The following is a 288,358-nucleotide window of genomic DNA, read 5'->3' as shown; positions in this document are numbered from 1 at the left end:
CACACACGTGTCTCACGTTGTCTCAAACAGTCGTTTTCAGCTCCAGTGGCTAACGTCTAAAGCTAACGTTAAAATGAGACACCGTAACCACAGCCTCATGAGTTGGCATTAGCTTTCTAAAATAGAAAGTAACGTTACGTTAATGTCTTGACTTACCTCAATTTCATTATGAAATGGCTTGAGATGTCTCTTAAGGTTTGTGGTGTTTTTTTCCTGTGATTTTGTGGCTGCATTTCTCCCCATCTTTTTCCACAACACATTCCGTTTTCTTTTCCACTTGTATGTAATGAGTTTTTCCAAATGCCGTTTATTCTTTTTCGCCCAAAGACGAACTCCGGCTGGCCAGCCACGGGCCCAGCTTTCTCTGTGTCAGACTTAATTCTGTTTGTTGTCGTTTACACTCGTCTCACTCCCTAACTCACCGCTGCATCTTCTAAATTAAATAATGCTGAGACAGGGCTTGAGGAAGTAACGTCGCCTGCACAGTGCGACACGAGTGCGACCTGATGCAGCCCAACCCCTGAAGTGAGACACAGGGAGCAGAAATACTGCAAATAATAATAAAAATGCGACTAAACGAGACAAAATAACATTTCGTCTTGTCTCCTTTTGGTCAACGAAAATAGACATTTTTGCAGTTTTTATTTTGTAAACCACATTTAGTCGTTTTTATTCATCAGCAATATTGCATTATACATTTAATTATAGTCATCGTCACATGACCGGCATTTACATTGCGTCTCGTTTTTGTCACGTGATAAAGGTTCATGACGACGATATTTAGTCATACTTTTCGTTGACGAAAACACTACACTCGTGATGACAAAAAAACAGCTGGCCGACCGTTTCTATTGTAGATGAAACGCCTTTACACTGTGCTCATAAAAATGAGCATATCTCAAAAACTAAAAAAATTATATAGTTCAAATAACTTATGGAGTGTTAAGGAATATTTTGTTCATGTTTCTACATTTAGAAATCTTTTGGATCAATGTTTTGTGTTTAGTAAAATTGAAAACACGTCTGTTTATTTTATTTGACGCTATTTTAATACTTTTATTAATTATGGTTTATTCACTTACATAGCCTTTTAGCTTAGGTTGTACTGATTTTAGGGATATGAAGCATTTCAAGATACTGACATAACAATGAGCAAACATACCAATGTAGGCACTGGCAGAACAGTTCTATTGCAGAGTTCAAAGGGTTAATGTTTAATATTTCCCAATGCTGATGTACTGTATAGTTGACCAGTATTCACACATTTGTCTTTGCATGGTTGCCAAATATTTTAAATGGTTTCTCTGCTTGCTTGTATAGTCACACTACGCTGTCTTCCTTTAGGCTTTCTCGAAGAATCATTTCTATTAAAGGTGCATTTGTAGTAAAAACAATTTCTTTAAAGAACTAAGTTGTAGCTCAATTGAAGTGTCACTGTATAAGTGCTCTATATTCAAAATGGCAGCAAGCGCTCCACAGACCATGCACCGAGATTGGTGGGATGGACGTTGTAGGGAGCTCATTATGCATTTACTGAATTTAGACTTTTGGCATGCAGTGATCATAAAAATTGTCAAGTGTGTAGTCTTGCATGGAATAAATGCACTTATGTAGCCATGCGTACAAGAAATGCATTTGATTGTTGATGTGTGAAATGGGTTGAGCTGAATTGACAAGTGATTCTCGTTTCAAATCAGTGTCGAGCACAGTCTGCTTGGGTGATTGAACATAAACATGTTTGATGGGTTACATATTTAGCAGAGCAAGTCTGAACGTAGCTCTCTAAATAATCTTTAAGGGCAAGGAAATAAATTAAACAAGTTGTTTTGAAATCAGCCTGCCCTGAGTGAAAAGGACTTGAGGCAATACTACATGTCACCATAAAGTGGGGCTGTGTAATTTCAGATTTAGCAAGTAACACAAGTGAACCTTTTTGTGGTTTGACCAAGGAAACAATTTGCTGTATGGCCCCTGATGACTCAATCAAGTCTTTTAGGTGACCTGTGAACAAAATAAATGCAAACATTGATAGATAAACAAAACTGTTACCAAAGCATGCGTTCCTCTATGGTGCCATATCGATGCCTTCTTGTTACCCTCTAATGCATGTCTAACTAGATATTTTGTTTGCATACAGGGCCGCTTTGGTTTGAACAACAAAATTGAAAGAAGACTTTCTTTGTAATTATCTATTAAATTACTCTATTATTTTAAGTCAAATTTGCTACCCTCGACATTAGAATCTGTATTTCATTTTTAAGTCAACAGTTCTTTTTAAAAGTAATGTTTTAAACATGGCAGTAATCATTGCTTGAAATGAACATCTATTTAGGGCTGTCCCAAACGATTCTTTTTGAAACGATTAATCTAGCGATTCTTTTTTCGATTAGTCGACTAATCTATTGATTCGTTTTTCGATTAATCTAACAATTTTTCAATTAGCGATTATTTTCCCATTGCTCAATTAACAATTTACACAAAACAAATTTCAATAAGGTTCAAATCTCTATTTATTAAAATTGTTTAACACTGCACTGTTCAAGTAAAATGAATTTGTAGTGCAACCTGAAGCCAAAATAAAGTCACTTTCAGGAGGAATACAAAAATTAAAAACTTGAAGTAAACAGAGCAAGTGCAAAAAGAGTAGCCTGTATTTGCTTTGCTGTCTTAAAGTCCATTTCAACATCAACAAAACTACATTAAACACAAAACTTTTATTTTCCACCTTAGTTGTGAATCAAAACCGTTATCAAAATAAAATTCTGGTAACACTGCTCACTCAGAGTAACATTAATAAAACTGGTTGTGCTTTTGGATAGGGGTGCGCCAGTCAGATGCTCAGGATTGGTATCAATCCGAACTGTAATAATTGAACTAACTAAAATGCAAAGGAATGTAAACAACAAAGACTTTTTAGTGCAAACTGCATAATGACACAAACCTTTAACAATAAACTTGGTGACTGCCCTGTTCTCAACATTGAACTAATGGAGAACTAACTTAAGTGCAAAGGAATGGAATTGAATTGCCTTGTTGCTGAAAGGTGCTGTAGAAATAAAGTTGCCTTGCCTTACAACCTCAGCCTGTCAGTCAGTCACCAGGGCACAGAAACCACTGTTGTGCCTGCATGTCTCAGGAGGAAGTGTCACGCGAACGCTTTCGGCTCGCCATTAATATATCGCAGCAAATGCTTCTGCGTGAAGTTTTGAAAACTGTAACCACACTTGAAACCACTATCAGCATTACAGTGACTCTCTGAGACTTCAACATAACTGCAGAGCCGACGTTCTCCTGCACCTCTGCGCGCGCATGTGTCTGTGTTGAAGCTCCGCTGTCTGTCAATATGCAGACAGGACAGATAAGCTTGCGCTTACGCTCTTGGATGCTTTTTAAAAAAAAATGTTTTGACCCGACGTAGTTCAGGCGGCAGGCTGGCAGCCGCCTAAACTGCAAAGTGCTGCGGGAAACCCTGCTTTTTTTTAGATTTACACGTGAGTGACGCTCAGACAGTTAAAGAAACGCGACGCATCGACGCAAATTATTTGTGTCGACGCATTTACGTAATCGATGACGTCGACGAATCGTCCCAGCCCTACATCCATTTCTCTAAGGTATCTTCCCCTGCTACCTTGAATGGTGTAGTAACTGTATGTCAGTTGTTGACTGTGCTTGTCCTCTGCCTTAATTCAGCGATCTTCTTATAGACAATCCGAACTGTTGATTTGATTAAAACTGGTTGCTAGATCTGTTTGTCTGCCTGTAGCATTGCAGTCATGTTCATCTTGTATTTGAGTGTTGGAAAGTTGTACATGTCTTTGAAAATTTGCATGTGTCATGTTAATTTCTATCTTACACCTTTTACAAAAGGAAACAGGTAATGAAGAGTATATAATTACACGATCATCACTTTGTTTTCAGAATGAGAGCTTCTGTTAGATTGGATTAGAAATGACAGTTGCACCGGCATCTTTAGTGGAACTAAGTGTCTAGATAGGGTCTGTTTATGGCACAATTCCAAAGGCTTTTAGCATCAGTGGTAATCTGATTAGGAGTAATTGGCCATACAAAAACAAATTTTTAAAATTTTTATTTTTTTATTAGGAAATGCAAATGTAGCCAGCTGAAAAGGGTGAGTTCTTAGATTTCCGGTTGGCATTAGATAACCTTAAAACAGCACAGTTAAAGGGATACTTCACCGATTTAGCATTAAGCTTTGTATCAGTAGAAACACTATAGTAGTATTTTCGAATGACCGTCCTTCCCTCCCTCATGTCCCCCTGAGACAAGAGATCTCTGTATTGTGGGTCTGGAAAAAAATGACGATTTTGGCGTCATCGGAAGATTTTTTTTGCCCAGAGGCAATGGACTACAGCCAGTAGTAGGAGCTACTTCCGCATGTTTTCAACCCACCCATAGGGGGTTGGACTGTCTTTACACGAAGCTTTCCGAAGCAAAACGAGCGTCAGCCATCTTTAATCTTCGCTAAACTGGCTTCTCGGCAGAAAACTTTTACAATTATGTGCATTCAAACTACCGCACATGTGTACCACCGGGATAAATTGGTACAGATTGGAGAATATGAAGGAAACTTTATTACAGACGGAATACTCAACACACTGCGTGAGCTTCGCCTGCAACGGAGACCAGCAGCTAAGCCTGCGGTGTCGCTGTATGCCGCTAGCATACCAGGTGACGTCTTCAGCGGTGAAACGCAGAACGAGGGCTGGACTATGAGCTAGCTAGGTGGAAAACTAACGCTAGCCGGCCACCTGTTCCATCAATCCTGCTTGCTGTGTTAACAGGGACTGGTGCTTGTATCCAACTAACTGCTGGTGGAGTTTGACTGTTAAATGCCGACCATTCTACATTCCACGGAGATTTACGGCTGTTTTTATACTCTGTATTTACAGCCCACCAAGCGCTAATGCTAGTATGCGTTAGCTGAACTTTATGGTGCCCATGTGTGTGCACTAAATGTAGCCTGTTTCGTATGTCGTTTTTATATAATGACGTTTTTATATATTTTAAATGTGTAACACCACTTGAGCCACGGTGAAACGTTTTGTGTATATGGTTGAAATGACAAAACACACGAGTTGACTGTCTCACGGTCTGTAAACAGTAGGCGTGGCTTGGGAGTAGACTCTAAAGCAGCGAAGCAAGTACATTCTGGAATTTGGTGTCTTTCATCCACATGAGCCAAAAACACATTTTCTGGCTTTTCTCGGCCTAGAAGCCACCAATTTATAGAAAAGAATTCACATTTCTACTTCATAAGTGACCCAATTTAAAGATATATTCATCTTTCCAATGGTAAAATATCCCTTAAGTTAGACTAATTTCTTTTTAGGCAAATGTATAAACAGCACTGACATTAACAAATTCAAACGTGTTTTGTTTAGGACTGTGGTTCTGATGCTTGCCCATTATTGCTTTTTAGTGCCAAATTTACTGTATCTCAATTTCAGTGTCAGTGGTGTTTGGTCAAATTTGCAATATTTAGGGTCTAAATCCCAGGACTGGGTCAGTAAAAAGAGGATTGAACCCTGCTGTTGAGCAGTAGTTTTTGTCGATGCAGGCATTTATAAGGCATTCATTTGATTATAGAAGTGCTGATATGGATTAATATTTGATTGATGACCAGCTTTTATGAACAGTAACTAACCAGCAGGCTATTGCAAATTGAGAAGTTTTTTTACCGATTAAAAGCTTGAATAGAGGTGGGAAAAGCTTCTTCAAACTCTGTTTGAGAAAAATTAGGCCCTTAATGTTATTCAAAGCCTCAAGTCATTTATCAGGAATGATGCTCTGATTTCAATTTCAGCTCTACATAAAACCCTATGCCCTCCAGACTGTGTTGCTTTAGTCTCTCCCTTGGCCCTGTGGCAATGGATTTAAGCCAGCCTACATCTGTGTACTGGTGCTACATCAGATGTTAAGTAATCACCAGAGATATGCATGCTTCCTCTTTTACTTTTAATGTTCTCGCCTTGGCTGCTGCGGCTGCTGCAGCAGCTTAGTCTTTGTGTCATTTTCCTCCCACTATGGGCAGCGCTAGTCTTTTACTGGAAGCAGGGTGCAGTTTTCTGTTTGAAAGTGCATCACAGCAGGTCTCCTCTACTCCTTAATGACAGCTGAAAGTGTGCAAGTTGTTTATAATAGGAACATGTAAAGGCCTCCCAGTCAAAGCAACTTCTTCGACTTTCCATATGAAGACCTCACTATAAGGGTAGGGGGTGCCCACATACAGCATGTACAGTAGAACACAGTAAAGCAGGCAATTTGCCCACCAGGCTTAAGTGTCATTTCACCAGCTCATTTCAAGGGCTCTGCATTTTTCTCCAGGCTATAAACTTCCCTGAGATGCAATGTGAAATTAAGTTTATGAACTTCACTTGATCACAGCACAATACCCCATGAGAGCAGTGACTCATGGTGGTAAGACAGATCAAGCCAGTATGGATGCATATAGGGTGTTTAGATGTGTAAGCTAGCATTACTGCAAGCAATATTTTCCTTACTAATACACCAATGTGTTCTTATTTTAACATACAAAATCTATATCAAATTGTATATTGTCACTGTCACATACACAAATGTGTATATTTCATAGTCTTAACGGTCTACAACATGTAAAAGCTGATGTAGCTAATATGACAACCTCAAACACTTTTGAAGAGTCGGATTAAAAGATAATGTTTGAATTATGTAAGTGATGGACAAGTATTAACCTCTCTTGTGGATTCACTCATCTCTCTGAACATGTCTTGTGCTTAAATATAATAGTCGATAGTTATGTGAAAATGTTAACCTGATTTAATATCATATAAAGTTTAAGATACAACAGTTGCTTATGTACTGTATTAATATGCTGAAGCTGCTTGAGCTGGTGAACTTGACCGGCAGTGGAATTGCAGAGAGACCCAGCAGTGTGGGTGGAGGAAATTGAATTGCCTCTGTGCACATAAAGAGTGGGTGTCAATCTATTGTACATTTTAGAGATAAACTGTAGAGGGAGGGGAACACATTGAGCCTTGGCTACTGCACTGTGTCAGAGATGAGTTGGTGTGAAAGCAGAGCAATTGCTTGTCGTTTTTAATTTAAGACATGTTGGTCAAGGAGTTGGTTTGATAATTTACTGTAGGTTGTAAGCCAAATAGATGTTGGAAATGGGCCTGTGACCTGTGTTCTAAATGCTCTGCCAAATAATAAAGACTGACTGTCCATATGTGTGTCCTAGTATTACTGACACATTTGAGTAAAACTGCATTGATGCCATTGACCATGATACATAAAATGCAGTTATGTCCATATTTAGTTGTAATGTAGTGTTTGTATTTAGCAGTCACTTTTCAGTTTCTATTAAATGTGATACTTAATGTATTTTCTGGTCTTGTGATTGAAGGGCAGAGCCTAGGCTATGGATTTGTGAATTACGTGGACCCGAAGGATGCAGAAAAAGCCATCAATACCTTAAATGGCTTGAGACTTCAGACCAAAACCATCAAGGTAAAATATCATGCATGAATTCTTTTTTTTATCGCAAATGGGCATTGACATGTTGAATCTTATCTCCAATAAGCTACCCTATCAGTCATTCAACTTACAGAAATCAGTTACCATTCATGACTGGTTGCAAAAATCCAAGATATTCCGTTTGTCTAGCACTCTGGGTTGGCGTCAAAGCATAATGAGGCTGGAGAAATGTGGGGTGGAAAGGGAGAGCCTATTGTTAATCTGGGCACATGCAGCTTTGCCTGGGCCTCAAGTAGAGCAGAACTGTTTCTATGGTTGCATGTGCTTGTAGCACTGCTCTATGCCTTTACAGGGAGGTGGCTGCCATTAGCATTCATCAGGCAACATAGCACTCAATGTGCTGGTGGAAAACCTCATTTTCTTCATATAGTGCTGCTGGATTTGTGGATGGTGGAGCCAGATTATTAAATGTGATATATTTTTCACAGTGGTCTTACTAGGAGCTAGCCGGATCCCTTCTCACACCAGGCAGAGGGTTATTCATTAAAATGTCTTTGGGCAGAAATACAATTTGTGATAGAAAATTCATGTTTGAATTGCACCAAATTTTGACCTGTTCGCTTGATTTCTGTAACTTAACATTTAAATATTATATTGACAGTTGGACCACTTCATTCCATTGAATCCAACTGAATACGTATTTTTCTCCACCTCTCTTCCCCCGTGTGTGTGTGTGTGTGTGTGTGTGTGTGTGTGTATATATATATATATATATATATATATATATATATATATATATATATATATATATATATATATATATATAAAAATATATATATATCTATCACATATCCAAAATTCTCTAGCTGCTCTGTCAGAAGTGCAAATAAACCCCAGTGAGGTAGAGGAATATACTTTGCAAATATTAGCATCAAATAAAGTGTAAAGTTAAGGCAGGGATGAGAAGTGAGGGAGTTGCCTGGCTGTGGTCAGGGAGCTTGAGCTTTCACGTTCACTTTGTCAGCCTTCCCTTCAGGGCAGAAACACAGCGAGTTTTGTGATTGGGTGACCAAGTGAAGTTTTTATCGATCTGAGAGCACAGAAAGAATAGTTTTTAGATTTTTTTAAAGTGAGTGATTTTTTTTTTCTCATACAATCCATTGCATAAGATTAGAAGGAGTTGGTATAGGACCATATAATACGCCAGACACTGTTAAATACAGCTGTAGTGCTTTAGTAATTTAGTAATAGACAGTCGAGCCGCAAGAACCTGACGCTACCAGATGGTAGGAAGGAGAAAGACGAAATGACAAGATACAGCAGATTGATGACTCTCCACGGTTTCTTTCTTTTCTCTCTGTGGTTTTCTCATTTAGTCCTCCACAAAACCATCCTCAAGCCATAGGCTCTATAGATATCTCCTGACTCCAGTTTAGTTTTAATAGGGAGCGACACTGCTCTGTTACTCGAAATTTTCAAGAAATTATCAATTTAATTTTAAAGGTCCAATATGTAATACTGACAGCTAGCGTTTAAAATGGTTACTGCAGTCCAAATTCAAAATACTGAAGAGTCGTCTCCCCAGCCCCTGGTCCCCAGCCAGACATTACTCTGCAGCGGAGTTGCTAGATGCTGCTATGTTGACGGTTATAAAAGCCCGTTTTGCAATTTTGATTATCTGCCCCCTACTGGCTCCTGTTGTTAAATAAGTGTGGATATCTGAACTGTAAGTTATGTCATCAAAAAGAAGTGATGGTGTCTGAGTTTGAATAATAGAGTGCAACAAAGTAAGAACATTGGCTAATAGTCTTTTTTCAACACTCAACCATTTAAGACGTTCATGCATTTTAACAACATACAAGCTTTGTTTTGTGCTACTTAGTTTTCTAAGTAGGGTTTTTGAAGCAGATGACCAGATTACTGAGCAATAATCCAAGTGGCAGAGAACTAAAGAGCAAACCATTTGCCTTAGCAAAAAAGAGGGTAGAAATGGTGAGCATTTCCTTGTGGTGGCAACTGCTCTGCCCATCTTAGAAACCATATAGTCAATGTGATCGGACCACAACAATGCACTATCAAGCCGTAGTCCTAGAAGCTTAACTTTATTTACTTGTTTTATAGATTGACTTGCAACTTCAAGATTCATTTCAGGCCCATGTGCTTATTTATGTTTAGAGCCAAATATCTTGCAGGCAGTTTTGATGCATTAAGCACGAGTTTGTTTGTTTTTATCCAATTAAGTTTGATGTTGAGCTCGCTACATAGACCATGATTAAGCTCAGAGCATGTGGATGTGGCATAATGGAGGGTAGAATCATCAGCGTACATTGTCAAACTTGCTTGCCCAATTGCAAGTGGCAGATCATTGGTAAATATTGCAAAAAGAAGAGGCCCACGGCAACTCCCCTGTGGAACACCACAATCGAACACCTTGCTGTTTGAAAATGTGCCATTGTAATATACTCTCTGTGATCTACCGGACAGGTAACTTCTTAACCACAAAATAGCTGAGTGTTTAAAACCATAACAAATAAGTTTACCAATCAACCAAGAGATCATGATCAATCACATCAAATGCAGCACTGAAATCTAGCATGTAAATCACGCTCTCCTTGCCCCCTCCACTCTAAAACAGAGTTGAAACAAAAAAAAACTGACACTGAGAAAAGAGTGACATGACACTGCCCCACCCAAGTAATAAAGCAATTACTGTTTAAGTATTTTATTGTATCGACTTTTCGAGCTATCGACTTTGGTGTTGTGTACTTTTGGTGGTATTGGTACCGACTAGTACTTGATTTTTGGTGTCATGACATCCCTACTGCAAAGTGGATTATCTGTTCAGAGTGACAGACGGCTGACTCATATGAACGGGTCCAGCACGGGACGGTCATTTCCGACTCAGAGCTTGATCGGGCAAAGAGAACCGTCTTCCTTTGTCTCACTCAGACTCACCCCGGGTCTGGTTGTGTAAGTGTGCTGCTGTTATTAGGCTAACACACTAATAACATTACCGTCAGCAAAATGCCTCCGCTAATTAAATCCATACTTTAACAGTACTTTATAACCGTCAAGCCCCTAAGCCTGTTTGGAAATTAATACCTCTGCTGAAGTGTTGAATTCATTAACGATAATAGTGACGAGACGGCACCGCTGTCATTAAATGCTGACTGTTGCGATATCAACAGTCAGCATTTCAATATCATTGAAAAAAGACAACACTAAAATGTAGTTAAAACAAAAACTCTATATTTTGATTGCCTTTTACCTTTTCTGCCGCTGTCTCTCTCTCTCTCTCAAGCGCACACACACACTCATATTCCGGAGCTGGCTGAGTCCGTCTCTCTACTCAGTGCGGTTCTGGTGGTTCATTAGTGCCGATTTTTGCTGATTGGCTCTCATAACGGGCCGGATGGGTGGCGCATTGTGCACCGCCATGACTATGAGGCAAATGTTTGTGATTACTTCATTTTGTTATCTTGTGAGTAAAATCTGAATCTAACGTCCAGTAACATTTCTCTGTCAGGTAAATGTAGTAGTACAATGTTTTCCTAGAAGTACACAATCAGTAGTATACAGTGGGGTTGCATGTAAGTGCTTTGGGGTCCTTCTGTAAGTTATTTTTGGGTACAATGGTTCTGGAGAAAGCTACAAGCAGCAATACCACAGGCCAAGCAATCGGCCCGTTACATACAGGCAAGTTTTAAACGGACACTGCACTAGTTTAGTGGAAAACAGAAACTGAGTGCTTGTATTAGAAATGCAACCAATAGCAATTGTTTGAAAAAAATAAGAAAAATTCAATGCATTTATAAATATACTGAAATAGTATCAGCATTTTTATTTCCGTTACCTGATGAACCATACTGTTTTTTAAATTACACATCATAAAGTATTGTACAAACATTTTAACTAAGCATTTTTGTTTTCGTGTTAGTAATTAAATGCAATGTTGTCACATACAAAGTGACCCGAGCTCTATAGCATGAGTATATTTATATAAAACTTATTCTGGTTAATTATGAGTTAAGTGTTTGCATTCTCTCTGCTAAAAATGGGTCACAGCATCTGTTCTCTGCTTCTGCTGTTTGAACAAATGTAACATGAAATGTGATGAATAGCCTACACCGTATAGGTATTAAAGGTTTGCGAGTTCACTGCATGTGCTAAAACAGGCAGTAATGTATTAATGGTCATGTGAACTGTCTGTCTGTAGGTTTCCTATGCGCGTCCAAGCTCCGCCTCCATCAGAGACGCAAATTTGTATGTCAGTGGCTTGCCAAAAACCATGACTCAGAAAGAACTGGAGCAGCTCTTCTCTCAGTATGGACGCATCATTACCTCACGCATTCTGGTGGACCAGGTGACTGGTGAGTAGGACATGGCAGCTTTCTTTTTGTCCATTTTCTTACTGTTCTTCCCCTAGTGACTGCCTAACAATATGACACAGTCAGGCCTGATAAATCTATCAGAGGTGGTGGTGGTGGTATGAGGTCCCCAGAAATGCAATTTTCCACTAGAGGTGTTCTGAAATATGCATAGATGGATAGAATGTGAAATGGGTGTCAAGTAGCAGGACTCAATGCTTCATAATTTCTTTTCCCCTCCAATCGCTGTTCTGCCTGCACTTACTTTCTCTTGCTTTCTCCCCCTTTCTCTTCCCATCCCTAGGGTGTACAGTATATGCAATGCCTGTTTCATGGCAAGAAATGAAATTCATTTAGAGCAGTTATATTTTCTATTTCTCAACTGTCATGAGGAAGCAGAACCCTTATGAAACACTAATAAACAGAATCTCTCACTGAGACATTTCCCAATGGTTCTGTGCCTGTGTCCTGCTGAAACATAAGATATTCCTTCAGGTGTGCATTATGGTTATCTTTATTTTTCAAACATCCACTTTTTATCTGGAGAATTCACTTTGTTTTACTTTAGTATTAATGGAACAGTCTGTGATCCAACTGTAAGAAAAAGGGAAACCCAGAAAGCAGCATGCTATTGGTCACAAACTAACAGACTTGCGCTTTATACAAAGGTACCTATGCTTTCTGATGCCTGTTTAATGCGTGGCTTTTAAGGACAAAACTCGTACAAGAATTTAAGCACAAACATTACGAAATAAACTAACACTGGAATGCATACAAAATGTCCAAACGCATACTGTACCATAACAGAGAAATGCACTTATTTAACAATAAACAAATCAATCACAATAACAAATGTGCAGCAAGAAGTAGTACCCCAAGCAACATGGGGTACTGGAGTGATGGACCTTTTTTTGACTTGGCAAAGATACTGAAGCTCAAGGCTGATTGTCAGTCAGCAGGAAGAAACAAGACCAAGAGCAAAAACACATGCATGGCTGTCCCAAAGAATGTTTAAATGAACTTATTAGATCTGTTACTTAAAAGTTTCTGAACTGGTGTGGTTTGCTCAAAATAGCTAGCTAACTAATAATGTAGTAGGTAGATGATAATGCTTCACTTCACACAGAACTTACAACCAGCAGTTAATGTAATGGTACTAATATAGTGGTCTAAAGTTTGTTTGAGTGATGTTCAGCCAAAAAAATTGTTTCTTAATTTTTTCCCCACCCCTTTCGGTCTTCTTGGGACGTCTATGCATGTCACGATCTTCGGTCTTGGTCTCCCTGCTGCCCATAAATGTCCCATGATTGGAAGTAGGGCTGAACAATTGCATTTGCGATAATATCGCAATATATTAAGATGCGATTTCCTAATCGCAAAGGCTGCGATTTGGTCACGTGACTCGCAAGAGCAAATCAGTCTGCACCCGCAGAGAAAGCAGCAACTTAGCACGCTAACGCTACGCCGTACCTTGAGCAGATTTGTCATTCAAACAACTCTGAGTTGTAGTTTAAAACTTTTACAGCCATTTAATAAAATTAAGGGTTTTATTCGGGCTCAAGTCCATACATGCAGTTAATGGATACAGGCACGCAGAACTGAAGGCTCGGTTAACGATTAGCTCTGATTAGCGGTTAGCTCCAGTTAGCTAGCTCCGTTATAAAGATATGGAGTGGAGGAGATTGCCACGGGGAGGGGTAACAACCAGACTCTGATAAATGACGTTCGTGGAGCTTTCACAGCAGCATGGCTGCGTTGTTTCAACGGTTTTATTAGTACAGTTAATCCCACGGCAAGACCAGCAGCAGCATGCTACTACTAACGTAACGATAGCCTCTCTGAGTGTGAGTGTAATGTTGACGCTGTCATGCAAGCGGCACGCAACTTCATGAGGGGAGGGAGGGGCTGGAGGCAGCTCCTCTTTGTGCGCTGTAAAAAAAAAAACACTATTGTATATACTATATTTTTACTTAACTGTCTAGTAAAGTTCAAAGACAGTGTTTAAAAAGTGCAATCCACATGTTTACATATGTTTATTACAGTAAATTATAATGTAAATACTACTAAGTGTGGTAAAGCCACATTTGTTTTTATATTTCTGCATTCTGCCCTTTAGTTTGTGTGATTTGTTTCTGACTTTCATATGAATGTTTACACCAGGCTTGGTCAGTGCTCAATATACTACTGTGACTGAAGTAGTTAAATAATAGATGTCATTCATATAAATTCATGCATCACCTAATTTCATCATCACATACAGGCCTGGCCTCCAGGAAAGAACAGTTTGTTTAATCTATCTAATCTTGTATTGTTCATACTATACAATGATTTATTGCTTGTCTCTGAATAATACAGAAGACAAAGAGCTTAAAAAATAATCGCATATTGAATCGCAATATTTTTGAAAAAAATCGCAATTAGATTATTTTCAAAAATTGTTCAGACCTAATTGGAAGGCTTTGTATTGTTTAAATCCACCCCAATAAACTTAGTTATGTGTCCCCTAAATTACTGTTTAGACTGTGACAGTGAAGTTAATGCTGCATATCATTACTGAATGTTTTCATGGCTGTTGAGAAACTTAGCATATGACTAATCTTATGTTAATGTAAACTCCTCAGGTGTTTCCAGAGGGGTTGGCTTCATTCGTTTTGATCGGCGAGTTGAGGCTGAAGAGGCCATCAAGGGTCTTAACTGTCAGAAGCCGCCTGGTGCCACCGAACCCATTACAGTCAAGTTTGCAAATAACCCGAGCCAGAAGACCAGCCAGGCACTGCTGTCCCAGCTGTATCAGTCACCCAATCGAAGGTACCCAGGACCCCTCGCACAGCAGGCACAACGCTTCAGGTAAAAGGGGCACACCAAAAAAAAAATCTGATTAGACCCAAGTATGGTTAATACTGCTAGTGCTTTTGAGTCTGTTGACCCTCTGAGGCTATTTGAAATTAGCATTTAAATTGTCTCTCAGCAGTATTTTCTTTCTTTATATATATTTATTTATTTTCTGTGTTGGAGCTCAATACTCTGGACAGAATTATAGTTCTTCCCCATATTCACATTTCCAACTTTGCTGTGTTCCTCCTGTTGCAGATGTAGGCCTTTCACACAATTGGGTTTGAGCAGATTTCGACAAATGCGAAAATGAGATGAGCAATACTCTGGTGAATAAATCAGTAGATGGTCTGGAAAAACGTTTTTGTCAGTTAGCCTACTTAGTGGCCATACATGTGAAAATGAATCCATAAATGAATTTGCTCTTCAGTCCACTGATTGACCTCACAAAAATCCCAATTTGTTGAAATGTTATTTTATATAGAATGCTGTGAAAACTGCAGTATTTTTAACATAACCTGCGCTTTCTATATGAACAGAATTTGTCCGTTTGGCTGTATTGTGTAGGTTGAATTTTGATTAAAAAGTTTAGTGAACAGGTTAATGATGGTCACTTGAATGGAACAAACTTTTATCAGAGATATTACTCATCTCGATCATCCTGTTAAAATGCATCATCAACCTCATGAAAAGCTTCCTTTATTGTGTGTGTGTTAGGTTGGACAATCTGCTGAACATGGCCTATGGAGTCAAAAGGTAAATAGATTTTCATTTTTAGATTTAGAGCCATAATTGATCCTGAGAGAAATTCAGACCTGACATGAGGGAGTTGATGGGATATCTTTCCTTATGTTTATTTTCCCCTGCATGAGCTCTTGGCAACATTGCGTAGGTATTTAACACTGCATAAGGTAGCACAGATCTAATATGAGGTTGTTGATCAAAGGAAAAAGCTTTTGTGTGCATGAATTAGTACTCCCCTCTCAGACATATACATAATGCAGGCGGTGTGAATGAATTAGGCTGTTGCTTAACAGCGAGTGATGATGTAAATATTTAGCATGTCTGTAAGATGCATAAAGGTGGACTTGTGTATGTTATGAGTAGGAAAGGGAGGACCAGAGCCAAATATGCTCCTAGGAAGAGACCAGTGATGGGTGTTACTAAAGACTACCTGCTCCTCTGACCTGGAACAATCACTTTCCCTCTGCCACAATACAGTAGAGCTGGATACTGGATTATTGGGGGTGACGCTGATTTGGGGGATAAATAAGTTCTGCTGATATACATCAGCACACTTTCAGTTTAAGTATTACCAATCATGTGAAATTGGTTTACCAGTTATGTCTTAAATTCCCATTGGCACACTTCTACATTGAGCCCATCGTAACTACTAAACGTATATAATACGCACAGGGAGAACTTGTCACACAAGGCCCCAGTGGCATTCAAACCCAGGACCTTCTAGATATCAAATAGCAGTCTTAAGCACTTAGCCACCATGCTATATAGATAGGTACCTGAGACTGCAGTTAAAATTCATTCAACTGCAGAGTGTTAAAAGCAGTAGAGTCTGGACTGTGCTGCTGAACTAGGACTGTTTAATAATTACACATTTGTAAATGACCTCAAGCATACCTTAAAGCTGATACTGTTTATCTGATTAGTGGCTATTATGATGGCCTTCTGTCATTAACATTTGACTGATAATTACTTGATGCCTCTCTAAACTAAGGTTAGTGACTGTATAGGATAAGGACAGTGATGCAGTGAAGTGCTTTAATCTTGACATAATGTCACAACATGTCTAGATTAAAGACTACACTGCTTGTCTACGTAACAAAGGACAGAATTTTACAATGTCTTACTTGCTATTGCATACTTGTATTTTGAGCTCCATATTTTTACCTTGATCTATTATGGACAGCCCTGTCCTGTTTTAAACTTTGTTGCGTCAGGCATCTTTCAGGATTCGCCAGGATATCAGTTTGTCTTAGTACAGTTTTATGAGAATGCCTTCCTCAAGTATGATTGAAGTCCAATCCCCTGAAAACTCAAAGGCCCGTCACTGGCGACAATAGACTTGTGATTTTTCTTCTGCCCTTCTCATTGGCTGACGTCTTCGTTCCCAAATCTCTCTGCGTGTCCTTGATGCTGGGAGCATACCTGTCATGGTGGATGTTCCCTGAGAGGCCAACTGGAGCAGCTAATCTTATGTGACACCTGCTGCAATAATTCATAGGCTTTTCATGCACTTTGAATTTTGTTTCTTCAAACTGCAAAACCACATTTACCAAATGCTAGGGCTTTTGCGTGCCTTTTCATAACGGTCTTGGCACAGACTCCAACTTTAATATGGTACTTATTTACCAATAGAGTTTGCCTGTTTTAAAGGTAATAAAGTCTGTGATCCTTTCTTTACAGGCAAATGAGCTAAAAAATCTGTTTTTAACAAGTGTTATGCTGGCTTTATAATCGCAACTCTGAGAGATAGATGAGATAGATGGTGTGCATGCATGTTTAGTCAGAATGACGGCTCACTTTTTTTTCTTTGACCAGGTTGACTTTAACTTATTTCTCCAGCTGAAGAAAAATATTTACTTTTAAAAAATAACTTGATCATCTAATGATTTTTAATAAAAAGGAGGGTGTTAACACTGACTGTAGAAGCAATGTAAATACTGCTCAGAATGAAACATGGCTAGTGCTGATCTCTGTCAAGACTTGTCAGATTCTGTTATGATTGTTGGCACAATCTCATCTTCTAAAAGGCCCATTTTGTCCTCATTTTGGCTCTTGCCTTAAACCATGTTACTTTTTGTCTTTTACAGCAGGTTCTCCCCCATGGCCATTGACGGGGTGACCAGCTTGGCTGGCATCAACATCCCAGGGCATGCAGGCACTGGCTGGTGTATCTTTGTCTACAACTTGGCTCCAGACGCAGATGAGAGCATCCTTTGGCAGATGTTTGGGCCATTTGGTGCCGTCACAAATGTCAAGGTTATTCGCGACTTCAACACAAACAAGTGCAAAGGATTTGGTTTTGTCACCATGACCAACTACGATGAGGCAGCCGTGGCCATCGCCAGCTTGAATGGATACCGCCTCGGGGACAGAGTGCTGCAAGTCTCGTTCAAAACCAACAAAACACACAAAGCCTAATACCTACTGAGAATGTTTCTAGAAAACTCAGCAGAAAATGGAAACAGAAAATGGAAGTGCATTGACCGTAACTTTCTACATTAGTAAAAACAGCTTTGTAAATCAGTGTTACGAAGAAAAACAAAACTTAGTGTCCAACAATGTGATTTCTTTTTTTTTTTTTTTTTTCATTGCGACGCTTTGAATCTTCTCAATATACTTTAAAACAGAAAAAAATACTGCAGGTTCTATTGCCTGTGATGTTGAATTCTCTTGCTGTCTTTACAGATGGACCATCTATAACGGTACTATAGGTTTTGTCATTTTGTTGCACATCTGCTTTGAAAAAGTAAGTCTTGTAAGGTTATGTGTAGTGATTTTCTTTTTTTTTCTGTGTCCTGATTTGCCTTAGGTGCGTTATGCCTTCAGTGGTTAGCGAGTACTTATTTTGAGCTATTTGCAGTTTTGTTGATTTTGTAAGTATTCAGTTTATTGTATTATGAGTTGGTTATTGGTTGGCTGCATAATGTTGCTTATTGTAAACTTAATGGATAAAAGACAAAAAAAAATTCTTAAAGCAGTACCTTGCCAAAGAGCTAAGAACCTCTTTGATGTGGGTTTAAAAAGCATCTATTTTTATAAAAAGAAAAATTTGGAGAAACTTTTTACAGGACCTGGAACAAAATATTTTGACTTGGATACTTTGAGAAATATCTTCATATGACACCTTGTGAGCTTTTGAACTTTACAGGAAAGTTTGCAGCGGTTGAAATTTCTGTGGAGATTTATGATGTAAAAGATACCTTTTGAGATCTTTGTATTATCTTTAGATTCTAGAATCAATGGCAGTGCTGGTTTCGTTTGTAAAATCATCTGTGGGTTCCCCGTCATCCTGGTTGTTATGACTAGCAACTCGCTTTTTGATGATTTGGAAACGGACAAAATACAAAGGTTTATTCGCAAAAAGTGCATGCAAAATTATAATGTGGAGATATCTTAAAACGTAAATGGGGGATAAAAATCAGTTCTTCCTAAAGGATTCCCTTCAGACAGAGCTCGTGGTGTTTTGTGGTGTACCTACGATATATCATTAGACTGATTTTTGTCTTAATATCGACCAATAAGGGTTTTTACATACTTTGTATGAAAGATTGAGGACAAGCCAATGAAGGCAGCAGCTTAAGAAAAACTAGTCTGAAGAATAGAACGGATTACTCCTGAGCTTTGAGCTATGTAAATAAGTCCTTTTTTATGTTGAGTATTTGGCAGACTTCTTTTGTTTCTTGTTTGGACTTCATCGGAAAGTGTGATATTATATATATATATCGTTTTTTTTCTTTCTTTTATTGAGTATGTAAGGTATTTTTTAATTTGGATATTAACCTTTACATTTTAGTTTTCCTTCAGTTGAAATCCTTGATTTGTTGTCCCATGGACTAGCATTACAGTGCATCAAATTTGTTGGTTGTTTGGTCTGTAGATAGTCTTGCTTCGTTTAAAAAAAAAAGGTATTAAACTATAGACATGTTTTTGTTTTTTTATATATAAACATTATAGATATATATTTATGTGGTAAAGAATGGATATAAACCACAGTTTTGAAACTATTTGATTAGTTTTTTTTTTTCATACTCATATATATACGTAATGCATATAACCTGTCTTTAAAATCGTAAAAAGGTGTGTATTGCTTTATTCACTTTGGGGTAAGGTCAGTGAAGCAGTTCCATTAACGATAGCAAGTGTTTGTCAAACATCTCAGTAATCTTGAACAAACAAATGGAGGCTAGTCGAGCCTTAGATGCACTGAATACTGCACATGCATCCTGCTTGTTATTTAAACAGATTACTAGTCATGCTTCCCCTTAAATGAGCAGTGTGCTATGCATTATATAATTATCTTTGCAACTGCTTTTTCTTGTTTATCTATTCCTTCTTTGTGTTACTTGTAAAAGTTAAATTTAAGTCTAGATGAGTTGTGATACTTGCTGCTGTGGGGTAGAGACTACATTTCTAATGCCTGACCAGTCATTGTTGAAAATAACTTTCTTTTTGTAACTTCTTCATGATGATTTGGTCTTGACAAATTGTGCTGATGGTCTGGCATGAAGAAATGGCCCCTCCCACCCCTCTTATCTCAATTCTTAATATAAGAATAATTATTTATTTAAAGTTGTATAGTCTGACTTGGTTCAAAGCATTTTTGGAATAGAATATCTTTTGAGTATTTAAAAGGATGTACATGTTGTTTACTTTGTGTTTGGATACTTTGGATTTTTTCCATGTTCAGTACATCAATAAATAAGTTGAAGGGCAATGCAGATTTGTGAATGGATGCCATCATTCCTCTAAAAATGTGTTGTTTTTTTTATATGTAAAACTGTCAGCATTTCAGAATTTCCTCACTATTCTGTCTTGTTAAATTACAATTCTTACATTTGTCCAACTCTAAGCAGAGATTACACCCATTATAATTGTATTTAATTTAAGTGCTTTGCTCTCTAAAGAAAATCGTTCTACGAGACCCTCTGAAGATCACTGGAGTCTTGTTGTCCTGGCCAAGGTATCCAAGTCCACTTAACCTCCTTGTAAAACCATAAATTAAGATTTTTTACATTTTCTTTTTTTGTAGGGATTAAACAAAGGTATAACATGTTCATTAGTGAGCTTTCAAGGTAGTGGGAGGCAGTTAATCTTTTTTAGCTGTTTGGTTAAAGCTGTCTCCCTTTGCTTCTACTCTTTATGCTAAACTTAGCAAACTGTTTGACAGAAGTGAGGCATCAATCTTGTCTAACTTTTGGCAACCAAGTGAGTATTTCATAAAACGTCAACGTTGTACGGTCTTGCCTTGTTATAGTCAATAGTGCAATACCTAGCGTTCATAAGCGGGGGGTTTTCTTTGTGAATTGACATTCTCTCTTACTTAAATGTTTTTTGTTCCAGTGATGGATGATTGTTTGATATTCATGGTGGTGGTCATGTTTCTACAGTTTTCGATTAATACTTGCACAGCATTGAGGATAAATGATAAACAGATGCATAGTAATTTAAATACACTGTTTTTAACGTTTTTAACTTCAAATATCTGAAAAATGCTAATATATTCTCAAATAACCTCCATCAGGTAATTGGGGCAGAGTTCAGGTGCTGGCTTGTATGCACCGTCAGAAAGAGTAGCACACGACTTGAAGGAAGAAGCCTGATTTAGAGAATTGATTTTCTTTTTTCCCCTTTTTTTCTCTCATGCTCCACTTGAGGCAGACAGCCTCGCTGAAGATGAAATGGCTGGCTTTGAAGTGCGCTTCCCCACTGCGCAGCCACCTTACACTGCCCGACTGTCATTTTAGTGGCATTTCAAGGACGCAGATGGGGGGGGCAGCTGAAGAAACCCCACTGCCTTTTTGTAAAGAAAGCTTCTTTAAAGCATTTACTGTTTGGGTTAAAGTTCCAGCACGTTGCTCAGTTTAATGAAAACAATATTTATGGCATGTTCAATCATGTAGGCATTCTAGCACTGTTTGGGTAGCAGAAAATAAGGAGGCTAATCTGTGGGTTGCTTAAAAAGCTTTCATAGTCAGCTTTCAAGCTTTTCATATATTTACTGTTCCATTAGCCTGCATGTTACAGCAGAAATAATCTTTCCTGACAGCAGTTTTTACTATAAAAGGAGTCATGTTTGCAGTTGAAAGCATCATGTATGTCACTGTTACATGGTACTCTTTTGGTTTGTTGTCCTTCACTGGAAACCGATATTTATGTTAGGAGCATTGGCTGAGTGACAGCGTATTTAGTTCTTATCTGGCATGTTTGAGCCTCTTCTCCCAGCTGAAAGTGGTCTTATCAATGCAGACACATTGTGATTGGGCATCCTCTAGCTGTATGTTGTGATTACATGCTGCTAGTTGAAATAGGATTAGGCTTCAGCAGTTAATGGCCATCACAGATGAGTTGGTGTAACTTGATGTCGTATCCCTCTGTTACATGACATAAATAGATTTTCAGTCAGTGGTTTTCCTTTATTGGCACACTGAATCATCAGGGTTTTGAAAAAATTACTTTAACTACTTTTTTTAATGCTTTGTGTAAGCAGTCATTCAGATCACAAAATGGTACAAGTGATGGTACAAACGGGGACAAAAATGGGCTTTTAACTTTGAAGAGGACATCCTGAGTGGTGTCTCTGTGTTTCTTATGCAAAGGACAAAATATTAAATTGTGACGGAGAATCAAAATGAATGTAACAGCCATTTGTTTTTAGGGAACTATTTCATTATCCATCACTTTTAGGTATTTATTTTAACCCTTCCATTACATTTGGCAATTGAAGCTTTAGCTATTTATTTAAGCTAACTATTTAAACAGTTCTGTTACTTTAAGGTATCTATTCTAACTGTATCTGTTATGTTTAGCTAACTAGTTCAACCTTTTTATTCATTACTTTTAGCTATTTCAACCATTTATTCATGACTTTTCCCTAACTATTTCAATCATTTGTTACTTTTAGTTATTTCAACAGTTTGACTGTTTGACTTATGGCTAACTTCAACCATTTCTGTTTACTTTTATCAGTTGCAACTATTAATCAATTTCTTTTAGTTAAATATTTTGACTTAATCCCTTACGTTTAGTACAGTATTTTACCCATTTAATTTATGTTTAACAATTTCAACTAAACCATTACTTGCAGCTAACTGCAATTTTTACAGTTTAGATGTCTTTTCTGGCTTAACTAGTTTACACACTTTTAATTGCAACACATAGTGTTCAGGAGTCACAGTATGTAGGTATATTATTTTGATCTAATCTTATTTTTTTAAGTTTAGCTACCCTGTACCCTCTGCCAACTGAGAAGCAACCCCTGGGGTACAAGTTTCCCATTGTGAATAACTGGTCAAAGGAGTAGGTTGATTGTGGTTTAGCTTTTTGCACTTTTTGTGCATATTTGTTGAATTTTCTAGGGTATAAAAAAAACCTCTTATTCTGTATGCCCTTGATGTGCAGTAGCTGTAAAGTGATGTAGCTTTGACCTGCAGCTCCCAAATGGATAGTATGTGGAGATTTGCACTCCAGCACTTTGTCCTCTACATTTTTCTCTTTAGCCTACCCTACATTTCAGACTGTGTTAATGAAGAAAGGGTTCACTCCGTTATCATGTCACCCATTTGCTGCTCTCACGCTCTTAACTGCCCCCTTGCACTTGTGAAACCTAACATACTGTAGCAATGGGACAGGAGATGAATAAAACATGCTTGTACAATTTGTCCAGAATTGCTGATGTCAGCAGGCGTACGTAAACATATTTGCATATGGTCTGTCTGCTGATGTGATTTATGGCCCACCAGGTTTCTATTATGCTCATTTATAATTTGCACCTACCCTCCTGTTTGGATTCCCCAGTATAACCAAAGCAAAAAGCCTTCATCTCATGGTATTCTCCTACAGTATGTTGAGAGCTTGTACTGTATTTATGCACAGATAAATGGGATAATAGAAGTTTTTTTAATTACAGGATGTTTTGCACACAAAAGTGACAAAGCTGCATAAGTTGGAACATCAGCATTTTCCATACCGACAAATTCCTTGCCAGGGTTAATATGAAACTGGTATGCATTGAAAGCTTAATAAAACTCTGGATTGACCTGAATGTGAGATACTATCCTGTAGGCCCAACATAAGGCATTACAAGTAATACACCTAACTATTCTAGGCTTTGAATATTGAATTAATAACAAACAGGATAGCTTCAGTTGGAATAGATTTCTTTGGCATTTACAGTATTTGTATTTCTGAGTTGTCCTTACCTGTACTCCAATTCTAGTTTTTATGGACTTACAGTAAGACTATAGACCAAAATGTTCTTTGTCAAGATGGTCATGCAGGCTCTTTTGATTATCCACTCTGGCTGATTGAAAGTTATAATTTAACCCAGTTAATAATTTATCTGACTGGCCTCTATAGAGTTTTTCACTTAATCTTGTTGATTTTCAGGGCTAGTCTGAGAAAGCTGACTTGAAATGGTGTCATCTGCCCTGATAGAATTGGTTTCAAAAACTTTCTGACTGTAGTAAAAAAAAAATAGTTTTAACAGGACTATGTGTTTAGTGAGATATAATTCAGTTACATATTTCTGAACTGGATAAGATATATGTGCATGTTTCTATATGATAAGGCAATAACTGTATATTTTGTTTCTACAGATTTAGTGTTTTGGGTGTAAGCAGCGCTGGACACTCCTGAGGAGTTCCACCACAGTAATTTTGAAACAATAAAACATGGTGAGATGCATCATTTTCTCGTTAGCAGATATTGCAAAACAAATTAGCTACAGTTCATTTAAGGGCCAGAATTGAATTGGAATGAATCAAAAGAATGTACGATAACGTGTATTTACTTTCACTACGTTACTCAGCATCGGTTTGATACAGGCAGAGTGAGGAAGTTTGCATGCAAAGCTTGTTGAGACAAAATAAAGTGTCTAGCCTGCTGCAACATAGACATGTTTTCAGATGCGTGAGTTTGGTTGGCAGTATTTGAAGTCCCATTTTTGCCTGTGTAACTGTAAAGACCAGGGCCCGTATTTATTAAGCCTCTGAGAATTACTCACAAGTACACTGCTAAGAATTTACTTAAGAGTAAAAACATTCTTGGCTCAAAGATGTGCTTAAAAGTTAGTTATCGAGCATCTCAGTCGTAATTTAAGTGAAGTGTAGGACTATATCTTAAGTGTCAGTCTTAGAGATGATTCACAACACTTTGCTGTGCCACGGGATTTTGGATTATGACATACTGTAGACCAATCGCTGAATAGATTTCCTTATTTAAGAATATTCTCAGATAAATTCACATTGGTGAAATTCCTAAAAGGAGTTTAATTCAACACACATTTGACATTACTGTAAGAATTTTCAAGAGAGTACATTATTATATAAACATTGGAAATAAAAGATAAATACGTTTTCGACCATGTCTTAATTACAAATTCAATTTAAACCGGTGTGCTGTTAATTGACATATATATATAGATATATAGATATATATCTATATATATATATAGATATATATCTATCTATAGATCGATAGATCGATCTATCGAGAGACTATCTGAGAGACCTCTCGAGCTTTCTTAAATAACTGGGAGAGTAAGAGTGATTCTTAGCTTCAAGAAATGTAATAACATGCTTTCATACTTTAGTTTGAAAGTAGGAGTAAATGTCATGAATTCTCAGCACTTAAGACTATAATGGCACTTTGAGAAGCTTGATAAATATGGGCCCAGAAGGTGTTTTTCAACACAAATGTGCTGCTATATTTTGTTGTTCTATGTCTCCGTGGTAAATGGTGCTACTCAACTAGTTGCCAGTAAACCAGTTGCCAAGGAGCTTGTTTGCGTGGTCATTGACATTACGACCACACAAACCTCACTGCTTGACCCTCCAGGTTAAAATGCATTTGTGTCATTCATCTCATTCTCCTGTGATTTACAGTGATCCTCTGTAGAACATTGTCTTTCATCTACTGATGAAACGCTCCTGAATGTTTTAAATAAAAAGGCCTTTAAGCTGATTGGGGTAGAGTGGATGAATAGTGGTCTTTTATGTGACTTGTATATGATCCCTTTAATGGCCCAGAGTCAAGGATAATTCACAGGTAAATTCACAAGTACCTTCTCTTTGTGAGAGGTTCTTCCATTAAGCACTCCCTGAAATATTCTTTTTAACAAGTGGTTACGAAGGGTTAGACGTGTTGCACCTATTTCAGAGGATAAGTGGGGATCAGTGGTCCTTGTTGATTGCGTACAAATTCAAATTAGTTAATTGCAAAATTGAAAACTGCGAAATGGAGTTAAAGTAGCATTTTTGACCGGCTTGAAATTCATTAAATGGTGGTCAAAGGAAATAAGACCCTTTTTTAAAATTCACCACAGAAGCGTCCCTCTATCCCTGCTGCCACTGACAGAAATGCCATGTAGCTTACACAGTGTAGTATACCATGTTGAATCCTTCTCTTTTGCATCATATTTCCATTTTTCAGACATCAAAGACATTCTTCTCAGTATACAACCTTGTTCTGCTGTCTCCCTATTTCTTGCAGTCCACGGTCAAACATGTTCAGTGATTGGATTTAAGTTCTTACATTACAAATGGTTGGAGCATGGCTTAATGCAGTCCTGTCAGATCAACACTGACTTCCATCAACAAGGCATCATCTATCCTAACGATTCTTAACAGGGCTCCATGTTATTCTCCCTATGAGGCCTTGGCACCTCCATTCCATAATGAGGCAGTGAAGAAAAGGGGTGCAGATTAGAATAACAGCCTTAACTAATCCATAACAGGCCGATGAGGCGCCACGTTTGGGAAAACCATGTCATTTCTCATTTTGCAGTGCCAGGGAAAAATCTCTCTCTCAACCCCCACGCAAAACAAGCCCGAAGAATAACGGCTGTGGCAAGCCTCCGGCACAAGTATAGCAATCATCAAAACAAAGCTTCTTCCTCTGTCACTCTCTCTTTTTCAGCTCCCGCCAATAGTCTGAGGAGAAAGGAAAGGAAATCCATGCCTCCTCTGACTGTTGACTTTGCAAATGAAAGACAAGTTTAATCTCGGAGGAAACTACTGAGGGCTCCAGCCCCCATCTAAGGGACATAGGCGGTTCTGCCAGTGATTACTATTGATAAGTCTTGTTTATAGTGATGAGCAAACAAGGCTTTTTTGAAGCAGTGAAGTTTTGGAAAACGGGTTCATCTCTCCAGGGAGTGTTCACTAGGGGCCCCTTCTGGTTAACGGAATATACAGCAGACAGGTTTATTATAGATTTAGAAAGGAGTGCAATAGGAGATCAACTAATTTGTTAGTTGGTTCAATTAAGCTTTATAAAACTACTGATGTAACAAGAGGAGAAAAAACTATTTTTTAAAAGCTTTGTGGTGAATATAGAAAATCCACTTGTGAATTGTAGCTCAAGTCGACTTCTATGGTGAAATGGTCAACAGTGTTCGCTGTTTTGATTAAATCAACCGTCCGGCAGTTAATAAAATATTAAAATCAAGACCAGATACAGCATTATTTGTAATGTATTTAAGTTCAAACTTAATTTATATTTGGAGACTGAGTGGCAAGTGCCCTCTTTTACAAATGTGTGCAATTTGCAAGTCAAAAACAAGATACACATGAATAGAAACCGCATAGTGATAGATCTAGAGCGTCTGATGGTTTGAGAGTGAAACTTGACCTGCGTTCGTAAATGACAGAGTCAGATGGATTGGACTTAATTACGTCTTTAGGATCTGAGGAAAGTTAGTCAGTTTTTGACATGGATGACTTTGTCATTGATCACAAGTGGATTATTCAATAACGTTTAATAAAGAATGCCAGTATAAAGAATATTATTTGTCTATATTTAAAACGCTCTTTTGATGTAAACCCTAATTCCAATGAAGTTGGGATGTTGTGTAAAACGTAAATAAAAACAGAATACAATGATTTGCAAATCCTTTTCAACCTACTGTATATTCAATTGAATGCACTACAAAGGTATGTAATGTACAAACTGATAAACGTTATTGTTTTCTTTGTAAATATTCACTCATTTAGAAATTGATGCCTGCAACACGTTCCAAAAAAGCTGGGATGGGCATGTTTACCACTGTATCACCTATTCTTTTTACAACACTCAATAAGCATTTGGGAACTGAGGACCCTTATTGTTGAAGCTTAGTAGGTGGAATTCTTTCCCATTCTTGCTTGATGTACAGCTCAACAATCTGGGGTCTCCGTTGTCGTATTTTGTGCTTCATACTGACCACACATTTCCAATGGGAGACAGATCTGGACTGCAGGCAGGCCAGTCTAGTACCTGCACTCCTTTACTATGAAGCCAAGCTGTTGTAACACATGCAGAATGTGGCTTGGCATTGTCTTGCTGAAATTGGCAGGGATGTGTCTGAAAAAGACACTGCTTGGATGGCAGCATATGTTGCTCCAAAACCTGTATGTACCTTTCAGCATTAATGGTGCCATCACAGATGTGCAAGTTACCCATGCCATGGGCACTAACACACCCCCATACCATCACAGATGCTGGCTTTTGAAATTTGCGCTGATGACAATCTGGATGGTTCTTTTCCTCTTTGGCCCGGAGCACATGACGTCCATGATTTCCAAAAACGATTTGAAATGTGGACTTCTCAGATCACAGCACACTTTTCCACTTTGCTTCAGTCCGTCACAGATGAGCTTGGGCCCAGAGAAGCCGGTGGCGTTTCTGAGTGTTGTTGATATATGGCTTTCGCTTTTCATGGTAGAGTTTTCACTTGCACTTGTAGATGTAGCGACAAACTGTGTTATCTGACAATGGTTTTCTGAAGTGTTCCTGAGCCCACGTGGTAATATCCTTTACATTATGATGTTGGTTTTGAATGCAGTGCCGCCTGAGGGATCGACGGTCACAGCATTCAATGTTGGTTATCGGCGTTGCCGTTTACGTGCAGAGATTTCTCCAGATTCTCTGAATCTTTTGATGATATTATGGACGGTGGATTATGAAATCCCCAAATTCCTTGCAATTGTACATTGAGAAACGTTCTTAAACTGTTGGACTATTTGCTCACGCAGTTGTTCACAGAGTGGTGAACCTCACCACATCCTTGCTTGTGAATGACTGAGGCTTTTGGGGATGCTACTTTTTTACCCAATCATGACCAATCAACCTGTTCACCTGTGGTATGTTTCAAACTGTTTTTGTTTTTAGCATTCCTCAACTTTCCCAGTCTTTTGTTGCCCCTGTCCCAGCTTTTTTAGAAACATGTAGCAGGCATCAAATTCAAAATTAGTGAATATTTGCCAAAAAAACAAAGTTTGAACATTAAATATATTGTCTTTATAGTGTATTCAATTGAATATAGGCTAGAAAGAACTTGCAAATCATTGTATTCTGTTTTTATTTACGTTTTCCACAACGCCCCAACTTCATTGGAATTGGGTTTGTATTTGTAAAAGCAAGCTGCAGTTGGTCAATAGCCACGTTACTTTGAGCATTACAATATGCTCATGACATACTCATATTGTACCTAAATGCGATACAATTTCATTCATGTATAGTGAAAAGGAAAGGATCCAAAATAGATCCTTGAGTAACTCCTTTTGTGCTTACAATGTAATGTACGATCCATTAGGCAATAACCATAAAACTATCCGCAAACTAGTTAAGTAAAATAAATGGATGAAAGCCCTTTAAAAGAATGCATGTGTCAGTATGAATCCAACCAGGCTAAATTGGATTTAAAGCTTATAGAGTCATGTAGTTACTTATTATATAAATGTTTAGGGTTACCATTTTATTATCAGTAACATGACTTTCCAATATGGTACCAATATCCATAAAACAATAGCAAACATATTGGGTGGGGGGGGAATCATGGTTGTAGCCACTGCATTGTTGTCATTTATTTATTATGATGTTTATGAAACCTGTCACTGTATTTTACCCTAGTAAAATCCCCAAGAAATTATCTCAGGTAAGGAGAATCCCACTCCTGTTGTGCTGTAGCTGGATTCAACATGAGTGTCAGGTTCTCTAATCGCAGCAAGTCAGACTGATGAGCTGCTGCAGTTCTGGCAATTTTCTATCACTTGCACAGCAACTACTGCAGGCAATGATATGAATGTCTATGGTGGGCAATGCGGAGCACCTGAGTTTCAGGTCACTACTTAAGTTTAATTTTACCTCAGATCTCAGCAATGTTCACTAAGCTGATGTCCCTCCATTTCTTTTGATCATACATCGTCTAATGTGCCTCTCTAAAATGTAATTTTGGGTGTGAAACAAAGAGACCAATAACATGTATGTATTTTTAGACACTCTTGACAGATTGCAACAGCTCACTGTGTGTGTTGATGTACTGTATGTATGAGGCTGTGATGAAAGCTCAGCATGATTGTATCTGTTTGTCCTAGAAGTCAATTTCTGTATGTTGCACATCAGCTTCATGATGTGTCCATACATTTATGCAATGTCTCGCATCGCTGTGTGCTAGGCGGACGGTGAAGTAGCTGCTGGCTTCCTCGCCAGCGTCTGTTCTCATATAATAAGGCCTGATTTAAGGTTGACCAGAGCACACCAGGAATAGTGCCTCGTCCCTCATTTCCTCTACAGCCAGTGATGATGAGATCTCTTCACAATATTTACCCAGGGAATAATGATGTTTGATTTGACTCTTCTGGGTGTGTCTCTGTGAGGGCTATTTTCGCCCACTGCTGACACTGAGAGAGAAAACAGACAGAAGCTATGTCCACAGGAAAATAAAAGCCTCAGATCATTGTTTATAGATGATGCTAGGTCGGTGTATTTATGTGCTTGGCCTTCAGAATGAAAAGCTGCTGTGTTGCACTGTTGGTAGCGTGACTCACACTCATTTTCTTAGCTTATTGCATTTCACTTAGATGCTCCTGACCAACTCAGGTTGGATTCAGTGTGAGGATTCTGCGTTTGAGATTCTTAACATTGAAAGGGAGTTGTTTAAATAGCACAGAAGCATGGACACAGGCATGTAAAAGGTCTCTGTGGTTGTTGTGTGTTTATTTTGGATGTTCTGTATCTTTTTTGTTGGTCATTTTACAACTACAAAATGTAACTCTTTTTGTGGTTGTTTTGCATCCCTTTGTAATCATTTAGCATCTCCTTATAGTCATTTTGTGTCTCTTTTATTTAGAGTATATTTGTAGTTGCTTAAAGTCTTTATGTAGTCCTTTTGCATCTATGTAGTTTTGTGTCTCCATGTAGTAATCTCTCTGTGTGGTCGTTATGAGTCTCTTTGTGCTCTGTTTATAGTTGTTTTGCATCTTTTGTAGTTGATTTGCATTCTATGGCATTTTGTGTCTCTAAGTACTCTTCTTTGGCATTTGACTCTTTGTAGGCTTTTTGCATCTCTTTTATGTAAAGCAGAACTTTCAGGTGCTGCCGTTGTTCGATCTTCAGTTTGTGGCGATGAGGACAAACTTTATGCCCAGGGGCCCCGGGACCTTTTAGGCCCCTAGGCCTGTGTCCATTAGGTGTATTTAGTAATCCATCCATTAAGGTAGTAAAACATATCCATCTGTTGTTTTTTTAAGCTCCAAAAATAGATGTTTTGAGCTCTGCATTCATTAATTGAGATTTATATGGATGGATTTATTGTGGAATTAATCAAGCATTAATTAGTGTGTTTTAGGGCAAACCGAAATGAAAACAAACATGATCTGCCAAGGCTTAAACCACTGTTAAACCATCATACATACTCACGTACAAGCATAAACTATGAATACAGGGGTAAATATGGCTTTTAAACAAACCAAAAAAGTACATACTTTAAACTAGTTAGCTTTTCTTACAAAACAATTTACTAAGATGTCCATTATTTTTGTAATTTATTATGTGTAGCTTCTATTCCAAGCTAAAGTCAGGCTTGGGAATCCTCTGGGGTTGTGGGTTGTATTTACCTACCTTGAGTTTCCTCAGCAGCTCAACTCCAATGCTACAGAAACCCACTGTAACATTTACCTCATTATAGTCTGCACACTCTCTGAGGAGCAGAGTCATTTGCATGGTTGCTTGTCAAACCATGTTAATATTGACAAAGATTTGCACCCATTTTAATCACGCCACGTAAAAGGTATACAAAGTTGTTTATGACTGCTCCACCGCTGAGCAATAGGCACATTCCGTACTGCAGTGCACATTAAAACAGATTGTACTTTGTTCCGAGCAGCAATTGCAAATCACAGACGTCAGAGAGGTAGAGGGAAAATAGATGACTGCAATGGCAGTTTGAGTCTAACGAAAATACATTTACATATTAAACCACACAGCAGCATGCGAAGCGAGGCTCTGTTTGAATTGCACTCTCCAGCCTGCCTTTCCTCATTGTAAGGAGTAGCAGGGGCCTCGCCGCTGTGACTGCAGTACCGTAAATTTGAAGTTGTTTACTGATGCTGCCATCTTGGTACGCTCCGGGAGGGAAACTTGGAGCGAGGCCATTTACCGGCAGCTTGATGAGAGTGTAGTGATGCGAGTTAATTAATACAACATCCCTGGGCCCACAGGCTAGGCTGCAAAGCTAACCCAGGAGGGAGGAAGTGATAGAGAGGAGACAGAGAAATGGGATGGAAAAAAGGACAAATTATGCGTGGGAATCATAGATATATACAGGGAGAATAAAACTGTGTAAAGTAAGGTTACAGTACCTGCTAGGCAACAAAACATAATTAAATGACATAGCTAAGACGTACCGATACAGCTGAATTAGTCATCTTGATTAAATCCCAATGCCGGGATCAGACCACATGACATTTTGGCCTTTCAAGATGGTCACTATGTCAAATTATGCAGTCAGAGTTATACATTTTTGCTGTAAATTCGCAAAGAGACATGGCAGGTGTTGGACCCCAACCAATCACAGCATGCCTGCTTTCATGACTTGTACATAGGTGATCAGTAAGGTGCCAGGGATCGACTCAGATGCTGTGTCAAATGTCTTCCAAGACCCTACACGGGGGAAAGTTTGTGGAGTCAGGCCATTATTGGGCTTCTATCTGTATACTAATCTCGACATAAGTGTTTTGAGTAGATGTCAGAGTCATATTTTGGAAAGGCAGGCAATAGATCAGATTTGGCATCAATTTTAGAGGGATGGATTCAGCATTTTGGTTCCTTCGAGTGAAACACACGTGTTTTCTGCAAGAAACAGGAGGAGGAGAAGTCACATCTCAGAGGCCTTAACACTGAATTGAATTCAGAAGGTGATACAGGACAGCCCTGGCATTAATCTACTACAAGCTACAGTGTGTAGATTATGTTTTACTCTATTAAAAATACATTTGCTACAATCTCACTCTAGCTTTCTCCTACTGGAATAACTGGATTCCACCACTGAAGGTAGAGTGAGAAGGAGACTGACAGCAGACGTGCGCTCCAGTGAGAGAGGGCTTTTTGAAAAACTAAAGAGTATCTAGGTCCATCCCACTCCAACATAAACTTGAAACAAATAGATCTATTGGCCATGACCCCTCAACAAAGCAGAAAAAAGGAGCAGCTTTGGTTTCCCTTCCCTTGCAACCGATTTTTGGTTGTAAGCTAAGATGTTTTTTTAGCCATGGCACCACAGTTGCGGCTTCCCCTTAACTTTGCCTCAGTGAGCAAACTCTCGTCTGTTGAGCTCCATCAAACGGAGAAAAACTTGCCTGGAGATAGAGGAATCCGTAGGGAGGTCCTTGCCTCCCCCTCTCACTTTTTCTCTCTCCTTCTGTATCCATTTATTTTAGCTGGCAAAAAAACAACTTTGGGACCAAGGTTGTCAAACAAGACTATTTTTTTCCGCAGCTGAGGTGCAGTCTAAGAGAGTATTCTTTATTGTAATACATAACAATGTACTGTATGCAGTCTATGGAATGAATGCATGTCTTAAAGAATAGCTCAGACTGGCGGGTGCTCTCCTATGCTAAACAATTATATCATTTTTTAACAATAAGCTCCCTCATTCATTGACTAAGTTTATCACGTTTGCAAATCAGCCAAATGACGGCAGCAAAATACTGTAAATAGCACGCCTGCCAATCGACACAAAAGAGATAGGGGCTATAAATACCTTGAATAAATCCTCCTAATCAGGAAGCGGGTGAAGCACAAGTTGTGTTGATATAGGAAACTGGTGGCTGAATCCCATTTTAAATGCTTTCGCCAGCTTTTCCTTTTGGTTAATGTTTACAATTCCCTCGATAATTACCATATTAAAATGCATGTAGGAGTCTGTGCAGTTGTGGTGGGAAAAGATAAGACTGCGAGAGTAAAAAAAAAAGTCCACCGGAAGGCCTATCAGTCATTTCTGAATTGCTTTATAATTACTGAGATGCACAGACATAATTTCCTTCTAAAAATAATGCAAAGTTTCATTTCCGTTCCCTCCCTTAATACTGTTGCGTGGGGGGGAGAACTCTCTCCCACTTTCTCCCTCTCTCCTGAGCATTAACCTCTTCCTGTATTAGTCGGTGTGGTGCCATGTTAAGCTCAGTGTAGCCTAGTTTCCTCACAGCGTGATTGTCACTGCCTCCCTGTTTTGGTATTGGAGAAGAATCCACATTCTGACACATTGGGGTTGTAGTCATGAATATGACAAACTGTCTAGCCAAAGTCTTTTTTAACTTTTGTTTTTATTATTTTTATTTGCATAGATTTCTCATGAGTTTTAATCTTTTGTGTATGCCAACACAAAACGAAATAAGAACAAAGTTTCCCATACTGAACAGTTGGATCTGTCAATATCATTTGACCTTAATTAGAGTGAACCTGGAGACTGCCGCCAATTTGATGGAGGTTTGGTTATTAAAGTTTCGGCCATTTTTTAGGCCAACTGATGTCTGGATGTTCTTTTTCTAAAACAGTTCAAGTAAATGTGGGTCTGCTGCCCTGTTTATAGTTATTGCTATAATAAAGTGGAACATAACTTATAACATGTACAATTGAGCTTAGAGAGATATTTTGGCTTTTTGGCTTTTCTTTACAATTATTTTTGCAACATAAAAAAAACTATATCGAATGCGAACTGCTGTTGGTCTGTCAGTTAGTCAGTCGACCACTTTGGTCCGGACTGAAAAACCATATTCATGCTTCCCAGATGCCACTGACTTTGGTGATCCCCTGACCTTTCCTTTTGTGCCACTATAAGTTTGTCAAATACTACAATACAATAACACAAATGTGTTTTGTGCTTAGGGATTGTTTAGCAATTGTTAGGATGCTAACATGCTAAACTAAGACTGTGAACATAGTAAACACTGCCAGCTGATTTATAGCTAACAAGCTAAACTCGGCATGTTTACATTGTCATTGTGAGCATGTTAGCATGCTGATGTTACCAGTAAGCTCAAAGAATCTCTGTGCCTAGTACAGCCTAGTAATCTGTTGGTTTTAATATCCCAACTATGTGAAGGTGTAATACTAAATTGTATGACTACTTCTTTAAATCAAATATGTCCAAAGGCTCAAAATTAGGAATAAAGGATGGACCATATACAGTCTATGGGATAAAATGATTTAATGTTGTCAGTAACCAGGATCTAATCCCAGGATCCCCGACTTAGACAACGGGGCTGCTGTGATTGGGGGTATTTATAATCAGGTTAAACATCAACATCTGGGACAAAAAAATTGTTATATGGAGTCCTGTATCCCAAAATAAATAGCAGCCAAGGAAAGGGCAGAAAAGGAAAGGTTGCAGGAGGGTGTGTGCAACGACCGGCAGGTTCTCCTATGATGAAATATTGATGGCGCTGACTTTGATTGTGCAATAGGTACTTTTGATCCAGATCTGTTGTGGCAGAAGAGACACCCTCCCCCCTATTCCTTAGGTGTATCTCTGGTCTTTTCACTTTCGAAAAATGCCATCCCTCTTCCACTACCTTTAATCAAATGTGTAGACTTGAAAAATTGAAATATAACTTATAGAGATCAATGATGCGTGTATACAGGCAGTATGGAATTGTTGCAGTGGGTGCTGGGTCAGTGCCAACGATGGGCTTTGCCGTTAGTCAGTTGTTGACTTTTATTTATCACGAGTGCTGCTGCTGTAATTGATGACTGAATCAAACAGTGTGGAAAGTAACCGCTGACTTATTTTGCTTTTTCAGCTGAACAGCGATCGTGTCTCTTTTCTCCCTCAGCACTCATCTTAAATTTAAAATCCAATACTTTCAAAAAAAAGGGTAAAGAGGTTTTTACCCTCTTCTGAAAGTAGAGAGACCGATTTCATTCAGAAAAACTCAGGACATTGTTCAGGCTGTATATCCTGAGGCTACACTGTCAGTGTGTTCACATCTCTTGTTCAGTTCTTTGCACATTTGTATATCACCCCAATGCATCCTTTACATGCTTTTCTGCCTCTTTTATTCTCTTAAAAGAGTCAAGTGCTCTTTTCCTTTGTCTGCCTACAATCCAGTGTGTGTGTGGACTGGAGAGTATGATGTGTCCACTGCAGCGCTGTGTCCCTGGGTAATGGAGCAGAGAGCCATCTGTCTGTCTGGCTGGCCATCCGTCGGCATCCTCAGATCCTGTCTGTCTGCTAATGAAAATCTAGCAGGTACTCTGCTGCAGCCCTTTAAATGGATGAGTTCCCTGTACAGTGGAGGCTGTCATGCACACTCGGCTCCCCCATCACCACCTCCTCCTCCTCCTCCTCCTCCTCTTCTTCTTCTTCTTCTTCTTCTTCTTCTTCTTCTTCTTCTTCTCCCTCCCCCATTCTGGTATTTGTTTTGAAAGCTAAATTGGCGCCTCCTTGTTGTTGAGAAGAATGCAGTACTTACTTTTTCTCACCGCTCCCTGGGAACCTGTATTATGCAACACAACATTAATGGCCCAGCCTGACCACACTGTATGTTTGAAATGTAAAGCAGCGACACAGAGACCGCACTTCATTAATAATTGCCATAATTGTATAAGTATGTGGAAACTGCTACACAAAATGGAGCAATGACTATTATCAGGTTGATAACCAATAATTACTTACAAACTCTGTGCTCATTAAGCAGCTCCTGTGGAGAAACTGAGCTCGATATAGCCCTCCAGAATCCCCTCCCCTCGCCTACCAGGATCCCGCTGCTCTCAGTCTCCCTCTCGTTATATCCCAGTTTCTCTCTTCTCTTTCTCCATCCCGCTTTTCATTCCATCTGTTATCTTTATTGTTCTGGTTCAATCACTTTACATCTCTTCACATGGGCACGCTTTGTCCCCTACTCTACTGTAGTATACCATTTTGCTCTGCCTTCCATGCTCTCTATCTGTGAATGGTGATCAATGTAATTTTTTTTTCCTTGCACACATTTTCCTGCTAAATCCCAACATCCTGTTTATGTATGTACATGCCATGCTGCTCTCCACCTCCCTCCTCTCTCTGGTCTTTCTCTCCTTGAAAGATTAACCATCCCCTCTGCATCTCGTCTCATTTATCATCCTAATGGGGGCTACAATAAAGAAAAAACAACAATTTGTATAGGGAGAAACAACCACAGAAGGACAAGGAAAGCGTCTGGATTGCAACTGCTGATCAAGTTCCAGACATGACGTGACGCTGGTGGCACAGGACGAGACCTCATCGTTAACAGCTGAAATTGTCACCTGCAATGGTACGTACACAAACGCTCCAACATGCAAACACCGACATGACATCATGCTTGTGTTAAGCAAATAAAATAGATGATCATGTGTTCAAATTTGACTGGATTAACAAATGATTTCAATGCCCATGGCAAAAATATTAACAAAAAATAATTGGATGGATAAAAAAACACAACTAAATAAAGATTTGGACATAAAGATATAAAAGAGAAGCACCTGGTAAAATAATCTTACCTCCCAACTTTCAGCTATTGGGTTGTCTTTTGTGTCGGTTTTTGTTAACTTTTGTTGCACTCTATAAACTGAGCTCATTATTTTAGTTTCTAATTAAAAAAATAAAGAGAAATACATTTTGGTATTGTGTTTATTTGCAATGGAAAAAGGTGAATATTGATTGGATTACTGGTTTTGCCGATTGCTTACACACTGAAAGTGAATGCTTAGACTAAAGCTTCAAAACCTTAACTTTTGCAACCATGGCTTAAACAAAGGCACCAAAAGTACAAACACGTTTACGGTGTGGACCTGTTTCAAGCAGTGAATGGAAGATATTGAAGGGTTAAGGGCTTCCCGTGTGTTTCAATTGGGCATGTTCATGTTTGGGGTTAAGGGAATTCTCTCTCTGTTTATTAAGGTATCAACTTTATATATTAACCTTAATGTCTTCTTTTTATCGTCCATTGCAGTCTCAAAACATGATGAAACAATTAAAACAGGAGCGTCACCATTATGCAGAGCAAAAACAAAAAGGGATTTTATCATTTTGGTTATTTCAGCTTTCCCATTGTTACTCTCTGTAAAAAATTATAGATATTTTAATTGAATATATTTTAGGGAACTGTCAAGGCCTGCATAAACTGACCAGAGTAAAGCAGGTTATGAACAGGTTAAAACAGTTACAAGCCAAGACTGTGTTCTTACAGTAAAAAACACACCTATTAGCCAACAAGACAATCAAGATAAAACGAAGGTGGCCAGGACAGGTTCTATCTTTTTCCTACACTTCCAACTCTAGACGTGTAATTATATTAGTTTTTTTCAATTGCTTAAGCACAATTTTGAAAACAGGGACTGTCTTTTTCAAAACACTACACACAATTAGCACAACCACACACCCAATTAGCAGAACACCTCAGACCCTTTGCAAAATGAAACACTCTTGCAAAAACTCTACACTATTTTATAAAAAAACATATATGAAACACACACGTTTAATTTGACTTAATTACGTTTGAACCAGATACACACTGCTGTTGCTAACCTAAAACACTTTTAGCAATTCTCAGTGATTAGAGTACTGTAAATGAAGTACACAGAGCAAGTACAAATATACGTTCATCAAACACTACACAAGATCAATGCTGCAGACTGAGGAAAATATAATTTATTTCTCTCCATATACCCAAATCAGTCAACATGTCGACATGGAGAATCAACAACAAAACAAGTCCTAGTTTTCATGCTACTACAGTAGTGTGCATAACACTGTTAGCAGCGCAAACAACAGACAAACATAAAATACGGTATCCAGTACAGGTTACAATCACAGAAAAAACAGCAACAAACAAAAAAATGATCTGAAAAAGTACAGAAAATATTAGCCATTATCTTTTCGCCTAGCTGGATCTGGCCAGAGAATTTCATCAACATCACAGGCAATATCCTCATTGGCAAGACAACCTTCTTGAATGTTGAATCCATCCTTGCACAGCTGGGGCGTCGACTTGGTCACAGGCGTCCTCCATGGCCTGAATGAGGGGTACCAGAGCCTGGGGCCGGAGATCGTAAACCCTCGCGTGAATATGGACCTCCTTCCTCCTTGTCGTTCTCGACCCTCAATTCTCAAATGTCACAGGGAGGGGTATCAAAAGTGCTGATATGGTGCATACAATGAGCAGCTGATTACTGTAACTGTAGACAGATTTTCTTTTACCTGTTTCCTTGTCAAAATATCTTTATGACAGATGCCACTGTATATCTAAGATTTAGCTGAACTCTTAGTCCAGCCTCCCTCAGCATCAATCCACACGGTCCACTAGTGTTGCGCGACTTTCATTTGATAAATTTGGTCCTCTTCTTCTTTGAGCATATTCTCTGGCTTCAGGTCTTCCTCTCCCTCTTCCTCTACCTCCACCTCGGCCTTTACCTCTGGCTGGAACTCTTCCTCTTCCTCTACCTCTACCTCCTTCTCCTCCTCTGTGGATTCCCCCTCTCACTCTCAGTCTTCTTCTTCTGACTCCTTCCATTTTGGTTGAAGGCAGGTGAACTTACCTGCTGCATTTTATATAGTGCTTAAACCTGATTGGTGTGTCTACAATTAAGCAATCATGTGTTTGCATACCTGGTGGCTGTGTTTAACCAATTGGTTCATGGGTGTGTTCATTTGAAAGCCTTTGCTTTGAAATTGCAAGGAAATGACATCATGATAAATTTATGTGTCAAATGCATACAAGTGTGTTTAGTGTTTTGCAAATCACAGTGTGTAATGTTTAGCAAAAAGTGTGAAGCTGACAATGTGCTTACAGTTGTGCAAATCTAGGCCAGTGTTTTGCTCCTTGAGTGTAAGGTTTTGCTAATTGTGGGAAAGTTTTAATTTTAGTGTGTAAGCAATTGAAAAAAACTGTAATACATCAAATCTATTCCACTGCAGATTGATGATGGAACTGAGGATCCCAACGGTAGATTCTTAATCATACAGGGCCGCATTCTGTCTACACATCTTAATTTAATTAATGTATATGGACCAAATCATGACAATATCCATTTCTATAGCAATTTGTTTTTAAGAATTTCAAAACGACCAAGCAAATATATTATCACAGGGGACTTTAATTGCGTTCTTGATCCAAGTAAAGATAGGTTCTCTGGAGTGGATAACACTCACACAAGAACTAGGTAAGCATTACATCACTTCATAAACAAAATGAACCTAGTGGCTATATGGAGGTATCTGAATCCATTAAAGAAAGAATTTTCCTGTTGGTCTAGTGCTTACAAAAGCCACTCTACAATAGATTACTTTTTGGTGTAGCGTAACTTCTTTCTTATATCAGAGACTGTCATTATACTAGTACAGTCACATCGGATCATGCAGCTGTATCACTGGTCTATGTGGAGCCAAAGTTGATACACAAATGGAAATTTCAAACAAAACGGGTGCAGGATGAAACATTTCTGCAGTTCGTGGGAAAACAAATTGATATTCACTGAGTTTAACACATCCCAGACAACGGCCATGATTAGATGAGAAGCCTTTAAGGCATTTATTAGAGGTCATATTATAAGCTACACAAGCAGGAAAACAAAAAAAAAGAAGCACAGAAAATAATTACAGATCTGGAATCCAAAATCAAAGTGCTTGAAAACAAAAGCTTGCAGGTTTAACAAAATGAAAATGAATTCTCCAAACAGTTAATACTTCTTAGAACTAAATATAATGAGATAGCATACAATAAGGCTGCTGCGAACTTATTGAAGCTCAAGCTAAATTTTCATGATGAGGGAGATAAGCTGGGTAGACTTCTTGCATAACAGATTAAACAACACAAAACCGAAAGGGTAATACATTTAATTTAGGATGCAAATGGAAATACTATTGTTGACCCGCTAAAAAATGTATCCAGCTTTTACATTTTTTTTATGAAAATCTCTACAAATTACAGTACATTACTAATGCGGATGTCCAGACTGAATTTTTAAACAAACTCAATATCATATTATAATAAAGTAAAAAAGGCCTGGATAAATAATTAAGCACGGTTGAAATATTAGAAGCTATAAGTGGACTGAAGGCTGGGAAAGAACTCATTTAGCTAATTGTGCAGTCTGTTGTCAATACCTTAAACCATTTCACATGGTAAAACACAATTTGCAGATCTCACTTTTCAATAAAACTCTAAACACATTCTCATTCTCAAAACACATTCTGCACTCTAATGCACATGTCATCCATACTGGTAAACACAAGTGGCAACAATCAAATACAAATAGAGAACACATGTCATTGATTGAACACAACAACTCCAAATTGATTTCACTTGTTTCAAATGATGTGACACAACCAATATAAGCCAGTTCAGAGAGCAAACAGGTTGTTGAAGGTGGGAAGGAGAAAGTCTGAGAATGGATAGAAGAAACGATGTGAGAGGACGAGTGTGTATGCGAGGTGTCAGGGCTGGATATGGCACACAAGAGGCTTCTTCCCCCGTTGCCTCAGGAGGGACAATATTGCTTGTGATGTCAACGAAGTGCTCTGGCCTGACCTAGCCCAAAGACAAGAAGAAGCACATAGATCACATGTTTACTCCTTTGATTTTTGTCCCTTTTAGTATTGTATACTGTAGTACAGTGCATTGTAGGCTGTATACTGTACAATGAACACATTGTATGGCCCTGAACATTGTGCGTTCCATTTGTTACTGTAATAGTACTGACTGCTAAATAGATTTTTACTGGTTGCAGGTTTATATCAACAAAGAATTACAAGAATTACAGTATCACAGAGACAAAGGACAAGTTTGTGAGATGCAGGGTACAGTACTGTAAAAATAGGGGTACAAGGAGGAGGAAGAACAAAAGAAATTGCAAAGAGCAAAGCAGAGTAGTAATTTCGGAACAATTTTGAGCTACTATGATAGAACATGTTTTCGTTCATCTAAAGACAATGACGGAAACATATGAAATTTGTTTTGAGATTAAAAATGTGTTTGATTTTGAACACAGGTAAAACTGTTTTGAGGCGAAAGTTTAATTTTGCAAGAGGAGTCAGAGGTTTTGTAAATAGTGCTTGAAGATGAGGTTTTGTGTTTAATGTTTTCAGAAAATGGAGCAATTTTCAAAAATTGTGTTTTAGCAATTGAGAAAAACTGTAAAAACCTGTCAGTTCATTGGCTGGTCTTCAGTGGCAAGTTTACTCGAACATTAATTCAGACATTAGGCCAACTGAAGAAGACGCAAACCAACATTTTACAACAAAGGATGATCTTGTGCATGGAGGAAGGAATACATTAAATTGGGGTATCTGTCATTTTTGCAAATGTACAAAATTAAATAATATACGAAATAAAAAATAACGGTGTGAAATACCCGGAAATATATGTGCCACACAACCAATCAGGACAAGGATCAGTGTCCAATACGTACCACCCTTTCCGTTTCAGTCTCACCATTGCTGTTGTGTTGTGGGATTTGCTGTCATGTTGTCATATTTGCTGTTGTGGTGAATTTCTGTCATGTTGTGTGATTTGCTGTTGTGTTGTGGCGATTTGCTGTCGTGTTGTGGTGATTTACTGATTTGTTGTGGGGTTAGGGTTAGGGTTGTAGCAATTTAGGCCTCCTGCGTGGCGTGAGCGTGGCGTTTCTGTTGCGTGTCAGTTGCGTGGCATTTTCTATGTCTTTGCACACCAGAAACGTGTCTGACACAGCGCTGCTGCTGCTGCTAGCCTTGTCTGTACACATGTATGTTTCCCATTGATTTACTGCACTCAAGCAGTAGTATACTTCATGTTAAACATAAATATATACTGATTTGATTACAGCAAAGTCGGCAGTATTGACGGCAAAATAGGCTACCGAATAGTTCGTTCTGGTGCAATATTTGAAAATCAATAATTATTTATTATTATTTTTTTAAATTACATTTATATCTGCATTTATGTCAAAACCTAGAGACTTTCAAACATCAAAATGTCATTTATCAAATGTATTTGTGTCAAAATGACATTTAAACATCTTTTCGTATTCTGTTTTGCCTGGAAACGCTTCCAACGCGCTTGCGTGTCGTGTGAAAAATAGGCGTTGGTTCTATTTCTAGCATGCACACGTTTTTGGCGCGGCTCGAGTCGTGCCTGAGACGTGCGTGTCACGTAGGCAGTGTGCAAGCTCTTACCTGTTAACATGGGAGCCAAAATAAAAATGGACATGCCACGCAGCTGACACACTCACGCCACGCAGGTAGTGTGCAGGCCTTACTGTTGTGTTATGGCAATTTGTCATGTTGTGGCAATTTGCTCTCATGCTGTGGTGAATTGATGTTGTGTTGTGGGATTTGGTGTTGTGGGATTTGCTGTTGTGGTGAATTGCTGTCGTGTTGTGGTGAATGGCTGTCGTGTTGTGGTGAATTGCTGTCGTGTTGTGGCGAATTGCTGTCATGTTGTGCGATTTCCTGTTGTGTTGTAGGATTTGCTGTTGTGTTGTGCAATTTGCTGTGTTGTGGGATAAATGTAAGGTGCGGTCTAAATGTACTGTACTTCCAAAAAGAAGAAAAAGACATAGCTAATCCGCCTGTTCTGTAGTATCTCCAGATATAAAGTAAATGCTTCAAAATCATCACTAATACTGCTTAATGGAAATGTAAGACAATATATAAAACAATACTTATTTACTTTCAAGATCTCATCTAATTTAACATATTTGTGCATAACAAAAACACTTCATTTAGAAACTACAGCACCAAGAACCTATAAAGTAAAAATGAACTCAGTACATAAATCGATAGAAAGGTGGTGAGGAACTTTATTTCTTCTATGTAAAACCAATCAGTTGGGATTCCTGCACTCTCATCCTTAGAGGAAATCATAAACAATTGCAATGAGAGGGGTTTGATTTCATCAATATATAACTAAAGAAACATCAATAGTAGACTTGAGACATGGAGGGCGGACTTAAAAAAGGACATTTCAGAAAATGATTGGAAGAAAACATGTGATGCATCACAGAAAAAAACAAAGCAAATTCTAATTTAAATGAATTCAATATAAACTTAGCACAAAAAGTAAGGACATTTGTGTTTGGTAGATTATTTCTCTGTGGTAACAATGCTTTTTTGCAATAAATCTTATACCGTTGGGAAGCCTGTTTTGTTCCCTTTCAAATGGTGCCTTTTGTAAGGAACATGCATTTGTGGGATGAGCAGCAGCACTGAGTATGTGGGTTGCGCCCATGAAAAATTTGCCAAATCTTCTCTGCCATTGCCAAACTGGTTATTTTGCTATTGCTATTGACACTTTTTTTGAGCTTCTGGTACCCCCAGGTGCTGTCAATTAGAGATAAGATTCTGAAACCAGTGGCAATCCCATATCTCCACAGTCTGGGACCAAACTCTATCTTCCAAGATGACAACGTTCGCCCCCACAGGGCGGGGTTTATCAGAGACCACCTCCAGAATGTGGGAGTGGAGAGGATGGAATGGCCTGCCAGCAGTCCTGACCTCAACCCCATTGAACACTTGTGGGATCAGCTTGGGCGTGCTGTTCGTGCCAGAGTGACCAACACAACCATGTTGCCTGACTTGCGACAAATGCTGGTTGAAGAATGGGATGCCATCCCACAGCAGTGTGTGACCAGGCTGGTGACCAGCATGAGGAGGAGGTGCCAGGCTGTTTTGGCTGTGTATGGTTCTTCTACACGCTACTCAGGCTCCTGTTTGTGAAATGACTAAATTGTTCAATTGCCAATATGTCTTGTTTCTTCAAGCTTCAATCATCCAATCCACCAAACACCAAACGAGTCAATGGCAAGCTGTTTGGCATTGGCAGCAAAGATTTGGCAAATATTTCATGGGCGCAACCTACATACTCAGCGCTGCTGCTCATCCCACAAATGCATGTTCCTTACAAATGGGGCACCATTTGAAAGGGAACTAAACAGGCTTTCCAACGGTATAAGATGTATTGCCAAAAATCATTGTTACCACAGAGGAATAATCTACCAAACACAAATTTCCTTACTTTTTGTGCTAAGTTTAATTGGCTGATGCAGACATACACAACTCCTGTAAAATTTGGGGGTTGGTGAAAATTATATTTGCAATGAAAAATGTATAAAAATATTGTTAATAAAATAAAGTACAAGCATGTTTTCTGCTTTGCACTATGTTTGCAATTCTGCAACACACTACTTGCAAAACACTACACATTGTTTCTTACATTAGACACTTTAAACTCTTGGGGCGGGCACCCATATATAGAGAGGTTTACTCCTTGACGCAGCGGGCCCGGGGTTCGACTCTGACCTGCGGCCCTTTGCTGCATGTCATTCCCCCCTCTCTCTCTCCCCTTTCATGTCTTCAGCTGTCCTGTCTTTAAAAAAATAAAATAAAATAAAAATAAAAACTCTTGCATTGGGAAAACACTTATATTCAAAATGCAAAACACTATCTGAAATTGGCAACACACACACACACACACACACACACACAGACCTTAGGTATACTTGGCCCCTTACTCCCCATTTCTCAATCCGATTGAGGAATTCTTTCTGGCTTGGCATTGGAAAGTGTACGGCCACCAACCACATGCACCTGCATTGTCACATCTAGTCTCTGTGTCAAGTTTCTGTTTAGTTGGTTTCATGTTTTCTGTTGGTTTTCCATTTCCTGTTTTATTTTGGTAGTTCCTCTGTTCTTCCATGTCATGTCTTCTTTTACTTCCTGCCTTGTGTTTTCCCGCCTGTGTGATTGTGATTGTCTGCGCCACTCTGATTTGTTTCACCTGTTCCTGTGTGCTCGTGTCACCTGTCTCTTGTTTCCTCGTTACCTCTTTTTAGTCTCTGTGTTTCCTTTGTCTGTTGTCAGGTCATTATTCTGTTTTGGAGTGTCTGTGTGTTAGTCTACCTGATTTTGTCTCAGTGTTCCTGTGATTCCTGTTTTGACTACATTCTGGTATACTTTTTACTGCTGTATCCAAGACTCCTTTTGTTTGTATATCTTTTGTTGGTGATTAAATCCTTAAGCTGATTACTTCTGCCTGGTTGGCATTTGGGTCCTACTACCTTTTTTTTTAAAATCATTTTTAACTGTTCTTTAATGTTTTATGTAAAGCACTTTGAATTGCCCTGTTGCTGAGATGTGACTGTCTCTAGTGCTATACAAATAAAGCTGCCTTGCCTTGCCTACTATTCTCTGAGCCGTGACACGCATGCAAGCAATGAAAGAGGCATGCAGAAACACTGAGGTGGGGTCAGTCCAGGGTTGGATATACATAGCATGCAATGCGATATTTCTTGTGATGTGAATGAGGTGATGTGGCCAGACCCTAACAGAAGGCGTGATCCATAAACCATCCACCCCATCCTTTATAAAATATTTTTTTGTTTACCATTGCACTGTAATTTTACTGCAATTCTTTGTTTGTTTCCAGTAACATATTGTATTGATTACTTTATTGTAATTATACTTTGTGTTTTTTGTTGTAAAAACCTGCAATGTGAAAAGCTAAACTATAAAAAAAAAAAATTCTGAAGCGTTTCTATTTTTGCATTCATTGAAATGTAAGTAGATCATACTACATGGAGCAATCTTTTCACAGAAGCCTGTATGAGAAAAAAGGTATACAAAGTACTAAAGACAGCAGTGTTTTGTGTTGTTTCTGCTTTGAAAGAGTAATTCAAGTGGTGCATGTGTGTATCATGTTGTTGCAAAAATGCCATTTTGAAAAAGGATTGTTATATAAGGATAGGTATATATATATATATATATATATATTCCCTATATGTATGTAAAAAACCGTATAGTCATCTTAACTTAACTTTTTGTTACCAGAAACGTTTTGTCTGCTATCGCTAGAGTGCTGTGGTAAACTGGAGCAGAAAAGGCAACAACCTTGGCGTCAACAACTTATCCTCCAAAAATGTTTTTTTAATGCAAATCAGTAAAAACCAGAAAGAAAGACAAGCATTCATTATGAACATCAGCTGACGCTAAAGACCAGCCAATAGTGATAGCCAGTTCAGTTTCTGCTTTTCAACATGTGATTACTCTGATTGTCTTTGAACAAACTAATCCCCATTGCAAACACTGTTACAAAATATGACATTATTAGGTTTTATGCAAATAAGATGCAGCTCCTAACACTGTTTTGTCACATCTCTGTTGGTTAATTTAAATTTGTATTCATTTTTATGCACTGCGCCTGCACTTTGGGCACAGATGAGTTTGCCTCTTTTGAGCTCCACTTGCCTTAAAAAAAACTCATATCTGTGCTGAATACCAGCTACAAACTGAAATGAATTAATGACTCACCTTTTTGTAATTATCCTCAATTGAATTTGCTCTGTATGTTACGGTTATTCTATGTCATTTATGGGAAATTTTAAAAATGCCTATTACTTCCTGGCTTTCCAGGCCCTGAACCTCCTCTCCAACAGCCACCTCTACCGTAAGTGGGAGAAACCAACTGCGGGAGGCCCCTGGTAACCACATGCTTCACAGCTCGGCCTTCCAGCCTCCAACCGCGACACGCTTACACTCATCCACTCCACAGGGGAAGTGTTGAGCCTCACTCGCCAATGTGAGAGCACAAACACAGAAACATTTACCCTCCACTTGATAGGCAGTGCTGCTTATACCTCCCCCTCCCTCCCTTTTTCTCTCAGTTTTACATTTCTTTCTCTCTTTGCTCTTCTGACTGCTGTTATCTACTCAGTAGTTTGTCTCTCTTGTCCTCTCAAAGTGTGCTTTTCCTTCAAGCTTCGTCCCAGGCTCTGATATTTTTGTTGCTGTTTATTCGTTTATCAGCTTTACTTTGTCTGGTATGACCAGTAGCTTATGTTGGTTAATGTTAGCTGATATTAGAAAACTTTTAGACATTGCTGTGTAGCTGATATTACTGTGTCAGACCACTAACTGCTCTGGTTACTATTATATGTACATATATGTATATACATATGTGTATATGTATATGTGGACATACAAATATACATACATATGTAAATACATACGTGTATGTATGTATGTATTTATATACATACATACGTATGTATATGAAAAGAAATGTGTGCGTTATATTTGAGTCATCAGTCCATTTCAATACTGTTGCTTTTAATAGTTTACATTTAATACACTCTCTACTACTGCTTAATACGTTTCTGTCAGGTTAGGAACATGTAGAAGACTGATGGTTCCATGGCAACTAGCGGCCCCTCGCGAGTGTCGCAGGAACGCAAAATCAATCTGTCATCAATTCTGGTGCTGTTGGACAAGTCTTTAGTTTAATGTAAGAGTGAGATGGAAAAGATATTTTGTTAAATGTGTGTACTTTTCCTGTGAGTCTCTCAATGATCAATGACAATCTCAAATGTCAAAACAAGTTACAAAAACGTCATAGTATAATGTCGAAAAAATGTGTGTATATATATATATGCTATAAACATGTACAGTGTTACAAGACCTGTCGAAAAAAGTCACAAAAAGTAATTTTGCCCGTTGTTTGAGCATGTTTTTTTGTTGTTTTGTTTATAAACACTTCAAAAGCTCCCTGCCCAGCTTCCTCAAAACGCCCCACCACCTCATCAGCCTTGGCATGAGGTGTGTGGTTTGACATTTGGTGGCAGTGGTGGGATTTTTTTTTTCGTCTCTGAGGCTGGAGAATCTGAAGAAGCTAAGTCGCTCCAACAGCATGAAGAAGGTCATGCAAAGCGACCAAGGGGCCATGGAGGACAGCAGCCATTCCAAGATTTGAAGACAGAGATGACATTAAACAATATTTAACATTGGAGCAGTTAGCCACTGCATACAGATGTTTTAGTTTAGTTGCTTCTTAATCATTTCACATTTGTTTGGTTTGCAGGTTTATAGCATTTTGCTATGGTTCTGCCTGTGATATGGGGGGTAGGGCAGCTGCTTACCAGCTTAATCAAGGAGAGTGTATGCAGGTTTGCCTGATTAGGTCCTGAGGGGCTTCTAAGGTAACAATAGGTAGGATAGTTCTGCAGAGAATGACATTTTTATAATATTTGGAGTGCATATTGTTGCAGGTGCACATATATTTATAAATAGTAATGTCAGCAGTAACTGATCTATCTAATTGTAATGGTATTTTCAGAAACAAAGTGTTAATGTCAGGTTAGCTCACCCTATAATCACATGTGCAGGTGGTAGGGTCCAATTAGGTGAGATTGAGTTAAAAGAGGTTGGTGGTTTAACAATACTATGTCGAAAAAAAGCCATAGTTTAGTATGTCGAAAAAACATCATAGTATAATATATCAAAAAAGTCACAAAAATCTCATAGTATTGTATGTATGTCAAAAAAATTCACAAAACATCATAGTATAGTATGTTGAAAAAAGTCACAATAAACTCATGGTATAGTATGTCGAAAAAAAGTCACAAAAACCTCATAGTATAGTATGTTGAAAAAGTCACAAAAACCAAATAGTATAGCATGTCGAAAAAACATCATAGTATAGTATGTCGAAAAAAGTCACAAAAAAGTCATAGTATAGCATGTCGAAAAAAGTTACAAAAACGTCATAGTATAGTATATCGAAAAAGTCACAATAACATCATTGCATAGTATGTCGACAAAGTCACAAAAACCTCCTAGTATAGTATGTCGAAAAAGTCACAAAAACCTCAAAGTATAGCATGTTGAAAAAACATAGTATAGTATGTCGAAAAGTCAAAAAAAATCATAGTATAGTATGTCGAAAAAAGTCACAAAAACGTCATAGTATAGTATGTCGAAAAAATTCACAAAAACATAGTATAGTATGTCGACAAAAAATCATAGAATAGTCATTCAAAAAAAGTCATAGTATAGTATGTCGAAAAAAGGTTATAGTATAGCATGTCAAAGAAAGTCACAAAAAAAGTCATTGTATAGTATGTTGAAAAAAAGTCATAGTATAGTATGTCGAAAAAAGTCACAAAAACGTCATAGTACAGTGTGTCGAAAACAAATCATAGAATAGTATGGTGAACAAACGTCATAGTATAGGGTGTCGAAAAAAGTCACGAAAACATAGTATAGTATGTCGAAAAAGTCACAATAACATCATTGCATAGTATGTTGAAAAAACATCATAGTATAGTATGTCGAAAAAAGTCACAAAAACATCATAGTATAGTATGTTGAAAAATTTATAAAAACGTCATAGTATAGTGTGTGGAAAACAAATCATAGAATAGTATGTCGAACAAACGTCGTAGTATAGTGTGTCCAAAAAAGTCACAAAAACATCATAGTATAATATGTGGAAAAACACGCATATTATAGTGTGTTGAAAAAAGTCACAATAACGTCATAGTATAGTATGTCGAAAAAAGTCACAAAAACATCAAAGTATAGTGTGTTGAAACAAATCATAGAATAGTATGCCGAAAAAACGTCATATTATAGTGTGTCAAAAAAAAATCACTAAAACATCATAGTATAGAATGTCAAAAAATTCACAAAAATGTCATAGTACAGTATGTCGAAAAAACATCATAGTATAGTATGTTGAAAAAAGTCGAAAAAACATCATAGTATAGTATGTCGAAAAAACCTCATGGTATAGTATGTTGAAAAAACTCACAAAAACCTCATAGTATAGTATGTCAAAAAAGTCACAAAAACGTCATAGTATAGTATGTCGAAAAAAGTCACAAAAACATAATATAGAATGTCGAAAAAAGTCACAAAAACGTCATAGTATAGTGTGTCGAAAACAAATCATAGAATAGTATGTCGAAAAACACGCATATTATAGTGTGTCGAAAAAAGTCACAATAACGTCATAGTATAGTATGTCAAAAAATTCACAAAAATGTCATAGTACAGTATGTCGAAAAAAAACATCATAGTATGGTATGTTGAAAAAAGTCGAAAAAACATCATAGTATAGTATGTCAAAAAAACCTCATGGTATAATATGTTGAAAAAAGTCACAAAAACATCATAGTATAGTATGTCAAAAAAGTCACAAAAACGTCATTGTATAGTGTGTCGAAAACAAATCATAGAATAGTATGTCGAAAAACACGCATATTATAGTGTGTCGAAAAAAGTCACAATAACGTCATAGTATATGTCAAAAAAAACCTCATAGTATAGTATGTTGAAAAAACTCACAAAAACCTCATAGTATAGTATGTTGAAAAATTCATAAAAACGTCATAGTACAGTATGTCAAAAAAAGTCACAAAAACATCATAGTATAGAATGTCAAAAAATTCACAAAATTGTCATAGTATAGTGTGTCGAAACAAATCATAGACTAGTATGTCATAGTATAGTAATAAAACGTCATAGTATAGTATGTCGAAAAAACCTCATAGTATAGTATGTCGATAAAAGTCACAAAAACGTCATAGTATAGTGTGTCGAAAAAAGTCACAAAAACATCATAGTATATGTCCAAAAAAACCTCATAGTATAGTATGTCGAAAAAAGTCACAAAAACGTCATAGTACAGTATGTCGAAAAAACATCATAGTATAGTATGTCGAAAAACACGCATATTATAGTGTGTCGAAAAAAGTCACAATAACGTCATAGTATAGTATGTCGAAAAAAACTCATATTATAGTGTGTTGATAAAAAGTCACAATAACGTCATAGTATAGTTTGTCGAAAAAAAGTCACAAAAACATCATAGTATAGAATGTCAAAAAATTCACAAAATTGTCATAGTACAGTATGTCGAAAAAAACATCCTAGTATGGTATGTTGAAAAAAGTCGAAAAAACATCATAGTATAGTATGTCGAAAAAACCTCATGGTATAATATGTTGAAAAAAGTCACAAAAACGTCATAGTATAGTGTGTCGAAACAAATCATAGACTAGTATGTCAAAAAAACGTCATAGTATAGTGTGTCTAAAAAAGTCACAAAAACATCATAGTATAATATGTCAAAAAAAAACTCATAGTATAGTATGTCGAAAAAAGTCACAAAAACCTCATAATATAGTATGTCGAAAAAAATCACAAAAACCTCATAGTATAGTATGTTGAAAAATTCATAAAAACGTCAGAGTTTAGTATGTCGAAAAGTATGTAGTAAAAAAGCCATAGTATAGTATCTCCAAAGAAAGTCACAAAAACGTCCTAGTATAGTATGTCGAAAAATTCATACATAGTATAGTATGTTGAAAAATTCATAAAAACATCATAGTATAGTATGTATGTCGAAAAAAGTCACAAAAACATCATAGTTTAGTATTTCGAAAAAACATCATAGTATAGTATGTCGAAAAAGTCACAAAAATCTCATAGTATAGTATGTATGTCGAAAAAATTCACAAAACATCATAGTAGAGTATGTCGAAAAAATCATAGAATAGTATGTCGAAAAAAGTCACAATAACCTCATGGTATAGTATGTCGATAAAAAGTCACAAAAACATAGTATAGTATGTCGACAAAGTCACAAAAACCTCATAGTATAGTATGTCGAAAAAGTCACAATAACATCATTGCATAGTATGTCGACAAAGTCACAAAAACCTCATAGTATAATATGTCGAAAAAGTCACAAAAACCAAATAGTATAGCATATCGAAAAAACATCGTAGTATAGTTTGTCAAAAAAAGTCACAAAAACATCATAGTATAGAATGTCAAAAAATACGCATATTATAGTATGTCGAAAAAAGTCACAAAAACGTCATAGTACAGTATGTCGAAAAAAACATCATAGTATAGTATGTTGAAAAATCTCACAAAGATGTCATAGTATAGTGTGTCGAAAACAAATCACAGAATAGTATGTCATAGTATAGTAATAAAACGTCATAGTATAGTATGTCGAAAAATTCATAAAAACCTCATAGTATAGTATGTCGATAAAAGTCACAAAAACATCATAGTATAGTATGTTGAAAAATTCATAAAAACGTCATAGTATAGTATGTCGAAAAAACATCATAGTATAGTATGTCGAAAAAGTCACAAAAACGTCATAGTATAGTGTGTCGAAACAAATCATAGACTAGTATGTCGAAAAACACGCATATTATAGTGTGTCGAAAAAACGTCATAGTATAGTATGTCGAAAAAAGTCACAAAAACATCATTGTATAGTATGTCGAAAAAACGTCATAGTATAGTGTGTCGAAAAAAGTCACAAAAACCTCATAATTTAGTATGTTGAAAAAAGTCACAAAAACCTCATAGTATAGTATGTTGAAAAATTCATAAAAACATCATAGTATAGTATGTTGAAAAATTCATAAAAACATCATAGTATAGTATGTCGAAAAAACATCATAGTATAGTATGTCGAAAAAGTCACAAAAACGTCATAGTATAGTGTGTCGAAACAAATCATAGAATAGTATGTCGAAAAACACGCATATTATAGTATGTCGAAAAAAGTCACAATAACGTCATAGTATAGTATGTCGAAAAAAGTCACAAAAACATAATATAGAATGTCAAAAAATTCACAAAAATGTCATAGTACAGTATGTCGAAAAAAAACATCATAGTATAGTATGTTGAAAAAAGTCGAAAAAACATCATAGTATAGTGTGTCGAAAAAACATCATAGTATAGTATGTCAAAAAAGTCACAAAAACGTCATAGTATAGTGTGTCGAAAACACATCATAGTATAGTATGTCAAAAAATACGCATATTATAGTGTGTCGAAAAAAGTCACAATAACGTCATAGTATATGTCGAAAAAAAACTCATAGTATAGTATGTCGAAAAAAGTCACAAAAACATCATTGTATAGTATGTTGAAAAATTCATAAAAACGTCATAGTACAGTATGTCAAAAAAAAACATCATAGTATAGAATGTCAAAAAATTCACAAAAACGTCATAGTATAGTGTGTCGAAACAAATCATAGACTAGTATGTCAAAAAAACGTCATAGTATAGTGTGTCGAAAAAAGTCACAAAAACATCATAGTATATGTCCAAAAAAACCTCATAGTATAGTATGTCGAAAAAAGTCACAAAAACGTCATAGTATAGTATGTTGAAAAATCTCACAAAGATGTCATAGTATAGTGTGTCGAAAACAAATCACAGAATAGTATGTCATAGTATAGTAATAAAACCTCATAGTATAGTAAGTCGAAAAAACCTCATAGTATAGTATGTCGATAAAAGTCACAAAAACATCATAGTACAGTATGTTGAAAAATTCATAAAAACGTCATAGTATAGTAAGTCGAAAAAACCTCATAGTATAGTATGTCGAAAAAGTCACAAAAACGTCATAGTATAGTGTGTCGAAACAAATCATAGAATAGTATGTCGAAAAACACGCATATTATAGTGTGTCGAAAAAAGTCACAATAACGTCATAGTATAGTATGTCGAAAAAACTCATAGTATAGTATGTCGAAAAAAGTCACAAAAACATCATTGTATAGTATGTCGAAAAAACGTCATAGTATAGTGTGTCGAAAAAAACACGTCATAGTATAGTGTGTCGAAACAAGTCACAATAACGTCATAGTATAGTATGTCGAAAAAAGTCACAAAAACATCATTGTATAGTATGTCGAAAAAACGTCATAGTATAGTGTGTCGAAAAAAGTCATAAAAACCTCATAATTTAGTATGTTGAAAAAAGTCACAAAAACCTCATAGTATAGTATGTTGAAAAATTCATAAAAACATCATAGTATAGTATTTTGAAAAATTCATAAAAACATCATAGTATAGTATGTTGAAAAATTCATAAAAACGTCATAGTATAGTATGTCGAAAAAACATCATAGTATAGTTTGTCGAAAAAGTCACAAAAACGTCATAGTATAGTGTGTCGAAACAAATCATAGAATAGTATGTCGAAAAACACGCATATTATAGTATGTCGAAAAAAGTCACAAAAACTTCATAGTATAGTATGTCGAAAACAGTCACAAATATGTCCCAGTATAGTATGTCGAAAAACTTCACAACAACATCATAGTATAGTATGTCGAAAAAAGTCACAAAAACATCATAGTATAGTATTTTGAAAAATTCATAAAAACTTCATAGTATGTCGAAAAACTTCACAAAAACATCACAGTGTTGAAAAAAGTCACAAAAACCTCATAGTATAGTAAGTCGAAAAAACCTCATGGTATAGTATGTTGAAAAAAGTCACAAAAACCTCATAGTATAGTAAGTCGAAAAAACCTCATGGTATAGTATGTTGAAAAAAGTCACAAAAGCCTCATAGTATACTATGTCGAAAAACTCATAAAAAGTTATAGTATAGTATGTCGAAAAAAAGTTATAGTATAGTATGTCGAAAAAGTCACCAAAACATCCTAACTGATAACTTTAATATACTTTATTCATCCCGCAAGGGAAATTACAACGTTTCATTCTGTTGTTAGAACACACATTACATGCAGGCCTGAAATACAAACACATGCTCAGTACGTTTTGTAATGGCAACAATTACATTTAAGCATGATTCTTTATATTTTTGTTTTATTTCTTTCTGTGTTTCTCTCACAAATGCTGAAAGGGAGTTTATCTCATTCCCACATGAAGATTTTGATTTTCTCTACAATATGTGGAGCCAGAAAGTCTGGAGCTGAATGCGTACAGCCTTTGTGTGAACCGATAAAGGTACAAGGTCACAGTTGTCCCTTGCCAGTGGAGATGTACAGGGTATGTGACCCCAGGGTAAAAGTAGGGCAAGCGGGAAGAGATGAAGTGGCTCCCGGTGTCTCTTATGATTTAGATTGTCTCCTGTGTCTACAGACTGAGCTACTGCCACCCCAATGGTGGGAAAAGGTGTTGCTGGCAAAGAAATATGTAGGCTAGTGGCTGACTGTGATGCGTCAGTATCTTGACTGAATAAACTGGAGTAAATGTGGACAAAAGGAAAATAGATGTGACTGTCGCTGACACCTACTCAACGCTAGCGCCCCTTTTTTCGCTCTCAGCCTTGAGGGTATAACTGGCCTCCCTTCAAAGGAGGAAGCCTAAAAACAGTCTCCAAAAGAGTGAAAGTGGTGCTGGGTTGTGGTGGGCGTCAGTCAACCAGTCAGTCAGGCGAAGGCCCTGCTGTCTCCCAGTCCAGAGAACAGGTACCTTGAACTAGTTTCTACAAAGCTAAGTCGGAGATTTAATGGAATATAAAGCCTCTGGGCCCTTTTAGCAATTTGGAGTCAACACTCAAATACGCCCACGCTCAACTGGAAAGACTTTCCTTTCTTGTCCCTTCATGTGCAGATGTCCTGAATGGAGGTGTGTGCTGTAAGTATATGCTAATGTGTATGCATGCTCAGTTTCCCTATTGACTCCTTCCTACAACTCCCTCCTTCCTTTTTCTGATCTGTAGCAACACATCAATATCTAACATGATTCCCACTACAGGTCTTCACAGGTTTAAAAAATCTGCCTGAAGCCAAAAAGACCCGGAAATGTACTACATGGAACCAACTGGACCCATCTATTATTTGGAAGCTTGGACCAAGAGCCGTACAGAACCGAGAAATGTAGGACATAAACCTCAACCCGACGGGACCCGGGAGACATAGACCAGATTGGCACCGATTTAACAGCTGATTGCTATTAACAAGTAAATGTAAATTTTTCATGAAAACACCTTTGTGTCTTATCTAATGTAACGTTAGTAGCCTTCTCCCTTGTGCCTTGCCATGTTGATATAATACATCCTCTTGCCAGGAAAGTTGTTAAAATACATTTAATACAGGTTTTTTGTCATCCTCTTACTGATTGAAACAGCATGGCCATTTCACCTTAAAGTCCACTTACTGTCACAGTGACAGGTCACGACAAACGTGGCTCATTTAGAATTGGCATTGCATTTTTGTTGTACCTAGCATAGTAAAGATAACTTTGGCTGTTTGCTGCTACGGCTGCTAATGCTAGATGGATTTTCGTGATATGTGATCCCGCGATTCTCGTGACATCTTGAAAATCCAGCTGCCGTACAAGTAAGGTCTTGCTAGCTTGAGCTCAGATCTACTTTCGCTTTTCTTCTGTGTTTACTCTGATGTCAACATGTGACCGGCCAACTGGCCAGCTAACCCTAGATAGCAGAGTCAAAAGGAGACTGACAAGAAAGCCACATGCCATCACTGTCATAACAAATTTTTGTTTGTAAATTTGTAAAATAGATAATTCTGATGGGAGAGCAGACTGGAGAGGCCTGCGCCTTTTAGAATTTTCTTTTTTTATATTGCATCATTACCATATGGTGTGATTTGTTGTTGATACCCTGCAGATTGTCAAACATTTTCCTTTGTGAGAGCAGGTTTATCCACGGAAAAGTTCTTTACGAGACACCTTCATACCACACCATATGGCAATGATGCAATTTAAAGTTCTCTCCAGATGCCAGTAATGCTTTCTGCAATATTAGCCAGAGAGCTGCTCTTGACACTGTCTGTGTGATTGGCAGTATTTCCAGCTGTTGGTAGAGTTAGAAGCCTGTTCAGGTTCAGTGTTTTTTATGCTGACATCAGCATTGGCATATCTGTAATGTTGAATGATGGAGAGATTAAAATATACAGTGATATATTGTTTCCTTGAGATGGTGGGGTGTAAAAATGGATTATATACTTAGTTTAACAGTATTTGTCTTGCTAGTTTAGCCGATCGATTTGAGTGTTTGCCTTATAGCTGCAAGATAAACGTGATAATTACAGTGAAAGTTGTCAGATTTTGCTGTATTAATACAACTAGTTCCACTTAGAATCTAAAGTCAAATCACTTACCTAAACCTAATATAGTTTAGTTTAGAGACATTTTTGGGTATGTCATTAAACAATGTCTTTTGTCCCACTTGGTTGACACCTTAAACAAAACTGAAAACCAAATTAGTTAGAATCGCCATCAAATATAGAATGTGAATGGGAGCTGAAGCCAGATAAATAAAAACACCGGTCCCTGGGCTACAAGGCCTGAGGCTATTGCATTGCTAGCAGGCACACAGCCACCCAGCTGCCCCAGTAGGGTAGGAAAATATCAGTCAGCCTATTGGATACCTGACAGCTAATTTAGCTCCCCCTTAATGAGCAGAGGGCCCTGCTGTACAAACCCTACAATCTGTTACATAACAACATCATATATATATAGCATGTACAGTAAGAAGCAGACTGCTGACAGATTCTTGTAAGAATAAAGGGAAGTTATATTCAGTACACAATGCATCCTTAATAAAAGCTTAAAGTGAGTAAATACAGTATTTAGAATCTGTAGGTCTGTACTTTTTAATATTTAAAACATCTTAAAATGTTTTACCGTGTGAATGTTTAGGAGTTGATATAACACAGTAAAAGCAGAATTAAGTGAGGTGAAAATTAAGTATGAAGTAATTTTATTTTGTTATTTGATACAGCAGTTACAGTGGTAGCAATGTCACTTTATTTATTCAGCCATCTACACAGTAATGTTGTTGAGCATTAAAGCAACACCAAAGCACTTTTCCTCTTCGGTCCCCTTACAGGTTGGAAGTGGAATTGTCCATGACAGTTTCTTATGTCTCATTCAAACTAGAGATCCGCTACCCGATCTGGCAAACTTGCATAGTGCGGTTATAGCCGATAGAGGGCCGCAAAGCGAATGCAGTGCTTTGCAAGTGCCGTTCACACTGTTACAGGTTGATGAACCACTGAAACAATTTTGGAAACATTATTTTAAGGTACAAAATAATCTTTGATGTTGCTTTAACATACTGAAATATATTGCAGTGAAAACAGTATTTAAAGGATAAGGCTCACTTTCTTTTGTATTTTTCCTGTTGTCAACAAGACAAGAAACCACCTGAAAATCTTGAAAACACCAAAACCAACAATGTGTTACTTTGTCTCTCAATACTTTTTGACTTTCCTAAAACAGCTGGGCACTGTAGTTTTTAGCAAACGTTGCTCAAAGTAAAAAGTGCATTTGTTGGGGACTACTTTCAACTGTGGATTAATACACATTTGGTGAATGAGTGAATATTTACAGCAAACTCAAAATATACAACATTGGCCATGTTCATCATAAGGAAGAAAAATCCTGCTTGTGTAAACTAAGTCTATTCAAATATTAACACGTGAAAATAAAGCAACACTATAATAATTAATGAAAACTAAAGTGGTCTAGGAGCAGTGTTACTGAAAATCTGATTCTGACCTTAGCAAGACTTGTGTGGAAGTATATATGTTCTGACAACACAGATGTCAGAGGGGACCCTCAGGACCCCAGCCTGTCACTGTGGGCTAGCCAAGACGGGCTAAATTAATCTAGGCTATGCCAGTAAGGGAAGGGGTCACAGTTCACTGTGTATTCCTCGCTGCTTCAGCACTGGCTGACAGGCCACAGGAGTCTGAAAGTCCATGATGTACTGGCATTTGCTGGGCTCCTTCACCGATCTCAAGGCTGTCTCCGTTCCGCATGTCAGTGTGACCTAGAAAAGCACAAAGAAAAAAAAGTTGAGGTGGTGTAGGGAGAAGAGCCGATGTTAGCCTGAGTCAAGAGCCATGCCAGTTTTATCTCCCAATGGAGGATGATTGAAGATACTGTCCTACCTCTTTTTTAAGTGATTTCCAAAGCAGCTTACAAGACCCAATGATGCTGTGACTATGAGACACTGTGTCATTATGGGACGTCACTGCTTTCCCCACGTGTCAACAATGATTAACACTGTCATGACTTTAATAGGTGACTATAACACCCTCTGCAAGAGAGTGGAAAGGAAAAGGCAACTTATTGTACTTCTAGGGGGTTTCCATAGCAACCCCTCACATCACATTGCATCCTGAGCAGACAATCCCTCTGGCGAACAAAAGCACCTGGAGAGGGAGAGAGATGGGAACTTTACAGGTATTATTGGGCTGAAGTTTCAGGCTGGTACAACTGGTGATTCGGTTTTGCCCTGTACTTGGATTACAAATAGAGTCCTTTGTTATCACTTAGTATCTTGTTGCACAAATGTATTAAGTTGGTGTATTCCGCTCAGTGAGACAAAGTGTTTTCCTATGTGCATGTGCATAATTATTGGGTATTGCATTTTGACTTGCAGGTGCCAGAGCCAAAGGTCAGTGTTGGGGGCAGTACTTTAGACTTTTATGATTATATGTGTGTGGTTACAGGTATGTAACTTTTCCAGCTTGTGTTTTTACTTCCGTCTTGACTCTTACTTGTCAATATTACACATGACGATCAGTGTACTCATCGTGGTTAGTACTACTGCCTGTAAAAAACGTGTGTATGTCTTCTGTGGAGCTTTGTCTGAGAAAATAATTTCTGTCATTTTGTATTTACGAAAAGTAATTGCTGAGATCTGAAAAAACTGCAATGTCGCCAAAACGAAGTACAAAAGGTACAAAAACACAATCAGACAGGTTGTAAACAAACCAACCAAGACATTTTCTTTAGGCATGAAAGTGAGTGCACCCCAAATGTTGGCAATTATCCCTCATTTTACAGGAAAACTGTGCAGAACTACAGTAACTAGGTAGGTCAAGTCACTCTGCAAACTGTGTTGGATGTTTATAATGGACATTTTTGGTGATGCTTTTACTGTTCATTATTGTTTTCTCTTCTGACTTTGGATAACCTGAGGACTCCATACTTGTCTTACTAGATCTTAGTGCTACATTTGACACTATTGACCATAGCATCCTGTTACAGAGACTGGAACATTTAATTGGAATTAAAGGAGTCGCACTAAGTTGGTTTAATTCCTATATATCAGATAAATCACGGTTTGTTCATGTTAACGATGAATCCTCCCGGCACGCTAAAGTTAGCCATGGCATTCCACAACGCTCAGTGCTTGGACCAATTCTATTAACCTTATATATGCTTCCACTAGGCAGTATTATTAGGAAACACTCCATTAACTTTCACTGTTATGCAGATGATACCCAATTATACCTACCAATCAAGCCAGATGAAACCATACAACATACAAATCCTGGATGACCTACAATTTCCTGATGTTAAAATCAGACAAAACCGAGTTTATTGTGCTGGGCCCTAAACACCTCCCAACCTTATCTGGATGGCATTGCCGTGGCCTCCAGCACTACTGTCAGAAATCTCAGAGTTATTTTTGATCAGGATATATCCTTTAATACCCACTTAAAACAAATCTCAAAAACAGCCCTATTTCACCTGCGTAACATTGCCAAAATTAGGTACATCCTATCTCAAAACGATGCTGAAAAACTATTCCATGCATTTGTTACTTCAAGGCTGGACTATTGTAATTCCTTACTATCAGGTTGCTCAAATAAGTCCCTTAAGCCTCTCCAGCTGATCCAGAATGCTGCAGCACGTTGCTGACAAGAACTAAGAAAAGAGATCATATTTATCCAGTATTAGCTTCCCTGCATTGGCTTCCTGTAAAGGAATGGAATGGAATGTATAGGATGGAATTTAAAATCCTTCTCCTGACCTACAAAGCTCTTAATGGTCAGGCACCATCATATCTTAAAGAGCTCATAGTACCTTATTGTCCCACTAGAGCACTGCGCTCCCAGAATGCAGAGTTACTTGTGGTTCCTAAAGTCTCCTAAAGGATTCCTAAAAAGTAGAATGGGAGCCAAAGCCTTTAGCTATCAGGCTCCTCTACTGTGGAACCAGCTCCCAGTCTGACACGGTCACCACATTTAAGAGTAAACTCCTCTTTGATAAAGCGTATAGTTAGGGAGTGAGGAGTTGCAGCGTTCGCCCAGACCGGCGGGGGAGGGTGTAAATCTAAAGACACGGCACCCCTTCTCTTCTCTGCTTCTCGTCATAGTTGTCAGATTCATATACCAGCTGATACGCCCTGCAGTGCCCTGCTATGTCCTGCAGTGCCCCGCTATGCCCTGCAGTGCCCTGCTACGCCATGAACTACTACAACTACTATTTCTAGTCATAGTTCCATTATCTTTATTGTTACTATAATTGTCACTGTTCGTACCCCCAACTGGCACCGTCAGACGCCCACCAAGAGCCTGTGTCTGTCCGAGGTTTCTCCCTAAAAGGAAGTTTTCCTCACCACTCAAGGAAAATGAAAATTGATCGGAAGTACGTAGGAGGGCGGAGCCAGGCTAAAGATACACTGCATGCTGCTTGAATTTGGATTACCACAATATCCACCACTGAAACAATACATCACTGGTCCCACTACTCAAGTATAAAGAGAGAAGTGTGTTTCACCGCTGAAAGAGAGAGCATGACCCAAAGACGAGGTTTAGCATTTCAAATACAATGAGCGTCGACTTCTGACAAGACTTAATTTATGCCGACTGCACTCAGTTAGGGGGTTGAATAAAAGGAATTCAATTTAGTCATTTCAAAGGGGGCCCCTGAATGGCACTCATGACATACATACATTTGCAAACGACATTTATTGGAGTCGGATTTGAAGCGGGGGCCAGGCAAAGAAAATAAGATGATTAAATGTGCTACATTTTCAATTGAGTAAATTCTTACACAAAAATGTAAATGGATCTCATAAAAGTGGCTGAAAAAGAAGGCAATGCTGGGAAAATAGAGAGAAGAGTAGAAGAAGAGTAAGTTGCAGGAGAATGCAACCAGAGCAACATTAACCATAAAACCAATGTAGACTGACAGAGGGGTAAAAGCAAGTCAGCTTCCATCATGTGGCTTTGAACAAAACATGTTTTTGCCAGGCTGTGGGCCATGAGGACTGAATGTCTTTTACTGATTGACTGACTCTCCATTGTTGAAATACACATTTTGCAGAATGAGGCATGGAGAGCAGACTGGGCGAGAAGGCTTCAAATTGTCCCTTTGGAAATAAGCATTGCCTCTCTGTACAGTTAACTTAAGTTGTATTTATTTGTAAGGTGGACTGTTAAAGTCATTATCTAGAGCATATTTGGGTTTTGGTGGGAGAAGTGTTTTCTAAAGTGTGTAGCTAAATATTCATCTTGGGCTTATGTAAAAAGAGGGTCTAGTTTTATTTACCACCAGAGAGTCGTGTGTCAAAAGTATGTGAGGACTGGTTTATCTAGGCCCACCTTGTTCAAATTACAGACAAATAACAGTTGTGCCACAGTTTCAAACTATCCTAAATTCTCAAATAGTGGCTGGGGCCTTTATGTACCTTAGTGGCACAGAGATTCAGGCTTTTGGTTTAGATACAGGCTTTTATTGCTAATTTCCCTTGTTCCCCAGTTAATGAAAACAAAACATCTTCCATGATTACTCTAAATTCAGCAAAATGTCAATTTCCACAACACTTCCTCCACAATTTTTTACATTAAAGGTTTTGCAGCCTTCCCTTTATACAGTATGTAGTTTTTTTAGTAGGATAATAAGACAAAACATCCAAAGGTTTTGTTCCTCAACCACTTTAACCACTTTCCTCAACCAGAGTTACAGAACCTGCAGTCTCGCATTGCCAGACCTAGCTCCACAGCGCTACAGAGGAAGGTCTGGCTAGTCCACACAGCATTCTGGGACAGGATGCGCTGGATGGAGCAATAGTGCCTCCGCAAAATAGCCTCTGGAAGGAACTTGTTTTGGTGGAATGTGTACGTTTAAAGGTGTTTTAGTCGGGCAACAGAAAACTCTAGCTAGCTGTCTGGATTTACCGCAGAGATCTAAGGAGCAGTTAACCATAGTCCTCATATATCCACCGGAGTTTAGAATGCCAACACAAAGAAAGCGGAAGGTGACGGACATAAAATGTACATATTTGCAATAATGAATTAAAATCCAAATGAGGTCTGTATCACATCTTTTATTTAGGTTGGGTCTCTAATGAGCTGTGCAAACGACTTCTTTTTGTTCCCTCATCCTTTCCTGTATCATCTGTCCATCTGTCTATTTGACTGTCAGTGTGTACGTACCATTTGTTCATTTGTCTCTCATCAGTTCATTCATTCTGCCTCTTTGTGCTCTCATATGCTCACATTACTGTGAGTGTAAGAGTGTGTGTGTGCCTACTATGCGTATGTATGTATTGTTTTGTGTGAAACACATGCAGTACTTACTGTAGTACTGCGTGAACCTCCTTGCCAGCATGGTTCTCCATTCTCATACTCCATCTGACTGTACTGGTTCTTTGGTGTTCCTACCCACATCCCCCACCTCCTGAAATAAGAAAGAAATGGTCAGTTTTCATTTTTATAAAGTGCATGTGGAAACAAAATTTCTGTCTATTAGTCAAGATTGTCAAATTCTCTTTGTTGGGACAAATTAAAAACAGAAACATATAATTTGTTTTATTAAATAACACAAGGTTAGATTATTGAAAAACACTTCCTCCCAGCAAACATGAAAAACTGGCAAGATGGCCAGTCTGGCAGTGCCCTCTTTTGAATCCTGGCACCAGTGCTCTCGAGTCCCCTCTCCTCTTTTACAATGGAAGGGAAATATTAATTACCATTTTGTCAGAGTTAATATGTATGCAATACCACACAAGGGAAGTAGAGGAGAAAAACATGCCGCCAGTGAAGGCCATCTCAAATGAGGCTCTGCCTGCCCATTAATAGCCCAGCTAATTACATTCTCACCAAACATTTCAAGAGAAGTTATGAAAACCAAAGCAAACCAGGGTGCCAGTGTCCAACACAGCTTTCAGTACTGACAGATGTCATTTGATTAAGCGTTCACCAACTAACTTCCTCTGATCATTTGTTGAACTTGAGCAGCTTCTTTGAGGTGGCATCATCCGCAGTCGTGCTGCTGGTGAGTGTTGGTTTTAGTAAAACATTGTAATCTTGTTAGGGAGGAAAATCTTTACTGCATTTGGTGCATGGTGGATTAATGATTTTACTGACATGTGTGTTGCTCTGATCTCTTGCCCTACATAGGCTAGCAACTAATTTCTGTCTGCAATGTTAAATATTCAGAACAGAGAACAACTAATGAAATCAATCTTTTCACTTTGAGGGAAGCATAAATAAGTGAAATTATAACCTGATGGTCTGCAAGCCTTTTTTGTAAACAGCTTGTCAATGTTCTGTTAATCATTCTGGATAAAGAGCTACAAAAAGCTATAAATTCAACTTATTGTTCTTTTAATCTGCTCAAGTGCTTTTTTCACCAGTGCCAACTCTGTCACAAGTGCACAACACTTGATCAATGTGCCTACACTGACCTTTCCACATGGGATTAGTAGTAGCAAGTAGCAAGATCTACTGCATTCTTTAAGTATAGCTTTTAGTATTATGGAAGCTAATCGTCTATATTTCATGGCCTATTATGATATTTGTATTACTTCCGTAATTGAGCCCATAGTATATTGTGCTATTTGGATATAATAGTATAATACCTGTATTTTCTTTCTAAAGCTCAACAAAATTGGCACAACAAATTAATACATAATTAAAATTTGATATTGCGTTTTTTTCCCTAAACAACAAATTGTAACTATAAATCTTAGATGACAGGTACAAGACATAGAGGAACGTGGGAGCAAGTAGGAAAACACATATTCTAGTTGGTTGTATTAAGTTGTGTCCAACAACAGAATTTCTTTCGGTATTTCTTTAAATGTCGTTTTATTCTCATTTGACCTTGATGAGGGCAAACATGGGAGTCCTCTTTGATTTTAAAAAGCACTCTCCAGCTTTTACAGACACATGGCTGTCTTCAGGTCCCTGAAGGTGGCTTTTCTGCCGTCTATGATGTGCATGGCTTATTTAAGATGCCTGAACAGGTCAGTCAGAGGTGAATTGCTCACACAAGTGGAAGCCGGCTGGGCCAGAGCGTCTCGCCTTTTCCTTCCAGCCTGTTTGATTGGGTTTTAGCACTCTGTTAGTACCAGGAGGCCCTCAAATGGATTGCTGTCAGGGCCAGCAGACATGGCAAGCGGAGAAAGTGACAGTGCTCTGGCTCTCGCTGCTAGTTGACCAGTGATCCCTTGCGCATCACCTTCATGCATCCTAGTCTGCCATACCACCCCACCACAAGCACACACCTCATTTCCTCGCCTCACCTTTGTTCACTTTCTTCTTTAATCTCCATTCTCACTCTGTTAGCCCTCCTGTGCCCCAGGAGGCAGCGTAGGCCCTATCAATTAGGCTTAAGTTATCACTCAGATGTGGCAAACACACTCCAGTCATTTGGATTCACAGGAGTCACAAGATGAAATCATATTGACAGATCATTCCCTGTAATAATACCTACCTGAATTTAACATTTGCTGGTCATTCTACAGTTATCACCAGACTAGTACACAGCTCGTTATTTACACCTCTGAAAAACATCATATCTTATTGCTTAATTGCATGGCACTGGGGTAGAGGTCGACCGATTAATTGGCTGATTTTTGGCATTTTTTTACATAATCGGCATCGGCCAATATCCCAGTATATCAAGCCGATTAATAGGCAGGTGCATCTGCGGGCAGCCTAGTGTTAAAAACATGAATAGGCAACATTTTTTACAGCGCACCCAGACCAGCTGCCTCCAGCCCCTCCCCTTGTGAAGTCTTGCGCCGTGTGTCTCGCACAGTCACTTCAGGCTCAGACGCTACCGTTAGTAGTAGCATATTGCTGGTGTTCTTGCCTTGGGATTAACTGTACTAATAAAACCGTACAAAACGCCGCGGCCACACCGCTGTGGAAGCTCCCCGAATGTCATTTATCAGAGTCTGGTTGTTACCCCTGTCCGTGGCAGTCTCATCCACTCTTATAACGGAGCTAACTGGAGCTAACCGCTAACGGAGCTAACCGTTGCTAACAGAGCCTTCAGTTCCCCATGCCTGTATCCATTAACTGCATCTATGGACTCGAGCACGAATAAAACCCTTAATTGTATTAAATTGGCTGGACAAGTTTTAAATTACAACTAAGAGTTGTTTGAATGACAGAAATCTGCTCAGATAAGATCCTAATGAGTGCAACGGGACATGTAACAGTAGGATCCCCAAAACACAGATAAAACACTTCAACAAATGAACAATGATCTAACAAACAAGGTGAACAAGAACTGACTTTAGAGAGCCCTAGTCTGATGTGATTCAACAGGAGTTAGGAGGAAATAGTGTTGAGATTAATAATAACAGGTCACTTTCTGTGGAGCTTGCAGATTTGTATTCTCAGAAGTTTAATAAATGCTGCTAAGTGTACTAAACTTTATTTTTTCATTGAAAAGTTTATTTGACAGTTTATTTTCTTCTTACCTGTTTCGTTTATTTAATATATTTTTCATACATTATTTATACAATATAGTACAGTATGTTTTTACATTATACATTTGTAATTGAAGTATACATGTGTAGATTGGTGAAGTGTTCAATAAATGTTTTTGTTGAGAAATTCTGTGTATATTAGTGTTACATTTTATCTTTCAAATAGAGGTTTAAAAACAAGCACATATCGGCCAAATATCGGCCAAAATAAATCAGCAGCATTTATCAGCCATTGGCTGACCCTGATTTCTAAAGATCGGCATCGGCCAGAGAAAACCCATATCGGCTGACCTCTACACCGGGCTGCATAAACATTACTATATGCAAGTCTGACCCTGTGGCTGACAAGATAGCACAACTCAAATGTGCAAATTGCACCCCCACCCCCTTCTTCCTTCAAAACATGGCCGCTTATCTGCTGCACCCATTTTCTGCAGCCAAGACAGGAATCCTGTTTGCCTGCTCAACACAATCATACACACCCTACTACTATACTGTACAAATAGGACTCAAATTTTCAGGAGTAGAACAAGCAAAGCAGACACATTGCTGGTTTCAGTCCAATAAAATAGCATGAATGAACATAATTAAAGTATGTAAATAGATTAACAATGGCAGCAGAGAGTAAATTGCATCTTAGCTTTTGTAGAAAATCCATTTCCAACCACATGGAGACAAGGGAGGGGCCAGAAATGCAGACTTCCTTTTAATGATAAATGATGGATGATATTGAACACATGCTCCTTTTAAGGCTTGAAACCTGGAGATTCTTATTTTCAGATATATTGGTTATAATTCAATATTTGTTTGGCCTCCTCTAATGCGATAACATGCTCCTTCCATCACAGATAAAACTGTAATTGCAGCATTTCTAGCCAGCTAAACCTATTATCCATACAGTTGCTTTACATTGTGGGTAAAATGGAGGGCCACACAGAACACAAACACACCTCTAACTGCACACATTAGGGAGTCAATGTGATTTAATTTTCTCTCTGAATCACTAAGATTTCATTTCTATTGACACACAGAATAGCAGATAGAGTTGTGATTCATTTACATCCAGTAGCCGCTAAAATACTATTAAAATTGCAGTTTCACCTTCTTGATGCCTTCAAAGCAAGGTTTACTGAAGGACTAAATAAAGATCTAAAGAATCATGGATATACTACTGTATATATGTTTAAGAACTTTTTTTTAAGAACATGTAAAATACTTTTTGTAACTGTTATGACAAAATTGGTCTCAGAGTACTTGTATTGTTGTACTGCTTTTTTATAATCTAATCCTCATTAAGAATAATTAGCATTAAAAACGCTGATTAGCTTCTTTTTCTTCTTCTGATACTGGCTTGAGCTGATATAAGCTCCTCTTATTTCTTTTAAAACGATACGTTGCCAGTGATTCTGTTTCAAACTTCATTGCGGCATTAATCTCTATGCCTTGAGTGATAAATCCTGAAGATCCATGGCTAATCTCGCTCAACACTGAGAAGAGAGTTACCCCCTCTGATATAGCCACAAATCAACCTTTTAGAAGCAATTATCATTTAGACAACTCTACTCTGGTGTTTAAACACCCCGCAGATACTAAGAAGGTGGGGAGAAAAATCTTGGCCAAAGGTGCATTTGTGCCTATCTTGATGTGTGTCTGTGTATTTTTGTCTGTGTTTTGAGACCCTGGGCCTTCACTGGAGAGAAACTGGGTGAAAAAAACACAGGGGAAAAAGAACACAATGGTGGTTTGGTATGTCTGTGGTTTCCTCAAGAAAAAGAATATAAATTTGCTCATTTGCCCTCAGGATTTTCTTTGTATGTCTGTAGACATTAGAAAGTTGTAAACTCCACTGAATGTCTTGCTTCTCATGCTTAGGAGCAAGCTGCCTGCATACTGTATATTCATGTATGAAACATGTTTGCGTTCATACGTAAAGTGTGTAAAGAAATAATATTTTCCCAAAATGTGTTGAGTATGGCAACTGCAATGTACTGAAAATAGACACTGACTGCTTGCTAATCATTCCTCATTGTAGATTGGAATTTTGGTAATATTATTTTCTATTTGAAGAATTTTTACTCCCTTAGAGCCAAATTTGTCCTACTACCATGCATTCTGATGCAAAAATACGGTTAGATTCTAAAGATCAATTGGTGTACAAATTCTGAAATAACTGGATTAGCTTTCATGGCAGCAGGAAAACATAAAAGACCGCTTTATCTTGAATTTATACAATTTAGCGATAATTGGAAACTTAAAAGTGAATGTAGAAATACATTTAAAAAAAATTATATAATATTCCTGAATATCAGAGTCAAAAATGGTTGTCAGGTATAGTATTAAAACAGTTTAAATAATACCCAGCTCTCGAGGAATCTCTCATTAGTTTGTTGTGACAAAACGTAAACATCAAGCTGGGTCCTTCAAATACACTCAATTCATTTGCAGCAACTGTCAACGATGTGCCAACTCAGCATCAGATTACTTCTCTACAACCAGCTCCTCATACTGAATCCCAACCTGTGTTAAGATGGTGTTAAGTCTGTGCTTATTAGCGTCACCTTCCCACTGTAGCATCCACTCATTAGCTGCCACTGCAATGAATTATACCTCACAGCTATGCTTTTCTCTGCTTTAACAAGAGGTCTGGAGCAGCAAGTTAGTCCCCTCACTATGCTGTTAATGCGCTAATCATTTACAGCATGAGACGGCGCGCCGCACAGGCAGGTAGAGAGAGCAATTTGGGAGCTGCTGGTTAATTTGGATTCGGTGAAGCAGTGCTCTCATAGCTAAGCAGTGCCAGGCATCCAGGCATAACTAACCTCTGCCACTCATGTAAGGTCACCAATCAGAGAGGTGTGTGGTGTTTTGAGATGAGCCCAGACGCCGTCATTACTGTGCCAGTCAGTGATGCTCCTCTCACCCTCCTACCACCAATTGCGCCCAGCACCTCAATAAATAATTCATACGCTTAGGAACATGTGAAGGGCACATGCTCAGTCAGGGCTTTGCTTTCACTTCATTTTATATGACTGATAAACAAAGATGGCATTTCTTTTTGTTTGTTTTACAATCTTCAACAGGTCAATTGAAGACTGCATACTGGATGTTTTTTGGCCAGTTTTCTTAGGTAAAAGCACGTTGACCCACATAATTACTCTAAATCAGTGAGTAACATCCATGGCACATTTTGTTTTCCATTCGCTGCATAAACAGAACTCCGAGGCCATTTTATTTGCATTTATAAAACATAATCAGGGTGCATATTTCATCAACACTTCCTGATAGATATGAATCAGGGCTGATGTCAAACCCGAATCAGTATTCTGTTAATAGCTCACTTGTGCCTCATTAACGAGGGCTAGATGTTGCCATGGCTACCCAGCAGAAAGGCCATCAGGGGTTCACAGTGTCAGCTTCCCCCCACCCTCCACTCCCTACCACTTTAACCCTCTCCTCAGACACACGAGTCATTACCCTTTGCATTGATTGCCAGATAAAGTGTGGGCTCTCAGGTTCAGGGGCCATATTGCATAAACACCTCAGGAACACAAATATAGGCGTGAGTGTGTAAAATAAGTGTAAAAAAAAAAAAAGGGAGCATAACTCCACTTATTAAGTAGGCAGAGTAAAAGAGCAAAGAAGTGGAGAGTAAAGCAACAAACACCCATTAGTCATTTTACTTAAAAGGAAACAAATGTGATTTGTTTGTTTTCAACATGACAGTGTGAAAATGAAATCAGAATAGCAAGATAATGTATACAATGTATTAAGAACACTAGCACTATAGCCGCTTTCCGACCGGAGGGATTTTTGCAGTTCCTAGAACATAAAATTTGGGGATTTTTAAGTCCCTCTGGCCACAGTTTTTTTTTCAATTCTTTCAGCTCCTACTTCAGGGCAGGGTCTTTTCCCTTTTCCCTTTTCAGTATATGAACCGAGGTGAACGAGGGTCGGGTTTCCGGTACAGACAGACCAACAACGGGACAATTTTCGCCATCTTATTCATCACTAATTTCACTTCTGACGTTTTAGGCGAGAAATTAAGTGTTTAGATTTCGAATATAGGCAGTCTTGCGAAAAATGATGCCGAATTGACAATTTGCTTCAAAGTTTCGGATTTGAGAAGCTCCATGAAGTGAGGCGACAGCCAGCAGGCGCCTGCCCCAGCCGCTAGCTCGCCGCTCGCCCAGTTATGCTCAGAGACCCCGAGGTAAGCTGGAGGTCTCTCAGACCGGTCTCGTAAATAAGAGGCTTTTATTTCGCCGTTGACGGTTCGTTTGTTTAAATATCACAACACATGTCCATCATAAGATTAACGGGAAACTGTGGTTAACTGTCTTTTCGGAGTTAAACTCCACAAGCGTGTCCTGCGCCTGGCCGGCCATCACACACACACGTCCACAGCGCAGCAGACAGAGGCGGGGGAGAGAGAGAGAGATACCCGTTTCTCTTCGGGAGACTTGTTTAAATTATGACAAATATGCTATATACATTAGATTTAGTATTTAGTTCATACTTTTTTTTGTGTATTTGTTTTCTGATTTTAACACTATAAAGACCTTTGCCGTGCTTGCATCACTCCCTTACCCCTCCTACCAGTCTCTGTGGCCTCTTGGCCAGTGCAAATGCAAATGGAAAAAACGGTTTTGGGGGAGAGTTAGTAGATCTGTTTAGAAATGAACTTCTCCTATAACTACGTTCCTGTAACTACTTGGTCGGAAAGCGGCTATTGTTGAACTTTCATGGACTGATCATACTATTAAAACTTACATGGATATGGAAATGTAAACTATGTATTAATATGATTTGTCTTTTCAGTCAGAATCATTTTCAAAAAGAATAGTCCAGGTACAGGACTAACGCTCGTTCTCGTGTGAGCCTGCACGGCTGCTACCCTAGTACGAGAAGTGTATATGTCCAACTGAGCCCAGTCGCTGAGAATTCACAGTGAGTGTGTTCTATCATGCAGCTGGCACTAAACCAGAAGGAAACAAACAACCGAGGGTGAAGAAATAGGGTAATTTATACAAAGACACCATGAAAATGCATATCTGGAAAACGATGAGATGAACTCGGTAAGGGCCAATGCCAAGATTGTCAGACAAATTCAAGGAACGGCAAGAGACTCGAATTGACTGAATTAGGAACCGGTTACGTGACCATGGTGTAATCTGCGTCATATCCTGCCTCTTGCACGCTCTAGAGAGGGAGAGAAGTCTACGATCTATAAATAAAGTTTTACGGAATAGGTCTTAAAAAGATTCTTTAAAATACATGTTTATATTTTAAAAAAAATAATTACACCTATACAGTAGTTATGTCTCCCATTGTAGGAGTTTGCCCTCTTGTGGACATAATATAGAAAAATAAATATTTGAATATATCCGAAACAGCAGTAATTGTATGCAGTAAATCAGCATGACTGTGGATCACAAGGTGGCATTATTCAGCCACCATTCGTCCAACCCAGGGATTAAAGTAAAAAAAAATATATCTTTTGACTTAACTTTTTTCAGGCCAAGTCATAAGCTGTTCACATCTACCTACAGATAGAACCGCTTTTGCAATCGCGACCTATTGATTTTTAATGTACAACAAGATGCAAACAGCAAAGTAAAGTGAGTAAGAGTATTGCGAGTGTTCTCTTTTCCTGATGAACAAAACAATATTTCAGTACCATCCCACGACTAACCATTGCTGTTCTTTTCTACTGCAGCAATCATATTGTAGAAAGGCTTTACCTTACACTCGATTTAATTACTTCAGGCCAAAAATGTTTAAAGGGAGATTTTTTGTTATTGTTAATATGCAATTCAACACCAAGTCAAATCTATAAAATCAAGTTTGCAAGATTTACTGTTTTTATTTAAGGGCTACTAATAATGAAACATATATGACTTTTCAGTGAAAGCTTTTTTATTATTTAAATTCAAACTAAAACATGTTTTTACAATAACAATAAATAAACACTGTTTTATCTATCTCAGACACGTCTGTGCCTTCCGTCAGCAACAAAGCATCCATAACGGTTAGCGGCCGTGCCAAATAGTGGTTACCATTAGACGCACACAAATCATGACGCTAATATGCGAGGAAACTGTTTCCGAGTTTTGTCCTATAAATTAATAATATTTTATAGCAAAGTTATAAGTTGACTATTTTAATTGCATGATTATTTTATGTCAACATACAGCCATAACCTACTATCGTTAAAAGTGTAACCAAAATAGGCTATAAGGCTGTCTGTGCGTCATAGCACAAACACTCACCCCCAATTTCCACCGGTTGCGGAACGTCTGCGGATTCAATAGGTTTCCATTAAAGTCAATGTGTGTATTTCCACTGACTGCGGAACGGCTGCGTTGCGACTCTGGCACAGCTCCGGCGATCCGCAGCCCTCCGGAGCAGATATGCAGTACTTCTATTTTTGCCGGACCCCGGAGAGCTTGGCAGCAATTCATCACACAGCAGATAGTGCAGGACAGGAAGTCGAGCACAGAAACAAAACAAAACATCCGGTTAATTGTCAAAATAAAATACACCGTGCTCACAGCGGATCATATTTCCCTGCACTACACCTTGAAAACACAGCACAGAGTTGTTTCCCCTCTAATCCTCTGGATGGAAACAAACAGTTTTTTGGTTTTGTGGTTCTATTCTACCTGAATTTGTGAGATCTAGTGGGTCCTCGATACTTCAGCTGTCAGTCATGGCCGCAGCCGTACCGCAACAAATCTGGACCTAGTGGGTATTGATGGATGGCGGAGCACAGAGCCGATACGCAGCGGAGCCGGTCCGCAGACGTTCCGCATTCGGTGGAAATCCAGGGTCAGTCAAAACCTTCCGTCGCGAATTGTGAAAGATTGTGGACATGGCTTAACAGACGGGATAATAAATTGCATTCGGTACGGTTTAACAGGGTACCCCCCCAGGATTCTTCAAGTTAAATTTAAGACTTTTTAAGACCTCGGATCTTCATCGATCTCAGATATGGCATTTCTAAAATCAAATTGATGGAAATCCGTCGTAGCGACGGAGAACATTAATCCCTGCCAACCCTGTTTGTTTACTCACACACATCACAGAGTGAGTGAAAGCTGAAAAATATTGTCAAATTGTCAGAAAAGATTCTGATTGTATTTTTAGCCTATTAACTGCCACCCATAAGTGAGGTTATTTTGTTAAGAGGTGTTAAAGTGTGTCATTCCCTGACTCTTGAATTTCTTTGTGCTCATTTGTAACCTGCTTGTGTTCGAGACTTCGAGTAGTTTTACAGTAATAATCTTACAGCTCCCTCGCGATTGCTGTACAATAAAATGGCCACCTATCGAGATAATTAGCCACAGTGCTTTTCTCCTATTTATGCATAAAAAGGACAAGTGAACAGTAATTCATCTTAAAAGCAGAAGAGACATGATATGTTCTCTGTCAGTTCATTCCTTTAATACTTAAAAAAAAGATGTTGGTCTTTTCAGATGCCTCATGAGAAATGGACTCTTATTGATCAAATGAACATATTTCCATATTACCATGGTCACAGAGCAGAGCCTCCTTTCTTGAGCGTGTGCCAGTAAATTTGCTCAGCTGGATCATTCAAGCTAAGGCCCCTCAAAGGACTTTGGCAGCCTGAAGGCATTCACATTGCTCCACCTCTTTTTCTCAGCACCTGGGGAATATTTTCTCTGTTACATTCTGGAGATCTTTTATTTTAGAGGGTTACAAGAACTGCATAGTGGCAAAACAATATAAAGTCACTAGCGCTGGTTTTAAAGTGAGCCTGGCAGCAGGTGTTTGAAAATGTTATGCATGTCTGTATGTAGCTCAAAAAAGCAGATCTGATAACATCATGCGTACGTCTACAGTGCACTGCTACAAACAGCCAATTTTCCATGGTGGCCAGCACATCCCACTCTCTCTGGGGTTGCTCTGTGCTGCCATTTCAACTGCCTGGCTTCTTCGCAGTGGGCATACACAGTCATTCACTGTGGTTTCAATGTTGCTAGGCTACCTCACTTCTTCACTGTTTTCTGTTTGAAAATCTACTGTTCAACAAAGCAGTTCAATGGAGACCTGTGGGTTTGAATACTGAGCATTATGAACCTGCAGACGTAACTGACAACACTAATAGGCTTTTTTTTTTGTTTCACAATACACTTTTTCTTTTCTCCCTTGACTCTGTAACATAGTAGCACGCTGCATACCTCTACAGCCCATGCATCTGCTTCAGTCATAATATTAATACAGAACATTTATAACTTTCCTCGGATATAATTGTATCTAATCTGTTTTAAAAGTGTACACTCTGAGTCATACATCTTCTTCACTTTGTGGTATTCCACTGTTCTTTTATGGTTTGTATATTCCAATATACCAAGCTTTGACTGTCAGAGTGTGCTGTTCACCTTTTTCTCCACTCCCCCTTGTGCTCTTGATGATGACTGGTGCAGAGCAGTCTGACCTCAGCACAAAAGAAGGCCAAGCTCCTTGAACTTCGCGGGGCGACACGCGCCAACCCTGTGACCCCAACTGCGTGGCCACTTGATTTCCCTGGAGTCCCAAAACAAAAACTCATTGAATGACCTTTCAACTGATCTCTGCCTCGTCCGCAGCTGCATTAAAATCATCCCACCCTGCTCCGTCTAGAGGAAAATATGCTTAATCTTAGCATGGAGATGCTAGTTTTCTTACAGTTTATAGATTTGATTCGCCACACATTTATAAGGTCTATAGATTCATTTTTGATTTACACATTTTTTTTAATTGATCTACATTTTTCTTACATTTTCCTCAATATTGGCCTTTATGTGAGCATAAATTACAATTTTACAAATTACATATTTGGCTTAATATACAGATTGAAGGTTTCTGAGTTCAAACTTCTTGTTCTTGTTTGTGTCCTGAATGTTCCGTATCATTGCAACTGGAGCTATGTCCATGTGTTTATCCTAAGCTAACTCTGAAAGGGGCCACATAAATATTTCAAATGCACTTCTGCTCATGGTGAAAGGTTATTATGGCCAAGCGCTGTTGTGGGGGCATACTTTAAAGATTTGTTTTTTATAGTTGTTGTGGTTGTTAGCAGGAAATGGCTTGAACGCTGAGCTAATTACTGGATGTTGACAATGTACTTCCTGGGGACTTAAAAACTTAAATGGATCAGACTGATAGACTGTGAGCTGTGATGCTGCATGTATTTAAGCCATTAGAGTAATTTGAGAGAAATTAAAATAAAGTTATATATTAGGTGCAACTAGGGGAAAAACTGCTGCTGGTGTCTTGTGTTATATACTTAATTGTATCACTTCAGTATGAACCTGTTTGTTTGCAGTTTACTGCACACTCCGTGTTTCTGCTAATGACAATTTGAAACTACATTTCCCTTTATTCTGTGCTTTCATTTTCACAGCAGTGGTACAATGTTATTGCATTCAATTATTTTCATGTTGTTTATTATTATTATGTTATTGTTTCACTTTAATTTTTGAAAATAAGAAAAGGCTGTCACTTTGCTTTCCTCCGTTGTTTTATTTTTTGTTGCCCTATGTTTAATGCTGCTTTGGTTCCCTGTTATATATATTAAAGCCTTTATTTTTTCAACCCAGATTTTTGACCCATAAGCACCCTCAACTTCCAAAGCAACAAATCAGTTGTAGGTTGCTTGAACCTTGTCACATATTAGTAGGACAGGTTGTGGGCATCATGATAAATAGCAGTAGATATACGAGTTTCTTAATCCTATCATGTTATCACAGATACACAACATGCAGTTTTTATTTCTTCTTCAGTTATGACTCTTTGGGAGGTTGGAGACTTTTCTTTTTACCTGATTGTGCGACGTTTCACTTGGCAAGTGTAAAACATAATTTTGCCCCAGACATTTAAGCAGCGAAAAGAAGCTGAAAACAAATTAGCATTGTGTCAGCTATAAGAGGTGTGACAATAACCGCTTCAAAATAATTAGTCAAAATTGTTGGGAAATACGCTAATTCATTTTCTTGCAGACAGTTGGATGAGAATATTAAGTATAAAGCTAGGGTCAGGAGGTTAGATTAGCAAAAAGACTGGAAGTCACTGTTCCTCAGCCAAAAAATAGTGTGGCATATAATCCTTGCAAAACCACAAACCACAAATTTTGAGGGATTAAACAGATAAAACTAATTTGTGATCTTTAGAGGTGCTTGTAGATAGATTTTAAAATTTTTTTGATCCTGCTTTCAGTCTTAAAGCTAGAGCTATGCTAACCCCATGGTTGTAGCTCCATACTTTTATTTATATATATATATATACATACATACATATGTGTATTCTTATCTCACTTTCAGCAAGAAAGTGAACAAAAATACCAATATGTTCCTTTTAGTCTTCTTTAAAGTAGTCTCACATTGCCAGACCTATTTCCACAGCGCTGCTACTTCAATGCAACATACACAAGGTGCTGTCTGGACTGCAAATGCCGTAATCTACAACATTGTGTAATTAGGCACAGGGGAAAATGTGTTTAAAAACAATCATCATATGTCGAACAGAGCAAAACTGCAATAGCAAAGAGCAGCAGTGGTTTCAAGAAGACCCTCACTAACCATATCTAAAGGACACTTAAAGAAATATTTGCTCAACACCACCACAAACTGCGGCCACAGAAATGACCAAGTTGAATCGAAGCCTGTGACAGTCAACAAACATGAGCTTCAACACATCATTATTTACTATCACTATTAGCACAGACACTTCTATTGTGATATTGCATGAACACATCAATATTATGGAGGCTTGTGGGAAATTAATGTGACATGCTAGGGAGATCAATGTTCTGTTTGCATGTACAGTGTGTGTGTGTGTGTGTGTGTGTGTGTGTGTGTGTGTGTGTGTGTGTTGTTTCTTCCTCAAATGAAATGCAAAGTCAATGCTTTCATGTTATGTAAGCTCATATATAACATATATAAGCAGAAGATGGTAACAAACAGCACACAGCCTATATGCTTCTGCACATTACTGATTTACATAGGTGTGAATTTGTTTGTCGTTTCAGGTGGGCTGCATTTAGTAAACCCTGTGTTTGCTGTCCTGTCATTGTACCAACCATGTCTGCCCTGGGTGGGAGTGGGTAGTGGGGACATTATGAAGATGGATGACGCTGTCACAGTGAGATGGTGTTTGTCACAATGCAAGCATTTTCTTCTACTCTATTATCATTATGATGGCTGATGTTATTGTTACAATAGTCATTTCAGGAAGCGGTTGAGCTGCTGAGACCGAAAGGCAGAAAAGCTAAATGGAAAACAGAGACATTGGAATTCAGAAAGTGAATACGAGTTGTATAATATCTACATTTACAGATAATTGGGAGCATACAGTATGACTACTGTGCCTTATAAAAATTTTATGGCTATGTGTGTGGCCACAATATAGAGCAGGCAGTTACAAAAGGAACTGTTCCCAGGCTGATTTATTGTTCCTTAAGAACATTTGTAAAGTTAATGGTCTAAGGCCAACTATGCTGCAAAACCAAGCACGAAGGAAGGCTAGGGCTAAGGGAACAATTTTAACTTTTATGAGCCTTGACACACTTCATACACAAACTGAGCGCTGGCCATGAGCCGTAATCAAAAGTCAGCAGCAACACCATCTATTTAATACTGCAGAAACGCAACATAACTAATCCAAATTAGTCCAAATGGTACAAGCAAGTATAACCAATGTCATCCAGCTTCACACTTTCATTCACATGTTAATGCTGTTTTTCCTTCTCTCTCCCCTCGACTCTTTCTCACATGGTTGTCCTTTAGGATGCTGGAGCAGGTGTGATAAATGCTGCCGTTTAAATCAAAACACTCCCCTCTCCCCCCTCACCCCCTCTGGGGAGAAAGAGGATGCCTCCATGCAGATTGATATCAGGAGGCCCAGCCATATCCTGCAAGGGCTGACTGATGGCCTGTCTGGATAAAAAATGAACTTTTTTCCCAGCGTGCAAGCTGTGATTCATGTACCTCCCCTCCCCCTCCTTCCCCCAAACCATTCCACATATATATTCACTAACACACTCCCTGGAAACAGTATAGTACATCATATAGTGTTGCACCACCTGTCTACACCCAGAAAATACCAATATGGTGTTTGTGTTTGCATGTGATCAAACAAAAACTAGCATTATTTGTCCATTAATGTAAAATCCAACATTCTTCTAGCCTCTCTAAGGAAAAATATATGTTTAGTATAGTATATAGTATGGCCATCCACAATATTTCTGTTGTATTCAGTACTATCTAATCAGTCCTATCTAAAACATTTCATGTGGAAAACATATACATTTTTTCATAATTGAAATCCTTCTCTCCAGTTCTGTTTGGTCCTTCTGCCCTTCCATACCATCATGAGTGACAGGCAGGCAGAAGCGCTGGGGTTACATTACTCACAGTTAGCATTCTGTTCTTCCTTTTTCCTGCGCTAAAAACATGATGAAGCATTGCACTTTCCGCTCCAAAAGTGAGTGGGTAGTGTGGGAGGTGGCGGTGCAAAAACAACACAGATTGCTTTACATTCCAATTAATTTGCCATTTGAAAGCAAAACTACATGTGCAGAAAGGGATAATTGCTAATGAATTATCTTTAAAGTCTTACTTTAAGTCAAGCCTAATGGCATTGCATCTCAAAGAAGACAAAATGTTTTGACACTTTGTCGCAAATTCTCGTGGTCATTTATGCCTTTACATTGTCTGTTCACAAAACAAGTTGTTAGCCTAAGTGCCCGCTACAACAAAACAGCACTGCAATTGCGTCCTCCTCTTTGGGGAGAAGTTGCAGCAAATCATAAAAGCTTTTTTTTCCAGAGATGTCCAATGTCGATGGAATGGTTTCTATAATTGCAACCTAGGAAAGTGTTAGATCACTGACAGTTAAGGCTAATGAGAGTGGAAAAGGACAGCGAGGCGACATCCCGTAATTATCACCTCAAATCTAAAATTCAAAGAAGAGAAAAAGAAAAAAAAGAAACAAGAAAAACATCAGTATGTTGTTTATACTTTTTTCTTGATCTGTTTGACAGTGATGTTACAATGAAGAGAAGAGAAAGGTGGATAATAGAAGCAAAACTTGGCAGCTAAATGACAGCCTACACTCAGTAGGTAGAAAATAATCAAGATCACATAGTTCACCAAGAAAGTTACTGTTATACTATAGATAGTGTTTTTGCTTTTTTCTTAGAGCAACTTCACTTCCAATCAGTATACTGACACACCTGGAGAAGAATAAAAAAAACTGTCTTGTGACATCTAAAGGTCCGTTTCTATGAAGAATGAGTGGCATCTTTAATAGCACATAGCAATTTTGATACACACCAATGTCCAGCAGTCGACACAGCCAATCCCAAGGGGATGGTAAAAGGTCAGAGCGTAATCCTTTAGATGAAATTGAAATCCTTCGAGGTTGAGGAAATACAACCACAGCAGTATATGAAATTTGCTCCCTGCTTGTCATTGATCAAAAGGTATTAAAACTATAATAGAGATCTTTTAGCGATTGATTAAAGGTCGTATGAAGCCTAACAGAGATTGAATACTGGTCTTAGTGTAACTTCTTATGAGCACTGCAACAATGATTAAAGAGCTGTCATAGGAGTGCTGTGGTGGGATTTGTTTCAGGTCCATTCATGAAATGAAAACTGCTTTCATGTGAATTTATCTAATTAGTATAAATCAAACAATTTGAAAATTATTGTGTGATGAAAGACCCAAGACAATGTTTTCTTCATATTGGAAGTGTGGATGTGTTCTGCTAAAAAACTGAAATGTCACTAGGGCTGGGACGGTTATCCCATTACCGCAATACTGCGGTCACGTGACGCCTACCGCGGGTCTGAGCTCGTCACCGTCATCACCGCAAAAAAACATCGGCCTGCACGTGTGCACGTTGTGTCTAATGATATGGATTCATTGATTCTAATGACATGGATTCATTGATTCTAATGACATGGAGTCATTGATTCTAATGACATGGATTGTGTCTGATGACATTGTGTCTTACATGGATTCAAGGTTTTCTAAATAAAACTTATCATCAAAAGATGGAGCAAATCCGACCTTTCGCGAGTTGGGGAGCGCAATGTTCCATGACACATAATAACAGTCTATTCGTGTTGACTATTAGGCCTATATGCGAGAGTACCTGTGTAATGTCTTGTATCGGAAAAATGTCTTTGCCTTTCCTACTGTGTATTACGGTAGGAAAGGCAAAGACATATATCCGTTCTCAGCTGAGGTAGACACATTAACGTTACAGCTGCAGTGTTTACCATTGCACATTAGCCTAGCAGCTAGCGGAGTTTCCTTCTGTTTATAGTTTTATCCCGATAAAACGGCACGGTTGAATTTCAACCTGCATGCACGTTTCGTTGCCTAAAACAGAGCGGCTTATATTGGTAGAGAGAGCAACAAGTTAGCGAACTGCCGAGTTGCCCTCTCTGCTTAGCTGCTAGACAGGCTGCACTCGGCACTGTTGGCAAACTATTTCATTTATATTTTACTTTATTGACAAAAGAGCTTTCTGAACTGTCTGTGGAATGGATCAACGGAGATGAGAAAAAACATTGTGGCCCTAAATGACCGCAAAACTCAGTAAAGACTCTCACATTGAGCTGAAATGGAAATGCTGTGCTGCAATCTTTTTATACAGTCTATGGCTGTAACATATGTTGTAAGGTTTAAGATTATGTTTTTTTGGGGGTAATGCCATTCACTTTACCGGCAGTATTGACACTAGATAAAGCCACCATGTCTTGAGAAGTTCTAGCTTGTTGTTTTATTATTCACTTTTAACTCACTTTACATCATCTTTGCTAACTCTTTTTCCTCTCTCTTTTCCTCACAGCGGCACTCATACGCTACTCTCCGTTAACGCTCGCTCTCCTTGTGCGACCACACGTCACTCACTTAAGTCACCCTGCCATTCTCGCTCTAACTTTTGCTACTCTCGTAAGGGGGTTGCGGTATACCGCGGGAATTTCTTGCTTTTCAACCACGGTAAGGAAAATCCATACCGTCCCAGCCCTAAATGTCACAGCACACAATGTACTCACAATGTTGTAAAGCTCTTTGGAAAAAGTGGCCCTCAAATTAGGTATTGCATTTATAATATTTCCATTGCCTCTGACATGCCAAGGACAGTAGGCTGGTCATCGTTTGGGATTTTAACAACTAGTGCAGTGCCCGTTGAAAATGTGCCTGTTTGGAACGGGCGATTGCTTGGCCTGTGGTATTGCTGCTTGTAGAATTCTTCAAAACCAAATTGTACCCCAAAATTACTTAAATAAGGACCCCAAACCACTTAATATGCACCTCCACTGTATAGCCTACTACTGACTTACAGTGTAGGCTACGTCTACATCAGAGGAAGACATTGCACTACTGTATTTACCTGACAGAGAACGGGGAAGATTCAGAATGTAATCACAAAATATCACAATGAAAATGTGGAGTAATCAGACATTAGTGTCATGGACTCATGGCAGTGCACTACCCACCTGGCCCGTTATGAGAGCTGATCAGCACATATCTGCATTCATCAACCACCAGAACCGGACCGCATGTACGCAGAGAGAGAGAGAGAGAGAGAGAGAGAGAGAGAGAGACGTTGTCTCGTGTCGTTTGATCATTAACGAATTTAACACTTCAGCAGAGGTGCTCATTTCCATACAGGTTTAGTGGCTTGACGGTTAACGGTGATTTTGATGATTTGATGCACGGGGGCATTTTGGCAATGGTAATGTTATTAGTGTTGTAAGTCAGCAGCAGACTTAATTGACCTGACCCAGGGCAAGTCTGAGGAAAACTGCTGTGTCTGCCCGGTTCAACTCTGAGATTTTCTTGCATTGCACAGCACTGTGAAGGAATACTCTCAGAGATTACGTTATGTTCTGCCAGCTCACAGCAATTTAATACAATAGCAGGAAAAGAGTCCCCCCCCCCCCCGCTGTTGTAAAGCGTTCTGCATGTGGCGTCTGCATATGATGTGCAGGATACCTTCCCCCCAAACACGCCCCCATACACCGACACACATATACAGATACGTCTCGTTGCCACTTGTCTGTAGCTGGCTGTGCTTTGCATGTGTGGGATTCTGAAACGTCCTTAAATTCGGGACTTGTCAAGACAGTCCAAAGTAGTGCAACTTTTCAGATTTTTGTGGGTCTGAGGTGTATGTCACATGTTAGCTGCCAAAGCGCCGCTGCTCTCCGTCTCTGGTCCTCAGGGTGAGAGGCCAGTGGCTAGAGCGGCAAAAGCCAATGTGTGCTTCTTTTACCTATACATTTAACGATATCTAATAATCCAAACAACGTCCAAACAACTTGGCACTGCACTTACTCGTGCCCATAGCAAGACACCTGTCAAGTTTGAAATCCATCGGACTAACAGTTCGAGAGATATGTGCATAACACACAGACAGACAGACCGACAGACAGACAGACAGACGTTCCTGCAATTTACAGATAGATGGAGACTAAAGAGGAGGTGATTGAGGTACTTACCCTAATGAGACCTCTGTTCCTGCCGTGCTATTTTGTGTGACTTGATTGAACGGACACAGGGTATAGGTATACCTGTAGAGGGGAAAAGAACACATAAACATAAGAACACATAATGACAATTAGCATCTCTAAACTCATTGTTGTTTTTTATGGCCTGCAACTTTAATGGTTCTTTATTAATTCTCATGGCTCTCAAGGTTGTCTTTTAGCCGCAGCGGCTGTTTTTTTTTAAAGCAAATAATCTTTGGTAAAACCGACCAAACAACAGAGAGACAAAGTAAGCAACTAGCTAGTGAACATAGTAGAGCATTTAGCGGCAAAAGTGGTAGATATTTCCCACAGGAGTTGGTGGAAACCAAAACAGAGATAAAGTAAATATTGGATTTATATTTGCCAGGTGGCCAGAAACTCCAAAAGAGTGGGTGTGTAAATAGGCAACTGTTTGCAAATACATTAGCCAACAACAACTTTATAAGGTAATAGCATGTCAATGTTGTGTTTCTGCTGAATCTATTGGCTGAAACAATCAATTAATATAGTTCATTTTTCAGTCAGGCTCTGCGAAAAACAAAACTTACACTGCAGAAAAGCCTACTATTGTGAAAACAAGTCCAGTACCAAAGCAGTGGTTTACTAAGCAGAATTATTGAACAGTGAGAGTCTGTCTAGGCTTAGTGGCTACCTACTGGGACAGAAGATTGACAAGGAGCTACCAGTTACCCTGCCACCCAGAGCTCTTCTACTAAGGCAAAGAGGAGTCTAATGGCGTTTTTCCATTACATGGCACCTGCTCGACTCGCCTCGACTCTACTCGCCTCGACTCTACTCGCCTCACTGTGCGTCCGTTTTCCATTGCAGATTTTAGTACCGCCTCAGCGTGGCTGGTCAGTAAACTGCCGTGACCTAACGCAACACACACAGAAGATGTGTTGTTGTTGCCACAGCCAGAAGACACATTTTGTTTCAAATGAAGCTGGAGGCAGCAAAAATAAACACAGCTGGCTAAACTATTTAAAAATGGCGGGTTTGTTCAGGACACCCCCGTCTGTCACTTCCATGTCACCTTTTGGTATCGGCTCAGCTCGCTTGGAACCTCGACCTAAGAAAAGTACCTGTTAGCAGGTATCAGGGACTTTTTTTCGTAATGGAAAACCAAAAAAGGCGAGTAGAGTCAAGGCAAGTTGAGCAGGTACCACGTAATGCAAAAGCGCCATAAAGGAGTTAGCAATTAGTCGAGACCATCACTAATGTACTTGCTGTAGATAGTTCTAGAGAGTAGAGGCACGATCACTAGCTCCAGTAACAAACTGATCAAAGACCTTAATGGTGAAACCGATTTTCCTTGACATTTGAACCATTACACTGACTGTTATAAAACAGCAGAGGATGCCCAGACAACCACAATGAGAGAGACAGAGAGAGAGAAAGAGTGAATGAGCGAGTGAGAAAGTGTAGGGGGAAAAAATGGCTGGAGCGTAAGTAGACTGGGCTGGGATATGTGTGCGTTTGTGTATGTGTGTGTGTGTGTGTGTGTGTGTGTGTGTGTGTGGGGGGAAATCAAAAGCTGTATGAGAGAAAAGCAAGATGAAAGAAAAGAAACTGATGAACATCAGAGAAAGGGGGATAGTGGGAGAGAGGTAAGTGATTGGCTGCCAACTCCTTTTGCTCATGCACGTGTTTGTGGTTTGTATTAAATGCTTCTCACTTTCATTTACTGTAGGCATTTATCCTTTCATGTCTACTGTATGTTTCGACAGGGATGGCCCTTCCCCCATCTGCCACATATAAGGGCAAGGAAGAAAATAACAGAAGCACCTTTTTTTACTGCAGAGTAAGCAGTACAGCTCAGAGTAGAATTAAAGATGTCTCACCATAACTAAGCCTATTGAGAATCCATTGCCCCTCCAAGAAATTTGACACTGTGCAGCAAGGTTCCTCCTAGGATGTTTTCTTATTTATTTGTATTTTATTAGTTTATTCTCAAACTACTGTATATACTTTACAGCCATGCTAGCGGCAATGTCTGTCTACTGACTTTGGTGACCCCTGATTTTTTTCTGTAGCAACACCTGTGATAAGTTTTCACTTATCCAGTAAAATATCTGAACATCTACTTGATGGATTGACTAAATATAATACATTGTCCCCAGAGGAATCCTATTGACTTTGGTGATCCTCTGAGATCCCTCTAGTGTCACCATAAGGTTGACATTTGTGGTTTTGAGAGAACTGTCTCAAAATCTATTAATTGTATTTCCATAAGATTTGGTTCAGACGTTCAGTGGTCCCCTAAATTAATTGTAATATCTTTGCTGATCTGACTTCATCTGAGAAAAAAAAACTCTCTTCAGGATATAAGAGCTAAGACTTGGTTAAGCTGTCCTTGACCTCTTCAGGGACACTCAACACCCTCAGTTCACTCCAACATCACATGACAATTTAGTTTGAACAGAATTTGAAACTCATCTGTGCTTTGGTCCAAAATTGTAAGATGCAAAACTTTTTCTCAACCAGGACCTTTAAATGTGCAATCAAATGACAAATAAAATGATGTGATGGGTGCCTCCCGTCCTAAATACATTATTAAAATATATGAATCAGAATTCCCTCGACTCTGGCTTTATAGTGAGTAGATTTATCAAATTTGTAAAGTCGTTTTTTCAGCAACAACAAATCTGAGCACATAGACCTTTTTCACGGCAGACATGTTGACTTGTCATAGTCAACATGGTCATTGGCTGCTACAAGAACATTTTTGCAGCATACATTCTAATACTGCTCTCAGGGCACCTTTCAGTATCTCCATAGGAAAAGCACAGGTGTATTCAAAACCATTAATGATGGCTGCATTCCACTTAGGAGAGGCCCTGGTATTGTGCATGCTGACTCACTGAAACAGCTTACTGGGACACTTGATAGAATTGAGCCATTGTTAAAGTTATCAATTTCAGCTGTGCTTTTCCTACTATGACAAGTCAAAATGTCTGCTGTTGAAAAGGTCCATTGGGCACCAGACAGATGTATAGTAAGCAGAGGGGGAGGCATTGAAAAAGCAATCAAATAAGTCCCGTAAGGGAGTACTCCTGTATGTCTGTACCTCTCTTCCCCCTCTATCTTACCCTCAAGGCAAAGCCATCCATCCCTGCCCACTTTTGATGACACGTCAGCGTTGCGCACACACCAAAAAAGCTAGGCTATTTATGAGTGAGGGCACTGCAATCTGACCTTGGATGCTCGCCTCCATGTGGCAGCTTGTGAGAAAACAAAAGCAGGCAAGGCAACACAGAAAATGTGTCGCTGGGTAAATTCTTTTTAGGAGAGATTAGAAATGTCGAGCCCAACATGCGGACAGAGGTGCAGGTTGATTAGCTGTCAGTCTCTGAGACAGACACTTCACATTCTGCCGTCTGCGTTACATAAATGGGACACAGCAGAAAGGTCACAGGGACATTTATACAAACTGTCCCCGGCTATCCTTAGCAAATGAGCACAGTGTGACACGAAGGAGGAAATATCCGCTCAGATGGACGGGCGGTGACAAAGGCTTTGAGGAGACGAGACTGACAGCGATGGAAATAAAAAACAGCCAGAAGAACAAAGACAAAAAAGAGGAAAGGGGAAGGCAGAAGGATAAAAAGAAATAAAAGTGTACAAAAAGAGAGGGGGAGGAAATCAGAGTGTGCTGTTGGTGACGCTGTGCATATGAATCACCAACTGAACAGGCCGCGAATATGACAGATGATGATGTGCAGCAAGGGGGACACTGGGTGGAGAATACAAAGGATAAGAAAGATGAAAAAATAAAACTTGGGGGGTCACCAATCAAACCTTTAACAATAATTAGAAGGCTATGATGTGCAGCAGATCACAAAATGGCAACAGTGGTCCTCCCGTTCGGGTCCTGATCTCCACACGGTGTCTCTTTTTGTCCCCCACGTTCGATCTGTCACCGTCTGACAACGCAGCTCTGACGCTAGTCATAAAAAGTTGGTACCACTGTGTCAATCTTTGGCAGATGTTCTTGGGCCTGAAGGTACACAGTTACAGAATAAATATCTTAGCCCCTCAGGCAGTTCTTCATGCTTCACTGGATCTGACTGCATGTTCAGTTCACTCAGAAATCTGATTTCTAAAGCAAATAGTTCCAAGTCAAAGTTTTTTCAATTTAAGTTAATGAAGTTAGACAAATGGTAATAAGGCAGCAGTCTTTGTTTTCTAGTTTACTGCATAAGATGTAAAAAATAAAAAAGTGAGGAAAACAGCTTTGTGGACCTGTTAAGAGATGATTTCATAGGTTTGTTTAGACTCCTTAAAATCTGACTGCTCTGATGTTCTTACATTGTCTATAACAATAGTGTTTACATATCTCAGCATTTTCTTTGCTGTGTACAATGTTACTAAAACAGGCCAAAACTCCAAAAATAAGACCCAAGTTGTTATAACCATATTTACTATTTAACAGTCCTTTGTTAATTACAGAACTGACACAGTCTGAACTGGTACTCACTAGGGTTATAGGTAAAAAAGATAAGAATATTTATTTCTCAGTCCACTGACATCCAGTCAAGAGGCGGAGAGAAACAGCAATTAAGCCCGTCTCCCACTAGACTGCTATGTGACGGTGTGGGTGGAGTTCACTGAGGGTGACAATGCAAACTGCAGTAACGACACTAGCTAATTGGTTTACAGGTAACACTGTGTACACTCGTCTGGCATGCCAGAGGTCAAAGGTGACTCAGCAATATAAAGTGACGTGGTTAATTGTTGAGTAGCGAACCTAAAGAAAAAACCAACACTTTTCATCTTGATAGCATAAGGCAACCCTGAGTCACACATTTATTTTAAGTAGAATGTGTTTAACAGTGTCAACATTAATAACAGGTTAAACTCTCGCTAGCTTTATTTAGTTATTCCGTCATCTTTATGTTGTTGATGATATTTTAAGATGAATTATTTTCATCTTTAAATAAGAATTACCTACCCTAATGCCTAATTTTAATGGAAAATAAATTGAATTAATATACTGATCGATTTGGGAAGAAATTTTGTCTGGCTCTATCCTATTTATTCTCTTGCCTCTGTTATTCTTGTTATTCTGTTATTGGCATTCCAACTGGTAAAAGGTAACAGTATATGTACAGAAGAGAGTGACTGTCACTACTATGACATTGCTATTAGTTGTCCATCAATAATCTCGTACAATACTGAAATCAATCAAATCTCAAATCAAATTCAGGATAGATTACTTGGAGATCTCAGGTCGCCACTACATTTGTCAAAACTTGCGCACAAACTTAAAGGAATAGTTTAAAATGTTGGGAAACACTTCTTTTTTGGCAAGAGTTAGATGAGAAGATTGATATCACACTTATGTTTATAAGGTAAATATGAAGCTACAGACAGCAGACAGTTTAGCACAAAGAGTGAAAAAAAGGGAAAACTGCTAGCCTAGCTTAAAGTCTCCATTGGTTACCTGGCATCCGAACAAAGACACTAGTAAGTCCCTACACCTGGCAAAGAAATAGGTCCGCGCGTATCACAACCTCGTTTTTAAACTTCAACTTTTTTAAGGATTAAACTAACGAGTGAATAAAAACGTGTCTTTAGTCTTGCCTGCTTTACTACTGTTATTAACGCGCTAACGCTAGCTTGTCAAGCTGGATAACGAGTAAACACCAGCACCAGAAGAGCTACTGGAGGGATGTTACGTTCCTCACTTCAAAACGGAACAAAAGTAGGATTCTGTAGTGACTTCACCCTGCTGTTGAACTCCCTTCCTCCTCATCAAGGACTCCAACATGTTTACGTTTTAGGTGCTGAATCATCACCGTGTGCGCCCATGCCATGCCATGTCGCTTTTGCTTATCTTGCAATTAACACGTCTTCGATTTATTTGGTGTGAAATGCTCCCACACCTTGGATGAGTTAGGTCGTACTGATTTCTCTGCCTCCGCCGTGTGTTTCAGAACGTTACGGGTCTCTCCGGTCTCTCTCCGTATTTCAACCCGGTCTCACGGCAGTTCGTGTAAATGTCACGTTATTTTTAATCTATTGATACGTGTTCACTGGGACGTTTTTCTCGTGGAGGCCAGCACGAAATACCCTACGGGGAAAGGACGCCTCACATGCCGCTGCTCCGCTCTGCGCTCGACTTAATTTTTTTTTATCTCTGCGACTGAGTGGCTTAATAGTTGCACGACACAACGAATCGATAATGAAATTCGTTGACAACTTTTTTAATAATCAAATGTTATCGATTTTATCGATTCGTTGTTGCAGCCCTAATAAATAGTGAATCATCTGACCTGCTTGTAAAGGAAGCAGGGTTTTCTTGAACAATTTCCCTGAAGGGATCAATAAAGTATTCTGATCTGTCCTTTAATCAGCAGATCCAGCATTAAGACCCTGTGTCAACAAGTCTTTGCTGAAGTGTCTTTGGTGCAGCATTACACAGGTTACAGCTGGTCACAGTACCAACTCTATAAGTGACTGTAATGCTCTGTCTAGTCTAAATCACACTATGAAGTCCACACTAACAAACAAACAGCTATTCTGGATTATGCCCCTTACTGTAAAAACCTGCATTGTACAATGTGTACCTTAACATACTGGCTAAGAATAAAATAGGCACCTGGAAAAGGGCATTCCCTGACTAAACTTGGATAAGTGCTGATGAGGTGCGTTTTCTTTTTCTGTTTCAGTCCAACTTACAAAAATGCAGAGCTAGTATTGCCACAACATATTTTATTGTGCTTGTTTGTGCGTTTCTTTTCTGATGTTCTGCTGTTTCACTAGTTTAATGTTAGCTTGCAATGATTTTATTTTATTTTACAGTGAATCAATATGACATCAGAAAGAGCATTCATGTGTGTGCTTACAATATGTGTTTTTTGTATTATGGAAGATTCAGTAGTGATGTATTTTAAATGACTAATCAAACCTTGTTAAAGATGTAACGTTGCAGTACTCAGCTCCTATCCAACAAACACGTAAAAAAACAACAACATGTCGCTTAGAAGAAAAGTTTTATTTAGGTAGAAAAATACAAAATAAATCACTTGTTACTCCTTTTGTATTACATTCATTATTATTATGTTATAACTGTAGTGAGTGCACTTTTAGTAATTTAAGTAATAAAGAAGAGGCATATTCTTATTTTAGGAACAATTGCCTTGTGGTACTACAGTAGATGTTTTTTTCATAAGTGCATTTAATATAAGAGCATCTACAGTAGGAGATAAAGGTGGGAGTTAGGCAATTTGATTTATGTCTCGGTGGTGAAAAAGTTCTGCAGTGTTTGGGTCTCTCTCCTACAGTAAAATAAAGTGCAGTCGTGATTAGAGCTTTACTTTTAGCACTAGATGGTCAGCTCATCAGGCCACAAGTGGAATTATAGAATCAAATTCCAATACTGTAACTAATATTAGAAAGACTATTTCAGGACTTTCACAAGGCATCATGACCATTGTGAGATTGGGTCAGTAAAATTAATTTCACTTGGTAATCAAGTTGCGAGTTTGCTGGCAACCCAAAGACCCAATGACAGTTTATCCTTCCAGAGCCAGTTTAAAAGAAAACATACTCAAAGTAGGCCATTTTTCAGCTTAGCTTCATTTTCCACATGGGGAACCACAAATTGAAGTCTGAATAAAATGCTATACATTGTTTTTACAATGAGTCTGATTGAAGTTCACTTTCCTGACAGCTTACCATATTTTGGCCTTGAAAATCTTAATGCAGAGCTGATAGTCGGTGTATAAGATATATATTTTTCTTTTCTTATTATGTTTCGCTTCAGTGAAACAACATGAAGAGGGAAGGTGAATGCACAGCAGAGACCTCTTTCCCACATAAATTACCCAGGAAAAAAATAGCAATGCAGACCCAAAGAGCCTCTCAAAAGATGCCTCAATTTATATGCGGAAAATGGGAAACAAAGCAAGCCAAACTTGAAGCCAATTTAGTTTTTAGAGCCATCACTAAGGGCAATGAGGCAAATAGCCTGTGGCAGATCATTTAAAGCTGCATTCTCTCTTTCATCTCTTAAGATATTACATTATAATTGCTGCTATTTTGTTCTCAAAACAGGTGAAGGTTGTGGCATGTGGAAAATATATAGGCAGTAAGAGACAACAGCTGTTGTTTATGGGTCTTTCAAATCTCTGAAGAAATGCAATGAATTCAATTATAGAATCATGGTGCTTCAAAAGTATTAACACACACACACACACACACACACACACACACACACACACATATATATAAAATACTATAAATGTGTGGGTGTTTGATATACGTCTTTTTATATTACTACATTGATGCAACTATACAGTGGAATTAGATTGTATTGCCTGTTGTGATATTTATTTATGTTAAAAAAAGCTTTACATTTTCTAATACACACATATATATATATATATATATATATATATATATATATATATATATACACACATATATATATATATATATATATATATATATACACTACATATATATATATATATATATAAATATAAAATACTATAAAAGTGTGGGTGTTTGATATACGTCTTTTTATATTACTACATTGATGCAACTATACAGTGGAATTAGATTGTATTGCCTGTTGTGATATTTATTTATGTTAAAAAAAGCTTTACATTTTCTAAGTTGAAGTTTCTAAGTGATTATATATAATGTATATAATGTAAAGGATCCTATGTAGGTGTGGAGCAAGTTGGCTCAAAATAATACTTTACACTTATTCTCCTCAAAGGTGTTAAAAGAATTGCTCTTAACACTGAAATGTGTTCAGAAATTACTTCAATATAACTAAAGGTGATAATTAGAGTTCCCACATTAAAAGGGAAAAGAACTGTGACTGTCATCCGTTTCCATTTCCAAAAGTCAGGGTTTTAGCAAATACTACTTTAAATACTTGAATACTCAACACTTTGTGGAACTGTAGGGGGTCATTTATCTATACAACACAGACAAAAAGATGTGGATTATTATGACAACTATTTTGATGGCTAAATATGATTTTGCTTTCCAAAACGTCATCTCATCATCTGACATTTTAAAGAGAGTAATTTCCAAATGGAACATTTACATCCTGTTTTCTTTGTCGGCGTGTTAAACATGTGAACAACATAGCAGAAATGGCTTTCTCAGGTTGAGAAGTTAAGATGTGCTTTCTCTGACTGTTAAGTATAATTCTCAATTATAGGTTTTTTTGGTGTAGTAAATTGAAGGGGGTGATTCATTTCAACAATTTGCTCCAATTTACACCATACCATCGCCACTCCTCAAAACACACATTTATAGGGGCCAAACAGATGAAAAGTCTTGGCCCCATTACCAGGCAGAAAATGCTTGGGGTAACAGGTTAGTACAGTAGATCAGAACCATCACAGCTAGGCTAATGCAACCACAGACTCTTTATAAAATACAGACCTGAATGTGTCTTACAGAGTGCAGAAGATGGTGGCTCTTTTTACAACTGGTATACGTAAATGTGTTCATGCAATCATACTATGTTTGTAGTGTATGTATTATTATAAACAATGCATTAAGTTGTGTGGAACTATTAAAAACAAAACCCAACCAGTCTGCTTTAGCACATGTGGAACTTTTTAGAAACTGAAACCTTTGACTCAAAACTATATTTGGGTTGTAGGTTGTCAAACATTGCAGAAGTACATAATGAGCCTGGCAACAGTAATGCAGCTTATTGAAGTAAGCTGCGCTAGAAACTACTCATTATAATTCACTGTCTAAAAGAAAGCTATTTGTACATGTAGGATAGTAATTACACTTTTGCTGAAATTATTACAAATGCTGAATTAGATCATATTAGATTTGATCAGAGATAAACTATGTTGAACTCGATAGGAAGTTGAGGTTGTCACAGCAGGAACTGCAAATGAGACAGCAGGAAAATAAGTATAAGAAAAACACTGTTTAAAACTGAAATTTAATTGTTTTACAGCAAGACACTTTGCTGTCTCTCGTTTGGGTTTTATTGACTTATTAACTTTATACTTAATTCTCTCCTGGGTCTCTCTGTTAAACCTAGGGATAATTGTATTGTTTGTTTTAGCTACCGGTTCAAACCAAATCACTCAGCACAGTAAGGAAAATTACTGTTACTGATAAGCCCTGTATTAAATTCCTTCGATTTTCTTTCAGGGATGTCAGCAGTAAATACTGAATTTATGGTGGCCATGTCAAACTACAGATTAACATATTTTTCTCAGATGGCATCACATATTATTTCTCATGATATATATAATGTGAGTCATACTTTGTCTTGCACTGAACAAATAAATTAATTTTTAATAGGTATTTATCAGTAGGCTACAGTTTTCCAAATTAAAATTAACAATTGGGTATGTTTTTCCAGTAAGATATCCACAGAAAAGCCATACATGGTGACAGTAGGATACTCACTGGATTTTTTTGTCAGTGCCTGCATGAAACTCAAGAGAAAACACTGCACAAGTAACACTTTAGTTATCAGACAAGTCATCTGTATTGCATACAAACAAGAGCACCAAATACGAAAACCTTATGTCCAAGCTGGCCCAGGCACTCGTCCACTCAGCCAAGCTGACCCCGACACACATCATCACACCGCTGTTGTTTTTTTTTGTTTCCTCTATGCAGAAGAAATTAAGCATAATTGCAGCTGATGTTTTGGTAGCTAGGTTTTGTGTTTTGGAGGGTTATGTACTCTCTTGAATAAAGTGTAATTCCTATGCAACAAAAAATCTAACTTGAGCTGGTACAGTACTAACAAAGTAGGACAATAATGTCCTAAAAAAAGGAAAGATGATTACATTGGCTTTAAATCACCTCAATCTGAATTAGAAACAGGAAGTCCTGGTGACAAGATGGGATAGATAAAAAATCTCTGAAAGGTTGACCCAGACTTTTTCAACACAACCAACCCTCACTGCCCACTTCTCTGGTTGGCAGCATAACAAAGACTGATGAGATGTGATGATTTTATGACCCACCAGACACACACACACACACACACACACACACACACACACACACACACACACACACACACACACACACACACACACACACACACACACACACACACACACACACACACACACACACACACACACACACACACAGCCAGCACACAGGTCTACTGAACCAACGGAAAACTCCTGCTACTTCAGATGGCCACCCCTGCTGTGGCCTGGGCAGAATCTCCACGTGCTTTCGGTTGCTTACAGGAAGGACCAGCATCTTGACAGCCAAAGGCTTTGTTGAATCACAATTGGGTGAGGGAGGCAGTGATTCAACAGGAAGATAAACTAACTGTGCTCTTCAACATGGTGTCTCGGAGGAAATTAGGTGGACCAAGTCTTCTCCAATTTTTTTAAAAGGCATGCAAATGCATATATGTAGCTTATTCCTCTCTGCAATAGATCTCCATTGCTGTCATGTTTGTTTTGAGTCTGTGGCTAAAGGCCTTCCCCAACAAATGCACTATTTACACCTGTTTGAGTGCAAGGCTGTTTTGGAAAATGAAAGTACGCTTATGTGATATTTTTTTTTTTTTTATGATTTATGTCTTCAGTAGGAACCAGTGGGCTTGGGGCTGTCAGCCACACATAATGAAAAGTCAGAAAGCATTGAGAGACAAACTAACACATTGGCATCAGCTCACAATAATCATGGATATCTTAAAGCAGGTGGATGCAATCTTTCTGCCCCTTCTGTTACTGACAAATGACCAAACATGACCTTTTGAAGTTAATTAATTGCATGAGCAGCTCATAAGAGTAATGCTAAATTTCATGCTTTAATTTAACAACAGTGTGTGTGCCACATATATCATAATTTGAAAGCTACTGAGTGTGACAAAGTGCTCATGCTCTAAGGCATGGACCTGCATAAACAGCTACTGCAGCACAACCACTTATTTCAACAACATTCCAATTATGGTTAACCAGGCCCTCTGCCTTTCTGTCCCCTCAATAAACCGGGGCAAACAAGATTTTCAATCCATTTGTTCGCATGCATGCATTTGTCTGTAGTTATCTGTAGTCTGGTTTGCTTTCTGGCATTACATCAATTTCTAATAGCAAAAGGCCTTCATGTTGAAGCTGGTTATTGTAAAAGACTTAAATCACATTAACAATGTTTCATCATTTATTCTAATGTCTAGGAAAATGGACATGGCAGATGCTCTTAAGAATATTACCAGGATTCTTTTTTTTATTTCTGACAAATACTTGCCATCAACAGGCAGACAGCAACTAGCTTACAAGATAGTATTCATGGCACCGCTGTTATGAAATCTACCACATATATGGCTCTTCATTTCCATGTTACACTCATGACAGTCAGCAGACACATCTAGGACTCCACATCATCTGTTTTGCTCTGGTTTAAATACAATTTCAAACAGCTCCCTCCAGGCTATCCGGATGGTGTCTCTTTCTTCCCTAAAAGAACCCAGTGCACTGTTAAGGCCATGTGATGTTCTACAGACAGTTGGAAGTGTCACTTGTGCTGCGTTATTCTTCTCTCATCTCTGTCAAAGCATGAACCACAGTGGCGGGCATGACTCACTGAAGTGCTGTACTTTCTAATGACATGAGAGCGGAGGCTGAGTCAATCTGACCTGACAGTCTTGCATAAATCACAGCCCTTCGATTTAAGTTGCTTTGAGGAGTGTCAACAAATCCACAGGAGGAATATTAGACTCCGCTGTAGGTAGGGACTCCACCTCTGAGAACTCATTATGGGGTGTCTCCCTTCATGCTGTGCCAGGCTGTGTTGACTGAATTGCCAAGCTTATTTCTGATTCACTGGCAGAAGCCTGCCTTTTAAATTCCCGACTCATGATAAGGGCCCACCAGCACCCTAAAGACCATTTGGCGAAATACATGGATTTTAAATGGGTGAACGTTTGGAGGTGAGCTTCAACAGCACGAATGTGATGTAATGTAAAAAATAAAAATAAAAATAAAAAAAGTAACTCTGAGAGGTGAATTGAAGTATAGGAATAAAAGCCATTAAATGATAATGCACCAAGAACAAGCTCCCTCTCTAAGCTTTTATTCATGTTGTTTATGGTCTTTAGAGAAACTGATGAGAAGGCAATGTGGAGTGTGCTACTACACAGCATTTACCTTCTAATCTTACCGTTAATCATTCCACTTGAAAGTGTTCAACAACAAAAGGCCGTTTTTTTTCCTCCCTTTGAATTCAAAGTAATTATATTTTCTCCCTGGACAAACAGGAGAAGGCTTCAAGCCCCAGTTTGCAGAAGTGATTCACACCATCAGGAGGCAAGGCAGCAGCAAGGCTGAAGGAATAACTCAACAAAGCGGTGCAGAGAAAAGAACCCTCCTTCGGAAATCTGAGCTGACTCCTCAGATAGAAATGAAACACACTTTACATTAACATGTTTAGCCTGCAGTATATAAGTTTCTGTGAATCACCTAAAAATGCAATCAGCTCTTTCTATTTCCTTGCTCCATTAGGGCTGTCTAATACAGAGTTGCTCCACACGTGTCATTGTCATCAAATGATTCTTAACTGGTAGGATTTGAAACCTTTTGTTTGCCACACCAGCAGCAGCTGAATTGCATTTATTCATTCAAACATGCACAGCTATTATTTATATTACACACAGCGCTCCAGTATAGCAAACTTTTATGGCTCCAGGCACTTTTCTCTGATATTGGCTGCAACTCAAGAAAAAAAAAAGAGAGAGCAATTTAATCAAAAGTGAAAGATCTAAACATCAGGGAGGGCGAGTGTAAGATGGTTTGAACCGATGATCAAGAAGCTGAAGAGAAAAGTGTGCGATTCTGTTCCATTATTGGAGAAGAACTGTAGCTCTGCCAGTTCGCTACTTGAGGGCATGGGAGGGAGTGTTATAGAAAGCTGTTGGTTTATGTGTCTGTCAATGTCATCTCTTTTCAGGATCATGGTTGATGGCAAACAGCGAGGATAAAGGGGGGCAGGGAGGGGAACTGGTACATTGCTGAGAGGGTGCTGGTAGGTCAAAGGACCTTCAACTGAGTCAACGCTAGTGAATATTGTGCTCTTCAGTCATTTCAAGGATGAAAAATAACATGGATTGTATGATACCAATAGGCCAGGGAAAGAAAGGTAACAGTATGTAAGACAACATACTGTAGTTAACATTATTCCCCTTAGCTAATGTTGGAACGCCTGTCATGCCTTCCATTTTCACACAACGGCCAGCTGACTGATTTATATTAGCAGCGTAAACATCTTTATACAATGAGAGGCGGTAAAAGGGACCTGGTGGCTACATATATGATGATAATAATCCATTATTGTTGTGATTGCTCTGGCATACTCTTTCAAAGCCTTCCTCCACTTGTGTCTCAACCTGTGAATTTCTTCATTTCAAGCCTTTTGCATTTTCAGAAGTAAATGACAATCAATACCATAGGAGCCAGCTCTCCATCGCTACCATTAAACCATTAAAGCATCTTGCAACCAATGTGCAATATTGTTATCTAACACTGTCTACAGTAAACGGCTAAGCTTGATTTTCCTGGCTTATGTACAAGAACTGCAACTTTACTTTTCAGATTTTGCCTCCTAAATGGCAAACTAAGCAAACAAATCACACTGGTGTATAAGGGCATGGGAAACCACTGATTCCAAGGTTGTCTAAAAAAATGTATTTGCAGTGCAGATTTCAGTGCAGATCTCAGATAATTTTCTTTCAAAACTGCAACCACCCACAGACTTCTAAAGCTCCAGCTGGCAAGCAATCCTGAGAAGAACAGATTCTACCCCAGCAGGGGCCATAGGGATGCAGCGGGAGAGAGTAAAAGAAGCTCATTCTGTTGATTAAATTTAGTTGATTTAGCTGCTTGGCTTTCTCCAGGGTGACTTGGAGCTCACAAATTATCAACTTTAAATGGTGGATCTTTACTGAGATGGTTCACATTCGCTACAGATAGAATTTGTTTTAGTACAGTTGCTCAAAATAAGATCCAGCCACTGGTTAATATATTGATTTTGTGATGGTTCTTTGAAACTGTTTTACTTTTCTAAGCAGTGGTTTTTATGGCTATCTGCAGTGCACAGATATTGCACAAGTAATGGTTTTTCGGGATTACCATTATTGAGTCGACATAACTAATACAAACTTCATCATTTCATGAGAAATTTGTCAAAACCATAAAAATGTATTTTTCTGTCAGTGTGTTTTCATAAAACGTTATAATGACAGCATATTTTTGTATGCAACCACACATTTTAGGACTAGTTTCCATATTAATGCCAGACGAAAATAAGCATATAAATAAAAAAAAGTCAATCAGTACTTACTCATATACTTTCAGCTTGTAACACTGACTGTTCAAAAACAGAAACTCCCAATCTGTTCCATAGTCTATGGCCAGCTTCTTCCGGAGATCACTGAGGAAACCAAAACGAATATATTAGACGTTAAGCACACTTTAAGCTGGATTTTTTAATAATGGAATTGAGTTATTACTGATATCTGACACCATGCTAAATGTTAGCCAATTAACAGTTACATCTGAAATTACACTATTGATAAAGTTTTAAGAAAATAACTTCAGGTATTATAAAAGGTTTTAAAATATGCCTAAACATAAGTTATGTAATGGTATTAGTACAAAATATGCAACATTGCACAAATGTTCCTTTCAATATGTGAAACAAGAGTTATTGAACGTTTTGGATGTAGGTCATTTGTGTCCCTGGCAAGCTGCCTTAATAACTTCTAGATGACTCCTAACTGTGCTGACAATGTAGCTTTATTTTCTTTGCTGCTTTTAGTGGCTGACTTATTGTGCTGATTAGGTGTCTCTTTAAGGCCCATTTCTATGCAGTGTCTCCAATTATCCAAGCTAGTCTGCTTTTCTTCACTAATCGCAAATAAGAGAACTGAGCCCTATCTCTAACGGTGCACAGGCCCTTATTTCCATATTCATAACTTATCGCCTGAGGTTGATGTGGTAGGGGGGCATAGGGGGATGATTCGAGGTCAGAAAAGCAATGCAGGTTGCTAACTGCAACTGTTTGCATTTGAACTGCATGTGATTCTCTGTAGTGCAGGGGTCATAACATTCATGCAGAGTCAATTTTTGTAGAAATGACCCTTTACAGTATGCTAAAGGTGTGGACTAATAAGATTGAAACATTAATTTAATGCTAGTTCCAAAAGGTATGAAGATAAAAATGCACTAGCGCTGCATACTGATAAAGGACATGGGGGATACTCCAACACACATACACGATAGTGAGTAATTTGACCAGGAGCAACTGAAGCAAGGTGGACAATGAAGAAATGAAGCAACTGAAGTCAAGCCAGTAACTATCCCTCTTTCGACTCATGCAGGCATTTGTTTGGGGGGGGGGGGGAATCTTGACCTTTTGGTAACTGCCATCTCTGTGGTTGGACCTCCTCTCCGCCTATTGTAATGAACAGTTTGCAGGCCTAATGACCACAGTAGCTACTTATCAGCTATTGCTGGCTGGCTCAGAGCTCTGTGAAAACATCTGAGAGGGAGCAAACGCATGTCACAGGAATTCTCACCCAAACCTGCTCAGGTTTTTTTTCTTTACTATAATGTTAGGAAGGAATTTGAGGCTGAAAAGAACAATATAGCAACAATTAAATGCCCTAATATTTAAAAAAGAATTCTATATAACGTTTTGAGGTTGACAGATTTTCTGGGTGGAAAGTGGAATAGGCCTACCCACCAGAGCACAGTAGGCAACCAATAGCGTTTGTTTTTCTTCATTAAAATTAGCCTTAGGTATCACACAGTGCAAATTAATTACAGTGCAGACGGATAGAGTCTATTTTAAGGTCCGGTTACATACCATGCCACCCTGCTTACAATAGCAATCTGAGAAGCTAATGCATCGTCCACACAAAGTGAAAAATGTTGAGGATCTAGCCACAAAAATGTGACAATGGAAGCTAACCTGTGCTTATTTTTCTTTATACCTCCCATACCTTATTTCCATGTTGACTGTCTCATAGGCTTCTTCTACCTTCTTCAGATTGGTAGCCTCCCACTCTGCAGCTAGACAAAACAAAAGGTCACACAAATTAACAATGTGGAGTTGTTGCATCTCAACAGCTGCGTGTTGCCAAACAGTTGGCACTTAATATAGGCTGTTATATCTAGGACTGGGAAAGGAGCGAGACTGCATATAAACAGAAAACTGCTATTTCCAGGTGTGGTAACTGCCGAAAAGCCTGCAGGCTTATTAGCCTCTTTACACTGACAACTGTGTTAACTGAGACTGAGAGAGAAAAGACTTCAGAGGGAGTGTGAGAGCAGCAGAGGTGGCCACAGCGATGATATGTTTGTCTCTGTTTTGTCACTCTAGTATGTTCTGAGTATGACAAGATGTCAGACTAGTGGAAAGTAATGTGACAGTCAAAATGAAACATAACGGAACTGTAAGTATATGTACAACCCGCAAACCTTCTGGCCACTTGATGAATTTACATTATTCACTCTCTTTATAGCTCAATGACCCCTGAGGGAAATATCTGGCTCTTTTTTAAAGCTAGAATAGAATAGATCTTTATTGTCATTGTTTTCAACAACAAAACGCAGTTTAGCAGCTCTCAATATAACAGTTAAATCACAGACAACATTTAAATAGTAAAATATAAAATAACAAAATAGAACATTTAAATAGTAAAATATAACAATCAAGATAAATAAACACGATGAGGTGGCACATATATACATAATGCTATTTATATACATAATGTTATTGCAAAGCTAAATGCTCCACTGTCATCACTAGCTAGTTGCTAACTTTGTCTCTCTGTCATTTAGTGTTGGGCAGGTAATGTAATGTGTAGTTGCAGTTTTTCAAAGATTTTTAACTGAAAACAGCTTCCTGATGCTGCTGGGAAATGGGGCCATAAAACCAAACAATGAGATGAAAGTCGCTGAAACACTTACTGTGGGTTCGTAACTACAAGCAACTCCTTTGATATTAATATTGCCATTTAATCAAATGGAATTGATAGAAATAGTATAGAGCAGATTTAAGTCCCTTATCAGCAAAGAGGGAAAACATTTGCTGGTTCCATCCTTGTCAATTTGAGGGTTTGCCCCTTTAGTATTTCATACCATTGTACATCTAACTTACACTTGTGTGTACAACTATGCTTCTTCACATGGCATCCAATTAAGTCACTGGTTATCTGCTGTGGAGAGAGAGGCTGACACAAGAGTAAACAGAACCATTTTATAGTGAAACGTGTTGACCGTGTTGAGGATTACACATGAACAAAGAGGCTGAAAACTTGAGGAGAGAGAAGCTGGCACAAAAAAGTGCCGACTCCAGTTTAATTGTCTAGTGCTGATAGACCTTGGGATTTACTGGAGTTTCTGGAAGTGGACAGGCTCATCTCTCTCTACGAGGACGGAGCCGTGGCAACAGAAAGGAATGTGTACGCAGCAAGGACTGTGTGGGAAGGTGTCACAGCCCAGGTCTGAATACCAATTAGCATGTTCCTTGCATGTGGTCTCAGCTGGTTGCCCATAAAGATACCCCCCACACAATTCCCTCAGCACCTATTTCTTGCTGAACAGTGTACAGATGTGGTGTGTCCAATAGGCAAGCTGTGATTTCCCATGCTGTTAATAGCTATTTTTATAGCAGCAAGATCCCCTTAAACTCCTTCAGAAAATCACAGGCACACACACAAGAATGTTCTCTCTTGCATACTCTGATCGCCTCTCTTGCTATATTTATCTCTCTCTTTTTCACAGACACACACACCAATCATCAGGCTAAGCAAATGACAAAATCCCAAGTAGGTGACATTTGACCCCTTGCAGCAGCCCAGTCGTATATGGAGATAGTGGTGACGGTAAAGGTGGAGCTGAGGAGAGAGAAAAAAGACAGAAAGAGCAGTCAGGCGTACAGAAGTACTCAGGGCAGGGAACACAGGGCGAGTAAAGCCTCTGGAATGGTCTCTGCACCAGTCAGGCCAATATAACCTGAGGCCAATGTACAGTATACTAAAAAGACCTCATGCTTATGGTCTAAGGATGGGGAGAATTAGATTACTGGTCATATGGCCAATGGATGCAATGCCATCAAAATCACAGCTTGAGCCTGTTTCTTTATGTGCTCATGCTCTGTCTTTTAAACCTAATCAACATAATGGCTCACTTCAACAATCAGATCCTAACAATATTTAATGTTGTGCATAGGAAGAAATGCCCGTTATTATACTGAAAAGTCTACTTTCTCTACATTCAGGGGATATTCATATGGAAGTTGTAGGACAAATGATTTCAAGTTGAAGCTAAATCAACCAGTGGAGGACATTTTCCACGTCCACAAGTTTACTGTACTTTGCTTTTAGCACTAGACGCCATCAAGAGGGTTTTTAAATCACAGAGGCTGTGTACAAAAATAAATATGCCATCTTCTGTCGGAAATCTCCTGTGCATAGTATACCTTGAGCCGTAGACCCGAGATGCTCTGTTTACATGGAACAGATCAATAAGCAAGGCAATTTCTCTGCAGGCTAAGAAAAGAAGCCTGGGAGTCGGTGCAATGAGCGCTGCGGCGGTGCTTAACAGAACAAGGGCAATGCAGTGAGGCCACCCTTGAACCTCACACTTACACAAGCAAAAGACACCTTTAGCTAGATTACGTCGGCTATCAGGCGTTTGCTTTGTTTGTCTGTAAAACCTGCTCTTTAAAATAAAGCCTGGCAGTATGCTCAAGCTTCTTACGTTGGATCCTAATAACTTTCCTTCTCAAGCTCTTTTTATTCACCTCCATCTATCAAACCCTTTTTTCTTTTCATTTTGACTTCAACATTCTCCTCTCCTTCAATATTTTCAGCACAAACTCCTCAGAGTCTCCCTGTCACCCTCACCTCCCTCTCTCCAGCTGCATTTTCTCGGTTTCCCTCCTCAATTGGCTAACTTGTTCCGACTGGAGAGTAGGGAGGGCTAAAATATAGGTTGAGGATTCCTGTAATTAAATGTTTATGGCAGGTTGTAACAACGTAAAAGATGCCTTTCAGACACTGTCAACAGGGCTGGCAATAGCATTAATAGCCACCTGCTAGAATCAAACACGACCGCCCTGAGGTGCTAATTACACCTTTTTTTTTTCTTATAGAAGCTATTCAACAAAGGTAATAGGGGAGGTGTTACATTATAGAAAAAAAGAATGAATGTTTGCATTTGAATTTTAAGTAGAATGTGTTTAAATACAAAGAATATAAAGTAAACATGTATTAGATAAACAGAGTTACGCTTCCATTTCTTTATGTTTCTCTCTTTATCCATCCAAACCTCACAAATGATTCTGAAACTGTAGCACAGGCTGCTGGGAGTTGAGAGGAGGTCATTCTCATCCCCTGCATTATCGTTGTGTTGGAGTGTCTGATTATGTTAGGGTTGAGTGAATAACAGTAGCTGGCAGAAATAGCATCATGTTTTGAACTATCAGTGCAATTCATAGCATTATGACTGACTCAGTTTGTATTCAGTCTCCCACACTCTCCTGCAACTCTCTTTTTTATCCACAGTGGTTGAAGGACAAGTGTCAGCAACACGGCTAGAACTCACTAAAATTACGAATGGGTCCATTTACTGCACAACTGCCATTATATCAAATTGTATAAACCAATATTGACAATGGCAAGCACCAGTGAACACACATACTGTGACTGTGATTGATTATTAATATACAGTCAAATGTTTCAGTAGTTATTAAGATGCTTCAGGCCTCACTGCTTACATCGTAAACATGCATGAGGGCTAGAATTACTGCTGTAACATCAGTCGATTAACAAAAAACGACTGGAAAAACGATTAAGGCATTTGTCAAAAAGAAGTGTCAAACATCTTAGCTTCACAAATGTTTGCATATGCTACTTTATTCTTTTTTCACTGTGAATTAGTTATGTTTGGGTTCTGGACACTCTTAGTACAGAATAAAACAAGCAATTTGAAGATGCCATCTTGGGTTCTGAGAAACTGTGATGGACATATTTTGCTTATTTTCTGACATCTTACGGACTAAATAATGAATGTAGTAATAAAAGAAATGACATTATAGTATAGGAAAAGCGCTTATTTGCGCAAATAAAACAAGCAGAGTCATTGCTCTGCCCCAACCCCTTAATGCATGACTTACTGTGGTAAAACGTGAGATTAAGATGTGATTACAACAGTATGCAAATCATTTTACAGCAGTAAAATGCAGATAAATGCAACAGTTAAGAGTCAATTGCTCATATTATCAACGTGATGCGTAATCACTAATATTTAACATTTTAACGGACAAGGGGGCCCAATGAACAGAATAAACAGTCTGTGTAGATTGAGTTCACTCCGCAACAACTGGGTGCTGTTCATGAATATGTATGATGTAACAAACGCCTAGGAGCTGACCTACTTCTGTGTCTCCTCTGCTTATGACTTGGTCCCCTTCCGGGGTAACTCTGTCATCTTGCAACATACTGTAATAGCAGGAAGGATGCAACTCTCATGTACAAATCAACATGCTCCCTTTTGATGGTTTTGTAAGTGATGATAACCGTCTGCTGAGGGAACATGCTCAATAGGTGACTACGCAGCTGTTGGAACAATCAGGATGTGGTAATGATTGTACATTCATGGTGATACATTTGTTGCACGTGAGTTTATCATTTTTGTTTCACTAAATGTAGATGTTAGGATCAAAACATCGATTTGTACTGGTTCTAAGGGAGTCATGCATAAAAATAAACAACAAATGATTGAATGTGTACTCAAGTAGTCATGTGACATGAATACTAGGAGATGCAGGAAATGGAGAAATTTGTGATGGACAAGTACGCTTAGACAAAAGAGAGCTCTCGACATAACTGGGGCTGCACACTGGAGAGTACTCGTCTGCACCATCTCATAAAATATATTTATCTGGGATCATCTTGGTACGGTGCCAAACACGGTTAGCTTCAGGAGCTGAGAAAGAAAAAAATCTATTTCAGACAACATAAGAGATAGAAAGCTGGCAGCTGCTCACATCAGACTTCCAACAAGTGAAAATGGGCTAATTTGGTGTATCCCTCAAATGGTTGCAATCCAATACATTCTTCTTGCGGCTATCAATGCACACGAACAAGGGTGAGAGAGGGTGAGAGGCAAATCGTTTCAACCTCTCCACAGCCTAATGGAAGAAGAGAGAAAATGTACTAGTAGCTCATTCTATAGCAAAGGAATGCTTGGTACACTTTACCACCCTGCTCCTCTCTTGACTCTTCTTTTGCTCCTCCTGTCGAACTAGCACTTAAGGTGAGCACAATTATGTCTCAAGGACGCGTCGCCCTCAGCCGGGGTCAGAGGTCTCACCGAGCACCACGTTAATTGCAAAGCCCTCCTGCTTAACATTTTACATCTAATTTGGAAAGTGCTGAACGGAGCCTTTAATTAACATCAGCCCTCAGCAAGGTTTGTAACCTGCTGGAGCGCCAATCCCTGTGCTCTCTTACACACTGAAGCTCTGCTGCCTCACATGCCAATTCATTTGTTGAGTGCTGAGATGCATTGTCTTAGAAAAGCTCCCTGGTCACCCCAATGGGAACTGAGGGACATGTAAGCATTCGTATTTGGAAGACAGAGTGCAATTACTGTAGAGTGCTGTCATGCCACCATTTCTAAGTCAAGAATCTTTTTAAATAAGCAATCAATTGAAGTTTAGCAAGTTGATTAGAGAGCATTATACCATAAGCATATTAATGTTTAAGAAGAGTAGATGTAATTATGATCTACTACACCTTAAATTCATGTCTCCAGATGTCTCTCACTCTTATACGGCTATTCATTCCTTGTGAGTTTACTATTCTTAGACATGCACTCATATCTCTAAACACAACCTCACTAATCCTACGTTCACACGTGGCTGGCTATTTTCATAAACCTCAATTTCAACCTCTCCGTTTTCAAAAATAACATTGTGCACAGCTGTCAGTTTTCAGAAAAGTGTTCGTTTACACGTACCCGTGTACATATGCCGTCAATGCTGTCAAGAGCATACCAAACCTGTAGGTGGCAGTGTAACGAGAAGCTCAAGCCCACGTTAGCCAATCAGAATCCCGAAAATAGCAACAGCAGCAACGAATCACTTCCTCTAAACCTCCGTTTGTCTCAGTTTACATGCAAACGTGCAAACGAAGATTTCGAAAATCTCCACTCACACACTGGCCGGAGTTTTTAGAAAGACTCATTTTCAGAGGCGAATTCTCCGCACAAACGAAGGAAAATGTTGTGTAAACAGGGCCTAAATTAGATCAAAGTGAACCCACACAACCCATATACAAAGCTAATTTGTTTTTACTACTTAAAGCAGCAGCATCAAGAAGAATGACAATAATAAAACCCTGGACTGCACAACTGTAACTATGCTTGCCCTGTGGATGACACAACTGTCTTCCCCGCCGTTTTAGTCCTAAAACTGTGCAAATGTTTGCATCGTCTAGCACTAATCCACAGTCATTATTGGGCTTAACCACGTCATATACAAAGTTTTCCCTGGCTTTTGGTTTTAGACTAACCTAAAACTATATGTCCTTTAATATCATAAGCCAAATAGGTGTTTCTGAGCAACACTGAAGACTGTTTGCTAATGATAACAGAAGAATCAGATATTAATCCTAATTCTTGCTTCCTGGCATTATTGGGAAAAAAAAGTATTCTGTGCAAATAGATGGTTAAATATGGATAACAAATGGATAATGAAAGTTAAATCATTGATTCAAAAAAGTCTTTAAACTGCACCTCAACCAATTAAAGTGAGGAAAAAGCACAGAGGGTGTGGCATGCGCAGAGCAGACAGGCAGCAGAAGGCGCAAAATGCACAAAATATTGCAGGGCATCACTAGACCAGTAGTGACACGCCCCCTGCTGCAGCACGCAGTGAGTCATCAAAATACTAAACAGGGAAAATCCTCACTGCACCTCAGGAAAATGCCACTGTGCCTGCACCAAGATAGAGCCTAAACTAGAGTAATGACAAATCTGCTTCCTGATACACATTTAACTGGCAGGATATGAGCTGGGTATAAAAATAAAGGTTGTTCCTGAGGATTCAGAAAATGGATCCAGAGTGGCAGTTAGCATCTTATAATCTGTGGCAGACATTGGGTCTGCTTGCAGTAAGTGGTTAGTGGGCAGCGCAGACTGCATCATGGCTGAAACTAGCAACGTTAGCACTGCGGATGGCATGCGCTCTGCTCGAAACAGATGAGATAGCACAAAGGACAGAGCTGACAAAAGCTAACACAGTCAGCTGTAGCTCAGCAAGGACCAACTGAAATAGGACCAGTGATGATAGCACCATGGACAGCACCAGTTTTCCCCATCTAAGTCAGCACCACAGAGAGCGCTTGCTGAGCAGGCACCAAGAAATATAGACTACACAGAAAAGGATGGGCTAGGAACTCACTAAGCTGCAACTACCCGCTTTTTAACACAACAATGCCAGTATAAACATTCAGATCCAAGGCTTGGAGTTCTCTAAATGCTGTTTTCTTCTTATGTCAGACACCACATCTGACCAGAGGGCCTTGAAATTTGCACCTGGATCATAATAGGTCATTAGTAGACATTGGTTGTTTAGCACAACATTTCAGGGAACACCGTGAGAACAACGTCATTCTGTCCTTTTCTGTAGAGGAAGTGATTTCTGTAGACACCACTGCACTCTAAGCGGTGCTATGCTAATGTCTCTCTAATTGGGGGGGCTTTTCAGGACATGTCAGACAAATTGGAGAATTAGAAGTCGAGAGAGAGACAAGCGTGCACACGCTCACAAACAGACATGCTGACACATACAACTGTGCAGTAAGTTAACACCAAAGAAAGCCCATGAGTGTGAGAGAGGTAGCTTGTAGAACAACAGAGAGTAAGGGGGAAGGGTGATATGGAGGAGGGGGAAGGGAGAGGGTGTGTGCGTGTTGGTGTTAATGTCAGCTGTTGTTGGACTAAACTGAATGTCATTGACTGGCTAATCCAAGCAGCGCTGCTATCAGCACAGCGAAGTTGCTGCTGAGCAGCAGCGACTCAACCAGCTTTGATGTAGGGGGTTGGTGGAAACAAGCCTGGTGACCCATGGTCTTCCCACAGGCAACAGCTCTTTGTGAATATGCTATATATATATATATATATATATATATATATATATATATATATATATATATATATATTTACTGTGTGTGTGTGTGTGTGTATGGTCCTGACATACATCTCTACACTGCATCATAATCGTGGGGAAAGAGGGAGAGGGGAGAACGACAAGTGTGAGTCAAGTCGTCACGCTATGGCTGGCGATACACGGGATAGCCCTAGGGCGTAGCTCTTTATGGCAGCTACCTCGGTTCTGAGACCAACTCACAAACACATGCGCAATGAGGGGATGATGGCCTTGCACCTACATTTTAACAAACAAAAAGTCTCTATACAGTTAAAGCAGAATTGGGTGTTTTGCATGATGTACATCTTGCTTTATATTGCGTTACTTATCAAGATTCCATTAGTTTCTACACAATGATGTAGAACTTTGGGCCATACATTATTGGTTTATGGACCTTTCTGTAAAAACATCAAATAAGTATGTACAATCATGCAAATTTATATATCTACTGTTATATAACAGTACTTTTATTATATAGTATTCCTACTGTAGTTATGCCAGTACAGTCCTTCAACTTCAATATTCTATCTTTATTCTTCAAAGGAGCTTTTTCATTTCAAGACGGACCCATCTGCCTCATTTACTTTTACAACCATCCCAAATCCCTACTGGGATAAGTGTGTTACCTCCCTCTCTCCTGGCAGTGTCACAATTATGATCAAAAGCTATGCTATGTGCACACATACAGTATGTGCGTTTGTGTGTGTCAGGGACACATTGTGGACAAAACAAATGGTGAACACCAAACCCTCTTGTGTCAGTTAATTATTTTCAGCACTCCAGATGCTGTCGCTGACTGAATACACAGCTTAAGACTTCGCTTAGGGCACTGCTTTTTGAAGGCGTGCCGGCCCTTTAAATAATACTAGAACTAAAGGCGGGGGACGGGGCTCTGGCTACCAACACTGATACAGCAGCCGCAGCCTGATGGCAATTATTTAGACGTCCACTTGCTAATTATAATAGAGGATGACAGGTGCCCAAAACAATTTGAGCGCAAACTGCCTGTGAGCTTCTGCATGTGGTTGTCTCTGCTTATGTTTGGAGATAAAGATAGCCTGGCCAATGTCTCGTCAAACAAACGTCTCTTTTACTTCTCAGCTGGGTTCGGCTGCACTTGATTGTTTCTGATGAGCATGTTGTTACTGAGATGCTGCACGTTGGTGGTTTCACCAGTTACCTGAAGCTGTTTGTAGTAGATCTGGGAGGTATGACGGGGATAGGAAAGGCAGACAGACTTTACATTTCTGAATGAATTAACTGTACTGTATTAAACAAAACATTTTGCAATCACCTATCGGGGGGTGAATGAAGAAGGTGTCTTAAAACATGTCTGAAGGAGATATTTAAAAGAGTGTCACTAATCGATTAGTTTTCAACTATTAAATTAATCGCCAACTATTTTGATATTTGATTTATCAGTTTAAGTCTTTTTAAATAGTAAAAATTCTCTGATTCCAGCTTCTTCAATTGTGAATATTTTCCAGTTGTGGACAAAACAAGACATATGAGGACATCATCTTGGGCTTTGGAAAACACTGATCGACAATTTTAGAGACCAAACAACTCGAATAACCGAGAAAACAATCGACAGATTAATTAAAATAATCGTTAGTTGCGGCCGTTATATTTAATAATTGTTTTCAGGCTATATTTAAAAAGGAATTTTGCTTTTACTTGTTTTTTTTTGTTTTGTTTTTAATGTATACCAGTATTGATTACTGCTACTTTTTTGTTTGGAAAAGGACTGGTGGTGGAACCTATGCTTTAGTGAGGATGCATCATTGTACTGCAGCAGACCTAAAGGGGTTATATTCTACTGACTAACTATTATTTCCATTATCAGCTTATTATTTTGTTGTTAATTTTCTCCAATTTACAGTCCAAACCCAAGCAAATTATCACATTTAATAACTGGGCATCAGCTGATTCTTTAGCATTTTTTCTTTAAAAACGATTCAAAATGATTATGTGATTATCAAAATAGTTGCAGATACATTTTCTGTGAATAAACCAGCCGTTTTCATTTTTTTTAAAGATACCAAAAAAAAATCATCATACCCCTCTACTTTCAAATCATCAGGGGCTTATAAAAGAGATGTGTGGGGTGGAAAGTGGCATAAGAGTGAATGAAACAGCAACAGTCCTGCAAACAAACTTTTGACATTACTGTACAAATGCAGAAATCAGCTTCTTTCTTTGTTATCAATATCAACAAAAGGCGCAAAAAAAAAAAAAAGGTACATCCAAAATACATTACCCGCTAATTTGCGTATAAGTGTGAGTCTTAAATGTTGTCTAAAAAAAGCTTTGAACCTTTCTGAAGGCTGTTTCTGGCCGCTTTTCTTTTTCTTTTAGGATAAGTCCTGATCAAATCCATCTGCTTTCTTTTTTTTTTAAGATTATTTTTTGGGGCTTTTCCCTTTATTATAAATATGGCCAGCCCACATCTGCTTTCTACTCATACCCCAAAAGCCTTTTTACTGCCACATACCCAGCAACATTTAACATACATAAAAGACACACACACACACACACACACACACACACACACACACACACACACACAGATATCCACTCTAGAAGCTGAGGGGAGACACTGAGCCTTCCCATGGGACTGGGGAAAGCGAGGGAGGAGCCAGTATGTGGTAGAGGGTATATCCAATCACTGAAATCAAGGCAGTTGACTGGTGAATAATGAATATAAATTGAATGCTCTTCGCTAACGTCGGCGTGCGTGGCTGCATTGAGTGGGAGAGCGAGCTGATGCACAGCTGTTGACGTGTTGGGGTGATTGTGGGGTGTGTTTATACACACTTAAGACAGGACTGTATTACTGTCTGTCTGTCATTTAGTCTGTGTGTCTGTGTGTCTGTGTGTGTGTGTGTGGCCTATTGACATCCTGTACTGTGACCCTCTGACTCGTGACAACTCCAATCAGTAGGATGAGTGGGAGGCGAAGGGGGAGGGTGTGAGTCCACAGCGAACGGTTATGATGATTATGCGTGTGTCTATGAAAGGACGTGTGTGTGTGTGTGTGTGTGTGTGTGAGGGAGTGAGAGACAGAGAGCGCTGCATCCAAATTGTTGCAATCCACGAACGAAAGTTCACAAGAGGAGGCAAGAAAGCTTGTTTTTCATATGATGAGTTATTTTGTATCCATGAAATGTAATGCAAATGAAGACATGTTGCAGGTCTAAATCTATGTATTATAATAATAGTAATTTTAAAAATTAGCAACATTCATTAGCTGAGCAGATGTGCATAAGTCAAGGATTTTTTTTATAATTCAAATCAATTTAAAAGCTGTTCAATGTCTCCACCTGAAATAGAAAAAAAATATGGAGGTATAATTTGGAGACAGTCACTGGCTCTGAGTGCAACATCATACAACATGTCATCTCCTATTAAGCTAGCAATTATCTATTAGCACCATTGCCTGCACTGGGGTTTGTGAGAGTCACATGCCAAACAGTGTGACCTGCCATTTTCTATCAACAAGGTCCAGATTTAGATTCCACATTAGTCCCTACATGATGCCAGGCGCCTGTGTAAATGAAAGAGAGGAAAACCGTTGCACTTTGCTTAACACAAACACATTCCCAGATGGTTTTCTTCTACGCTCAAGAGGAGAGCGAACCCAATGCCATTCGCGCACACGTATGTGTGATTTTTAACACACAACCCAAAAGGGAAAAATAAACAGTACACTGTCATCCTCATTCAGCAAGTTGAGCCACTTGGAGAAATCCATTACTGTTATTCTGGTTAAAAGTTGTCTAAACAGATATTGCTACATAGAATGTGCAAACATGTTTTTTTCTTTTAAACTGTTTAAAGAAAAAGTGGCGGGTGGGGTTGATCACAAAAAGACATTTCAGATTACAGATTAGTATATCATAATATAGTACAATGTCTTTTGATGGTCTGGAACCCCAGGCACAACAACACTAGAGTCTACAGCCATGCTAGCAGCTCTGTGAGGCTGTACTTGCACAGCGGTGCTTTGATCTAAATGCTAACAACATGCTAACATGCCCACAATGGCAATTCTAACATGCTGAAAGGAAGTAGCTAAAGAGGTTATTGGACACATTTTCAAAACAATTTACCTGACTTCATGGTGGCTCTGGAGGAAAAGTCTTCAGGATTCATTTCCTGGGAACCACAAATGTCTGTACAAAATCCATCTATTAGATGATGAGATATTTCAATGGATAAGGGAAAACTATGACCTGCATTTGGTGCATAGGGGTTCATCTAAAGACATTAGGATCTATCCAATCCAAAAATAAAACTTTCTTTAACTATTTTTGACAGTATAAAAACACTTGCCTGACATCGCATTAATAACCTGCAACTACAGCTACCCCTTCATTTATCCCTGCTGATTAAAATATAATATATTCAAATATAAGTCTGTATGGTATGTGAATCAGAGCCATATGCATGCATGAACTCGCCGACATGCTGAATGGCATTCACACAAATAGACATTTTCAATTTACACAATTTGAAAAGGGGAAGAAAAAAAATGCACGCTGCTTCATGTCACATATTTCTTTCACAGCACAAAGAAGAACATTTTTGTTAGCATGCTTGCTGAGCACACAAAAGCCTGGCACCCATACTGAGAAAAGATTGAGAGGGCAAAACAAGACTGAATGTGATTTATGCCTAATCTAGGCACTCAGTTTTATAAGGCTGTAACTGCACTTTCATTTCAGAGAGTAGTTTGTTACCCACAGCGAGCCTTGTAAAAACCTCTGCGTCATGCAATGATATAGTAGAGTGGTACTCGTGGTGCACCCTCGGTCTGCAGGTAGACCCGTTTCACATTTCTATACGGGTAAAATTGAAGTGTGTTCTATTCCAGAGGTCCTTCATGAAAGTTTTAATATATGTTTCAGTCACATGACATATCAGCAATAAAAAGCTTTTCATTGTTTACAACCAAACATGAATTTGTCTTTTTTTTCCTGCCAGCAGTCTCAGGCTTTCAGGCATTGTTTCATAGGCACGTAAAAAGCGTCACATTATAAATTCCCTGGTCTATTATTACCTTTGCTGTAATGACACATCCCACACAGCCAGTGCCAAGGAGCTCTGCTTGGGAACAGGCCCAATGCACCATGTTACACCTTGCTAACTGCATTGTAGTGATTGAAATTTGAAAACCGAGTGCTAGACCTCATTTTTCTTTTGCTTTATACGTCACACCTCTTTCTGGTTTCGCTCATTCGCTCACTTGACGTTGGCTTCAAGAGCCCACTAAACATCAAGAATTACGGACTTAAGAATGTGACGAATGTACACAATTATCTTGAAGAATGGCACTTTCAAAAAAAGTTGTAGTTGTTATTGGCCTTGAACAGCATGGTACCAGCAGACCACTACACATATACTGTAACTATGTAAAGGTAAAGGTACTTTATTGTCACATTCACATACATGTAGCAAAATTAATTCTCTGCATTTAACCCAAGGGAGCAGTGGGCAGCCATTTACAGCCCCGGGGACCAACTCCAGATCTGAGCCAGTGCCTTGATCAAGGGCACTGACTGGAGAACCTGGTACATGTTTTTTTTAATGGTTTTTTGACCCGGAGGAAACCCACACAAACATACGGTAGAAACTCCACACAGAAAGGCCCGGAACGACCTGGATTCAAACCTAGAACCTTCTTGCTGTGAGGCCACAGTGCTAACCATTGGGCCACCATGCTGCTGTAGTAAATCCTGGTGGTTAAAGAAAAGTATAGGTAGCACTATACTAACCAAAATAGTAGAATTATTATATTGAATTAAAATTGAGCCGTTGGTTCTGCAGCACCATTTCTATAATGCTACTACACTGTTACATTACCTGTAATTTCTGCTGCATTATCTAGTAATAAACTAAAGTAATTTGTCATTCATATGTATGTAAGAGCATGTTTTGAAATATAATGTCAGTGTGCTACAGTATCCCCTTGGTGCAAGTGTAAGCAGCCACTGTAAAATGTGAAGTAATCAAGTCTCAGCTCTGTGCATGGGAGAATATTTAGCCCCTCAATACACACTAGTCTAAAAGACAACAGCATAAACTGCATAGATATGATTGACTTGCCTAATCCAATTACATTAAGAAACCGTTGTTCATTTAAGATGTACATTAAGCTCCAATTTGAAGAATATTTTCTGATTAGCAGACAGCTACAAACAGACTAATTGTTGTGTCTGGTGATTTGTGCTGCATAACATGATTCATGCACTGTCAATCAAGCTCCACTCTTGGATGGAGAGATGCACTGTTGCCGTCACTCGCTACAACCCCAACATGCAAATGGCATGGAGGCACATGTTCATGCATAGTGTGCATAGTGTGCATATCAGTACATTGAGCTCGCTTACATTTGTTTATCTATAGTTGTATTTAACAGCCCTGACATTTACCAAAATTAATTTCCTTCACAGCCTTGCATTTGTTTGAACATACAACGGCGATGACTATGTAATCCCATTTTAATTAGAAAGATGTAGCAAGCACGCTAAGCTCACGCGCTCTATTCCCCGCAGCGATGCCACAATGGCAAGGAATCAATCACCAAGGCACCGGTTGCCAGGGCAACAAACGGGGGGCTTCTGCACTACTGTCTAAGTGGTAAATGATTGCCAGTGTAACTCATTGGTGGATGTGAGGAGTTTTATCTATCACTCTGTCTCTCTCACTCTCTCTTCATCCCCCCCCCTCCTCTCGTCGCATATCCAGAGAGTTAATTAAAAGCAGCCAACATGAAATAAATCTAAATCAGAGTGAAAATGAAACATACAGTACAAATTGAATTCCTACGTCAAGGGGTTTGAGGTTAGGCGGATAGGTGGGGGGTACCAGAAAGGCAATAGTAGTAATACATGAATATACAGTGTGAGAGGTATGAAATGAAGAAAAACATACACATGCCTATAGAGGCTGGTAAATGAAGAACAGAAGGGAGGGTTCTAAAGAGGTGGGTGAATCCCAAGGACAGGTATCAGTTTACATGTTTTAGATTTCAACTTGGACCCTTCTTTCCCAAACTCTTGAACCAGGCACTGCTTAAACCGCATGGACTGTTTATCATTCATGTATCGCTTCTTGTCTCACCTACACAGCCCTTGGATTTTCTTTCAACTCTGGAGCTCCAGTGAGACTACAATCAGACACCAATTTGCGCTAATGTGATAGTGAATTTAAAATACAAACAGTACAGTTTAATGAAATGTGAAACTGTATTAGTTTTGATGTGAGCATTTCCTAAAAAATTCCAAATCCCAAGCTGAGAAACACAGAAAAGAGCAGGACATCAGTTAGTAAGTTAGGGCTATAGATACTGTATCTCTACAGTTAGATGCAGATATATTTAAACTGTATCTCCTATTAATTAACCCTTTTCAGAAATGAAATATACATATAGTTATATTGCTGCCTTCATCCCCTGTATCTCTTAAAAGGGACTGCTTTTTGTCATTCAGACAAAAACCACAAGGGACTTTTACATTAATGTTCCTTATGGCTTCATCCAGACGTGATGTCACATTTACGGAATAAACTGCGTCCTTGCACTATATTTAGCACCTTATGTGTGTAAGAGAGCAGCGGTAAAATAAAAAATAAAATAAAAGTTCATGACTCAAAGAAAAACACAAAACACACACAAAAGGTCAGCACTAAGACTCACAAATATGAAATTTCCTGAATGAAGTATGGCTTCACCACAGCAAAGAGAAAGGTGAGACAAGCTAAACAAACTGTATTAAAGCAAAACGCGACCATTGCTGAGCAAGCCCTGAAGAGGTCCTTTATAGCCTTGTATCTGATGGTCCACACAGATACCCCACAATGTCTCTGAAGATCTAATTCTGCCCGGTGCTACAGACATTGTTCTTGAAATACTGTTGGACAAGACTGCTGGGAAAGTTGATACAATACAACTGTGCACGACACATTGGCCCAGCAAAGAATTTGTCAGTTCAACATTTTAACTTTTGTAGGAGCTCATCCGCAGCACAGATTTAGCATTCCAAGTTTATAAAACTGCTGCACAACTGCATGTTTATATTCAGTTCACAATGAGGAGAACTTTGTGGAGGAAATCTACTTCCAAGTGCATCAACAAACCTAAACCTAGACAGTGCACCGTCTCATAAACAACTTGCAACCACAGCAACGTTTGGGGACCTGAGAGGTAAAAAATGTTTATACATCCATCTCAGCGGCTAGCTGATGTAGCCATGGTCTTCTTTTTAATTTCCCCAGATTGTCTTGCACTGACACATGCTGGTGCACTCAGTGTAGAGAAATATTCAATGTAACTGGAAACTGGTCCAACCTTACTAAACACGTCTAACTCTACATCCATGCCCACATGAACACATTAAAAAAATGTAAAGGAACAGTTATTTGCTTTGTTTTCCACAAACGTGTTTGGCTTAGCTTAGCATAAAGACTAGAAGCAGATGGAGACAGCTAGCCTGGCCCCGTCCAAAGCAAAAGTTCTCTTATTTACACAATGTGTCTTTTTTTTATTTCAAATGTACATGAAAAGAAATGTAAACGAGGCAGGTTGGACAAGCAGGCTGCCACAGGTTTTGGTGTCTGTAAAGGCACAATGGTAGCAAACCTGGTGACCTCAGTGTGATTCATTATTGAGCTTTATAGGTGCGGGTTGGCGTATTATTGAACTTGAAACAGAGCAGGACTAGCCATTTCCCCTAAATTCCAGTCTTTATGCTACTGATTGAAAAAGCAAATAAGCATTTTACCAAAAATGTCAAACTTTTTTTTAGGCGTAAACTTTTAAAAACTGATTTTTGATATTGGCCAATAATTAAAGGAGGTATCAGTTTCTGGTCATAAAAACTATTTTAAACAACAACAACAAAAAAGTATTTTCGTTGTGCAAACATTATATATTTGACCATTTAATAGCTCAAAGAATGTTTGACTTAAATAGACTTTAAACTGGATCACCAAGCTTAGATAGCTGATAAAGTGGGTGGAGTAGGGGGTTATAGTTTCACATTATAATCCTGACATTACAATCAATTGACACTTAACTGTCAATACTGGGATCCATTATATGACATCTAATGTCATCTCCTGAAATGGAAAATGTCTGTTAATGAAACCCTCCGAACAAATATCCAAGCATTTCCTTGCCTAATTCTGTCCTGTGAAAATAGCAGCATTTTGCAGCATCTGATGTCTTGGGCCGAACTATGACTCTCCAACAAGCTCTTTGTAAAACAGAACACACAGCACATTGGCCCGAGAATGAAATGGTTTGCACTCCAGCAAACTCAGGTTGTCCATCTGGCAGCAGGCAGTGCCTGTCTATCCACTGGGATCATTCCTTCCTACACTTCTGCCTCCCACCACTGTCTCTCCAATTAAAAGTTACACATCAGCCTCAAGTCTGAGCCAGCCTTCCAGATGGTTGGGATGATATAGCCAGCTTTTCTTCTGTTGCATTGTCAGTGGAGAAATCAGTTACCTGTGTGTCTATTTTCCACAAGTGTTGTGCAGTTGGGTGGTTGGCGGATGCTTTGGGAATTGAGCCGAGTTTGTTTGCTTAGTTAAATCCCCAAACCCTACTCTGTACTTTTAGACACAGCAATCTGAAACTGAGCTGGGAGCTTCAGATTTCAAATGTCAATACGGAGCTACATTTTGGTCCTGTTAGATTAGATCAGATTGTTAATTTTTCAATTTGCTCTCAAACTATAGTGAGACCTTAGGAGCTTCCGCAATATTTGAGGTTTCAGGAAAGTTAATGTATACTGTTACTTTGGTTTTAGCAAACATCTTCATGCGTATACACTTAGGTAAGGTTTCGATTGACCAGAATTAAAAGGAGTATACATTGTTGGAAGAAATTGAATTCTCCTTTAAAAAACTTTATGAAGCAGAGGAAAGAAGCAAGACAGAAATGAGCAGTTCATGAAATGCTGGCTTACATATCAAATACGTGTCTGATAAGCTGACATGAAAATGATTTTCAAGAAGCTGAGGGCTTCAAAAAACAGAGATCCATCCAACCATCTATTAATGCAAGTTTATTTTCTACTTAGCTCTGTGGCGCTGACATACATGAAGCCATCAGTGACCGACGATCACAGGAAAGGCATGTCAGCCTTTATTTTACTATTACAGCGTCTAGCGTGTCATCCCACATGCTTAAGTGCAGTTGACAGGTAAATCCCATGGCTGAGTATTTCTGCTGCTCTCACGCTTCCTTGTGAAAGTCTTTCTGTGTACGAAAGAACATCACATCTCTTGAGACCATGAGACTGCAGCTCTTGCAAAATATAGAACCCAACTTAAACAACCGAGAAAACAATCTTAGCAAACATAGGTTGAGCAAAAACAGCACAAAGAAGAGTGTATTGTCTTGGTATGGTCAGCATCTCCTTATTGTATTCATAGCCAAGCATGTAGAAAAGCATCAGCTCCAAATGTACCCTGCAATTACCAACAATTCAATGTGGGAGACAACTTATGTTTTTTATGCATCATTACAAGGCTGGCAACCACCTGTCTCCATGATGTGCTTTGCTTGAATTCTTGAATTCTTCAGTAAGCACGAGTTTTGTTCCAATAAAATCTGACAGGCACATCTAATGATAAGCTTATCTGCCAATAGCACAGTTCTTCAAAGCAACATGGGACTTTAACAGAATTTCAGTTTCTTGAACTGCCTTTCAGTCGACTGCTGCCAGGATAAATCGTAACAGAACATGAAAGCTTTGGATGGTCAAGCTTAATATAACGGTGGTAGAAAGTCATTGTACAGTTTGACACAGATTGCGAGTGAGGCTTTATTAGCCCCATCTCACACAATGTGACATGCAATGAACTTGAACAATTGTTGCTATTGCATTGTCTATGAGTGACAAACCACCATCACACTGGCATTCACCAGGGTCACACCTCTGTGATCTCTGGCAGGAAATGTGTATTGCTGTCTCCTTCGCTCATTACCTGCCGAATGTGGGCTGAAAGTGAACTGTGTGGGTGAGCCTCAAGTATGCCCCTAATAAGTGCTTGAAGTGGCCATATTATGCTCATTTTCAGGTTCATAATTTTAATTTGAGATTGTATCAGAATAGGTTTACATGGTTACATTTTCAAAAAACACCATATTTTGTTGTACTACACATTGCTGCAGCTCCTCTTTTCACCCTGTGTCAGGTCTCTGTTTTAGCTACAGAGTGAGACCTCGCAACTTCTGTAACATCTTTGTTGTCAGTCGCACATACGCAGTAGCTAGGTAAGGATTACATGAGCTAGCTAGCTGTTTCTGCAACTTCGGCTTGTACAAGACACGATTAGCTGGGAGACTTCTTCTAAATGAGGGCGCACTTCCACTTTTGTGTGGAATACCTGCAGAACAGGGACATGTAAGTAGTTCTATACAATTTATTTTGTAGATTAGGGTGAATTTGTGTGTGTTGTAGCAGTATTTTGCCATTGAGAACGAGCTGGCATGCTAGAGCATGCCTCGTCTCGGCTAGTTACGTAGAAAGCCGTGCAGATTTTGAACAGCTCACCCGGAGACTGAAGGCAGGACACATTCAGAAACCCGTATCTCACTCAAAACAGCATGGATGTTTTTTTTTCAAAGTTTGTGTGCGTGTGGTAGCACCAGAGACACAAAATAACACCGCAAATCCCAGAAAAAGTGATTTATTTTCATCATATAGGCACTTTAAGTAGCATGGTAGGCAGTGGGGGAGAATACACAATGATAATTGAGAGCATAATGGTCACTTACAGCATACCCTCTGTGTTATATATATCTGTGTTATATATAGCCAGGAACATCCACGGTGAGCAGCATCAGATAACAGGCTTTCAAAATTTACACCATGAGGGCTATGTTTCAAAGGGGTTATTCCACTGAGGGTGTGGAAATGGGATATTCGTGCAGGATTACTATCTTACATTTACTGGTTTAGATGCTATTTCCACCAGAAATAGTAACTTGTGTTTACGCTTGCAACCAAGCTGTCCCAGCACCCAGACCCCTGGGGCCCTTAAAGTCTCAGATTTACTATATGTAATTTGGCTTGTGTTTATTTGATTCATTACATTGCATATTTGTTTGGGAATATGCACTGCTAAAGCAAAATATCAGCTGCAATCGGGCCTTAAGGCAGGTGCTGCATTATTATCAAATCTTGAAAATTGCCTTCTATCCAAATTTGCTATTGTAGTTTTAAGAACTTTAACATCTTGAATGATACTTATATAACGTGCATCCCTACATAAAATGATCTTTAATCACAATAAAAGTGAAGTAATTGACACCTACCACCCCTGGGACAATGTGGTATTCCACTGTATAAGAATTTGTTGGTTTCTGGGGCTCTAGGCAAAATATAATGAACTTACCATGCGTCTGCTGTGTGCACTATATTTGAATGTCAGGTGGGGTGCATACAAAATGGACACAGAAAGGGAATACTATAGGGGTCAATTGGGGTCCACAGGTCATTTTTGCCCTTAGGCCTCCAGCTGAGAAAAACTTTAAAATGGTCAAAATTTGCAATCAATCATTATTAGTGCTCAATTTTTCTTACTAGGAAGCCGTTTTAAAACGTTTCAGTGCAGCATTACAGTGTGACTCTGACACAACTTAAAGCTGGACCTGACGGTCTAAAAATATTCAAAAAATGGCTTTGACACTGAAAAAACAGGACTTGAAGGAAATGGAATTGAGTCTGTAATTATAAGCCTAGATAGAAGATCTCACTTAAATACATTTACATACGATTTTAATAGCTGGAGTAATACTTAGATCAGATTCAACTGATAGTGTGCATGTAAATTTAGTTGTTATAATAAAATAAAATGATTTTCTTTTCTTTCCATTCTGCTCTGTAAAGACATGACTTGGTGTAAAACAAAGGCATACATTATCTACAAACAAAAAAGTCTAGTTTATTTGAGCTTAGCAGAAAAACAGAGACACATTTGGCTAATCATTGTTACCAAATTAAATCATTTCATACTGTACATAATGAACAACTGCTTTAATTTACAGATACTTACGGTGTCTGTCTCCTAGAAAAGCAAAAAATCTTTGTTGTGCCAGTGAGCAAGGGAGGTCAAAGCAAAGTCATTTATCTCTGTTGAGTTGGAAATTAACTTCTGCCTACAAGCAATTCAACCTAGTAGGAACCCTGCTATGCTACTGACCTCTCAGGCAACATGTGTGTGGCAAAAATAGCATGGCGGAGGGTGTATGACTCCAGCGGATTAGCATCACATTGTTGATATGACATACATTCACAGGAAAAATGAGAACATCTTCCAGCCATTTTAGTTGCATGATGAAGATAGGAAAGGAGAGGAACCCAGGAATATTGCATATGTAAAAAATCCAAGAGTATAAATCAGTAAATCTGATTCTCAATTTCATAAGTAATGCAGATTATTGTCTGTTTACAATTTCGAAATGCTGCTCTGAAAGATTGGGAACGATCTCAGAAAAACATAGACTAGCATTTCTTGGTTAAAATCAATAAATAGAAATAAAATATGTCTGTGTTTTCCTACTGAGCATTTCAAAATTGCATGATACTAAATCTCCACTCAAAAAATGCTTTCACAAATCCAAAAATCATAAAAATACACAGAGGGACTGCCCACTCTCCATTTTCCAAACTACTTACAGAAGAGAAACAAACCATTCTGCTCATCATAGATTAAAGCTACAGATAAGCTGGATATAACTGTAACTGGAGAGTCTCCGTTTACTACTTGAATATACCTCTCAAGGTTTGATTGTTTTATACAAGTTTAACAATAGATTATTCCTGACAAAGTCATTAGGAGAAAAAGATAAGGCCAATGAGGTCTTATATTGTAGGAATTTGAAGCTATGCCTCACAAAGTATTTTGTGCATGATTAAGGGTGTGTTCAGACTGTCTGCGTCGGTTGTCCAAGGATCTGGCAAAAACGCAGGTCTTTTCATAGATTTTGAATGGGAGTAGTGCGTTTAGGCTGCGGCGGGGGTGGCTGCAGGAGGGACACTCAAAAAAGCGTAGCAGGCCTGCGGCGAAAAGTTGAGACCGACTCAACTTTTGGAGAAACGTAACCCCACGTCACATGAAAAGTGTTTTGAGCTATGGTTTGAGGCAATAAGAATCCCGTACAGTAAACAGGAAACATCACGTCCTTTATCGCTGTCACAAGAAAGTTGCCTGGGAGTTTATGTAATAGCTGAATGTTTCCTGCAACAACAAAGCACTCGCTATATCTCGCTCGTCTCTTTTCTTTCTCTCCTGTAAAATAAAGATGCCTTCAAGTGCAGTCGGAAACATCGTTTTATATATATATATATACACACGATCTGACGAAAAACAGTAATTGTGAAATATAAAGTCTACTTGTGCTTAGTTGGGGGGGGGGGTTAAGAACACAACACACAACGTCACACAATGGGCCATATCATTGACACTCCCCCCGCCGCACCACCCTGCGGAAAATCACCGGATCGCTTTTTTTGGTCTAAATGCCCTGTAAGAGCTGTACCGAGCATTAGGCTATATGGCAAAATGTTTTTTAATGAGACATAATATATGTATATACGTTTTCAGGTTCACAGCCAATACGCTTGATGCAGATGATACATGATGACGTCACCAATATGCAAATCAATCGACTTTTGGTACTAGTGCTAGTGACTTTCATTGGAAAAAAGTTGGCAACAGTGGTCACTGCCTGTACAGTCTCTTGCAGCTGGAGACTGCCTGCAACGCAGTATATAGCAGGACTTTATGACATGAAAAATCACTTCTAAACCAAATACTACAAAACAAGACATGTTCCAGCAGTAATGTGACCCAGAATTGGGGAGATATTATCAACATCTGCAACCGAAATTACAGCTTTCCCTATACTTAGCATATAGTTACATGTGGCAGGGTATGTAACTTAAACACTGCAGTAACGTGACTGCCTGGAGCAAATGACCATATATAAAAAAAACGGCTCGGTATGACATCATACAGAGTCAAGAGTAGAAACAACTCTACCATTCAGCATTCAGAACAGTGGGAAAGTGGAGGTTTTGGCTCAGAGGGATTTCTTTTAAAAATGTTTACCTCATTATTTGAAGCTTTGGCCATGTTTCACATGAACATCCAACATTGTAACAACATAGATATGACAGAAAATACAGAAAAAATAATAGGTCTCCTTTAATATCTCAATTTAAAGCTATATTCTTAAAACAATAACAGCAAATACAATTCTAACTCCATCTTTGCCTCAGGTAGTCAAGTTAATGTCAAACCTTGTCACTCATCTGGCTGTGGTGTATAAAGAAAAGCTTAAAAACAGCTTAGGCTATCAAAACCAACATCCACAGCACACATCTCTGTCATTATTGTTGCTATGAATTCCTATGCTTGAAATCTACAACCTAGCTCAAGACCATGGCCACTGCAAATGGTATAAGCCAAAAAGAGACCCAAATGACCATTTCTGGCAATTGTATATAACATGTACATGGTCACAAAGAACTAGAATGGCATGTTATGATATAAGCTAATTATTACGTGTTATTCACAGGCCAGGTCTCATCGGTCAATGTTACAGCGAGAATAACTAAACCAAAAGTTTCAAGAATGTAATTACAGGGTTTTGACATCAAAAATGTGCATATTGTAGCTTTAGGAGTCAAGTTATGGATGCCCTTGTCTGCTCATGCACACAACGGCTCTCAAGCCTGAAGAGATCAATTTTCTTAACTCTGCTCTCTTTTTGTGTGGCCTCAGAGATTCTCTTAGAAGGGATAATTGTTGTCTTCCATACACTCACGCTAGCTGTAGGGACTCATCTGGAAAAGTACATGCAATACCATGCAGAGAAATCAATACAAAAGTGCTAACTGGGCTCTCAGCAGAAAGTCAGGAAATGGCTGCAACTCACACCCACTTCTACAACGCAATGAAGATGAAGAGCAAAAATTAAATGTGACATACAAGACTGTGCGCCTCCTAGTTACTAATGAAAAATAGCTTCAGATCAAATTCAAGTCTGTCCAACATGCATTCAACACTGGACAGTTGCACATGGTATATTACATTTTATTCACAGTACATAGCTGACTTTTTAACAACACATTATATTTTTCTACAGTTTGTTGAATATCAGATCTCCTGAGTTTAGAGATAATCTTTACATTCTTACTTTAGGAAAACAGCATAGTAATACAGTAGCTTATCTACTAGCGCTGAAATCCACTTCAAAGATACGGATTCATACATGGCAGTCAAACAATCATTAGATTTCCCTCTAGCCCTTAATAAAAATGGTTAAGACAAGTATCCACAGGTAATGTAATTCAAATGTCTTCAAAACAATGACTAAAAAACGTAAATACCTATAAGTATATCAAATTAAATTGATTTAATAAATATTTTTCAGTGGTAGGTTTGGAAGGGAATGTCTGAGAACATGATAATGCAAAGGGGCATGGCTACAGCTAAGGTAACATTATTAATAAAGTAGGCTGTCAAAAGTCTGAATGAAAAGCACATTTACTTATTTCATTTCTTGTGGACATAAAGCAGAACTAAGTCTTGCTTTTATTGTATTTACAAGTGCAAGTGACTGTTTCACTGAAGGTGTTCCTTGGAATCAGTTCTTATGGGTTCTTTAAATGAATTTGTTAACCCATAATCATACTTTTAATATCTTTCTTTGTGGAATATAAACAAGTTTCTCTGCAAACCTGTTTTTCAATTAAAGAAGCCAGTCGTCTTAAATGATAAATGTTGTCTAAAGTAGCTGTACAAGGACTTTCCCTAAATAAAATGCAGTTTAATAAGGAAGCAATGTAGATTTAAATTAGAAACTACTTTTTCTTCTAAACAAAATTTGATCCCAGCTTTGGGTACTATTATTTTGGTCAGTTCCAAAAACGTATTTTCAGTTCAACACCCTGCCGTATTTTGCCTAAATTCATCATTGGTGTGCCATGCCCTTCCCATACCAACTGTCAAGAGTCCTTATGTGTAATCATTGCGAGCAATAGCACGTAGTACAATGGTATTTAATAAATCCATCCAATGCTTTATAAGCAATGTACTGTATTTACATATAAAACATGAATTGCATATAACCCTTCACTCTTTACATCAGCAATCCAGCCTCACCAGAATAAATTTAAAGGTTTTTGAAGCTGTGAAACGACCAAGAAATTGTCCGACACCCTTCATTTCCTTATTCTAAGGAAACCCACAGATTTAGTTGCTGGTGACTGCATTGGTGCATGCACTGTATGTTGGTGTCTATGGTTGATTGTTTCTTTCTCCCTCTCTTTCAGACTCTGAATCAGCAGGTCCCTTCGGTAAACAAGGCAGAGTGATTGTGTTGGATTTGCATACTCCTGAATAAATCATATTGCATTTCTGCGATAAGCAGTGCTTTACTGTTTAGTAGCTTTTCCTCCTCCTTTTCTTCCTCCTCTCTTCTTTCTACAACATTCACACATGCTGCCATGAATTAACCCTGATCATGAGGGACCACGGCAAGTGAGAAAGTGCTGCTCAAAATTCCTGTTTTCGTCAGTAGGAAAACCATGCCATTGGCCCCTAGTGGGGCCCTGACTGCCAACTACGTGGATGGTTAATAAGGCCTGATAATGATGCATAACCATGTCCGCCACCAAGGACAAGGATGGCAGCCATGCTCAATGGTGGGAGACGGGGGTAAAAAGCCTGGGAGGAGAGGAGGTGGAGTTTAAAGAGACTGAAGCTACAGAGAAGCAAGATAGTTAAAAATATGGAGGTGGAGAGGAGAAATAGGAAGATAAGTAGTAGAGGCGGGGAGGAGGAGGACTCCCAAAGATAAGTCTACTGTATGAAGGATGGCAAAAGAAGTCTGACCCAGTGGATGAGGTTAACTAATGTGTATGCAACCAGGCAGCCATATGGACATGTGTGCATATTCACATCACAGTGTCTAATGGGGCTGGGGGATGTGGTTCTTAATATGAACACATCTAAGGACTGTAGCCCCTGTTTAATTACAGCCCTGGCATGCTAAAGAAGCAACCAGGAGAAAAATAATTCCTCCATTAAAGCTGCATGTAGGCCTGAGCCTTTTCCCCCATCAGTTCAGCTGATGACTGCTTTTTTTCCCTACCCCCCCTTATTCCCCTCACTTCCTTAGGAGAATTGGGCTGGTGGTATTTTGGCTGTGAAAAGGAAACCATCGGACGGCAGGGGCATGAATATTCCAAATGACTAATGTTGCACATGCTTATTTTTGACATATCTGGCTTCCGCAGGGAAATAAAACACTTCTAATGCAGGGGGACCATCTGTTATCTGTTGCTGGTGTTTCAGAGCAGGCACACACTCATTCGCACAAAAACACACACGGGCATACAGACACACACATACGCGTACAGGCAGACAGATCGACACATTCTCGCACAGCGGGAGGCATACATAGACAGTGAGACACATGCGCGCACACATGTACTAACAGTAGAATCCGTTGGGAGCATGCACAACAGACAGGCTCTAAACTCCCATACAAATTGAACACTCTTTTTTAATTCAGTGTTTGTCAATTGTGCTGTAAATCTCGAGCTGTAGGATGACAGGGAATGCACAGGCTTTTTATGCTAGCCATAAATACCTGGGCCTGTCTCCTCACAGCAGCTGCAGCGAGATAATATGCTCGTAGTGTAAAAGGGGAATATATTAGCTGCATCACCTTGAAAACAAAACATGAGACACACAGAGAGCCTTCTACATCAGCCACACATCTACACTAAGTGCATTCTCGCTTAGATTTGTTTGGAACTATGGCCAAAGGAATAGATGTATAACAAAGCTCTCTCATGCATGGGTAATCTGTTTGTTATTCTCAGACAATAGCCACGCTTCTAGGTATGCCAGAATACTTCTATTCAACAACAGGACATTTTGAAAATTTTGGATAGCTACATTTGCTGTAGAATTTCCTTTCAACTCCTGTGCCTGTAAATGTCAACACCACAAATTATGTTACATAAAAAAGAATCCAGGGGATATTAAAAGTCCCAAACTTGATGCATAACAATCATGAATCAAATGTAGTGATGGTATGTGCCTTTAATAGATTTCATTTTTGAAGAAACTATTTGCACATCTAACAATTTCTCTGTGCAGGTGCGTTGAAAGAATATCACAAACTTGAACAAAGAAAAGAAAAATCTCAGACTCTGCTCTTGCTATATGTAATGTAATGTATAGTTTATTAATCCTGCAAGGGGAAATTACAATGTTTTCACTCTGTTGTTATTACACACATTACACACAGGCCTGAAGTACACACACATGCTCAGTACCTCTACATGCACTAATGGAGAGATGTCAGAGTGAGGGGGCTGCCCATGGAAAGGTGCCCCGAGCAGTTGGGGGTTCGGTGCCTTGCTCAAAAGCACCTTAGCAGTGCCCAGGAGGTGAACTGGCACCTCTCCAGCTACCAGTCCACCACCATACTTTTTGGTCTGTATGGGGACTTGAACCAGCAACCCTCTAGTTACCAACCCAACTCCCTACTGACTGAGCAACTGCCACCCAAAGCATCACCATTTATTATGAAAACTAACATTTCAGTCCCCTCTGGGTCGGCCCCTTTTTTTTAAATATATATTTCCAAAATCCACTTAATACAAAAAGCTTAACAAATTGTGTGTAAATAAGTAAGGGTTTAATAATAACTTAAAGCCACTATTTAGGATGTGTACATTTCTGACTGCAAAAAAAGACTGCAACCACCAACACCCCCACCAAAATGTTATCAGGACTGTCTAATTTTCTTCTTTAAAACATGCAATAATCACATTAACTTTACACTTGTTTAAAAATAGTGTCCATCATAAGTTATCTTCTAAATGTTTTAGATACATTTTTCGACAAGGAAGAGTACTAATGGACGAGAGGCTTGCGCTTGTAGATGTAAACATCAATGGCGTCCTTCCCTGCTGAGCTGTAGCGTAAGTTAGCTCACGTGAGCTAGCATTATCGGTAAGCAACGTTACAGCTCAGCCAAGGAGAAGGAGCCTCTAGTCCATAAGTATGCTTCCTTCTGCACCGTGGCACGGTTGGAGTTCGGTAGAAAGAAAACAGTTCCTAAATTAAACTGCCCACAACCAGGTCTGTGGATTATCTTGAGTAACCGGGTCCTGAGAACTGGGAAGAGACATCGGGAGATTTTTTTTTTTTTTTATTTCGGGGTGAACTGTCCCATAAGGGCATAAGCAAACTTTGGTATGTATTAAAATCAGTGACACAATAAAAAAAAAATGTAATGCAATTCCTGAAAAACTTGTACTAAATTCTAAAAAAGGATGAATTTTAGGTGGGGGTCACAAGAGCAGTGGGGGTAGAGAGGACGATTAGAGATTTAATAACTTACCTGTATCAGCTGCCTTTAAGTGAGGATCTTCACCCACAAGACTGCCTGGTGCACCATGGGTGTCTTTAATCTACAAGCATGCAATGGAAGCAGAGAGAGAGAGAGCGAGCGAGAGAGAGCGAGCGAGAGAGAGAGAGCGAGAGAGAGAGAAAACAAGGTCAAATATCTTTACACTTGTGAGACCTTGGGTATCACCCGCATTAATGTATAAAGTGTAAAAACGAAAGCATGTGTGTGAGACAGTGAGAGTGATTTTAAAAGATCATTTCAGCTCAAGTCCATGACTTTAATGTGCACCTCCCAGCAGACATTGAAGACACTGCTCGCTTGATGTTGCAAAAATACGAGGTTCCCTTCTGTGCTCTAGGAGGCTCCCAGGAGCCTTTGAAAGACAGTTTAATGATGAAAGACAACATGGCTGGCTGCTAGCATTCTGTTTTAGGTCACAGGGGAAAACTGGCAGAGCCAAAACAATTTTAGGTCTTTAATTTTCTTTTTAAGACGCTGCATTCATTTAGGAAGATCCAACTCACATTGCGGATCCTCACCTTGTGTAAGGTTTTAGGGAGATAATTACTAAATACTTGCCAGAGTAAATATTGTTGATTGCTAAGCTGTGGCAGTAAATTATTGATATACCGAATATCAAAACATTGACATGCATCTCTAGCTGGGAATCTACATGAGGTTAAAAAAAATGTTTGTTATTACAGATGTGCTATATTCTGTTGTTGACGCTTGTAGGCATTCTCTATTATAAAATTAAACAATAAAATATTGTGCAGAACATCCATTTCCATAGTGTTCGTGATGCTGAGGACGACTAAACATGACAAGCTCACACATATGGGACAAAGGAAATATGAGTCTGATTGGATGACTTGTCGCATGCCGTCCTTTTTTTCTTCGCTGGAAACCAAACTCAACTACGCAAGTGAGAGGCATTGCCAAATGCAATGTGACTCACCTGCTCTGAGGAGAAAAAAAACCTGCTTAAGATCACTGTGACATTGCTTGCAGTATTTGAGTATCAGAATATTTTTGACAGATTGAATACAAATGTGAAAATTGTCATGCCATAACAAGTTGGAAGAGTTACTCTGTTGGAAAAATATTTTTGAAACAATAATCCACAAATATTATTCCCATGAAGCTTCGTCAGCTCAGGTTCGACATCTGAAAGGTAATTTTTATTGATCCTAAAAGCGGTCATTGATCCCAGCTCTGTGTTGTTTTTCCCTATGACGTCCATAGTGTTGGTATGTCTTACAAAGAAAGCAATAAGACAGCTGTTAATCATCTTTATTTTTTAAATACAGGTGCAAAATACAAAAAGCGTACAAAGTGAAAAGGTTTTAAGATTCCCCACTATCCATTCGCCCACTGCTACATTATCCCTTTTCTTAATGCTAACTTCCACTACCAAAGTGAAAATGATTGTGCCAAACTACAAATTATTGCACAACAAAAAAATAGAAAGTTTATGGGGAAAAAAACATCTTACTACTGTTAAAGGAGAATTCCGGTCAATTTCAACACGTAGCTCTGTTGTTTGGAAATTTAGAGTGCTGGCAGTAGCAAAAAAAACTAAAACAACCGGTGCTGCCTACACCGTGTTATCCCCCTGCTAGCGTTAGCACCCAACAGGCTTAAACAGGGCATGTTTTAAACATGTTTTAAGCCTCTAAACATGCTCGAAATGTCATTACAAGTGCCTACCCATGTGAAGTGATTCCTTCCGAGGGAACACAGAGAATCTGACTGCAGTAGATGTGACAGAAAGGCATAAAAGTTGTGTTAATCCAGCCAGTGCACATACCTCTGTTTATTTCCTGTTTTCCGGTCAAGTCCAGACTAGTCGATTGTCGAACTCATACAATCTAATATTCCAGTCAAATTTGCTGTGTTCCCTCGGAAGGAATCACTGCACATGGGTAGGCACTTGTAATGACATTTCGAGCATGTTTAGAGGCTAAAAACATGTTTAAAACGTGCCCTGTTTAAGCCTGTTGGGTGCTAATGCTAGCAGGGGGATAACACGGTGTAGGCAGCACCGCTTGTTTTTCTTGCTACTGACAGCACTCCAAATTTACAAACAACAGAGCTACATGTTGAAATCGACCGGAATTCTCCTTTAAGTGCCGATCACACCATAGAGTGACAGTCTCTCGTCGACACAAAATAGTTGAGGCCGGAAGCTCCTGGCAGGGCTCGTTGATGACCTGCTGTAGCTGGCCGGCTAACCATTAACCAGCTGACCAGGTTCGGGACTGGCGCAAGTATTTGTATAGACGTATTTGTACGATACAATTAATATTGAATCCTGTCACATACAGACCGACAACATATGTAGAAATGGAAGAGCTGAAGAATATGTCCAGGTATGTTTGATTGTTATTCAGTTTTTATATAAAATACAGTAAATGTTTTTGTTAACACTGGTTTTAGTTTGTTATAAAAATATCCTCCTGACAATAGCCAATGCTCACCTAGCTACAGCAGCCTCAACAAGATAAGTCTCCTGCACGTATTGTTGGACTGTGAGGGGCAAAAATAATGTAGGCATCACTTCAAGCTCAGACCTCTTAGTCTACCTATCTTTTCATGTCCACATCATTCTCCAGTTTGTGTTTATGTCTGAGAAGGAGACACCGGCAGAGTAAAGCCTTCAAGCAGCTACGTATGCTGTTCCAAGAAATCAGCCAGCACACGGAAACAGAGGCTTGCTCTTAAAAACTGTCTGCCTCTGAAGGATCTTTATTCGCCGTTCCCCAGTTGCAGTAGACGTGTGTAACAACTTAGACATACAATGGGTGCACCGTGGGTATTTGTCCACCGAGAGCCAGGCCTAGTAAATGAAAAGAGGGGCACACATACCCAGGAAGCGCCTAATTAATTGACAAGCAGATATTTCTGAGTTTGTAATCATCAAACAGACTTCATTTTTGTTCCCCCACCACCATCCTCGCCAATCCATCTTCCCAGGCGACTTACTTAAGAGACTTATCTTATAAATTCAGCCCTAATCAAAATAAATGACTAAAAGCTCTAAGGGAGTTTAAGGCTAGACACATTTACATCAGAGGAACTGATGCAATTTAAATAGCCGCCTGTTAGCCGCCTGTGCACTGATTTAAGGTTCAAATCACCGAGAATCCTAACGTAATACTTTCATAATACTTTTTTTGTTGCTCAGTTCGGCAGACCTATATTCATGAGCCAAGCAGGAGGGACACAGCCTCCTTCTATGTGTGTTACGTTATGTGTCATATTAAAAAAAAATGTAATGTGTCACATGCTTTTTGTCTCTTTCTCTCTGTGTTTTTTTTTTGCATTTGTGTACATCTGTGTGCTCTACATGACTTTCTACATACTTACTGCGCTACATTCTCCCCCCTGATTTTAACAGCCAGTATAAGAGGCTCTGTTATAGCCAGTCAGTGACGTCTAGCTAAGGTGTAACGTAACGATTAATTGATGATCAAGTTTCCCATCAGCCAAAGTATTTAAGTATATGTTACTGCCATGAAGCCCAATGTAGTCTGTGAAGCCACATCTCTCAGTGTATAAAAGTCCACAGCTCTCTGTTATTTTAAACAGAAGATGCTACAGCAATTTAGTACTCAGGTTTCAGCTGTACTAAAGTCAAATTCAGGGTTTATGTGAGACTGCAGTGTTCCCAGCACGACCGGTATCTCTGCATAGGCACAGAGTTTAATGGTGAATGTGACAGCAGCACAATGTTTGCAGAGGCTCAACTGCCTCGTGATACTGTTGCTAAAAACTTCACCAACCAACACCGAACAGGTCGCCTCCTACGGTTCTGGGGGCGAGCCTGGATGGGAAGTTGAGCGGCGGGCCATCGCAATTTCCACAAAACGCCCATGTCCCTAAAATCTGTTTTTGATTACACCTCCAGGGTGGACCCTGCTTCCGTCCCAGAGCCTGCCCTATGGTCGACCCCGGGCACCGCCATGGCATGCTGGCCAGGGGCCTTACATTGTCAATTTACAACCCCCAAATTAAAATCCAATCCAAATATGCATTGTACTATTGTCTTCTTGTAATTTGTAACTGCACCAATAAAAAAAAAAAAAGTGACAGAACTTCACTTCACATTACACTGCGGGTCTTCACTCTGACTGACTTTTTGTTCCGGATAATGATGTAACCTTACTTCCTCCTTTGCTACTGATAGAAGTTAGTTATTTTTCACATTACTCATCTGATCGCAAGAAGTCCATTGTGGCAGTTTGAACAATGCCCAATGCTGACACCATGAACACACTATAGAACCATAAATGAATGCTAAAAAGTGCTTTGTTTGGGTACAATGAACAATAATGCCTCACGGTAAAGGCCACCATTTCAGGTCACAGTCCTAGATTTGTTAGTAATTCTAAATATTGTTTTAGAGCACTTAACGGGTAATATCAACAACTGACTTATCAATTTTTCCACAGCAATACATGCCATACTTCTAATATAACAGACCAATCATGCAGTATTTTAACAGTTTAAATACAACCGCATTCCTTTAACAACTAAAACTTGCAGTCTGTATTTACATTCAATTGAAGTTGTTTGAGGATCTGATGCTGGCAGCATTTAAGAGTAGATCAAGACACCACAGACGGTGTGTGGTGGTGTTAGAGTGCATTTTTGTGCCTGAGAGACGGCGTGTGCGCTCTTTGAGAGGTAAAATAATGACAGGCGAGGACGGATGGCTGGTGACGCGGTGACGGAAAAAGTGGCACATATTTTGGGCCTCAGGTTGGGCAGCTGTGAGAAACTTCTTCTCTCTTATCCCCTCTTCCCTTGGTTCCCCCCATCCCCCCCCATTGTGGCACTGTTTAAACAGAGGACAAAGACGCCCTGAGTGGTTTTTCTTTTCCGATCCCATACATGGCTGCTGGCACTTTCCTCTATCTCCAGCTTTCGCAGCGAGAGGAGTGACGGAGTGAGTCATGGTGGTTTCAACAAGTGAATCTTTTGATTAATTTTTAATGGCACTCCTAACAAAGTCTTCCACTAGGAGAATATATTCATAGCTATTATTACATGTTATCATCACATGTTTTACTTTTACCCATGATTTGAGATTATGTTTGATACTGAAAAAACAATGATAACTGCATGTTACTGTATGAGTCATGTCTTCTGGATAAAGATGTCTGGCACAGATACAATCAAAAGGCTACCTGTGATGAATGCTGCATTTATTAAGTCTGTGGGTTATTTGTGCGTGCGTGCGTGTGTGCGTGCATGCGTAACCGAGAGAGAGATGAGTACGATGCTGGATATTTAAGCAGCATACTTGACTTTGAAAACTACACTCAGCGGTAAATGCGTGGACATATGGCAGATTTATGTGACTAAGTTTGATGAAAACACAATTTCATGAAAATGAGGGCCACACAGATGCACAAACACATAGCATCTTTTATACATCACTGGCACCGTCCGCTGCATCCTGGGACACCAGTTCAGACAAGACTGAGAGCCAATTACAGTTCTTTAATCTCGAAAAATGATTGCATTTCTCCGTATGTATGTCTGTGTATTGGATGGCTATCAACGGAGAGAAAAATGGCAGCTTGCATGTCGCCGTCACACTTTCAGGTCATGCCAGTTGGCTTCTCCGACGTGTGACAGCGGTGAGATCTAGGCAGAGCAGGAACAAGAAAGTAAAAGAGCAGAAGGGGAGAACATGGCAGCCGAGGACTACCACTCCAACATCAAACGAACATTGTCACAACAGAGCCAACCCTGTTTACTGTGACACCATTCAGCTGCTCGTCACACTGAGCAAGGCAAGGCAGAAACTTACTGTAAGTCAAGCAAGCATGTTATTTAAACAAGAGAGCAAGGAAGAAGGGAGAGAGCGACAATGCAGCGCCGGCAGTGGCAGCAAAGTGAGCATACTGAAGTGATGTCAAACCTTCACAAGTAGCATAGAAAGGCAGCATTTATACGGTGGCCCTGAAGTGCAAATCACAACGGCAAATAGAAAAACGCAACAGCAAATCATAAAACACAACGGCAAATATGAAAACACGACAGCAAATAGGAAAACGCGACAGCAAATCATAAAACACAACGGCAAATAGGAAAACATGACAGCAAATATGAAAACACGACAGCAAATATGAAAACACGACAACAAATAGGAAAACACTTCAATAAATCATAAAACACGACAGCAAACATGAAAACACGACAGCAAACATGAAAACACGACAGCAAATATGAAAACACGACAGCAAATAGGAAAACACAACGGCATTAACTTCTAACGGAAAAGGTAGGGCCTATCTAGCAGAGGACGGACCCTCCTGATCTGTTAAACGTAGGCGCGTTTCTGTGTTTTTCACCTCTCCTTCCTGTTAAAAGACAGACAGTCCGTCTGTCCAATCAGGAGGGTCCGTCCTCTGCTAGATAGGCCCTACCTTTTCCGGTAGAAGTTAATGCCGTTGTGTTTTAAAATTGTAGTAAAATAAAAGTGTTTTCATATTTGCTGTCGTGTTTTCCTATTTGCTGTCGTGTTTCCCTATTTTCTGTCGTGTTTCCCTATTTGCTGTCGTGTTTCCCTATTTGCCGTTGTGTTTTCCTATTTGCTGTTGTGATTTGCACTTCAGGGCCACCGTAATTTTCTCATCTCTCCATGAAATTGAATGTTGGGGAGGGAAATTAAGTGTGCTGTCAAATAACAGTAAAGGCAATCATTGAAGCTTGCACTTGAGAAATACGATATTGAGAGGTTTCTGCTGGAATTTGAGTAGCGCTGAAAGAAACAACAAAAGTGATTATTTGGTGGTATTATTTTAAGGTAGATGCAGCATATTTCTATAATGTGCAGCTGAGTAAGGAGGAAGGCTAAGGGAGCTTTAAGGCTGTTGCAGACCAACCAGACGGCCGACCGTTGGCAGAAAAGGCAGTTGGACTGATCAGTCTCCCCGCGCCTCGGAACACACCAAAGCGACGAGACGTAATACTTCTCCATAACAGCAGGAGGCGCTAATCTGTATTGTCGCCCAAAAAATGAAAACCGGCAGCTGATTGGACGAACGTGTCACGTGGGTCTGGCTGCTGCTTCTGGATTTTGGATCTTTCAACCAGCCATTAATGGCGACTCATTCAGAATACGATCTCATATTTTACTAAAATAGTTCACCAAAACATGTTTCTGAAAACATTTTAAGCGAGAAATAGGCCATACAGTTGCTGAATCTGTCTTCATTTCAGATTGACAAAGGTCAGTTTAAAAGATTTTCGTCAGATTTTGAGAGGCTTAGTCACGCTCATTCCGCTTGCCATTTCTGGGTGGTTCCCGACTGCCCTGTCTCCGACTGAGCATGTCAGGTCGGCTAAAATGAAGGCCGACAGCTCCTCCAACGGACGGCACGGAACACACCGAACAGACTCGAGTCACTGACATCGCCAGACTGTCCAACGGCCGATTATCGGCCAGGTGTGTAACTGCCTTTAAAGGTTAAGGCAGATGGGATAATTCTGCATCATGAAAAAGGGAGGGATTTTCAAAGTCACGTGAAAAAATGAATTCTTGTGCAAAGAATGTCAATGTCCCTTTTCATAATTCACTCAATGTAACAAAAGAATGTAAAAAGCACAGTTAAGTTTCTGAGTGATCTTAAAAGCATGTAATCAAATCTATAATTGTCGCAGTCTGTGCAAAAACAGGTTTGCACCCATATGTTGGCATTTTGAAACAGTGTCAGATGGATCGGCAGAAGTTATGTAGTCATACTAAAATTTAAAGAAAGAGCTTAATGATCAGCAGCCAGACTCTCGCCTAAAAGAACTGTTGTCTGTGACAGAAGGAAAACAGGAGGGGAAAAGGAGTAGGAGTGTCAGGAAGACAGACCAAAAAGAAAGGCTGTCTCCTAGCGGACGCTGGCGTGTAGGCCTGTCAGTCGTCATAGCGTGCCGCTCTCCCTGCTCAACACAGTGAAACTGAGGCAATGTACCCCATGAAATATTCACCAAAGTTATCTTTGCTTAAAAGGAGGGGAGAGCAAGGGGGAGGTAAAAAATGTGCTGGCGATAGAGTCCCCCAAATGCTCTTGATGTCAGGTTTGCTTAGGCCTCTTTACAAGGGGGGTAATGGAGAGACCGGCAGGGGGTCCATTAAATGTTCACACAAATGTACCCCTAACAGCACGTCAGTCTCCACAGCAAAACCCCCAAACTCCAAATATACTCCACTAATTCGGCTGTACTCTACTCCAAAGATTTTGCTATTACTGCTGACACTGCTGATTCTTGCTTTTCCAAAAGAAGTGTAAAGACAATTCTATATTTTCACTGATGATGCTCGAGGGGAATGTAGCATATTGTCACAACCCTTTCAGCTACTGTAGTGCCTTTATTGTGGGTAAATTACAGACAGTGAATCAATTGCTTTCAACCAGGATGCACTTTGACATTTGAAACTGAACTACTGTATATTTATTGCCATTCTAACCAATGATATATATTTACAAATAACACTCTATGCTAGCTGTGAACATTGAGGCCAAGTATGATAATCTGCAATCTTTTTGTGCTGATAAGAAAGTGGAAATGTTATGTATGTGTTGTTTTCTAATTTAAAAACCACAAATGCAAAGAATAGAACACTGTACATCAAATTTATTCTGCCCTGATTTTTATCAAGGCAGAATAAATTTGATGTACAGTGTTTGGGTAAACAAATGCCTCACCTGTTATGTACTGTAACTAAGGCCAGCAGTAATCCAGCACTAATGGCAACCCTTTGATGAGACAAGGGAGGATAGGTTAAAATCACTTAAAATTAAAGAAATGCCCGAATAATTAGCTCCTAATTAGGCTGTATGAGAGATGCAGTGATTCATTAACAATGTTTTCTTTTAAAAAAGAAAGCATTGTCATGGCCATTGCGCTTGTGACGGTCTCCGTTGCCAGGATGAAATGTGGTATGAAAGTGTGGATTAAAAAACGCCATTAGTCGCCACAGCTACTGTGCAAAGGCTTCAATATAACACAATTAGACCCTGTCCTTTGTATCTGTGAGAAAAGGTCAAAATCTGTCACCAGTGTTAATGCAGCACATTCTAAAATACACTATTTTCCTGATCCTTTTTTTTTTTTTAAACATAATGGATGCGACAAAGATGCTTGATGTGGCAGTGAAGAGCAAGACACCAAGAGGTATGGAAACTCAAACGCTTACAAGTGGTTCACGAGCCCTTGAAAATGTAAGTGTCATACTGATGTTTAAGTGCCATACAGCAGCTGCGACATCTCCTACAGTGACAGAGGCAAAGATTAAGATTGCTTGATAAAAATGGTTATCACACATCAACACTTTTCACAAGCTGGTTTTATGGTCGTTTTGCATATGATGATGAATATATCAACTCCATCACAGCAGCGGAAAGTAAGATGTACACAACAAACAATAGTAAAAGTTGTTTTTGAAGTAGAAAAGTAAAAAGCACATGCTTTATCATACCCTGTACCACTTCAAACCTTTATACTCTACCTATAAGAACTGAGTACACTGATCAACAACCAGCCTGTCCTCATCTAAAAATAAAAGAATGAGCTTCTGTGTGCCACAAATTATCATCACCTACAGTGTGGCAAAAAAGCATTTAGTCAGCCACCAATTGTGCAAAGTTCTCCCACTTAAAAAGATGAGAGAGGCCTGTAATTTTCATCATCGGTACACTTCAACTATGAGAGACAAAATGAGAAAAAATCCAGAAAATCACATTGTAGGATTTTTTATGGATTTATTAGCAAATTCCTCAGGAAAATAAGTATTTGGTCACCTACAAACAAGCAAGATTTCTGGCTCTCACAGACCTGTAACTTCTTCTTTAAGAGGCTCCTCTGTCCTCCACTCGTTACCTGTATTAATGGCACCTGTTTGAACTTGTTATCAGTATAAAAGACACCTGTCCACAACCTCAAACAGTCACACTCCAAACTCCACTATGGCCAAGACCAAATAGCTGTCAAAGGACACCAGAAACAAAATTGTAGACCTGCACCAGGCTGGGAAGACTGAATCTGCAATAGGTAAGCAGCTTGGTGTGAAGAAATCAACTGTGGGAAAAATTATAAGAAAATGGAAGACATACAAGACCACTAATAATCTCCCTCGATCCGGGGCTCCACGCAAGATCTAACCCCATGGGGTCAAAATGATCACAAGAACGGTGAGCAAAAATCCCAGAACCACACGGGGGGGACCTAGTGAAATACCTGCAGAGAGCTGGGACCAAAGTAACAAAGGCTACCATCAGTAACACACTACACCGCCAGGAAGAGTTGGGAGAATGTCATATGGTCAGATGAAACCAAAATAGAACCTTTTGGTAAAAAAAATTCAACTCGTCGTGTTTGGAGGGGAAATAATGCTGAGTTGCATCCAAAGAACACCATACCTACTGTGAAGCATGGGGGTGGAAACATCATGCTTTGGGGCTGTTATTCTGCAAAGGGACCAGGACGACTGATCCGTGTAAAGGAAAGAATGAATGGGGCCATGTATCGTGAGATTTTGAGTGAAAACCTCCTTCCATCAGCAAGGGCATTGAAGATGAAACGTGGTTGGGTCTTTCAGCATGACAATGATCCCAAACACACCGCCCGGGCAACGAAGGAGTGGCCGTAGAGAAGCATTTCAAGGTCCTGGAGTGGCCTAGCCAGTCTCCAGATCTCAACCCCATAGAAAATCTTTGGAGGGAGTTGAAAGTCTGTGTTACCCAGCGACAGCCCCAAAACATCACTGCTCTAGAGGAGATCTGCATGGAGGAATGGGCCAAAATACCAGCCACAGTGTGTGAAAACCTTGTGAAGACTTACAGAAAATGTTTGACCTCTGTCATTGCCAACAAAGGGTTTATAACAAAATATTGAGATGAACTTTTGTTATTGACCAAATACTTATTTTCCACCATAATTTGCAAATAAATTCATTAAAAATCCTACAATGTGATTTTCTGGATTTTTTTTCTCATTTTGTCTCTCATAGTTGAAGTGTACCTATGATGAAAATTACAGGCCTCTCTCATCTTTTTAAGTGGGAGAACTTGCACAATTGGTGGCTGACTAAATACTTTTTTGCCCCACTGTACATGCTCTGTAGTCATGGCCATAATTACATTAAATACTTACCAGGATAGGACTAAAACTCTGTATCTTTACAGCCCTTTCTGTTTAGTCAAAGACATCAAACACTTGTCATCTTTGCATATCTTGAGTTTCACAGAAAATGAACATCTACCTCAAGGGTCATGTTTGGACACCTCTGTCAATGGAGACTTTTCAATGCCTAATTGCTTGAAATGTGACTGGATAATAGTTAAAGGTCAAGATTGGGTTAAATGAAGAGAGACCTCAAGGGGGTTCAGAGGAAAGAAACCTTATTAGTTATTTCTAGGGCTGTCAATCGATTAAAAAAAAAAATCGAATTAATGACATACTCTGTGATTAATTAATCGCATACATAATTAACGGTGCCTGAACTGATAATTTTTAAGAAAGTAAAAAAAAGAAAAAAAAGAAGGGTACTAAACAACAGTCGGCGACATTAAAGAACGGCTTGTTTATTGCTAAGGCCATATGGTCAAAATTAAATGATTTAATAATAATGTATAACAATAACTTATTTCACTAGTAAATCGCTGTTGAACGACAAAAACAACCACCAGATGGGAAAGGGACATTTACAATAACTTCAAATGCACCACGAGGCTGTAGTTTACCAGTTTCATTGAACGCACCGTCTGTGTTGTTTTTCCGACGGCAGCTGCAGATTGTTACATCCCGGTGTTGAATCCTCTAAAGTAAAACACAGTCAAACTTTACTGCTGTCAGCATTTTAACCGTGTTTAATCCAGCTACAAGCTAGCGGTAGGCTAACGTTAGCTGCTGTCGAGTATAGTGTTAACTAACGTCACGTGCAGCGGTGTTTGTGTTGCCTGTATCGTCTGTTTCAGAGCATCAGAGAGAAGCACAGACATATCAGTGGCACCAGATTTCGGTAGCCAGGGTTAGCAGGAAGAAGATTTTTAGAAGTAAATGTTCCAATTAATGATCCAGGCAGCACATTCTTGTCTCCCTCCTTCATTTTACAGTCCAATGGTGGCTAGAACGGCTCCGGGTCAAACATCAATATGGAATGGATTAATCGTGTTATTTTTTTTAACGCGTTATTTTTTTCTCAGATTAATTAATCGAAATTAACGCGTTATTTTGACAGCCCTAGTTATTTCACTTATTTTTTTATCTTTATGTTTGACTTTTCTTGTTTTATTGATACTGTGTTGTTTTAAATTGTTCTTTGTTTATTATTTATGATTTAAAAATACAATATGTCATTTTCTCTCAATGATGTCATGGGTCTCTCAATCTAAACAATAACAAAAGACGGAGCAATACTGTCATTGCAGTCAGTTTCTCTTGGTTAAGATTCCTTTAGTGTTCATCGTTCAGGAAGTTTTTACCAGGAGCCAAATTATCCACAGAGGTCTCCTACTCACCAAAACAAACAGACCTGGTGATTTAAACCGGTAAAAACACTGAATGAGTATTGTAAGAATTTGGGGTGAAAACTGGATAAAAAGTAAATTTATGACAGCTTCTGGCAGACAACCACAAACCTGACGCATGCACCAAGGGGATATGTCGCCATCGACAGGCGACTGCGACCAAATGACATGGACCTGGTCCTTGATTACATTTCCAGATTTCTCTGGGTTTTATACACAACTCAACAAAATATATAACATTGATCATGCTGCATTTTAGATAATTTGCTGTTGAGCTTTAGAGTTATCAACCTTGCTAGCAATGAAAGCATCCATCTGTGGATCATCTGTGACAGAAAATGTATTACTCTGGCAATAACTAAAATGGTAAAAAGATTACTTAAAAAAAGTGGAAGTTTTGTTGATATTTCTAATGCGGGCATCGAATTTAGACCAGCGCTGCTACTACTAACAATAATAGTGCAAAATTATTCCATTTCAAGTAAATGTATTTCAGTGGTGTTTTCATAAAAAGACAGGGGACAGGAGTTTGCCTTATTCACATTCAATGATGGAGCAACGCTAAGATAAGCCAGGCAGATGGTGAATCTAATCTGGACCCCAATGTTTTTTGTCTATGGAAATGACTAGCTTCTTATCGGCAGAGTGGGTTATTTGAGCAGATCCTCGCTGTGGCTTAGCGAAGGGACTCAATCACTGCTGCCCAGCGATAGGCCTCACTTTCGTCCTCTCCCTCTCTCATCTTTTTATCTGGAGGAGCGGAAATGAAAGGATGGTATCTCGTACGCTCCGCGTGAGGAGATAGAGAGAGGGACCGACATTTTCTTTTCGGCCTTAGCTGTCAGATGAAAACGTGGTTTATAAACCTGTGTTCAGAATAAAATATGCCGGCAGTTTAGGTACTCTAAATTAGCACAGACTCGAGAAAAGAAGGTATTATGAGGTTATTTGTGTTGTGGCTGTCGAGGTAGAATAGAGCCATAAGATAAATCTAATCGCAATGTGGTAACTAGAACAATATCACTGCTTTAAATCACCAGCGGCTAAATTTACAACTCTGGAGTAATCAAGCTTTTGCACATTTCGGTTAAAAGGAATATAATCTTTCCTCATTTTGTGCTTATCGTGTAGGTTTTCTGTTGTCTCTACATTGTACCAGGAGGTTATTGCTCACATTCAGTGAAGATACCAGTGCTTTTTTTTCATATGTACATCTATCTAGACATTGTTTTTAAACAGCCAGTGGAAAAGTTTTGGATATGGATCAAAGCAAAAAGACAGAGAGGGAAAGGTTTGAGACTATTTGAATCTACTGTAGGTGGATGAAGGAAGCGATCAATGATAGATAAGGGTTTGGTCACACAGCACTTATATAGTCAATAAACAGAATCATCGGATTCACTAACAGAGGCAAAGTAAATTTTCACAGTAACTTTGGCATGCAAATTTACACTGTTTTACCGACTGCAATTAGATAAGACGATAAACATGTCTTATTTCTTGAACGTTTACAAACAACACCCCTTTGTGGAGAAGTATGTTCCAACATTCACAAGACCCACAATAAGTCACAGAATGTCACCAAGGCTCCAGCACCACCTATTTAACGAGGATGAGTCAATTAACTTTTGGGTGTAAATTGGAACTAATCCATGGAATAAAATAATGAAGGAGTGAATGAAGAATATAGTTTGTAGAAATTAAAAAAAAAAAACAAAGAAGTGGGTGGTGGCCGAATGATGGAGCTTACCTTGACACTGTCTCCTTTTGTCAGGATGTCCCAGAGAGTGTACTGAAACTTGGTGAGATCCATCTGATGGCCTCCGCCCAACAAAGCCTGGGGGGGTAAGAGGTAAGAGTCGTTTTTTAACCAGTATGACGAACACTGTAACTAAGCAGATTAAGTAAAATAGAACACACACATAAATCAAACATAAAGCCTCTGTATATTTACAGTGACTCAACATATAAGGCTTTCTCTTCTCTTGTAAATTCTTAATACAACGTAATGGACAACCTGCACCACAAGTTTACACATGTCCTGTAAAGCATGTATATTCTCTCACACATATCTTAAGGTGCACACAAGTTCGCAATCTCGCATCTTTTGCAGAGTGCCTGCTGGCCCCACAGGTATGGGCTTATAAAAAGTGCATTACATAACTGATAATAAACTGCATATCATCCATCTCCCAGCTCACCTCCCTATAATCCCTGCTGCCATATCTGCTTATCTATTCAAGTCACTCTCTCATTAAATCAGCTTTTACAGCCAAACGGAAGAAGTTTACTGCTTATAGAAGTCAAATACCATCAATCATGGGGTAGGCTGTAGTTATACAGATATACTGCATGTTTTAATTCACTGGAGGACAAACACATCGTTCTTCCTATATCTGAATAAACTCCTGCAGAAAAAGGGGGGAAAGAAATTGACAAGCAAATTAATCTGCTGCTTTTGCCAGCTGAAATGGAAGTCAGTGAGGCGGTGTGTACCAGTGGATGCCCATCAGTCACAGGACCTTGTGCATGGCCTGAAATAGTTGAATGTGATGCTGCTGCACATTGGGAGGTAAAGGATGGAGGGGTGGAAGGTGGTGCAGCTTTCAGTGTTTATTCATCTGAAACATTGTTCCCTGGAAGCCATTTTGGCAGCGATGTATCACAGCAGGCACTGACCTTTAGATACTATGCACAATTAAGCTAAGCTAATAAACACGACTGTGGATGTGGACATTTGGACTGGAAGGCAGGTGCTGTGAATCCCCTTGGATGTGAACGGCGAAAAGTTCTTTTGTGCTTAGGTAGGCTTTCCGTAGCCAAATTGAAATGTGTTTGTTTGAAAAGCATACAAAATATGCTGTGTGCACTTAGAGATGAGCTGAATGGGGCTGAAGTTCACCGTTTGTTGGGCAGTATTCAGTCACTTTTGTTATTGGTGACACGCTATTAGCATGTTGAGCTCGACCTTTGTTAAACAATAAGCAAAAGTTTGGTTAGATAGTAAGCAAAAATGTCAAAAATGTGCTGGTTCAAGCTTCTCATTTGTAAGCAATTGTTAGATTGTACCTTAAGAATCTTTGAGTTCTGAGATGTTGGTCGTACACAAAAAAATAAATTTGAAGACAGCATCATGGGTTTCAGAACTTGTGATGACATTTAATTGAATAGTTAGATTAATCATTCATGAAAATAGACCTTAGTATCAGCCATGTACTATAGACTAGTTTGTAAGACTCTGCTCCGTTAATTCAAGCATTACACTCATGGTTGCAGCAATCCTCATTTCTCACCACTGTTTTACACCCATCAAAATAATCATCTTTGCTCGCTTGGCAAACTAAAATTTGGAAACAAATTAAGATTTGGAAACTAATGTGAACCTTTTTCACTCTCATGGTGTACAACTGTAATGACCTTCAACCTTTTCCATGTTAGATCTTCACCCAAACTACAACTTGGAAGTATTATATGAACTTTGACTTTTTGGTAAATAGCATTAAGCGTCTATCACTTTAATGTAGCATCAGTTACTCTGTAAGTTGTATCTAAACTGCAATTTCTAAGAAATTTGACTCCTGTTATGTGAAAATTCCCCAAAAGTTCCAATAAATTAGATCTACAGTTGATGTAGTCAAACTAATATGAGGGCTGATATAACAGTATGCAAAGATATTGCCTTACACACACAGAGAGAGAGAGAGAAGATCAAATAACATTGCTACATACTGTGTTATGTCATTTGATAGATACAGCTAGTCCCAGAAGCAGTTCTACAAATACCACTTATATTCACCTGGCAAGACAATATTGGGTTTTTAGTTATGAAATGCATCGCAAATATGTGGAAACAGCACAAACAAAAAGATGAGATCTATTACAATGAACCCACACAACTGAAAATATTACCACTCATACACAGTATTAAAGCACACACAGTATGTGTGTGCATACTGAATGTTCATATACATGAACTGAAAGTCATATGTAATAAAGCTGCCAGCTACTTCTGTCAGTTTGCCTCTTCTAATCATCTCTGGCACTCGGCTTTTATCCTCAGTCAAGTACCCAGCGACAAATACAGAGGCACAGCATGTTGTTCAGATAGAAAAAGTACTTGTTCGGATCCCCTTCAGGCCCTTTGACAGAAGAGGACGAAACATCGACCAAAATAATATAAGTCAAAGTGCAGATTTCCCAAGGTAGCAAGAACACTGGTCATCTTACCGGATACCGAATGGTACATACAATTCCCCCCCAAGTCCAAAGGTCCAATTTAAAGCCCAGATGGTACCTTCCCCGGTCATTTCAGCTTGGACATTTCTGGAACAAGTTAGACTCAAATCTTGATCGCTATAAGTATGCGAGTACTGTCGATAGCAAAAAAACGAGCCAAATCGGTGCTAGCAATATGGAGCTGCTGCAGCCGAGAGCTCCCACTTAGCTAAAACGGCAATTTTGGGGGCATATCATAAAGAGTGCCTTTGTGCCTCTTTAACAGACACAAAATGTATTGAAATGTCTGTGCAACATGAACAGGGCCCTTATATGACAACAAGATGCGTTTTCAACTCAGACATTGTTTAAATTCATAATAGAATACAGTAATAGCGTTACTGAAGGATAGCTCTAGCTCCATAGTTCCGTTACTCCAAGCTTCTTCCCTTGTGAACACCTCCGCTCTTCACTCTTCACACACTACGCTCCGATCTGCACACTATTGTTTACCTTTTCCTGCTACAACTGAATTCCCGTGGGACTTCAGCGCAAGACTACAGCTAGCCTCCTGTAACGCTGTTACTTTACAAGAAACAGGCATCATGTGGCCCGTTTCCATGTAGTTACATAGTCACTGATATGATCATAACCACTACAGTGCTCAATTACCTATTTTTGAGGGGGAAATAAACTTTTTTCGCTGCAAAAATTTCCCCCCAAAAGCATGAACTGTCCTCTGGAGGACATCCACCAGACCAGCGGCCACCCGTGGATTGTTGTCGGCCGCGGCAGGCGGGGAGGAAGTAGAAGGATGCCGGTCTGGCCTGCTAGCCTGGCTAAGGCAACTAACACACAGTTCGCCACTGCAGAGACTACTATTCACCAACGCCAGATGGATCGCACACAAAATGGATATATATGCTACAAATACACACAGAACTGCTGCGTGATGATTATTACTGAAGCCTGGCTGAACACACTCACTCATCCCAGACGGCAGCTAAGAGCTAACAGGGTAAGTGAATTTAAACAATGTCTGAGTTGAAAACGCATCTTGTTGTCATGTAAGGGCCCTGTTCATGTTGCACAGACATTTGAATTGCATTTTGTGTCTGTTAAAGAGGCACAAAGGCACTCTTTATGATATGCCCCCCAAACTGATGTTTTAGCTAAGTGGGAGCTCTCGGCATTAGCTGCAGCAGCTCCATATTGCTAGCACTGATTCGGCTCGTTTTTTTTGCTATCGACAGTACTCGCATACTTAGCGATCAAGATTAACGTAAAAATTGCCCGGAGTTCTCCTTCAGGCATATTGATACATTCCTGAAGCTGATAAGCCACATTATATCTTGCAATGCACCAGCCGAATTAGGCCACCTGAGGCAAAGTAATGGTAGGTAAAGCAAAATCAAACTTAATACTCTAAAGCTTTTTGGCTGATTTCTCTTAGATCTGCAAAGGCCTAATCTTAAAGGGAAACACTAACGCAGTTGAGCTTAGCTTATCCGTCATTTTCTTTGCTTATTAAAACTGCCTCATGTACATATCTTAGTGTTCTGTATGTCAGTGGAAGTCAAAATAAAATGTGTTTTCAAACTCTAGAATTCGATTAAAAACTTATAAACTTATATAACAAATATTTGGCTTGGACCATATTAATCAAAACATGATAAATGGAGCCCTAAAGTCTACACTGTGCCATTAACAAAATAACCTTTATACTTAAAGGCTACAGAGGAGTATTTTTTTATAAATGGCAGTGGTCCCTGTGACATTTATTGACCTGTAATAACATCATCATCAGCTCTAACTTCAATTAAACAGCCCACCGATTCCATCTTTCCAGCAAAGCCCGATTTCAGCCTTTAATGATGTGAAAACCAGGTGTTAGATTATTTAACCATGCTAATTAACAGTGCCTCTTTTCCTAAGATAAAAGCAAGAAGACAGGCAGATGGATCGATTTATAGCATCGCATCAGTCTATATTTTGCACAGTATCCGGGCCCAGGGAACATTTCATAAAGGCCATAGGGTCGGCTTATCACGGAGCTAAATGCCAATGTAATTATTAGTGTCTGGAGATAGTGGAAAGGGAAGCACATCCTGCGGCAGTACACATATTTAATTAATAAATGTCACTCTGTAGAGGGAGTAAGGGGAGTGTAAGAGAAAGAAGCAGGGAGGGAGGGAGTCAGAGTGACAACAATACCGATCCTGACTTAAGTGCACAGGCACACAACCACACCCGGTGTAGAAATGCACACAATAAACGAGCATGAGAACATGAGTATAATCAGGTTCTCAGTTTAACCCTTGTTATAAAACAACTATAGAGATACAGGAAGGTGTACCCGTGTTTTCACAACCACACACTATGTGACTTACATACATTGCAAAAATTATAGTTTCAGTTCAAGAAATAATGTGATAATTTTGTTTATAGCCAAAAGGCCGAAATCTTTGGAACCCTATGGCTAGAATGTATTTTTTACAATCCTTTATGTTTAAGGTAATGAACAGCCATCAGCACAAAATAAAGCAGAAATGGCTCATGGTCAATGTTGCTGATCTGGGAATTGAGGCTGTGCCAGTATTAGCTCCTATTAAAAAGTATTTCTCTGTATTTTCAGTAGTAACTATTTAACCAGTAGCTACATGCTGGATGTTCAGTAAAACACAGAACACACACATGCACATTGTGGTAAGGACTTGGAGGGAGGGGGTGAGACGAAAGACTTAAAAAGTATGCAAAAACATCTTCTCATAGCATTTTGGTCTTTCCAGTCAGCAAACATTTCTGGTATCGGAGCACCAGTGATGTCAAACCATTGGACTCAAGTTTACCGAAACAAACGCAGAGATAAGAGAGGTGCACACTCATGCCACTGCTGTTCAGTAACAAAAGTCAGAGTCCCGGTTTACTTTGGAGAAGGTCAAACGGGTCAGGTGTCCTGTCTCTTTGCTTTTCCTGCTGTCAAGGAGTATGGACACAACAGGCAGCTTGTCACACAGGACGCAAGTTTCCATGATGCCCCCATGCTACTTTCTCGCTCCTTGCCCCCCCTCAAACACAACCCCCTATCTTGGATTGCTGCTTGAGTCATGACTACACCTGGGACCCTCTCGCCTCAATGCCATTTCTGTCATTGGATCAGCTGCTGACTCCAGCCCTCTATCCCCTGTCTTTTGTTCTCTGCCTACATATTAACTCCGAACTGCCTGGAGAACAGAAAAGGACTTGAGGCAGCTATGAAAAAAGAAAATGGATCAAGGGCCTGAAAATCTGCAAAAAAAAAAAAAAAGTCTCTAAATGTTTCTCATGCAACAATTTCTATCCCTCTTACACATCTTCTGAAGGAGACACTCCTCGGCACACAGAAGTGGGTATCCTTATTTGGAAACAATAGCAGGCATGCTTCTGAGGCAACTGTGAAGCTATTGCAAAGCAGATGCTTTTTTCTTTCGCCAATCAATTTAACACCTACACCCCCCCCTCTACTCCTTCATGCTGGCTTTGGCTCATCAGTTTTAAATGGCACAAGGCTTTCTTGCATTGTTCTTTTGACTTACTCAAGAGGACAAGAAATGTCTCTGCTTAAGTAATAGCCCTATTAAGCCTTAATCACCAATAGGTTAGGTCAGCGCAGACAAAAAGAATAAAGCCCTGCAAAAAAAACATAGTACAAAAAACACGTTGTTGCAGGATGTGAAGACTCACTGTATTCTTATACTTTTGTAGAGGCAATTATATTTCAGAGAGTCTGTAAAACAAAATGAAGATTTGGAAAAAAAATTCCCCCAACTGAAACTTGCACTAGACAGAATTGCAAGGGAAAAGCCATCTGTGTCTGACTCTTATCCCTGGCTTCTCCAGAGCCTGGATGAGCCTGAGCCAGCAAATGTCAGTCAGATAAAGACCAAGCCTGACAGACAGACACAGGAGTTTTGTCATTCCGTGTGTCATCCCTTTGCTAGCAAGCCCAATCTTTACCGGTCTCAAAAGCCCCGAGATGATGGGGGAAGGAAACATTCTCAGGGTGAACGTCAGGTTGTGTAACTCCTTCAAGTGCCACAATAGCTGAAACATTGAGGACGTGCACTATTCTGGTGCCCCTGCGGCCTTTGAGAGCTTTCATTATTGTCTTATGTGCTGCACGGTGGGGTCACCATGGAAACACAAAACACATCAACCGTTTCACCACAAAGGATATGAGGTTCCTCAACGAGATGTTCTTTCAGGAGCCAGTGGTCTGTCTGGGGTCAGAGGATATTAGATGTGACATGATATTTAGAGATAAAATAGAGAATTCTGCAATTCATCTGCAAACAAATACAGTTCATCCAGATTTGTAATGCTTTAGACTGAAAAACCTAACATTAAGCAGATGACTAAACTGTGGGGCTGGGCAATAACTAAATATTATTGTTTATTGACTTTCACTAAAGTCTTATTATGAATAGTGATACTGTTATTTAATAAAGTTGTTAAAATAAATTATTATGAGCAAAATGTACTGAAATAACTAACACAATGAGTTGCTCAAGTATTAGTTTTACAAGTTTGAATATTTTTGTTTGTTGCAGTCAGATTTTTTGTATGCGATTGTGCATGCATTTGCATTATCACCATCTATCTATCAATATTGGCAATTCTGATATTTTTCACCCTGGGTCTTATTCTCATAATTAATTGTGTCCGTGTTTACTATGTTTCATAGATCCCTATGCAGTTAGCTACAATAGCTAATCCAGAGAATTGTGCTTTCTGTGTTTACTTTTGTTTGGACTCAGAGACGAGCATTATAAATTATTTATGTAAAATATAATTTAATTTGTCTAGCGCTGCTTGTCCCGATATACGTTGTTCTGCCAGAGGTGTGTTTCCCAAATATGTACAGCAAAGGAGTGAAAAGTTAGTATGACCCATAGCCAGAACAGCCACAATTAGGAAGATAAAATCTTGAAAAATACCAAGATTTTCCTTTAAAGTTATATTCCTTAGAATGATTCCCCTTTTTGATAAATAATGTACGCTTTTCTTTTTTTAAAGTTATAATCCTTAAAATGCTCATGAAACACTTTTTAGTATCATTCATGGTTGACATTTTTCAGATCAGATTGCAGTTGCAATTATTTTGACTGACTTCTTTATTTAAACAACGCAAGTTTGTTTAGTTGACCTGCACAGTTGCTCCTCTGTTCTATTTCTGACAAAGTTGAGCTGCTTGAGTGTTTTTATCAAATCGCATTTGTTGTTACCACAAGTAACCACAGGTGTCACCAAATTAACCAGAACTGAAATCTTCAGGATTACGACTTTGTGAAACTGACTTTAACTTTATTACCCACCCCAACTATACTGTAAAAAGAAATGAATTAGCATAATTTAAGGAATAATCCCTCTAAAATGTTCCAGAAAAGTTAACGGGGTATTTAGAGACTGCTCCCAATGCTAAAACATCCTTTCTGTTCTTGAGATACAGTACAAGATCACTGATCAATGCATTCACCTGGGAAGCACTAGCATAGATTGTACCAGAGGAAACCAATGTCTATTTTCCCTGGACGTTGCTCATTGCACAGTGTGTAACCTGGTCTTGGGAGATGCAGTTACATGGGTGCAACATCAATAGTATTTGTCAAGTGGTTAAAGCTGATAAGAATACAAATGATTGCCTTGAGCTTGCTTTAAGGCTGGTTTGTCACTACAGCTTGTAAGATGAGGATTTTTAGCGATGGAGTCAAAGCGGTACAAACACAGCTTTGTGATTGAACTTTCGTAAGTCTTAACAGTGTTGTATCTTTTATACAGCTCACTTTTTTCTCCATTCTTTTCAATACTTCAGAGGATGCTTGTGAAAAACAACAACATTTTGTCAAGAAAGGAGCCGTAAACAGAATTTAAGTAAAGAAAAAGGTGACAGAGTAGGTAAACAGATACAGACAGATAGATAGAAGATAAGACACCTCTTGATATTAAACCTTTTTTTAAGGACTTGTTGGAGCAGCATAAAACGATGCCTCTTCACTTTGCTTCCCTCTCTTGCCTTTGACCTCCCACTGGCCTGTGCGCATCTAATCATGACATTTACATAACAAAAGACGATTGCGGAGGTGCAGAGGAAGAGGGCAAGGCAACAGATTGAGGAATGTCAGGTGTGCAGCCTGAAACAAATAAAAAAAAAAAAATCTTTCACAGTTACCACCCAAATCATTAGTTGTACCCCTCCTCCGCCTCCCCTCACTGGCCTCCTATCTCAAAAGAACATGACACCTTACAGCGTTTTTTTAGCAGGTCAGTTTTCTCTACCTCAGCTCTACAAACCGCATATCACTCCACCTCTGGTTTCAGCCTGTCATTTCGCATTATATAGCTTGAAAGCACTCCAGCTGGGGAGCAAAAACATAACGCGTGTGATGGGGGGTGATGAATGGTACTGAGGGGGGAAAGGTGCAGACCACCCCCTTTTTTCCCTTCAGCGTAGCCAGCCTCATATACCCAGCAGGCTTTTAACACAAGACTATAATCTTGTTGGAATACAGAAGCGGACATGCAAAACCTGTATATGGCTGCCAGTGTTTAATACTATGATTCTGCTCACCTGCACATACCTAATTCTACCATCTAAATTACTGAGATCATACAGTGTAAGCTGTGTATGGTTTAACTTTACTACTGTGTCATCCACAAGCAAACTCAGCGGGGTATGGAAAGCTTGAGCATACACTGTAAAGTAACATCATGGCCTACATCCATACAGTCAGTTCAGTAAGACTGGAATGCTACTGTAAGTACAGCTTAGGTCTGCAGATATCAAACTTCTAGGTTACTCTCTGTGACGTAAAAGCATACATTGCTCCAAATAAAGGCATTTCAGAAAGTTAAATACAGACCGTAAAAGAAAACTGCTCTTGTAGTCCCATCCAGAACCAAAACTCTCATTAGAAAACAAACCTAGAATCACTGCAAGCTTACGAAACCTCCCTACAAATGCATGAAAAAGCTAATTCTTGGAGGCAGATGAGAATTGTTCATTTCTGAACAGGAGGGATCTCACTCTTTTTTGAGAGAGCGAGGCAGGAAAACAGCACCAGAGGCCCAGCCCATAAAAAACAAAGAGATTAAATGACCTGTGAATGTGACTTTCCATTTTTCCATTAGCTCACGCTCAGTTTAGAGGCCTGCTGCCCCCTTCTGGAGGCTGGCGAGACATCATCAAACAGTATGTACTGTAATGCCTGCCTTCCTGTGGCTGTGGCTGTGATTTTTGAATTACGACTTTTTTGTGTTGATTAAATGTGCAACAATTGCAGTCATGGTTATATCTGGACTCCATATGTAATGCACAGTTTATGTGCAGCATTGTATAAGAAGTCAAAAGCCATTGTACTGTTTCTAGCAAATTTTAAAAGCCTATACACTGCTTCAATATGCATCACTAAATCTCTCTCTTCACTAATATCTTGCACATTCAGTCAAGGTCTTAATTCTTGCCATCGAGATGAAAAATAGCTGAAATCTCCCCTCTTGATAAAAAATACAAAAACAGAATGCAAATATGCAGGGCCCCCCTCTGAAGTGAGATTTCAGTGTTGGCTAAGGCCAAATGTCAACCAGCCCCAAACAGATGGTGTGAAGAGCCGGGCCGAGCGGCTGACCTTGGTTGGTAGTGTAGGGATGGGAGGGGGACCCAGTGTTTGTTTTGTGTGTTGTGAACATCAAAAGAGCTCAGTGTTGCCAAGATAGAAAGGTGAAGTCATGTCAGGCCGGCTTGCTTTGCAGGTGCTTTCTAGCTTTGTGGGATGCTGTCAATCTGTCACTATGACAGAACGATGTATGATTGATAAATGGTATAGGAAAGGTTTTTACTGTTCATAACTGTAATTATGTTATGGGAAGTATTTAGACATAACTATTCAGTTAATTGTGGTCTATAAAATCACAATCTTCCAGTGCCCAAGGTTACATCTTCATATTACTTGTATTGTTTAACCAACAGTTCTACTAGAACATGTTTACATGCTCTAATGTTCAAAAAACATTATTTTTATCATACTGTCTGTCTGAATATACCTGTATTCACCCCTTGTCTAAAATGCTGAGTTTTAGCGTTTAAGCCCCCACTCCAGAAAAAGCCCAGTCTGCTCTGATTGGCCAGCATTTCCGGGTCTTCCGCATCTGCACTCTCAGCATCTCTGCACCATCATTGCAGCTGAGGAATGACTGTAACGGCATTCTTCTACTCTAGCCTGTATAGTATAGTTGTCACAAACGTACGGAAGTCCTGACGGCTCGTTTAAGGGCACAGTGTCTGAATATGGGCTGTGTGTATTTCTCTGTGAATTGAGGGTTTTGATACTTATCTTATATCTATTTATATAGCATACACCTCGACTTGCTTTATAACCAATAAACACATTGAAATCTCACTTCTTACAATATGGGACCTTAAAAAATCCTACTTGATTATGAAAATTGTTGTACATTTTTAACAATGAAAATGAATTGTTTTAGCACTAGTTACTGTATGTTATCTGTATTTATAACAGTTTTTGTTTTGTTTAAAGTACTTCATGTGAATCTCCTTACAATGCTTAGATGGAAATAAATAGAAATTTTAACAATTCTATGACATCTGGGCCAACTCCTGCTGGTAAAGATCATGTGACATAGTCAAGAGCTCCAACTAATTGACAGCTCTCTTCTACTGTATATAGGAACCCCTGAGGTATAGCTAATACGATTAAACTGTGAAACAACCAAGATTTCCACATCCACTAGCAAGCCGTTGCGGGGAATTCCTAAGCTTTCATGTACCTACAGCAATGTTTTTCATCTATACACTTTAAAAAAAAACTTTGCTCTCTTCTTATCACCACCAAAAGGTGCTTGAACACCGAATGTTTTTTTTGTTTTTGTTTTAAATCAGGGGATTTATTCCACTTTCCTGTTCAAAAGAGAAAGAATAACATTCCATATTCTTAATCTCTCTGTGTTTCTGGTAGACTGAGTAAGGGGCTTTCAGGGGAGGCTGGTGGGTAGTAGATGGATAAGTGAATTTCACCTCTGCACAAATGCCCTTCTTGAGAGAAGGCAATTTCCTCCAGCTCTGTTCACCAGCACATAGCTGCAGTCCAAGCTTGGTCACACATCAATACTTCTGAGAATGTATTGTCCTATGGGTAATACCAAAAGAGAAGAGATTTAGCTAAAAGCTGATTTAATGCAAATGTTTCAGTTTTGAGTATTGACATGATATCTGCTTACATCTCTATGCTGTGTTTAACATGTGTTTAAAGAAGACGATTTAAAAAGATTATTACTTTTTTGACAATGACAAGACATTCTTCTTGGATACCTATGATTACCTTCTAAAAGCGAGTGAACTTGAATCTACATTAACACTGGTTTCTCCAGGAATAGAGGGCTACAACGTAATGATAGAATACTGAGGGAGCACCACATCAAAATATCCCTTTTCCCTCCCGAGTGGAGTGCCTCCTTTGATCATCAAATTGTTCTCCTGAAAATCCTCTCTGTTCTTGAATTATCTGGGCCGCTGAAGTGGAAACTAAATTTTCTTTGGAGGCCAAAGCTTCTTAAGAGAAAGGGAAAAGAAGGGGGAAACCAATACAAATGTGTGAAAATGACACAAATTGAATAAGCGTGCAAAAAATAATATATGGCCCAAACCCTGAGCATCAGAAGAAAAGTAATCAAGGTCTTCAGACATTACAACTGAGCAATTTTTCCTTTCCTGTCCACATACATATAAAAGGAGTACAGTATGAAGACCCAGTGTTATTGCATTCTCTCAACAACTGTGTTATTCATCAATGTGAAAGGATTTACAGATATTCAGAGTATGAACTGGCTGTACGGCAATGTAATTGCAATGTTAAAGTCAGCAGAAAATGTATTTCTATGATAGAAGTGCCAAAGAATAAATAAATGGTCATAGAGCAAAATCGTTTCTCTAAATCCCCCAGTACACAGAATTAACTTCTCGTACTGCCCTTGGACCTTGATTAAAATGCTAACACAGGGCTTCTTGTCAGTTCTAATGTAAATTGGCTGTTAACTACTGTCAATGGCACCCTGTTGAATTTGCCCAGCTTGATCGCCGTTTGTTGTGGTTGCAGTTAAGTACACATTTTCATATTCATGCATATTCATACTGATTCATCCTCTTCAGGTGCAGTTGAATTCATTATGAATGCCTCCCCGTTAGCCAGCAGAAATAACAAATGAGCACTGATTTTTCCCATCCGGCAGTCTTTCATGTGGTTACAGCTTTGGTGCTGCTTAGCTTTTTTCTGTTCTATACTAACAGCACAACATCCAAACAATTTCTCTAGTTAGACATTTTACAGCAGCTAAAATTAGCAAGCCAATGCAACATACACATTGTCACCCCTAAAATAGTGGAGGACATTTCTACCTCTAACCATAAATACAGAAAACTTAATTCGTGAAAAATTTGAACATTACTGTAAACACATTTTCAGCAATGTGACAACCTACTCACAAGCTAAACTTTCCTGCCCTGCAGTAGGAGAACTCAGCAGCGTGCGGGAGTGTATGATTGTGTATACCAATTGCCATTTATAGTAGAAAAAAGAACAGGGAGCATATGAGGAAAAATCGAGCTCTATCCATTTTGTTTACAGCCAGAGATTTTGATAGCTGCTGCCTGGTGAGAGGGAAGCTCAACAAGTTTAAAGTGAAACCGACAGCCGCATTCTCACACATTGCAGCTTAAGGGAAAATCACTGTTGGGAAACTGTCCTCATCCTGTTCAGAATTCAAATGAATTTTGAAGGGACCCTGTCGTACATGTGGAGAAAACAGCAACCCTAACAGACATACAGCCAACCCAAGCAAGATATAAAAACCACAGAGATAGCAAAAGAGGATGAAGATGTGTATCAGCTTGCTGTTTGGCAAATCTGAAAAATGCTAAACTACACGACTGGACTACATGGATAAAATTGGATATCTTAAAGCATTTACATTAGACGCAGCTCTGATATGGTGTATGTATAGATGATAATGGCGGCGTGCAATAATGAGCTTGTACTTTTGATTCAATCTCACATACACAAGTGTGGTAAATACTCACTTGTGCACTGACTGTGTATTTATGTGCAAATAGTTCCCAACAAATGCACTATTTACTCCTGTTTGAGTAATGTTTGCGAAGATCTACAGTGTCCAGTTGTTTAAGGAAATGACTTTCATTCATTTAAAAAAAAAAAAAAATTCATTCATTTTTAAAAATATTGTACATATTTAATTAGGGTTAGGTTGGTCTTTACATAGGATGTATTGACGACAAGGAAAATATAGAATTAACGTCACCCTTATCCTTTAAAGGATCTCTCCTACAATACAAAAGTGGACATGCTGTATACCATGTATTTAGATGATGTACTATATATTACAAATACCTTGCTAGACACTTTTTTTGTTGTTTTTGTAAGGGAATCAAAGTACCTTAAGGTCTGACAGGACATGGATTCAGGTCTAATTACATAACCTAAGTGAAGGCAACTTGGTGGCCCCCAGACCTCACCATACCTTGTAGTATAAACTGCATGAATGAAAGACAACTTACCACTGCTTCATCCTCAGAGAGAACCTGCTCTTCATCATGGACGAGTGCCACTTTTGCCTGGACTTCATCCACTGTTATACTGTTGTGTTAAAAAAAAAAGAGACAGATAACAGCAGTGGGTTAGTCTTAGTATTTTGGTAAAATGACTAAATGTCCTCCTACATTAAAATGAATACAAAAAGCAATACGTTTGTCAATTCAAGTCAACTTAAAAAAATAAAAAGCCATCTCAAAACATGAGTTCCAGTCTTAAAATTAGTTGAATGAAATTAATCAAATTTAATAAGAAAATGTGGTTAGTATACAGTTTTAGTATTCCTCAAAGTTTAAAGCACATTTTGGAACAGGCTTCTTTTTTTCTATGATTGGTTGCCATGAACATGTCGATGCCTTCCCCGCTGCAAGTGACACCGACAACCTGTTCACGAGGTATGTATTCCAGAGCACCTGAGGGCCAGCAAAACATTTCCACTGGACTTGCTGTAGCGGGACTTGAGCTTTGCAAGAAAGGAAAACCTTTGATATACAGAAATAAATATTGCACTTTTGGACCCAAAGCACGATCTTTTGGATTCACAAAACATGCATTATGGTGCACAACCTGTTTAGAGTTATCAATGAACCAGTCTGTACTTCTGTTTTCCTCTAGAGATGATAGAATAAAGCAGCACTAGCTAAACTGCAAACAAACATTAATTGGTGTTTCAACTGATATGAGGGTGAGTTGAACATTGGGTGATTTGAGTAAGCTCATTCTTTAGGCCAGTCAGTTTAGACCATCTCAACACACAACACAATCAAAATTACACACATCACCTCTTATCCTGGAACACTTAGATCTTTTCTTAAGCCACTCTTCCCTGCTGGTGTCTTTCTTCCTGAGGTTCCACCTAAACTAACATTACTGAGCTGAGATAATGACTACATAGCCAGGATCAATCCCGAGAGTCCATCAAAAGCGGAAGTGCAGGCAAACATACAAAGCGACTAGCTTGTTCCACTACAGAGGATCAATGCTCGGGGTAAGTGCTGGAGAAAAACAATGGCTCCCTCCATTCTAAGTTGGCACAGAGGCTGCAGAGCAGCGGCTGGGGAAATCTTGTGTGGAAAAAAAAACTGGCTTTGGCCACAGTCACAGAGGGCATTATACACATAGACCATGGCATCATAAAAGCAGGTGCTTTGCAATGCACACCTACAGTGGGTTTGACTGAAAGAGACCGCAATAAACATTAAGGAACTCACTCTCACACACACGTATAATCCTGACAGAGGAGGGGATAAAAAGCACAACCTGTTTGTGGGCCTTTGGGAGGCTCCATCATGGTTCATTTCCTGAAGCAGTTGGTAGACTCTATTTATAGGGCAGCATACTGGTACCAGTTAATCCTGCACTGGGCTGCCAACTGCCTGCCAGCTGGCACAGTGGGTTGCACTTGTGTGTGGTGCTTGGGAAGGTCTGGGATAAAATAATGGTGAGGAAGTCCACAAGCTACCTTAATGACCAATTTGTGGGGGAGATTTTTTCCCCCATCGTACAAACTGAGAGGAAGAAACTTTCAGACTGAACCTTTACTATACATGTTCTAGAGGCAACCAACTTGTCTGAACCTGCTAACCCACAAATCACAGGAACAATAACATTTCTACAGAGTTAATATTTGTTTTAAAATACAATTATGATGATAATCAGCAGCATGTAAGCTTCTGACATATTCCTTTTTCAGAGTGAATCTAAAAGTTCAATCTTGTCGTGAAGCAATTATTGGTGGCTAAATACACACAAAAATGAGATTCGTTAACAGTAAAAATGAGAGAACAATTATCTGTGAATCTGCATTAAACATAATTAGCAATTCCAATCGAGTGGATTAAAAAGGGGGTAGTGTTTTGCTAAGTGTCATTAGGGACAAAGCCAAGAGCTTTTTTGTACAAGATATACAGTCTGCAATGTGCATGCTAATCGGGTTCAAAGTCAGCAAACTGCCTGGCAATGTGCAAGCATCAGGTATACCAGTGACTATGGACTTCGCATTTATCATAACGGAAACAAAATCAAGCTTGACACTTGGGCGTGTGAGCTGCAGAGCCATACAGGAAAAAATGGTGATGTAGCATACATATACAAAGCCTCCACCTCGTGCTTTATTCAAATAGGCATCAATACATGTCCTGCCTCAAGATAGCCAGCTCAACGAATCCCATTGACTGACAGACTGAAACAATGGCTATATAGAAATAAGCGGCACTTGCAGATATTTCAGCTTAGTAATGTGTTTGTTTAAGCGCAGCCCGTGAAGACACCGCTTGGGATGGAGCGGATAGAGTGGATGGATTGAGGCAGAGCTGGGGAGGGAAGGGTAAGGGGTTGGGGGGGTGCAGAAGGGCTGAATAATGGTACACATCCGGGCGCAGGAATGCATAAGTGGGCACATAGCGCTCCCTGGAAAATCGCTGCACAAGCATTTCGTCCTTGATGCAGCCATATGTTTTATAGCGCTTTCAGTTTACTATGCCCAGCCCTGCTTCCTTTCCAGGAGAATATGCCCAGTTAGCTTAAGCAGTATTGATTTTTTTTCTTCCAGGCGTGGTGTGGGAAGGTGAGGATCATGAGTGTGGGGATAGCAGTGGAGAAATAGCATAAAGGGGAAAGGCTCATTGGATATGACGCGCTCTGTTTTTCTGCAAGCCACCAGAAAATGTAAGTATCTTGCTTGAAAGCAAAATGAATGCCATTCTCTTTAAACCTGGCAGAGGTTAAACACTGCTCACGACAGCAAGTGATTAAGCTTGGGTGGTTGAGGGGAATCTGGGAAATTGGGGGGTGGGGGTGGTGACACGTGGGCCTGTTGGGACTTGGAAGATTAAACAATGCAAATAGGGCATTGAATTACTTTTTTTAAGTTTGCTGAAGAACAAATAGGTGTAGGAGTTTCAGGGAATGAGATGTGTGCATTCAGCTCAGACTGATGAGACTTCACTGCATCAGAAGTTAAGGTGGAACTAATGCGTGTAGTACATATACATATGGATGTGAATAAGGTACTCAAAAAACAGTCATTTATCTTATAGCATTAGCAATAAAAAAAAAATCACAATAAACATGAGAGCAAAAATATGAATCATTATTTTAATCCAGTGATGTTATGGATCTACTTTATCTTACTCATCTTTGTGTTGTTTTCTTTCACTTTGCTGCATTAGCAGGATTTATCTTGAGAACTTCAAGAATTACACGTGCGTGAACATAAATTGGGAATTTGTTGGCCCATGTGACATGCTAATTTCCCCTTATCCACATTGACAGAAATCACAGGTTTTATTCTTAACATAAATATACCTTTGTTTTGTATGCACAGTGCTGTCTATACAACTAAATACCTGCCCTAAAGGAGGGTTGTTTTTGTGCATATTTATGGTATTAGCTGGTGGCTATTAAATGAATTAGCAGTTTGCCATTGAAAATGATGTATACCTTAATATTAGGAATTGCAAGATCCTTGGATAGTCCTACTTTTTAACTTGTATTTTGTAGTTCACTCTTACCGTAAGACTTTAAATGTCAGAAAATCTGCCAAAGCTCTATTCATTTCACTAAACCTTGCTATGTTTTAGTATACAGTGGTTAAAATGTGCAGTTTGGTTGGAGAAGCACCATGTTCAAGGACAGTAGATAATTTGGTAGTAAAAAGGTACCACTGAAATATTGGGCAATATTTAAACCTTGTTCCTTTTTTTACACTCCCCAGCCTTCAAGCCCTCTCTGGTACATTTCTTAAACTGTACAGTAGGAGGAGAAAAGCCAAAACGGAGAGAAAATATGCTTTAAGAATTTCTTTTGTATTGGATTTCATACCTATCTAAATACTGTGACAGACGCCTTTTCACCATGGCAAGAGTTAAATCCTCAGGGAAAACAGTTTCAGTATAAAAATCAGTGGTGGCATTCAAAAAGGATCCTTTATATCTAAAAACATTTGCCAACACTGTTTTTATAAATAATGTTATTGTTTTTGTTAACATTTTAAGGCTGACACATCACACATGTATGGGCTTTGGAGGGGTGTCATAGTTTCAAGAGCCATCAAAATGGTGCCATGAAATAAACAGCATGTAGGTTACCTGCCATCTTTATTGCTGTCCAGTAACTTGAAAGTGCTGGATACTGTCCTGTTTTGACGTCTGAGATCTAAAAAGAAAAATCATATCTGGGTTAAAGTGAAATTACATGATAGTCTTAAGACACAAGTTTTAGAAACATTTTCTATTACAAAGCTATGTTGGATTTAGTCTTTAATCACCACACACTCTTATCAACACTAATCCATCTGAATGCAAACTGAGAGGCAGCCGGGATAGAGAAAAGAAAAGGACAGAGCTGTAGTTGGATTTTAAAATATGGGGAGCGGGAGGGGGGGGTGGGGGGTTGTTGGGCAACCAGGCAATGAGTCAGTCACGCTGTGAAAGAACATTTGGTTTCCCTGTAGGAAAAAAAACATGTCAGAGTCCAGAATGCAATCAGGAGGCTTTGTGCTGTAACGGCTGGTGTAACAGTGATTTCCCTCTTCTCCATTCATATTCACATGCAGATGAAAAGGAGACGTAAAAACTTCCTCAACCCCCTTTCCAGCGAGCATGTGACCCTAACTGATTCATTTTGTGAATCGCATTCATTGGAGCGGGAGGGAGAGGAAGTTCTCTTATGTTCGGCACTAAGCATCTCCCACATCATCCGCAGAACTGAGAATGTTAAGGGGCAAACTGATTGGCCCCTAAGTCTGGCGAAAAGCACTTTACATAATGCTAATTGCACATCCGCTGCAATTACCTTTCCGTACTAATTACAGAAAAGCTAATTGTGAAATTAGCATTTTTTTTCCAGTGTACAGTAGAGCGCCTGTGTTGAGTGTATGCTGTAGGGGTGTTAGAAAGAAAAGGAACCCGCGTTTATAAATGCAGCCTTGCCAAAATGAACCTTGAATCCATATTTATAAAACCATGCCTTCTTTGCATTTAAATTTAAGAAGATGCAAGATTGTACACCACATCTCGTCACCCACGACATTACTGGAAGTAGCAAATGTCTAAGGAGAAGCCAGATTTCTCACACCCGTTGTTGACTTTACTCAGCCAAGGGGGGAAAACAAGATTTGCTAATATTCTTCTGCAATACACACAGCGTCTGTCCTATTAGTGGCCTATTCTTTTGTTTGAACAGCGCTCTATTCCCAAACTAATGCTTAACATTCTCAACTCATCCTCTAGTCGCTCTGTCTCGCAAAAAATGAGTGCACAAAGGAGGAAGAGAAATGGTCTCATCCCTCCCTCTACTGCAGAGCTGTAGCTATGAAAAACAACCATAAGGAGGATAGATGGAGAAGGGAGGAAGGAAGGCAGAGAATGAAAAAGATGAAGTGGGGGTGGGGGGCAGAGTGGTAAAAGGTAAGAGGATGAGTGGGGAAGAATGTGGAAAATAAGTGAGGAGAGTAGGAGGGCGAAAAAAAGAGAGAAAGGAGGTTCAAGACATTGGCTCTTTAGGCCTATGGCACATATAGCGGGCTATGTTTACTAATGGACACTATCACTCATCCACCCATGTTGCCCTGGCAATAGCACAGCATACTCGTAAAATAGGAGAGGCACAAAGAGAACAGAGAAAATGGAACCTATCAGCAGGAGACTGCAGATCTATGCCTAGGCTACAGACCGTGTTATCCACACAGAGCTGTCTTTGTTATTGTAAGCTCTGAACTCCAAGGCTAACAAAACACACATTTTGCGTTCTTTTATACACTATAAGCAATATTTCCAGGCAGGAAATTACCCCTTTCTGAGGGAAAAACATGATTTGAGATGGAAATGGTTTCAGAGGATGCAGGTGTTGCACTGAACATTTACTTAACAGAGAGCAGCATTTACTGTAAATGTAAAGATTGAATCTGCAAATAAGTGTTTTAAAGTTGACTGTGCGTCAGATGGTGCCAGTTTACAGCGTCAATGATTCAGATTCTGCGTCACATTCAGAAAACATTGCAGCATGAGAAGTACACTGCAGTGTAAAAAATCAATGACTTATTCATTTGAATTTGTTCAGAAAGTCATCAGGGTTGTGATTGCAGTTGCTGAGCCAATTGTCTTATTCTCTCTAAAAGGTTCCCCCCCATTTTTTTAACAGCCTACAGCAGATATGACAGACCGGTATCATAAATGAGACAAATTCATGTGTCAAATTATCACATTATTTTCACAACGTTTGCCTTTGCTTATTTCATCTTTCTGCTTGTTTTCTGGATTTATAGAAAACACAGATCATGAACTCAATTATAGACCAAACTAAGTAAAATAATAATAATAATAATAATAATAATAATAATAATAATAATAGGGCTACAGGGCTCGGTAGTCTCGGGGTTAAAGCGCTGTGATCTTTAAGACGGCTGCAACATCCCCAGTTTGACTCTGGCTGGGGACTTTGTTGACCTTTGTCTCTACTATCTGCTTTTTAAAGAGCTTACAATAGCACAAAAATATAAAAAATCATATTAAAGTAAAAGGCTACAAAATATTCACAGAGATTAAGTATTATGATAAATCCAAAAATGTGTGCCCACTTTTATGTTAATAGAAAATTATTAAAATATACATTTCTGAGGAGTTGAGGGGTCCCCAATTTATTTCTCATTGTAGGGAGTCCTACACTATGTTTAGGCTTGCTAGTGAGTGACTATGTGCAAGGTGAATGTACTATATCCTAAATGTGTCAGAACAGCATGGAGAAGCAAAAGGTCTGTATATTTTAGAGAATAGGTGGACAAAGAATACGCATGTTCTACTGTAAACCTACGACACCTACTATTTTAACATGTGACCTTTATCTGGATAAGGAGAAACGGTAATGCTGGTGTGAATGCACGCAGAACGCATTGCAATCCAAATGCTAGCGGATCAGCCAGAACACATCTGGAGTAAATGTTTGTTTAATAGCACTGGAGATGGACAGCGCTATTCAAGCAAAACATGCAACACATTTCCCCAATTTATAAAGACGTGGCCAAACAGGTTAGAAACAAGCTCTCTCCAGTGCCAATATAAAACTTCCGAAGGTGTCTTACAACAAGGCAAAGGATACCCACACTCAATAAATCCATCAGTTCTACCAACCTACTTTGCATATTCAGATCGGATCACAATTCCAGAAAAATCGGGACAACAGTGGGAGTAAATTGAAAGGCCTTCAGATTTCATTACCAAGATAACATATCCAGATCGCACGTTTCTACTCGGTGTAAAACTGGACTTTGCATTATCATGTCTTATTTTTCTGTTATTGGCACTTTCTTGTGAAATACTTCTATGCCTCTAGGCCTCCACTAATAATTAGTCAAATAACTTTATTAATATGGCAAAATCAATTATCTTCTCTTAAAAACCCAAATGATCTCCCTCAGGCTGAGGTATGGTATGGGAATAGATGAGCTTTTGTTATTCTGTGAGAATCCAAGTGCCAAACCTTCCAATACCAAATGAATGCCCATGTGATTTCCTTATTATTTATCAAAGTGTTATGGCCAATCTACCAATACCATGTGATGAGAACAAGGTGCTATTTGTTGCGCAACAGTGTGGTTTTATGAATTGCTAATGATACAAATTATTTAAAAGGGAATGGTGAACCTGCAGAAATAAAAATGGCATGTATGTGCTCTGCTATGGGTCTATCACTGGAAATGCATGAATAAATAGGACCATGAACGATAATGACAAGTATTTGATTTTATTCACACAAAATGTGCAGTATATCTTTGAAAACTATAAGAAACATGACAATTATTTAAATTAAAAATTCTTCAGTGATGACATTTCGGGGTTCAGTGTGGAAATGTGTGTGTGGTATTATTACAACAAACTACGCTGGTTTGGCATCCTGCCATTTCACACACTTGCTATAGGGTGTCTATCTGCACTCATGTACCTTTAGAAACATGAACAGCAGAGAGGTGGTTGGCAAGACGGTCTGTAAGAGAAATCAGGTCAACCACTGGATTACAGATGAACTTGAGGCACTCTATCCAAACTGTGGGTGAACTCCAAAACAGTGTAGCTTTGCATATTCAGTTAAAGAGAGTAACGGACATCAAATACAATGTGTCCCTATATGATGGGATCATATTGGATCATATCAAATAAACATCAGCAGAGAAGGAAGAGACCTCCATATGAACCCAAAGCTTATTGAGGTTGGCTTAAAAACAAGCAAACATATGTGTCTTTTCTGACAAGCCGGGCACAGCAAAGTCTTTGTTATTCAATAATGATTTAACCAGATTTCCCAGCATGCTTTGCAAAGTGTTACAGAATCGTAAACAACTGAGCTAGCTAATGGAACGACAGGATACAGCTCAACAATGTGGTCCTATTAATTTTGTGAAGACAATGTGCAATACTCTTGTATCCCGGAAACGTAATAATCACACACTACAGTATGTGCATTATCTGTTGGACTGTGTAAGCTAAGTAAGTAGGTAAAATGTCTTTACAGTGCGCTTATCACAGATAAAAATTGCAAAGTACTTTGCTGGTACTGATACCGTGTAACAGTATCATATTAGCACTACAGTTCCTAAACGCTTCTTCTAAATATGGCACCTGTCCAGAGTCCTGTAAAAGCATGTACACAAAAGAAGCTCTTGGAAAATCATTTTCTCATGTTAAATGAAGTGGGGCAATTCATACTCTAATAATATCAATATCCAATATCTCGGATTCTTCAAGTCCTGCAATTATTGTTTCATCATTCCAAAAGCACTGCACCACGAGAAACTGCTATTTCCTTGCAGGGTACCAATAACCTGGCTCTTCAAAACTTCGAAATGACTCTGCTTGAAGCCCTGGAGACATGGTTGAGCGACAGCAGCAGTAAAGGGAAAGACTGTTAAGTTCTATTTTGCAGGCTCAGCTGCTTGTTCTTCTGGCTTTTCATTCCTATTTTGACACAGGCTATTGACAAGTCATAAAAGGGAAAGACAAGACGTGAAAAAAAATTGTTTCTTTGTTGTGATGTTCCTATATTTCATTGGGATAATTCACTATTTGTCCTCATGGGTCTTCTGTATCTTAAGGTTGTTGTTGTTTTTTTTTTGTTTTTTTAAAGGTTCAATAAATAGCGAGGAAGCACATATTTATAGAGTGCAGGACAAATGCTAGATAAGTAGCCTTTAGGTCATTAGAACTTCCCTTCAACTGCAACACACAGAAGCCAACACACACACACAAACTGTCATTAGAACTGCATAATAAAAGCCTAGCTGGGTAGCCAACATGGACAAGACATGCCAACGCGACCACGAAAATGAAAATTGATGGTTGTTATGCCCTAAAGATAAGCAGTAATGGGAGCAAAGGATGACAGGCTCAGGAACACAGGGAGACCGTGACATCTAGCAAAGGTCAGCTCGCACAGTGGGAAGCATGATGGATGCAAGATCAGAGGAACCGGCAAAGTCAAATGACCTTTTTTGCAATCAAAACTTTTACTTAAGGGGCCAGTTTGACACTAGACAGACAGACAATTGCCAGCATTTCATGGCATCAGAGAAGAACGTGGGAAACATGACGGCAAAAGATTTAAAAAAAAAAGTAGACAAATGACTAAATTGTTGTTTGATGCATTTTGTTCTTCATTCAAACATATGTTAAAAAGACAAAAGAAATTAACCTTGTAGATTTACAAATGTATATGAATTGTGTGTCAGTTTCCCATTAGTGTTAAATGTGTGTTTTTGCAGGTCATTACAAATGGGAATATGTAAATATTGATTCTGCTACCATCTAAAAATTTGAACTAATTTACCTCCACTAATCTCTATTCCCTACACACACACACACACACACACACACACACAGAATCCTTATGGACTTTAGTGCATTAAATGATTGAGCCCACTTCCTATCCAGTCCTACAACTTTCTGTACATTCACATGTGCAAGTCTAAATGTCAATAAAATGCCAAGCTAGCTTGTGCTTGGAGCGATAAAGAAATTTTCCAGTGAGTCATAAGCAACTTCTCTCCAAAGGGTTGAGGGACGTAAAAGGAGAGCTGTGGGACAGCAGTATGCTGTTGCTCAGCACTCCTCTCATAGTTCATGTATTTCAATGGCACAGGCATTTGTATTTAACCCTTCCAGCCGTTTCAGATATTCTACCATTTGTCATCCTGACTATCTGGCTTGAGGAGCTAAGGTCAATTTACTTTTGTTCAATTTAAAGCTGAGCTGAAATAAAAAAAAGAAGCTGCCCTGTGGTAGCCATACCAATTACCTAACTATATCTATAAACTGAAGCAATTCTGTGGATTGACCAAATTGCTTTGAATGGACACAAACCAAATCATGGCAGGTTAAAGGAGGCAAGACACTTACTGCTGCCCCCTGCTTCCAGCGCCTTTATTGTTTGCTCTTTGAGTCGGTCTGCCTCATGTTTCTTCCTTCTGTGTTCCTCTAATTTGATCTGTAGGTCCTCAGCAACTTGCTGAAGCTCTCTGAGCTGGGCCTAAAGAGAGACAAACACAACGTCTAAGATTAGCATAACATAGTAAACATTAGCTGCCAGCTGTTTTTATACCATTCAATTAGCACAGTTTGTGCCATGGTTTTCTAGTTGTGCAATAAAAAAACTTAATATTTTTCTTAAAATACAACTACACAGAAAGCACATTTTTAATTAGAAATGTCGAAACATGAAGTAAAAAAAGAAATTCCAGACATTGTGTTTCCTATGTCACTTTGCCACCACTCTCAGCTTCAATCTCATAATTAAAATCTTGGCTCCCTTTTTTTTTGTAAATTGTAGCACTCATCCACTGCATATAAAAACATACAAATTACACTATTCAAACAACACACTGCAGAATGACATTTACCAGCATGCTAGGTGTTTTATCTTTGCTAACTATTGATCACTTCAGGAGTGTCCAAGAGGCTGGTATTGTGGCTCTAAAGATGGTAATGTCGTTTTGTCGGCCCACCACTTTGGTCCAATCTGAAATATCTTATCTATTAGAATCTAAAAAAAACCTTGTTAATCTAAACCCCGGTATTATTTTCTACAGTCATGATTATAAGTGTTGACAACAGGATAATTGACTTTTAGCCCAAAAAATATTTATAGAAAATGGTGGGAAAATGTTTTTTAGGATCTCTCTCTCTGTCCTTGTCGCTTCCCCGTACCTTATCTTTCTTTATGCATCAGTATATCTACCTCCAGACCACAACCAGCTCATGTATTTACAAAGCCGTGCACGGCAGCAGGCGGGCCTGCACAATGGACTATTTAAATCACTTGCGTCAGGAGGTGTTGCTGTCACACCAAATATGACAGCTTTTGACAACCAAGCATAACCTATCATCACTCTCTGTAATGGTCCAATTAATATGAAAGAGCAGCAGCTCCTTGTTTGTGTGTGTGTGTGTGTGTGTGTGTGTGTGTGTGTGTGTGTGTGTGTGTGTGTGTGTGTGTCAATACCGCCTACCGATCCCTCCTCCGAGACTCTCATATCAGTGATGGATTCTGCTTGGATCCGATAGGGATGACTACCTTTCTAGGCCATGCTGCTTGCTTAGCCACCTTCAGCTTGCTGCAGTGATTTATGGGTTCCATTTTGAGTGTACAAAAACATATTTTCTTGTGAATAACACCCATAACATGTAAAAAGTTCATCCAGTGTTAAAATACTGTATAGAAAACACCATAAACTGATGCACTGATGTAATCTGTTTAGTCATATAAGGAAATTAGCAATATTCCAATTGGGATAAGTAAATAATACTGTTTTTTGTTTTACAAGAGCAAGAAGTGCCGATTCAGTACACAGTGTTTAAAGCTTTTGTGTTAACTCCAGAAAAGCTGTAGTAGTCAGTTTGGACTGAAAAAGCACCGTATACATTCCTCTCAAACCCTGAAAAGATTCAGACAAAGCTATATTAAAAAGGAGAAAAAAAACATTTTAAAAAGGACTAGCAAAAGCTCCACATCATCCCCTGCTTTAAAATGTACACTTAGAGAGGGCTAACAGAAAGATAATCACAAATCTCCTGAAAGAGGATTTTATTGAATACCTATTCGTATTCAATTAACAGCCGCATTCCAATTTCTGCTGGTTCTAGGCCGGGCATGCAGTGCTGACATGCTACATTCAGCTTTCATTATGTAAAAGGCTTCTAATTTGATTAAAACTTTTCCTGTTTCTTTAACAGAATATTCATCTTTAAACCTTGAACCTCAGGAAGAGTTCACTTTTGAGTCATTGTGTAGTGCTTCAGAGACAAGGCCCCTGAGGTAACCCTGCCATATCAACAAAGACACTGAGAGAAGAGGATCACAATGTGCGGCTGGGTGACACTTCAGCCTTGATCTGCCAATCAGTCGTCACAGAAAAGAACATGGAACAGAACAGAACGGAACAGAGAACAAGAGTGCAGGGTACACACTGAGAGACCATCAGCTGGCAAATTGGACATGTGTGAGCATGTGTATGCATGTGTGATAAAAAGTGGCCTTGAGTTAAAGGGATATTTCACCGCTGGAAAGATTAATATGTATTAAATTGGGTCATTTATGTAGTAGAAATGTGAATTTTTTTTTAGAAGTTGGTGCCTTCTAGACCGAGAAAAGCCAGAAAATTTATTTTTGGCTCGTGGATGAAAGACAACAACTCCCAGAATGCACTTGCTTAGCTTCCCTACGAGGCCACTCCCAAGCCACGCCTACCGGTTACAGACAGACAGACTGAAATTGGTTACAGAGAGGGAGTCAAGTCAAGTGTGTTTTATTGTCATTTCAACCATATACACGAAACGTTTCACCGTGGCTCAGGTGGTGTTACACATTGAAAATATATAAAAACATTATATAAAAATGACATACGAAACAGGCTACATTTAGTGCACACACATTATAGGCTCCGTAAAGTTCAGCTAACGCTTTGGTAGCATTAGCGCTTGGTTGGATGTAAACACTGAGTATAAACACAGGCAGGAATTCCCGTAGAATGGTCGGCATTTAACAGTCACAAACTCCACCAGTCCAGCAGTGAGCAGTAGTTGGATACAAGCACCTCATTTCTGCACCAGTCAGTGTTAACACAGCACACCTCCATGAGTCTTACCCGGCGACAGAGCAGCATCTCTATCTGCTCTGAAGGCTAGCAGGCCTGGTAGCTGGATAGCGGAGTCCAGACCGGTACACTGTTGTTCAGCCGTGTTTCCACAAAGACAAAAACACAGCAGTCTCTGAACTCGCGTTGGGAGTTTCGTTAAAGTTGGATGTAGTCCAGTTTGTTGTCTAATGAGCGGACACTTGCAAGCAGGGTGGATGGAACAGGTGGCCGGCTAGCGTTAGCTTTCCACCTAGCTCCAACTCCTGCCCTCGGTCCGCGTTTCCGCTTTCGATGTCCCCTTGCCCGGCTAGCGGCATCGAGCGACACCGCAGGCCGAGGTGCTGGTCTCCGTAGCAGGTGAAGCTCGCGTAGTGTGTCAAGTATTTGAATGCACATAATTGTTGTAAAAGTTTGCTGCTGAAAAGAGAGAGCCTGTTTAGCGTAGCTTCAAGATGGTTGACACTTTGACTCGCATCGGGTAGTGACAGTCCCACCACCTATGGGCAGGTTGAAAACATGCGGAAGCAGCTGGCTGTAGTCCATAGCCTCTGGGCAAAAATGCCTCTGATGACGCTAAATGACAAGAGATTTTTTTTCCAGACCCACAATACAGAGAAATCTAGTCTCAGCGGGACATGAGGGAAGGAAGCACGGTCATTCAAAAATACTACCGGGTTTTTACTGATACAAAGCTTAATGCTAATCTGTGACGTATCCCTTTAAATATCTGTTTCTAGTCAAACAAGTGATATCTTTTTAACTGTATCTTCCATTATTATTATTATTATTATTATTATTCCAAGCAAGTCATGTTTTAACCAAGCCTGACTTTCTTGAAATCCTACAAACTGTGCTGTAAAGTGCTTCGAAATACCTTGAAATAAAAGTAATTTCCCACATAATCAATGCACGAAAGAACAAGGTTTGAGTACATCCCTGAGAGTCAGAGAACTGTGAATGTGCTGCTGCAGCAACCTATTCAACTGCAAATTATTTTTTCAGAATCCGAAATACATATTTTTAAAATGACCATAATTACATGTTGAACAGTACTCTGGTCATATATTTTTATTTTTCACTAATGCCAAAGAAAAAGAAAATGATTTTTATATGTGCTACATGCAGTAGGTGAGTTAAACTTTTATTTCCTAAATTAAGATAATGCATTAAGTAGTACCAGTAAATGTAACTTACAAACATCTAAAGAGATCCTCAGCTGCCAAATTTACCAATTTAATTTGCACCAAACTCCAGGGCTCCAGTTTTTAATTCGGCCTAGTGCTTGTTGAAAGTGCTAATGGAGAGCAGAGGAAACTGAAGTAGTTTCTTGAAGCATGAGGATTTAAAATGGGCTTAATCTCTCAGGTACTTGCTGATTTACCCCCACAATTTACTCCTTACTGTTTAAGAGTGATTACAAATGAAGTATAGTTGAAATACTTAAAAGATACAGTAAAATGCAAAGGTTCTGGCAGGAGAAGAATATGAGGTGTATGGATTCCAGATGACTAGATACTAGAATTGTGTAGATAGGGGACATCATACATTTGGAATATAATATACTGATATGCTTGTTATACTAAAATGGAAGGACACTCACTGAGAAATAAATTCATCAAATAAAACACAGTGATGCAAGTGAGTTAGAGCTAGAAAACAGTGAACATCTCACATTGACATGGCAAAAACTAACTGCACAGCAGGCCATGGTTGGTGTTGGAAACTGCACAGCAGACGCCTGTAGCAGCAGATGTCATGAACACGTATGGTCAAAACAACATCATAGGGCACAGGCTGCTCATTAATGCAGGAATTCTCAGAGCGCAACACGTATAAAAGCAAATTAACCTCAACGTCCCCATCAATTAAGTGTGCTAGCTCGCATGCCAGGTAATAACACTACAGTTACTGAGAGGCATTACAAGTAGCCAAGATGAAAACTTAATTAGATCTATTGAGAACAGAAACAATACATATATATATGTACATAATAGCTACAAGATAGAACACACTGGTACATCTTTATGATCATTTTAGGGGCATTCTGTCAAAATGTGGACATTGTCATAAACAAAAAAAGGAAGAAAACATGCAATGCAGTCCACTGGCCAGAATGAAACCCAGGATGCTGGTATGAAATTTAAACCAGATACTCCAGATGAAATCACTGAATGCAGTGCAGCCAGAAATATGTTTACAACATACTGTATATGAATCTGGGCCGTAGTTCACAATACATCACTGGGTTCACCATGTTGACTGCAGGCTACAGGACACACATTGTGTCCTAGTTTGTAAGGAAATAGGATACAGGTATTTAATTGTTGTATAAACCATACCAAACTAAACCTGAGGATAAACATACCAAAAAATAAATAAATGAATAAAAAGGTTTGGCACTTAAACAATACCAAAGCAGTGAAATGCAGTAGAAGAAAGGTTGCAAAAGGTAATTAGTTCTGTGATATGTAACTGATACTCAAATGTCGAAATGATCGTACATTTAGTCTTTTTTTATTTTATTTTTATTTTTTATTATTAATCATACGCAGTTCTCAACTTTATGTATTACAATTATGTTCAGGATGTTTCTGTTTCTCAACAATGTAAGGTCACCAGTTTTCTACTGATCTAGGGATTAGGTTAAAATGGTGGAGAGGGTGGACAGCTTTAAATATCTTGGAGTTCATATCACTCTGGACATAACATTGTCGCTCCACATCACCGGCCCGTCAGCGTCTCCACCATCTCAGACGTCTGAGAGACTTAAAGCTCCCCCGTCAAGGTGCTCAGGAACTTTTACACCTGCACTATAGAGAGCAACCTGCCTGGGAGCATCACCATCTGGCTGGGCAGTAGCACCCCAAAAGACTAACTTGCCCTTAGGGAGGGTGGCCCGCTTGGCTGAGCGGATTATTAGAGCTCCTCTCCCCAATATACAGGACATTCACATCAGACGCTGCTAAGGCCACAAAGATTCTCAGGGAGCCCAGTCACCCCAGCAACTCACTGTTCTCTCTGCTGCCATCAGGGAGGTGTTTTCGCTGCCTGAGAACAAACTCTGTGGCTAGCCCCCACCCACCCCCTTATTTTCTATGCTCTTACTTTACTGTGTTGTATATTATTATTTTTATGGATTTTATTGTTATTGTTTTTATTGAGCCGGAACAGGCACACAAATAATTTCACTGCACATTGTACTGTGTATGATTGTGTATGTGACAAATACATTTGAAATATATAGGCTGCTATATCTATCTATATATCTATCTATATATATATATATATATATATATATATATATATATATATATATATATATATATATATATATATATATCTATATATATATATCTATATATATATATATATACACATATACATACATACACACACACACTATTTAATGGACCTAGTGTACTGTATATTATGTGCAAGTCAAGTAAATAGCAGTAAGAAACACACAAGTGAAAGTCACTGGTTTTCTCACAACAGGAACAGGATAAAGTGTTTGAGGGAAACCCCTGATGACTATCCTCTGTTACTACTGCATGCCATGCAGTAGTAGTTACTTCAGCAGAAATCAGTGTACCTGTTTCTCCCTCCAGAGCAGCACTCCTTCCTCAATCAGTTGCTGCTTGAGTTGCAAACCCTCGTCCAAGGTCCTCATCTGGCCCTCCACGTATGCTCTCTCTCTCTGTCCTAGATTCCTGGAAGAGAGGGAGAGCATGCACAGTCCCATCATTACTGAGAATACATCGGCCACCCCTGCTACGGTCATTGAGATGGCGCAATCCAATTTTTAAGGGCCCACAACGCAGCGAGAAGCCAAATGGGAAAATAGAAGAGTAAATAAGATGGGGGCTGATGCTCTGTGGCTGAACTAAATTGTTTTTGAAGGCTGGCAAACACAATATGAGTGTGGACCTTGTGAAAACATAATGAGATATACTCTGCTTGTATGTGGTTTTGAGGTGAATGAAATAACAGAGGACTGTCCGTCAACAAAAGAAGTGGGTTACCATATTAGAAGTTACATTTACACAGCATTTCAGCATCGATAGTATGGTCAATCTTTGCAGCTCAGATAAGTTGATAAATATGACCTGGCAGGGGCCTGTGTTCATACAAGTAGATTTTTTTTCCGCATTTCGCCGATGTCTAAACAAACGGTAGGCCTATCCACTGGACGGAATAGTTTCGTTGCCACAAGCTAAATGTCTGCGCTGCCCTCTGATGCTCCGAAAAGGACGTTAGAGGCAACAGAAACATCACTGCATGGGACGCTAGTTAACACTAACTGTACACTTGGCAGCATTGATGTCAGCCTACCGTTAGCAAGTAACTGGATTAAACACGGTTAAAATGCTGACAGCTAAACATTGTAAAATTGTGACTGTATTTCTCCGTAGAGGATTCCAACACCGGGACGTACAACAGTCTGCCGCTAAAGCTATGAGCTAAAAGACACAAACTAGCACTAGGTCTCTGCTGTTGTCTCAAAAACAAAGACGGGACAAAATGTTGCGTTTACTTAAAACTGGTAAACCTTGTGACGCATTCATAGTTATTGTAAAATACCCGTTTCTCATATTTTTTTGTCGTTTAACAACAATCTACTGGTGAAAGAAGTTATTATTATTAAAAGTTATTACATTTTTAATAAATTATTTAAATTCCCCCCCCACACTTTTTCTGCTGATCCGAAAATTGAACCGATCCGTGACTCAAAACCGTGATCTGAACCATGAGTTTTGTGATCCATTGCACCCCTAGTTTTGTTAAGATTAAGAATTTGCCGTCTCGACTTTTCACCAAATAATAGAAAAGTATCGATAATGGTATCGATAAAGACTCGGATCGTTAAGCAGTCTCGAAAATGGTATCAATATCAATAAAAATTAACGATCCCCATCCCTACTCTGGATCGGTTTATTGAGGGAACAAATTTACAGTGCGAAAAAACTATTGTAATGAGGTGGGGAGTCAGATCTGTGTTTATCGTGTATGAACTCTTCAAAACAATAATGTGATGCATAGACATTACAAGAGCAGGTCTGAACTACAGTACATCAAGGTTTTAAATCATAGTGACACCATGCCCCCTGGTGGCACAGTGAATGAGTCACTATCACATGAGTGCAGCAAGTCTATCACACTGGTGCTATGATAAATACCCTTATGTTAAAGACAACTTGGATTTAAGAAGATCTGCATTTTTATAAAATTGCCCAAAATGTACTGTTTGATACCTTTCCTAAATAGAATGGAATGGTTGAATATTTACATCTTTAGCAATGTGTGGGCCTCCAATGCCATATTTGAGTCAAAATCTGCATGTGTTATTTCATAAATATTGAATCTCGGTTTTGATTCAACTGACCAGCAAGTGTTCTGGCAGTGAGCGTGGCTGTTGTATTCATCTGAGGCATCGCAGCAATCTGGCACGAGACACAGGAGAAACCAATCCAAAGCACATACAAGAGAACAGAAGAGCATTCAATATATCAGCAAGAAGAGGGGAGCCACATGTCTACTCTAAATTATGCGATTAATACATCATTTGGCAAAAAAAAGACACAAACACAGATCAAAGTTAATAACAATAACAATCAACAAAACCACATCATCAGCAACTATGAAGAATTACATTTCAGGTGCTTTTGGAGCACAGCATCGCTCCATTTTTGCCCCCAAAAAATGTGACCACTACAACCATTTGATTTTCGACACACAGCATGTGATGTTCATAGACATTTAGTGACAGAAACAGAATTACTCAAAAACAAGATATGTGTAATGAGCGTAATGCTAAAACAATTAGCCGATTAATAGATTTGTCAAATCGACAGAAAAGGAATCAGAAACTATTCTGGTAATTAATTCATCGTTTCAGTCATTTTTTCCACTGGTTCCAGTTGCTTAAATGTGCGAATTTGCTGCTGTTCTTTATCATATACGGCAGTTAGCTGAATATTTTAAAGATGCCATATTGTGCTGTGGAAAATTAGAATGGATATTTTTCAGTACTTTCTAACTACTTTATAGATAAAATGATTAATTGGAAAAAAAACAAAAAAAAAAACAGTTTTGGGAAAACTGCTTATTCAGGTTTTTTTTAAACCGTTCTCTGCACCGCCAACTGCCACTTAGCATCGGTTAGCATAAAAACTGGAAAATGGCTAGCCTGGCTCTGTCCAAAGTTTAAAAAAAGTTGCCTACCAGCACCGCTAAAGCTCACTAATTAACATGTTTAATCTGTACAAAAACTGAAGAGTAAAAAAGGAGCCAGGCTCACCGTTTCCTGCCAATTTCCAGTATTAGTGCTAATCTAAGCTAAGCAGTTGATCTCTGAAGCCTTATACCTAATACACAGACATGAGAGTGGCAGAAATCTTCTCTTTAAGGCTTGAGTCACTATAAACCTCAAGGAAGATTAGATCTTTGTGTCTCCATGACATCTCTCTCTAGTTCAGAGAGGGTCTCTTGAGATCATCAGCCACTTATAAAGATCTGCTGGATGGTGTTTTGTAAGTGCTCAGGTCTGGCTCAGATGTTTCACCACAGAGAGTGGGCACAGTGTGATATTTCATAATTACCCAGATCCCTATTGGTGACCGGTGGAACGAGGGCTTTACAGCCCAGGAAGGGAAGCCTATGAAAATCTCTCAACAACCAGCCAAAGAGAAAAAGCGGTGATGTGTTAGCTATTACAGTAAGTGGCTCCACTCGAGGCAGGGAAGGTATGAGAAGACAGGTGGGAGAAGAATAGAGGAGAGAAAAGGGAGGAGGCAGCTGCTTAGAGAAATATTCCACTACTGCACTTTTATTCCTTCAATTTCTAACCTGCTATGGTTGCATGCTGTCTAATGCTGCTGAAAGCGCTAGTGACAGAGAGATGTTGACAACTAAATGTTATCCAAAGTGGAGAGCTACTGGAAAACAAAAGTGAGAAAGAAAAACTATCTGAGTGTGGCAGATTTTACAAGAAAGAACAGAGCCAAAAGGAAAAGTACAGGATGTTTGTGAGCAAATTGGTATGCGTGTGTTAGAGAGCCATGTTTCGTTTGCTGTGTCGACTTTGTGTCTAACTCCGTTTGTTTGTACTACAGAAAAGGTGACAGTTTGTACACCAACATGGCAACTTTCTTAACATGTAAAATATGAATTCTTGTCCATGCAAAAAGCAAACTTAACTTCTAACAGAATTAAAAAGGGACGTGAACGTAGTTTTATTTTAAACCTCATACTGCCTCACAAATAAACAAGTTGCAAAATATTGGGGCAAATTTGGCATCAAACCTTTCCACCAGCTATTTCTGAATAAATAAGCAATTCATTTTCTGCAAGAATAAATCTGTTCATCACTGCAGCACTTGCAGGGCTGCCCTTGTTGTCCTTGAAAAACTCTGAGGCATTGTTAATCCATTGCCTCACTTCAGGTTCTATAAAGTTTATTGAAGGGACGCAATGAAGTTTTGGCCATTTCTTCGCCGTTTTCTTGCTTTTTCTCTACAGAGATTTGGCAGCTCTTATGTTTACTTGTGTCTGACTCCTCGCTCGGTCAGTCTGCCGTTTCCTCTTTCTCTGTTCCTCCGACAATGCTTTCCTAGCTTTCTGCTTCTTTTTTGCCGCCTCAGCCATGATGATAGTGTGAAAAACTCCATCGCTACCTTGTTAGCCGGTTCCTGGGCGGGCGTATGTGTGCAGTGCCGTGAAGCAATTCGTTGCATCGCGAGACCTGATATCACACGATACTTCCTGACGATGAGGCCGGCGAGTCGCTGGCCCAAAGTTGCAAGGGTGGTTTTTCAGCTCACAGGCGCTAGGGGGGAGCGAGACGACCGCCATTCAACTCGAAAAAAGTCATATAACCATTCCAATGACTCCGAAGCTGTTCAGTTATGGTAAATTAAGCTAAAAAAAACTGCATAGTTCCCCTTTAAAGTCACCTCTCAGGAGACTATTATTTCATAATAATTATTTTTTTTATTATTTTTCATAATAATAACAAAAAGCCTTACCACAGATGCCATCATTGACTCGCGATGATGGGATGTAGTGTGGGCGGAAACCCAGATTGGTGCAGTAGAATCGGCCACGAGGACAGGCTGAGGTGCCTACATGGGGGCAGGAGCAGAGGTCATCAGCACTGCATAATAAACTTTCAGAAATAAATTCATCAAATCTATTTATAACACATGCGCAGGGGCTGACAAGAGTAACATAATAGTATGTCCCTTTTCAATCATCACTTGTTTTTGTTGTTTTAGGATTTAGTTTTTTAACAGCCACCCAGGCACCCACCTGTGTAGAGTCTGAACCCATGTTCAGTAGTGGCAGCAGTGTGCAGTTTAAAGCTGTTTGCACCAACTCTTACTCCGATTCTCCACTGGGCACGTCTGTGCCGCGCTCTGGCTGCATTCCGGTTTTGTTCTGTCCGCCGCCACGCGCCATACAACACCGGGAGCATCTCAGAAGCGGAGCGCCTTGCTGCCCAACTAGCAGATTTTATTGTCTCTACAAGTACTTTACAGAACAATCACGTGTTTATTAAGCTACCTTCCATTCTAAGCACTCCTGCAATTAAACTCCATGCCTCCTCTTTTCTGGTGATGTCCTATTATGTTTTTCCGCAGCTCGCGTGAAAATAGACCTGGCGCATATCTTTAGTGGTGCGGAGCGGAGAGCCGCTTCACACATGCTTCTGTGGCACGGCTGGTGGAATATCAAGCATTAACTTGAATGGCAGCAATTGCGGTCGCAGAGGTTGCAGCGCCTCCGGAACGCAGCGCAGACGCGCCAAGTTGAAAATAGGGGTTAGAAGACGCAAGGTATCTTGTTGTGGAGGTAAGCTAGCCTTAGCTGCAAACTATGAACACAATTTGTATTTGTTTTTAATTATGTAATAAAGTATGCTTTAAAAGGGCAACTGTTTTGCAATGTTTGAGTGTACTACACTGTATGCACCACTACTCAAATAGGGTATGGCTGTATCAGCTGCCAATATACAGTATGGGTAGACGGGGTAAACCCAGCCCGATCTGCTTGCGATTTGATTTCACCCTGCAGCTCAGGCTGGAAACCTGTATGTTTATCTATCCTGCTTCCGTTACAATTTTGTAGGGACCAATCACAAACTGGCTTATCCACCTGTTTGGCGGGTTTAACACAATGACGATAGAGAAGCGACCAAGCAGCTTCTTGTTTCCATTCAACATGCCGGCCACCGAAGCGCAGCAACCCGTTGATGCCGCTGTCGCTGCTACGTCACCCGGATCGTTGGTCTGATTGGTTGAAGGACTATCCAATTGCGTACAGAGTCATTTGAACTATGCCCGTTGATCACGCCTCTTGTGCAGTAGAAAATACAGAGCAGACTCCCCAGACTAATGTTCAATCTTAAAAGATTGAGCTTGGTCTGGTGATAGCCAGACTACAGTATGGGGTCAACCAGAATAAAGAAGTGTATTAGGTTGCCTGTGCTTATATTGCAGATAATATTAGGGGTTGGATTTACCCTAGCAGTATGGGACAGCAGAAAAGGGAAGATTATGTGCTTTAGCTGCCAAATACATGGTTTGGTGGCTTACAAAATATATCTATCCACCCATGTACATTTAATTAAAATGTTTGCATTCTCAAAAATATTAATAACTTGCTTTATGAAAAACATATCTGAAAAGTAAAGTCAAATCATGTGATTTCCCCACAGACATTCAGTGTGCAGTAATTATTAACAGTGCTAGTCACAGTGATGAATCACAGTTTGACCACATTGGTATAGCTTAACTTTTTACCAGGTTCATCAGAGCCATCTTCACAGTCGCAGTAGTCATCGTTCACCTGCTCAAAGGGGATGATCTTCGACCCATCAATGCACAGAAAAGACTTCCTCTCCCTGTAGAACCGCTTGTCTGTTACAGAATAAAAACATTACAGACTGATGTATGTTTATGACCTTGAACTGCAGCTAGAACTGTATCCAAACACAGAAGCAGACTTTGAACATGTTGTATCTATAACTAATATTTATTTCAGGATAAAAGCTCAGTGCTTGAGTCCAGAACGTCTGTAAAGAAATGCTAACATTACTGGAACTATTTAAAAGACTATAGGTCTGGTATTATTGCTACCACCCAGAACAAACTTTAAATCCTGTGTACAGTTGTTACAAACTATCTGCAGCGATGGCAACTTGATAGGAACTTGCAACATGTTGTCTGTGTTGGAAATAAGGACATGTTAAAGTCACAGCACGTTGCACCGTGCAGTGTTATTTACAAATATGATGATAGCAACTTAGCCTTAAGCTAGCTCGAAGGGGACAGTGAACTTACAGGACGAAGATATTCCTCTTATTTTCCGCGAGTCTACGAAACCACACCAAAAGACAGCGGCGATAATAATGTGGAAACGCATGTCAGATGGCATAACTGTAAACTGTCTGCCTCCTGCCTCGCAAAAACCCGCTCAAAGGTGTTTCAAACTCATGACATCCAACATTTAAAGTGGCCAGGTCCTGACTTCCTGAAACATGCGATCTCGTGACGCTTCTGAGCCTTTCTATTGGGTTTTATTTAAGCCGCGTGTGATTCTGTTAACCAATCATGAGTGAGAATGTTGTTCACGTTCTTATTTTTTAGGCTTTACCAACGTTTTTCGATATGAAAAGTGGAGCAATTTGCAAGCTTTTTTTTTTTGGGCTAACGTTAGTTAGATTTCTTTGTAATTGGTAAATGACATATTCTACGGTTTAGAAGAAGTACATGTCGGGTAACATGTTATGAATATTATGACAGAATGCTGCCCCTCACTAGACCTTTTTTTCACAGCAGGAAAAGCAGATGTTACTAATAATAACACAAATGATTGCTCCGTTTAATTCAAGTTTTCCAGTGACAGTGACAGTGAGCCAATATGCACAACACAGGATCCTAAAATCAATGCAGTTCAAATGAATCCAGCCATTATTAATTTAAATATTTACACCTGTGCTTTTCCTACTGTGACATGTCAAAAAAACAAGTGGGGCAGTAATAATTAGCCTACCATGGCAACCAAATGCATAGGCCTACTGACTGAATATTAAACTCACTTGTGGTATAATTCCCTTCAGTAGGCCTGTCACGTTATGTGACTTATAGGCTACATTAAATGTAACACTCTGTCCATCGACATTGACTAGCCACACTCATTAACATTGTAACATTTCAACTCTTTCAACTTTTTATTCAATTTGCATCAATTTAATGTAGGCCTAGTAATGAAAAAATGAAGGTTTGTTTTTTTAAATCTCATATGGGAATTTAGATAGATAGATAGATAGATAGATAGATAGATAGATAGATAGATAGATAGATAGATAGATAGATAGATAGATAGATATAGCCTATTGGCACAAAATCATGAACACATATAAAACAAGAGCACAGTTTGATAGTTTTATTAATTAATAATAAACAATCTTTACAACATTTACACGATAAAAAACAAACAAGTCTGAGAAGGAAATTGTAACAAAGATTATTTTGGGGGGCTTTTTCCTTTATTTGAAAGTGACAGTGGATAGACAGGAAAGGTGGGAGAGAAATGGGGGATACAGAAATTGTAACAATGCCATGATTTCAATCAGCACTTTAACTGGGTTTAAGGCACTTGAAAGGCGATTTAAAGGTAGGCCTGAATCTAAAGCCAGTTTACAGTAAGATAAGCCTACCTAAAGAATAAAAGTTTTCTAATTTGTCATTTTTCACTGTTAAGTCTTGTGTAAAGACCTGTACTGCACAGTGACTCCTTGCTCTGAAGGTAAGAAAGGTCTCGGAACATGCCCGGGAAGGAATATGAGTCCAAGGGTGGACGCAGTGGAAACACTGGCATCAGTCCGGATGTCATGTATGGTGACATAAAACCTGCCATGCCGCCGTTTGCAGAGGAATAGGCCAGCCGTAAGGGACTGACACCGAGGCGGGGGCTGAGCCCGTACAGACTGTCAGCGGCCGTCGGTGGCATGTGGAGCGGGGAGAACGCAGACTTATTCCCCAGAGCACCAAGCGCTCCAGGCAATTCAACAGAAGGCCTGAGTGCGTTTGCGTGATTAGACAGAGACAAGCTATCAGAGTCAATTTTGTTCCCTTTGGAGCTCAACACCAGTTCAATTGATCTGACAATGTCGCCTTTGCATGTTCTCACCATAGACTCCAGGGTGTCCCGCTTCTGATGGGGGAACATTTTGGCCATGATATCAGTGGGGTCCCGGTCCAGGCTCCGGTAGTCCTTGGGTTTCTCCGACTCGCTGCCTGACTCCGGATCCGACGAGGAAAGTGACCTCTGTGGACTCTCTATGTGGTCTGAGCGCTGATCAAACACTGGGGATGGACTTGCGCTGTCAGTGAATGCAGCAGCGCCGTCCTTGTTTGGAGACAGATCTTTCTTGTCAATTGGAGAGGGCAGCCGCGCGGTGTGGGATGCAAATAGGGGTCGACCCATGAATCCGTTATAAAAGTTGTACTTGCTCATTTGCTGTTTGTCATCTGAAATGTGGACAAACAGGTTTAAAATCTTATTCACAAGGTTCCGTTTGCGTAAAATGCTTGATACAATGCAGTCTTTAAAAATAAATTAGGCTACATTAGGCTGTATTTTGTGGTAACTTTAATCTAACACAAATTGCAAATGTACCAAATAACATTACAGTGAATTCAAGTGATTGATGATAACAATAAGCAATTTAATGATTGAGTAACAAACATTGTCTCTAACTTACCATGTTTTTGGTTCTCTGCTCCGAAAACATCAAAACTGGGAGCTGTTGGAGTGTTGCTGGTAGCTGTAGGCCCCCCGGGGCCTACGGCTGCCGCCTGAGGGATCCCTGTTTCCCCAACGATCCCCGAGCCGGGGTACATGAGCCGGAGCTCCCGGGCCTCGCTCTCCTCCTGAGCCTGCTGCCTCCTCAGTGCCACCTGCGCGGCCATCACCCGCTGCCTCTCCGCTATCAGAGTGCACTTTGCGCACACGCAGTCTCTCCAGCGACAGAAACGCTTGTGGCCTTTCAGCGCGGAAACAACGCCGTGGTTTCTACATCTGGCGCACTTCGGGGTGCGGGGGTATCCCCTCTCCAGCGCGGGGTTACAACCCCGGAGGATGAGATGCGGAGGGCGCAGGAGGGAATGAGGCACCTGCAAGCCACCGAGAGGGCTGGCGGTGTGCCCGGCCAGGCCAAGCGGTCTGATCCTGCTGTCCATTGCCTGAATATTTGCAAACACAACGTCTTAAAGTCCAATACAATTATTCAAGTCAGTCAAGTGATGTGGCCTCCTCTGAGTGACTGGCGTCTCTGTAATGCCGCTGGCACCCTGAACCAGCGCGCCTTAAGTGTCTCCTTTCCAGGTGGTTTGACATGAAATACAACACCCTGGTCACACCCCTTTCCGCTTTAGTTAATACCCTATACTGTTGGGCAGTACTGTTTTGCATCTCGGATGAATAGTGGTCTAATCTGATGCAACTGAGCCTATTTGCAGCTGAAGTTTAAGAAAAGTGACGCCTACCAGGACAAGACTTTGTATGATCTGGAATTGCCATTTTTAGAAATTGTGATCTGTAGGAAATTACATTCAAGAATGCATTGAAGTTTTGGTTGCTTTAAGAGTTATGTTTAATATGCACCACCAGTCAAAACGTGTTACTTTGTTGAATTAGGAAACCAAGCTTTTCAAAACAGAAAGAAAAACATGTTGCCTCAGGTCCGCTAGATACAATGGCCCTCTTTGGTTGCTCTACTGAGCAATGAATATTCACAATTTGGATGCTTTTAACAGAACAATGGCCCTAGTAATGGTCACAAAAGCAACAGGTAATTATCTACCTGGTTATTCTGTTCAACTAATTACCTTGACAAAAGACCCATCTGTCAACAAACACCCAGCAAGATTGGTGGATCACTAATCACACCTTGTCACATGTTTCATTCATTTCTCTCCATTCAAGTAGGATCCAGTTACATGCAACAGATTGCCTTACAGTTATTACATGGAAAACAACTTGTGACAAACAGTGGCCGTCAGTCACCAAGGGAAACCCATAACTTAAACACTGTTAGTGCATGCATTTGCACATCATGCACACTGTCCTCCTCAAATTTTTTTATTCACTGCAAATGTGTGCGTGCAGTAGCCTATACATAAATACAGTTTGTTATTATATGCTTATTATTATATGCTTGACTGATATGGCATGCGCATACACTTAAAATGGGAACTAAAATAGACATCGCCTAATCATCTGTAAATGTTAGAGTGAGATGTTAGTGACTTCTTTTGGTCTCCCTGTAGTTCTGACTCTACTAGACTCCCTCTGAATAATGGATGCAGGTTAAAGAGGCAGTGGATGGAAGCACTCAACCCCCATGTTGCGTTTTACTGAGATAATGATTCCCTGAAGGGCATCTCTGAGGAAGGTCTGCTACAGCAAAGGCCAGGGAAATTGCTTTCAGTATAATAGTCACTAATTTCATGCAGACTTAGCTATTCTTAGTCATTAATATTACTACTTACCACACATACAGACTGGTGTTTCAACTTGATAAAAGATTATTGTTTTTAAAGCCAAAACTTATGAGTGACTGATGGTAGTCAGTTTTTTCTCCACCCATCCTTAAGTGATTGATCTTATCAGCAGCATACCTGCCCACCTGCCCTATTATACAATCATGCATATGCAAAGAGCAAACACATATTGTGCAAAACCCCAAAATATGTTCGTATGTGTGTATAGGCATTTGTCGTAACAAAAGCATCCTGATAATAGAGAGGTTTTGTGAAGTTATGGGCCTGGATGGATAGGGGTTGGTACAGACTCACTTCAGCTGTGCAGAACATGAAAATAATTTGAAATGCATCCATCAACACAGAATGCTAAAAGCATAAAAAAAAAAATGCCAGTGCTGTGTGGACGCACATGCGGCTTTTATCATTTCATCCACTGTGAAGTGGAATTTGAGGTTTAGATTTCTAGCTGGCAAGTTTATCCAGGCACATTAAGCTGCTCTCACCTGGCTTTTTAAACCGACTGCTTAGGCGGTTTATACGGACCAGTTACAGCTTTTCTTGCAGGAAGGGTGTCTGGAAGATGTTGAAAAGCCTGTGTAAATGTGTGTGTCACTATATACTGAGCTTTTGGTTCTGTTTCAGTCTTATTCCTAATTACCCTTAGAAGGATAATGGGACAAAAACAGCTGTTTTGGAAAAGCCTCTATGAATTGGATTATGGATAAGAGCTGTAGTGTTATATTTACTCATTTACTGCCTCTTTGGTTTTTCTCTAAATCAAAGGATTACTTTAAAACCAAGCCAGGATGGTTGTTTTTAAAGTGCCTTCAAACCAGATCAGTTTCACCTCAAGACAAGGTCATTTCTTGTGTCATTCTACCATTTGATCATAATCTAATACACAGAACAACTAGCATACACAACTGTTATCTCTGCATTATAAAAAAAAAACTAAGTCCAGTTCCACTGTTTGCACACATTTTTAGTCCGAATTTTTCAACCTCACCCCCAACACAGAACGAAGGGATTATCAGGTGTGGGTGCAGTTAGAGTATGGCCAGACACTGTCTTAATTGTGTTCTTAACAGATCTGCTCATGTCAGATATGGTGTTTCATCACAGCAATGTGCCTCCTAGGACAGGGCTTTATCAGGGCAGCTTCTTATCTGAAGCAAGGTGGCTGCTAATCTACTCACAAATCTCACAAAACCTGATTATGTCTCACTGTCAGAGAGATGGAGCAAAGGAGGGAGGGTGGAGAGGTAAGGAGGTACTGTAGGGCAGAGGATCAAAAGCCCATCATTACACAGTAAATCATGGCATCTGGATTTATATCTTTTATAGTGTCCTATTAAGACATTCAGATTTCATGTTGTAATATACTGGCACACTGTTAATCCAAATAGGTCTATATCCTAGATTATTGCCCTGCAGCTGCAAGTCTTCTGATGCACAATGGGTGAAGATCAGATCATGTTATTGTTGCCAACCTCACATCACAGTCGCTAAAGAAATCATCATGTGACACGACTTTGACATTTGGAAACATTTCAGCGCCTTAAGTTTCAAGACGGCGGCATTGTTTCTGAAAATACAGCACTCAAGTTACAACAAATTCCCCTCTCTTTCAGCATGTGAAGGGTCTTGACCTTTGTGTGTTTATTCTCTCATCTGTCACTTCACACCCTTGTCATTTAAGTGCCACACAGTAGCCTCCACTTCACTGCTGATGGGGTGAATGGCCACCAATGATGGCCATCAGGTCGGTCAGGTTGCTGCAGTGATCAAAAGATTTGATCATTTTAATTTCCCTTTGTGAATGCAAGTCTCTCTCCACCATTGCACTTTTATGTCATTGACACTTTGTTGTATTAAAGCTCTGTGTAGAAAAAACAACACACAGAAGAAGTTGATTTATGCTCCATGAAGTTCAACAAGCAACTACTCTTTTAGTTTACATTTCAAGATTATTTTCGCGCATGGGGATGTCGACTGCTACTTTGCTGTTGGACTTGGTTTCTCTGTTTACAACGCCTGGTTCAGAAGTTACACCTTTGCCAGCATCCAATGGAAATATTCTCACCCATCTTTCTCCAGATATCAGACCAGTAGCTCGCTAAGAGGTGCCAAATTTACATTGAAATATGTAAATGTAGAGTTCTGTTCCAAAAATGTTTTTGTGACATTTGACAAAAAAGGTAAAAATCACTGATGACGCCAAAGTAAAAGTAATAATGTTAAAATAAAAATTGCAGGTGACTTATGTGGCGAATCATGTTAGCAAAGGTTTACTCAAGTACTTCAGAGATACTTGTACTTTACATGAATATTTCTATTTTGCTACACAACTAGACTTTTTGGAGATACATGTTGCACTTTTCATTGTAGTACCTTAATTTGACAGCTATAGTTACGTTACTGATTGTGTTTTTATATGCAAACCATATGATAGATTGAGATATAATACAAAGCTATATATTAAACGGTAACACTTTACAATACGGTACACAAAATTCTGAGTAGTTAAGTGAGTCGCATTTCATGATTATATGACCATTATCCTGATGGTTTCCACCAACTTTTTATGCTCTTTAGCATCTAAATTCTCTGCCTTATTCGCTAGGTAGTTGTTAACTTTTCTGTAGGTTTTTTTCGTGCTGGGCACTAGTGTACAGTGGGTTCATCAGAGCTTTTACGCTGAAAACAGAAGCCTGGTGTGTCTAGCGTAAACCAAAGTTGCTGGCTTTAAAACCATTTTCTCATTGTGGTATTGCTAACTAAATAATGTCGGATGGAAATAATTCCGTAAATATAAATTACATATTATTACAACCCATGCAGAAATGAAGGGAAGCATCCATATAACACTCATACACACACCTGTGCATTTGAATACATGGGACAATAGAATTTCCTCCTAGTCCTTGCCTTCCTTCCTTGCCTATCTATATTCTGCTATCTTCTGCCATCTTCTTCTCCCCTATTCACTATTCCTGCATTTACCTCTCTTTCTCTCCTCTCACACCTTTATTGGTGGTCTGAATCTGGTAGGTATCCATCAGGGCCCCTCACTTAGCCCGGCAATGCCTCAGTGCCAGTGAACAATGGTGGGCCAAAGACAGCCAAGTTTGCTCATGAGCGCTGGGTATGGATGTGTGTGTGTGTGTGTGTGTGTGTGTGTGTGTGTGTGTGTGTGTGTGTGTGGGCGTGGGTGGTGGGAATCGGGGGCTTGTGTGCACCCATGTGTACCTGTTTTAATCATTTTCATCATGCATATTACATCTGCATCAACATGGTGCATCTATAAGAGATGCAGGTTCACTTTTACATACTGGCTCACTGTGTGTGTAGGCATTTAAGTGCTTTAAGTGCTAATTACATGTGTGTGTGTGTGTGTGTGTGTGTGTGTGTGTGTGTGTGTGTGTGTGTGTGTGTGTGTGTGTGTGTGTGTGTGTGTGTGTGTGTGTGTGTTTGTGTGTGGGTAGGGAACTTTAAGACCTTAAAAGGTTCTGGTCAGGTGCCAATGAATGCAACCTTCACTGTCTAAACAGGTTGAGATTTAACCCCGAGAGTTCTTCGTTCTGCACTTACTCTGGCTACACTCTCTACTTGTTTCATGTCACAAACGCTTCTTCATTTAACTATACACTTGCAAGGAGAACTTTGCATCTCAACAATGCATTACTTAGTGGCATATGAGCACAACCCTTTGTGAAGGATTTAAAGAATCAAGTTTCTAAGTGTGTTTTCTTTTTTCATAAAATGTGTTCCACTTGACAGACATTGACAAGGAAATGGATGTCTTAGTGATAGACACGTCGTGGGAAAGAACTCTCTGTTGGTACTTTGCAAATATGAATATGCACTTTACACCAGGGCTTGAGTGAACATGTCAGAGGTGACGGATAGGTAGGAAATATTTTTGACAATTATGAGTTTTTGTTTAATTAATTTGTACATTTACAGGAGCAATAAAAGAAAGAAAGAGCTATAAAAAACCTAATGAAAGGGAGATTCTTTCACTCCTCTTTCTTATATACAAATAAGTAAACAGTCAGACCTCCAAAGCATTGTTTACACAGTCTTGAGTGAAAGGATCTGTTGACATCTTAATGGCAAAGGATTCTGGTTCATTTCTGTTTGCTGAAAAGATTTCCTCCAGCTGTGAGTGTCTTTAGATGAGGAGGCTGTACAAATCTGTTTAGTACACTAAATCTGATGTTAGCTCTTTAGAAAATGAGAGAATGGCAGCAAGGAAGAAATTCAACAATATTTATGTCTGGGGCAACACTGATATATCATCACCTTGTTACGGCAAGTGTATTAGCTTATTGCACATCAGCAGATACGGAGTAACATTAGAGTTAATTTTAAGATCATAATTCACTCTTCTTGGTCTCCACTAGTCTATATCCACGACGTTCCACTTCTAGGATTGTTCAGGTGCCGCCTGAAATTCCGCCGGATGTCTTTCATTTCTCAGATCTCTGCAGGGTAAATCCAGACAGCTAGCTAGACTATCTGTCCAATCTGAGTTTTCTGTTGTACGACTAAAACAACCTTTAAACGTACACATGTTCCACCCAAACAAGTTCCTCCCCGAGGCTATTTTGCAGCGGCGCCGTTGCTCTGTGCGGCGCTTAGTGGCGCCCAAGACGATTGTGATTGGTTTAAAGAAATGCCAATAAACCAGAGCACATTTTTCTCCCATCCCAAAATGCTGTGTGGACTTGCCAGACCCTCCTTCGCAGCACGGTGGAGGAAGGTCTGGCAATGCGAGACTAGGTCTCCACCGACTCCTGAGAAAAATATATGGCTTTTTAGTTGCTAAATGCTCCGCTATGTTTACCAGTTGTTAACTTTGTCTGCTGTTTGGTGCTGGGCAGATATTGTACAGTGGGGTTTATTAGAGCTTTTTTTACGTAATGAAAACAGCGGCCTGCTGTTGCTGGAACGCACTGATAAGAGCTATAAGAGTGAACCAAAACAGTAAAGACCTGCAAAACCAGAACAATGAGTTAAAAGATGCTAAAATGCTCCATGAAGGTGAAAGACTGCAGAATTAGATGATAATTATCTGTGGGTTCATCACTGTGAGCGACACCTTTTACTTTCCAAGTAGTAATTTGATTAATTGTTAATATAAAAATAGTGATTATAACAGCTTTAAGTAAATTAGTTTATATGCGATCTTAAAATGTCCAAATGTGTTACTATTACAATCACTTCCCACATATCTATGACAGTTTCATTGTTGCAATACCAGGTCACAGTGAAACAATCTTAAACATGTCCAAAATGCAATAAGCGTATTAAAAGTGCAGGAGATTGTTGAGAACACAGCGACAAAGGGGGAGGGTGAAGCATAACGAAGGAGGTAAGTGTGCTATCAGATGAACGCAGAGGACAGGAAGAGACATCAGTATTGTACATCTCTGCCAGGGTGTTATGGGAAAATATTCTAGGCTTTCAGTTACAGACAATAACAGTTTGGAAATTGTTAAACATTGTCTCTGATAGCAACTGGAATCTGCAAACAGATCACATGCGAGTTGCTACAGAGATTAGAGGAAACATGAAACCATCAGAGAAGTGTAAGCATTTGGAAGTGAGTTTGTGTGCATGATGTTTTGTCCCAGTATACGTTTTATTACTTTATGTTTTACTGGTTTAAATCAAGCAGCAAACATGTGACATTCTGACTATGTGATTGGATACAATACATTCCCCAGAGGCTGCAGAGCCAGACTTGCTGTAACTGTTGTAGCACAGATCTTGAAATACCGACCCAGCCTGCCCTGCAGTCTTTGCTCTCAGCATACCTGTGACTTTGTGTCATTTCTTACAAAGGAAACCACTGAGAAGAGATAAATCTGTTACAGTTGAACAGAAAGATCACAATATTTTTATTTTCTTATCTCATGCTATTTATTTTGACCTCTGTATTGTGGTGCATTGTTCCCAGAGCACATGACCTTACTTGGCATTCAGTCAAATGGAGGTGCAGAGAAGCACGTATGCTGACATCCAAAATGTCACACACATATCCTTTTTATTATTAATATCTCCTCCAAAAAAAACTTTGAATTTCAGTTTTTTTGGACAGTTTTTATTTAATATGAATATTTATCTAAAAGGTAAATGCAAGCCAGAACTTCTCTGATGTCTTCAATGTCATCAGAAGGTACATATTATGACAGTGACAAAGTAAAGTAGTATAAATCATAGTCTACCACTTACTGTAATTCCTCACTTTAGTGTCATTAGAGCAACTCAAGGTTTCATCTCTCTACAGCTCAGTTACTCAGAATAGAATATGGAATACTTCAATAATATTAAAATGTGTCCGATGTGGAATCATTCAAATGCAAATTGTATGTATTACCTCAGTAAAATGTAATCAAATAAATTCTACGGTAACAAATGCCCTCACAGAAATCCTCCAGGTTGATGGTCCTAAATGCCCTGTACTGTGTATACTAGGAGACAAAATAGATGGGTTATCTGTAAGGAAAAGAGCCAAGAAATCCCTAATACATATTTTATTTACAACATTTTACTACAACAGGTAAAATTCAAGACTATTTGATTACTTTTTAATTAAAAAAGCCCAAAAATAATATGAGTGATTCACTATTCCCCTACAGTATGTACATTCTATTTCTGCCAGTAGGAAAGGCTTTGAAGCATTTAGACCTTCATGATTCTTTGTGATCACATTTATTGACTGAATTGTCAAAAGAAAGTGGCAGCCATTTTTGTTTTTGTTGCACTCTGATAAGTTGATTGTTGGGGGTCATGCAGAGATCAGTGGGAAATTAACACTATCATTCACTTACTATAATAATAAATGTTAATAAGTATGGTCAAACTGACAACTGATACAGAACACTTCAGAACAATGCATCATTACTTGTGATATTCAAACTAAATTAAATTTTGCATTACTGTATATGTCACAGCATTAAATAACGGTGATTTCGAGCGAGATTAGTTACCTTCACATTTAGTACTTTTGGCACCAAACCCTAGCAACATGCATCTACATGGACTGACACCTGGATATGGTTCAAAGCCACTGCGGAACCACAGTCAGTCAGGTACAGAGACAGAAAAACAGATAACAATACACACTACAGTCTATTCAGAACTATAGACTGCAAAATGCTGGCTGCATGCAGATTAAACTCAGATAGAGGAAAAATACAAAATAAAGTGCTGACCACAGGTGTGAACAAAGCTCCATTTTCAAAAACATTTCCAAATGGGGGACTCTCTGAATCTTTGGGAAACTTTTTGAAGCTCTTACTCCTTCGCATCTACAAAACACAAGATAAATGGGATCTTTTATCAGTTTAGATGTTGTATAATTGTACAACTGGAGTCCAAACATCAATGCAGGCTTTAGATTCTAAGAACTGCAACCTTAAGTTCACAAGCTTTAGGGAATTTATCTGATCGCAAATACACCTTATCGTAGCCATTGTTCACATTTTGGGTGAGATTGGGTAAGAAGTGTGAGAAAGTAGTTCACCTTATTTAAAGTTATAAAACTGTTTAGAAAGCTGTGAAAAAAGGCAGGTTTATTAGATCATAATGTCTATAAAGTAAAGCCTGCATTGCTCAGTAAAATTCAGTAAATGGTATTTTTTTAATCTTATGAGTAAACCTGTGTTATTCGGTGTAAATCTAGCAAGGTGTAAGATATTAGTGCTTACAAAATTCCTAAACACCAGCGACACAAAGGAGTCATCGCTGTTGACATGAGGTTGGTGAGGATCATCAGTACCTAACGGGAAGGATTCAGCCTTGAGGCAAATTACCACCAGTGTTTCCTTTCAAACAGGTGTCTCTATGTATCAGGGCTTTATACCCCAACAAAAAAACAGGTTACATCATTATTTAAGTTGACATGATTCCCGTTTTCGTCAGTTTGTTGTTGAGTCGAAAGTACAGGATCATGTGAGTGGCTGAGAGGTTGAAAGTGGGCATGTGCCAGGTTCAAGTAAATTGATTTACTGATATTAACAATGATGTACAAAGAAGCATCATCTGCAAATACTGAAACATTTGGACCATAATATTATTATTATTAAGTCTATTTATTTTACTATAATTAGTTCCATCCTGTCACTGTTATTCATATACTACTAAACTTTTTTCTATCAGCATGGTGAGGAAATGGTAATGAACGTACCTGCAAAGTCACAGAATGTATCTTTGACTATCTTGACTTACAATATATTCAATTTCTTTTTCTAAAATGTCTACTCTTCCCATGTTTAATGTTTTACTTGTTGTTTAGGGCAACACCTCCTCATACCCAAATGACAGAAAAAGTTGTTTGCCATTGACTCTCAAAATGACATAAATGACCGTTGAGTACCAGCAACAGGTGCATGTTGTGAAACGGTCAAAGTTTTAAACAGGTGTTAACGTTGTGAATTGAAACAAAACTAATTGGTTGGCTTTAGGAAAAGATCATGGTTTGGGTTAAAATAAGTATGTTTGTCGCATAAGTTAAGTTACGTATGTAACTTGCATATGTGACGTAAGTTAAGTATAGCACGTAAGTTAAGTGATGTACGTAAGCTAAAATAAGTTAAAGTCGACTTTTGGTTTCACAGGGACACAAACAGCAGCTCTCCTGGGTAAAAACTCCTGTTTGTGTAACCCACACATCCCTCCATCAAACCCGGTCTCCTACGCCATACTACGGTATACTACGCCACCTGACTTCCTCCTTTGCTCCTGTCGTAATTACTTCGGCCAGTAGAGGTTGCCGCCTTACAACAAACGTAAAAATGGGTGGTATTAAGCTACTTGCACAGACGACCTATTAGGCTGCTTTTTTAAGGAGGCTGCCTGGTTTAGGCAACTCAAATAACTTATTAAAAGTTAGGGAAAGATAATAGTTTAGGTTAAATATATAAAATATGTTTACTTTTTCAATATTTAACCAGAGTGCAAACTATCCCAAACCTTAACCAAAGTAATTAAGTAACCTAAATCTAACCACAGGCAGGAAACAGGACAATGACCTTGTCTTCAGGGTCAAACTCCTGCCCACCATCCACCCCAACCTATAACAGACAGAATCAATGTAGCAATTATGTTTCCTCCAAAAGGTATTGTATTTGACAAGCCATTTACGAGTATATATACCATATTTCTTTAGAAGACAAGGTTGCATACTTGTCCCCAAAACATGCCCTTGTCTTTTCCAAAACATGATGCAAGGTGACAACACGGTCAGATGTGGTGTTTGGAGGGCTTCTAATTTTGAGATCAGGGCTTAATGAGAGGACGAGAAAACAACCTGCTGGTGAGAACAAGGGGACGGCCCCAGACACGAGGCGTACGAGGAAAGGATACAAAGGACAGCTTAGAGGACCTCTGATGTCACCCCAGCACCAGCAGAGTGGCTCATTGAGACTAAAGTGCCTCCGCTGTGTTGCTTTTGTCTGATTCTTGTCAGGCCTGTCCCACTCCTACAATAATGAGCCCTTTGACAAGTGATTAACTTTATAGTGGCTTGTATTGTTTTGTTTCTTTACAAGTGTTTGTTTTAATGGCAGGCCTCGGTTCATCACCTTTTAAGTAGCTACTTCTATGAATACCTGAGGGCGAGGGTAGATGAAAATGAATTGTAAGAAAAATTGTGAAGACATGACCACATGATTGTACATGTTGTTGAGAACTTAACAAAAAAGAGAACTAAACTCAAGGTCCACTTTTTAGTTTTTATTTCAGAGCACTACATCTCACAGTCTTCATCAGTGGATGGAGTATTCTCCGATTTGATCTAAGAAAGATGAAGGATAAAATAAAATACAATTTGCGTGAGCATCTGCTTAGGAAGATTGTGAGATCTGGTTAAAAGCTCTGAAGAAAGAAATTTAATTAAGTTTTCTCTTTTTTTCATACCACACATTTGTCATCTGTTCTACTGTTTACATTATTAAATACCAACCTATCTAATTCCACTGACTGGGTAGAATTATTGTATTTAGCCTCTAGCCTTTTAAGCTAATAGGCTAATGCATGTTTCCTCTTTTCCCGCTGAACAGGAGGTTTTAGTTTTTTACCCTGAAATTTGACAAATGGGTCTCCCTTTCCTTGACATGGCTTTGATCCTCTCAGGTAGGCAGGGGGTACAGGAGTCCCCTAAGGGATGGCCGCCACCTGATGGGTGAATTGTTTTTACCCCAGCTATGATTTGCTTGTGCTGCAACATCTAATTCCAAATCCTATTTTGTCAAATCAATGCCTGAATCCCTTTGTCTTATTAAGGCCGGTCTGGTTTCCTATACCAAGCAGGGTGCTTTAACCCCCTGATGGGGGAGGCAAGCTGAGGCTGCCCCTTACAACAAAACAACACACCACTCCACAGCAGCATGACACTTCCTCAACCAGCAAATGAGATGAAAGCTTTAAACCATGAAAATAGTGGTTTGAAAAGCTTCTGAAGCCCTGCTAGCACAGAATAAAGATGGGCTGTCCACCCGCAACAAAAGCCTAAACAAAACAAGGAAAAACATAGTGTGATTTTGTCTGTTTATTTTGTTATTTGTTAAAGGGTACCCACTGAGAAAAACCCAGGTGAATTTTCAGGTAATAGCATATTGCTGTTAAGCGCCGTGTGTTTCTTACTTTTCCATACTGTGATACCTTTCATTAGAGTGTTAAACTTTCACCTCTTACAATGTTTTTGTTGCTTTATACCTCGTTTTTAGTTTCAGATTTCAAAATCCTGGTAAATTGAAATTATCATATTTTCATAATAAAAGAAATTAAAACACGACATTTGGGAATTATTCATTATTATTAGATGACTTGTGATTTTGTATATTTTCTGTGTACCAGATTTCTGCAAAAAAAAATGAATTTTAGGAATAACTGTGGGACAAATAATTAGCACATACTGCATATTTACAAGGTAGACTGTTCTGAGTTACAATATAATGTACTACATGTGGCACAAAGCCCCAAATATTTACATATAGTATTTAATTGAACTGGGGTTCTGCTTGATTCTGACATCTGCAAAGCAAGAGATCCCGCCTCAAATGCCCTGCTAAGAATAGGGTGACAACGTCGTTTTTTTGTTCTCTGTCCACAGGTGGATTTACCTGACTGTGTGCAATACGATCGCTCTTTGATCCAAGTACAACTACAATGAACAAGCTTAAGTTAATAAGGTGTGAAATTCTTTAAACAAGGACCTTTTTGTGGTACTTTGAGTGAACAGCACTCCTAAAAGAATTGTGTCATTGAAAGTCAGGATAGTCAATCAAATAACAATGTGTGCATAAATATAAATACATTAAATTAAATTTCATATTCAAAGTGCCTTTAAAGTGTGATGTCCTGTTTTTGAAAAAAAGTGCACATCAATGTAATGTAAATCATTTTAGGAAGATGTTTGAACATTAACATGATTGGGAAATAATGTTGATTGCAATTCAGCATAACAAAATGTATTGTAGTACATGCACAAACGATTGTGTTTAACCTGACATGTCTGTTTTAGATGTCTACATACAGTAGACACATTATCAAATTAAATACACAAAGTATCTGCTTATAAAATATTCCAGCATGTGTACATGCTGTTTATACAAAGTAGACAAAAATAGCTTTTTCCAAGGGGGAGCTTGAGGCACACAACATGATACTGAGTCATTTCGCATTTGATTGCATTGAATCCATTAATCACTCTCTGTTTGGACAGAATGCCAGAATGTTGTGTGAATTTTAAATGAAAGTTGTTTTTGGCGCATCATGTTAATCCCAAAATGAATTCTTACAATTTGTTTGTCTTACAGTTTGTTGTATATAAAAGTGAGGAACTCCAACATGCCATGTTCATGATCTTATTGTGAAATTCCAAAGGTTTAGGAGTAAACTGCCTCATGTAATCAGATTTTGCCATGCACATGATTGTTTATTAAATGGGCTGCAGTGAAGTGTGTGAGTCAGAATGCAGCACATTCCCCAGTTTAAGTAGTGTATAGGAGTGTCAGTAGAATGATAACAACAATAAAACAATGCTAATCTCTAATATAATATGAATCCACATGTACTTAAACATTCAATCATGATTACACTTTACTGCTCAAACTGCAGCTCCATATTAAATGTTCTATGTAGTTCAATATAATATTTAAGCATTGCGCTCTAAGCATTCATGTCCTCAGTGCCCTCAATCATCTTCTGAATAAATTCTGCTGAACACTGATGAACAGTAATTGCTATCCATCTCAATATGTGTCGTGACTTGGCAGTAAGTGTACAAATTCGAAAATGTGATTTTGAGTTTGCAGGAGACACATGCTCAAGAGATCCCAATATCATGAATAATTCACAGCCACAAGAATAACGATGGCAGATAAAACTTTACGTGAGTAATTGCGCAAGTAGACTCATCAGCATTAATAGTGTGTGTGGACTAAATTTAAAAATGTTCTGCATCAAAATGTGGCAGAATTATGCCGTGGCATATGAGAATAATAACAAGCACATCACCACCACTTTATATTTTTTGTATTTATTTTTTGCTCCTGCATATCTGAGGAACAATTGACTAATGCCAGTTTGACCACAATTGTGGCCAGATCTGAAAACGTGAGAATGTTTGTTATCCGTGGGGGAGGTTTAATTCACACTCTCAACCCCCAGCATGCCTGTATTCCTTCCACCTGACTGTGCTCTTTGGTCAGCCCTCTGTGACTAAGTGACATTGGTCTGGGCATCTATTCATGGGCTCTGTTTTCTAGGTGATTGACTCGTACGTCGTAATCCCCAAATGTTTCCCCTGTGTTTGAGGGAGGGTCTGCATTGTTGAAACCCCGGGAGTCCTGGCCGGTTGTATGTCTGTTATGCTGGGCATTAAGAGTGGTGGGAGGAGAGAGATACCCCAAGAGCAGGATGGACCAGAACTGCCAGGGCTGAGCAAGCCAGTCGGCTCTGTCCTATCAGTCTTCCAAACCAAGGACACAGTTACCTCTGAGCATTCACACTTTTGCTCACACAATCAAAATATCCATTAATTATATGATTATTAGTGCAATGTTTAAGGTATTTTACCTTGAAACAAGGAGGAACAAGCCTTATGCTGTGTCTCAATTTGTATACATCCGTGTGTACACTTATATGTAGTACACTGTGTACACTATGTTATCACTTGTGCAGTGTGGAAATTTCGATAGGGTAGTGTTGTCTCAAATCCCGCACGGCCGCTATGCACTGACCAGGGCATTACCGCCACCTTATGTCGCCCGTCAAAATATATACAGGCTTGTTTTCTCACTATCTGACTACAGTATAGTGGTACGTTTTCACAAGTTTGAAAATATGTTGCTTCTGCTCCATAGCAAAGATGGCGACCGTTGAGGGCGAGTAGTGTCCAGTGTTTCACACTCAATATTTTGACCGTTTGACTGCAGCATGCAGGCACTCGTAGTCAGGGATGTGCACAGGTACGGGCTATTGTTGCACGGGAAAGGGCCCATTTGCCCTGATTGGCTTAGCTGCCCCCCTGGTGAAAGAGCCTAAATAAACTTTTCTTTCTTTTTTCTTCTTCTTTTTTTGCTGTTGTGGCTGCATTAATACGATAATACTAGCCTGACAAGCCAGACCTACATCAAGATGTTGGGTCTGGGAACTCACCATTGACAGGGCTCAATCCGAGGTGCGGGATAAACGGTTGTCTTTCAAATTCTCTCTGCACGCAATAGGATCGCGCTACAACCAAGTAGAGCAACGAAGAAGGTAGCAGAGCTAGTTGATAGATTAAACTTTTGCCGTATCCAGTCGGCAAATTCCGAACACATCTTCCTTTTCTAAGAATGACTTCAGTGCCGTTCTTTGTTCTTTTCTTCTTCCAGAGTCGCGGCCAAAGCCGTTTCGAAAGACCGCTGTTCCCAGCAGCAGCCATTTTTTCCAGATTAGAGCAATAGCCCCTCCAAATGTCTGTGCACGTCCCTGCTCGAAGCGCACTGCATTTGGGCATACTTTGTCAGTGTGAAACAAACTATGTACTCAAAATAGCAAGTGTAAGTGCACAATTGACCCTTCGCTAAGCCCCGCCCTCCTTAGTTACTGTTGCTACGCCTGACAAGCTCATTACAGTATGTATGCACCGGTGTCAGACATTCCCAAGGAGATAATTAGTAATTTTTGACGAACAGGTGAAATATCTGAGAGAGCAAGACAAAAGGGACTGCAGTATGCATTCGAGGGATATATCCACGACATAATATGCAACCGATTAGAGAATAATTTCATCAAAATTGAAGCTAAAGCCTAAAGGTCATGCCATAATGACAACACATAAATTGAGGAACAGCTATGTGCATGCACAGCAGGGTAAGTGAAATTTGAAAATAATCTAATAATTATAAAATAAACAGCTTATCCATAAGTCTTGTGGAATAAACATAAGACATTAGCCTGACCACTTTGCAATGATAATATTCTCCTGCTTATATTTTTAGCGATTAACAAAATGCTGAAATACATTTTAAAGTATGTCAGTGAGCCTCCGTCTTGCCTTTAATCATCTTATTTTAGGTTCAAATATATGCATCATGAACAAAGAACCGTCATTATTTCCAATGCTGTGCTGAGTTAGCTAGCTAGCTAACATTAGCGTGTTCTTGCCTTGGAGCAAACGTAGCCCACATAGATTGTTTTTCAAAAGGGGGAACATCCTCTCTCTTGGCTGCTAGCTAACATTAGTACCCCAACTGTCCAGTTGACTCAGACTGTCCTTTGGGACTGTTCTGTTAACTTATCATTGTGCCAATCAAGAGGACATCTGCAAAAAACAGAGTGTTATAGGTCGCCACAGACATTCAATGTTTAGAATATTGAAAATAAATGCATTATGCAACTGGTTATTAATTAATTAAACACAAGATTGTTTTCAGCATTAATGTAGTACATTTTCACCACACAACCAAGCCAAATGAATTCATCTCCTTAATGAGCTCCCTTCCCCATTCATGAAGGAAATGAGCAATGCCATGAGCAATGGCAGCTATTCCATCATAGTTCATTGCGATTGGCTGCAGATAAGGACAACCACCCACATTAGCACGCAGGTAATTATTTGGATTTCTGCGAGCAGGTGGTGATGGAAGCAGGGAAGTCCGTGATCATACTCCAGCGTATCTCCAGACGCTCACCAGGAGCCCCCATATCTCTTCCCAACCATGTCATTACATTCATTATGCATGTCGTGGATAGCTATATTGGCCATGGTGCTGGTGAAAATACTGTACTCTGCTCTGGGTTATGGCTTGTACCAGCATAGGAATAAATTGTTTTCTGTCAAATGGGACCAACAGCATTGATGGGAGGAAAGGGGATATGTAAACAGTAATATGAGCAAAGGTAGCTGTTTCACATGTTACTGAAAATCCAAAACTATAAGCTAGAAGATGTTAAAAATGCTTCATAGAGCTACAAGAGGAACCATGGAGCTAGGTGATAATTCTTTATGGGTTCATCACTATGAGTGGCCCCTCTTACATTACACAGAATCATTCTACCCATTGTTGATATCAAAATGTAATTTATGCAGCCTTAACCTATCACAGTTTGTGATGAGTTCGGCCACCAAAAGCCAAAAAATGGTTGCTGTGACATGTTCTCTCTCTCTCTCTCTCTCTGGGGCTGTTGCTGCCTTTGTATGGAGGTTTCAAGTCATCGCAGATAAGAAACGTTTTCACACTGTTAATCAGATTGTCCTGACGATCTGCTCCCCTGCAACATGCATAGTTCGGCACGGTGTTTTCCTATGAGACATTCACCTCAGATCTAATCCCCTCAAGCTCTCTACTCTACAGGACCAATGGGAGGTGACAGGCAGCGTTGGATGACTTACCATGGAAAGATTATGATTGTATGATGCGATGTTGGAGAAAGGCCAAGGGAGCTTAATGGCAAAACGTCCAAAGAAACTTCCTGTTGTTTTACAAGGTAATATCACATCAATATAACCTTGTAGTTTCAATTTCCATTTGAACTTGATTAACTCAGAGAAAGATTGCTTGTGTTTGCTTTTTTTCCCCCAGAAAAGCCTGCTTCATATTTATGCATTTAGGTGAAGTTAGGAAAACAGCGCTTTGCTCAAAGGCCCAACTCGATATCACAAATCAATAGACCTCTGCTAACATCCTTAAATGCTCAAAAAGATGCCAGCAACTGTAGATTATTGACAGAATATTGATAACAAAAAGAACACAAAAAACAATAGTTTTGTCTTTGTGGCAAAGAAAAAGGAAAGCTTCAATTACCCAGGAATGTATGAAAATGGCTCCTTCAGGGCACCAGTCCTCCATCTTGCCTGCAGTCATTAATTAGATCTAATCAACACCGCAGGGAAAAGTTACTGTCAAGACTAATTAGCCAAAATGGAGCTTCTGTAATGGGGAACAAATGAACAACAACAGTTAACTGTGGCAGCCTGCTCCATGCTTTATGACTCATTCAGTCTCAGCGGGAGAGTTTTTTGGAGCAGCACCGTCCAGAATTATATTAGCACTTGATTACTGTTTTGAGGGAATATCTGAATGTTAGGCACACTAACAGGCTTTGAATGAGAAAATTCCATTGAACGGAAAGTATTTTCAGATATATATTTTGTCATCGTGCTGTAGTTTATTTTTTTTAATTCTTCACCAATTTGGGCACGCACACACACACACACACACACACACACACACACATGCCAGGTTGCATGTTGTAACCCCAATGCAAGCTTCCCCTCCAACCCCAGGCCTCAGAGGTCATGAGAAATGTTGGCTTAATCCTTTCTTCGTCCCAACACTGCTTCTGAGAGTCAAGGCAGGGAGTAAAAAAAAAAAAGGAGCCTTTGTTTCTCTCACAGCGCTGCGAACAAAAGGGGCTGGGATTGGGAAAAGCGTATACACACACCACCTGCAATTTAGAGCTTAGAGTTCGTCCTTTTAGCACAAAACCCTCGGTGACCGAGTGGAGGAGAGGAAACGTCAAGATTAGGTGGGAAGTGCTACGAGAGTATTAGAAAAAGTTGTGAGAATGAGGACGTTTGTCACAGAATATTACTTACAGGATGCTGGAGGACAGTCACCTTACACCCTGTGGAAGAGTAATTGTGGAGGATTTGAGAACTTGTGGCTATTGATGACAATTGAGCACTTTAACGACCTGGGTTGAAGGTTTGCACCAGAGTCACACACATTATGAACAGGCCTCTGTTTGCCCATATGTTGGGTTAAGTCACTAATATATGGACATCTGCTGAGGAAGAGAAGGTGTTAAGTTGTCATTAGAAGCACAAAAACACTGATGACTGTCAGCTGCACTGAAACAATCCATTTATTATACAGTTAAACATCTGATACATTAGTGGAAGTGTCGGCCTTGTGATGGGAACTAGAAAGTCGTCTCTGTCGAAACAGTTGTCGACTGAACTTTACTGAAAATGCCAACTTCATTAAAACTAAATTGGGTCAAATGCACTGAGTGCAAATTAAAATCAGCCGAGGGAGATGAGATGTAATTAACATCTCTTCAATCAAGCTGGAGTGTTGGAATTATAGATTCATGTTTTACATTCATTGCTGAAATCCAAGGACCTTCTTTTGTGGTACAATATGACTTCTACCATCTTAAAGGGTCGTTTAAATACAGAAATTCAGACAGGTCAACTACTTTTTGCAAACTTTTTGATGAGAACACGCTTGTCAGGGCAGACTAGATTTAATTCATATCAATTCTTATATGAATGCAATAAGAAAATGTATGTGAACAGATGGGAGGATTCTACTATATGTTCTTATATGATAAGGTAAATTGGTCTCCTCCAACTGAACAATGTAATAACCACTGGTATTTGCTGTATTTATCTAGAAAGATCATGTTGGAAAATGGCCATCTTAGCTCTCATTTTGTTGCTGTAGAACTCTGCGAACTCACTGTAATAATTAGCTGATACTTCAGGATCATTGTAGTTTATAGTTCATTTCAGACAGGGACTAGCAGTTGTGTGGTGTAACACTAGCATTTAATGCTGTGATTACCTACCATGGGTGTTTTGTGGGTCTGCTCGGGGGGTGGCACTGCATGGCGCCTGGTCCCGGATCATTTATAAACCCACATAGGAGCCATGCTGGTAGCCCCGGAGCAGCTGAGGTCCTGTGGTGGGTGGCGGCTCCAGTCCCACCAGAGGCTCTAGGATGTAGACCAAGAAAGACGTGTAATCCCTCTCTCAGAGCTGGGACGCATCGTCGATGCAGGAAAATAAATATGGAAGAGTGAATGAGGGAGATAAGGGGAAAGCTATTACCAAGAAGAAAGCCAACAATTAAGACCAGGATTTGTTTTTATATTATTTCACGATCTTAAAAGGTAGAATTTGTATATGGAATGCTGTAAAAGATTCAAACCACCAAACTATGCAGAAAAGACTAAGGCCTTTCAAGAAAGTATCTCCTGCTGAATTTCAATCATTTTACTCTTATTATTGTGGTATTCTTCCAAAGGTTGAAGCTCTCAACCAAATGGACCTGCACACATTCCTTCATTTGACCGCATAAATCATCACATTACACACGCAGTAATGAAACTTAATTTGAGCAGATGTATTAACACCATTCGCATTCTGCCTTACACTGGCACTCACAAAGTGCTTTAGGTCACTCTTTCCTAATTTGGATCAATTATCCCATTTCCCCTCTCTGAAACAGTGTTTCTCATTCAGCATAATGCGCCAGCTATTTGTCAACGCTGTGTCGTGTGCACACCTCTTCACTATTCATGTACACTCGTGTCAGGGTGCTGAATGCTAGCTTTCTCTACTCTCTAAGGCTCATTTGAAATTCAAATATTGCCTCATTGCTGGGCCTCAATAATATTGACTTTCACATACTCTCCAGAGGCAGCAGGGATATATTTAGGACAGGATTGTGTTTTTCCTTTACAGTATGTAGATATCTGGGGCGTTGATGGACTCCAGTCAGATGCTGCAGCTAATGCTAGGTTTTGGAAATCACTATCAAATTCCAGCCAAAGCTTATAGAAATTTAAGATTAAGTTATTGTTGTAATTAGAAAAATTATCTTTTTGCTTATGAGACTGCTTTTATTTAATGGCAAACCTGTGATACTTAAGACGAAAAAGCCTATTTACTATTTCACTTTACTCAACATAACTTAAGTCCAAAAACTGAAACTCCTGAAAGGTTTAACCCAGATCTCAACATTTCATTTAGCCGTTTTAACAGTATGAACATTAGCATCCCCATCAGTTTGCACACAAGGAAGTGGACCCAGCAGCTGCGTCAGTGGTCCACTAGATGGAGTACTGCATCACTGAAGAGTTTCTGTCACAGCAGCAGAGACATGTCAACAGTATGTCATGTCATAAAAGGTTTGATTATCAATAACAATGTCAGCTCAGAGTGTTTGCATGTAAGCTATGACTGAAGACAAATACAACTTATAGTAATGGGACAATATTAGAAAAAAACTTGTCTCTTTCTTCTTTTTTGTATTTTTTTCCTCTCATTTGGTCATATATTTTTTCCTTTTATCCATTTAAATGTCAATTTTATAGTTTTATAAACATGTGCTTGTGCCATTCTATGTGAATAGTGTCAAAAAAATCTAGTCACGAAAACAAGAGAGATTGTCAACTGTGAGGTTAATATGTCTTTACAGAAATCCTGTTCATTCTGGGAAAATATGGTTAATATGTTTACTTTAAACTACAGTAACAACAAGATTAATTGTGTAATTGTCTGGATTATGCACTATTTCCCAGAACCCAAGGGGACGTCTATAAATTACTTGTTTTGTCCGATCAACAAACGATATTCGGCTTACAGTGATATGAAGCTCAAACCATCAAATGTGTTGTGTTTTTGCTTAAAGAATGACTCAAAAGTCCTGAAAACCTCAATCTGTTCCTTTTTATGAGTCCTCCATGGACACAAAATATTCTTGAACTGTTTTGATTATTTCTCACGATAGATTTCTGTATTTGTGGGTTTGTTCTTTTCGTGACTTTTCTTCACTGTTTTGAGGTGGGTGGGGTTCAGCTGCATGTGAATCAAAATCTAATAAATTGAAACCACACCCACACAGTCCCAGAGAGGCCGATTACACAAACAGTTTAACTCTGAATAAATAAAAACTTATTTAGTCATGAATATTCAATGTTACAGTGACATACATTCTAGCTCTCACAGGCTTCAAATGATTAACTTATTATCAAATACATTTTCTACTGATATATATATATATATGATGTGTCCCATGGGGTTGTTTTACTTGTATGAATGAAGACATGAAACCCTAATGTACACTGGAAAAGTGCCAGATGTGGTGAGTAGAGAGACCACTGGGGCAAAGCAGTATGGAAAAAAGGATCATTGAACTAATTATATTTAAAAAAAAACAGAGTCATTAGTAAAATTAGAGTCACATCAAAGTTTGACATCAAAGTTTGACATCAAAGTTTGACATCGGCTCCAGAGACACAGAGAATTCCCTACAGGCTGCACATCATGCACACCATCATAATCAACATGGTGGAGGTGGTTAAGGATGGGAAGGGCAGGGTGTGGTATCACAGGCATCACAGTCTATAGTACAAATTGTACCTGGTGAGCTCTATAAAGAGTCAAAGTAGAAACTGTCTTTATTGACAGCAGTAAAAGGGATTATGGGTTGGGAGACACAGCTGTAATCAGACACTATCATTACTTTTTAATTACATTTACACTCTGAAATACATTGCAAAACATTCCATTTATGTTAGGTAATTGTATGTTATTGTCATTCCCACAACTGTAGTCAAATTAAAGAAGCCTCCTAGGGACAACCTAACTAAACTATATATTTCAATGGTTACCCATTTATATTGTAGTGCCACCTAGAACATCATGACTATTATTTCTATGCCTATGTTACCGAACATTGAAAGTTCATTAATTAGACAAATTGAGCACAGGAATTGGGTTCCTCCAACCATCTTTTATAAACAACATCCATCATGGTATGTGAGACAAACTACACTCGTTCACTCGTATTTTGAAGCATGCAAGGAATATGGAAATGGTAGCAGTGGTCAACTGTGATAACTATGTGGCTAAAACATGATAAATGCTGTGTATAAGTTCTCGTTCAATTACATATTAGATGTACCTGTGTCATCCCCAAACTGCTCCTCAGCTAAAGCTGTTATATAAAATGGAATTGGAGTCTTGTGGTGACTGAAAGACTTCGTGAGGCATAAACAATGTATTCAGTATTCTCTCAGTGTCCATAACCCAACAGTCCAGCTCCGAGTACACAGCTTTTCCTCTCAGGAATGCAACTACAGTGCCCTATTGTCCAAAGACACAGGCTGAATGACAACTACTTTGGTACTTTAATAGACAATGTCAGTGTTGTTTTTTAACGCAATTGTATCTCATTTCATCACAACCAACATTTGTTTGGATGTATGAACCTTTTTCACAGCAGACATTTTAGGCTCGTTCGAGATGAGCCAGGTCTGCGCAGAATCGATCACCGGCGATCGCCGCCCAATGCTTGCCGGTTAGATTTGTGTCCGACTTGATCCCGACTTGCTCTGACGTCATGCAAACGTGGGAAACGATAACCTCACGAGATCAAGGCGGCTGCAGGTTTGAGACGCAGGCATGCAGCGCAGTTGCTTTTCACCGACTGCAAGACCCAGACGGACCCAGGGCACGCTGGGAAACGCCTGCCTCTCAGCTGATCTAACCATGGGGGTAAGCGAGCATCCGAAAAACGTACCTCCTATGGGGAGGTTCATAGGCTAACAAGCCATCACCTCCTGCTAGCATTCCATTGACTGCCATTCATTTTGGCATCACTTTGACAGCAAATAACTTTACATCTAAAGCATTTAAAGACTCTATTTGTCCATTGTTTATTTCTAAAGAAACACAACAAAGTATAAAAGGCTCCATTACCTTGTATCTCACGTTATTACGACATTTTTTGTAAAAATAGGCTAACGATTGCATCATAACTACGCGACTTTCTGTCGCACAATAGATAAATTACCATATAGTCAGGAGAAGCTCGCAGGCAATCGGGGGGACGTGGAGGCATGACAAAATAAATGATAAAATAATTAATCAGAATACTTACCAAAAGTTGCTCCTGCTCCTACGCTCATGGACAGCTCCTACTCACGCTCTCCATCTCTGCAAGACTGAATGATTGAGATTTCTCTTGGCACAGCTACCAGAAGACTTCCAACTTTCAGACAGGTTGCTCACGTCACATCTACGTCGTCAAGTTCAGTTTGAGGCTGCGCAGTAACGCTCAGCCATCACTGGAAAAGTGCTTCTAATAGACTTCACTGGTCTCAGTGGTAGTCTACGGCGTCGCTGTGTCCATTTCTTTCACTGTCTATGGATCTAACAGCTCACAGTTGACAATAAAAAAACAATTTGTAAGTTTTCTGACCCTTGAGCTTTTCATAATAAAGCCTAAAAGTTACACACTCTTTCTGTCTCTTTAATTTCACTGAAATGGATAGGTCCCACTGCTTATCAGGTTTTCACGTAGCATGTCAAATCACACCAAATTGTGATAGTGTAAGCTGCTTAACTTTTAAATCATGTTAAACAAAGGCATTGTGATTAATATGATTTAAAAGTGATATGAAATCAGTAATGGCATTGCAGCATTAACGAGTTGCCCCTTTTCTGCAAGTTAATATTTTCAATTATAACACTTATAAAACTTGTTTAAAACCATGAATGCGTGGACACATAGGCTACCTCAAACATGTAGAACCAAGCATTTTAAAATAATCCCTTTTCCCCTAACAAATGTAAGCACATTTAATTTTAATTGGCTCAATTTCCCCGAGGGATCAGTCCAAAAACCGGGAATACAGTATACTTGTGGGGTCCGGACAGCTTTGTGGGGCCAAAATGCTGGACCCCACAACGTCAAAGGGCTGTTGGGTTAAGACTTGGTTTTAGGATTAGGGTTAGAATTAGGTTATGGTTAGGGTTAGGGTAAGGGTTAAGGTTATGCATTTAGTTGTGATGGTTAAGGTTAGGGTAAGGGGCTAGGGAATGCATTATGTCAATGATGGGTCCCCAAACTGTGTGGGTAAGCTACATTAATACAGTTGCATGTCAAAGGGTGCTGCTGAGTGGTGTGTCTCCTCAGTTAAACAGATGTTGCACAGAGTGTTAGTGTGATCCTCCAATCCAAAGATACAAAGATGTATGTGGATCCTTGACAGCTGCCTCACAGATTGCTGTTATCATCATATACTGTATGTTCATAGATAAACTCAAAAGTAGGAGACGCCTGTAACTTCAGGACCACAGGGTCTGCTGACCTTAAAGAGTTTGTAGGGATTCAGTCTCTCTTTTAAAAATTAAAAAAAAGCTTGTGACATGAAGACTGTTTAATGATGAGAAACTGAAAGGAAAACATACCACTTTCACACAGAAGGAGCAGTAGTTTATGGGCTCAGTCTTAATGAAGATGTTCATAAGAGGACTTGCAAGCCCACAGCTCTCACAGGGGCCAAAAGTGGCCGCCACAAACGTCTGGTCACACATGGCTGCAGATGATCACCAACACGCCCTGTAGAAAACACAGGCACAAACATAAAAGTTAATTCAATCAGCCAGACAAACAGGTTGGCGAGATTTTGTTTTGTAAAAGCTCTTTTGATTTCTGTACCGTGTTGTTAACAATTGGCCTGTGTGTGTGTGTGTGTGTGTGTGTGTGTGTGTGTGTGTGTGTGTGTGTGTGTGTGTGTGTGTGTGTGTGTGTGTGTGTGTGTGTGTGTGTGTGTGTGTGTCAGAAGATAAGTAGATGGTAATCTACTCCAGCCCGATTCTTCTCTGAGCTCCATTGGAAAGGACTGCAGCACAGCTATTTTGGGAACTGCACACATCCAGTAGGCTACACACTCAGAGTATAACACAGTACAAACCAAATTACAACTGAATAGGACCTTTCACATCACAAATCCTCATTTCAGGATTGTCAGAAAGCATGTACATTAAAAAAAATGAATTTAAGGTTGCCATTTTATCGGTGTTAAGACTTTTTTCACTTTCTGTACAATGTACAGTAATTGTCTTGTAATCAGATTTGTGTAATCCCATCGAAGGTAATCCATTACATCTAGCTCTGATTACCTGCAGTCTTCTAGTTTTGTGCGATCACTGAAATAGCAAAAAAACAACAAAAAATCAACATGCCACTTCACTAATACAGATCAATACTGCAGATTGTTTATTTATTGGCTTGACTTTTTTTTTTACATGACTGAAAGAATCTCATTTTCTGACAAGATTTAAGAATGAAAAAAACCCAGAGACACTCCCAACAGTTCTGAATTTTATTTTACTTTTACAGATTTCTTAACGGTTTCTTAGTTTCTTAATGGTGAACATATTCATTCACTAAGCACAGCTACCAGAAACTACAAACAGTACAGTTTGTCAAATGTACACATGGGTCAGAGAGGGAACATTTGGTACTGGCTTCAGCATGTTCACACTAGGACCACAACAGCTGGGGTGATGATATACTGTATGTTCTGTTTGAACAATTTTTAAAATGGCACAATCAACACTAGTGCTCATAAAAAAAAATGGTCATTTATAATGTCTACATTGTATCATACAACCGACTCTATCCTTATGTAAAAACGCAGAGTGAAGGAATGACACTGTCTCCTGTTTGAGAGCCCAAGAGAAGCCCAGGGCAAAAACACTTTACAGCTCTGCTCAACAATATGACCCAATGAATGAATGTGTTTTTTTTTCTCCTCTAAACTAGGCCAGCCTACCCACTCTGCACTCTCAATACATCAGTCCACAAGGATAGTCTGACCGAGTCTGAGATGGTTGGTGCTGCAAAACCGACATTTACAAGAGTGTGCGTATTCTTTACCTGTGGCTTGGGTTATTGATAGTTTTAATAAAACAGCAAGAAAAATCACTGATTAAGAAAGTGAAGTGCCCACTCGCACAGGGAATCTTGTAGAGGGGGCTTTATGGGTTGCAGTTCAGTAGAAAGGTGGTCAGGGCTGCAGGGAAAAAAAGTATTTCTTTTTACAATCCTTATCCATCTATCATTTATCTGACTTCCTCCACAATGTCTAAAAAGTGCATTTGGACTGATGGCTAAACAGTGCAAGCTGGAACAAGCAAGAAAGATTAAACTTGGTCCAATAACTGTAAGTGATGTGCAAGTGCTTCCCAAGATTATGAGCCAATCAGCCACATGGGGGCACTGTTATTAACAGCAATTTGGAAAGGCCATGTCCCTCACACCGTAAGTCCGAATGACTTGAAATGTAGCAAGAATATCCAGCTCTATGTGCTTTACATGTATATGTGCTTTTTTGTCACCAGAGAAGTTATATATATATATATATATATATATATATATATATATATTTTATTTCTTTTTTTTTTAACTTCTCTTGTGACAATTGTGTCGTAGAAAGTCTTTCAATTCCAACTGTGGCCACTACATCAAAATGGCCGCAGGGCTCAGAGCCGTCCTGTGGGGCCTTGGTTTAGACACGGGTTGAGCGAGCTAGAGATCTGGATAGTTTCCAGGGCGAGGGAGTAAGGGTTGAATGGGAAAGTGACTGGGTAAATCATCTTGGTGTCCATCAACAACTGGGGACTCCCACAACGGTCTCGCAAGCGGGTCTGAATGGAAAAAGAAAAGAGCAAATGAGATGCAAATAATTAATATGCAATCAAATTTAATTTGCAGAGCAAAATTGCAGTTTGTTGCTGCAGCATGTCCAGAAAACAGTGTTGTATTGATACATCTGGAGTAAATTACATGTATGGTTCGAATGAATGCAACAGATACTCTCTCCTCAAACTCGTTGACTGGAGTGTAGAGGTTCAGGACCTTCACGATCTGAAAGAGACAAACCACAGAGAGGTTATCCCAACATTGAACACATTTTACCTACAGTGGCTGGGTTCCCTCAGCTTTTAGACAGACTGAAGTTGAGAAAAAAATATATTTAAAAAGCTTGTTACTTTGAATGTGGTGTAATAAATGACAGGATAGTGTACCTGAGCAGTGGTGAGGGCCAGGCACAAGGAGAAGATGGCCTCCTCGTCAGTCTTTTTCTTCACCTGCAGCAGCTGAGCGGCCTTGAGTCTCCTTGGCTACGCATATAATCAGACCTTTGCCTCTGAGCCACTCCTCCAGCTGGCTCACATTGTACCTGCACACACACACACACACACACACACACACACACACACACACACACACACACACACACACACACACACACACACACACACACACACACACACAGAAACACATCATAAGTTTAGTGGTCACAACAACAAAACAAAACAAAAAAACGGGGGACAAATACAGCCACACTCAGGAGCTCCCCTTTTGAGCAACATCACCTACCTGATCTGCAAGCCTTTGCTCCAGGAGCACATGTCCTTGCGTAACAGCAGGTTGTTGAGAGCGACGGCTCCGATGATGTTGTTAAGAGTGACGGCTCCGATGATGTAGAACTGCTGCTTCACAACCTGCTTGATGAGCTCGGGGTCGGTGCCGTGCTGGCACATGGTGGAGTGGAAGGTGCTGAGCTGGCGCAGGATGGAGTCCAGCAGGCCAGGTCACTGATCACCTGTCTGTACTCTGCCAGGTTGAAATTGGACACACACACACCTATCATGGGCTGGAGGATGGTCTCCATGCATTTGATCAGCTGCTGGTAGATCTGGATGGCCAGGTCACTGATCAGTGTGTTAATTCTTCCTCTGCGTGTTGTGCTTCATGAAGGCCTGAGACACACGGACACAGGCAGACACAAGGTTACAAAAAATAAATAGACTAAAGACTTTGTATGTGTGAAAGAAATGGAAATATTCTGTCTCTTTATGTCCAACAACTGTATTAAAACACTTTTATGATATTGTATATTAATGTCAGCTTTTCTACTTTCTATCACTAGAAACACCATAAGCAATCAAAACAATGGTGATTTTTTAAAATTATTTTAAACCATAAAAAAAAAAAAAATCTCCAGTTAATTCAAACTTTCAAACTTTACTTAACAATTTCTGTCCACCGGTTGGTAGATTTTTATTTCCCAAGAAAAACACGAACACAATCACATTAACTAAACTGACCAGTCTAACAAACCCTATTTATGAATGTGTACATATGTGAGACAATTTCTATGGTGATATGCGCTGTATTGTTTCAGACAGTGTAAGAAGAATTTGGGCAAATGCCAGAAGGGCCGCCCCCCCATGGGCCACTACTGATAATATGTCTTTGGTTAATTTTGATAAGTTATTTTGTGCATGCAGCCATAAATAGTTGAAGATTGCACTGCGGCGAAGTGCGTGGAAAAATGCACTCGGAAGGCAGAGTTACTAATTTCCAAGCTAGGTTATTGACAAAAATAGGGCAAATGCCAGGGCTGTTTTTTGATCCCAGTCCGTCACTGCAGGCATCCATTCGTTTCCATTTATTTCTGTACAAAATGAAAATCTAAGTTCAGTCTCTATCTTGGAATTAGTAGTTTGAAAAAAAACGTCCCTAACTCAAGGTCTACTTACTAGCTTTTCCTAGACTTTTAACCACATGGTCTTCATCAGCAGACTGAGCATGCTCAGGCCAAAAATGAGCTTTCATGCTTAAAGGAATATTGGGAAATACTCCCAGACTCTTCGCTCTCGTGCCACGGGACTAGCTGTTTCTCACTGTTTCCAGTATTTATGCTAAGCTAAGCTAACCAGCTGCTGGCTCCAGCTTCATATTTCCGTACACACATGAGAGACGTATCAATCTGCTCATTTGTATATGTGTGAATTTCTATTTCTATTTCTTCAAGAAGTGTTATGCTTGAAATTAGAATAGCTTCTGAGCTTGCATGTCAACAGATCCATCTCCTTGACTACTGAGCAAACTCTTTCCACTGATACCAGACCATATGATAGTACGGTTGAAAGCTCCAGAAAAAGCAGACCGTAGGATGGGATGGTTTTGTCAAAATAAAAGACATTTGTGCTTAAATTATATATCCATGCAACCATAAGGTAACTGACAAAAATGAATGCAGGCTTGAGGTTCACAGATATATGGATCACACATAAGCACATTTCAAGAGTCTGCTGGTTGATTTTCATACCCACACAGACCCAATCAAAATGTTTAAAATGTTTAAGGTGTTACAAATTTGCATAACACGCTGTTATGGTCCAATTTTCTATTCTGGACAAATATAAAGTTTCCAGTCTTACTATTTCTTTCTGCTGGGCCACTATTCTTTGTAAGCATGCCAGCTCAAGTAGACAGCATCAAATAGAAAGTCCTATACGACTCATTTTCATGCCAGGCACAAACAGGGCGACAGAGAAAAGATTGAGGAACAGAAAGGGGTTCAGTTGACTGACTGCCATGGGCAGCCTTACAAATGGCCCACTCTTTTTTTTCTCTCCTGCAGAACAGTGTGACAGTGTTTAACTGTGCCAGACTCCATGAGAGAAGTTGCCCTCCAGTTATTTATTAGTGTATCCTCGAGTTCGTGCAGCAATCGCCCTACATTTGACACAGTCTTTAAATGGCCACATCAGCAGATAGATAATCAGTGAGATAAAGAAGAGCATCTTCCATGCCAGCTCAGGGAGGGTGGGGTGATAGGGAGAAGGGAGGGGTGTATATAAATGGAGGCCAATGGGCATTCACAATCCCACGGTCTGCTAGTGCTTCATCACCAGCTGCCTTCAACCCACAGCGAGCCTGCAGCCATGGCGTTCAACGGAACCTGGAAGGTCGACCGCAGCGATAACTATGTCAAGTTCATGGAGCAAATGGGTGAGTGTGTGAGAGCCTATGTGTGTAGATAACACTGAACGGGTCACTGAAGTCATGTTGTACTTCAGCTCTGTTTTTCTGCTGTGGCTGGCCTTCTGATCTAGTTTATGAGAACAATGCATGTAACTGTATTATTTGTTTCCATATAGTTTGACATTGCTGTATGGGTTATTACACAATGCAGTGAGGTGTTGATAAGCAGAAGGTGTTTATGGTGCTACCAGCAATAATAGCAGTAGCTAAATTAAGCTTTTTCTTTGGACTTGGACACACTTGGAAAGCAGACTAGTGAAAGCTTCAAATACAAACAGAGTTTGAGTGTAGATGAATGGCCTATTTACAAATTTGCATTCAATACATAATCCTCGCTGTAAACAATCATGCTACATGTCTCAATTTTTTTCTGTTTAAGGTGTTAATGTCATGAAGCGAAAGCTGGCAGAGCACGACAACCTGAAGATCACCATCGAGCAGACCGGGAACAAGTTTCACATCAAAGAGTCCAGCACCTTCCGCACCAAAGAGTTCGACTTCACCCTGGGCGTCCTGTTCGACTACAGCCTGGCCGATGGCACTGAAGTCTCAGTGAGTGCTTCAGACATTATTAAACCAACAGAAGCTGGTCCAGGTGCTGATTCATCATTTCACTGCAACAAGGAATGGTTTGCTTTAGGCAAATATGAGTTGTTTTTTTTGTTTTTTTTTTAAAGATTGATACAGTAGATTATTCGCTAATGGGGAAAGTGCAAAACAAGCCAACTAAAGCCAATGGAAAGGTTCCAGTGAATAATTACTCTACAGTGGATATGTAGTGATATAGTATGCAGCAATATAGTTGCTGGAATGAGGGTTAACTGAATATGAAAAAAAAACATTTAAAAGAAACATACAAGCTCAATATATACACAAATGTAACACAACATAAGAAGAGCATTAAAGAGCTTCTATCACCGAGTGCATATTTTCAACCAGGGTACGTGGGAGATGGAGGGTGACATGCTGAAAGGCAAATTCACCAGGAAAGACAACAGTAAAGTCCTGACCACCACCAGAGCTCTGGTGGGAGGAGAGCTCGTACAGGTCAGGGGGTCCATATGTATTTCATCAATAATATGCAATACGTTAATTTGTTTTCTTTCCATAAATGTTTCTGCATAAACTAAATCACCTCTCTTTTTTTTTTCACCCCCCCACCGGCAGAGTTACAACTACGAGGGAGTGGATGCTAAGAGGATTTTCAAGAAGCAGTAACCTGGAGTCTGAAGTTCATATTTTATTTTTACATAGATCACACGATGAAGAAATGTTTTTATTTTTCTAACAATAAGACATGGCTAAGTCAAGTGTATTCTACATCATATACCTCCAAAAAGTACTTTTAAAAAAAGATTTTTAAAAGTATAGTTGACCACAGCATTGCACTGTAAATGTAAAATGTGCTGAAACCTTAAAAGGCGTTTAACAGTCAAATAAACTGGTAAAATGGGTTCAAGTCAAAAAAGATCACACCTAAACTTTAATTAAAGGCAGGTGCAACAAAATAAAAAAATAAGAAAATTTCAGTTTGAGAGAGGACGACAGCTGAAAGACAGGTACTATACTATTTACAGGTACTGTAAACAAAACAAGAAGCCAATACAGAGTCCAAACCAACTAGAACATCCATCACCATGTCAGCGTAATGTGCCTTAGAAAAAATCTCAGCAACCAGTGTCCCAGAAATGGCTGAGGAGTATTGTGGCATCTAGCCATGCAGAAAGTTTGTTTTTTGTTTGGTGCCCAGATTTGGAGATATTTGTCGCTGAGATTTATATTTCCAATCTTCTACAAAAAATGGGGAATGGAATTCCGTTTGTATTTCTCCCTGCATTGAAAAAAAACGTCATTTAAAACAAATTCAACTGCAGCACATCTTTTCAGAAACAATGTCCCAGTTACTCATGATAATCCACGGAACATGAACAGTTTTCAGAGGGACTACTTCATTGGTACAACGTAGTTCCAATGTAAGCTGTTCATGTGTTAATGGATTATCCAAGGTAACGGGGTCTACTGTTTATGGTAATATGCTACTGTTTTTAAATGTCATGTTCAATGGTGTGATCAATGCCAATGGAAACTCTTCAACCTCCATGGTAATGGGGTGGAAGCATAAGTCTTAAACATGAAAAACTCAAAATCTGGGCACAAAATTATCAAAAATATCAGCATGATTAGATACAACTAGAGGTGAGTGAGACACTGTTTTTTTTGTAATTTGGGAGGACTTACACTTTAAATGTCTCCAACAGTAGAGATGGAGCGCAGCTTACTTAAACATCACCGTGCTGTTAGCTGCATCAAAACAACAGCATTTAGTCACACACCGGTCTGCATTATTCTGATGGAAGGCAGCACAATAATGATCTACCACATGACATGACATATATTGGTCAATTTGCACTAATGGTTCTTATATATTATATAGTCTGTAACAATAAAGCAGTTTTCATGTGTCACTTAAGTATTGGTGTATTGGTCTTTTTTTAAGTTTTAATGAATGAATGAATTATGAGAGTCTGTTGCTCCAAAAGTCTACAAACTTGCAAGTCATGTTGCCTCCAGTCGTCACTGATATCAAGTCATCATAATTGACGTCAAAGATCATGTCTTGGCAATTACATTTTATGAGCATTATAAATGTATAATCGCTGTCTTGGATTCTGAGGAAATGTCACATTACCTCAGCATTTCAGACTCTGCTTTAAAGTCTCTCCTACATAGCATGACTGCAGCCACTCACATGATGACAGCAGGGTCTTGTGCTGTCATGTGCTGGCCTTTGGGTGCTATCCTCAGCAGTGGGTCTGAACAGAAAAACACACCAGGGAAATGAGGATTCCTCACATGATGAGAAAATAAGTGTGTGTATATATATATGTATATATATATATATATATATATATATATATATATATATATATATATATATATATATGCAGTGAGCGTCTCTGAGCACAAGAGGGCGACCTGTGCCTACTTTTACTTTAGAGTTGAAGCACTACTGTAGATACTTCAGCACAGCATGAAAGCTAAAACATATAATTTAAAATGTAACTTTTGGACTAGTACCAAGAGGTTTTAGGATGACAAATACATAAAGATACTGCTTGATGGAGAGACTTTACTGCATGGCTAAATCTTGAGATACCAGGGTTTGGAGTAATAACTGTTTTTATGCCTATGGGTCTTCACTGAGTGCTCCTCAATAGTTTTGGCCAGTGTAGAGCTGATTATAGATGTGGGAAACTATCTTTTAGGCTGTTTTTCAGGATTGGGAAATATTATGGAAGCCTATTTCTGCTAGGAAGAGAAAGAGCTTCCATATAATAAGGTTGAAATCACAATGACAATATGTATTAGAATATCCTCCATAATCAATATATATTATAGATAATTCATTCTAATAGATAATTGGTTTGCAGTGTAATGCATCAGAAAAATGTTCAAAAAATGTTACATAAAAAACCTTCAAGAATGTCTTTTGTTAACTTTTAAGCCAGAATTGGCTTGAAATGATTAAGCTAGACAACATAATTTTGTTATAATTATACCATCATCTTATGATTCCAGTATAAAATAAGATAAATGACAATACTGAATCACTACTTGTGTATTTTTTTTTGTTGCTGGATTCATAAAAGCCAATGCAACATTTAAAAATAGATCAGAAAATCTTATCTAAGCACAATCAATAACTAATAAAGAATAAAGTTATTATCATCCCTACAGACATCCATCTAAACCTGGACAGTCTGAGCATCAATCGATCGCAGCCCCCCACTGAGCCCTGAGTGGCACCCTCTTTCATGAAGGTATAAACCCACCGGGCACAAGGCTAATCTGGCTGAGGTGGGGCTGCTTTGAACACTAGTTTGCTCCTGAATCCACCATGGGGAGTGAAGTCCTCTGAGACCGCTCAGATGCTGTGAAGCTCGAGGGCTGTGAGCCTGCAGATTTTCGTGCAAGGAAAAAGAGGTTGGTGGGCCTCCTTTCTTTGTGTTTGGATCTGCAGTCTAAAGTGATTTTTATGCTTTCCATTTCTAAATTAGCAACACTTTTAATAAGATTGTTGTGTCCAGTGTTACAGTTAGTACAGGTGTGTTTTGGCATACAACCATTCAGCCCGTGTTAGCCCAATCCACATACATACAGTACATTTGGTCTATAATGATGATAAACAAAGTCCTCATCATCTGATATTGCTCAGAATTTGACAAATACCATATCTAACCATGCATTTTGTCGAAACTAGGTTTCACATAACGTCTTATAGAATAGCTTTTAATGAGTCATGGGCAAGTAGACATATTCAGCTACTACCCCCAAGTACAAATTTGAGTTACTTTTGTTTAACTTATTTCTTATATAGTTCATGCTATTCCACTACATATCAAATAGATTAATAATTACTATAGTTTAAACGGTATATACCTGGTATATACACTCATTTAAGTGTTTTACATTGTAGTGTTGATACTTTCACCGAATTAAAGGATCTGAATACTTCTTCCAGTACTGATTATGGGAACAATGTCACGTACTGGAGATGAATCTTGTAATGTGTTTTCAAAACCATTGGGAAGCGCTGTGGAGCTGTTTATTTTCTGAGAGAAAGGGCCTTGGTTGTTCTATGATGTCATCCTCAGTCAAGTTATCACATGACACACCCTTTTTTAGATGTTTTTGTCACATGTTGTATGTGAGAATATACACAATAAAGTTAATGGGAAAACACACACACACACACACACACACACACACACACACGCACACACTATGTGTATGGGCAGACACACACCTACATAATTATTGGATCTCAACTCAAATTCTTAAAATAACATCTATGTACTTAATTGGAATCAAATAGTAGACTGAAGCAACACGGAATCAGTGAGAAACAGGAAAGTAGTGGGAAAGTTAGCCTTCAGTGTTTTGATTGCTGTGAGACTGAGGGAGCAGGGGCCCACCCAAGGGAGATGAAAGATGAGAGAGGAGGAGGAAAAATAGTGAGAGGTGGACAGAGAAAAGACTGAGAGTGTGGATAAGGAGAACGAAGAGAGGACAGTGCAGAAAGAAAACACCCCCCCCCCCGCTGTGAAATCAAATTCACTGACTCTGAAGCTAGCTTATCTGAAGGAGTAACCATCACAAAAGACACCAACAGCGCAGTTGGTTGGGCAATCTTTCCAAGAAAACACAACCCCCTTTTGGCCAGTCACTGTTTAGACAATGACTGTGCAGACCTTTGCAGACAGATGCAGGCTGCTGAATGATGAGTCACCAGTCAGTCAGTGCTGGGTACTTTATGCCTGAGCCTTTTCAAATGCCTCGAGACTTGGGAATTATTTAGGATTCATGCCACTGCACATGCTCAGATGTGACTTTTACCGGCCGTGGGAATTTGGAAGTGTTATTATAATAACAAGTATGATGATGATGAATTCATAATTATACATCAAATTTAAGAAAGAAAATGTCAGATTGTTTACTAATGTCACTTCCTCCTCTCGCAACTTGCAGGTATTACAATGTCTTTATAATATTAGATAATCTAGATGTACAAATGTTTCACATGCAAAACAACCAGAGCATGGAAATGAAAAGCTTCTTAACAAGGTACATTTGGTATACATTCATATTCTCCACAGAATGAATTGTAGTCACTTTGGTGATCTCCTGACTTTCCATCTAGTGCCATAATCGGGCCAACATTTCAACTTGTTCTACTTTGGTTTGTTACCAAATACTGTACCAGCACAATTACTGACATTCCCATCAGCCTCAGATGTACTCTGTGTTTGGTGGTAATTAGCTAAATGCTAGCATGCTAACCCACTAAACTAACAACAATAATATGGCAAACATACCTGTATGTGCTAAACAGCAGCATGTTAGCATTGTCATTGTGAGCATGTTAGCATGCTGACATTGGTATTCAGCTCATAGCGCAACTGTACATAATTACAGCCTAACAGAGCTGCAACAGTAGCATGGCTGTTGACATCCTGTTTTCTGACTTTTCTCTAGGTTAGTTATGAATAGTTGAAAAGAATTTAAAAAGGATAACTTATTGGTTAAACTGCTTACAAGTCATAAACATATTGCATAGACTTTTGCACATTGCTTCATTGGGAACTAGAGCGTTAAATGGATCATGGACACACTGTGAATCTACACACTCATCTGGTACTGTGTGTAACTGAGGTGTTAGATAGCACACCATGGTTGCCTATTTAGAGTAAGCAGTGTTCAATGTTTTACTGCAGTGATAGGGAAATAAAAACAAAATACAGACCCTAATGTCCAAAGCAGATAAGTATAAGATATTTAACTGTAGTTTTGATGGTACGGTGGCGAGTAAATATAAACATTTCAGCAAGGACATTTGTCTGGCATGCTGCAGCTGGAAGAGGATGAGTGAAAGGGGACAGAAACACCTCTTTAATGGACTTGTCAAAGGGAGTAACACCATTACAAAGTGTTGCCAAATGGACGTATGCATGCACCCAGATGAATATGTCCCCTTGCCCGCACGCATGCACACACAGGCACTTTTATCCCCCACTTTACTCCACTCCGACACCCTTTGTGTAACCCCTTACAGGCATGGACGAGTGTGTGTCATGTGAGACGCTGGTCTGTGCCACCTGGTGTGACTGAGCAGACCGAAGAGAGAAAAGACAGCGAAGAGAGAAACTAAATTGGCTGTGGCCGCTGTCTCAGGGGTAGCTAGCCCCTGGGTTAGGTGGGCTATTCTTATAGAGGGCAATGAGAGGTCTCCAGCTCCCCTGGTACACAAACCACTTTATAGGATCCCACATTATGTTTTGATGGCCTCCTGGGATTGTGGGGGAGGTGTTAGCCAATGACAAGTGTGAGAGAAAGGAAGAGGAAATTGAGCTTCACGCAGGTGAATTTCTTTGTGGGAAAAAGGGCAACTTCTAGTTGGGATTCTCTTCAAGTATGGAGCCCCAAGACAGACAGACAGACAGACAGACACAGTTTTAAAGGTAAAGTAAAACATTTTATACTGGTATTTCTTTTTACTCTTTTTACTTACTTTTGAGTATCTATGTAACAGATTTGATGATATAATCATTGGTGTTTTGGGCTTATTGCTCTGATAATTCTTTTGCGTAGTTTTGGGGCTCAATACTACAATACAAGGTTCGCTTGGTTTAAAAAAGAAAATACATTAACTTAAAGTCACAATAATAATCAGAAAGATGAAAAAAATGTAATCATGACAGCAGGGATGACATCAATCTTTAATGGCAGATGGCCTGAAATGTCTTCATTTAACATTTTCATAAAAACTTCTCATTTTGATCACCTTTTTTTTTGGTTTCAAACAAACAAACAAACCATCTGCAATTCACTGAAATACAGTTTCTCCTTACAGCGGCTAAAGTACATAAATATCAACAGTACTGTATGCATTAAGAAAAAGAAAAGAAAAACACACACATGCCGTGAACATGCACAGAACACACAGGTACACACATGGTATACTGAAACGAGAAAGGAATAGTTCTCATTGACAAAGGGAGGGGGTCATCATATTCATTTCCAGGAACTTCTGTACCGTACTGCTGGCAAAGACAAAAAGATCCATTCGTTCAAAAGGTATTTCTCTGGATTTCACAGTGAATTATGTAGGTAAAACAGTATTCATATATCAGATACAAACACAATAAGAAGCTCTAGAAAATTACCAAATGAATATACAATTAAACTTACAATAATACTTACAATTAATTATATGATGGGCATCTTTTATGAACTTTAAAAACATAATACCCATAAAAACACACACGCACACACACACCTTATAAATACTTGTTCTAATAAATTTGGTGCCACACTTGGCTTAAAAAATGTCTGTAAAAGCAAAAACTGCTCCAGAATATCGGTTGACATAGTGTGCATATTATTAATAATATTCATCAAAAACACTGACTATATGACTCAACCACTCCAATATGATTGTACACACCTGGGCTAAAGATTGTTTTTCTTACAGTATTTCAGTTTTTGATCACATCACTGAAATGTGACTTGGCCTTATCAGAAGAAGTAAAAGAATCGCTGTATATCTTTGTATGAATGCGACATGAATGAGAATTTTGGCGTCAAAATGTCACAGGAATATGATCACTCGATGATATGTCAAACAGCAAAGAAGTTATTGCAGGCCCAGAATACACAAGATTACAAAAAGATTATTATTATTTTTTTAACACTCCAATCATCACTATGTAAATTCAACATTTACAAAAGCAGGTTGAATCACGTTGGCTCCCTAAAAATAGACAAAAAAAAGACAAATTGCTTAAAGTGAATGTCCTTTCAGATGCAGAGTTGCTCTTTGGAGTGACACCAAAAGAGACATGCAGCAAAAATAACATCATACTTCATAAGAAATCAGACTGAAGACTACAAAGCAGTCAAAAATGGAATTATTCCACTAGCCTAGATAGCTCTCCAGTGTAAAAAGAAAAAATGCCTTTGGTCTTTTGTTTCTCTATACTGTGCTGCTGTCTCCTGCTACACAATGAATGAAATTCCTAATTATAGCAGGGCTCAGTTTGCCATGTTTTGCAGTCTCTGGGGTCACTCTACCTTCACCAGTGACGGCTTATTCCTGTCAATGCCTCTTGTAACAAGTCTGGCTACCTCTAACCGATAAATTATGAGCTGGATCACTCAAGAGTTAACATTGACTACTTAGTTGAACCAAAGCACATCAGACAAAAGGACTAATATGTTTGCCTCATCAGGTAAAGGGACCAGAAAAAGACACACATGAGCAAACCTAAAAATCCACACAGTATGTAGAAAAGACAAGAGCAAACCCACAGGACTGCTTTGGTATAGCAGGGCGACTTACCATGTTATAATGGCACAAAACAGGAAGGGCAAAATAATACAAGTATGAAAGTTCCTCACACCCTTAAGCACGACATGAACCTATCAAACAGAACCATTTCAAACATTGTCTTGATTACAAAAATACTTTTTTGTATTTCTTTAAAATATTTAAAAATGTACAGCATTGGGTTTTGTTTTTCTTTTCTTTTTTTGCAAAGTCATGCTTCAACATGTATTTAATAATCATAACATTAATATGAATGATATACAGTATAGTAATAATTAGAGTCGTATTATAATATTACCCAGCAGCGCTTTAGCCACACTTCCATACGTCTGGCCTTGCAAAGTGGCTGCATAAAATGTGCACTCCTTTGGTACACTTGCATATACAGAATGCACAGCAAGAGCCCTGCTAACGTTACACGGACGATGCAGTCAACTGGTAAACAAAGGGTGTGGTGAGCCTTTGTCATACATGCTCGGTACCTTTCACTGAGGTGTCAGAGGAGGTGTTGCCAAAGCGCTGCCGGTAAATCTTGAGTATGTAACAGTATAAAAAAAAAAAAGAGTTGGAAGGACTTTGGGGAGGGTGGGATGGGGGGCTCGATGTGTGATGGAGGCTGGGGTCTAGAATGTCCTGAGGCCCATGAGGCTGCTGCTGCCTAAGAGAGAGACGGAGAGAGACAAGAAAAGGGGTGAGGTTGCCATGGTCACCGCACACAAACCTTGTACACTAATGAAAACACAGGGGATCGTGTGGAACAGTTGCGCGACACAAACACAGTCACACACCCATAAAATCACACACACACACACCCACCAGGTTTCTTGCTTGCTCCTCAATTTTTCTGCACCTGCCTTCATGACGCCAGGACCACACACACACACAATCTAATACTGCAATTCTGGGTTTGTTTTCAAAACACTTTCTGTTCAGCAAAATCTGAAGTATACACAGACGAATGTTGACACGTTGTCAATACGGCTTGGTGCTGCTGCGTTCATTCCAGCAGATGCAATACCACACAAAAGCTTTCACAGCCTCTTCCACAAATCTACACTTTCAAATTGGACACTGTGCCAGGAGGGAGAGGCGAGGTGAGATTTACACCTTTTGTCCTCGCCTGTTGGGTTCAATCGTCATGAAGTCCGAGCCATTAACTCACCGACGGTACGCTGCTCCAAGAGCCAGAGTCAGGTCAGTCCTCCTGGTTTCTAATTGGACACGAGAGGCAACGCCCGTCACAGCTGGCCACGGCCACCATCACACATCAAGAACCTGAGGAAACACAGGAGGCAGAGTTTTACTGAACAAGCTGAAACAGCATCCTGTCTGCGGGTGGGGTGTTTTTGTTGAATCAACATGGATTGTTTAACATTTCTGTTATTGGTTCCAACCACTATATATTCATGTGTGGGTGTTTTGTGGTGGGTTTTTTTTTTTAAAAAGATATAAATTAATTAAAAAGACAGGTAATACACTGCAACCTTTGCCAAATCCTTCAAACCACACAGGACCTCATGATCCAAAGCTTCTTTATGACTGTTACGGCAAAGTACAGCTGTGTTTGGAGCCGAGCTTTAAAGGGATACTCCATCAATTTAGCATTTATGCACTTCCTTAAATTTGGGGGACTTAAAAAAGAGAGAGAAAGAGAAATGACAGAGCAGAGGCAGCAATATCATGATTTTGAGTTCCTAAAATGGGTCAAGCTTCAAAAACACTGGATCCTGTCCTACGCTTCCCATAATGCAACTCAAGCTTTCATTTGATGCTCTCTGTCTGGTAAACGGACATACTTTTTAAACTTCACACCCCCTTGTTTGTAATGCAGGCGTTCTCTAAAAGTGTAGCCTTCAAGCCCACGCCGAGAGCGGTGTCTCTAAAGTCATTTTCTCAGACTCAACAAAGCTCCTACAGAGCCACAGAAGACATTACAAGAGTGTCTTCCCAGGATGTTTAGCACACACTCCAACCAGTAAACTGATTACGACATGTAAAATCAGCGGACTAACCCTTCAAAAAGATAGTTTTGCTATCTTTTGCAAAATCTTTCAAGCTCCAAGTCCAAATGTGACACACAGGATGTCAGCTGACAATTGTCTTAAATACTTGTGTTGAACTTCTGCTTAACAACCGTATCTCCCACGATTCCTTTCCACCACAACTCCACTACCCGCCCCACCAGCAGCCCGAAGAGAAAGGTCAACACTCTGACCCCTGACCAACCCCCAGATGTATCACCAAAAATAGAAATGTCTTGGAGACCGTGGAAACTCAGGTTCGGAGGGGGGAAGAGTCTTTGGAACAATAAACAATTAGTAAACCAAACATGACCTTAAGAGACAGAAAGGGGGAGACAGACCGTTGCAGGGAAAGAAGGGAGACGGGTTGAGAAATGTTCCCCGTTCAGAGAACAGTGCGTTTTGGAAGGGGCACGGCTGGCCTAGCTAATGCCCTGTTGCGCGTTCAATCAAGGAAGAGGGAATCGATGTGTTATACAGCCGCTTGGCTAAGCTGATGAGACGCATACTTCCAGGCCACCCTATTTGTTCTGGCTGAGACACCAAGGTTAAAGATTGGGTTGATCATTGAACATGTCTGTGTGGATTAGGGAAAGGTTTAGCGATTTGCGAGCTTAATGTGTTACATCCAATAACTCGGCCCAGGCGCATAATGTAAGATAAACAAGTAGTGTTTGAGAATGTGGGAGGCGACTCAGTTTCTCTTGAATGTGTGCACTGTTTTCTTTTCTTGTTTTTCCCCAGCTAGGCTTCATGCAGCAAATGTTCCCATCTGTGTTATCAGTGATCATTGATCTCATGCTGCAAATGTAGAGAGAGAAGACTTGTTTAAATGTATACAAAAAATGTCATAGTGCTTTAAGGACCACGCTGCTGTGTTTTAGACCGTTGGATGTATTTTTGCACCCAATCTAGCATCACTGTATGCTATGAGAATCGATTTGCACACTCTTAAATTCAAATCATCAGTCTGCATTTAATCGTGTCAAAATAGATAGATACATTTGTGCAGTTGATATTATCAGCCAAGTTACCAAACACTCGTACGGTCCTTTAAGATTTCTACCTGTGCAGCACGACCATGAAAAAGAGCCCTGTCTGAAGCCCCTTTAATCCGGAGAAAAGCCTTTAGGCCCTGGCTGTGTTTCTCACATACCAGCAATAGCTGCTGGAGCTGAGGTGGTGATGAATGCAACTGCTGACATGTATCTAGCTCCTGAGACCCGGTGCAGGGACAAGGCCACAGTGTAGCTACACTGTGTGTGTGTGTGTGTGTGTGTGTGATGTGTCAGTGGGGGGTTAAGGAATAGAGTCCCACTTCCTTATTAGAAGGGGCCCCAGCTGGCCCTCAGCTCTCCAGTGGGAGTTAGTCCAACATTGCACAGGAACCATTGGTTTTGTCGGGCTATTGGCCAAAAAGCTCCTCAGGGCAGGCAGACACACACACACACACACACACACACACACACACACACACACACACACACCATGTCTTGTCAGATGGAAAATCCGGATTACCTTTCCCTCCAGTTCACTAGGCATTAATGTCCACTATTAGGTTGTTTTTGGATCTAGCTCCGTGCCAGAGCATGAATGTCAAATATAATTCTGCTTCAAAAACATTCAACATGAATGACTAGCCCAAGCCTCCAGTGGTATAACAATAACAAAAACTTACATTGTAATATGTTTTTAAAGAGTCCGCAGTGGGTAACTACCGGTTTAAAAAGGTAGTGACACTGCTGTAAATGAACATTTCAGAATTGCACGTTCTTTGACAGGCAGGATGACAGTTGATTAGGAAAGCCACATACTCTGACCATTAGTGGTCCCCTTTCGTCAGATGCTGAGACAACCACAAGCCTCCCAGAACTGTGGCGCTGGAAGCTACTTTGAATTCCCATTGTGAAGGTTTGCTGTCACTAGACGCCTTCAGCATGAGTTGCAATTCAGAAACGCAGCCTCTTTTTCAATGAACACATGAACCATCAATAGCAGACGGATTGTACAACAGTGGCGCAACACAGACAGTGTATCTCTGTAACCTCAGTTCAAGTTTATTCTTGTTGTCTTGCAGCTAAAATGGCTTCAAGTGTTTCCCAAGCACAATGCCTAGCGGACTGCATTGCACAGATAAGTAACACCCCCGTCACAGACCGCATAAAGACATCAAGTGACTGTTTCTAACTTGACTGTGTCCACTGAACAGAAAGGAAGGTTAAAAAAAACAAAACACAAGCTGTTTGTTTGCAAAGCTGCAAAATGTCATTTCCTACACTGTTAGTAGGAAATGACCAGCATTTCTTTTTTAATTAGGGTTACCATACAAAGTGTACCCTGAGTCGCATAGATTTTACTATACAAACATACTTTACTTGGAGATATGTTTCCCAGTGTGATTAAGCTACAACCACCACTACACTGCAGACTTTTATGTCATGCTCGCATGCAAAAGTAAATTTACATTAAATGAACATGCTGATGGATACTGGAAATAAAACCTAATGTGGACCAATCGCTTAAATTACAGGTTCAGCTTCCCTTTAGATGTTGTTGTTCAGTGTGAACTATGCTCCAATAATTTTGTTGATACATATTATGGCATGGTTGGGGAATGCCAAGAAGTCTTTGGAAGTGTTTTGGAAAGTGATACGCATTGATATATCTAATATCCTAAGTAGGAATATTCCTTGTTCTATATCTAAATGCACAGATATTTTTTTAATTATATTTTCTCACTTACCTCTAGTGATATTTAGTCATATAGATAGTTTTGGATGAATTTGTTCAGGTTATAAGATATCTCTATATGTATATTTTTGTCTGTATGTGAGATTTCGGTCTCCACCACAATACAATTGAGATGAATGGAATTGGTTTATGGTGCTCACATAAAAAATGACTAAATCTAAAACATTCAACAACATCTCTTTCCAGAAACAGTGCACATGTTATTCTGGATAATTATGATGTCATTGTGGACAATTTTCTTTATAAAACATAGTTCCAGAGAAAACGGTTTCGGAGTAACATGAAGCTGCAGACTAACTTACTATGTGTACGTTTTCAATGTTATGACCACCACCAACAAAATTCCTTTCACCTCAATGGTACTCAATGACAGATATATCATAACATGGACAACTAAACAGAAAATATCTTGAAAGCATAAAAAGACACCAGTAGATGTAAGACTTTTCTCCAGTTATTTGACATTTGGATGACCTGAACGATTTTGTTTGCCTGCATGCCGTTTTGCGTTTGCCTGTGAGAGGCCTTATGATTGGGCATGTACACTGCACACTACATGATTTGAGTGTGTTGCATATGTGTATATCTGATGCAGTGGCCTGTAATTATCGCAATATTCCGACTTGATGTCTCAGCTGCACTTCACCCTATACTGAGATGGATGTTGTTGTTTCATTGAGGGGCTAATATCCACTGGGGCAGCCTGACCGGCCAAACGACTTCCTCCTGGTTTGATAGAGGAATAATTACTTCCTCAAAACCCCTCCCTCCTCCACTCCCTTCCTCCTTTACCCCCCTGACGGAGACAAAATCCCCCAAAACATCAAATTACTCCAACTGCTTTTTTTCTCATGCAGTATGTATCAGCCTTTGAAAATAGATAAGTCAGCTATGATGCAGGGTTAGAAGAGGACAGTGCAGGACTAGCACCAATCAACAGCTTGATGAATGGTAGCCTCCATGCTACCAATCCACTCCCCACTCACTCCCTAAGGGATCGGGAGACCATGTTTCTTCCTGTCCCGAGGCGTTGGGAGGGAGGTTACTGGTGACAGTGCGACTGGCGCCAAGTGCACACACACACACACACACACACACACACACACACACACACACACACACACACACACACAAGCAGGGGATTTGTTGTGCTTTGTGGTTTTGTTTTTCTACAAGCACAACAGCGTTTAGTTGGTCTGAACCAGAGAGCGAGGCCTGTGTAGCTCATGCATGGTTACAGTTGACTCATGTACTTATCTCAGCACTTATTAGAATCCCAACTGCTCTGTGTACTGTCTGCAGGTACACTATAATTAATTCACCTGCAATTTATTTTTAAATAAAGCCCCATTTATTTTAGCCCCATGCTAATCCTTTTTTTAATAAAGACTCATAAAAATGGCCCTTCCGGCAGTACCCAAATACCTCAGCACTTCACGGTGCATATTCCACATTTACGACCTTTTGGAGCAGCACATCCTCCGTCTCTTTCTGTATTTATAATTCTCCACTGTGTACTTTTTCATAATGCGAAAATGCCAAAAAAAAATCTTAAATTAAAAAATATATTTCATCCTGCCAGGGCTTGACAAAATGACAAACATGCCCTAATATCTACTGTACAGTACCAACATGATTATACAACAATATTCAGTGTTTTTTTTATGGCTATGTTAGTGCGTGTGCACAGCAATAAACTTTCCTTCACATACAAGTGCAATAGATATGAACAGGGTGCGAACTACGGGGGAGCTCGGCTCCCCTTAATAAGACATGGGCTCCCCTGAAAACGTGATTTGTGAAATCACTAAAAATATTGACAATGTGTCATTTTTACGTGCAATTTCAGTTTTGTGTGATGTGATCATCGTGGATTATTATGTGTAAAATTGCAAAAATATCATTCATTCATGCTTGACAGCGATTTAAACCTAATTGACTTCAATAAAGATAACTATACATGGCAGCACTGCGGTACAAATTCAACTCATGTTTAGTACATGTTAACTCAAAGATTCGTAGAAAAATATAAACGTTGGAGGCCATTAATCGGCGCGCAAAGTCCTTGAAAATCCATTCTGCAGTTAGCATCATATAGCCATGGCAAAAAGAAAACAAGGCAGTTTAATAATTTTGGTTTTACTAAGAAATTGTGTAGCGATGGCGTTACTAGCACCACCAGTTCATCTGCAGCAAACCCTGTTAGCACACCTCCCGCTGGGGTGACAACGCAAGAAGAAGCTGAAGAACTAATGTGCTCGATGGTGTTTTTTGCCCCCAACTGCTCCTTCCAGGCAGCGCTGCGACCGCTGCCTTCAAGGCACCTAACCCTAACCTTAACCCTAACCAGTGCCTAATCCTAGTGCCTTCCAGGCAGCGCTGCCTGGAAGGTGCCGTTGGGGGGGAAAAAAAACACTGATAAACAAATAATGTCTTCTCTGGCTGAAGATGGAGGTGGTAACATATAATATATATATATATATATATATATATATATATATATATATATATATATATATATATATATATATATATATATATATATATATATAAAAAAAACACTTCAAGAGTTAGGACTAAAACAGAGCTAAAAAGGAGAGAGAAGATTGGACCTACAATGGTCAGGTCACCTGAAACACGACTCCAAATGAATGCTAATGTTGCTCTGTGTCTGCGGCCACATTCATCACAACATCATAAGGTGATAGCATGTCAATGTTGTGTATGTAGACGTAGCACCAAAATGTATCTACGAACTACAGCTGTCAAATAAATGTAGTACCATACGTTATACTTTAGTGTCCCCTTAGGGAATTTGTTTTGGACTCAAAAGCTGCACTCATAAATAAATGTAAGAAGTACCTCTGAATTGTAAGTTGTAGTTGAGTATAAAATAGAAATACAAGTATCTCAAATCAGCACAGTGCTTGAGTGAATGTACTGGATGACTTTCACCACTGGTTATAATAGCATTACCTATCAATGCAGCATTTTAGTCATATTTGCTGAGCTCTACTCCGTCCGCATTATTAAAAAGTCGGCATCAGAGCTTGTTGTATATTCTGTTTGACTTGCAGCCTTTGATGCCTGAGATCAAGCATCACATCAGTGGGAAAAGTCGACCTTCTATACCCTGTGACCTAAGTCGGGAAAAGAATTGAGTTCCCTTTTAAAATCGCATCTTTTATGTCGTATGATGATGTGCGAGGACTGGCTGTGGTTCCATTGACCCACTGGGCTTTACACATTTACTTCTAAAAGGCTCATTTGTTTTGTGTTTCATGTCTGTATTTGAAGTCAACTAGCAGAAATAGGACTAATTAGTTGGTTAGTTTGGCAGCTAGCTGAATGGAGGTTTTCCATGTGAGGTTTGAGGGCACGAAAAAAGGGTTGCTCATTTGACGAACACGCCATGTGCATGGAGTAACACCCTGCGATATTCCCGGCATATGTTTAGGAATATCTCAGCGCCTGTTTAAACCAAGTGTCATAACATTTACTTCAGTTTTTTCACGGCAAGGCACAATGTACACCCACATACATGTGTGTGTTTGTGTGTGTGTATGTGTTTGTGTGTGATGTTACTCACACATACTTCAGCAGAACTGCCTGGACTTCCATCCCTGAGGAGTTCCATCTGCAGGTGGGAGCCAGCGAATCTAAACACACGTAATCACACATACATTAACACACACGCACAAATACATGCATACAAATATATGTTTATATACAATTCATACATGTATTCATACAAACTGTAATGTAATATTCAATTTATTGACTACTTTTGCTGTACTAAAATCCTGTAACCTCAAGGAATAAAGACATTTAAAGGAATAGTTTCAAATTTTGAGAAATACGCTTATTTGCTTTCTTGGCCGTGTGCAGTGACATCCTGGAGTCTCTGCTGGTTGCCTGCCAACCTCAGTGTGATGACAGGACTCAAGGAAGGCTACCTGACCTGATCTGATTCTCACCCCCACCCCGTTTTCAATCTTTAGGCCGGGTTCACATATACTCAGGCGTTTCTCAGAAGGTCTGGCGAAAACGCAAGTGTTCCCATTTATTTTTTAATTTTGGCAGTGGGGGCCGCAGCGGGGAGCCGAAAAAAACCCGACGTCACGCTGCCAATCATGTAACCGGCAATCATAAACGGCAGTGCGTTTGGAGGCTGGTCCTGTACAGTAAACAGTAAACATCACTGCCTCTATCGCTGCCACAAGAAAGTTTTATAACACTATGAGGGTATAAAACGAAACACAAGCACTTAACTGCCCAGGAGTTTGTGTAACAGCTGACTGTTTCCTGTAAAAAGCTCCAGCACAAAGCACAGTCGCTCCGTCTCTTTTCTCTCTTTCTCCGTGAAATGACGCTGCCTTCAAGTGCGGTCGGAAATGTTGAGATCTATAAACGATCTGACGGAAAACAATAATTGTGAAATATAAAGTCTATTTGTGCTACATTGGGGGGGGGGGGGGGGGGGAGGTTAAAGAACACAACAGGACGTCACACAAATGGGCCATTTAAGTGACACTCCTACCGACGCACAACCCTGCGGCGAATCGCCGGGGAGACTGATCTAGTCCGAACGAAGCCTTAGCTGCTGGCTGTGGCTGCATATTTACTATAAAAACATGAGAGTGGTATAAATGTTCTCATCTAACTCCCGGCAAAAAAAGCGAAAAAAGCATATTTGCCAAAAACTTCCTTAAAAGCTTTTTAGTTATTCTTTCTCATTTAGTTAATTTTTGATATTAGCTTGTAAATATGAGTTACAGCAAGACAGTTACAACAGAAGGACTTATTGTTTTATTGAGATCTATTGCTTTGCTACCAGCCAGTTGCTTACATTTAGCAATCAAATGAGATAAGTGTACTCTCACTAGAAAAGATGACAGCAGCTGATTAACCAGGGAGCCAGAAAGCTGAACTCATGTTAACATAGAATAGATTTGATCATGTGGTCTTTTGTGTGCGTCATAAGACCTGTTAATATACATATTTTTATGTCTCACATCAGCATCTATTCAAGGTCAGAAAGGAGTTGTGAGATGCTAACATTACCCATAACCCCCTAATGAAATCTCAAAGCCAGATTCTCTTTGTGTCAGTGTGTGCTCACATGTGAAAAAATGCCAGCTAGGCAGATTCATCTCGCACTCATTTTAAATTCTGACATCATCTGAGTTTTAGCTTTAGTATCTTTGCTAGGGGCCTTTATACTTAAATAACCTTGGTATCTGTATTATGTATGGTAATATAATCTATAGACTATCTAGCAGAGATAAAAGACATGGAATAACCCAGATACTGTAACATGTATGTACGGAGATAATCATTGCAAGCTTTAAAAACCAATCAACAAACAAGAATTCAGAAACAGTACGTCTAATACTGAGATCATATTAGCGTCAGCCAGCAACAAACAGGCTCCATGAGAAGAATTTCAAGAGATCAATAATGAACTCTTATGTGAACTCACAGTGGAGCTGTGCAGATTAGAAGGCCTCAATAAACTGGATCATGGTTGGTTGAAAAGGAGGGATTTAATAATGAAGTAGGTGATGGTCAAATGATGATGCAAACCACTGAAGCTTTCAGTTGTACGGATGATGCCTCTAATTGGGATAAATAAAGTGACATGGTAAGAGTGAGAGTCAGAGAGCTAGTGACTGGCTGCAATCAGCATTACTTGGTCATTCAACTTCTAGTGTAGAAACATGTGCCATTTTGAATTATTGGGATCGCTCTACTGTTCCTACTTAGAGCGCTTAAAAGTCAGTCACACCCATGGATGCCTTTCTTGGTGAGCAGTGATTATTAGTTTAGTTTAATTCGATTCCTGGAAGTTAATGGGATCAGATAGCAGTTCATCTCAAGAGAAGGGTAAAGCAGCATTACATGTCTGCAAAAATGGACTACACCCTGTAAATTAAATATTAATAAAGTCAATTATTTCACTATCAATAAACAAATTCGATGTATCAAATTCCGGATCCACTTCCTGCTTTTATGGAGCACATTCATATCAGATGAACATGGCTCTCATGACTATCAGTATTTCAGAAATGGCAGTTTTAAGCTATAATGTGATTGTTATAGCACATTACACAGGCAAGACTACACGAGTTTGCCTGACTGTAAGAAAAATAGCACAATTCTCCCAAATCCAAACTACCCCATTGACTTCAAAACAATACATGTTTAACCCGTAGCAGTAACAGTAGAGACGGAGAGGTAATCAGTAGATCAGTAAATCAGCAAATGACAGTGTGGTGTGTGCTCAGACTGTGCGGTGTGTGCGTGCCTCTGTGGGATGGAGCAGAGAGGGATTTCAGGGCTGACGGCAGCAGGTTTTTGTGCGGTGGGCTCAGGAAGAGGCGAGGGCCAGTGGTCTAGGTGGTGATGGTGGTAATGGTGGGGGAGGAGGGGATGGGTTTGCAGGTTACCTGAGCGTGGAGCGAGGAGGGGTAGGTGAAAGCGGGTGGGAGGGCCGGAGACAGCTCCGCCGGGTACAGCGGGTATGATGCCCACACGTCTGGGCTGCTGGGATATAGAGCGGGCATTGTGAGCTCATCTGTGGAAAGAAGAAGAGGAGGAGTGGAGTGAGGAGAGTGGCCAGTGGATGGGTGGGTGGCTAGAGAGACAGGGTGGAAGGGGCGGCAGGGGAGGTGGTTGTGGAGGTGCACTGCAGGTGAGTATCTGAAGTAGCTTCCTTACGTTTCATTTGTTTTGAACCAACGGATCGTTCGCAAAACCCTTAAACAGCGATGTCCAATAATTGCTTAGCAACCGTAACCAGGCATGGCAGACCTGTCAAGCCTCGGATTTCTCAACATGCCAAAGTGGTGGGCATTGGGCTGTAGGGAGAGCGATAAAACTTGGCAGATTATTATCGAGTTTGGAGGATGGTGTGTTTTTTTTTTTTTTTAAAACATTTCCAAAACCAAAAACACAAAAGCGAAAGTGTGTGAAACAGATTAAACGGTGTGTTTATTGGCTCAAAACTAAGCTACAATCGTTAGCATGGCCGTCCACAAACATATTGGTTATTCCTCATATCTCTTGTAACTTTAAGTGAAAACAGAACAAAACAGCCTGATCTTACATTGTATTATTATCATACTTAAAATACTATGACTATCTAGCTCTACACTGCAATACAAGAACAACGCTGTTTCTTAAGTTAGCGTTAAACTACAAGTCTTCTAAATGGTACATGAACTGATGAAGACTTTTTTGCCTAAGACATGTAATTTCAGGCTCAGTACTTAGCACAATATCTTGCATTAAGCTAGAATGTTGCATCAAGTGCATATTTAGGACCCCTTTTATCCCAATTCTAGTTTTAAAATGAGCCAACCGGAAGCATTACTTAGTCAGCCGGAGATAGCGTTTTCAACCAACTCATGAAGCTAAAGTTAGATTGATTAGCTATTTAGCTACGGCTCTGACAGTTGTCATTTACAAATGAAAAGCCTTCATTTGTGTTACGAGTGGTAAATCTGTTTTTATTGTGAACTGCATATGTCCCATGTGAAAATGGAAAGCTTAACAGGCGTCGCAACAGTCACTAAGGGGGCAGGGATTACCAAACTACTCAAATCACAAAAGCTGACTTAATTCAGACTAAAATGAAAGGAAACCATCTCAGATTTGATGATTTACTCATTGAGTCTGAGTATAAAGTGACGGTGAAAAAAGAGCATAGTGCATGAGTGAAGAGATAGGTGACAGTGCAGAGGTGACAGTGCAGAGTGGTACAGAGTAAGTGTACATTTAAAATGCAGAAGCAGAACAAACAGCAGCTCATTGGAGAACCATCAGATAGCCATACAATGTTAAGGAGCATTTTCCCTGTGCTCTCTGTGTCTCCTGCTAAGTGTTAATCACTGTTCATCATGATAAAACTGGCTGATTTAAACATCTCTTATCAGGAAATGACAGCAATTTCTCTCCTAATGATTACGTCATGGTTTCATTAATTGTTTCCTTCCATTTTCCACTGACCCCCCGAGTACACACCCTTTCTCTGGCAAAAAAAGATCCAAGATAAGAGCAGTTTGGTCATTTAGGAATAATGTACAACCAAAGCTGGCCCATGTTCAACTATCAATGGCTGATTCTTGCAGAATCCTTAAGCCCCTTAGACAAATAGTTGACTAAATGGAAGAAAAGTACAGAGCTGCATTAGCAAATTTCATACACGCCCGATACTCAAAGGCCTTGAGTCCAAATAATTAGAGCAATGGCTAACAGTGAACATGAACAGTTTATGAATCATTAATCTAGCAGGGGGCATGTGTCGTTTAGGTGGAGAACTCTGCTCAAGTTGCCCAATCGTGGCACAGAATCTGATTTCAATGAAACATTTTACTTGAAGAGTTGGGGAGGAGCAAATTTTGGTTACAGATTACTAAGTGAAATGCCATTAACCTGTTTCCACATGAAAACAATGTTTCAACGAAGCACAAACACAACACCATTAAAAGAGACTTATTAGTGATTAGCAGCCAAGTGAATCTCCATTTATCATGTGTAGTCACAGCTGATGCACAACTGCTTTACTCATGACAAATAACCCTTAAAAGGGAAACAGCTGTCCAATTACCTCAAACAAGAGCAACTAACGGCCAAAGGAAGCAGCAACACAGACAAAAAGTAAGACGACAAATGGTCAAAGTACTCACATGGGTCTCTGCTAATGAACTGTGGCCCGGGGCTCTGCTGGGAGGGAAGGGGGTTGGGGGTGCCAACCAGCTTGTTCTTGGCCATCTTGGTGTTGGCCTTGGCGAACTCCAGCCGAAGGGTCTGGGGGATCTCTGGATCAAACCGGACCCCCTGAGATCAAACGGAAAGATGTGTCAGCAAATATATTGTTTCTTAGCAAGCTTTTATCCATGCTCTTACAACAGAACCGTTGGATTAATTGCATCAGAATTGCATTGTTTTTTATATATATATATATATATATATACCGTTTTAAAGATCTGTGTCATTGTTTAACATGCATTAATCATTGTATAATTGTGATACGTTACTTGCAGATATCCATGATTTAAATGTAATCAATGTAAAACACTGAGTATACTAGTTCATATATTTGAAGATTTCTGCATGATTCAATTGTTTTATGTGCTGATCAAATTTGAGTATTACCTAATGTCCTTTACCACATATTGTTCCCAGTCAGAATATGATGAACACAGACAAGTTGTTTATAGAGTTCTTGGATATCGTTTTCCTGGAAAGTCACTCAAAGGCAACACCTTGGGAGGCGTCTTTGTTGACTAAAACCAGGGTTTACCACATGATGGCTCTTAATGATGTTACACATTATTGATAGTAATACTTGTTACTGTTGCTGTAGCAAGTGTGCCTTAAAAAACCTGACAAATTATATTATAATTGTATTATAAAATGAATGATATAATAAAATGAAATATTTAGCTCAACACGGAATTGGTGATGTTATAAATAAGGGAGAGCAATTGATAGAGTTGCTGCTTTGTGCCTCAAAGTAGTGATGCAGCAGAGTAATTTAGACCATGGAGGAGATACAGTAGTTATGATGCATGCATCTTCCACATTTATAGTCAGCCGTGCTGTGTGTTGATAGATGCCAAGCGGGACCTGTCTGATATCTGGAATTGTCACTTTGTATACTTTTCATTTTTCAGCATTTCATGACTGAATTTACTGCCAAAATCTCGGCGGTTTAGGGGACATTTCCAGTTGCTTAGACTCTGAAGCCTACTGTTGTAAAGGGCTCACTGTGGATTAGAGTGTTATTCTGGTTGGACGCATGTGATGACGGGTGACACCCACAATTGAAAATCATAACCTGATGACACAAACCTGGCAAGCGCTGATGTCATTTACACCACGGTCAGACAAGCCACCAGGCCCTTGCTATGCTCCCTACTGAATTGTAACTGTAACTTAATATCATGACATCAAATCCACCATTCACCATGACATATTGCAAGCACCACCGCTTACAGGGAGCCAAATATTCTGGCAAATTCTTGAGATGCCAATGCTAAAAGTCTTCTGATATACCGGTGCTCATAACAAGCCGGGTAAGGTTGTTTTTTCATCTTCTTACAGTTTGATCTTCACACGTGCAATAGGAAGGGAAAAAAATCGTTATGGGACTTAAACCAAGGTCTTCTTCATCCAAAAAAAACAAAGCGGCTATTTGTTTGTGTGAGCAACAAGGCCGAATGTCACCAGCAACTATAACCACTCTAATTAACTTCATTTGATTGTCTGTAAAAGATGCATAAAAAAACGGAAGGTGAGATCAAAAAGCAGTCAAGAGCAAAGTTCTCTTCAGCTAAAGAGCTAGAAGGATGGTTTTCTCGGCTCGTCCCTGCAGGCTCAGGCAACACTGAGCTCAAACAAGCGAGGGATGACTCTTCTCATGAAGGGGAGGGAATTAACTAGGATTGCCTTGGCTCAGTGCGCTTGCAGCTTCTGCCAGTTGAGGCTACAGAGGTATAATAAGGATAGGACATGGATATAATGAGGCCTGAGCACATCTCAGTTTGTACTGTGTCGAATCTATACCTTAAAATGCTTTGGTTTTTTTCTATGCACTTCTGTATGCATTGGTTGATGATGATTATAATTGTTGTAATGGTGCGAAAATCAAGTGTTCTTTTAAAAGATTTCTGCTCTGCTATGACGGGGAACAAATCCTCTTCCTTCCCTCGGTTTTCTCTGTCTTGCCCATATTTCAATATGCAGATAGATGTTTGCAAAATCTGGCTTATCTCCACATGACCCCGGGGAACGCAGCTTTCCCCGAAAAACAAGAGCACTGTTCATTTCTCAGTCCCACTGAGTGATTCTATGGAAACAGTCAGACTATTGTTGGCTCATAATAAAATTATTTCTATCCTATCTTCCACTCTCTGCTCTGCCTTTGATGCACACCAATATGACAACATCTGAAAGTTGACAGACTCCACTTGCGTTGTCACGGTCCAACTTTAGGAGGATGGTAAAACCGATCTTTTTCTGTGACAAAGGCATCAACAAAAACTTAAGAAGCATTAGAAGGGGTGGTGTATATCTATACACCTTTAAAAAGAAAACAATGGGAAAATAAAGCTGGGTGAGAACTGGTATTCATTACTGTCTACTTTCTTTCAAGTGAGCTGAACAAAACCCTGTGAGGATGGGCTCTGTTTCATATTCTGCCTCATCAAGGCTTTCTACTGAGCTACATTCTGAAATAAGTGAGATTAAAATTAAACCCTAGATCAATATCTGCTATTTATATGTAGAAGAAGAGCTAATGTTCCTCCTGACCTTGCAGGATCCATGGCAAAGCTTTAAGAAAAAGGCTTTATTTACTCAAATCCAAACATTTAGACACAAATTTAGAGCAGCCACAGCATGTCTTCACTACCTTTTGCTGTCTTTTAGCATGTGATAGGAAATGCAGGAATGTTTGGATTTCCTTGATATCAAATGCATTTGCACAGAAGGCAGAGAGATGCGATTCTAAGTCATCACAAGATATACTAGCGCCGAGCTGGTGCTTGAGAGGAGCATGAAGAGGGCATGACACTTACGTTCAAGGCATTCTTAGCAGCCTCCGCTTCTGATCGGCTGTCAAAGCTGACAAACCCCACTGGCTGGGGAGACAAGAAGACAGAACAAAAGGAAGAAACATGGTTTAAGGCAGAAAACTGAGTCGGCATTTCTGTCTGAGTGACATAGACATGTTTTTCTTTTTTGTAGGATTTCTTTTTTTTTTTTTATATATATATTATTCCCAACCCCCCTCTGCCTCTTTCTCTTGCCCTGTTTATAAAACTGCGGCAACAGAGAGAGAGAGAGAGAGAGAGTACACTTACATCATACAAGGAGAGTTCATCATTCAGCTCTTCTATGCCCAAATACGGGCAATGTCAGAGCAAGAAAGTGCATGTTAAGAGTGAGTGTGAGAGGGGCAGAGAGGGGGGTGAAAGCTGAAAAAGGAGAAGAGATAGAAAAACGTAGATAAATGGGGGGCGGGGGTTTTGAGAATTAAAATTTAGAGGTTAAAGGTGAGATTAAAAATGAAAGAAATTGAGAGGTAGAAATAGTTTTTAAGATCTCCTCGAACAGGCCTGTCAATCAAAAATCATGCAATATATCCATTTCACCAGTGCTTGTTTTGTATTCTGGTTAAATCCCTGTAGAGCCTGTGCCCGCAATAGTAAAAGGTGCAGGATTGGTTGTCAGATTTCTAACCGCTCTTGCAGTTGTCAACAAAGAATGCACATTTTTGCGGTGTATGTGTGTGTGCATAGCGATGTTGAGGAGGTGGGGAGAAAACAAAATCTCTAAATATGTTGCTCCCATGGGGTCGCACTGCTGCGTGTGATCTGGAAAAGCAGTCTTGGGTTATGGGAGTTTTGAACAAGTAGAGAAAGAGGAGGAGAAGGGAAAAGAAAGATGAAAAAAGAAAGAAGGACTAAGTGAAGACGTCAGGAGGAGGAAGCGTAACAGGAATATAAAAAGAAAGGGTCTGAGATCTGGCTCTTGCTATATATGGAGATGGCTGTGTGTTCTTGGACTGGAAGGACGTTTGATTTGTGCTGCCATTGTCATTACAATTAGTTGGGGGGTATGGAGTCACTCAAAACAAAGACAGCCTGAGGAATGTGTGGCGCTTTGCAATACTTGAACATCAGCATCAGCTGACATCTGTCATGAGGAAGATGGTCATTATGAAAGTATGAAGCAAGGCAGGGAGGTGCAAAGAGAGGCCAAAGTGCACAAAGAGTTGCTGAGTGTCTGACTTATTTAATAAACAGGCAAAACAAAAAGAGCAAAACATGGACAGACCACATTTTCTACGTTATAAACCTAATCCTGCAGGTGAAATGAAGGCCAGTGTAGCCTTTGGAGTGAACTGCAAGCCTTTGATCACAAATATAGCCGCAACGATTAGTCAATACATCAATGATCATTAAAAGAGTTACTTAACACCAGATTGAAAAGCAGTATTTTGCAGCCCTTTCTGGAAGAAAAATTCCAGCCTACCCAACTGGGTGATGCAGGGTGTGGTCAGAAGTGTGCTCTGTTGCACCTGTAACCACATTTTAACAGTGATGTCACCTGTACATCACTGCAGCAAGGTGAGAAAGATTTCCAGGGGGTGTCAGGTTACTCTTCAAGTCATTTTTTAGCAAAAATACTCATACTAGACACAACACAATGATGTGCAAGATGAAAAAGCAATGCATTATTAGTATCACAATAATATATATATACCTGGACTAAATGCATTTAGTGTTTTTTTTATATATATATATATATATATATATATATATATATATATATATATATATATAAAACTGTTTGAATAGCTGCTAATTGCCTTTTAAAAGTTTTTGACAGCATGCAACCACAATGAAACAAAAAAGGAAAATCCCAAACCATGCAAATTTCCCCACCGGAAAAAAGCTTTCCTTTGTTCTTAGTTTAAGAGGTATTATACTCAGCACATTCTATCTAAATCACCCTAAACCCTTCTAACAAGCATGTCATGTCTTTATGGGAAACAGTGTGACGTGGTAATAAATACACTGACATGAAGCTAAACTGCTTAAATCTGGATGTGGACACCTGCCAGCTGAGCTCATTTTCAGTCCTACGCCCCTGGGAGGCAAAACTCAACCGTCAGTACTGCTCTTGTCAAAACGCTCGCTTTGACACCTAAAAAAAATTTTCCCGTCTCATCCCCGCACATCCCACCGGAGTTGAATGTCTGCGACTCTAAGCATACTATCCAACTGCCAAAGGCAAGTTGGTGCAACACTTTATTTCCTTTCCTCCTCCCACCAATAAACTCCCCCCCGGTTCCAGGTTCTTCCTGACAAAGGGTGCTAATCCGTCATAGTCAACAAGCCATGAACACAGAGAGGGGGAAGAAAAAGGACAAAGAAGAGACAAAAAGTTGACGGCGTTGATGAGCAAGAAATTGGGTAATGCGAGCAGTAACAGCATGATGAAAGACTGATGTTTTCATTCATCAGTTTCATTGTATAGAGACGCAGCCCTCAGTGCTGCCTATAGCATACCTGTTTAGAAGTGAGTTTTATCAAGGAGCCTTCATAGCCCTGAAACAAAGAAAGAAAATGTCAGAAATGTGAAAAAGTGTCTCTTCACAATGACAAATGATTTAATTTGCTGTGTATACATATCCATTCTGCTAAAATATAGCATAACACTTGCATTCTCTGTATTTTTGCATGGCTATCACTGGCTATGCCGTGTTGTTTCATGAGTCAAAGACCTCTTATGAAGACCATATGGACCGATTGTTGTGTCTTTAATAAAGATGTACTGTTTTCAATGCTAATGATATGAACCATTTACTCAGAGTACATATAATGAGCATTATCCAAGAGAGGGATTAGATGCATAGCAATTGTGCCATTATTCACTTTAAATGTGTTGCAGCTGAGCCATTAAAGTGCATCATTCTAGGGCGACGGTCCAAAAAGCTTGCAACATCTACATGCAGTCACCTGAACTAAACTCTAGGACTCTTTGTGCCTGTGACAAAGTGAAGTTTCTGAGGTGAGGTAAATAGCTTTTGTTTTTGTATTGCAGGCAGCGAGCCATTTTTCCACACACACACACACACACACACACACACACACACACACACACACACACACACACACACACACACACACACACACACACACACACACACACACACAAGATGTGATTGAACCTCGGGTTTAGGAACACAGACACTTGAACCTCGCGGGAGAGTTTCCATTGCCGTTTATTTCATCACCATTAATGGAGGTCCCATTGACTGCTGGAAAGAAAAGCTGCTAAGAATAGCTGCAGCCCATCCATTTAAAACATACAAACATACCTTAAATGGTCTGAACAGGAGATAGAGCTCCCGCGGCTTAATATCCAGTGGTAGCCCACTGACAAATAGTGTTCGGACCTGAGGAAGACAAGAAAGAGATCATGTATTTTTCATTAACTTCCACTAGTTATAAATAGCTACCTTGCATACCTGGCAGTAACATATGAGGTAATGAGGAAAAGGACACTGAACATGAGTTAAACAAATGTATTTAAGCCACACACACACACACACACACACACACACACACACACACACACACACACACACACACTAAGTGTATTGTATTCTCCTGTGTAATCTACGGCCTGCTGTGTTTTATGGCAATCCTTCCTCGCAGCTCTAGCCTCTGTTTTACGTTTGAACTTTTCAACTTGAGCTGGCATTGCTGGGGAATTACAATGTATATGTTAGCAAAGGAAAATTTAATTGTTGCAGCTCGTACTGAGTCAGAGAAGGTGGAAAACCACAGAGGGAGTAACATGAGAGTGACTCAAAATGGGCTTTCAAGCTAAATAAGTTGTTATTGTTATAATGTGCGTTGATGGAGAAGAAAATGAATGTGGTGCGATCGCTCTGGGTGGACTGCAGTTAAAGTTTAGGTTTGTCAAAAAGAACATTTTAAATGGTAACACCTCAATTGTATCTGTGCAAATTTCCTTTTATTACTATTTTCAAAACAAATGTCTAAAACCAACATTTCAAGCTGCATATGTACAACCTCAAAGGCAGTCCTGAAGTCCTGAAAGATGGAAAAAGGTAGACTGTGAGTAAGTGATACAGTTGATAGTGGCTGAGCCGGGGTGGTGAACTCATCTGTCATACTGTATGTGCTTAGAAAATGGATAAACCTGAAATATTGTTTTGGAAACTATGGGGAGTATGTACTAGAGAACACACTACACATTTACTGTGCACCAAAATGTAAAGAGGGCAGTTGAGCAACCTATTTCATTAAGGCCTGCCACTCACATGTCAAACAGAACTGTCGAATTAGAACAGCAGAGGTGTTAAATACAGAATGTTATTTGTAAGCTAGAGAATTAAACTGATGGTTTAAGAAATATTGTTAGACAGTTAAGGTAAAGTAGAGACTCAGATACACAAAAGGTTCTTACTATTATAAGAAAAAAACAGTGACAATAAATGTACATTCAATATGAAGCTGGGGCCAGCAGCCAGTTAGCTTAGCTTAGCAGAGGACTGAACAATCAACAAATCTCTGTTCCTATTCCTTTAAGAACTGATATTTTAAATGGCAAATGGTAAAACATTCTTTAGAATGGGGTTCCAACTGTGGGTACCTCCAGACACTGACACTGTTTGACTCAGTAAATTGGCCAAAGCACTCATTCCTTAAATTACACGATCAACAACCTGGCTGCCATGTCTAAAAAGGCTTGTGTGAACACCAGTAGTTCTTTCAACATATATGCAGACACATTAGCACCAATAGCAACATTTAGTAAACACAGACATAGCAGCACTACAAGACACAGGTGTTGAGAGGTCCTGTCACAGCTCACAAATGCAGATCTGGTTACATTTTGGACGCAAATAAACAGGTTACATTTAATTGTAGATGTGTCAGCCCTTAAAGATGGGAAAGTACGGGAGAGAGTTAACACAGGTATTTCTAACTATAAACGACAAAATGTATCTTCTATTAACACAGCGTGTGCATTTAACCTCTCTTAAGCTTTACGAAACAAACGGAAACATAAAAAACCCTCCCTTTTTCCAAGTTGGTGTTACCAAGATACCTGGGGCAGACATTACCATTTTTGGACAATTCCATTAAATCAACGGGCACTGGTTACACCTCATACTTGGAGTTATCTAATTGAAGTTGGCTTGGTACAAGAAAGTAACCGCTTTAGTGAGAAATCGAAATCAAACAATGGACTGTGTGCATCAAATCGACTTCCAACAACGCCAACATACACGCCCACATCAACAATGCGATAGTAGATTTGGATGTGTAATCAAATTATTTATTCAACATTCAGAGTCTATTTAGGGCCGAATTTAGAATAAAACTGTAGGTATGCAATTACACAGAGTAGCTCCCACATTTATTAGATAGTAAATTCACTACTCCGGGGACAAAGGAAGTGCTGAACTAACACTACACCTCATTCCCACATGTAACCCGATACGCTCCACTGATGCCAAAGGCAGAGCAACACACAAACAAAGGAGCTTAGCAACTGGGGGAGCAATAGTTGGCGAGTGCCAAACCGGCCATCCTGCCAAAATATCTCACCTCGGCGACTTTCTCACCTTCCCTCTTATCTTATCTTATCTGAGTCGAGCTGAACCCTGCAGGGTCGTCACTGGGCTCTGTCTCTGGCAGTTCTGTTTAAATAAACTCTTTTAGAGGGACTCCTTATATGGGGTTACATAGACACAAAGAGTCAGAACAGGATGGTCAGTCTCTGACAACAGTTGATGCTGATAAAACTAATAGTGGGGTGGTAAAAAATTGAGTAGAAACAGAAGTAGTGCTGAAACTAAAAACTGTAGGTTTGAAACTTCTATTACGGATTGTTGTTTTTTTTTTTCCATTGTATTTGTTTTCGGTTTCAGTGAACATCTCGTTAAAGCAGCACATGACCACAAAATGATGCCAAAGTCAAAACTTTGGAAACATATTCATATAAAATATATGAATTTTCAAATAACATTACAGTACATGATAGTCACGTAGACTGCAGCATTTCCTCAAATTGTACCTTAAACAGAATGTTGGCACACATTTTAAGAAAATCTCGTCATCTAACTCATTTGCCAAGTTATGTAAGATCCCATCTTTGATTTAACTCATGGCTTCGGTCATGAGGCCAATTAGACGCTTGAGAGCTGGATATGCTGCACGAGCTAAGACAAACACACACAACAATACACACTCAGAACAATGGGACATTCTTGGCTGGGTCGAACCTCATTCCTAAGACTTCCTGACGTCAGCTGTTGTGATATATGATCGGTTCGCCGTGTGTCCGGTGTGGAGCTGACTGCACACACTCGATATGCGATGATTCACAGACAAACGCGTCAACAGCTCTCTCCTGCAGACATCTGCTGTTGATTACAGTATCAGTCTTAATTTATGTGGCTTCGAGGCTAGCGCGAAAAGGCGCTGTAAACACACTGCCACCAGGTAAAGTGAAATATCGAAGTTTCATGATGTAGTTACCTAAACTGGAGGTCAAGCCAGGGGTTGAGCAGATTCTGCAGATTCGTAAAAGGCTAAGATAAAGCCATTGTTTTATTGAGTTTTAGAAGCATTGTTTTATTGGTTCCTCATGAGTTATATACCTACATTTCCCTAGTGCTGAGTGGCCTGGTATGGGCCTTTGAATCATTGACCATTTATGGCATGCACACACGCCAACACGAAGGCAGGCTTCGATCAAAAACAGCAGCCTCACCTACCACAAGCCAGCTGAGTACTTCACAGCCGGCGTACCAGTGCAGTTCCTTGGCAACGCCTTAGCGGAGTACAGCAGAGTGTGGAGCCTCAGGCCAAAAACATCACATGCTATTAAGGCCACTTCTGCAGCAAGTCCCAGGGGATCAATGCACCTCTAATCAGAGATCCTTGACTTCACAAGCCCCAGATGAGGTCATCACCTTATTGATACTCCATCATTGCACCTTAAAGGTTTGCTGGTTCCACCCTAAGGCTGGAGAAGGAGGGTGAGGGGTCTGTGAGGTATTATCTTAAAGTACAACTTTGATCTTGTTTTAAGATAGTTTTTGTTTCTATTTGTTGTGATAAGGGTTGTGATACTTAAAAGTAATTTCTGAGATCTGGGAACTTTCCCAGGTGATGTTATCAAAGTCCTTGTTTTATCTGTCCAAAACCCTAAAATATTTAGTCTACTATCTACTCAAAGGCAACAGGGCAAGAAACCCATTCACTCAGACAGGTTGTAAACAAGCCAACGGTTTAGCCAGGTTATTCAAACCATTTAATTTGAAAGTAAAACCAAAGTGCAACAAACCCTCAACGACAAGTACGGTAGGTCAAATTTGTACCAGGAAGTTGGTCTGGATGTTTACAACGAACAATTTGCATAATCATTTTGTTTCAAATAAGGTTGGCTAACCAGTGGCCAAACCTAGAAGAAAAGAAAGAGCCAAGTTATAATAAACCAAAATATCCTTTAAATGAGCCAAAGGAAAACAATTACAAACGATGATGCATTTAGCCCAATTATGTTTTTTTCTGGCTTTACTAATAAAAATGCAAAGCTTACTAAGGCCTTGACCTTCCACCAAACCACATTTTCACTATCAAACGTCATAAAGCTTTAATTAACAAAACCAAAACTGACACCACTTAAAAATGTTCACCACCATAGAATGCAATTTGTCAGCCATTATAAAAAAGATGCTTGGATTTGTCTAATTAAATGGCCTACCAACTTATTCACGGTCGTTTCTATTCAGCTTGCGTTGTGGACTTATAAAATGTGTTACACCTATTGCCTGAAATGCCTCATTACACTCTGCCGCACTGTATGACTTTCTCAGATATTTGCTCCGACTTTAATTGAGTGCTTTTTTGACCGTTCATTCTGGCTGAAATGAGGAACACGACCTTGGTGCGATGTGAGATGATTACTATGTGTTTCTTTCCCCCTCCCTGTGTGTGTACGTGTGTGTGAGTGTGTGTTCGACAGCCAAGTTAATAGATACAGGTCCTTTGAGCCAGATGTGGCAGGACAAAGCTTTAACCTTGAAGCCTTGGAAGAGAGGGTACAGTAGCCTATTGTAGCATGTGTGCATGCAACAATACTGCCATTACCTGCATTTGAAATCAAAGCTTAGATAAAAATCTTTCATTCCAAACCCACACTAGATGCTTTCAAATCCAAAAACAAGTCTTGGTTTGCTGTGACCGAGCTAAAATCAAAGTCTACCATAAGCCAGCGTGAGCTAAGGGCAAGTGGAGTTTTCTTGCATCAGTTGAGCGCTGCAATATTAAAAACAGTCCAACTGACAGACTCCCAAACTCTTTTGCTATGCGAGTTGTCTCTGCTCTGTGTTGACATCGCTCTCCATGATCCTCACAAGATTTGATCCCCTTCATCTTCAGTGTCAGAGAACGTGAAGAGTGAGAGACTGCAGGCCCGAGAGGTGTCAAACGACCATAAATGGATGACTCTGTTTGTCTGTTAATCGGCAGGGTTCAACGGGTCAAGTTTCACATTTGGGGTCAGAGGTCACAGGTTAGATGCGGGTTATTGTGTTGGTCAGGGGTCAACTGTGAGGTTGAGCACACTCCCAAAAGTCACGACTAAAATCTGAGAGGAGAGTTTCTTTGTTTGTTTCTCTCTCTCTCTCTCTTACTCCCACAAGTGCTTTCGACCAACAATTACAGCTCAGTAAGGGCCTGTAAATGTTCCAACAGGTTAACCTTTAAAAAGACTTTTAAAACAAATGACCTAGGAAAAGCAAGTAAGCGCCCACTTGCGTTTTCCTTCTCGTGCTCCTTTCTTCCCCTCTCCATAACAGTTTCCCTTGTTTTAAAACCTAACCTGGAAAAGAATACTCATGTCTTAATGACACAGATGTTCTCTTTCTTTTCGTATCAACAATTTTTTACCTCAGCGGGAAGGCCTTAAGGTGTCACTTTGATGACGTGTGTGGAAGAGAGGAGCCACTCATTCACAGATTGTCAGCTACACATCAGTTTGACTCCTCGGCTGTCAGCTTGGAGTTCATCAAAATCTTTCATACTAGTTTGCGGTTTGCTTCCTCTCTCTTATCTGATGTGTCTCCACGAATGGACTTAACATTCCAAAGCGCTCCTTAACTTGAACTAATCGTCCACGTTTGCCTTTCCTGAACATCCTTTGTTGCTGCCTGCCCTTAAACTGTTTGGTTTTGAGGTTGGGTGGGCAGAGGGTTAAAGTGTCCCGTGCAAGTGGAGACAAAAACAACAGTAGATACTCTGTCTCCATGAAGAAATGTAAGCCTAATGTGTTCCCTTTATGCTATAGTCCAGCTGTTCCTTTTTGTTTATCAGCGATGGCACTTAAAGTAACCATCTTTAGGTGTTTGTTTTTTTTAACCCTGGTGACACCAAGCCATTTATTTTTTAAGTTGCATTCATAACAAATAAAATGAAGTTGCTCAATTCAATACAACCATTTACAGCTAGCAAATGTTTGCTAACTTTTTATATACTTGGGCCTTACGGGGTTAAAGGTTAATTACTTGAATGCATCTGAGGGAAAACCACTGTATTACTAAAATGGTTTTGCATAGTGAGGGTAGCCAATCTAGGGCAGAAACTAATGATTATTTTCATCATCTATTACTTTGCTGATAATCATCCCCCCCCCCCCAAATCCATCGAAGCCTATCCACCAACTTTTCAAGTTCTCCTTGTTACCGTTCTGCCTGGCTCGCTCTTGTCTTTAGGGCTCTTCTCATGACCATAAATGGCCGTCCTGTTGAGAGATCTCAGGGTCAGCTTTTAACGTATGGGGCGATAAGGGATAACATGTTTGTGTACTGGGACTAAACTGGGCGAGAGAGCGAGCAGGATGAAAAAGAAGGGAGTGGTAGGAAAGGGGAGAAGAAGAGTGGCAAATTATAAACAGTACCAGGGTAGAGGGAGGGAGGGAAAGAGGGAGGAAACAGCTAGAGAACAAGATAAAGAGGGGGAAGAAAAAGGGTGGGATGAATGAAAGAAAGGAAGGAAAGGAGGGAAGGAAACGGAGGAGAAGGGAGATAAAAGTGTAGACAGGGAGCAGGAGAGAAAGGGGAGGGTGGATGGTGGGTTTAGAGAAAAGAAATTAGATGAATTATTGACTGAAAAAGTGTGCAGAGCATAAAAAGGCTTCAGAGAAGAGACATTATAAACTGTACGGTGGATAATTAGAGCTTGTAAGCAATATTAAGTGTAGGTGACAGAAAAAGGCACATTAATACAGTATGACAAAGCAAGACAAGATGGCTGATGCTTTCTAGGCGCAAGCTCACAACCTCTTTGCTCACACCTCCTTCCTGTAGTGTATCATTAATTACAAAGCAAACTCAAAGTTGACAACTAAGGCCTTTTAAGGAACAGCATCACCATAAACAAAATGTCACTCCTCATTCTCGGTCAGTTATAATAGTTTATATATAGCTGTAGATATATATTTAAACATCTAGTACAATTCTTTAACCTTTTATCTTTTCCTTTTCTTCTCACATCAGTTTAGCAGGATCCTTTGCCAGCCGTTCCCGACGCTAAGCCTTGTTGTTGTCTTTTCAAATACCTCTTGTCGCACAGCTGACAAACGGCTAAGATAAGATGACAATTCCCTCCGTGCTTTTATAAATAAACTCCTACCTATCAGACGGGTAATGGAGCAGGGTTTAACCGTTTGTGTGAGCCTGTTTCTACTGGATATACAGTATAATGGTATATCTCTTCTTCTTTTTTTTTAACTATGTAATTTTACTTTATAGTCATAATCTACATTAAATCTCTGCTTATATTGCCGTCAACAATCCATGAGATTCTTTGTAGGTTTCCCCTGTTGCCCTATCATGGTCACTTTACCCTCTAAGCCCCCCCCCTCTGATATTGTTTCATGTCACAGAGCGTTAATATATCTACGTGCCCTTTTCATAGATACATGCACAAGTACGGACCACACACATGCCCACATCACTGTGTTACAGAACGGCAAGGCCTCCCTTAGCCTCAATGTGCTTCTCCAGCAGCACAGCTCCCCACCTACATCTCTTCATGGAAAAGGTCACGCTGGCCACATGACCTGCTATTTGAAGAGGACCCGGTGGATACCCAAAGCAGGCCAAGAACAATCCAATTACACCCAAGGGAGATTCGGCGCATTTGCTGAACTCTGCTTGAGTGATATTCTGTTTCTCTTTGGGCGCTTGTAAAGATCCACTTACATGTTTATGGTCAGCCAGGAACTAGAATCAACAGATACCTTTCGAGGTTCAAACCCCTACTGTGTTTGACTGTTACATCCAGGAAAGACAGCTTTGATTATTATTTGAGTATGGTTTTATGTAAAAAATAAAATAAATAGTTTCATCCTGCAGAGGAAACAATAAAAGGGTAGATACTCTGTGTTCACTCATTTGTCAAAAATCAGGTGCGGTTTAACGGTGGACGTGAAAGGCTGAGGAGGCTGGGCAGGTCTTAAATAAACACCAGTTAACTTGAGGGAAATTGACAGCAAGGAGGTTAAAGGTTAAACTTAGTCAGGTGACTTGGTTAGCTATGACGCATTCCATGTACTCACAACCTGTACTTTACTTCAAAATAGGCCTGAAAATAATCTGAAAAAAATAAATGATTATTTTAAATACAGACAACTGTCTGTTGTTGAACCTGGAAGGCAGTGTTTTAGTCGAGACCACCTAAACCGAGGCCAAGTCATCACCAAGACCAGAGTGTATCGAGACAAGACCAAGACCAGACTTGTGTTAGACAGCCAGAGCTTCTTCTCTCGTCTCCCGCATTCACTTTCTTGGGAGTGTGCGTGTAAAGTGGGCAGGGAGCGTTATTGGTTGCATTTGTAAGTTTTAAAACATAGCCCTAAATCAGACAATGCACAGGCAATTTAGAAAATTCCTTGCAGTTGTGGTCTTGAAATAAAATCCAGAGTCCTCTTTATCCGAGACCGAGACAAGACCGAGTAAAAATGCGGTCGTGACAAGACCTTCAAAAATTGGTCTTAAGACCGGTCTTGAGTACTACAACACTGCTGGAAGGACCAAAGCTTTAGCACTCTTTGCTTGATGAATGACCTAAATAAGCAATTGATGATTAAAAATTGGGCTGCAACTAATAAATATTGTCATTATTTTGATTATTTTGCGGAATTATGTTCTTGATTAATCGTTTGTTCTATAAAATACCGAAAAATGCTCATCATAATTTGCCTAAAGCCTGAGGTGACTTCTTCACAGTTCCATCAGCCGAAGATTTTAACTATATATAAACAGGAAAAAATAATAGAAGAAAATAGAAGTTGGAATTGGGGAATGTTTGGTATGGCTTACAAAATGACCAATAGATGATCAAATCACTATTTATATAGTTAACGAACGCCAATCAGCTAATTGGCTTATGATCAAATCAACTAATCATTTCGGCACTAAAACAAGTAAATCAAGGCTTGATATGATTCACTTTTGCTGGACTGGGCCTGTTCCTTCACTGCATGTGCTCTGTCATGATACGTTACCTTCCTGATAACAAGAACACGTCTGGCATTAAAAATAAACTCCCCTTCACTTTTTTTCCACAGAATGAACAAAACATTCACAAAAACACACGCAATTGTTCTGTTCAAACCATCTCACTTTTTTAGAAAATCCAAACTACCTCCAGGTAGGGCTGCACAATTAATCGCAATTTTATCGAAATCGCAATATGAACTAGTGCAATATCCAAATCGCAGAGGGGCGCAATATTTGTTAAAGGCAAAATATGTGTCAAACCATTCTGAAATAAAAGTATTGTGTTGCTGCGGAGCTGTCCCGGCCTACAAATCCTAGCCTACAGACTAAAGAAAACATCTTTGTTTGGTACAGATCCTCGCAAAAATCACTTAAATTTTTTTAAGATGTAATATTAGTCAATGAAAATGAGAATAATGATACAAACATGATCATTCCCTTCAATATCGTGAATCATATTGCAATCACAATATCAGTCAAAATAATCGCAATTAGATATTTTCCTCCTATCGTGCAGCCCTACCTCCAGGTCTCTTGTCCATACAAGGCCTGGAAACCACAGCTGGGGGAAACATTCACCATGTAGGAGATGGTATGTCACCTCGACTACACCAGTGGCCGTTGAGTGCCACAGTATGTGAAAGCATCCAGAACACCTGATAATAAAGCTTATCAAACCAGCTCACAAGATTAGATGCTGCCAGGGCTGAAACCTGCATACCTTGTCTACAACATTACCATGTTTGGTGAGCACTGGTCCACAGAAGATAAACATGAAGCATCGTCAAGCTTTGGTGTACAGTGATGATGGCGTGTGAGGTTGAGCAATGAAGCAGGCATGAGAAGCCAAGCTCGCTACGGCACTTTACTGGTGCGAATCAGTGATCACATACTACACTGTGCAAGGGGGGGTGGGGGGGCCGATGTTTAGCATGTGAGAGTCATACAGGCAAAGCATGTTAAAATTTGCCTCTCACCTCTCATAAGGTCTTAGTTTATGGTTACTTTAGTGTTATTAAGCACAAAGCTGTTTGGCATTTTACGATCAGTGCTTTTGTGAACTTTGTGCAAGTTTGCGCGCATAAGATCGGGATGGGACAAGTGTTAAAAGACAAACACAACAGTTGAATGAAAATGTCAAATTAGTCACTTGATCATCCATAAAGCAGTTTTTATTGTACTTATATTCAACCCTACTTCTTTGACCAGAAAGACTAAACTCTAATCTTTATGAATCATGGGGCAAAAAGTGCAAGTCATACTCACAAATTAGTCACATTATTCTTAGTCTTTTTTGTGTTTTTGTGTGAATATGAACACCTGCCTGCAAAAGTGTGTGTGTGTGTGTGTGTGTGTGTGTGTGTGTGTGTGTGTGTGTGTGTGTGTGTGTGTGTGTGTGTGTGTGTGTGTGTGTACGTTTCCACGCCTGCTTGTATGTGTGCGTTTGGTACAGTATCCCCAGAACTTGCGGCTCCCCTGCATGCAACACACATCATTACACCAAAGATGACGTGGTGCTGTCTAACCTTACGTTAATTTGCCACAGTAAATTTAAGTCACTGCAAGTCTGGACGGCTTCCAAACTTTTCCACAACCATTAGATTCCTCTAGCCATTACTCTCACTGTCTCTTTGTCTGCCTTTTACACAATGCAAGAGACGTCTCTCGTCTGGTCCTTCTGCACATGGACATCACAGAATTACTAATTATTTTAGTGGGATTATCAAATAAAGCAAGAGCAACTAACAATTCATCTGTAATGATTAACGCCGATTTATCTTCTAATTATTTTCAAGATCGCTCGATTCATTCTTTCATCTTCCAAATGTCAGAAAATATAAATGAAATGCTAAACGGATTACCAAATCACTAATCGATTAACGGCCTAATTGTTTCAGCTCTAAAACAAAGCTGTCAGATGCTAGAATAAGCAATGTATGAGCTGATAATTGAAAATAAATCAAATAATTTTCTTATAATGTTTTGTCCTCTTTGGTTGAAATGATAAGCAACATCCCTCTTCAAGTTGAAGCACAGATGTTGAGCCATGGCGTGTAGTGCTGAAACGTTTTGTCGATTGATCGATCAACCGAAAAACATCAATTTCAACAAAGTAATTTATTAGGCTGATCGCAGCTTCTGACATGCGAGGATTTGCTGCTTTTCTTTGTTTTATACGACTTTAAATTGAATATCTTTGCATTTGGTAATGTTGGTCTGAGAACTTGTGACCCTTGTCACCTTTTATAGATTAAAATGTTCATCAATTCACTGACAAAACTGTTGTTCACTGTTGACAATAACCATTGGTTGCAGCCCTAAAGTCATGTGCTAGTACATTTACAGGCTCTGAAAGACTTCTACAGTATTGAGTACATAATGTCACAAGGTGAAATAACCGAAACTCTCCGTCGGCCGGGTTTCCAAGAAGTCAGTTTTCTACTCTGTACCTCACCGGTGTGGCGCTACAGTAACTCCCTGCATCCATAGTAACCTCAACAGTGTTATACCAAATATGGTATTACATCAGGCTGGGCATGTTTGGCTATTCAGTTACAAAATGACGAAGAGTACACTGAGCCTTAATCAAATTGCTCCAAGAGATATATCTGATATAATCCGATATACCTTTCTTACATCACTTGGCTGCAGATGCGTGGAGCTCTGAAATAACAAGTCTGTCGTCTGAACAGAGATACTTCCATGCCAAAGAAAATCACCCCATCCAAAGAGCACCACTTACAAACTTATTTACCGAGAAGGAGATATTATGGATCCAGATTGTGCAATGTTTACAGAGAAAGAGAGGAAGAAACTGGGTTATTATCCAGCATTTAAGAGAGAGAAAATACATATTTTACTAGAAACTAAATGGATTACTTCACCTTTCTTTTCACAAACAACATCATTCTGGTGTGTTAAGATGTAATTTAGTCATCTTAGGTTGAGAGGCTACTCTAGCTTGGCTGTAATGCAGTGGGTCTGGGTTACAAAGAGTTATTGCATACATGTTGCAGCAGCAGTTGTTTGAACTTCAATTGCTCCCTCAGCTTCAGTGAAAACTAATTCGCTCCCTGGCTTTGAATTCCCTTTACTGCTGCTTTTCAGTGCTGTGTGAAGTCTGGCTTCATGGTACAGTAAAGCCAGAACTGGCAACACTTTAGTCTGTTGTCAGGTAACTTATCATTATAGTCCAGAGTTATTCAGAACTACATATTAGGGATTCATCAATGATCAAGACCTGCCTTGTTCCTTACCTTTTTGTGGGTACGTAGGGTTTAATAAAACAAAAAGACATGGCTACAGTATGAGGTAGGTTACAGAAATTAAAAGGAAGAGCAATAAAATATGCTATAGTCTATATCTAAAGAAGGACAGGTGCACATTAAAGAATGATACTCCCTTTAGGACAACCGGATAATATCTAAATTTTACGAGAGCACCATGCAGTATGTCTAATAATATACTAGCAACTTTTACACGGCAAAAACTCTGTTACAGCACAGAAAATGCTCCACGAGACAGTAGCTATGTTACACGTTAAACAGCCGGAACATCATAAGAATATGATAGTGATACTGTAGGTGACAAAGAAGGCGATGGTGGTTAAAAACACGCTATTAGCATTAGCACGAATCGCTTTATTAAGACGCCGTCATGGGTCGTTGACCGACCTATTGAAAATTAAAACCGCAGGTACCTGCGGTTTTAATTTCATTTCATTTCAGGTGCTCGCGTGCGGATACGTACCTCCTCTTCGTGGTTGGTGAATTCACTCTGCTCGTTTTCTTTCTCGATCTTGTTGTTATTCATTCTGAGTCAGACTCTTGTATCACCTTCTCTTGGACTGTCTTATTCTTCTTCTTTTCCTTCTGTTTCGCTCTGTTTTTCTTCTCCGGGACCTAAATTTAAAAAAGCACCCTCCGACAGACAACAGTCCGCGTGCGGCCGCTGTCCTACTGACCCGAGCTTCCCACTAGTTTGGCGACATCAATGATAAGTAGTAAAGATATATATGTTTTTCAAAAGAGCAAAAAAAAAAAAAGTCAACTGGGAGTGGTGTTTCTGTGCAGTCAGATATTCCTCAACAATCCCTGGAAAGCTTCTCCGGAGGCTCTTGTTGCTGTTCCCTAAATGAAACACGGTAAACGTTCACTGGACTGCGCCGCAGGCAAACTTCTCTCCCCATCTCCGCGTGAGGGAGGGAGGGGATTAGGGTGGGGTAACGGGTGGGATGCACCGTCTCTGGGCTTCATCAAGTTTTATCAAGTGTTGAAAGAGCTACAGTGGAAATTCAGTGCCAATCACCAATTGCCTTTTAAGACCAGCTGAATGTTATTTTAGGCACTGCAACATTCTTGTAATATTATTAGCCTGCAGTGTGGTGTCTATTGTGGCTTATAGCCTATGCTTTTTTTTTATTATTATTTGGCTGCTTTAATATTCCTACGCATAGGCTACTTATAATGTAGTATATGTAAAGTCAGCTCAGGGCTGTAGCCAGGATTTTAGGAATACCTAGATCATGACTCCCACAAGTCAACCCTAGACAAAGAAAAGTCTAATCAGACACCGAAATAAAACTTTTCCTAACCCCTATTATCATGTGGATTGTTTTTTGTTTTTTTTAGATGTTTTATAAATTTTATATTTCCACACTGTCAGGAATACAATTCTGGCGGACATAATGAAACCTTTTATTTATTAATTTTGTTGGCCTAAAAGTTGTAACATTTACTTTAAATACAATTTAATATGGATTCCTGCAAACAGTTAACTCCAAGTTTGTTACTTCTGGTCAATAGGCAATGTGGTCCATGGCCAAAACATTGTATTTCTAATAAACTTAGTGCTGACAACGCGTAGTTTGATGATAAATAGCCTAAGTCTACACATATTGGGATCAGCCAATTAAACACACTTACCCCATGTGAATTTTTTTTTTTTTTATTGTTGAATTTAAACTGTCCCCAGGTTGCTAAAAATCCACAAATTCTCGGAAAAAAATATAGTGGGCCTGAGCCAGCTTTTAGTTTATAGTGATCTTAAATCAAGTTTGTATTTATAACTGTGTTGATGCATGATTTTTGCACACTTTTGCTGTGATGGGCCTACTACAGGTTGTAGCATATCTTTTTTGATTAGTTAGTGTTCTACCTGCCGAGGGACTGCATGGAAAGCATCTTGGGATTCTTGTTTTTATACATGGTAAGCATAGAAGAAATATACAGTATAACATATATTGTGTGGTTACACTGCCTTTCATACATTATTAGTCTAATGATGATGTGGCTGATAAATTAGTCAAATTATAGAAGCAATAAAACCTGCTTAGAAACCTTGTTTGCATTGTTTAAATGTGTGTATTTTACCACTGTACTTTCCCGGGAGCAATCCAGATGTCTTTGTTTTGGAAAGTATTTCACCACTCAGTTTAACTTACATATGTATTTGGTTGTTATTTGAACAGTGACCATTTTTCTGTATCTTAACCTGTTGCCTGTTTAACTTTTAACCTTCAAGCTGCATTACATACCATCAGCTTTGGTCATAAATCTGGTATCACGAGATGTCTTACTATACCCTTCACACTCAGGAGTATTTTCTCTTTCTTTCTCTGCCTCAACTCCTTGAAATGTATCCCTCAGCATAATTCATCATCTGTAAAGACATACAGAGCAGCAGACAATTATCAGCCTGACTGTTTAATACATGTTCACGTGGCTCTTGGTTTATCATTTCAAAGCCCCTGAGCAGTTTTCTGGTTTCAGGCAAATATTTCTCCTCCCACATCTCTGATACATCCTATTTCTGTCTAGATTTACAATGACCATGGCATGTTGTGCATGTGAAGAGATACTGGAGGCAACACCTTACATTGCTCAAGATTTTGTATATGATAACAAGACTAGCTGATTTATGACCTCAAGTGGGGAAAAAGCCATACCCTGGAGCTATGGAAGTGATGTCTCAACAACAGTGGAGCTGAGCAAACACTCAAACTTTACTGGCACACCTATTATTGTCTACAGTGCAGGGTGAAAAACAGTCTTAAAAGCAGCGATCAGGTGACAATGCAGCCTTGAATGCTTCCCTAATTTCAAACCATTTATTTTGAGCAACTGCTTCGCTTTGTATTTCGCGATGAAAAGTTCAAGAGCTGACAGTAGCTCGGTAGTGGAGACTTTGACTATATGTTGCATGACATTTATTGCACAGGACAGACGCTCAAATGTATGACAGCCAGTGCAGAAAACAAAGAGAGTCATTTTTGCTGAACTTGCACCTCAAAAGCAACAAAAGAAGGAAAAACAGTCATCGTGAATCGGTCGTAGACATTTCTGCTCTTTCCCCTCTCAGATCATGTCTATATCAATTACACTGCATCTGAAGCATACCGAATGAAGAAGGGACATGGCAGATTCTTTTTATGCTGATGAGAAGCAGTTGGGGGTGGGGAGAGAGGGAGGAGGGTCTTGGAGTCTTAGAAGCAGATAAAAATGGAAATGCTCCCCTTGCTGCTCAGCACCCCTGTATCAAAGCTTCCTGCCGGAGTCTGGGGAGCAAGGAGGGGGAGGAGAGGTAGGAAGGAGGAGGAGAGGATAGGAGTCGGGGGGAGAGAGGGGGAGATGTCCCAGCTGTGTTTGACAGGTCTCAGGGCTGATCTGTGTGGTCTGATGCTCAGAGAGGGAGGGTGGCCCCCCAACCAAAAAAACACACAGACACACACACACACAGAGGGGGGGAAGGAGAAAGAGGAGCAGATAGGAGACAGTCTGGTCACGGTGTCCTGGGTAACATGTCAGCAAGCTTTGACACGGCCCAGCCTTACATGAAGATATCTTTGTGTTATCAAGCGACAGCTAGTTTAAGAAGATGCAACAATGGAAGGAAGGAAGGAAGTTATTTTAGTTTGAAAGTGTGTTAATTTCACATAATAGAAAGGGATAGTTTTTGGAGACACACCTCTTTGCTTCTTTTTTTTTTGCAGAGAGTTAGATGAGAAGATAATAATATAATAATAATGTTTTTTTTAATATAGCCACCTTTTACAGAACAAAGGCACACTGTTGTTAAAAATGAGACCAAAAAACTGTAAAAAAAAATAAAAAAAAATACAAACAATAATAACAAATAAAATAGAAATAAAAATAGTAATAGTAGAACTTAAAAACAAACAAAATTACAAACATGAGACAAAGGCCAGTTTAAATAGGTGAGTCTTCAGCTGAAGCGTAAACATAGACCACAGGGTGTACGACAATAGAATGTTTTTAGTCGAGCGCGAGGGAGCAGCTCAGAGATGTACACAGGTGCCTGACCATGCAAGGCTCAATATTATGTAAAGAGGATAAGATAGAAGTGATGGGAGTTGTCCTGCTGGACCTGGTCAACAGTCTTGCAGCAGCATTCTGGACCAGTTGTAAACGGTCCAGGGACATCTCGCTGAGGCTGCTGTAAAGGGATTTGCAGTAGTCTAGCCGGTATGATATAACATCGTGAATTATCATCTCTAGCTCAGATTGTGATGCTACAGCCAGCAGCAGGTTAGGTTAGCTTAGCATAAAGAAAAGGTGGCCTCCCTGAAAAGGTAAAAAAAGAAAAGAAAATCAGCACCTCTAAAAGCTCACTAATTAACACATTATATAACCGTATTGGCACAGCTATAAGATGACCCTGGTTATTAGATGACCTCACCTTTTCCAACAGCTGTTTTTGGAAAAGACTTCTTGAAGCGACTGTTCCTGCCTGGAAATGTTCTCCAAGATTCTATCAGTTTAAATTGAAGAAAGTCCTGATCCCTTAGGCCTTTTTCTTGAAAAAGTAAAACATGAAAACTGTGTATCTTGTACGTTTGTTTCATACTCATGTCAGGAGATTTCAACTCATCTGCACTCGTTAGGCATTTATTTCTTCCAAAACACATTAAAGGAGCCATCAGGAACTTCCATAGGTCCCACTTGACTAATTAAAAACACTTTTAGGGCTGACCAACATATTATAAACAGACTTTCAAGCGCTTGCTAGCATAGCCTAGCAATGTTTAGCCATAAACAACCCATAATGCAACACTCTCTGTAGAAGTGTAGAAGCCGGTGTTACGTTGGTATTCTCTCCATTCAAACAGAATATCTGCTGTAAAGGATGTCAGGTCCTAAGATGAAATATAATATAAATGTTTTTTTGTTTACTTATGGACAGATTTAGGCTTGCTGTTTGTCCTTTTTCCAGTCTTTATATTAAGCTAAGCTAACTGGCTGCTGGTTATAGGTCCACTTTTAGCATAATCTTAATGGCAGAAAGTGAAAGTGGTATCAATCTTCTCATCTATCGTGGCCGGGTTAGCTCAGTTGGTAGAGCAGACACACATACAGTGGGGCAAAAAAGTATTTAGTCAGCCACCAATTGTGCAAGTTCTCCCACTTAAAAAGATGAGAGAGGCCTGTAATTTTCATCATAGGTACACTTCAACTATGAGAGACAAAATGAGAAAAGAAAATCCAGAAAATCACATTGTAGGATTTTTAATGAATTTATTTGCAAATTATGGTGGAAAATAAGTATTTGGTCAATAACAAAAGTTCATCTCAATACTTTGTTATATACCCTTTGTTGGCAATGACAGAGGTCAAACGTTTTCTGTAAGTCTTCACAAGGTTTTCACACACTGTTGCTGGTATTTTGGCCCATTCCTCCATGCAGATCTCCTCTAGAGCAGTGATGTTTTGGGGCTGTCGCTGGGCAGCACAGACTTTCAACTCCCTCCAAAGATTTTCTATGGGGTTGAAATCTGGAGACTGGCTAGGCCACTCCAGGACCTTGAAATGCTTTTCCGTTGCCCAGGTGTTGTGTTTGGGATCATTGTTATGCTGAAAGACCCAGCCACGTTTCATCTTCAATGCCCTTGCTGATGGAAGGAGGTTTTCACTCAAAATCTCACGATACATGGCCCCATTCATTCTTTCCTTTACACGGATCAGTCGTCCTGGTCCCTTTGCAGAATAACAGCCCCAAAGCATGATGTTTCCACCCCCATGCTTCACAGTAGGTATGGTGTTCTTTGGATGCAACTCAGCATTCTTTCCCCTCCAAACACGACGAGTTGAGTTTTTACCAAAAGGTTCTATTTTGGTTTCATCTGACCATATGACATTCTCCCAATCCTCTTCTGGATCATCCAAATGCTCTCTAGCAAACTCCAGATGGGCCTGGACATGTACCGGCTTAAGCAGGGGGACACGTCTGGCACTGCAGGATTTGAGTCCCTGGCGGCGTAGTGTATTACTGATGGTAGCCTTTGTTACTTTCATCCCAGCTCTCTGCAGGTCATTCACTAGGTCCCCCCGTGTGGTTCTGGGATTTTTGCTCACCGTTCTTGTGATCATTTTGACCCCACGGGGTGAGATCTTGCGTGGAGCCCCAGATCGAGGGAGATTATTAGTGGTCTTGTATATCTCCCACAGTTGATTTCTTCACACCAAGCTGCTTACCTATTGCAGATTCAGTCTTCCCAGCCTGGTGCAGGTCTACAATTTTGTTTCTGGTGTCCTTTGACAGCTCTTTGGTCTTGGCCATAGTGGAGTTTGGAGTGTGACTGAGGTTGTGGACAGGTGTCTTTTATACTAATAACAAGTTCAAACAGGTGCCATTAATACAGGTAACGAGTGGAGGACAGAGGAGCCTCTTAAAAAAGAAGTTACAGGTCTGTGAGAGCCAGAAATCTTGCTTGTTTGTAGGTGACCAAATACTTATTTTCCTGAGGAATTTGCAAATAAATTCATTAAAAATCCTACAATGTGATTTTCTGGATTTTTTTTTCTCATTTTGTCTCTCATAGTTGAAGTGCACCTATGATGAAATTATTACAGGCCTCTCTCATTACTAAATTACAGGCCTCTCTCATCTTTTTAAGTGGGAGAACTTGCACAATTGGTGGCTGGGTAGTGGCTGGGTAGTCGCAGTCGACCGGGTTCGACTGCGGCCCTTTGATGCATGTCATTCCCCCTCTCTCTCCCCTTTCATGTCTTCATCTGTCCTATGGAAATAAAGGCCTAAAATGCCAGAAAAAATCATCTTAAATAAATAGCTGATAACAAACATTTAAACTATATCGCAAGAACGTTTGCTGACACAAGGCAGAATTGAGACACAAATCAGATGATCCAATATTGTCTTCTGGATCACTGACTCATTGCTGAAAGGCCAGCCTGATATGAGCATCAAAACGAGAATTTATCACGACACAATGCCAATGTATTGACCAGTGGTGGATCCCTGAGGGAGGGCCCCTGCGGTTCTTGCAATCCGCTCGGTTGGCAGTCAAATGACTCCTAGATGTCTTGCCTCTTCCCCATTTCACTCTCTTTGCATTCCTGCAACTCAGTAGCAAAGTAAACTCCTCATCACTGCTTTTATGGTTACTAACTTCCTCCACAACAACCAAAAAGAAAAGAAAAACAGAGGGAGAACAATGTTGCAATCCATCTAGAGGTCACTGTAAAAACAAGCAGGCCTGGCTGTAGACCTGACAGCAGCTCTGGCTTTGGCAGAGCAACACACTTCACCCTTTTGAGTGATGTGGGGTAAGTGGCTCTCATTGGGCTTAGAGCCAGGCCATTCCATTCCTTTGAGTTACTGATACACAATGTTCCTCCCTTATTCTTAGTGGCCCTTGATCTTCCTCTAAGATCACCAATGAGCAATTTGTGGTCAGATTGACCCATTTTAATTGGGCAGGAGAGGCTTAGTGCTTTGTTTTAGTTTGCTCAGTCTTTTTCAGTGGCTTCTTCACAACCAAAGCTCTGTTTACTCAACTTCTGTGGACATAACAATCTTATTAAATTACATTACCAGTACTTTTTGTGTTTTGAAATGTCCAGGTTGTTCTCTTTCCTTTCCAAACGTTCAGGTAGTTTCTGTACAGTCTGCAGTTTTCTGCTTTCTTGCTGCAATACATTTTAACAAGACTAAACAATCCTACAGCCATGGTAGTAGCTCTTATACTCTGCGGGGCTGTGAGCTAACGTCAGCATGCTTACATTCTTAAAATGACAATGCTCACATGCTTGTCACTATACAATCTGTAGTGGAAACCTGATTGGTTTTTAACCTATTTCCTGACCAATGGGCTATCCTGACCCTAGTCTAAATCCACGACGTTCCACGTCCAGGATTGCTCTGTTGCCGCCAGAAATTCCACCGTATGAACTTCTTTCTTTCTTTGTGTTGGAATTTTAAACACTGGACTATGTTTAACTGCTCCTCAGATCTCTGCAGGGTAAATCCAGACAGCTAGCTAGACTATCTGTCCAATCTGAGTTTTCTGTTGCACGATTAAAACAACCTTTGAATGTACACATGTTCCACCAAAACAAGTTCCTTTATTTTGCAGAAGCACCGGGGCTCCGTGATTGTGATTGGTTTAAAGAAATGCCAATAAACCAGAGCACATTTTTCTCCCATCCCGGAATGCTATGTGGACTAGCCAGACCCTCCTCCGCAGCAATGTGGAGGAAGGTCTGGCAATGCAAGACTATCCTGACCCTAACCATTCCAGGTCAATGCCTAACCTCAACCATCTTTGCACATGCGTAGAACGGATTGGGTATCCCGTACAGATCAGGCAGCCACAATGCTGATGCCCAGCAGGTTTAATGTTTCAGTGAGTTTTAGCTTGCTAAAATTTGAACACAAAGTGCAGCTAAGGTGAATTGGAATGTCATTACTTTTGCAGGTATTTGGTCCATAAATCAAAGTTTAGCCACACAAACAAAATACAGAAGCCTTTACTTAGTTTAGTTAGTAAACCTTCCCTGTTTTATCACTGAGAAATAATGCCCAAGTCGAGTGTCTTTATGTTGGTGCACAAATTATGTTTCGATCTGCTTACTGTCAATCATCAACCACCCACAGGAAGAAATGCAAGCCTCTGCCAGAATATAATCCCTCAACAATGTGTCGCCAAACAAACTTAAGTGTCTTTTTGTTGTTGAAAAGTAGAAGGGAAAAAGGGAAAAAGGTTAGGTTAATATTTCAAGAAGGCAAAAAAAGTCCAAATTGATGAGGCAGGTGTCTGGAAAAAATGTTGCTTTGATTAATAGGCTCAAGTCTGTGTCAGACTGTACTATAAGCTTTCATGGTTTGACGGGCAGAGTAAGGGGTCAGTAGAGAGCAGAGACCACGCTAAGTATGTCTCCTCGGCTTGAATTCCCAAATGTTGACACAGGTCTATGTAATGGACTATAATGTTGCCTTTGAATGCTGTTGAGTGGTCCTAAAATGTCTTAAAGCAGGTCAAAGGGAAGTACGTATATAACGTAAGTTATATATTCCCTTTTGTTGTGCAGTAAAAACAATAAAAGGTTAAACTAAAACCCTGAGCTCTTTCCAACCACCATTAATCTTTATTGAACGTGTGTGTGTGTGTGTGTGTGTGTGTGTGTGTGTGTGTGTGTGTGTGTGTGTGTGTGTGTGTGTGTGTAAAATAATAGTTCATTTGCTTTCTTCAGTTTTATTTGATCTGCAGAACTCTGTGTATTGGCCTTTGCATACATTGAATTTAAATCTTCTATTATTAATCTTATTCTGATTCATAACTTTTCTCTTTTTACGACATCTTGTTATTGTCATGTTAAGTTTTTGTGAGGTCACGATTTTATGTTAGTACTGGTATGTTATTAGTTTTTATGATATGTTGTTTTGCAGTAAAGGAAAAAAAGATTACTTCAAATACTGTAGTGCATTGAGCATGTCAATCTATGTACATATACAGTACACATGCAAACATATCTGTGCATCCATGCCGGCCTTGCATATGTATGTGTATATGATACCATGAAAGAGGATTTGGCATAATTTTATTTTGATACTTACATTGTACTTAATACTTCTGTTCTTTTACAGTACTTTACAGTTTGTGTGCAGTACACTGTAGTATTACTTAATCAGAGGATCTGAATACTTCCACCCCTGCTCAAAATCACAAATGTGAACCTCATGGTGACATCGGGGGAAAAGTCAGGGATCACCAAAGTTATTAGAGTTCATTCTCTGGGGAATATGAATATATGTATCCATTTTCATGGCAATCCATCTAACAGTTGCTGAGGTATTTCAGCCTAAGCCAAAGTGGTGCACCAACCGACTGCCACTGCCATCCACGGAGCCATGCCGCTTCTGTGGCTAAAAAGGCATGACATCCAGTGTTTCAGGGTCCCTGTTGTGATGGAATTAATTATTTCTGTGGGATTGCAATGGAAATCACTGCAGCCTATAGGTCACATTTCACTTTTTAAAGGTGGAGTGGACCTGGAGGCAAAGGTCAGCTGTCAGAAAGCCTTTATCCTCTCAAACCAACTGGTGGCCTGTTTGACCATGACTGACTGCGGTGGACTACACCCAGACTTGAACTGCATGCGCTGCTGGAAACACAGACCATAACAGTGTATCAAACTGATGTTATCCCCCCCTCCCCCTTTTTTTTAAATACATAGTTCTCTGTATGATAGAGAAATGTGAGTTTACTTGTGTTTGACTCACATTGTTACAGCAACTTGCTCAGTATCGAATGCTGTGTTACAAACTAAAATCTTATGCTTCTCTCTTTGTTTATGATAAGATATTATTGACTCTTCAGAGAATGCTGCTTATTGTAGCAAAGGCCAAATATTGACATTAGATAATCCTATGAAAAGAAAAGCAAATACCACTGCGGTGTACAAAAGTCTCCTTAATCACGCAAGTTGATGCTGGATTATTCAGTTTCACAACAGTACAGTAAGGGAGAGGTATAAATAACTGCGTCCAAATATAGAACAACATTTGAACTTCCTCTCAAATTCCTGCCATGAGTTGCTATTATCAGAGCCATTTTGCCTCTCTAAAAACCCACTGCAGATTAAAAGGCCACACTTGTCCCCCATGAGGCCCTTGTCACTCTGCACATCCGTGCAACTGTGGCCAGCATCTGTCTTCCTTGTCATATTAAAGTAAACTGACGCTTTGGCAACACCCCAAAATAAAAATGATGGTCGTGGGGAGAAAAAAACAGAAGAAGTGAGAACGGAAAGGAGCCTAGACGTGGCCCCGGCTGCACTACACTGCTGAAATAATTAGCCCCTGGTTGATGTGGACTCCTCGTGGGACTCTACCGTGACATGTTCAAATGAGTATTGGCAGCATGCGACACCAGCTGCGGGCCTCCTACAGGGAGCTGCTGTAGTGTGCAGTGCTCTGCCCACTGAGCATGACACAAAGCCTTTAAACTTTGAAGACCAAGAGCAGCGGCCTTGAGCTTGTTTTACAGCCACCAGACTTTAAAAGAGACAACTGTAAAATGTAACATCTGAACTTTTTGTATGCCAGGTGTGTTAGGCAGTGATCTGCTACTGGCTCTCCCCCACACACATCTTTCCACACCCAAATCCACGAAGGCTGTGGCACAGATGGGAGCACCACTCATGGGGCTCAGACATGAGGAGGGAAAGGGAAGGGGGGGGAGGGTGCACCAGGCATTATCTGGGCCCATGCTGCAGTAGAAATGCAAGTTGCAACCACACCTGTGTTAATGACAATAAACCAGGCTTTGTTTGGAATTCCCACTATACCCCACGGCACCAATTTGGCAGCCCCTAGTGTGAGGGCACAGGACTAGCAACCACCGAATCTACCACACCCAGAGTTATCTTTTTAGGCATCATTTTTGCTAAATGCACTTTTTAAATGACACATCCGCTTACAGTCACAGTCACCAATGTCGGCCATTTGTAGTGACTATTTGTAGCCTATAAACTTGATTGTAGCAACAGACAGATTGTAGTAACACACATGACAGTACATATATATTTTAGTTTTGTTAATAAACGCTATTTGATTTGGATTTTTTGTATCACCTGATGAAACAAAGCCTTCAGAGCTGACAGCACAGAGGGTGAACAAACAGTTGCTCAATAGTCCCTTCTTGTGGTAAAAAAAATAAAGGAAATATAAAACCAACACCTAGCGGAATACTTGAATGCAGTCTTTATTAGAATCTTTATTGTATTGTAATATGTTTGTATCTTTATTGATACAATTATAAATATATGAGTATCATTGATTAACATAAAAATGGCACAGCATATTTACATTTTCTGGTCCAAAATATATCCTAAATAGTCTTAACATTGATCTAAAAGTAAAAGTGCAAAACCAGAAATGGTCACGTGTTGAAGAATGATGACAATTGTCATATGCAGGAAGAAATGTAGAGTGTGTGACGGCCATTTTCAGTGCCAGAGGTATTCTACTAGACACCGAGGAACAATACTAAAGTAAAAAAGTAAAAGACAAGTGCAAGTTAAGAGTGTGCAGATGCTTTGGTACCATCCCTCTCCAGCTCCATCTTAGTTTCTCACAGGTGTGCTGTTTCCTTTGACCGTCTTCTTCAGGTGGTGATAGTTGGGCAGAATCTTCATGAGGAAGTCGAGCTGCAGAGTCTGAGGCTGCAAGATAAAAAATAAAAATAAAAAAAAACACATCCCCAGTTACAAAAATCTGCACACAAGCCAACGGAACTTTGTGACTCGCAGGCATAAACAGGCATCGACGGAGACTGACCTGTGGCTTTTCACTCTGCACACGGCGGATGCAGTTTGAACCGTACACAACTGTGTTCTCTGGCACGACCTCACACGTGTTGACCTGGCAGCATGCGCCGATGATGCACCCACTGGTCAGGATCACGTTCCTCCCAAGATCAGCTGGGATTTGTTATTGGCAGAAAGATGCACTTTCTTAGAAAAATACACTAAAGGGATATGGGAGTTAGGGTTGGGCAATATGATTCTATTCACTGTGAAACATAGGCTATACATTTATCAATGTTGCCATACTGTGGTCTCTATTCTGGTATTTTATCAATTAACGGTTTGATTGTCCAGAAAGTCTTCTACTATATAATGATATATATTGATAATACTGTGATTTTATCCAGGTTGCACACTCCTAATAGGATTACAGTACTTACCTTTAGACTCAATCACATTGTTGTCTCCAATTTTTAAGGCTTGAGAGACTGTAGCAGAATCATTAAGGATTTGAACCTATGAATTTAAAACACTGAATAGTCACTGTTATCTATAGCCTGATAAACACCCACTGTGATATTTATATGAGGATTATTACATTTAAGAATTGTGACCAAGATACATGTATAATGAGTAGAACATTTAAAATAGCTGAAATAGACTTGTTAGTGCTCTCTGGTGGACAAACTATATTCGCAACACTGTTTCTAAATGACCACAAACACATCTTTTGTGTTTCTGTAGATACATTTCTTGTTCTTGGCTAACAGACATAGCTGCAATAAGCTCATATTTGCCATTTTGTCAGGCTGGCTCTACTGCAATCCCATATTGTTATTTGCATTGCAAAGGATACCACATCCAACTTCAAACACATTATTGGTCCCAATTGTCATGGTTTTTGGCTCCACTCCCTCTGTGTCTGGCATGATATTCTCTGGATAACTACAGACAAAACACACAGATAAGATAAGGTTCAACAGTGATGACAAAATAGGAAGATTATGTTGTAATAAACAATGTAGCCTGCCTACCTGTTAATAATAAGTGCCTGCTCCTCTATCAGATTACCCTCTCCAATGATAATAGGCCCTGCCTCTGCTATGATCCGTGCTTTGGGGTGGACAACTGTTCTAGCACCTGTAATAAGAAAGAATACAAAGTGTTGTCTTATTAGAGAATACAGCTGCTGGATAAGCAATGAGAAAAATGGCGCTTATAGGGACGTTAAAAGCAAATTCTCACCAATGGTCACATCTCCTCTTATTTCGCTTTCAACACACACAACTGCTCCAGCTGCAATTTTAGCACTGGGAGAACACAGAGATAATATGAAAATGTTGTCTATGCAAAGCCTGCAGCACAGGCAGAATAAACAGTTAGATAGCTGATCATGCAAACCTGTCAGTCTGCGTTTCAATGCAAATGCAATTCGCGACCTAGGCTATATTAGGGTGTCGCCATCGGTGATTGTGCAGGATTATTATGAAATGAAACGACATTTTTATTTCCTAAAAGCTAAGTTAAAAAGTTAACTCATAATATAAAAGGTTAACCCCGCTTAAATGTATTTATCTACCTTTTCTGTGCCGTGATTTGCTTTGCGTCAGACATCCTTGCGACGATGAATAAAATGTATCGATAGTTGATTAGAACGAGTTCCGAGTTGGAGCTCAGGGTTGATTACTTTTGTCTGTGAACCTTGCTGCCCTCTACTGTTGTTGTTTTTAAGGATACTGCAACGGACATTTGTTAATATGTTGAAAAGAAAACTATAACCTGTCCACACAATCTGGTTTATATTTATCTTTTTTGCATTATAGGGCATATATGTCATTATTAATTTTCATAATCTGAACATGATCAAAATACCTTTCTGTCTTCTTTTTTTTCAAACTGCATTTTTCCATTCATATTCTTTTTCCACTACAATAGAATTACTTGCCACACATTAACCCGATTATCTACATAAAAAAAATAAAAGAAACCTTATATAGTCTAATATACTATAACATCAGTTCATGTTTTTGATATAGTACATCTTTCTTCAACAAATATACACACTTGCCTAATGTATATAGTAGCTATGTTCTCCTGTGTTGTAGTGTTGTAGTAGTAGTTTAGTATATTTATAGTGTATTTTAGCATATCCTTTATATCGTGTATTCTATAGATATTCTATAGGTATATATCTTATATTTATCGAGTAGCCTATGCTAAGATTTTTTCTTGTATTCTGTATTCTGTATTGAGCTATTTTAGTTTGTTTTCTATTGATATTGTAGTGTCACCATGTCTCCTGCAGGGTGCATCAAATACAAAAGGATGGGAAGAGATTGCGATGTATGATAAACCAGTTACATTTAGTTTATGTGCTTTGGGAGCAAAATCATACCGCTCTAATATCCGCCTCCTCTACATAATTTCTTTGTGGTAGCTTAATTAGAAAATATAAGTTTATGGTGAAATGAACCCGTAGGCTATATGCCTTTAAAACGCCTAGTGAATAAGAGTCTGTTAGAGAAAGTTTTTCTTCTGATGTGATATTAAGAGTGACCTCTAATGCAACTGATTGCGGCCGCTGATTCTGGCTAATTCTGTTTTAAACAGTTATTTTAACCAATGCATTGCCTCCTACTGTAAATGGGATTTGAATTGTGTCAAGTCAACCAGAGTTCAGTATAATAAAACAGGAAATTGAACAACACCCTGTTTTCATAATAAAATGTATACTTTGCTAGCAAAGTATACATTTCATCAATGTTACGTATGAGAACCAAACAAAACAAAACACCCACTTGCATACCATTTATGGTTATAATGTGGTCTTTTCAAGTTGACATTTTGGGCATAGTATTGTATTAAACATATTTATTCATTCTGTTTAACTGAAGGTTTAACTGAAGGTATTTTCCCAGTGGTGTAAAGTTACCAAGTTCATTTACTCAAATGCTGGACTTAAGTACAGTTCTACTGTATTTACTTAACTTGAGTATTTTTCATTATTTACTTATTATTAGTATAAAGTAGCATACTTCTACTCCACTACACTTCAATAGAAGATATTGTACTGTTACTCGCCTTCCTTTATCTGACAGCTGTTGTAGTTACTTTTCACATTAAGGTTTTATAGTACAAGCTATGCAAAAATAATGATCAGTTTATAAATTATGATACATCATTACAGATTAAACTACTAATTACTACTACATTATAGAAAAGTCCTACAGGACTCCTTCACGTCTGAAACATATTGCTGAGGTACTTTTTTAGTAAAATAATAAATGTTTAACTGATTGGGGACAACATTAAAATGCCTCTTACATATGAACCTTTCAATAATAAATAGGTAAGTAAGTACGTATTATCTTAATATAACACTGACGGGACCATTCAACATGAGTAGGTTACATTTATTTACTGATAGGCTGTACTTTGTTTTACATTTTTATTTTATTTCTATTTGCATTTTAATACATGATAACATAGTAATACCGGGTTAACAGAGCACACACAAAAAATGTAATAAAAAGATAATAATCAAAGAGGGTGTGGGTGTACAAAACAAAATCATCCCAGAAAAAAATGATATTCCAGAGATCAGAGATGCATGCGTATGCTCACCTTCATGATCTTTATTTTGAAATGAATTACCGGAAGTATCATCCTCATCCCGTCTGACTTGACAGTGGTTGGGTTTTGAAGGAGAGCGAATCGTCTCATCAGCTGCTTGAACGAAAAGTGAGCCGCAGACGGAAGCACCTGAACCTGCGTGTCTGTAGACTGTAGCTTGTTTGAACACTAGTCACGGCCCATAATACAGCTTAAAATATATTGAAAGTACTGTTAATATGTAGATAAAACAACTATGACTTGTTTAACCCGCTGGATAACTGTATTGTTTTCTGAATGGGAGAGAGGAAGCGCAGCCAGCTCGCGCACCGGGTCTAAATTCCGTGTACTTAGCTTGTTTCAACTTTGTGGAAATATGTAACTGTGACAAATGAGACTGTAACATGGAGCAGTCGGCTACTCTCGACATAGAGACGCTGAAGGTAAGCTAACAATGGTGGGAAAAGTGCATGTTAACTGAAACAGTCAAGTTTATCGGTGAAATAATGGGGAATAGTTTGACACGGACATCACATTATGCAGCAGGGAAGTGAGTTTTATTAACCTTGCTTACAGGACAGGGGGCTACTTGATGTAGTCATGCATTATTTATCTAGATACTGTGTTGTTTTATTCAGCAGTCCAAACTCAAGTTTCTCACTAATCCTCTCTGCAACAGGTGGTTCAATTGTTCCATTCAAAATCCCAGCTAATTAAAGATGAATGTAAACTGTCTGTAGTGTTGCGGTGGTTGCATCTCTCTCCCGGGAGCGACATGATGATTAATGACCACTCACCTGCCTGGAGCTCTTTACATAGGCTACCGTATCTCCCTCTTGCACTATACCTCATATTGCAGTCTCCTCTTTAAGAATCACAGTAATGTGACAGCCTATGAATATTCTGCCTGCATGGTTTCTCATTATCATTCCAGTCTAGCAGGGGAGGCAGTAACCTCTGGGTACAGTATGTGCATGTTGTCTCCGTGCTGCAGTGCAAAAAGCAGCTCGGTGTCAGAAACCCACACAGCAGAGCTACTGTTTGGCTGTGCACTCAATGTCATCCATTCACACACACACACACACACACACACACACACACACACACACACACACACACACACACACACACACACACACACACACACACACACACAGCTCTGGGTTTAGTGCTTAAGTCACGCTTATCAGTCAAGAAATCACTCCTGCTCACACTGGCTCTGAGCTGATCCAGCACTTCCCACTTAGTGACTGTCTGCAAGTTTGTCTTTCAGCTAATTTGTCATGTTTCTTTCTTTTTTTCTTTTTTTTATTGGAAGGGGATTTATCTTCTCTAATTGAAACAGAGGCTTTGTTTAGAATGCTTTGTGGCATTACTTTTGTTGATAATGCGCCGTTTAGTCTAGCACTTCCTCCCTCTGCGTTCCACTGATGAATGCAAATGTAGCCTATAGGGTGCTGTCCAAAATGGCCCCGTTGCTCTCTCCAAGGATTTGCTAGGGATTAACAAGTAAAGCTAGTGTGTGCTGTGGAGAAGTGTCTGTTAACATCAGCAGTTTGTCATCTTCTCCCCACCATCATCCACACTGAGTAAAGAACGGACAGAGCTGCAAACATTTACAGACTTAACAAAAACCAGCACCACAAGGTCAGAGGTGACAACAATGTTTGTTGAACCTTTTTGTGTTGCCAAGTAGAAATATTTTTCATGGAAGTGTTATCAAAAGCAGAGCTGCATATGACAGCAAAAGGAAATCCTTTCTGAAAACTCCTCTTCAAACAGTCTGTGATGTTCAGTCTTGCTGGCTGTGTGCTCTGATTGAACAGCTGCGACCTTTCCTTGTGCAGGACCTATAGGAGATCTTTGATCCATGCCGCTCTTACACTTAACAGTAGGGTTACCTTTGTTGCTTTTAGCTGAAGCAAGTGTTCTGCCATCCATAAAGGGCAAGAACACTGCAGAAGATGAAGCCATTGATGAGCTCCACTGCTATTGTAACTCCACCAGAGATGAAAAAATTGGATTTCACATCCAAGTGGAGCGACTTATGACAGCAGCACCCTCACGCGCATGCTTGCTTGTCTCTCTAAAATGTGAAATGGTTACATCAATGCATTGAGTTTCACATTTGAGAAGTATAATTGGTTTTCTCAGTTGCAGTCGTGTATTCAGGCTTCTCTGTCTCTTTGATTGGGCTTTCTGTCAAACTAAAAAGCCCACAGAACTGAAATGAATGGGTGCTTTGATACTGTATGACACACTTGCAGCATGATTGTGTCCATCCCTTTTCCCTGTTGCTGCCTCAGCGACTGTGCGGTGATCATACGCAGGATGGATGAATACAAGCTTTACTGTCATTAGTGTATCTCAAATGTTTTCCTACTTCCAGCTGAGGCAGCCCTGTGGAACTCCTGTGGCATTGCTGAGTGAGAGAGTGCTAGCCGATCTGCTGATTAACACTATCAAGCATTAATAACGTATTTTTCTTTCATTAGAGGATTCTCAGCTGCATTTTGCTGCCTCTGCAGCATGTCCCTGTTTGATCAAAACAGCATGGAGAATATCACCCTAGACGCTAATTGGTGAAGATGAGGCGTGCTGGCAGTGGGTAGGGGACTGCTGGATAATTGCTGGCTTTGCCTGGATCCAGCAGTAACGTCTGTAGTCAAAGCTCTGAGGACTAGGAAAACGGGGTAATGGACGACTTACCAATCCCAGTGGTCAGTAGTGCAGTTTTTGTGAGTTGTGAGCAGTTCAGTTGATGTGTATTAATTTGTCCAGCCCAGGTTGAGAACCACTGGGCTGGGCAAATTAATATCACAATAACTAACATGTTTTAAATACACTAGTGCGACGTATTTCCTTCCTCGTATTGGCTTATTTCTGCATTTGTTTGTCCAAATTAGTAAGAGTCTGACCATGTCAGGATTTTGAATTGGGCTTGGTCTGATTAGTTGGTTGAAAGTATGGTTTGAGATGTCATTGGTTGTTGTAACTATCATCAGTCTAATTATATGGGATTCTGACAGTTTATTAAAAATTGTTATTTCAGTAAATGAAGGTCGGTAAGATATATTAAATTGACCCAGACAGTTGCATCTTAGTTGCCAGCTGTAAGTGTCCATCTGTCCCTGCAGTGACATTTAACTGACGACTGCCCCTATTTTCTATTATCAGGACTGTTTCTGTAGTTGCCACAGTAAAAGGGCAACAATTATTAATCATACAGTTTTGGAGTGGTCATACCCACAATGTGCATGCACATTTTTCTGTCACTCTGTTGCCTAACAACACGCTTTTGCATTTAAAGTGTGAACTGATAAATGGGATTCAACACAGTGTGACATGCCTCAACAGCGAGCTTTGTAATTAATACTTTGTTTCTAAAAAAGTCCAAATAGTTTCTCACACCTGCTGCAGTTGGACATCTCGATCAGTCCAGTCCATCGTTTTTGTGAAAGTCAGCTGTGACCGGCATGCTGAAATGACAGAATGACAAAACGCCAGCCAGTATGCACTCCTCCATTTGCTCTGTGAATAACCAAGCTTTAGGAGGCATGACTCGACCAGGGTAATATATGCATTAAAACTCCTGCAAAAAAATCACAGGGTCCACTAGTGTTGGGAACAGTGGGTTGCCATAGAAATTACAAGTGCTGAAGTTTCCCCTAGCAACAGTGGATTGAAAATAGAAATAGAATCTGTCCAGCAGGGTTATGACTATAGGCTAAAAGCTTCTTTAACAGGTGTTATTGTAAGTGTTGGTTTGAGTGTCTGAGCCTCCAGTTAAGTGTAGGGACGTCTCGAATAGGGATGTGACTCTTCACTGGTGTCACGATTTAGCCTAATTCAATTACGATTATCCTATAAGCGATTCCAATCGATTCAATATCACGATGCGTCACCTCCTCAATATTATTATATATTACTACACGTTTGTTTTACAGATTATTTTTTTGGGCTTTTCCGCCTTTAATTGATAGGACAGCTAGGTGAGAAAGGGGAGAGAGAGGGGGAAGACATGCAGGAAATCGTCACAGGTCGGAACCCTGGACCGCTGCGTTGAGGCATAAGCCTCTCAGTATATGTCCGCCTGCTCTACCCACTGACCCAACCCGGCCACCTACACATGGTTTTCATCAACAAATTCAAGAGGTCAGATATATTTGAACTCCCCTTTTTATTGTATCTGCTCTTGAAAAAGACACTTCTGAATGTAGCAGAGTCTGAAAACGGCAGCCAAAAGGCAGAAAAGCATTGAGTGGAAAATCAACAAGCAACATCAGTAGGCAGTTATCGATTATGGGCTGTCACTGCATCGATGCAGAATCGCCCAGGTCCGTATCGCGATGCACCGATCAAGTTTTGAATATGATTTGTAGTAACTCAGTGTATGGGTTTTAGTGAACGTGCATGGTAAAGTTGTGGTTGTTAAAATGCCTTCTGTGAAGTTTATATCCAGCCTTCGTGTAAGCACCTATCATAATGCTCTCGTCCCTCAGCTGTATCGCTGGTGAAATTGGAATCATTGACATTTCTAGGTCAGCGACATGGGTCATTTGTATTTGCTGCAAAGTCGTAACATCCATTTGTGAGACATCTGCCACTGCTGGCAGATGTCTCTGTGCGTTCAAGGAAACAGTCACTTAAAGACGTTAAGTTGTGAGCCAGTGGGACGGCTGTGGAAGAAAACCCTTATTGATGCCATGTTTCAAGTGCATTACCCTGTGTTATTATTGTTCTGGTTTAGAGATTGTCCAATCAATCAATGCCCCTCCCGTTGAACTGTGTCAATTATGGGAAAGATTTGGAAATATAGGCTTCAGTGTGTGTGCGCGCACACACACACACACACACACACACACACACACACACACACACACACACGTAAAGGACTTTGTTACATTTTAAATGACTGAAATTTCTTATAAGAAGGCCAGTAAACTGCTTGACCAAAACTTGTTATATTTTGCAAATGTGGAGTTTTGATTGTCATGCTTAGAGTTGTCAGTGATTGTTGTAATTGTTTCCATTATCAATTAATCTGCTAGCGATTTTCTTGAAAACATTAATAACTGTTTGTATAAAATATCAGAAAATCATAAGAAACAATTTCCCAGAATCGAAGACAAGTATTCAAATAGCTTGTCCAACCAACAATGCAAAACCCAAAGATATTCAGTTTTCCCATATGGCAACAAATCATCACATTGGACAGGCTGGCGCTAGAGAGTATTTGACTATTCTGCCTGAGAAATGAAAAGACAAACAAGCATTCAGTTTTCAAAACCGATTAATAGCCTTATCGTTTCAGCTCTAGAGGGATCTACGTAAAGTACAGCTGCACGTATTAGTGTGTAATCAATGTTAATCAACCAACAGAAAATGAATTGGCATCTATAATAATAAATGACTGATCGCTTGTGTAAATTGTCGAGCAAACAGTGGCTGGTTCTAGCTTCTCAAATGTGAGATTTGCTACTTTTCTTGGTCTTAACATTATAGTCGTTTTAAGTTTTGGACTGTTGGCTGGACTAAGCAAAACATTGTCGTCGTGACTTTGTGTTTTAGGATTTTGTGGTGGCATTCCTCTGACCATTTAATGCATAAATCAAGAATATAATGAGCAGAGAAATCAATGATGAAAAACAAATTGTGAGTTGCAGCCACAAGGTAAAGGCTTCTGCATTTGATGAATGTCTGTCTGAAAATGTAGGTGTCCCTATGAATTTCTGAACATGCCTGAAGGACGTACATGCCCATTTCTGGCACCAGCTGTTTACCAGCCAATACACCACACGCTGTCTGATGCTCACACTGTTTTACAAAACCAAATCCAATGTCTGGCCTCGCCATTGTAAGATATATTAAAACAGACGCTTTCTGTAGCATTGCTCTTTCTGTAAGCAAGTTAACTGCAACTACTCAATCTGAACTGATAAGGTAAAGAGGAGCACAGGATACAGTTTCTGCTAATATTTTAAACTGAGTCAAGTAATTTAGTTTCTCTTGGAAAAGTCTTTATTTTGCTGAGCTAAATGGTCTTTGCTTGCTCTGCCACAGTTAATGAGAGCCTGTCACGAAAACATACAATCTAATGATACCTGCCATCAGTGTCCTTTGCTAATGACATGCTGAGTGTAAATAAAGCATGTGGGGCATGGATTCTGACTTGAGTTATGCATACATTCCACTTCTGGGGTCCCACTGGGGAAAACTGTGCACAGGTATGATAGATGTGTGTTTCATGCAATTAAAGCAATTTATACTGGCATGATAAATAGTTACTCCTTGGAAGTATGAGGAACTTCTCTGCTGCCACTGCTGGGCATTTTATCTTGATTTTTACCAGGAGGCGCTTTGCTCTATTCATTATCCATGCAAGAGGGTGGGGGGTGGCAGGCAGCCCCAGTATGAATTCATCCCAACAACAGCTGAACAGAACAGTTTAGAACTCTGCTAGCCTCACACACTGTGATGAGGAGTTTCACACTGTCAGCCCGCGGTCACGATCGGCTAGAGAACAGCTACTGCGCGTGCTCGCCTGGGCGACGGCACTTGACAGACATCATCCTCTCTGATCTCAGATCAGAGCTTACATGTAGCAGCTTCTCACTGGCTGGCAGGCACTTAGTTACTCAACCAGAGTGGGGAGCATATCTCTGGCACCACATTGACCATGTTTTCTCATGATCCACCTCCTGTTGCATTTGTACTGAGTGGAAAAACAAACCGCCTGTAATTTGTTCATAATGTGAAATTTGATGAAGACTGAGCTTTAGCGATGTCCTTTACTTTAAAACGTAATTCTCGCCAAAATGCAACCTAGGGTCTTTTTGTGAATGTACCCGAGTCAAACTTTCGTTTAAAAGCATAATTAGGACGGAAACGCCACTTTTGAATGGGAGTGCTAGAGGCACTTCTATGATAGCATCAAAATCACTATTTTTAAAAACACTAAGAAGGCTCAACACAACATGAAACTGTGCTTGAAGTATCACCAGGGACTCTACACATGAACTCAAGCATTGAGAACATTGTTTGTGTACCCAGACTTTACTAAAAAAGGTTTTGAATGACTCACTGTAGCAAGTCAGAAATAGTCGAGGGAGGAGAGTAAAGATGAAACCTTAGTTCCATATAAATGCACGGATAATTTATTGTTTTGTCGTTAGTGAAACACAATATTGACCTTGTAGTTGAAAAAGGAGCCTCATATAAGAGTGACATTTTCTCCTATGGAGTCCGTTCATTCGCATTCGGAGATTGCCTATTTTTGACTGAGAAAATGGCGGATAGCGCAAACAACAACTGCTAATGTGAGTCACTCAAAACCTCTCTTTTTAGTAAAGTCTGGGTACACAAACAATGTTCTCAATGCTTGAGTTCACGTGTAGAGCCCCTGGTGATACTTTGAGCAAAGTTTCATGTTGTGTCGAGCCTTCTTAGTGTTTTAAAAATAGCTATTTTGATGCTATCATAAAAGTGCCCCTACCACTCCCATTCAAAAGGCCATTTGACCGAAAAACTAAAATACGGTAAATCTTAAAAGTGGCATTTCCGTCCTAATTATCAGGGCTCCAGACTGCGACCAAAATTTGAGAGTGTGCAACAGAATTTTACATCCAGTCGCACATGTGCAACCAGTAAATTTGCCCCCTTTTTTAAGTTACGTTAAACGTCGAAATTTCGGTACCTGAGAGCGCGTAAGCTCAAGCTTATTTGTCCTCTCTGAAAATTGTGTCAGAGCGGAGCACCTTTCAGCAACAAGGCAATTCAAAGTGCTTTACATGAAACATTAAAGAGTAATTAAAAATGGTCATGAAAATAAAACAGGCTAAAAAAGAATATACAAATACAAGAATAAAATTTACAGTGAGTAAGAAATGAATAATTATTCAATTTAATAGGTTATAGGGATGGGTTTGGGAGGAGGAGGATTTTGTTTAATTAAAGTGCCCATATTATGCTCATTTTCAGGTTCATAATTGTATTTTAAGGTTGTACCAGAATAGGTTTACATGGTTTAATTTTCAAAAAACACCACATTTTTGTTGTACTGCACCGCTCTCTCACTGCTGCAGATCTTCTTTTCACCTGGTCTCTGTTTTAGCTACAGAGTGAGACCTCTTCTTCTTCTGTACTATCTTTGATTGCACATGCGCAGTAGCTCAGATGTAGATCATGTCAGCTAGCTAGCTCCATAGACAGTAAAAGAGAGGCTGTTTCTCCAACTTCAGTTAGTTACAAGGTAGGATTAGCTGGGAGACTTCTAAATGAGGGTGCACATGTAAGTAGTTCTTTTGTAGATTATGGTGAACTTGTGTGTGTTGTAGCAGTGCTTTGCTATTGAGAACGAGGTAGCATGCTAACGCTACGAGCTAACAGTTGCGGTTAGCCAGCTCGTTTCGGCTTGTGACTTCACAAGCCGTGCCGATTTTGAACAGCTCACCCGGACACTGAAGGCAGGACACATTCAGAAACCGTATCTCACTCAAAACAGCATGGATGGATTTTTTTCAAAGTTTGTATGCGTGTGGAAGCACCAGAGACACAAAAGAACACCCCAAAACCCAGAAAAAGTTTTTTTTTTCATAATATGGGCACTTTAATAAAATAACAATAATAATAATATGTACATAGGATAAATAGGTTTGACAATAATTTTTACAACTGAAATAATTTTTTTGTAATTATAGAGGGAAAGTACCAAAAAAAGGTACCGTTGGGTAACGGAATCGAATTTCAGGTATCGGTACCGATATTGGTTCAGTAGTAGCCTAAACACTGATATATATAATAATTAATCGCATACATAATTAACGGTGCCTGAACCGATACTTTTTAAGAAAGTAAGACAAGAAAAAAAAAAAGGGTACTAAACAACAGTTGGTGACATTAAAGAACGGCTTGTTTATTGCTAAGGCCATATGGTCAAAATTAAATGATTTAATAATAATGTATAACAATAACTTATTTCACTAGTAAATCGCTGTTGAACGACAAAAACAACAACCAGATAGGAAAAGGACATTTATAATAACTTCAAATGCACCACGAGGCTGTAGTTTACCAGTTTCATTGAACGCGCCGTCTGTGTTGTTTCTCCGAGGCAGCTGCAGATTGTTACATCCCGGTGTTGACTCCTCTACAGTAAAACACAGTCAAACTTTACACCGTTTAGCGTTAGCTGTCAGCATTTTAACCGTGTTTAATCCAGCTACTAGCTAGCGGTAGGCTAACGTTAGCTGCTTGTTGAGAGAAGCGCAGACATATCAGTGGCACCAGATTTTCGTCTGTATGCAAATGTCAATATGGAATGGATTAATCTGCGTTAATATTTTTAACGCGTTATTTTTTCTCAGATTAATTAATCTGACGTTATTTTGTCAGCCCTTATATATATATATATATATATATATATATATATATATATATATATATATATATATATATATATATATATATATATTATTATAAATTTTTTTTTCATGACAACGATGGTGCTGTCGGTTAACCTTCTATGTTGCATCTTCAAAAGTGACACTGAATTTGAAACGGCTCATTGTAATTTCTGCATCTATTATCAAAGTATTAGTAATACAGTGGAAATTAGTAGAAATGTGAATATTTGGTTAGCATGTTGATTTACGGTGTGTGCCCCTACATTTTCTGGTTGCGCCCCTAAAATTTTCAGTTGGGGGCCACTGTGCTCCTAGTGAAAAACGTTAGTCTGGTGCCCTGATTATGCTTTTAAACGAAAGTTTGACTCGGGTACATTCACAAAAAGACCCTAGGTTGCATTTTGGCGAGAGTTACGCTTTAAGTCATTGACTGACTGCCTGTGGCAACCGTCTCTATCAGTTTCACATCTTTTGCTGGACATAGCTCCATGAAGCCTGCTCAGTGCACGTGGCATGTAAAATGTATTCCTGTGAAAGGTTGATGGGTAGTAATATTATAAAGATCTCAGCCACAGGGGAGCGGTAAACTGGTCAGCGGCAGGAAGCTGTCACTCACGGTGACTTTCGTTGTGAACACACAGGGATCCAGTTTGACAAAATGTCAGCAAGTAATTAGCATGGAAAACAAAGCAGTGACAGGTTATTAAATCTATACAATTGTCATTGTAAAGTGCAGAAATTCAAGCAAGGGCCTTGCTTTTCAGGACTGTAACTTACATTAAGTGCTGTAATTAGTTGATTAGCATCTAGATTTGGCTGCATATTTCTGTTTATTGACATAACAAAGAAGTCTAAAGCTTTTCCACTTCTGGGCCAGTTATTCCCACAACTGATCGCTAACTTGTAATCGATGAATCTTGACTGATGATTCCCCTTTCCTGCCGAATAAGAAAACACCACCATCTGTTATTTTCTTCAGATTGGGCACTCTGATTTGCAATCTCTTAATAAAATAAAGTCACCCCAATGGCCTTGTCTTTTAGGCACAGAGCTTGATAAATTACCCTCCTACTGGTTCAATTTCTAGAAGTGTGTAGGGCAGGTGTACCCAGGTATGTCATTGCAAAAGTTGCAAACAATAGAAAATAGTAATTTCCCCAAAATAAATCTGCAACCCTTATGAAGATTTTTAATAAATCAGTTCCTAGTGTATTACAGATCGAAATATCCCCTTCTCACCCCATTTAACCAAACATGGATGTTTCATGCTGTAGTAATACCCCAGCTTTCATTTATGTCATGCTCTCACCTTTTGTTCTTTATGTAGGAGCACCACTTTAAAAAGAATTGTAAGATTACCCAGCCTTGCCTCAGCCCAGAGTAATTTTAGCAGTGCCTGCAAGGTAATAACCATCATGATATGTGATTGCTTCTAAGGAGTGAATATATTCTTGACAGCCAGCTAACATAAGCGTTTGTGCGTGTGTTTGTTTTCCAGATTACCCAGGAACAGTTTATGCTCGCATCCCAGTCTGTGCATCTCCAGCGACCAGGCTGTGATGCTGTGTACCCAGTGGGTCTGTACGGCTGGAGAAAAAGATGCCTCTACTTCTTTCTGCTGCTGCTACTGGTCACCATGATAGTTAACCTGGCCCTCACTGTCTGGATCATCAAGGTCATGCATTTCTCAGTGGTGAGTACAGCACAGCATTGTCCAAAATAAAGTAAGTTAGTTAGTTACAAACATAATAATATGCAACATATTCACGAGGGATTAGCTTTGCAATAGCTGCTGTTTATTATGAATTGATGTGACACTACAGTTGTTCAAGCTGTACCCAGTTTATGAACTTTACACTTATGTTCTTGACAACTAGGGACCTATTTTAACGATCTAAGCGCACGGCGCAGGTGCTTTTAGGGCTTGTCCAAATCCACTTTTGCTAGTTTGAAGGCGCATGGTTCAAAAGGGTTGTACTTCGTGTCTTCATTAATTCATAGGTGTGTTTTGGGCGTAACATGCAATAAACCAATCACAGTGTCATCTCCCATTCCCTTTAAAAGCCAGGCGCAGTTATACCGTGGCGCATTGCTGTGGATTTGCACCGTAATATTTTTATTTGTAATCTTTTGCATGTGTGTGTGCTGCTGCGCTTCCCTGTGTCTGTGTAATAAGCATAGTGTGCGCGCTGTGCATAAGCCTAGGCACATTTTACTAATTTGCTGTTAAAATAACAATGAAATGCTGCGCTATTGACTTTAGACCAGATTCTTGTTGGTCAATAGCACGATCACTTTCCACTGTCTCAAGATAACAATACGCCAAGAATGCACCTGAACACACCTCCCTTTAAGACCAGCATGCCCATGGGCGCAAAGATGGGCACAGGTGAATTTGCTATTTAAACAACGTGGGCGCTGGACGGTCTTAAAATAGCAAAGACACTTGCGTTGGGCTTTGTGTGGCGCTTTGCGCCGCGCTGTGCGGGGTGCAAGATAGGGCTCCTAGTCTTTTCCTATAAAGAACTCCACTGTAGGGCTGAAATTAATAAACATTATTAATATCACTTAATTTCTATATTTTTTTTCAATTAATTGATTACCTTTTGATTCTATAAAATAAAAAAATATATATGCCCATCCAAATTTCCTGCATAGCCCAAGGCGATGTCTTCAAATTGCTCGTTTTGTTTGACCACCATCTAAATCCCAAAGGTACTCAATTTACAATGATAAAACACAGAAAAGCAGCAAATCCTTTTATTTGAGAAGCTGGTGCTTATGAGTGGCGTTTTGCTTGATACATGACTTAAACAATCAGTGAATTATCAAAATTGTGACAAATTGACAATTACTCAATTAACAGACTTATCATTTGAGAACAAGTTCTCTCGAACAAAAGAGATGGTTTGTTTTAATGCAATGCAGTAGCTTGCATGGCTGGACAAAGAAAAGTGCACACACTACACGAACCCAAACAGAAAACCCAGAGAAAGTGATATCTACATTTCTATTGACAAGTGACATAAATGCAGTGGGCTGCTTAGCACTAAAGATGTGTTCCATCATTTTTAAAAAAGATAACATTTTAGAGAGGCTTTAGTTGGTTGTTATGAAATGTAATGATCCATTTCGTTATTCTTTGTGTTATAGACTTGCAAGAAAAAGGCTAATAGCAAGACTTCACTTACATACCATGTATTAGAATATAACCAAAAGCCTTGCAATTTGGAGATATGTTTTAAGGTCAGAAAAATAAACGGTAAGTACTTTGCACAATTACAGTGCACAGCAAGACTTAATATCAAATGCAATTTTACCAAAAATAGTATAGTAGTAATATATTATGTTCTCAGAAAATATATCATGGATTTCAAATACAAACACAATGATTAAAAAAAATATGGCAAAATGACAGAAAATGTACAGCATTTAGTCTCAATACTGGGCCATGTTAAAATAATGACAATGTCAATATACTACTGGTTGGTTTACTGTCTTAAAGGTTATGGAAAGGTTTGTCAACTAACACTAATTGGACGGTATCAAGATCAAGTATAGGGTTTTCCTCTCTCTCTCTGTCTCTTTATTTTGACCTTAATACAGCGTGAGTGAAATTATTTATTCATGCAGGCCCATTTGAAATGTGTTACAGGCACCATCTTTCATGTTGTGTGCTTTGTCTCATGTGGATTTGATACAGAATTAGAAAAGACTTGGCAGCAGGACCTGCTGACACACCAAACAGGCATATGTTCCTCCTGTGACATTTCCAGGGACAATGCAAACAATTGAGCATTTTGTTTTTTCAACAAACCCGCGATGGCAGCATCCCCCTTCTGTGACAGATGCGTCCCCTGACTATTGCCATCACTCTTCTACTTCTTCGCCTCCCATCAATCTGTGTCATGAGTAAAAGACCTTATCAGTGCTGTTGGTGTCGCTCCAGAAAATGTACTTCGCTGCTCCCGATCTCTCAGAACTCAAGCAGCTTAGTAAGAAAACATGTGCCAAACTGCACCGCAGCGTATTGGTATTATAGTCAGATTGAAGTGGCTACTGTACGTCCTGGCTTGAGAGCATTTTTTTCCTAGTTTTAAAGTTGTCATTGTTGTTACTCTGTCCAGAAAAAGCTGCCAGACAACACCAAAAGTTACCATCTCACCATTTCTGGCAAGGCGGGTACAGTATATGATCACCTATCTGAAACATCACACATAAAACCTGATGACGGCTACTGTAAAACAGTAGTAAAAAAGTTCTTCTCAAAACTTATGAGCGCAAGTTCCGTGAACTTTCATCTTATAGGTGCATGTTAGGCTTATGCAGAAGATGGTAGATAGGTAAATTGCTGCACCACACCATATAGTTTGAGAGGGAAAAAACGTTCACATCGATATCTGCTTGGTGAAAGAACATTTTTATTGGTTTTGATTTTTAATGGTTTCTCTTGGTAACGAACTGCTACAAATACGTAACACAACAAACTATTTATCCGCTGTGATTACAAGGTTAGCACTTGGGCTAACCACTTTGGAATAATGCATGAACCCTCAAGGGTAGTTTTTATTGTTCTTCCTCATTCTGCCGACATTGCTATCTGCAGTTTAAGTCTCCAAGTCCCAGTAGTCTCCCGGGTTATCGTCTCAAACTTTAGAAAGCTCCTTCGGAGCCACAAAAGATATTACTGCACACAACTGTCTTACAGGCTAAGTAGTATTCCACATAACTAATAAACTGAACTTTTATGTTTTAAAAGCTGCTTTAAATCAGTTTGTTTAATTTTTTTGGGTAAGAAATCTAAGATGGATACAGATCATGATACAAATCCAAAATGCTCCAAAGTGAATGGAAATGTGTTCCTATGGCTTTGAGATAACAAAGTAACAGTGACCACATTAATTAACATGAAATACTTAAACTGTGCTTAAATGCAGACTCTACTGCTAATTCTTAAATCCACTGCTAATTTGAATAAACTAATCGATTACCATTTCCTGTTTTTGTGAAAGAATAAAATTTCACAAGCACACAACAAGACTCATTCATTCTTGACTTCTTCACTTCGTCTGAGTAATCAAGCACATTTGGGTTGTTAAGTTTTGTCTTTTCTGCTCCATCTTTGACACTTCATTCTCTGCACTGGATCAAAATGTAGCCTACATCTCGACTGTGACAAGGCAGATCCACATCATTCACAAAGAGTGACCTTGAGTGAGTGAGTGTCTTTGGCTCTACACTTTACTTTCAAATATCACAAAGCAAAATCATTCAGTTTTCTTTTCTTTTTTTTCACCTGAGCTGAAGAGCTCGTCCAGGCCTTCAGCACGACATGACCGGACTGTTGTAACGCCCCCGTTTGTCCTGCCTCTCATCTACTCGTCTGACTGACTTCAGCTTGTACTGAACTTGCCACACCCACCACATCACCTCCACTTCAGCACAGGAGTGACTTTAATGTCTGTCTGCTGACATACAGTACAAATAACTCCACACACCCCACCCACCTCCTGCGCTCCTCTGACTCTTTCCTCCTGTCTGTCCCCAATCCTGGCTCTCGACCATGTATGATGGAGCTCTCCTCGCCGTCTATAATTCACTATCTCCATCCAAAGTGCTGCTAGCACTATGGACCCTTTCAACACATCCCTCTCAGGGCCCATCTGTTCACTCACATCCTCACAAAGCTGCTGTCAAACTTCACTTTGCTCATTGTGGTGTGGCAAGGCATAACCTTGTCCAGTTTTCACTGAACTGTCTACAACCAAATCAGGTCCTGAATAATATAAATGTGAGGTGAAAAATATGCAGTGAAGTTGCAGAATCAGGCTTCATTGTATACAGTTTTTGCAATTTAATATTTTGTAAATGGGATGCATTTCTTGTTGGAACAGGACAAAAGGGATCAATCTTAAATGTAAACCAATAGGCTGTTACGTATTGAGACAAAAGCAGACTAATCTTAACAGGACAAGCTGAAAGGCGGGATTGTTAAAAAGTTAGGATGGCTTTTATTGGTTAGACTTTTTAGTTACACACACTAGTTTACGTCAGTAGCATCAGGAGAATCGAGTGTCTGTTATCTTAACTGCAAAAGTTTGTTTGATATTTAACGACACGCGAACGTGCTGACAGATTCAGTGTTTTTGTGTTTTTTAGCTGAGCTGAACCAGAGAATATTTGGTTAAAATAGATCTGTGATGCTGTTTTGCCATCATTGTTTTCCCTGACGTTTGCTTGAAGTAGTCTGGGTCAATGGAAGTACATTGCCAGGATAAGCCTGACAAGCCAGCATTGCCCCTTCACAACAAGAACAACCTCCAAGCTAACAGCTAACATGCTGAAAATGGCAAGTTTTGATGGAAATTTGAATCGTGCAATAAGGCAGGTCTGCTTGGTTCTTACTGTGAATGATTTACGAAGAATATGTTTACGGCATTTACTGTTGGACTGGACGTTTTGGGAGCGATTTGATGGAATTTGCTATGGACGAAGTACACATGGCGATACACTGATAGAGCAAATTACGTTTAATACGTGTCCAGCTAATTTAAATAGCTTGTGTGAACAGTTAACTACTTTCAATATTTTATGTGTCATTTTCTTTTGCAGGGTGCAAATGTTCCACCAAAACAAGTTCCTTCCCGTGACTTTGGCGCCGGCCAAGACAATTGTGAAACGGAAAATTTTTTTCCTCCTATCCCAAAATGTATCTGTGGCAGACTGATGTGTATGTTTACGCAAAGTCATGATGTGACGTTGTCTGTGGTGTAGCCAGACCTTACTCCACAGCACTGTGGAGATAGGTCTGGCAAGTGGCAATGCAATGCAAAGCTGGAAGTGATGTAATGTAGCGTTTTAGGTGGAGTAAGCACTGTGCTGGATTATGTTGCTCATCTAAATGTAAGGCAGTTGTTTTCAATGTTGTCAATTGAACCTGTGCTTTTTTTGCTATGACGAGGCAAAATGTCATGTCATGTCAAAACTATTGACATGGTTCACGAATTGCAGAGCCAAAAACACCTACCTATGTGACCAGGTTTCCAGCCTAAAATAATTTAGGGAAAACTATATTACTGTGTATTACTGTGGTCTTAGCCGATTTACCTCAAATCACTTATCCCAACTAACCATTTTTTCAAATCATGCTGCTGTGTTTTACAAATGTGGATTTATTTTTTCTGCTGTCCAGGCATCCATTCTATTATTCTTTGCAATATGAAAATAAAGAAGCAGACTCCTACAACTTGCTTGAGTTGTGGAATTCATCACAGTGAACATGAAGCCAGCATTAATCTTTTGCGAAATTTACTTTGTAATTATTTGAGGTAATTCACTGCAGACTTTTAAAATCAATACACACTTTAACTGCAATTAACAGGCTGCAAGAAATCTTTAATGAAAATCAACACAGACTTGATGCTCACGGTTATGGATACACAACTTTAACAGCCAGCTAACTAATTTTCACATGTACAGAAATGAATGCAAACCAATAGCCAATAGGAAATATAAGTCCGAAAATCTAAAACTACAGCCTGCATTCAGAAATGTGTTGTTAAGGAACTAAAACCTATCTTTTAAGGCTGGCTTCTGCAGGGTAATTTAGTCAGGTTTTTGATGCATATAGTTCAGGATGTACCAATCCAACTTTTTCTTTTTAACTTTTCAACTCAAGGTATTTACTACTACCAAGTACTGATCTGATATCCTTGCTCTCTTTTCCCAAAATTAAAATCTCACTGGGATCACGAGGCCCGGAGTTGATGTAGTAGCACAAAATCTAGTCTGCAGCCTGCTGTAACTGAATTACTGCAACACTTTTTTTATAGTTGTTTTATAATGACATTGACGAGAAAACTGTATTTACCATGGACTGATCATGTCTGGCTGATACCCGATCAGCTTTATAATGTCAGCATCGGCCCTGATATCTACCTGGTAGATCAAATCAGTGGATTTCTATTTTTTGTATGCTCACTGCTTTTAGAGTGCTTTCACTCTGAAAAACATACTTAAAAAATACAACTAAAACTACAACCACCAGCGCTAATAATGATA

General features: G+C 39.5%; 7 protein-coding genes across 20 annotated transcripts in view; 3 read left to right on the top strand and 4 right to left on the bottom strand.

The window, feature by feature from the left end:
* elavl2 (ELAV like neuron-specific RNA binding protein 2) overlaps positions 1–17,837 on the top strand; it is a 21,151-nt gene extending 3,314 nt beyond the window's left edge. For 2 of the 7 annotated variants that reach the window (XM_078275945.1, XM_078275943.1), the window contains exons 3-7: positions 7,406–7,509; positions 11,693–11,846; positions 14,465–14,690; positions 15,393–15,431; positions 17,510–17,837. In XM_078275945.1, coding sequence (XP_078132071.1) covers positions 7,406–7,509; positions 11,693–11,846; positions 14,465–14,690; positions 15,393–15,431; positions 17,510–17,837 — 851 coding nt within the window. Of the gene's footprint in view, positions 1–7,405; positions 7,510–11,692; positions 11,847–14,464; positions 14,691–15,392; positions 15,432–15,968; positions 15,979–16,320; positions 16,329–17,506 lie in introns of all 7 variants that reach the window. The other 5 variants (XM_078275944.1, XM_078275942.1, XM_078275949.1 and 2 more) reach the window with 4 other exon arrangements.
* A 40,089-nt stretch (positions 17,838–57,926) lies between these two features.
* Positions 57,927–180,989, bottom strand: LOC144534255 (glucosidase 2 subunit beta-like). Of its 3 annotated transcripts, XM_078276087.1 has the most exons (16): positions 180,799–180,989; positions 180,259–180,375; positions 178,766–178,987; positions 178,483–178,578; positions 175,842–175,899; positions 174,051–174,168; positions 167,724–167,853; positions 161,427–161,493; positions 157,305–157,383; positions 143,217–143,303; positions 128,922–128,991; positions 100,254–100,323; positions 98,591–98,680; positions 83,255–83,326; positions 63,590–63,689; positions 57,927–59,040 (listed from the first exon to the last, which is right to left on the bottom strand). In XM_078276087.1, exons 1-16 carry the CDS (start codon positions 180,890–180,892, stop codon positions 58,903–58,905), a joined length of 1,608 nt encoding a protein of 535 aa, XP_078132213.1. In that variant the 5' UTR covers positions 180,893–180,989; the 3' UTR covers positions 57,927–58,902. The 3 variants fall into 3 exon arrangements, with proteins under 3 accessions (XP_078132213.1, XP_078132215.1, XP_078132214.1); XM_078276089.1 differs by lacking the exon at positions 178,766–178,987; XM_078276088.1 differs by lacking the exons at positions 57,927–59,040; positions 63,590–63,689 and adding an exon at positions 64,969–65,612.
* An 899-nt stretch (positions 180,990–181,888) lies between these two features.
* Positions 181,889–183,830, bottom strand: LOC144534339 (doublesex- and mab-3-related transcription factor A1-like). The gene is made up of 2 exons (XM_078276220.1): positions 183,225–183,830; positions 181,889–182,991 (listed from the first exon to the last, which is right to left on the bottom strand). Exons 1-2 carry the CDS (start codon positions 183,700–183,702, stop codon positions 182,204–182,206), a joined length of 1,266 nt encoding a protein of 421 aa, XP_078132346.1. The 5' UTR covers positions 183,703–183,830; the 3' UTR covers positions 181,889–182,203.
* A 29,939-nt stretch (positions 183,831–213,769) lies between these two features.
* Positions 213,770–216,336, top strand: LOC144534206 (fatty acid-binding protein, intestinal-like). The gene is made up of 4 exons (XM_078276007.1): positions 213,770–213,899; positions 214,312–214,484; positions 214,872–214,979; positions 215,100–216,336. The coding sequence occupies exons 1-4, from the start codon at positions 213,833–213,835 to the stop codon at positions 215,148–215,150; spliced, it is 399 nt and encodes a 132-aa protein (XP_078132133.1). The 5' UTR covers positions 213,770–213,832; the 3' UTR covers positions 215,151–216,336.
* A 4,859-nt stretch (positions 216,337–221,195) lies between these two features.
* LOC144534072 (RNA-binding protein with multiple splicing-like) lies at positions 221,196–255,926 on the bottom strand. Of its 5 annotated transcripts, none has more exons than XR_013503505.1 (8): positions 255,466–255,924; positions 242,488–242,565; positions 241,676–241,714; positions 239,177–239,239; positions 236,282–236,432; positions 231,181–231,250; positions 223,982–224,094; positions 221,196–223,477 (listed from the first exon to the last, which is right to left on the bottom strand). XR_013503505.1 is itself a non-coding variant. In XM_078275744.1 (8 exons), exons 1-7 carry the CDS (start codon positions 255,526–255,528, stop codon positions 231,188–231,190), a joined length of 585 nt encoding a protein of 194 aa, XP_078131870.1. In that variant the 5' UTR covers positions 255,529–255,922; the 3' UTR covers positions 223,987–224,094; positions 231,181–231,187. The 5 variants fall into 5 exon arrangements, 3 of the variants coding, with proteins under 3 accessions (XP_078131870.1, XP_078131871.1, XP_078131868.1); XR_013503506.1 differs by having other exon boundaries at positions 231,187–231,250; XM_078275744.1 differs by lacking the exon at positions 221,196–223,477 and adding an exon at positions 234,041–234,168 and having other exon boundaries at positions 223,987–224,094; positions 255,466–255,922.
* Positions 255,927–266,721: 10,795 nt separating this feature from the next.
* dctn6 (dynactin subunit 6) lies at positions 266,722–268,945 on the bottom strand. Of its 2 annotated transcripts, XM_078276338.1 has the most exons (7): positions 268,861–268,945; positions 268,527–268,591; positions 268,316–268,421; positions 268,138–268,226; positions 267,722–267,769; positions 267,313–267,455; positions 266,722–267,197 (listed from the first exon to the last, which is right to left on the bottom strand). In XM_078276338.1, the coding sequence occupies exons 1-7, from the start codon at positions 268,893–268,895 to the stop codon at positions 267,099–267,101; spliced, it is 585 nt and encodes a 194-aa protein (XP_078132464.1). In that variant the 5' UTR covers positions 268,896–268,945; the 3' UTR covers positions 266,722–267,098. The 2 variants fall into 2 exon arrangements, with proteins under 2 accessions (XP_078132464.1, XP_078132465.1); XM_078276339.1 differs by lacking the exon at positions 268,527–268,591.
* A 2,041-nt stretch (positions 268,946–270,986) lies between these two features.
* LOC144534420 (zeta-sarcoglycan-like) overlaps positions 270,987–288,358 on the top strand; it is a 39,976-nt gene continuing 22,604 nt past the window's right edge. Inside the window, exons 1-2 of the mRNA XM_078276337.1 lie at positions 270,987–271,336; positions 281,796–281,990. Coding sequence (XP_078132463.1) covers positions 271,298–271,336; positions 281,796–281,990 — 234 coding nt within the window. The 5' untranslated portion in view covers positions 270,987–271,297. The remainder of the gene's footprint in view (positions 271,337–281,795; positions 281,991–288,358) is intronic.

The sequence above is a fragment of the Sander vitreus genome, chromosome 19 (genome assembly GCF_031162955.1).
Source record: "Sander vitreus isolate 19-12246 chromosome 19, sanVit1, whole genome shotgun sequence".
NCBI classification, from domain to species: Eukaryota; Metazoa; Chordata; class Actinopteri; order Perciformes; family Percidae; genus Sander; species Sander vitreus.
This window is presented reverse-complemented; position numbering and strand designations above follow the sequence as displayed.

Coding starts and splice junctions, on each gene's coding strand:
- dctn6 (XM_078276338.1), bottom strand. CDS start 268,895: ATGTCTGACGCAAAGCAAATCACGGCACAGAAAAG. Junction 268,592..268,860: donor CAAATCACGGCACAGAAAAG/GTAGATAAATAC, acceptor GTGTTCTCCCAG/TGCTAAAATTGCAGCTGGAG. Junction 268,227..268,315: donor CAGGCACTTATTATTAACAG/GTAGGCAGGCTA, acceptor TTTTGTCTGTAG/TTATCCAGAGAATATCATGC.
- LOC144534339 (XM_078276220.1), bottom strand. CDS start 183,702: ATGGACAGCAGGATCAGACCGCTTGGCCTGGCCGGGCACACCGCCAGC. Junction 182,992..183,224: donor AGCAGAGAACCAAAAACATG/GTAAGTTAGAGA, acceptor TCCACATTTCAG/ATGACAAACAGCAAATGAGC.
- LOC144534255 (XM_078276087.1), bottom strand. CDS start 180,892: ATGCCATCTGACATGCGTTTCCACATTATTATCGCCGCTGTCTTTTGG. Junction 178,988..180,258: donor AGATGGCTCTGATGAACCTG/GTAAAAAGTTAA, acceptor TGTTCTGTAAAG/TACTTGTAGAGACAATAAAA. Junction 83,327..98,590: donor TACAAGCTGAAAGTATATGA/GTAAGTACTGAT, acceptor TCCCCTCTACAG/GTATACCTATACCCTGTGTC.
- LOC144534206 (XM_078276007.1), top strand. CDS start 213,833: ATGGCGTTCAACGGAACCTGGAAGGTCGACCGCAGCGATAACTATGTC. Junction 214,485..214,871: donor CCGATGGCACTGAAGTCTCA/GTGAGTGCTTCA, acceptor ATTTTCAACCAG/GGTACGTGGGAGATGGAGGG. Junction 214,980..215,099: donor TGGGAGGAGAGCTCGTACAG/GTCAGGGGGTCC, acceptor CCCCACCGGCAG/AGTTACAACTACGAGGGAGT.
- LOC144534072 (XM_078275742.1), bottom strand. CDS start 255,528: ATGAATAACAACAAGATCGAGAAAGAAAACGAGCAGAGTGAATTCACC. Junction 236,433..239,176: donor CTGCTAAGAATGCCTTGAAC/GTAAGTGTCATG, acceptor GTTTGATCTCAG/GGGGTCCGGTTTGATCCAGA. Junction 232,007..234,040: donor CCTCCTCGCTCCACGCTCAG/GTAACCTGCAAA, acceptor GTTTTCCGTCAG/ATCGTTTATAGATCTCAACA.